The following is a 288,358-nucleotide window of genomic DNA, read 5'->3' on the forward strand; positions in this document are numbered from 1 at the left end:
GTGAAAGCAAGGGTGGCTGAGGCAGTGGCCTGTGGGTCTCTTTTCTGTGTTTGCACCGGGCATCGCCCTGACGAACCTGATTCCTATCTGTGTGATTGGTGTGTCTGACTATCTAGTGTGGTGTGGCGAGCAGTTTACAGTGCATTGTTGTTGGTTTAAATTTGTTTGCATTGTTTACCTGAGTCCCAGTTGGAAATTGCCTCCTTCCCCGGCCCAAGTTGTAACCTGTCCCTAAATAAACGCAGCCACCTGGCTTTTCAGTGTTACCCTGGTCCTGCCTGTCTTTTCCTCACGCAATACCAAGCTTGAACGAACCCCCAGCTAATTCAGACATTCCCCAAGTGTGCTGCGTTTCCCCTCCTCTCCCCTCCCTCCCAGCACCTGCCGCCGCCAATCAGCTGTTTCTCAGTGGGAAGGGATGGGAGGGAGGGGTGAGAAGCACTCAGGGGAGGAGGCAGAGGCGGACGTGAGCTGGGTCAGGGCAGGGAGCTGCCAGTGGGTGCAGAGTACCCACCAATTTTTCCCTGTGGGTGCTACAGCCCCGGAGCACCCCGGAGTTGATACCTATGCTCAGTGTCATGATATATGGAATCACAGTCCACCTGAAATGGGATTTATCAGAGAAAACCACTGCAAGTTACAGACTCAAACAAACAGCTTTCCACGGAGATTGCGTTCCAGTTTTGTCTTCCTTGTTTACCAGGATAAAGGAAGTCTGAGAGCTTGCAGTTGCTTGCACTACCTTGCAGTTCAGGCTACAGTAGCATGTATAGAGGTGCCTGAAGTGCTGTGCCGTAATTCCCCAATGTGGACGTTGAGGGCGCAAACTAAAAGATTCCTAGTTTTCATTAAGTGTAGACATGCCCTGAAACTCTAGAAATCACACAGAGACATATAAAGGTTGGATATTGCAAGTAAACATATGAATAAACACAGTAATTCATGGGATAGGGTCCATAATGTACAAATGGTCGTATTGCACAATAGCAGATTTGTGATGTATTAGGGAGACACTAGCTAAATCTAAGATCATGAGAGCCACTGAGGTTGCATTAAAAGCACCTAGTACATTTTGCAAGTGAGTTATTATTAAATTGCATCCTGGTGAGGGACTTGTGGTGTGACCTCAATTCAATTAGGTACTTGTGTAATAACAGGAGTGTCAATTTCCTGGGGATGACAGGTCCCTTGTTCTACTCACTGTATGCAAACCATCACTTAGGGCCAAGGTTGACTGGACGGGGAGAGAGGCGCTTTTTCAAATCAGGTTAACCAATATTATTTGAAACACCAAATTATGTCTACACTAGGGCGAGTTCTACATGAAAAAGTTAGGTCGACCCTGATACATTGTTCAGGAACATGAAAATTTCACAAGCCTGAGTGACGTAGTTAAGCCAACCTAACCACTGGTGTAGACATAGCTAGGTTGATGCAAGAATTCTTCTGTTGAGTTAGCTACTGCCTCTTGGGGAGGCAGGGCCGACTCCAGCTTTTTTGCCACCCCAAGCGGCGAAAAAAAAAACGATTGAACTGCCGCCGAAGTGCCACCAAAGAGGAAGAGAGGGACTGAAGGACCTGCTGCCGAATTGCTGCCCAAGACCCGGACATGCCACCCCTTTCTATTGGCCACCGCAGGCACCTGCTTCCTTCACTGGTGCCTGGTGCTGGCCCTGTGGGGAGGTGAATTAACTACAGTGATGGGAGAACCCCACCTGTCACTGTACTGAGTGTGTCTACATTGAAACACTACAGCTGCGCAGCTGCAGTAGTTTAAGTGCAGACATAGCCTAGTTGTTCAGGGGAGTTTCAAATCACATTAGGTAACTTGGTTTTAAAAAACTCCTTTTTTCCTAGCTTAGACAGATCCCCATAGGGCCAGTCCTGCAAGCCTTGCTCATCTGAATATTCCTTAGCCATGCAGTGAGACTGCTCCTGAGAGCAAGGCATACGCATGACAGCAAAGATTGCAAGGTCAGGCTGTTAATCTCTGGGCTTTTATCACAATATATCTCTGTTGTCAGTTTGATGAACACAATATGTTGGGGAAGAGTTAACATGGCTTTTGGAAAGGGAAATCACGCCTCACCAATCTATTAGAATTCTTTGAGGGGGTCTACAAGCATGTGGCCCCAGTTAATATAGTGTACGTGGACTTTCAGACAGCCTTTGACAAGGCGTAGTGAGGCAGAGAGTGGCCTCCCTCCAGAACGGACGAATTTAACTCCCCCTCGTGGGTGCAGCTAGCCCCGCCCTTCCCCCCTCACAGGAAGTGCAGGGGTGGGGCAGGAAGTATAAGAGCAGGGCTCTGCAGCTCAGTTGTGGCCAGACCAGGGAAGGAGGCAGATGTCACTCCCAGAACGCTGAGCTCTCAATGGAGTCCAGGACTGGTCGCAGGGAAGAAGGGCAACCCAGTGCCCTTGTGGACAGAAGACCCCTGGGGAGAGACTAAAGGAAGGGCTGCCCAATCGCAAGCCTGAGAGCCAGATCCCAGCAGTGACGGAGTGGCGCCAGCGGGAACTGGTAAGGAAGTAGCCCAGGGAAACAAGACGTTGGTCCGGTTGTGTTGCCAGGGTACGAGGCAGCAACCACGTGTTTCCCTGCTGACCCCGTGGTTGGATCATCTGTGACTACTAGGGCCCTGGGCTGGGACCCAGTGAAGCAGGGTGGGCCCGGTACCCCTAATCCCAGCTCGTATGCAGGGCTGGATGCACCAGAGCTATAGGCTGTTGCCGTTTACCCCAGCCAGGAGGCTGAGGACCATAAACTGTTTACGTGCTTAGCCCATGCCCACTGTTCTTTGCCCCAGCAAGGAGGCTGCAGCTACCAGCTAACCGGGGGTGTACTGAACCCTCCTGGTGGAGACCTGCACTGCTCTTTGGCTGACTTGCACAGTCTCAGCTCAGACCCCTCCCCCCTGACAAACTTCCCGTGGGCGTGCCGACTTCCAGATGCCTCCGGAAAGGGGGCGCCCTGACCCAAGAGGGAGGAACGTTACACCAGATCCCACACCGAAGGCTCTTAAGCAAAGTGAGCTGTCATGGGATAAGAAGGAAGATCCTCTCATGGATCAGTAACTGATTAAAAGACAGGAAACAAAGAGTAGGAATAAATGGTCCGTTTATTCACAATGGAAAGAGTTAAATAGTAGCACCCCCCAAAGATCTGTACTGGGTCCAATGCCATTCAATAGATTCATAAATGATCCAGAAAAGAGGGTAAACAGTGAGGTGGCAAAGTTTACAGAAGGTACAAAGATAGTTAAGTCCAAAGCAGACTGAAGAGTTAAAGGGATCTCACAAAACTGGGTGACAGGGCCACAAAATGGCAGATGAAATTCAATGCTGGTAAGTGCAAAGTAACCCACCTTGGAAAACATACTCCCAACTAATACACAGAAATGATGGGGTCTAAATGAGCTGTTGCCACTCAAGAAAAAGATCTTGGAATCATTGTGGATAATTCTCTGAAAACAGCCACTCAAAACGCCACAGCAAAGCCAGATTCCCTAACAGAATGTTGGCAACCCGTTAAGAAAGGACTAGATAATAAGACAGAAAATATAATAATGCTACAATATCAAACCATGGTACATCCACAACTAACCAAATATACAACCAAAAAGAGAAAAATCACGCTACCATATAGACTTTATTTCTTTTGATTTATCATGACATTAAGAAGGCTCCCACCTGCTAGTCTGGGCACTTTTACATTATTTGAAAAAACAACCCAACTAATGCAAACCCAGCAGCAGATCCCCGAGCTGTAATGCAATGCAATAGAGGGGACTTTCCCCACCAAAACTCTTGCCCTCGCTGAACAAGTAGCTTATAAATCCTTACTGCATGCCCTGAAGTTCAGTAGTCCTGGACTATTTCAAACCAAAGGCAGAGGCGTGTTCCAATGCTCCACCATACACACAGCAATTCCACATGCAACCACTTCTGGGGTGGAGGCTGAAGATCAACTTAGTGCCACATATCAACAGGGAAATCTGGGCCACTCATGCTGGGGTAACCCCTGATCATAACACCACGTCAGAACAGACAGGAGCGCTGCTTCTAATGAAATCTCATTAGACAGCCCCCAAACAATCTGCATGGGACCCAAGTTTTCTGCCTTGGAAGTATAAAGGGCTGATGGGATGGCAGCAGCAGGGGCAGCTTTCCACATACAACCCAACCAATGTGCCTCAACCCTAGAGCTGAGTGAATTTTTGTCAGCAAACAGTAAATGATTTGTAAATGCAGGTTGAATTTGGCAAATAATACTGGCCGAAAAAAAAGCCCTAGGAAATGTTAAAATATTTTGGTTCAAACGGACATTCAGAACGGTTCCTTCAACAGAAATGAAATGGTTTTGGTGTTTTATTTTGGCAAGGAAAAAACCATCGGTTTCGGTTCAAAACGAAGCTCATTTTGTTTCGGATTTTTTGGTTCAGTCACTGAACTGAATCAATTATTTACTCAGCTCTAGGCCACCCTGACTGAGACGGGCCAGCCCTAGGGGTGAGCTCAACAGCCAGAGCCTGTTCAGACCTTCACTTCTCTGCAGAGCCTGCCAACAAGGGGAAATGGAGTGTTGCCTTGCTGCTGCTGGCAGTGGTGTTTGTGTTGCAGAGACCTCTAAGGAGCTGGATTCAGATCATCTCGCTTCATGCGTGCCATCAAACGCCCCCACCGAGTAACGGTGTTTCATCGCCGCCTTCCTGGGCTGGATTTGAACGTGCAACTTGGAAGAGAAAGGTTCAGCAATGAGCTGCGCACTGGGCAGCCGTGGAGAAAAGATGACAAGAGGTGGAAATGGTAGGAAAGAGTTGGAGAAGGAGCTTTCTCTGATCGAACAGACCTGCTCACCCATGAATGTTTCATGGGAACAACCAACAGAGAGCAATAAACACAGACAACAGCTCCTAGAGCTTTTGCTGTTAGACACGAAGGGGAAAGTTTTCTTGTTAGATGCACGTGGCAGATCTTGATTCTGATAATCCATCTTCTTTAAATGTGTGAACTTCTCCCAGGACCTGCCGTGCCAATGTGAGGGGAGGATTTTTTGTAGTTTTAAAGCTACAAGGGTCATTGTGATCATCTAGTCTGACTTCCTGTATAGCACAGGTCAGAGACCCTCACCCAGTTACTTCTACATTGCGCCCATAATCATTTTGTCTTCCCTAAATTTATTTTCCTTCCACTTGCTTAAAGAACAAGAAGATGCAAAATGAGGCTCTGGCAAACCCTAAGGGTCAATCCTGCTTTTCCAGATGTGAACATTCAAATGAATCTGTTTCAATTTGCTTTGGAGAAACAGGGCCAGATCCTGAACCGGTGCCAATTGGCATCGCTCTACCAAAATCCATGAATGGAGCAATGCCAATTTACACTACCTGAGGATCCTGTCCAAAAGGAGCATCTGAGTTCTGGATAAGGGTCTGGGAGCGGAATTTAATCTTTCCCATGTCACAGCTCGTTGAAGAAAACCTCAATAGCACAGTTCTGATAATGAGCTTACATCTATTATTCCTGGTGGATTAGCCTTTTTATTTTAACTGCTGAAGATGACTGCATTTCCTTCCATCTGTCTCACACGGCATTAGTGAGTGGAACACAGAGGGAAGATACCAGATAAGTGGGAAAACAGCTTCCGAGCCCCCTAGCAGGAGAGACACAGACCTTTCAAATGCCTTTCTATATTTATAGCGTTAGATAAAAGAATTGGGTGGGGGCGGGGGAAGGGCTCGAGAAAGAAATAGAGCCCTGAGAGCCAATGGCATTTGCATTGTATTAGTTAGCAACACACTCTGTGGCATCTGCCTGGAAGCACTCTCTTTTGTTGTCTGATTGGATAAGCAACTGCACAGCTAGTGAACGAGAGCTGCTGGCTGGAAACTAGAATTTTACATAAGATTTTTCATGTTTTCTGATTAATCAGAGTCCCTAGCTGGGATGGGGTCTTTCAAAACGAAGGCAAAAGGCTAAAGGAGCAATGCTTTAAAAAAAAAAGAATTATGCTTCATAATTCCTTATAGTTATAGAGAAGTTTTCATCCAGACATGTCTCCCAAATTATGGGCAAACTGCATATCTGAGGATCATTCATGCACCACTGAAATGCAGGTACTTCTGGTGTGGAATACAACCATTCTGCCCCGGTAACGGAGGTTTGCAAGAGCGGAAGTGCATTTGAGACTTTAGGGTGAATGTAAAGAGGCAGAATGTCCATGCTGGACGTTAGCCAGGATACTAGGGCTAATGGTCTTTCCCTTTGTGAGAAGCACCACAAGATACTTAATGAGCATGAAGGGTCAGGACCTCAGGTTTGCTCTTATCTGTCCCTAATGCTATGGCAGGGCACTGGGGTCAGTACAGACTCCTAGAGAAGAGCATTACTCCTGCCTCGCCAGCACTTCCTAAAGTCTCTGGATTTCCCTCCCAGCCACGTACTGCCTCCTGCCATCCCAGATCACTTGCCAGATGGGATGGGAACACAACCGAGCTGCGGGCTCTTCAGGGGCTGCGCTAACTTACGACGACATGGGACTTCTGTGCACCTCAGAATAGCTGGAGGGCTGAGTACCCTTTAAATCTACTCACTTCCACCTCCAGACATGTACCCAGCAGGCCCCTTTGCCAAGGACTGTGAGGTGGGGGAAGGGGGCCCTACACTGCGCCTGCATTGGGGGACCTCCTCAGGGGCTGTGGCAGCCCCTTTAAGCCCAGATTCCCAAACGCCGTATCCCAGGACCAGCCCTCTGGAGTGTTAGAAAACTGGCATCTCTCTGGAACATTCTCCTTACTGCAAGGTAGAATGATTCTACGAGAGGGTGTGTGTGAGAGAGCGACTGTGTTTAAAAAATGGCGTCTTGTCTTAAATCTTTAATTCTTGCTGATCGTGCCTCTAATCAAGGCAAGTTTAAATGCTCGCGCATGCTGTGGCCTTGATAATTTAAAACAAAGATGCTGAGCTGACTTGACGTTTAACAGAAAAACAAATTAGAAAATATTTTTTGTCAAAAAAAAGTGAGAAAAAAAAATATGTCCAGGGTAAATATCATCCTGAACAGGTTGTATTTAATTTTCCTTACAAAAACTGATTAGAAAATGGCCCAACCCATCCTCTCTTGCGAGTGGGGAAGTCTGTCTCCCCACACAGGCATCTGTGGAGCTGTGCCAAAAAAAATAAAAACCTGACACTGAATTAATAGCACACCTGGGCAGCCCGAGGAATACAGACAAAACCATGGGCTTGGAATCAGATGGGACTTTTCCCAATGATTTCTTGTTTCTGTTTCATGTATTGAAATGTTCACAGAGGATGAGTAATGCTCATAAAGCAGCCTCCCTCCTCAGGCAGCAAGAGGGAATGAATAGACTCTCACCACAAAGTACACAGCACGCTGTTGGAGTCTGTGCTGGCTCCATTCTTGTCTCTGCTAGTAGTTTAAATTAACCCAAGTGGTTCTCCCAGCACAAAGACAGCTATTGCTCTGGGACCAACCACTGGGATCTTTGGTACTGCACTTCAAAAGCTGTGAAACAAATAGGAAAGCTGCTGGGTAGCAGACCTGACTATGAAGGGGATGCACAGACAATTTTAAAGGGAAAGCTGGATGCAGGGCTAAGAGGAGGCATGGTGGTAGGCGGGGAGGTGGAAATGGGGCAGAGAGGAGATAAGCAGCTAGGAAGAACAAGACGGCATGTAGCAATATAGGCCAAGGCTCTAGGAATCAGAAGACCTAGGTTCTAATCCCAGCTGCCTTGCTGTGGGACTGATCCTACTCCCATTGACTCCAGTGGTGCAGGAACAGCCTTTGGCTAAGTCACTAAAGCTCACAGAGGCTCCATCTTTCAAAGAAGGGCTGTGGTACAGCTAGGATCAGAACTCAGGAGTTCCTTGCCCCCAGGTTTCATTCAGCTCATCCCACTAGGCCAGGCTGTCTCTCCCCCTGCTCCCACTACAGGTTGCAATTCAAGCAGGAGCATGGTGGCTACATGAGCAGTGCAGGGCACTCACACTATCAGCCTGTGGATCATACAAATCCCACAAAAGAGATCACAGCTTAACGACAGGCCCAGGAGCCCATAGACAATGACACCAAAATGAAGTGTCAAACCTTCTGAAGGCTCTGGCTTTGCTGGAGAAGGCACAGATGAAGGTCAGAGCAGCTGGTTTCAGATAAGCTGCTCCCGACTAGCATTAGAGGAGAGGTTTCTCCCTTTTGGAAAACACTGCCCATGCCCATCCCTAAAACCCCCTTTGTCCAGGCTTATCTCAGACATAGCAACGAAAACACTCTGCTTTAGCAAAAGAGGGCGAGAAACTTTGCACACGTCCGATTTGGTTGGAAGAATTTAATGATTATTCCTTCAGGGCCCTAGGGGTGGGTGCATGATGTTTTCAGAGGGGAGACAAGGTCACTGCCTGGAACAGCTCATAATCTAAAGCCCTGATCCAGCAAAGTATTAAGCACGTGCTTAGCACATGTGTAGTCTTACTGAAGTTACCAGGAATTGAGCACATAGTTGGTTGGCTTGGGGCCACAGGCCCCACTCCCATAAATAACTTCATGTGGGCGCAAGGGTTCTCCTTGTGCAGAACCAGCTGCAGAATTGGGGCCCAAGTTACTATGGACCAAAAAGAGGGTGGGGCTACTGGGGAAATTCGGCAGGGATTAAAAAAAAAGCAGAAAGCTGTTAAACCATAATTATGGAGGGGCTAGCATCCCTCCATGATATATAGGAGCAGCCATGCTTATGATCTTTAACAATTCAGTTTAATTGGTATTTAGCTAGTAATATAAACTGGTGCTTCACTCTTTGCAGCTGAATGTGGGGATGAGTTTATTGCCTTTAATTTCATCTCCATTCAGCAAGGGGGAGAGCATCTGTCATCCTGGAGCTGCACTCCGCTATCATCATGATGGACGGCTGCAGAGCCACAAAGAAATTACATTTCCACACGCTCACGGAAGCTGCATTATGGGGGGCGGCGGGGAGCACCAGCGGCAGGTTTTGTTGCAAGGCAAGACAGTAACTCTTCAAAACAAGCTCAATAGCCCTTTATAATGAAAATAAAACAGCACCCCCAACTTGCCATAAAACTGTTTGTGACCTTGAAATACTGAACCTGGCCTGGACTGCAGCATCGTTAATATCAGATAACAAGCGACACAAGAGGGCCTGGGGGTCGGGGGTGCGCTGGCGGCAGCTTTTGGGCACCACTGCGGTGCAAATTCATGAACACCTGGCGTGGTGGCCGGAATTTGACCCGGCAGAAAAGCACTAAGAGAGGTGAGTTTGCATCAGGTGGACAAGGCTCTCCTCCCATGAGACGCCATAGCCCTGTAAATGATGCCTCATGGTCTCTCCGCTAACCGAGTCGTGTGGTGCATCATGGGAGCCACATGACTGCACTGCATCATGGGAAATGTAATGCGACCTGGCACAATAGGTGGGAATTTCTGCAGTGCTCGCTATTAGCCTCACCCAGCTCCCATTGGAGTCAATAGGCACTTTCCCATGGACATCAGTGGGAGCAGAGTCAGGGCGGCAGTGCTCAGCACTAAGGAAAAACCTGGCCCATTGCTCTTTTTCCACACAGGCCACTTACCCCAACAACTATTCCTCTGAGCCCAGAGCCTCTCGGGCCGTACCCCTGGCTCGAGAGCTCTTTTGTCTTTAAAATGTGGTCACGCCCTGGAAAGTGGCTCATTAAGAATGTACTGTTGGGGTTGGGGTGGAGGGAGGGTGCCATGCTTCTTGCCTGTCAACGCTCTCCAGACCAAATGTGCTGTATCCATAAGTTGTTTTTCCCTACCTCTCAGCCCTGTGAATGGTGAGAGACAAGCTCCATTCTTTCCTCCTCCCCTGGTGTTCAGATACTGCCCTCAGTGACACCAGGCTGTGCAACCCCCACTGCCCCGTGGGGTTGCACAGGTCTGTGACCCAAGGAGTCTCTCAGTGCAAACTGGCAGAGGGCACACCACACCATAACACACATCAGGCCTGACACACTCATTGCCCCAACATATTGTTGTCATAGAACCATAGGGTTAGAAGGGACTGCAAGGGCCATCTAATCTAACCCCCACCAAGATGCAGGATTTGTTGTGTCTAACCCGTCCAAGACAGATAGGTATCCAACCTCCTTTTGATAACCTCCAGTGGAGCTTCCACAACCTCCCCAGGTATCTGTTCCATTGTCCTAGTGTTCTTACAGTTAGGAAATTTTTCCTGAGATTTAATCTAAATCTGCTATGCTGTAGTTTGAACCCATTGTCTCTTGTCCTGCCCTCTGTGGCAAGAGAGAACAGCTTTTCTCCATCTTTTCTATGGCAGCTTTTGAAGTATTTGAAGACTACTGTCATGTCACCCCTTAATCTCCTCTTTTCCAAATTAAACATACCCAGTTCCTTCAGCCTTTTCAGTCATAATCTGTATCTAAAAGATGTCATGTCAGGTATCATATGCAAACCAGTAACACACAGGTCATTCATGTTATTCTGTGATGTATGTAGAACAGTGTATAAAGAATTATAGATGTGGGCTGGAAATATGCTTTTAAAAGGTGTTTTGCAAGCAGGACATAAACCCAGCCTGTCCTAGACAAAGGAATGTTGTTCCTCCCGTTTTCCTGTGTCTCCAATGTAAACTGAGCCAGGTAACAACTCAGAGGACAATGAAAAGTACATTTACATAGAAGGTAAACAAAGCCATCAAGCTAAATGAATGGGGTGGAAGAGCGCTTAATGATCGTGATGGGAGATGGAACATCCACTCCCCCAGGAAGTCTTTCTGGCTCTTGAAACAGAGACAATAGACTTTGGCAAGTATAAGCAGAAACAGAAAGCCATTTTGATACCCATCCCGTATGGGGACAAAGAGGGAGCAATACTCTTTGAACTCATGAAAAGGAGATCTGCTTGGCCTGAAAGCCAAAAGTACTGACTGTACTGTAGGTGGGAAACCTACCTAGACAAAGATTGTAACTTGTTGAAATTAAGTTTTAGTCTACAGAAAGCATGTTGTGTTTTGATTTACTTGTAACTATATTGGTGTCTTCTGTTATTACTTATCACTTAAATAGCTGTTCTTTGTTGTTAAGCTTATTCTTGTTTTATGACAAAACCATATCAGTTCTATGAATTAACCTGAAGGGTGAAGTCCTCAGCTGAACCAACAGGGTGGTGTGTGCTCTCTCTCTTTGGAGGCAGCAAACTTAACTTCTGCAAGGATCCAGTGAGAGGGACTGGACGCTGCAGAGGAAGACGATTTCAGGGAGACCCAGGACCAGAAAGGCCAGTGGTGTCAACCTGCCAGGAGTAAACCACGCTGGCGGAAGCCAGGATGAGCCCACTGTGCTGTGATCAGGCTGCTGGCGTCAGGGCTCTGAGCCAATGTTGCATAGCACAGGAGCAGCCAGAGTTACAGGCAGGCGGTGACAAAACCCTTTACTGGTCTGGGTGGAACTCCGAAGTGTCATGAGGCATCACTGATTAGGACTTAGTAAATGTTTCTATTGGTGATGCATAATGAGACATAGCCCCCAGCTCCCTCTCCTTTAGCTGGGTTGGCTCTGCCAAGCTAACAGGAGTGAAAGCAGTAAAAACACACATTGGCCACTAAAGTCAGTGGCTGTGACTTTGTTACACACAGGAGGGCAGAGCTGTGGAGAAAAGGGCATGTCTCTTCCTTCACTTTTAAAGCAGAAAAGCACTCAGAGAGGTGACTTTGCATTAGGTGGACAAGGCTCTCTTCCCATGAGGTACCATGGCTCTGTAAGTGATGCCTCAAGGTCTCCCCTCTAAATAAGCCATGTGGTGCATCATGGGAGTCACATGACTGCAGTGCATAATGGGAAATGTAGTCAGGCCAAGGAGCCCAACCCATAGTGAAGAATAAGGGCATGAAGTATCCAAATGACAACTCCTATGAGACACGGTAGCATCCTAGGCAGATGCAGTTTAACGTCAAATTGACTCAAACTGAAACATTTAGATTTGGTTCAACACACCAAAATGAACCGCTGATTCAGGAATGTCAAAAATTCATTTCACTGTGAAATGTTCTAATATTTCTGAATTGAAATTTTGCAGAACGCTTCATTCTCCAAAAAAAGGTTGACATTTCAACTTTAAATCTCAGTGCAGCTTTTCACTCAGTTCTACCAAAATGGATCTTGGGCAGACCCGGACGGGGATCCACTAAGCAATGCAAGATGCTCCTTCCCACGCTGCCTCTACGGCTCTCCCAGCCCCAATGCCTCAGGAGCGGGGCATACAAACCTATGTCCCTCGTGCTGGCACTAGACCAATCAGCCAACTAGAATTTGTTTGTCTTGCAGCTGTGCCCAGGAACAATTGTTTGCTCCCACCCAGACCTGCCCTTGATCAGCTAATCAGCATTTAACCCCACCCCCACTTCATGCTCAGATCCTAATCCCAGCCCTGCTCCCAGGAAGCCTGTCATAGGTTTATTCCCCACTTTGAACTTTAGCGTCCACAAGACGGGGACCTGCATGGAATCCTCTAAACTTAAATCTGGTTATGCTGCCACCAGCTAGAAATTCCAGTGTCTAGCACACTCCCTGTTCCCCCAAAACTTTCCCTGGGAAACACAGATCCAAACTCCTTGGATCTTAACACAAAGGGAAATAGCTGATTCCCCCACCTCCCCCTCCCCTAGTCAGTGGGAGAGATCACCTTGATTCAAACTCCTTGAATCAAACAAAGAGGGATTCACCTTCCCCCCTCCTCTTCCCCTGAGATTCCAAACAAGGGAAGAAATCAATCAGGTTCTAAAAAGAAAAGATTTTAGTAAAAGAAAGAAAGAAAGTAACACTATCTCTGTAGCACCAGGATGAAAAATATACAGGGTCTAGCTATAAACCTAGAGGAACTTCCCCCTCTTTTCTCAGAATAATCAAAAGTAACAGCAAACAGAAATAAAGATATTTCTCCAGCAAACACACATTTGCAAATACAGAAATTAATTATAAGACTAATCCGCCTTTCTAATACTCACTATACTGAATAGAAGAAAATACTTCAGGAAGCTGGGAGAGCCTGGATATACGTCTGGCCCCTCCTAGATCCAAAGAGAGAACAGCCCCCAAAACAAAGAACACAAACAAAGACTTCCCTCCACAGAGATTTGAAATTATCTTGTCCCTTGATTGGTCCTCTGGTCAGGTGTCCGTCAGGTTACTGAGTTTGTTAACCCTTTACAGGTAAAAGAGACCTTAACCCTTAACTATCTGTTTATGACAAAGCCCATGAAAGAGGCAGCTTGAGCATTCAAACGCTCACCCAGGGAAGGAACGGAGACTGGCTTCTGCTTAACATCCTGGTTGGTTCCCTGGGGTTCTGTAGTACGGTGGTTCTCAACCAGGGATCCAGGGTCCCCTCTGGGGCCACAGATAGGTTTCAGGAGGTCTGCCAAGCATGCCCGGCATTAGACTCGCTAGGGCCCAGGGCAGAAAGCCAAAATCCCGCCGCGCAGGACTGCAACCCGGGGCCCCAAGCCCCATCATCCGGGACTGAAGCCCACATTTGAGCAACTTAGCTTCATGGTGCCTCCTGTGGGGGGAGGCCCCAGGCAATGCCCTGCTTGCCCTTAATGCTGGCCCTGGCTTTTATATGCAGAAAACCAGTTGTTGCGGCTCGGCAGGGCTGTGGAGCTTTCCTAGCATGTTGGGGCTCAGAAAGAAAAAGCTTGCGAACGCCTGCTGTAGGACACGGCCCTTGCGAAAAGAGCTTTTCAGACCCATTAAACTCCTCAGCTTCACTTCGGCATCTAATCAGCCTTAGCAGCTGTTTATTGCCGCACGCACTGCGAAGCAAGAGAGATCATCCTGCAATTACCGCTGAGCTTTTTTTTTTCCTCAGCAGTTTCTGATTTGTGCTTTCAACAGTCATTCAGGGGAACGAAGGTGATGGGTAAGGGAGGCATTGGAGCCAGATCTATAGTCTATCTCCCTCCTAGTACACTTCCCAGCAGAGGATCCCAAAGCGCTTGGCGAACATCAGGGTGAAATTCACCCTGTACAGAGGGGCCAGCACAAGGCAAGACACCACATAAGCCCTCAGGGATGAATTAGGTGGGACTTGAGTGGTGCATAGATATTGTGCTGGTCCCCTGCATAGGGACACCGTCCTGAATAACAGCCTGCCCCTCTTCTGAGCTGGGTAATTATTATCCCCATTGTGACGTAGAATGACTTACTTGGCTCCACATACAAGTCGGTGACAGAGGCAGGAATAGAATCAATATCTAACTCCAAGTCCTGAGCATTAAATAGCAGGTAACCTAACCACTAGACCATGCGTTGCCATATTCCCTGTATCATTCTGTGACTGTTCTCTCTTTCAGCCCAGTAACTGAAGGGTTAATCATTTCACATTGGATGCACAGGAGCTGTGCCAGAATCCACTGGAGCTACGGGGTTCTAAGTGTAAGAGGTGATACTTCGTTGTGACGATTGTTCTACTTTGCACCTGTGTTTTTGATTAATTAGTTAAAAAACAACAACAACAACCCTCAAGCCGGCTGATCTAATCAGGTTCGAAAGGCTGTTCTCTTACCAGCTTCCAGACAGCTCAATCTTCAAATTCCTTGGAGTCTTTTCTGCTTCTTCAACAACATATACGCATTTTTCTAAGGAAATCCAAGTGAGATCCTTGGATGTGCAATACACAGTTGTTTGATGGCACTCTGCAAAAGGAAAACAGTCGATCCATAATTATGGACATTTGGAGAGAGAGGCATGTCTGTGTTTGCTAACCTCATTCGCTAACATGCTTCAGGGGTTATGCAAGGAAACTGTAGATAAATACATTGAAACAGATGAAAGATGTATACAGAGTTAATGGCCTACAGTAGTCTGACCTCTATTTACAGCATAATGATGACAATGTGATTCCACTTTAAAACCTCAGATTTGTGCCTAGAGGGAGCTTTATTAGAAACTGCTTGGGCTTAGCTAGAGCAACTGGACTGGGAGAGGGAAGACCTGAGTACTATGCCTGGAACTACTACAGACCTGCGTGTGACCACATGCAAATCCCTTCTCCTCTCTGTGCCTCTGTTTAATCTTCACCCTTTGCCTGTCTTGTCTGATGAGATGGTGAGGACTTTGGGGTAGGGGCTGTGTCTTTCCAGTGCCCGCACGATGGGGCACTGATCTTGGCTGGGACTCCTAGGTGATTCTGCAATACAAGTAGTAAATAACAACAGACTCTTTCACCCATGGATTTCAAAGTGCTTTACAACCATTGACTAAATAACCCGGAGTGTAAATATCCTGGTTCTACAGATGGGCAAACTGAGGCAAAGAATTCATGGGACTTATCCCAGGCAACACAGTGACCCAGTGCAAGAGGTAGGAATAGAACCCAGAGTCCTGACTCATAATCATGTCCTTCAACAAAAGCCTGCATGCATAATGCCCACTAACCCACAAAGTGTCTATTCCCTAACAGAAGTAGTATGCCAGTGCACAAATCAATGGGGTTATTATGGTGCCTAGATTTCCATCTTGCTGTCTTTTCCCCTCCAGGCGTAGCTACGTCAGTGTGTCAGAATGCTCTCCGTGCTGGGGGCTGTGTGTGATGATTAGAGCTATTGATGTAGAAGGGCCTTCTATGATGTAATTAACACTACAGAGTCATCCATCTCACTTTGCCTCCACAGTTGCCATAGCTACTTGCAGTCAACAGGATGCCTTGATGTATTGCTGCTGTGTTAAACTGATTACTCTGTAAGTGTACAAAATAATTGCTTTCCCCGAACCATATTACGGGACACACAAACTAAATTACAATAAATAAATAAATCCAACCAGTAGCCAAGGCTGTCATCCCATCAGAGCAGTTCAAACGGGCCAGAGCATTAAGAGGAAGCTGGGGAGACGACCCTGAATGTCTGTTTGTGCCTCCCCCAGAATGGGACCCGAACAGAGTTTGATAGCCATGGAGACCCCTCTGGAGTGGGTTATTTTGGGGACATTAATACCAGTGTTCCCAGGAAGGCAGGACACCAGTACAGCAAGACAGAACCCTCTGGATTGCCACAAAGAGCCCATCCATTTCATGGTTACTTATACGGCTCCCATCACTGCCGTACTGGAGAACTGATGAGCTAAGCCCCTGAGGCTGAGATGCTTGTTCTAACATGGGAGCTGGGACCCTTGACTCCTACCTTCAGTGGAGCTACTCTGGATTTTCACAGGGTGTAGGCCTGTGATATTAAAGCTCACGGTACCCTGAGAACTTTATTGAAGGCTGTTTTAATTTCCATGGGCAAGAACTGGATGGATTGAGAGGCAAGCTTGCTTCAAGGCACTCCAACTGTTAATTGATTGCAGTGCTGAGATTTGTAAATACACCTCTTCTGAGCGTTGCAGTGAGGTCCCTGGTATCTCTATTCTCTCACCCCAGCTTTCGGCGAGAGTGTGGGACACACTTAGGCCTGGCGTTTAAACCGGTTTAAACACTACGTGTTTAAACTGGTTTTAGGCGCGTTAAACCGATTTAACGCCACACCCGTCCACACTAAGAGGCCCTTTATATCGATATAAAGGGCTCTTTAAACCGGTTTCTGTACTCCTCCCCAATGAGAGGAGTAGCGCTAATATCGGTATTACCATATCGGATTAGGTTTAGTGTGGCTGCAAATCGATGGTATTGGCTTCCGGGCGGTATCCCACAGTGCACCACTGACCGCTCTGGACAGCAATCAGAACTCAGATGCAGTGGCCAGGTAGACAGGAAAAGCCCCGCGAACTTTTGAATATCATTTCCTGTTTGCCCAGCGTGAAGCTCCAATCAGCACGGGTGGCGATGCAGTCCCAAATCCAAAAAGAGCTCCAGCATGGACCGTACGGATGTGATCGCTGTATGGGCAGACAAATCTGGTCTATCAGAGCTCCGTTACAGATGACGAAATTCCAAAGCATTTTAAAAAAAAATCTCCAGACAGACACCAAAGCAGGGACTCAGCACACTGCTGTGTGACAAGCGTGACGGAAAGCCAAAGAATCAAATGGACGCTCATGGAGGGAGGGAGGGGGGACTGAGGACTCAAGCTATCCCACAGTTCCTGCAGTCTCCGAAAAGCATTTGCATTCTTGGCTGAGCTCCCAATACCTGTAGGGTCAAACATATTGTCCGTGGTGGTTCAGGGCATAGCTCGTCAATGTACCCCCCCATTCCCCCCCAGAAGGAAAAGGGAAAAAAATAGTCTCTTGACTCTTTTAAATGTCACCCTATGTCTACTGAATGCTGCTGGTAGACGCGATGCTGTGGCACTGAACTGTAGCATCCTCGCCCCCCCTCCTTGGTGGCTGATGGTACAATATGACTGATATCTGTCGTCATCATCAGTCTTGTGGCAGATGGTATAGTGCAGAAGGACTGGTATCCGTCCTCATCATCAGCCCATGAGTGCTACTATTTCCCAGTAGATGGTACAGAATGGCTGGTAACTGTCTTCATCATAGCAACAGGGGGCTGAGCTCCATCAGCCCCCACCCTTCATGTGTAAAGAAAAGATTCTGTTCTTCCTGGACTATCATATCAGCGGGATGCTGGGCTCCTCTCCCCCATGCTTAATGTCCTGTCTGGACTATCATAGCAGCTGGAGGCTGCCTTCCCCTCATTTTATCTCACTAACAAGTCACTGTTTCTTATTCCTGCATTCTTTATTACTTCATCACACAAATGGGGGGACACTGCAACGGTAGCCCAGGAAGGCTGGGGGAGGATGGAATTAACAGGTGGGGTTGTTGCAGGGGCACCCCCTGTGAATAGCATACAGCTCATCATTTCTGCGGGATCTGACACGGAGCGGCTGTGCTCTCTGGTTCTCTGATACACTGGTTCTCTAGTACACTTACCCCATATTCTAGGCAGGACTGATTCTATTTTTAGATACCATAAAGGAGGGATTGACTCAGGGAATCATTCCCATTTTTGTCTTTTGCGCCCCCGGCCGATCTCAGCCAGGGGCACCTATGACAGCAGCAGATGGTACAGCACAGAAGAACTGGTAACCGTCATCTCATTGCCAATTTACAATGGCATGGTAGGTGGTACAGAACAGCTGATAACCATCTCTGCTATTATGCAAAAGCAAATGAATGCTGCTGTGTAGCGCTGCTGAATCGCCTCTGTCAGCGGCATCTAGTACACATACGGTGACAGTGACAAAAGGCAAAACAGGCTCCGTGGTTGCCATGTTATGGCGTCTGCCACGGCAATCCAGGGAAAAAGGGCGCGAAATGATTGTCTGCCGTTGATTTCCCAGAGGAAGGAGTGACTGACGACATTTACCCAGAACCACCCGCGACAATGATTTTTGCCCCATCAGGCACTGGGATCTCAACCCAGAATTCCAAGGGGCGGGGGAGACTGCAGGAACTATGGGATAGCTACGGAATAGCTACCCACAGTGCAACGCTCCAGAAATCGACGCTAGCCTCGGACTGTGGACGCACACCGCTGAATTAATGTGCTTAGTGTGGCCGCGTGCACTCGATTTTATACAATCTGTTTTACTAAACCGGTTTATGTAAAATCGGAATAATCCCGTAGTGTAGACGTACCCTTAATTTAAACGCACAATATGTTCCTCTTACTTCTGTGCCTCTCCTCCTGCATACTTCTGCCCCATCCCTTAGACTTCCCCTTTGATGAGTCTACTGTCAAAAGCAGGATGATCTAGTGGACTGAGCATTGACAATGTGAGTCAAGAACTCAATTTCTAATCCAGACTTTGTGACCAAGTCACTGGGTCACCTTGGGCTAGACACTGAAACGCTCGGTGCCTCAATTTCCTCATTTGTAAGATGAGAATTCTAGATAACTTACTATGCTTTCCTCTCGCAGAGGTGTTGGGAAGAGCCATGACTAAATGTTTATAAAGTACTAGATGTTTGACTAAAGACTCCTGATTCAATGTTTATGAAGCACTTTTCTGCAACACTCCGAGGAAGGAGTACTGCAGAAATGGATCTGGGGTTAGTGGATCACAAACTAAACAGAAATCAACAACGTAACACTGTTGTAAAAAACAAAAAAGCAAACATCATTCTGGGATGTATTAGCAGGAGTGTTGTAAATAAGACAAAAGAAATAATTCCTCCACTCTCCTCAGCACTTACAAGGCCTCAACTGGAGTACTGTGTCCACTTCTGGGCACCAGATTTTGGGAAAGAGGTGGACAAATTGGAGAAAGTCCAGAGGAGCGCAACAAAAATGATTAAAAGTCTAGAAAACATGACCTATGAGGAAAGATTGAAAAAACTGGTATTTGTTTAGTCTGGAGAAGAGAGGGCTCAGGGAGTGCAGGGGACATGACAACGGTCTTCCTGTACGTAAAAGGTTTTATAAAGAGAAGGGTGATAAATTGTTCTTTTTATCCAGTGAGGACAGGACAAGAAGCAATGGGCTTAAATGGCAACAAGGGAGATTTAAGTTAGACATTAGCAAAAATTTCCTAACTGTCAGGGTAGCTAAGCACAGGAACAAATTACCTAGGGAAGTTGTGGAATCTCCGTCATTGGAGGCTTTTAAGGACAGATTAGACAAACATCTGTCAGAGATGCTCTAGATAATGCTTAGTCCTGCCTCTCTGCAGGAGACTGGACTAGATGACCTCTCGAGGTCCCTTCCAGTCCTACATTTCTATCATTCTACGAAGAATCTAAGAGTAAAAAGACAGAACAGTTATTTTAAAAGAAATGCTTGCATCCAAAGAAGTGGGTATTCACCCACGAAAGCTCATGCTGCAAAACGTCTGTTAGTCTATAAGGTGCCATAGGATTCTTTGCTGCTTCTTTAAAAGAAATGTATTCAGAACAGCAGAGAACGAGTGCTTACAACAGGTTTGCCCTTTCTTGATATTTCCTTATTTTTTCCCCAGAGACTTGTCCCATAGAACAAACGCAAACAGCCCACCTTTTAGACTGACACCTAACAACCACTATTACAGCTTTGCTCTTTAACCTCATGGTGCCGGAGGTGTGCAGGATACTGTCACTGCTCTAAGAAAGGTACAGTCTAGGGCCCTCGCTGCATGTGGTAACAGGCATTGGTTATCAGAGTAGCTCCAAGGTTACTCAAAGGAAAGTTTTCAGATCTGCCTTTAAGTATGTCTCAGCTGGTTAAATTCTCAGGACTGCACAATACTCTCAAGACGTGTATTAACGGATCACCCCGCTGTGTCTCAATGCTGTATTAAAACCTCAGTGAATCAAGTCCTTACTTCACATGGTAACAGATGGGGATATTGAAATATTCCCATGAATGCATGCCAAACATGGCAGCATTAAAAAAGGCTCATTATACCGATTTAATTTAAGACATCAGTGCATTTTGGAGAAGCACAGGACTTACCTACAGCTTCCAAAGTCATTTGTTATCATTACAAACGCAATTAGAGAAGCTCTAACTTAACAAAAATACAAAGGATACTTGCAAGAGCCACTGTGAATAATGAACTGATGGGGGGATGAAACCCGTAATTCATCACGTTCATTATTCATTCAAGGGTATTATCTTTAGTCATTTGATATCATTGACCCAAGAAGAAAGTTTGTCAGATCGCCAACTTCCAATTTAGAAGTGATCAGCAGATTGAGTAAAACAAACAAGCCCCCGCACAATGACATTGGAGGCATCATATTTTGTATACATGACTTTTTATATCTTAGTGAAGTGAAGCTGAGCACCATGGGAAAGACTTACCACTGACTTCAGTAGGAGCTGGGCCAGATGCCATGTAAAGCAAAGCCCTGTCTGTTTCACAAAAAAACCAACCACGTTTCAGTAGGCTTGTGGCAGATGGTGGGTCTGATGCTGCAGACACGTCAGTAGGTGAGTAAAGTTATTCAAGTGATGAAGCGTTTGTTGGATGGGATCTCGTAACTCCTTTCCTTAGCGGGAAGGTGGGTGTAGGCCAAGTCAGCAGCATTGGACTTCCTCTAATTCCTTGGACCCCAAGCAGCTGGGTTTCATACCAAAGTACGTCACCACCAGCCTCACCAACTGATGGTCTGTTTGCTGGCCAGGCTATTGTTGGTAGATTTGTAAGGCCATAAGGGAACATTATGATCTGCTTGTCTGATCTCCTGCATAAAACAGGCCAAATAACTTCACCCAATAATTTCTGCATCAAACTCATAACTTCTGGTTGAGCTAGAGCTGATCTGTTTATATTACTAGGACTATCAGCAGCTTTGTGAGCAGCCCTGTAGCCAGCCAATGGCCCGATAGATAAGGTGCCAAGTTGGGAGCCAGGAGACTCAAATTCTAGGCTCAACTCTGGTGGTGACCTTGGGCAGGTTGCATCCTCTCTCCTGCCACCCGTTGTCTTGTCTCTCCAGACTGTAAGCTTCAGGGGGCAGGAATGGTCTCTATGTATGTAAAGTGCCTAGCACAGGGTGGCCCTAATCTCAATTAGGGCTTCTAGGTGCTGCTATATATACAACGTAAATACAAATGACAGGTCAGAGATTGAACCTCCCTTCCCCACCAGAAAATTTTGAAGGGTCAGATACTTGCCTAGCATTTTGCACTAGAATCTTTTAGGAAGATGGGAATTGCCAGACTGGATCAGACCCAGGTCTGCGTAAGTCCAGTATCCTGTGGCAGTAGCCAGCACCAGCTGCTTCAGAGAAAGGGGCAAGAAACTGTGCAGTTCTGAGGTCATCTGCTGCCTGGAAATTTCCTTAAAGGCAGGCGTAAAGCCTGAGGAGAGGAGGGTTAATCTGCTGGTGGCAAACTATGTTCTGTCCAAATACCAGTGCCTATGCACCAAGCCCATATGACCTCAAGCATACTCAGCTGTATCCCTCATGAGAGTTTCACACAAACATAGAGAAGAGCCAGGGGTGGCTCCAGGCCCCAGCACGCCAAGCGCATGCTTGGGGCGGCATGCCACGGGGGGCACTCTGCCAGCATGCCGCAGGGGGGTGCTCGGCCGGACCAGTGGACCCTCCGCAGGCACGCCTGCGGGAGGTCCACCGGAGCCGCGGGACCGGCGACCGGCAGAGCGCCCCCCGCGGCATGCCGCCGTGCTTGGGGTGGCGAAATGTCTAGAGCCGCCCCTGAGAAGAGCCATCACCAGAACATCAAGCTGAGCCCAACCCACTTGCTCTCCCTGCCAGGTGTGAGAAACATGGCCTCTTATCCCCAAGTCTGAGCTTCTGCTATTCTTCTCCACCCTATCTTGCGATGCCGGCTACAACAGTGCCATGAGAACGCCTGTTCTCACTTTCAGGTGACATTGTAAACAAGACGTGGGCAGCATTATCTCCTGCAAATGTAAACAAACTTGTTTTTCTGAGCGATTGGCTGAAGTAGGACTGCGTGGACTTGTAGGCGCTAAAGTTTTACATTGTTAATTCTATATTTGTAAGTTCAACTTTCATTATAAAGAGACTGTACTACAGTACTTGTATGAGGTTGTAATAAAAATAAATATAAAGTGAGCATTGTACTCGTAATCTGTGTTCTCATTGAAATCAATATATTTGAAAATGTAGAAAACATCTAAAAATATTTAAATAAATGGCATTCTATGATTGTTTAACAGTGCAATTAATCACAATAAATGTTTTAAATTGCTTGACAGCCCTAATTATAACCAATAACTATGAGTCTAAGAAGTCACTTTTAATGGAGAAAACCCAGATCCAAAGGAGTCGTTCACTTCCATCTGCTTGGAGAAGGTTCTACCGTAAAGCACCATCAGGTGGCACAGAATCCATTACTGGGAACATGCAGATCCACTCGAAAAAGAACTCTACAAACCTGCCACGCTATTTTATTCTGTATCGGGGCTCGGACTGCACTTATCATTGTAGTATCTGAGCGCTTTCCAGTGGTGTGCTAAGCAACATGACTGCACATCCGTCATGTGTTGTTTGCTCTTTCATCCTCTCCCCTGGGGGCGAAACATCGAGGCCAACCCCGCTCCAGTTGAATGCAGTGGGAGTTGGGCCAATGATTTCAATGGAAGCAGGAGCAGACTCAAAGCCTCTGAAATAAGCCAGAGCTCTAACAGCACCCAGCATTTCTGTCATCACTGAATTGCTCACCTGGTTCTGCCAGGCTTCAGGCGTCCCAGCCCTGCTTGCTGCTTCCTCACGGCTGCTGTTTGATTGCTTGCTGCATTGCTTTTAACTCTCTTCCTACACAGTCACTCACCTCTGTTCCCTCTTCAACCCAAACGCTTTCTTGTTAGGAATGTCTCTGCTGCTGATCGTTCAGCTGGTCTCAGTCTGCTCCACGGCAGGAAGCGATTGCATGAAATGGGCTATGGACTACCCCCATAGTGACCAGCAGCATGGCTGGGAGAACAGGCTTTTGGGTTACATCTAACTGTGAAGCAGTACATGCATCTTGCATCTGCCTATTCCCAGTGTCAGTAGGCTATCGTAAACTGCATCCGTTCACCCAGGCCGGAACTAAAGACCTTGACCCCAGAGTTGCAACCAGCTGGTCTGAACAATGCTTGCAAAACTCTTTGGATGGCTGTTATATTCGGATGCAAGGTGTTGTACCAGTTTTGCAGGGTGAAGTTGTTCCAAGCATGTTTCTTGCAATGCTCTTTCACTAAGCACTTTCAGATCCACTGATAAAAAGCACTACATAAGAACTAGGTATGAGTATAATTAGCAGTGCAGGCAGGACATCGTTAGTCTAGCAGCAAACTATTTTTATTAATTATTATGAACGGCATCATGGCCCTGTGGCTAAGGTGCTGATTTGACAGTGAGGGGACTCTCTCCTCTACCAGTAACCTTGGGCAAGTCATTTCACCTCTTGCCCATCCCTTGTCTATTTAAATCATAATAGACAGTTCTCAGCATTGTCCTCATCTTCCTTGCCACTTCCCTATTTGGGATCAGCAACTTTTACAGCCTTCTTCCAAAACTCATGATCATGTGCGGGGCTGTTGTGCAGATTAGTCCCTCTGAGGTCCATTGATATCCAGACCATGTACTGAGTCTTTGGTCTCCCCCAGGTCATCTCCCAGCTACAATCATTGCAAGAGCCATCCTACCGTTACTGCTGTCCGGTCTATGCTGGATATGCCCATACCAAAGTAGCCTAGTCCTCCTCAACTTGTCTTCTGTTGGGGCAACCTGCATTAGGCTCCTACCAACCTCTTTTCGTTTCCTTTCACAAAGCATCCAACAATTTGACCATCTCAGTGTGATGCTGTATAAAAAGAAAGATGGCCATGTTTCCATGAAGGTATCACCTAGGGCAGGGGTCAGCAACCTTTCAGAAGTGCTGTGCCGAGTCTTCATTTATTCACTTCGATTTAAGGTTTTGCGTGCCAGTCATACATTTTAATGTTTTCAGAAGGGCTCTTTCTATAAATCGATAATATATAACTAAACTATTGTTGTATGTAAAGTAAATAAGATTTTTTAAATGGTTAAGAAGCTTCATTTAAAATTAAATTAAAATGCAGAGCCCCCTGGACCGGTGGCCAGGACCCGGGCAGTGCGAGTGCCACTGAAAATCAGCTCCTGTGCCGCCTTCGGCACACGTGCCATAGGTTGCCTACCCCTGACCTAGGGTGACCAGACGTCCCGATAAAATCAGGACTATCCCAATTTTGAGTTTGTCCCGTGTCCTGGCCAGAGTACGGTCGGGACGCCATTTTTCCTGATATTTTGTTTCCTGGTCTTCGGCAACAATTCAACAGAGAATCCTTCAGTCGCAGATAGTCTTCGGCAGCGGGTGCTTCTGTCTTTAGCGGCAAGGTTTATTACCCCCTGCCGAAATACCACCGAAGACTGTCCACGACTGAAGGGCTCTCTGCCAAATTGCCACCAAACTCCCGGACGGGTGAACGTATTAAAAAAAAAAGTGTCCCCTGTGGCGGTCCCGATATTTTCCCCTTAACATCTGGTCACCCTAGTATCACCACTGATGTATCACCACCGTTGCACAACTGTGATAAATCTTATACAAAGGATCTCTTGCAAGGTCTCGTTGGAAAAGTTGTAACCAGTTGAGCAATGTTATCTTATTTAGAAGCGTGTTTTATCATTGTATATGAAGTTATGAATCTTTGCTGTTTGTTTGTACTTCAAACATGTTGTGTTCCTGGGTAACACCCACAAGACAAATTTACCCCAAGACCAGCCAGCCATGGTTGATGAGCTGTTATGGAGAATCAACTCTTCCAGTGGGCCCCTCCCGAGGACGCCTCAGAGAGCATATGGACAATGGAGACCCAGTGACTCATCAGGGCACGTAGAACAAGTGATCCCTGACTCCTTGTGTGAGACAGTAAAATTCCATGCACATGGGCTAAGGATATAAATGGAGACTATGAGATCATCCCTTGGCCTCTTTCCTGTTCCATATCTCCGGACTTTGGTTTCTAAGCTTTGAACAATGGACTGGACCTCCGATCTTTTGGGTGATCCAGAGAGACTTACTACAAACTGGCAGGTTTAACATCACTGCTATTATCTTGCTGTACAAACTCTGAAATCAACTGTAACATATATGATTAAATTAAATAACTGGAGATATACCTATCTCCTAGAACTGGAAGGGACCTTGAAAGGTCATTGAGTCCAGCCCCCTGCCTTCACTAGCAGGACCAAGTACTGATTTTTGCCCCAGATCCCTAAAGTGGCCCCCTCAAGGATTGAACTCACAAAGCTGGGTTTAGCAAGCCAATGCTCAAACCACTGAGCTATCCCTCTTTAACCATTTATAACTCTCTCCTTTTCTTCTTTTTTTATTAATACATCTTTAGTAATTTACTAAAGACTGACTGCAGCGTGGTACTTGGTAAGATCCTGAAGTATATTTTGACCTGGGCTGAGTGTTTGGTTCTTTGGAACTGGAAGAACCTAATATATGTGATTTCTGGTCTTAATAACCATTTAATCACAGAAATCTGGTTTGCCTGGGTGGTGCATGAGGGGCTAGCGAGCTGGAAAGGGACTGTCTGTGGCTCCATAATAACTAGTACAATATTTTGGAAGCACACATTTGTTACTGGCTTGGTAAAGTCTTATGACAGAATACACCGTCAGCCTGGTGTATGTGCCCTGTATTCTAGCAGGCTGACCTGAGAGTAGTGCTCTTTGGTGGGTCCCACACCAGGCAGTGTGACTCTCAACATCTTCATTTCTGTGGTGGAGGGCATATTGATTTCCTTTCTCGTGACTGGCCAAGTCTCTGTTCCTTACATTAAGATGGGTCGAAAGACAGTTCTGGGTGAGAAGAGCCTAATATGTGTTTGTACAGCACCTAGCGCAATGAAACACTGATGTCATTTGGAGCCTCTCCGTGCTACCATAACACACGTATTCACAGCCCAAAAGGGGTCAGCCCAAGTTCAGTTTGAGATCCAGGTGATGCTGGGTGTGGGTTCTTCATTTAACTGAACCCACTCACCCCAGTCTCAATTAATTAATTTCCGTTGCTAGTTAAGCATTCGTTTCTTATTTTACAACAGCAGTGGTGCCAAGGCACCCCGGGTGGTGTTTAGACAGTGATGGATGGGTTATCGTCGCCTAGTGAAACAGACAGATGAGATTCAACCATAAGGTTTCAGAGTAGCAGGCGTGTTAGTCTGTATCCGCAAAAAGAACAGGAGTCCTTGTGGCACCTTAGAGACTAACAAGAGATGCATCCGATGAAGGGGGCTGTAGCCCACGAAAGCTTATGCTCAAATAAATTTGTTAACCATAAGGTTGATTCGACTGCGGAATGGTCTCCCCAAGGAAGTGGTGGGAACATCTGGAATTGGAAAAGACAAACCACATGGGAATATACTGGTGAGGGGCAGTCAAGATGCCTGCTTGGTGATCAATGTGTAGCCATACTGCCTTATGCTGTGACACCACCTGATCTCACAAGCTCAGGGAGGTGGTTGGATGGGAGACCTTCGTGGACTATCTAGAATGGGTGCTCTTGTCAGTACAGAATTAAAACCCCAGCATGGCACTGGAGCAGCAGGACTGCTCTGTGTTAGGCCCGTTCACCAGCTTGGCCAACGCACCAGGGAGTGAACTGGGGAGCTCTAGTGCTAAAGGCCCAAACTGCTCCAACTTGAGCTAAAGAGGCAGGCTCGCTAAGCAGAGCTGTAACTGACTCACCCTCTGCAGATCGGGCACAGTGGGAGACCTGTAATGCGCACTCCCCAGGGGATTACACTAGGAACAAGGACAGTCTGGCCCTTTAAGCAACATCACTCCCTTCCATGCCTGCTCTCCGTGGGAAGTGGCAGTAGAACATAGCCCCTCCTTCCCCAAGAGCTGTAACAGGAGCTGGCCCTGCAGGTACCAGGGAGCTGCGCAGGCAAAGCTGGGAATGCAACAGGCAAACCACCCCGTGAGATAAGGAGGGCCAGACAATGAAGAGCATTAAACATGAATAGAAGAAATTTAAAAATCAATAGGCTGCATCTCTGAGAGGAGTATGGATTATTCCTGCCTCTTTATCAGGAAAGCCTCCTGTGCCTGCAGAATGGGAAGTCATAAAGAATTCATCCCTGCAGCCTGCATTGCTCTAATCATTCTGGAACTACCTGCCAACCCCGTCTAGTCCAGCACAGCTCTATGCAGCACCCTTCAGGCACAGGGCAGTTGAGCCTGGTCCCCCTCGTGTCACCAGGGTGTTTTACTATCGTTTCAAGAGAACCAGAATAAAGAGGAGGAGTTTTAAGGCAAAATGTGAACAGGGAGAATGTCCTGGAGGCTTGAGAGAGATCTTCAGAGAAGGGGTCACGCAAGTAATTGAGTGATGCCCCCTCTCCAGCCCTATTTCTGCCTTTCCCATATGGCACAGGACAGGCCCAGGAGGAGTGGAAGTGAGAACAGAATTTCACCCAGTTGTAATACTTTAGACAGTAAAGATCAGGCACATTGTGGAGTACACACACACACACACACACACACTGAAGAGCTTACAGTTTACATATCAGACAAGAGACAGCTGGGAGAGCCGAAGGAAACACTGGGACTACGATGGTCAGCGGGAGGGGCGGTGGGCTCAGCACACCAGCTGACTTGCTGTTGTCGAGTTTTTTGTAAGCAGGGCTGTGAAGGAGAACAATGGGGTTGCCTTGTGGGTGTTTATGGGGAGCTCCTATGGACAGGGGACAGCCTGGGAGGAAGCACAGAGGTGCTTGTTTGATCATATAACAAGCTGGCGTTGAGGGCTGGTATTACTGGCAGAGCAGAGGCTGGATGGCAGAGTTGCCGGGTAGATGCCTAAGGGAAGAGCAGATGCAGGCTGGAACAGGGGCTGGTTAGCATGGAACCGGTGTGGGCTACAGCAGGGGTGGAGGGCAGGAGCCATGGCAACTGGAGTAGGACCAAGAGCCGTCTGTTGAAGCTAGTGGCAAGGGGAAAGCTCCCGGCCAGGCAGTGACGCTGAGCAGCCTGCTTCCCTTAGGAGCCTATATACCTGCTTTGAGATCACCCGAGTGGGTCCTCGCCAGGTCTGGCTGAACCCTAGTTGAATGGCATGTGGCCTATCGCCTGACCTGCAGGTGATTGCCTCTGAGGACTCACCTCCCCCTCTGGCTCAGGGACGGCTCATCGGGAGTAAGCAGGCTCAGTGGTAATTCAGGTAGGCTCAGAGGTATCGCCCTGGAGCTGATGTCCCAATAGATGGAAATGATGGAAGTGGATGTGTTTTCTTTCTCCTCAGAGGGGCTCTCTGAATCCTCGTTGGCGCCCCTAGGATAAGAACATAAGAACGGCCATACTGGGTCAGACCAATGGTCCAGCTAGCCCAGAATCCTGCCTTCCAACAGTGGTTGGTGCCAGATGCTTCAGAGAGAATGAACAGAACAGAGCAATTACTGAGTGATCCATCCCCTGTCATCCAATCCCAGCTTCTGTCAGTCAGAGGTGTGGGGACACCCAGAGCATGGAGTCGAGTCCCGGACCATTTAATACCTCCCATATCTCCTCCCCAACACATGGGAGGATTTGCACATGGCCACCTCCCATACAGCCAGGGAGGCTTGGCCCAGATTACTTCCAGCTCCCAACAACACTGCTCCTTTATCGGACTGCCAAACTCCCCCTTAAGACTCGCATGAAGCTAATCCACCAAAGGTATTCATATCACATAGCCTGGAATAAATGAAGCAAACTAGCCAGGTGGCTTCTAATCAGCAATTAGTCTGACTTGCCCACTGCTGGCTGTGCTGGTCCCTCCTGCCACCCCTCCTCTCTCCCCCCACCCCCCACACACTCACTGTCGTTTTTCGATTGTGTATTTTTCATCTCTATCGTACTCACAATGCAAACTTCCCTTCGGGACCAGGAGAGTGTCTTATCTGCTCCCTGCCAAGGTATTGTGCTACACAGTAAATCACTATCCTATTGATTTGTAATACTGTTGTTAAGACATGGGCTTGATGCTGTACAAGGCACAGATAAAGACAGTCCTTCCCCCAGATTGCGTACAGTCTAAAAGATGGACCAAGATAAGCCCCAGAGTGGGGGACCCAAAGGATGGTGGAGCTGGATGAGCTGGATCTGGGTGCTCATTTCACACATGGCGAGAGAGGCAGGGGATGAGAGGGGGGGTACGAGAAAGAAACAAAGGAGGAGTTGATTTGGCATTGCTCTGCCTGCCCTTCATACTCTCCTTCCTCCTCTCTTCCCTGCCCCGAACCCCTCCCTGCCTTTGAATGTCCATTTATCTAGTTTCCCTCCTCTCAAAACCCACCCAAAGATTCAACTAACCAACTCCCGGCCAACAAAGAAGTGGCATGGACATGTTGTGTTCTGTCTCCTTCCCCTACCCTTCGTCCGTCTTGCCTCATTAGCCTGGAAGCTCTCTGGGGCAGGGAACGTCCATTGCTCTGTTTGTACAAAGCCTGGCACAGTCTCCCTCCTTCTCATTTTGCCCCTGGGCTCTATTGTAATCATAATAATGAGGCAGGAGGTGCGATAAGAAATGAGGCCCAGGGAGTAATAACATACGCAGGACTCACTTGGAAATTGCCGCACATTGGTGACTGAGAACAGTTCAACCTAATGCGTGTTTAAGGCCTAGTTGTTTTCAGACTGCTACTGGGGGCTTCAGTTTATGGGAGCCCAATTTGAGCCACCTTAAAGAGGCCTGATTTTCAGAGGGCAGGTACCCTTGAAGGTATCTCAGGTTGGGCCCCCCAAAATGGAGGCCCTCCAAATCACTGATCACTTTTGAAACTGTAGGTCTGTTTGTTCCTGACAGCACTCACCACGTGCCAGCGGTTTTCCAGCTATTCAGGAAGGGACAGCCCACTCCCAGCCTTGAGGAGCTCATAGACCGAAGGGACAGACAGATAAACACAGATTAGGGGAAAGAATGATGCACAGGGGTTTCTTTTCCCTATACAAGTCAACTAGCTTGTCAACAAACAGAAACACCACAACCTTTTCCTGTGGAAAAGCCAACTACTAACCGTGCTATGTGAGGGCACGGCAAGGATCTGGTGACCCAGACCCTGGTCTTGTGGTTTGGGGGTTGTTGCTCCGTGTGACAGAGAGGTCACTGAGTTCCTTGTATCACAAAGTGCTTTCCGATTTATTTATTTATTTATTACGCTGCCATCACACATTATCTTGTTCACTGCAGTTACTGCTGTCTGTTTTAACCTATCAGTATTATGTTCTCCCTGCAATAGTCACTTGCTAGAAACGCCAAGAACTGGGTCCCTGGGCTGCTGAGAGGAAAATGAAAAAAAAAAAAACTCCACAAGGCACAATTCCAGTCCAGCCTTGTCACCTTCTGTGCAAACTAAAATCTCAGCCTGTCTCTCTGACACCTCCCCATGGACGTCTAGCCACCAACTCAAGCTCAATCTGGCTAAAGCAGAACTGTTAATCTCCCACCCAAAGCCCTCCCCTGCAACCTCCTTTCTCAGTCCCTGTGGACACCACCACCATCTGTCACCAGGTCCATGACTTACATGTCATCTCCAACTTGGCCGTCTTCTAGAGCCTCCCCTCCAAGCTATTTCTAAAGTTTGTAGAGTCTTTCTGCGCAACATCTCTAAGCTACGGCCTGTCCTGTCCACCCAGACAGCCAGAACTCTCCTCTCATGTCTCAGTTACAGCAACATCCTTTTCTCTGGCCTTGACAAATGCCGTCTTGCCCCGCTCAGATCCATTCAGAATGCTGCTGCTGCATTGATCCTTCGCTTTGACCACGGCACCCCTCCCTTTGCATCCCGGCTCCACTGGTTCCTTCTTCTCCACCGCCTCAAGCATAAGCTATTTGTCTTCACCTTCAAGGCCATTCACTGTCTGCCTCTGCTCTACCTATCACCCAGGGGCAGATGTAGCCTTCGGATTCAACGGGTGCGCGAAAATAAACTCTTCTCGGACATGACTTTGCAGCGTAGACAAGAGGGACACCGACCATCCACAGCAGCACCCTCTGCTTCAGCATTACAACCCTAATCCTGGCCCAGTGTGGAGGGGAGGCCCCGAGGGCCGGGGGGAGGGGAAGCTGGAGAGCGAGTCTGTACTACAGCGGTGGCTTATGTCCCACAGGGCTGGGCCCAGCTCCCCCTCCAGGCGTGGTGGCCTGGCGCATGGGGATGCAGCATCACTCAGGTTTGGCACCCGTGGTTTGATGATTTCTGTGTGTGCAGTTGAACCCAGGAACGCACGCTGACGCTGCCCAGGCAACATCTCTGATTCGCTATCAAGCTGTCAGCTCCCCCCGCCAATCAGCCTGTGACACAAGCCTTCATTGTTCGCTCACTTGCTTAAATTTTCAAACAAGGACCTTTGCGCTTTCTCCCCGGCTCGGGGCAATGGATTCTTCCTAAAAGTGAGGAGGCTGTAAGGCTCTGCCCCCTCCATGGCCCCGCCCCTCTTCTTCCCATGAGGCCCCGCCCCCACCCAAGCTGGAAGCTGGAGCCAGGCCGGGGATCCTGGGCCCCTCCACCCAAGAGCAGCCCCCAGCCCGCGTCCCTGCCCCCTGGATCCACTGCCCAGGGCAGGTGGAGGGTCCGCAACTCCTGACCCGGCTTTGGCTTCTGGCCTGATCAGGGGGCGGGGCCTCGGGGTGGAAGAGGAGGGGCAGAGGGCCAGGCCTGTGGCAAGAAATGAAGGGGCCGGGGCTGTCCACTTTCAAAAGTGGGAGGGCCATGATACCTTATCCCCCCCCCATTCCGGTGTCCCTGCCCAGGCTGCCCCTCACTCTTGGGAGGAACACCCCATAGACATCTGCAAAGCTCTCTCATTAGCCTCATTACCCTCCTGAAAACCCTCTACCTTGCCATGATGCCTACAAAAAAACTTGACAATGGCTAGGCTGCTGGTGTGCTGAGACCACTGCCTTTCATGCTGATCAATATTGTCTCATTGTTCCCCTGAGTGCCCCTGGGGGGTCTGCATCCATCTGTTTCCCCTGATCTTATACTTAATAGTGTAAGTTCTTTGGGGCAGGGACCATCTCTTTGTTCTGTGCAGCACCTAGCACAGTGGGGTCCAGGCCCATGACTGAGGCTTCTTGGAGCTATGATACTACAAATAAACAAAACAACAACAAGAAGCCCTCTGAAAAGTAAGGAAGGAAAACTTTGTATAACACTTTGTACAACCAAGATGGCAAAATCATCCTCAAGCAGGGAGCAGCCTGAAACGGATCAGGAAGGGACAGTAACACTGTTAGATGATGGGTGATCACTCGTTACCAAGTATGATCATCTTCCATGGGAATTATGGGTCCTCAGGTGGCTAATAAGGCCAATCCTTGAACCACAAGTTCTATTACAATGAGGGCAGATGTTTTCAGACTCAGCAGGAAGCTGTTGACCATGACTGGAAACCAGTCTCTCCTTCCTTCTGCGCCTCTTGTCCTCTTCAGCTTGTGGGTGAACAAGTTCAAAATGCAGGGGACCATCACATAGGACTTCACTCAATTTTGAGCGATCCTGGGCAAGTGCCTCCCAAGTGTCATTGTTAATATTACACTTTTTTAGGTTGTCCTTCAGCAAGTCCTTATAATGCTTCTGTTGTCCACCCATGTTACGGTACCCTTCTTTCAGCTGAGAGAACAAGGCCTGTTTTGGGAGATTTTGAAGATCTCCTTAACCGTAATTCTGTGGTTGCAGATGAAGTCCTTGAGCAAATCCCTCAATGACCATTTAGGGATGAGCTCGGAGACCCTCCCAAAGGGGATAAAGTAGACTGTGGAAATTATCGTGGTATCTCCCTCCTAGCCATTGCAGGCAAAGTTCTGGTGTAGATCCTTGCAACCCGCCTTCTGCCCCTGTCAGAAGAAATTTTACCGGAGCCACAGAGTGGTTTCCAACCATGTTGTGGAACTGTAGATATGATCTTCACAGCACGGCAGCTTCAAGAAAAGTATCGGGAGCAAAACAAACCACATGCACATGGCATTTATGGATCTAACTAAAGCCTTTGATTCAGTGAATCGCTGTGCACTCTGGAATGTACTTTCTAAGATCGCATGTCCTGATAAGTACACATCAACTGTTATATACAACCCTTGAGATCTGCCCTTCGCACCAATTCATGACGGATTTCAAAACCGTTCTAAAGTTTGTCATGCCAAGAAAAAAAGAACAGGAGTACTTGTGGCACCTTAGAGACTAACAAATTTATCTGAGCATAAGCTTTCGTGGGCTACAGCCCACTTCATCGGACCTACAGAATGGAACATACAGTGAGGAGAGAGATACACATACAGAGAACATGGAAAGGTGGAAGTTGCCCAACCAACTCTAATTAATTAAGATGAACTGTTGTCAGAAGGAGAAAAAAAACTTTTGTAGTGATAGTCAAGATAGCCCATTTAAGACAGTTTGGCAAGATACTTAACATGGGGGAAATGTGTGTAATGGCTCAGTCATTCCCAGGCTCTATTTAAGCCTGAGTTGATAGTATCTAGTTTGCATATCAATTCAAGAAAGTTACTGTTGTTGTACCCATGTCAGTCCCAGGATATGAGAGAGATAAGGTGGGTGAAATAACATTTGTCATTGGGCCAACTTCTGTTGGTGAGAGAGACAGATGTTGGTCTAGGTAAAAGATACTACAGTACTTCGCCCACTTTGTCTAAGCAAGTTACTGATCTTGAAAAGGGAACACCACTTGCAAAAGGCACTAGATGGCGCTACTGTGCTGCAAATTCTCTCTAAGAAAACTCAAGCATGCTGTGTAAGCTCCAAAGTTGGTTTTTCTCATCAGCGGAAGTTGGTTTAATAAAAGTATTCCCTCACCTGCCTCATCTCCAGGCCAAGCGCGTGCCTGGGGCGGCAAGCCGTGGGGGGCTCTCTGCCGGTCGCTGTGAGGGGGGCAGGCAGATTGCCTTCGGAGGCATGCCTGCAGAGGGTCTGCTGGTTCCGCGGCTTTGGCGGACCTCCCGCAGGCTGCCGCCGAATCCGTGGGACCGGGAACCTCCCACAGGCAAGCCGCCAAAGGCAGCCTGCCTGCCGTGCTTGGGGCGGCAAAATAACTAGAGCCGCCCCTGCTCATCTCTCTAGAACTCCTTGTGGCATGTTGATTTCTGATGCAGCACAGTACTTAAGCACATGCTTAAATCCCACTGACTTCATGCCTGTGCTTAAAATGAAAAATAGACCTAAATGCTTTGCTCAATTAGGGCCTATGTATCTCTAATCAGACATGAAACCTGCCTCTGCCATTTATCTGTGGCAAACATTAGCAGGGGTTGCTTCCTGTTTGCAGTTTGATGAAGGGGATTTTATCCCTTGGGAATTAATGTTAATAACATATGGCTGCAATTTAAGTTCTCACCAACCAGCTGAGGGTGTTTGAATTTGGGGCTGGGTTTTTTCCTTTAACAAGTATCCAAATAATAAGTAATACTCAGTGATCAACATCTGTAAAGTCCTGCATGCTCACCTCTACATGAACACAACTTCTTTCAGTTTAAGGGGGACCCCTGGACCAGAAGCCAGCAGTGCCACTGGGTCAGGCTTTCTCTCTTTATGAACCAGATCCAAATTCTGTAGGCCAGCATTGTCTTGTCATTGATGCTTTCATACAAAAGGTAGCATCTGTTTCCTGTTATTTCACCTTTTTTTTTCTTGAAAGGAAATCTGAAAAATTATCATTCCAAGATTTTGCTGTGACAGGCAGAATGCCTTAAATTTGATTGCTCTCCTGGATAGACAAGATTCATTATTAAGGATTAGTAGCAGCTGCTTCTCAGCATAATTTGTAGGGGAGTGGTTACTTGTGGTTAGTAATGCTCAGCACTTACACAGCAATTTACATCTTCAAAGAGCCTTACAAACACTAACTAATTAATCCTCACTACACCCCAGTGAGGTAGGTCAGGATTCCAATTCCTGTTTTTAAGATAGGGAAACTGAGGAAGAGAGATCTGAAGGCAAAAAGTTTCAGATTGAGTCTGACTTTTTTTTTTTTATGCCTCAATTTTTCACTCCCTGACTTGAGACAAATACAGAGGCCTGATTTTTGGTCACTGCTGAGCACATACCTTGTAAAAATGAGGACTCTAAGGGGTCTCAGATTGGACACCCAAAATCATTAGTCACTTAGGAAACCTCTGGCTGGAATGACTTACCCAAGGCTGTGCAGTGAGTTGGGATTGTACATGGGAATTTTCTGGCTTCCAGCCCCATTTAGACCACAGCCCTCTCTCCATCCACGAAAGGCACGACCAGGGGAAAGCAGCAATGGTGAGAATCATCAGGCTGGTCTGGCAGACCAGGGAGCTGCAGAGTGCAGGCTTTAGAGATGGGGCGATGCAATATCAGCCATATCGGCCCAATAATATATTCTCAGATATTAATACAAAAATATCCAGCTTCCAGATATTTGTTCTGCCCTCCCTTAGTCTAAGAACATAAGAGTGGCCCTACTGGGTCAGACCAAAGGTCCATCTAGCCCAGTATCCTGTCTTCCGACAGTGGCCAATGCCAGGTGCCCCAGAGGGAATGAACAGAACAGATAATCATCAAATGATACATCCCCTGTCACCCACTCCCAGCCTCTGGCAGATAGAGGCTAGGGACACCATCCCTGCCCATCCTGGCTAATAGCCATTGATGGACCCGTCCTCCATGAACTTATCTAGTTCTTTTTAGTCTGTGGGTGAGAGCAGCTGGTCTAGAAGCACACGGGAGCAGTGCTCTCCCTTGTCCTCCAAGATCCCTGCATGCAACCAGCCTCCTGGGAAAAGGGAACAGAAAACTGCCCTGGCAGCTCGCTCAGCCCCCTCCCCGGTCTGTGTGTGGAGGGGTGGAAAAGCCCCTGCCTTGGCTGAAGATTCAGAGAGCACCCAAGAAGCCATTCACCATGCACAACAAGACCTATTAGGGACACTACGTGGCCCATGGCAGCGAGTCTGGGTTGACAGACTCAGGCTTGTGCTACAGCGCTAAAAATATCTGTAAACACGTGGGCTTGAGCTGGAGTTTGGCCTCGGCCGCCCACCCCGCTCCCAAGGCTTCAGAGCCTGAGCCCCAACATCTACACAGCTGTGTAGTGAGTGTTGATCCGGGCTCTGAGACTCACTATGCAGAGGCATCCTTGTTAGTCCTGCCAAACCCAGGGACTACTTTGCATGTTCTTCAGCACCATCCACCGGCACCTTATCTACTAGAGGAGTCATTGAATTGTCCTGTAACCAGGCAGCCTGGTCTGGCAGCCTGCAGTCAGATAGGCCCAGGGAGGAAGTTAGTTTGATGTCTGAAATACACATTTCCTAAATACTTGCCTGGCTGTGAGGGATGATGGGTCAGGCCCAAATGGGACAGTCCCTCCATTCCTAGGGAGTAGCACACTCACAGTGGTGGATTCAAATGCAGTGGGAGCTGGATCCAATCCAACCAAAGCCCCATATCCCCCTACAAAAGTGGTCATAACACTCCTGTCTCCCTGCCCTGCCTTGTCCCTCCAGACCCCCATTCTCCATCCCAGCACTCTCTGGGGGCAGGGCCTCTCTCCATTAATCCAAAATATGCCTTATAGTGGGAGACTCCAGCAGTTCAGTCTATGTAGCTTATCAAAGAGAAGGGTAAGGGGTGACTTGGTCACAGTTTGTAAGTACCTGCATGGAAACACAAATTTGATAATAGAGGGCTGACAAACTAGCCAACAAAGGTATAACAGGATCCAAAGGCTGGAAGTTGAAGCTATACAGATTCAGACTAGAAGCAAGGTGCAAATTTTCAATAGTGGGGATAATTTAACGATTGGAAGAAACTACCAAGGTTAGTGGCAGATTCTCCACTGCTGGAAATGTTTTTAACGGAGATCGGATGTTTTTCTGAAAGATACGTTCTAGTTCAACCACAGCTCTTGGACTGGAAGCGGGAATGAATTCAGCGCAGTCTTGTGGCCTGTGTCATGCAGCAGTTTCAGACTAGATGATCATAATGATTCCTTCCGGTCTTCAAGTCTATGAATGAATCTAAGAGATTTTGTGGCTCCTCATCCCAGCCAAAGGTCTAGATCCCGCCCTAGCCCACCCCAGTTTGCTCAGCCCCTGGGGGACGGAAGAGCTTTGTATTGCTTCTGAGTAATGTCTTTTGGACAACTGGTGGAGCCTCTCTTTTACAGACTGGGGGAGGGATGTGGGGGGTGCTCGATCTCACGTCCTCTGTCCAGGGACAGGGCTGCCATGTCACAGTGTTAACTGCAGGGGTAGTCAAGAGCATGGAAATATGGGCGTATTCCAGAGGGCCCCTTAAAACAGGTACTTTGCACTCCTATAGTGCCTCTCAAAGGATCTCAAAGTGCTTTCCAAACAAGGAATGAATGCTTTCAGTGCCCCTGGGATGTAGGGAAGTATCATCAAGCCCCCTTGTATAGAGGGGGATACAGGCACAGAGATCTGCACAAGGCCATGCAATGACACAGCACCAGGCTGGCAAACAGAACTGGGGAATCCCAATTCCCAGGTCCTACCTTAGCCATTAGGCAGTGCCCCTCGCTCTACAGTGCAACTCACTGGTCAATCGAGCTTGAAAGTAGAAGCACATTCACCAGACACTGTTGTGAGATGATCCAGAAGGCAGTTTTGACTTGAAAAAAACAAAACAAAAAAGCAGAAGTCTGTAATAATCCATTTCCTTTCGTAAAGGAATTTCAAACAGCTCTGCCAGGGGAATTCCCATCTGTCAGCAGAAGACTGCTCTAAGGAATGACATTTTAAAATCAGACACAAACATGCCCGAAGTTGCAGGGCCTGATCTAGCTGCCATTCAAGTTAATGGGACCTTAGAAATTGACCAAGGAGAAAGGACTGAGACAGGGTATCCATGTAAGTCCTATGGGTCGAAGCTCTAGAGAGTAAGGAGTTCTCTGGCCCCATCTATTGGTAAATGTGGGAAGAATGGCCACAGAACTGCTTCACATACATAAGGTTTGTGCCCAGAATTCCTGCGGTGACATTCTGGAAGTCACCATAACTCCAAACTCACTCAGAATCAGTTGGGTGGTGGAAGTGAACCAGGAGAAGAAAAGGGCGCCTCTTTGGTGACAAGCATTCTGTTCAAGGGTCGTGTTATGCTTGTTGGCAAAGTGGGTTTTTCTGGGTGAGGCTCATCCGTTGCACACCAGCTGTGCTGACCCCTGCAATTTCTGCAAAAACAGTAAACTTAACTGCATAATTTGTGGTAATGGGGGAACGTGTTCAGACTTTGCCCTGGGTTGGGGAGTGGTGTGGTCTAGTGGATAGAGCCCTGGACTGAGAATCAGAAGCTCTGGTTTTATTTCCAGTTTGGCCACTCACCAGCTCAGTGACCTTGAGGAAGTCACTTACTTTCTCCCTGCCTCAGTTTCCCCATCTGTAAAATGGGAATAATGATGCTTACTGTGGCCTGGGATGCCTGGGGTAGCCCTCACTGGACATGCAAAAGCCAGGGCAGGCTGGAAAGAGGAGAGCAGATTCTCCCATACTGGAGGTTAACACTGTAGTTAGATTCACTAACCAGATACAAACTGTGCTCCTGATCCCCCAGGCTGGTTATCAAGAAGCTGATAAAGGGAATCACACAGCCCCCTTTATTGCATTCCAGTTGTCTGGCTCCCAATCAGTACATAGGTCCCGTAAAGTGAGAACCTATTAACAACTCTGTTCGCTATGTAAAATGTTCTTCTGACCCCAAAGGGTCAGCCACATTACCAGATCAATATTAGTTTGGATCTTACCCCAAATACTACGCTGCCAGCCAGTCCTTTGTTATCTAAAACTAAAGGTTTATTGAAAAGAAAAAAAAGAAAGAAAAAGAAATGGAAAGGACAAGAGTTGTGAACTGATCAAAGCAGCCAGATACATATATAAGACTTCAGAGTCCATATATCAAGTTCTTAGCAGCACTGGTGAGTTTGCTGGCTTGAAAGTCCCTCTGGAACACATCCAAAGCTTAGATGGGTCATTCAGTCCTTTGTTCAGTACTTTCGTTTGTAGACAAGTTGCTCCAGAGGTAAGAAGCAGGATTAAAGACAAAATGGAGAAGATGCAGCTGCCTTTTTATAACCTGTGCCATGTGGCTTGTTCTTCCTTTGTCCTAAATACAAACTCTCAGCACATGGGCATGGAAAAGCAGACTCCCCTGTCCACCGGCATGTCCCTACATGTCCTGCTGACTCATAGGTATAACCCCTGCCTTCTCTCAATGGGTTCATTGTATAGCTGATTGCTTTTGATAGGCCATCAGGCAAGCTGGATAGTGCTGATGACAATCTGTCTGGGGGTGCCACCCAGAAACACAAGACAAGTTTGATAGACAAATATACCACACATTTATAACTCACAATACAAAGATGATACATACTTATAAATGTGATCATCATATTTAGCAAATTATAACTTGTTTCACTGATACCTTACATGGCATATCTGGCAAGATTTATTGCAATTTTAGAATATTGGTATCAATATCATAAAACGTCTCACATATTCCATACAGCATCACACTCACCTCTTGTAAAACGCTCTGACATCTGCTGAAGAAAAGCACTATGTAAAAGATAGGCACTGTTACTGAGAACCATGTGCTATTGGGAGGACGCTTTGATGGGGATGCAGAGGTAATTTCTCAACAGGATGCAACACAGACAATTGTTTGCGGCAGCAGCACACTTGAGTGAACGCTGGTGAGGCCCCTTTTGAAATCACTATAGCTGGGTTAGGTGGTGAAGTCTCAGACCAGGACCAGGCAGCATTTCGAAGGGACTGGAGCCAGCTCTGCCTGAGTGCACCTCCGGACTCCGGGATCGTGCTACCCAATTACACCAAACCATGAGTGGGGTTAGTAGATGGGGAAGGGGAAAGTGATGTGGGGAAGGGAGATCTGGCAGCTAGAGAACTGAGTTAATGGACTATGGCCATACCGCATGGGAGTATTCTGTTTATCATTCATATAGATAGCATTGTGGCATCTGCCCAAATTGATGCCGGATTCTTTTCTCCTAACAGTTTTCCTTGTTTCATAGAGACTCAATGGGGGAAGCATTGTCCATTCCTGGCATCCAGGGAAGGTATTTAGTGATCCCAGAAATGCTGGGTAAGCACTCATGCTGACAAAAAGGGTTACATACAGTAGAACTAGTTTAACACCAGTCCTTTTTGCTTAATCCATAATGGATACAGTGGGGTTGATAGGATGGAAGATTAGGATGCAAGGCTTTGAGTTTTATTTAAAGAACAAGCTTTCAATCCTCCCATCCCCTCCTCCCCCGATGCTGTAGTCATGAAATCTTTGGTTGCATTTCTTAATCTTGGATTAGTCCATGCCTCGGCGCTTCAGACCGCTGCTCAGAGCCTGAGGAGATGGCTTAATAGCCTAAGCTAGGGGTAGGCAACCTATGGCACAGGTGCTGAAGGCGACACGCAAGGTGATTTTCAGTGGCACTCACACTGCCCGGGTCCTGGCCACTGGTCCAGGGGGCTCTGCATTTTAATTTAATTTTAAATGACACTTCTTAAACATTTAAAAAACCTTATTTACTTTACGTACAACAATGGTTTAGTTCTATATTATAGACTTATAGAAAGAGACCTTCTAAAAACATTAAAATGTATTACTAGCACACACGACCTTAAATCAGAGTGAATAGATAAAGACGCGGCACAGCACTTCTGAATGGTTGCCGACCCCTGGCCTAAGCCTTAGAATGAAATGCCTGTGGGTAGAGTCCCTGGAACGACGGCTTTGAGTCTGGGCAGGATCGACTCAGCCTTTCATCTTCCTCACAGCAAAGTTCTGTGCAGTTTAGCATGTGTGGGGGCTCTCAAAGGAGACCTTAAAAACCACGTTCCTATCTGCTCATGCCGTCTACTATCACAGAATGCTGGTCAGACCATTATACAGTAATATCAAAGTGACCCAGCACTCGTGAGGAGCCAAGTAGGGTGGAATAGAAGGGACATATTGCTACCTACCTAGGAGGAAGGATGTTTTTGTGGCTGAAGCACAGGACAGGAAGTCAGGATACGTGGATTCTATTCCCAGCTCTGACACCACCTTGGCGCTCTGTTTCTTCATATACAGAATAGGGATAATTCATATTTATATTACAGTAGTGCCTGGAGACCTCAGTTAGGATCAGGGTCCCATGGTGCTAGGTGCTGTACAAACACCTATGACGACATGGTTCTTGTCCTGAAGGATTTAATACCTTCCCTACTTGGTGTTGTGTGTTTGCTTAATTTAATTTGTGCTTACAAAAGCCTCTGAGATTCTCAAATGAAGCGCATTGTTAAAATGTAACTTACTAACTAGCACTGCCCAGTGCTTGAAGGAGGCAAATAGACAGAGTTTGTAGCACAAAAGCAATTCGTCCTGCTCATGGCCTGCCTTCTCCCTTTTTATTTCCTTTCTTGGAGGATGGTGAGGGCAAATTAAATACAAAAAAACTAAGTTAATACAGAAGAGTCGAGAAGCCAGCGTTCCAATGGTAACTGAGATGCAGTGCACCGATGTAGCATTTTCCTTTCTATTCCTGTTCTCCTAACTGAGGCCATGAGCCTGCAATCAGATCCACTCTAGCAGCCCCCCTGAGGCTCCAGGAGTGGTGGGGTCCGTTTGCAGGAACAGAGCAAGATATTATTTATCTGGGACTCCCACAGCAGCTGATGAGAGATAGTCACATGCTTGAAAAGCAAATGTGACCTTCTGGTTTGTGTCTAATGTTTTTTCTGCATGTGTTTTATGTGTGCATGGCTGACCAGTGAATACTCCCAGGACAGAATCAGTGCTAATGCAACACCTGTTAATCACTGAAATCTCATCACCTCCTGGTTTCTTTACTGCTAATCTATCACAGTTCAACAGGCTGCCTTAGCAAAAATGTCACTTCAATTACTGCTGTTTCGCTTCACCCGGCTCATACACTAATAGAGTTTGGCAGGATTAATTAATTTTGCTCTACAATTAAAGGAGACCTAAGACAAACCTTAACTCTTCGTTCACCAAGCAACATCCAGTCAATCACGCGAGGCTGCTTGCTGCTGGGGTTTAACAGCTGTGAGGAGTGTTTTGTTGGGCTGTCCAGCAGATCAGGTCCCCCTAGGAGAGCTCGAGCGTCCTTTCTGGAGAGAGGGCTCATTGACGATGTATTTAAAAGGGCACTGTCTAGATAAAATGAGATTAAAAATATTGTTTTGTCTCAGCTACAGTCAGTGTTAAGTTGCCAGTCCCAAAGCATATTATTCAATCACGGGTATGTGGACGGTGGTGTATTGGAACAGGTCACTTCCCATCACTAATGTCTACTATCCTAATTCTTTTAGGTGTTCATGGAAGTGTCTCATACCCTGTGATAGCTCCTGCAGAACGAGACTGGAAAAGTAAATCTTTCCCATGTTGTCCCGTTAAGGGGTTGGGCTGGTTTGCTGTAGATCCCACCCCCAAATGGGACAGGCCCTCTCTTTAAAAACAATAGTGAACCCCCCAAACTCATTGCATGTGGCCTAAGATGGGAAAAGGCTCTATATCTCATGAAGCAGCCAGTCCACTTGTTGAAATAATAGATGGCATGTGAATGACAAAACACAAAGCTCTAACGGAATGTTAGAAACTATTACGAAAGGGATAGATAACAACAGGAGATATCACAATGCCACTATAGGTATCTGTGGTGTCCCCAGACCTTGAATACTGTTGTCCAGTTCTTGTTGCCCCCATCTCAAAAAGGATATGGTGGAGTGAAAAAGGTTCAGAGAATGGCAACAAAGATGATCAAGGGTATAGAATAGCTTCCATACGAGGAGAGATTAAAAAGACTGGGACTGTTCAGATTAGAAAAGATGAGTAAGGGGCAGTTGATGGAGGTCTATAAAATCATGACTGATGTGTGTGTGTGGAGGGGGGGGGGGAGTGTTATTTACCCTTTCCCACAATATAAAACCCAGGAGTCACCCAATGAAATTAATAGGCAGCAGGTTTAATACAAACAAGATGAAGTACTTTTTCACACAGTGCACAATTAACCTGTGAAACTTGTTGCCATGAGATGTTGCAATGGCCAAAAGTATAACAGGGTTCAAGAAAAGAACTAAATAAGATAACGGAGGATAGCGCCATCAGTGGCCATTAGCCAAGATAGTCAGCACTGCAACCCTATGGCTTGGGGCCACCCTGAACCTCTGACTGCCAGAAGCTGGGTGGGGAAGACTGGGTAGCATAGGCGTCGACTCCTTGTGTGCTCCAGGGCTTAGGCACCTATGAAAAAAAAAAAGGTGGGTGCTGAGCACCCACCAGCCACAGCTGTTTGGCAAGGCCACTGATCAGCTGTTTGGCGGGAGGTACTCAGGGGAGGGCGGAGAGCAGCAAGTGGTGGGCGGGCAGGGGCCTTGAGGGAGGGGGCAGGAGTGGGAAGAGGCAGAGTGAGGATGAGGCCTCAGGGGAGGAGCACCCACAGGGAAAAATAAAAGTGCCTGTGCTGAGTAGCTCACTCTAACTGACCTGTTCTGTACACCGCTCCTGCCCCCCAAGCTCTGTTACTGGCCACTGTCAGAGACAGGCTGCTGGCTAGATGGACCATTGGTGTGACCCAGCATGGTAGTTCTTACGTTCTCTTACATCACCCTATTCACAAATGAAGAACTTATGAAAGCAAGAACAGTGTGACATGACAGCTGCATTTTCAGACACTTTCAAAAGAAATAAGAAGCCAAGTTATTTTTGTCTAATCTAATTTTCTATAAACCAGGCGGATGTTTTATGTATTTTGGCAGAACGAGCTCTATCTGATTGCAGTGTTTCTAAAGACCAGATTTGAGGATTCTGAAAGCATTGGAAGAATTTTTTTAAAGTTATGTCAGGGCTCGTTATTTCTGATAGCTTCCAGGTGGGAGCTCTATCTGCACTATTTTGCAATTCAGCGCCGTAAGGGATTTTTAAGCACTCTTGAAAAGACAGAAGCTGATTGCAGTACGAGTGTGCCAATGCAATTGGGAGACAGAGAAAATAATACAATTGTGTCAAACAAAATAGCTTAAAAAGCCCACCACAGGGAAAACAAAGATTGCCTTTTGTATGCCAAGACAAAACAATTCAAAATAGTTAAGATTCTAAGCACCAAAAAGAGCTAAGAATTCACGCTGAAGAGTGATTCTCCCCCCAAAATAAAATAGCACAGTGGGGTTCCACATTCATTTTTCTCTGATTCCAGCTCAAATTTACTCAGATTACATGCAAAGACTTTTTTTTTCTAGCTGCCACCCACCTCTCTTGGATCTGAAAGTCAAACTGGATAATTTCTGGGTCATAATCCTTCTCCAGGAATAAAGACACTTCAGCTCAATTTCTGCGCTCAATAACACCCGTGTAACCCCCCAGTATTGCTAACCCCAAGCATTAGGGAAATCAAGAGTCAGGCAGCCAAAAACCATGAGATTGGCTTAAAAATCAGGAGATTTAAAAAAAATGTTGTGTGTTCTATTTGTGTTCTGTTTTTTAGAGCTTTTACTGTACACTTGGGTCTCATTTTTCCATCTTCTCTGCAACCATAAGGGCTACTTATTTCTTAATTTTTTTTTTAATTTTAATGAAAGCTGAGATTCTCAGGTAAGTACATGGCTCCAGGAGCCATGGCTATAAGAAAAACACCAACTATTGCAAGCCATGCAATAAAATCACAACAACTTACAACACTAAATCCCTTTGTCTTTATTGAGGTTACACAGGTGTAACTGTGGATAGAATTTAGGCCTGAAATCAGAACCTACTGAATAATACTGTTGTTGCGTGAGACAGGATAGAATCCAGCTCACTCTTCTGTAGCTGCCTTGGCTCGGGAGAGCTAACACAAGTCAAAAGTTTCAAATGGTTACTTTTTACAAGGATGCCAATAGATTGGACTCTGAAGGTCAGCTGTTGAGAAAGGTGGCACCATCTTTACATAATCACTTTTCTGATCAAAGCAGTACCTTGAAGGGGAAAAATCTCTTAATAAAGAACATTGCTCTTTTCAAAAAACACCAAAATAGGCCATTGTATCATAGTATGTTGGGAAGAAAATGTCAGCCCATTTGGCATTCTAAACACCTCAATCTTAGACCATTATGATCCCTTCACCTTTTCTAGGTCTGAATCCATCCAGCTGTCCAGGCTCCCATGCTCACAGATGTACAGGCCAACCAATTAACTAACTCCACTGAAACACTTATGTCAACAGATATGTGGGGATGCTTTTAAATGCACCAGATGGTTTTAGGAAAAGTGGTGAATGAGATTCAATAACCGGGGAGTGTGAAGGAAAGGCCCTGGCAGAAAGTGCAGACTGCAAAGCAAAACTGTGCGGGGGAGATACCAGCTTCTCTTTGATGAGCTGAACATGAAGATTGCATTCCATAATGGAGGGGTGTAGGCCAGTGTTTGAGAATAAAAACATGACTGTCAGGGCTTTGCTAGTGGGATGTGGGTATATGGAACAGCTGGCAAGTATGCACAGACACAGAAACTGCATTAAGATCAGTCTTAACCATAAATCAAATGCTATAATAGAAGATGAACAGGAAAGTAACAAGCAACAGACAAGAACGGTTACTTACCCTACAGTAACTGTGGTTCGTCCAGAGGTGCTGGCTACACAGATTCCACCCTTAATGCGCACATGCCCCATGCTCACAAGATCAGAGTCTTTTGAGGAGCAGTGTCCGTTGAGACTGTGCTGTGATAGACCCAGGCCAGTTGGGTACAGCAGAATAGCCCTATTAGCATCCAGGAAGTGGGCGGGCGAAGCCCGCCCACTGCTAAAGGACCTCCCCCCAGCCTAAGGGGAGGATCCACAGGTCCGGGACACTAAGTAATTACGTGGGACAACCAATGAAAAAAAACAGGAGCGGGAGTGAGGTCATAGGGCTAAACGAAGGGAACCAGATGGGGACACCGAGCAGAGAACCCCGGACAACGCCCACTGCTCCTCGGCGCCAAGGGAGCCAGTGGACGCCGCCCAGAGGAACTCCGCCCGGATGCGTGAACGGACGGAGGAGCGGAAATAGGCCCCACAGTCGCAGGAAATCCCGTCGGCCAACCTCCTCTCCCTGGTTTTATAGATGGCCAGTTTGGCCAGGGCCAAGAGGAGGTTGACAAGGAGATCCCGCGACTTCGTGGGGCCACGGATGGGGAGTGCATAGATAAACAGGTGAGGGGAAAAGTGCAACCAAAAACGCAATAGGAGATCCAAGAGGAGCCGGAACAGGGGCTGCAACCTGGCACACTCTAAATAAACATGTGCCAGGGTCTCCTTCACGCCGCAAAAGGGGCAGGTGGTGGGGACAGGGGTAAACCGCGCCAAGTACACGCCCGTGCTCACGGCCCCGTGAAGGAGCCTCCAACTGACATCCCCGGCGGGCCTCGGGACTAGGGCAGAATACAGGCTGGCCCACCGGGCCTCACCTCGAGAGGTGGCAGGAGGTCCCGCCATTTCGTATCGGGGCGGGACGCGAGGGTGAGGTGGTGAAGCGTGTGGAGCACGAGCGTGTACAGATGTTTTCTTGGCGCGGTCTGGAACAAAACCGGCTGCAGATCGGGCAGCCGGCTTGCAGTGAAAGGGCGAGGGGGGTGATTGGGGCCACGGGGCAGGGGCCCGATAAAAAGATCCACAGGGCCCGGGGTGGAAGGTGGGCGGGGCATGCCCTCCCGCAGGACCCGGTCGAGGTAAACCCGAGCAGCGGGCAGTAAAGCGGCCTTCACCTCCTGAAGTACGCGCCGGGGGGTACGAGGGCTGGAGAGCCCCATGCGCTGAGCGAGCGTCAGGGGATCCAGCCAGTCTCCCCGGTCGTAGTCCAGGAGGTCTCCGACCCTGGTGACTCCTGCCAAGACCAGCCTCTGGCGCACCGCGGGGGACTCCGCCACCTGCACACGGAGCTGGGGGTTGTGTAGCAGGGGCTCCGCGAGGAGATCGACCCCCACGGTGGCCGCCACGGACCTGGTCGTTGAAAAGAGCTTCCAGGTCCGGAGGAGGTCTTGGGAGACGACCGCAGCCCGGAGAGGTCTCGCGAAGGCCCTCGGATCGAGATAAAGGAGCTGCCGGTCGATCGGAGCCCTCGGAAGCGGCGGAGGAAGGCGTGGCGCCAATACGCTCCACGCCGACTACCCACACCGCACAGGAGCCTCTGCAGGGCCTGGAGGCGGAAGACGTGGACCTGAGTGCGCAGGCACTTCAGGCCCTGCCCCTCCTCCAGGGGCAGGTGGAGGACCCTGCAGAGACCCAGTGCGTTCCTGGCCAGAAGAACTCCAGAACCGCCGTCCGGAGGTTGGCCAGGAAATCCGGGCCGGGACCAGGGTGTTGAGCCGGTACCAGAGCATGGACAGGACTAATTGATTCAGCACCAGCGCCTCCCGAAGAGAGGCACCGGAGTAGTCCTGTCCATTTCGAGCCGCGCCTCACCCCGCCTCTAAACCATGCCAGTTCTCCGGCGGAGACGGATGCGTGGCAGAAAGGTAAACGCCGAGATAGAGCAGCGGACCCGCGCCCACCGGATGGCCTGAAGCGCGGGTGGGAGGGAGCTCGCCTGCCACCCATCCCCTACCACCAGGCCAGAGCTCTTGACCCAGTTGACCCGGGCGGAGGAGGCCGCCGAATAAATGGCCTGGCAAGCCTCCACCGCGCCAAGTCGCCCGGGTCCTGGACCACGAGGAGCACATCGTCGGCGACGACAGGACCAGCCGCAGCCCGCCCCGAGCACCAACCCCGCCAACCTCCGACGGAGGAGACAGAGGAAGGGCTCGATCGCCAGAGCGCACAGCTGACCCGAGAGGGGACACCCTGCCGCACTCCTCGCCCGGCTGACCGGCTCGGTCAGGGTCCAGTTGAGCCTGACCAGACACTCCGCGAAGCGCACAGCACCTGGAGAAAACCCACAAACTGGGGTCCAAGCCTAACGCCGCAGAGTGCCCAGGAGATACCCGTGATCCACCCTGTCGAACGCCTTCTCCTGATCCAGGGACAGGAGGCGAACGACAGACCATCCCTACACCCTAATTCCAGAAGGTCCCGGACCAGATACAAGTTATCAAAGATCGCGGCGCCCGACGGTGTAGGTCTGGTCCGGTGGACCACGCCCGCCAGCACGGACCCTAGCCGAATCGAAATGGCCTTCGCAACGATTTTGTAGTCCGTGCTGAGGAGCGAGATGGGACGCCAATTCAGAATCGCGAGGTCCCCTCTTCGCAATAAGCAGCACGGCTCGCCTGCACGAAAGAGGAGGACCCGCCCGCAAGGACTCGGCCCAGACGGTGACTAGGTCTGGGCCGAGGACGCCCCAGAACACATGGTAGAACTCCACGATCAGCCCGTCCATGCCCGGATATTTATTGGTGAGCATGCGACAGAGGGCTTCTTAGAACTCGGCCAGAGAGAGAGGCAGCTCTAGCCGGTCCCTGTCGCCCGCGCTGACCGTCAGGAGTCCGTCCCAGAGCACTGTGCAAGCGTTAGGATCGGTCGGATCCGGGGAGAAAAGAGCCGCGTAGAAGGCCCTGGCCCTCCCGCAGATCTCCGCCGGATCCGTGAGGGGGGTGCCGTCCTCCGCCAGGAGGCAGGTGACGTGCTTTTGGCCCCCTCCTGTTCTCCAGGGCGTAGAAGAAGCGGGAGCCGCGATCTATCTCACGAAGGAGGCGGATGCGGGATCGAACAAAGGCACCACAGGCTCGATGATCATCGAGGGCCCAGAGATCCTCCTCCATCTCCCGGCACGCTCCGCAGAGGGATGGATCCTCGGGGCTGGCGGCCAGACGCCTCTCCAGCTTCAAAACCTCCCGTTCCAACTGCTCTATCGCCGCATCCCTCCATTGGCTGGAGCCCCGGGTGTAGTCGTGGCAGAAGAGCCGGGCGTGCACCTTCCCCAGGTCTCACCATCGCCGCGCCGAGGGAAAGGCGCGCCTCTGCCCTCGCCAGGCCAGCCAGAACTCCCGGAAGGATGCCACGAAGCCCGCGTCCTCCAGCAAACTATTATTAAAATGCCAGTAGGCCGGCCCCGGCCTCTCCGCGCAGAGAGAGGCCGTCACGGTGGCACGGTGGTGATCAGAAAGGGGCCGCCGAACGCTGGAGGAGTGGGCTCGTGAAAGGTGGAAACGTGACAGATAAATGCTGTCCAGCGGGGTGTGGCGCGACTGATGGGACTCCACCCGGACGAAGGTGAAAGTCGAGACGCCGTCCGGTGGTGGTCGCGCCAGACGCCCACCAGGGAGTGGCGCTCGACGCTCTCCCGGAGGACGTCCGCTGCGGCCGGGCACTGCTCGGTCCCCGAGCGGTCCCGTTCCTCGAGGGTGGTGTTAAAGTCCCCGCCCAGGACCAGGCACTCACGAGGATCCAGGGAGCCGAGGAAGGCGGACGCCTGCCGATAAAAACGCAACCTCTCCGGCCCGATGTCGGGCATAGACGTTGGACGAGATTAACCACAAGCCCCTCCATGCGGACCCGGAGGTGCAGCAGGCGGCCCGGCACAGCCTCGGCGACCCCAGCACCTCGGGCCGTAGGTCGGGAGAACAGGGTCGCCACTCCCGCCGAGCGAACCGAGAGGTGGCTAAAGTAGACCCTGTCCCGCACTCCAGCCGCCAGCTAGCTTCAGCGGCCGGATCCGTATGGGTCTCCTGCAGGAAAACCACAGAGTACCCCCCGACCCGAAGGAAGGAGAGCACCTGGCTCCTGCGGAGACCCATCCTCCAGCCCTGGGCGTTCAAAGTGGCAAAGATGATCGCCGCCATGAGGAGTGCTGGGGATCTCGCCGGCAGACACGCCCACGGCCTCCGCTGGCCGCGCAGCAATCCGTGACCAAACCCGTGGGTGAGAAGAGAGTCACGGAAGAGGCAGACCCGCTGGTAGGTCGCAGCGGCCTGCTTCCCGGTCCCCTTACCCTCCCCTATGAGGGCCTTTGCGGCCCGGAGGATTAGATGGAAATCCCCCCACCGCTGGAGCGCGAGTTGGACTTTGTTACGGGAGCCACGGACGCCTCAAGGAACGCCCGCAGCTCCTCCCTCAGCGCACGGGGGGGCGGGGTAACGGATCGATGACCGTCCCCCAGCGGGGCCCCCATCACAGCCCCGTGGCCCACCAAGGCGGGCAGGCAGGGGGCAGACCCTCGACGTGGCGTCCGATGGGCCGACGCCACGCGGCCCGCCCCGCTCCCCAGTTCAACAGGGGGCGGCGGAAGGAGAGCAGCAGCCCCTGATGGGTCAGAGCAGGGAAAAACAACTAAGGCCGCACCCAGGGGAGTATCCCGAGGGGCGGCAATGGCATCACGGGAGGTGGAGGGGTCAAGAGTAGGGCAAGGGGTCGGTTGGCCCACACCCAAGAGGGACACCCCCTGGGAATCGGGTCTGGGCATCGGGGCAGCGGCCGTCGCCTCGATGGGCTCGGCGGCCGTCAGCGGGGTGCCACCCGCAGCCGGGATGATGGAGGATCCCAGGGGACCCTCAGAGGCAGGAGCAGAAGCGGCAGTCAGGGGAGGGGAAACCGAGGACAGGGGGACCGAGGTGAGGTCACTCAGATCGAGGCCCGCTAGTAAAGGGTCGTCCACCCCCTGCGTAACCGGGGTCAGACCCAGGGCCTCGATCTCCTCGTAGATGGAGGGGAGATCGCCGTCCGCCACCCCGGGGCCCTCCCCGCCAACACCCGAAGCGACGCCCACCTCAGCCCTCGCGGAGGCTGCGGATGGCAAGCAGGCAAGGGGGGCTCCCTCGGGGGCGACCTCAGGAAGGGACCCTGGAGGAGGGGCAGCGTCACCGTCCGGTGCTGCCACGTCGCGCCCAGCCGGCACCACAAAACGGGCGTCGTCGGGGGGCAAGGCGGAAGGCTCGTCATCAGAGACCCCCTTCCTGCTCTTCCGGGGCCTCCGAATCAAAGATGTAATGGGACCGGAGCCTTCCGCTTGCCCCGCTTCCCCTGCACTAAGGACCAGCCCTCCATGGCATCATCCGGGGGCTGGCTAACAGGGGTCAGGTCTGGGGGCAAGGGCAGTGGCTTAGGGACCCGGGGAGGCAACGGAGGGGCAACAGGAACGAGGGAGGAGTCTCCCTGGGGCGGGCCCTCTCCCACGCCCGGCGTTATCTCCGCCGCACCCTCTTCCACAGCGGTGGACTGAGAAGGAGGAGGGGCAGCGTCAGTTGCTGGGCAGCTAGGGGCACCGGCGGTGACGGGGCCGGCGCCATACCGGGGCTCGGGGGTCCCGGACGCCCCTCCGTGCCGGGCCAAGGGGCAGTCCCTCCGGATGTGCCCCATCGCCCGGCAGAGGTAGCACCGGGCCTCCCCCGTTGAATAATGCACCCGGTAGCGAGCTCCCTGGTAGGGGACCACAAAGGACCCCTCGAGCGCCTCTCCGTCACGCGCCGCCGGCGGCAGTTGAAGCTGCACCTGCCGGCGGAACGAGAGGACGTGACGGAGGGCGGGGTCCTTGCAGCCCAACGGGAGAGGGCTGATGACAGAAATAGGGCGCCCCAGGGCAGAAAGGGCGGGCAGCAGGGCGGCATTGGGCAGGAAGGGAGGGACGGAGGTCAGGACCAAGCGGACCCCCAGGTCTTCCAAGGGCTCCAGGGGCACAAACACGCCCCCCACCGCCAGACCCGTCTCTACCGCTTCCTGGGCGGCGGCCTCCGACGCCAGGAAGAAGACCACCTTCCCGTACATCTTGGAGGCCGCCACAATGGCCGTGGGCCCCACTACCCTCGCCAACGCCCTCACATAGGTTTCGACGTGGGGCGAGGCGGGCACCAGGAGGCAACGGACGCCGTGCTTCCTAGTCAAGGTGGGGAAGGGGCCCCGGCCGCTAAAGATGGTAGTGGAAGCGGCAGGCGGAGGAGTAGCGGCAGGCGGGGGGGCCGCCGCCACCTGGGCATATGCCCTGGGGGCCGGGGGAGGGACACCTGCGGAGCTGGTAGAGGGAACAGCGGGGAGGGATGCCGCGGCCAGTAGCGGGACCACGGCAGCGGGGGTAGTCCCCGCCATGGAGGGCCTGGTCTTTATAGCTGGGCCCTTACCCTTCTTCCCACCCCGACCTTTCCGACCGGCTGGGGGGGCCCCCTCCGAATCGGAAGGGGCGAAGGACGTGGCAGCAGCGGACGTCTCCCCGATACACGCCGGTGCCGGTGCCCCAGCGGGGGCAGTGGCAGGTAAACCGGCAGCGGCGGTCAAGGTAGAGGCTTGGGGATTGGACACGGGGGTTTCGGGAGGAGGGGTGGTGGGAGCATCACGAGGGGTCTCCCCCGCCGCGTCCCCCGCCATAACGAGAGCGGGAAGGGGGACAAACAGCGAGGGGAGGGGAGGGAAAGGAGGCGACCACCCCTCCCCGCTAGGCCGCAGGCAGGGGAGGAGGGTGCCAGAAAGGGAAGGCTAAAGGACCGAGGGGAGCAAGCAAGGACCCAGGGGCGGGAGGGTCACAGGCCACCGACCCAGAGGGGAATTCCGGCTCCTCTAGTTGCACTAGGGGATCAGGGGGGCTAACAACATAGGGGGGGTGCAGTGAACAAGGGTAAACTCAAAAGGGGGAAGAGCACAAGCGCATGGGAGGGGGCATGGGCGCACGAGGGGAGGGGCCAATCAGGGCTGGGGGATCACAGGGCTGGGGGGGGGGAAAGTCGAGCTAGGAACAGGGCAGAGGGACCACGGGGCTAGCTGCAGGGCTGGGGCAGGACAGTCAGGGCCACAGAGGAAATGGGTGGGGCAGACAAATGCGGCAAAGGAGAGGGGGCCAGGCCAAGGGGGTGGGGGTGGGGGGTGCACCCACGGGCACTTGTGCAAAAAAGTCAATGGTGGCCGCTGCTGTTGCAGGCCCAAATGGTGGAAGTGGGCGTGGCAAGCCACGTGAGCAGCTCAGTCCCAGAGGCAGGAGATCGAGGTAGATGGAAAACAGCCAGCGGGGGTGGTGGAGGGGGCAACGATGGTGGTGGGGGCGAAGGGGGACACGGATGGACCTGGGGCAGGCTCCACGCCACACCCCCGGCGTCCCAACAGACACAGTCCAAACCCCCACCACAAGAGCACAGTCTGAAAAATACTCAGTCCTTTAGCGCCCCCTCCACGGTGGTCCGCAGAGTCTCCATGAGGTCCTCCAGCAGCAGGCAGCTCTCTCCTCCTCCTCCTCCTCCTCGGGGCTCCAGCAGCTCCCCAGCAGCAAACACAGCAGCTCCAGGCGGTGGTCTGGTGGCCAGGCAGGAGGGACCCCGCTTAGAAGATGGTGGTGGTGGAGCCCTCAGCAACAAGGGCTGGAGCTGGGGTCCCTCACTCCCCTCCTCCGGGGAGCAGGCCAGCACCCCCCCCCCCCCAGGGGCTGTAGGTGGAGCAACAGCAGCAACTGGGTGGGGTGGGGGGAATCTACTAGCCAGCCAGCAAGCAGATAGCAGAGAAAGGGGGTGGGTGGTGGTGTCCAGCCCAGCCAGGGAAGCAGCCGGAGCAGCAGCAGCAGCAGCAGCGAGGGCCCAGCAGGAACAGCAACGGCAGTAGCAGCAGCCCTCTCCCTCCTACCCTCCACAGCAGAGAAGCAGAAGGGAGGTCTTCTGGCCACTGGATTAACAGTTTTCTGTTCTCTGACTGACCAGAGCAGGGGCTGCTCCAGGCTAATGAGAACACCTGACTCTAAACCTGCAAAGAGTCAGGTGAGGCCATTAAGTTAATGTGACCACCTGACTAATTAAGGCCCTGCTGATACTATAAAAAGGGCTCACTCCAGTCAGGCAGGGGACAGCCAGGGAGTCAGAGGAGAGGAAGTGCGGCTGAAGGGCTGGGTAATGAAGACACCCCCAAACCATTGGTAAGGGAGCCCTAAGGTAAGGGTGAAGAAGGGAGAAGCAGGAGAGCTGTGGGGAAGTGGCCCAGGGAAATGTAGCAACTCTGGCAGTGAAAGGTCGGCTGCCAACAGCTGCTACCATTAGGGTCCCTGGGCCGGAACCCAGAGTAGAGGGCGGGCCCGGGTTCCCCCCAACCCACCACTACAGGAACAGCTCCTGGGAGGGGAAGTCAGGCCCCTGTCAGGACAGGAGGCTAAACTGTTCTGAAATAAGCCCCAGGGACAGAGACTGTGGGAGTTCTCTCCCCAACCTCCTTGCAGCCTATGATGAAAAGGGCTCAGTAGACTGTAACCCTGGCCTTAGAGAGAGAAGGGCTATGTGGAGGGTCACAGTGAGCCACTGAGGCTAGTGTAAACCGCCTAGAAACACAGGACCCACAGGAGCAAGGTCAGAGCTCTGCCACAGTGCCTACACCCCAAGTGCCCGGCCCCCTTCACCTGAAGGCATAAATGGTGGAGTGAGCCCAACTCTGTCTCAGTTCCATTGCCAGTACAGATTTCCTTAGGCGTAGGACTCTGCAATAGTGGGGAAGGAGGATGGGACATGAAATTTGTGTAGACAACACATCTTGAAGAACCACAGTTTGGTTACTTACCCCACAGTAACTTTCTTTCTTCGAGTGCTTGTCCACACAGCCTGGGGATTAACAAGCAGTTGTCTAGTTGTTTGGAGGTGGGTAACAGGAGTCCTGCTTAAATAATCATGGCAGGACAAACCTGCTTCTGCTCTGGAAGCCTCAAGCAAGGATTAGTGTCTTGTAAATATGCTGGTCAAACTCCACATAGCAACTCTACACACTTCAGCTGTAGGGATAGTCCCCAACCATTCAGCAAAGGCTGCTTGAGCACTAGTGGACTCAGGGCCGGTGCTACCATTAAGGCGAACTAGGCGGTGCCAAAAAGCCGTGCCCCCAATTTTATTTTATTTTATTTTTTTTACAGCAGTTCCTCCCCGAGCGCGCGGTCGCTGCTCCACTTCTCCCGCCTCCCAGGCTTGCAGCACAAATCAGCTGTTTGGCACCGCAAACCTGGGAGGGGAGGAGAATTAGAGCAGGGGCGGTGTGCTCGGGGAGGATGCGGAGCAGAGGTAAGCTGGGGTGGGGAGGTGCTGCACAGCTCCCCGGGGCAGGGGGAGCTGCCACGGGGTGGGGCGGGGTGCCTCAGGGCAGGGGGGGAGCTGCCGCAGGGCTGGGGGGGGGCGCACAAGGTGGAGGGCGCGAAACTTCCTTGCACCGGCCCTGAGTGGACTGAGCTCTAATATGGTTAGGTGTCTCTACCCTAGCTAACTCATAACATGTCCTTTTATAGCTGGAGACCCACTTAGATAACCTCTATGACACTTAACTCTACCAGCAAAGGCCACACATAGTCTTTCAGGTTAAACAGCCAAGAATCAGTCCTGAGGATCTAAGACTCGAGTCATCTTCTTGAATTTGAAATGGTGGACGAAGATGTTGAGACATCAAAGGTCCAGGGAAGGCCACCACCTCTCTTTCTTCTTTGGGATCAGAAAATGGGACTAAAGCCTCCAGTTCCTGAACTCTACAGGTACCTCCTCCACCGCTCCCAGTTGTAGTAAACTTTTGTTAGAAGGGATTGCGATAGCTGATGGATTCCTTCACCAAGTAGTTGCTGAACTAACAAGGGGGGATGCCATTTTAGATTTGGTTTTGGTGAGTAGCGAGGACATCATAGAAGAAATGGTTGTAGGGGACAACCTTGGTTCGAGCGATCATGAGCTAATTCAGTTTAAACTAAATGGAAGGATAAACAAAAATAGATCTGGGACTAGGGTTTTTGACTTCAAAAGGGCTAACTTTAACAAATTACGGAAATTAGTTAGGGAAGTGGATTGGACTGAAGAACTTGTGGATCCAAGAAATGGGAAAAAATTCATAGGCAGGAGTTGTAAACCAAGCTGGATGAGCAAGCATCTCAGAGAGGTGATTAAGAAAAAGGAGAACGCCTACAAGGAGTGGAAGATGGGAGTGATCAGCAAGGAAAGGTACCTTATTGAGGTCAGAACATGTAGGAATAAAGTGAGAAAAGCCAAAAGCCATGTAGAGTTGGACCTTGCAAAGGGAATTAAAACCAATAGTAAAAAGGTTCTATAGCCATATAAATAAAAAGAAAACAAAGAAAGAAGAAGTGGGACTGCTAAACACCGAGGATGGAGTGGAGGTTAAGGATAATCTAGGCATGGCCCAATAGCTAAACAACTACTTTGCCTCAGTCTTTAATGAGGAGCTTTGGGATAATGATAGGATGACAAATGGGGATGAGGATATGGAGGTAGATATTATCACATCCGAGGTAGAAGCCAAACTCGAACATCTTAATGAGACTAAATTGGGGGGCCCAGATAATCTTCATCCAAGAATATTGAAGGAACTGGCACACAAAACTGCAAGCCCATTAGCAAGAATTTTTAATGAATCTGTAAACTCAGGGGTTGTACCGTATGACTGGAGAATTTCTAACATAGTTCCTATTTTTAAGAAAGGAAAAAAACAAGTGATCTGGGTAACTACAGGCCTGTTAGTTTGACATCTGTAGTATGTAAGGTCTTAGAAAAAATTTTGAAGGAGAAAGTAGTTAAGGACATTGAGGTCAATGGTAATTGGGACAAAATACAACATGGTTTTACAAAAGGTAGATAGTGCCAAACCAACCTGATCTTCTTTGAGTAGGCAACAGATTTTTTTTTTAGACAAAGGAAATGCAGTGGATCTAATTTCAGTAAGGCATTTGATATGGTGCCACATGAGGAATTATTAGTTAAATTGAAAAAGATGGGGATCAATATGGAAACTGAAAGGTGGATAAGGAACTGGTTAAAGGGGACACTACAATGGGTCATACTGAAAGGTGGACTGTCAGGCTGGAGGGAGGTTACTAGTGGAGTTCCTCAGGGATCGGTTTTGGGATTAATCTTATTTAATGTTTTTATTACTGACCTTGGCACAAAAAGTGGGAATGTGCTAATAAAAAGTTTGCGGATGACACAAAGCTGGGAGGTATTGCCAATACAGAGAAGGACCAGGATATCATACAGGAAGATCTAGATGACTTTGTAAACTGGAGTAATAGTAATAGGATGAAATTTAATGGCTCCAAAATGTGTTTTTAAAGAAATATACAATTATATGAATTTTGAAAAAAATAAAATCAAAGCCTATTAAAAGAGACCAACAACTATTTTTGTCATTTTATTAAAAATTTTAAAAGGTTTAAAATCAAAATGTACATCTACTATATGGTAATCTGCTTGTACACTCACAGTTAAAGTGCTAAAAATCAAATGTTACAAAACTGATACTGGCCTACTGAAAACAAGTCGACCAAGAGCCAAGTAAGTAAAACCAGCTAACTTTAGGTACGATATCATGCTAATAACAAAGTGCAACCACTACATACAAAATCTCACAAACACTAAAGCTTTCCCCCTCATTCAGAAATAGATGACGTTACAATACATACATGAGTATCTCAACAGAAACATTTGAAGAGATGAGTGCCATTAAATGCACTGGTCATCATGAGAACCTAGAACAGTTCATTACAGTTGAAAACGTCAAAGACAACCCATCTCAGAGTCACTGTTCATCAGCAATCAACGTAACACGGTCATAAGATAGGTACATTAGCACAAAAGTGTAATCTGATTTGAATTTTAACATTCCACAGCTCAAGTTGGACCTCTGGTAGCAATGATCAATCTGCATACGATATTAATTTGTCAGCAACATTCCTCCTGTTTTAATGGTGCAGTCCTGCAAGGCATCCTCAGATGGCTCTTCCATTGAAATATATAGGTGAGTGAGTGAGCGAGTATGTGTCTCGGACCTTAAATAATTTTAGTGCTTGTAAAAGATACCAAGACTGACAGCAGTAGAGACTTCAGTCTTCTAGTCGGTCTCTAGAACAATACAATACAAGCTTTTCTCACCCTTCATCTTTGTACCTCAACTGTTAATTCGGCAGGACCAGTTCTGAAGAGGATAGTAATGCAGTCTCTATACCCATGTTATCTTCAGCCTCTCTGCTAAAAATCTGTATGGGTACCAAATTGTGGTGGAGGGTTCTGACACGGATGCCTGCCGCTTACAAACTGGACTGAGACCACAGACTGATTTCAGCAGCAGACCTTACATTACTACTAACCTGAGATGCTTCCAAACCAGTAGTCTATAGGTAAACTGTATCCTGTAATCAATCTCTGATCATCCATATTTCAAATATATGCTATATACAGCTCAGGACTAAAGCCTCTGTAGCAAAACTTACATTTAAAAAACTAAAACTAAGAAAATATCAATTTACAGCATTTGAGAGCAAGCAAGCTGCTTTACAACCAAACTTGCGGCTTTTTTTTTTGTTTTGTTTTCCAAAACATTTCCCAAACAAACCCCAGTTTGTGATTCAATAGGCAAAACACTGTCCTTGAGAAATATTGCACTCTCAGACAAACTTATACATGTGACATCATTATTCTGTCTTCATTATGCAAAACTTCATTAAAACCATAGAAGTTAGGGCGAAGCACGTTGAAGACATAGTAGCCAATGGAATAAGAACTGAAGCACATTGCCAGCGCTAGGGATGCCGTTGCCATAGGCAGTCTGGCAAATGCCTGACTTTACCAGCCTGCAGTCAGAGACACAACTCAAGTGGTTACTGAACATTTCAATGTCGCTAGCAATCACCTATTCTCTATGTAGGGTAGAGTTGGCCCTGAACAAAGGTATGCTGGCATGAGGTTTCAGGGGAAAGCATGTTGGACCAGCATGTAGGAGAAAGATCCAAGATGTTAATTCCTTGAAGACATGATGCTGTAACTAAAGCAATACAAATATAGATAGTCTTATGGCTAAGGCCTAAAACTGGGAATCAGGAGATCCTGATTTTATTTTCAGCACTGCTACAGCCTTCCTTGTAACCTTAGTATTATATTAGTTTAGTTTCGAAGCTAATAGGATGTGGGGTTGGGACTACAAGAGGCTGGTGGGGAAATCAGCAACTGGGACCAGAATGTTATATTTGAATCACTACTTAGGCTGTGCATTCTATGTACAGAATAGGTAAGTGAGAAAGTCTAAACTCTCACATTTGGAACCACAGACACCCCCCCCCCAAATTAACAGAGATTTAAAACAAAATAACCCCAAACAAACCATGGATCTAACCTCAACCATTCCAAATCCCCCTCCCACAGTTAAAGAAGTCACAATATAATGCAAAACCATTGTCAAAACCAGAACACTATTGCAAACAGAGCAATAAAGATCAACGTAAAAACTTTACTTTCAGTTACAACAGTTAAAAAGTTGAAGATAGACTCCCTTTTAAAATCCAAATTCCTACAAAATAGCATCCCTTTGCAAAAACAAAGTTGCTCAGTTTAAGCTAAACTTTAAAACAAGAACATGTTTCACCATTGTTGGCAATATGGAACTGGAATTTTGTCAACCTAAAAGCCACCCTTAAACACATCTCATACCCATCTGGTTTAAAAGATTGATATAGAATAATCAGAGACTTAACCTAATACATGACTGTGGCAGTTAGCTATACATACAGCCAATCCAACAGAAATTATAGGGTCTATTCTGCCCTCCAAGCATGTGTGCACAGTAACTTTTATCACTATTAATGGATTTACATAGAGGGGAGAGTACAGAGTAAGCTTCCAAAAATTTGTATTTGAAGTTGGTTTTGGTTCATGCCTCTCTTTTGGAGAAAAGCCTGGTCAGGCTGGGAAAAGCAATTTATAGTAAGCAGATTTTTAAAGACATGGTGACCCCAACAGCAACCTTTGATTTTAAAGACTAAAATGGCTAAATGATTTGCTGTCATGTCATTGGGGAATAATTAAAATGAATAATGGTTGCACAGCCTAAGTCTTGTTGCTCCAAAAAGCCCCGGAGGTTATGCCATCCAAGCACGTACAAAGCCTTTTCAACATGCCTCAAACAGGTCAAAAAGGGAATGAATATCAGGACAATGAAAAAAGTGTATATTTCCCAGAAGTATTCTACAATAATGACTGAGGTAGGTTCAAATGTAATCAGTATTTCTTCAAGGTGAATGATACCTGAAACTCGGGCTGGTGTACACGGGGGAGTGGGGAGGGGAGAAATCGATCTAAGTTACACAACTTCAGCTACGTGAATAACGTAGCTGAAGTCAATGTACTTAAACCTACTCACCGTGGTGTCTTCGCTGCGGTGAGTCGACTGCTGCCGCTCCCCCATCAACTCCGCTTGTAACTCTCATGGCGGTGGAGTACAGGAGTCGACAGGAGAGCGCTCAGGGATCGATTTATTGCGTCTAGACTAGACTCAATAAATCAACCCCCGCTGGATTGATCACTGAATGCCGATCTGGCAGCTAGTGTAGACATACGCTTACAATAGCTGCTTCAGATCTACTGTACCATTAAAAACATGACTTGACTTGCCTACAATGTCCACAAAGACATGGTTTACCCTAAAGGCAAAAGAAGAGCAAAATTATTCCTGTTTCCACAAAAATCCGAGAATTCTCTGTTCCGAATGATAGAGGAGAGCTGGATAGAAGAGACCCATAATATAAGCCAAATACTCTCTCCAGTGCACACCCCACCAAAGTGGGCTGGGGGCCTATGGAGGGGGAATGTGAAAACCTGCTCCACCTCCAAGACTACAGAGTGGCAGCAGTTCCTGACCGTGACCACCCCTTCACCTCCTTTCCACAGCAGTGTAATCTGGCTGGTGGATCTATGCACTCATGGCTCCACTGCTGCACTCCTTCCTCGATACTCTCCCACCCACCTCTAAACCTCCCACTCCACAACATACTCAGTATAAAGGGAGCCTTCACAGAGCACATTTCTGTGGTCTCCTGGTGGGTTCCCCACAAACTCCCTGCATCCATTTCACCCACCCCTCCAAACCCAAGCTGCAGGGGTTGGGATCAGGATTTGTTCTTATAGGTACATAAGGAGAGAGGTCGAACATTCTAGTTTAAATGGAAAATCCAGGTTCCCCCATCATGTGTTTGAGGGGTCAGGAACAGGCAATCTCAGTTTTTGTATGTTAATTTAAAAATGGGTAGCTGAATATTATCTAAGTAACTGGCTTCAAATTGAGTTTTCCACCTCTCCCCACAGAAAAATTGTAAACAAGTAGAAATTTTAAATAGTATTTGGTAAAAAGGCAAGGACAATACCAATTTTAAAAAGTCATGCCTTCCCTGCCCCACACCCCAACAACTGAGCCTGAACAATTCTGTAAGAACTGACCATCTTCACTGGAGTGTCCATTCTTCCTACGGAATGTTCATTCTTTTGTTTTATTTCCAGCATAACTGTTTAAAAATGCCTGCTGATTTCTCACAGATGCCCTTTGTACAGTAGTTAATATGCAGCCCTCCTTCTGTGCTTGATGACAAGTATCACTTTATTATCTAATCAGAGACAAAAGGGTTTCATGGAAGAACTTCAAATAGTCAAGAGTTTCCTTCTGCTTATTGGAACTCTTAACATGACCTCACCAGTGAGTCTTCAAAGGTAACAATTACTGAAATTCAAAGTATTTAGGGATTTTTTTAAATAAGAAATCCAGCTATGATGTATGATGGGAAAATAACAAGTTATCAAATAAATTATTAATAATTATCTACTGGTAGGTTCAAAATGAAGCTACCACTAGCTTTTACTTTTGTTAATTTCCAGATTGCTGATCACTGGAGCATCCTAGCACTGATGTGAGCACAATGACAGCTGGCTTTAAAAAGGCAAAGCCAAACTTCAGCTTCCTGATACAAAAAATCAGCACCAATGGGAAGCACAACAACACTGAGTATTATCGCATCACTGAGAAATGGACTCCAAGTAACACTGTCGCAGGAGGTTCTCCTTTATGTTGAAAGCAAATCAAGCACTGGTTCCATCCTCTTCAATAACCCGGTTCATGCTGGTACCATGTGTGATGTGGGTCATTGGGTTGTTGCTGAGATCCCTGATGCTGCTGTGACGTGACTGTTCATTGAGCCGATGTGAACTGCTATGCCTGGAGTGATCAGTCAGTCGTGACATGCTGCCATGAGGTAGTCTGTCTTCTATGCCTCTGTAGCTGCAAGGGGTGTACCTAATTTATAAAAACAAGGCCAATTTCATTATTACCTCAGGCGAGAGAGAGGGAGAGTGTGTGTAAGTATGTAAGTAAATAACTCTTGATTATATATAATACTATGTTTTTATGAAAAACAGGAGTATTCAGTCTACTTGGCTCTGCCACTGAACTCATGTGTGACCTTTGACAAGTTGCTTTACCTTTCTATGTTTTCCCCCCATCTATAAAATGAGGATAAGGATACTTACTATAGCACCATATACACATTGAGAATAATAATTTGGTGAGTAAATACAAGTTACCTAATGGTCACTTCAACTAAGCTACATTTTTTTTTTTTTAATTTCAGTAGAACTACGTCAATTTATTCCAGCTGAGGATCTGGCATGTTCTTCAGTTAGTTAAACTCACAGAAGTGTACAGAGCAGCCGTGCTAAAACACTACACTGAACTTGGAACAGATTTCATTTCCCATATAGTAGACACTACACACACAAGACACATTCTGTCTTAGTAGAGAAAGAGAACTATTGGCTGCATTCATATTCTGACTAATTCATACACTCACAACTACTGAAAGTAGTCACGGTACATTTCCTCTTTCTAACCCAGATGTTAAAGTTCCTTAAGGACCAAATGGAGAGGATATATTCACTGTTTGGGAAGGTGAAAATTAGCTGAGGTTCAGAATCCAACCTCATGGTGACCAAAACATAGTCAAATGAAAAAGTGCAGGTAGTGACCAGGATTCCCCCTGATTATAGAGGCTCAACTCAATTTACATTAGAATTTTAAACTATGCATGGAACTCACCTGCTATCACGGGACCTATGCAGGCTGCCATGGTAGCTGCTTACTTTGCTGTGAACACTGCCTGCTTTGCTCCTCTGGTCATCCATCATAGCCAGATGAGTAGATGAGGCATGAGTGGAAGTCCCCTGAGTGGAAGTGCCCCTTGACTTTCGGATAATTGGGGTATTAGGATCCCTCAGAAGTGACTGAGCAAAATCGGGCTCCTGCAGCACCTGGCGGCTCTCATTTACAGCTCTAGTCAAAACATGGAATTGGAATAATTAATGTTAAAATAAAAAATACAGCAAAGCGATCACAACAGCTCTTCCAAACTGGCCTATGCTATCAATAAACATATAGCTTTAATATGCACATCATGGTCAAAATGTTACAACTTGGTACCTACAAGAGCAGTGAGGCAGAACAATCAGGGCACTTATTTAGTTGCCTACATATGGATTGAGTTGCCTAATTTTAAGCACCCCAATTTGAACATTTTGGCCAATGCTTTAGAGAATCACCCTGTAGCCTGTAATTGCTCTTCTAGTGTAGGCATGTGGAGTATACAGTAGCATAATTGCAATGCAAATAAAAGATTTGCCATTACCTCACACGACTCCAGCAGCTTCATGAATCCTATGGATCATGCAAGAACTAGACGCAGTGTAATTTTCTTTTAAACCTGGAATTCCCTTATGGCATTACCTCTGGAGAGTTCAGAGATATTGCCCAGATTCCTGCAGAAGTAGTCATCTACATAAACAGGAAAAGTCACTACCTTCCCCCAAATGGTATTTCAAAATCTGAATTATAAATGTCCGTAAACGCAGCATATTTTGTGAATTACAAAATATACAGAATCTGTCTTTGCCTTAGCTCAATGATTGTGCTTCCCACCCTGGTTTTTTGGAGTCCCTCCATGGGGGATTGGTGGACGGGTGCACTTTTAGTATCCTCTAGGTATGCTCTGGAAGAGTTGCCAGTGAGTTTTCCGTCCATTTGATCTCTTTTCAGTTATTTTGTAGAATGGAAAAAAAACTTTAAAGCTCTTGTTTTTGTGTCCCTTCTCCTAGGGTTTCCTCCTCACCTAATGGCTCCTCCTTTTCATTCTCCCACTCATCAAAATGCTACACCATCTACTTGGCATGGGGCTGTCCATTGACAGCTCTGTGAAGAAAAACCAGCTCTGCCTCTCACTGATGATTTAACTGCCACAGCAACAAAAGAGAGCAGCTTGAGCCAGAAGGCTGGTGTGTGCTGTCCTGCAACAGTAAGGGCCACCACAGGAACATGGCAACAAGCCTGGAAGCTTCAAGGAGCCACCCACTACTTTAACTGACGGAGAATGTTTAGGATAGAGCATCTGGTGTCATGCAGCTTTCTCTGCCCCATTGCTCGGATCCTCCGCCCTATCTCCTACTCCACCCAGACTAGTCTGTCACCTCCAGGGATGTCCAGGCTAGAAAACATTGCCTTAGTTTCTACACAGCCTTAGTTGAAAGGGTGTATTTGGGTAGATAAAACATGTATTAATTGTACTAAGTTGCTATGAATCTTATACAAGTGACCACATTTATTAGGTTACCTTTTGCCTTAAAATCTGCCCCAACTATATTGAGTGCAATTTTCCTCCATTTTTAGTAGAAGACCACTTTAGTGTTAAGCAGTGGATTTGTCAGTCCATTGAGAGGTCACTTAAGACAGATTTCACTGTAATTAATTTTATTAAACTGCAGTTTGGTAGGGGCTTCAATGCACAGTAGAAAGATTAAGAAATGTACACAACTGCTGCAGAATCATGGTGGAAAAAATGCTTGCTTCCTTTCAATAGAAAGGATCAGTTGTCTAGCTGAGGAGATGGTGTTTATAGAGAAGGAAGCTATACTACTGCACACTTCAGAAAGTGACAAAAAATGTACAGTATCGTGGCATATCCCATTTGCTCTAAGAACAAGGAAGCAGAATAGCTTGATAATAGATGAAGAATGTTAATTTGATTCTGTTATCAAGAAAACCATCTGGTGCAAATACATGACATTTCTAGGCAAGTTGCCTCTGCTCCCATCCCTCTCTCCAAGAAGGAACTGGTTAGGACAGGATTAACTCAAAGTGTTTTCTCTCCTGTAATCCTGAGAGAGGGTTTATTTGCCAATATTACACTGGTAAATCTTTCACATAACAGCACTCACTCTTTTTTCCTGCGTCCATGAAAAAAGCTGGCCCATTCAAAGCAGGTCTTTTTACTTCCAACCCAAAAGACAGAAGGGATCCCAACTACTAGAGCCATAAGATACTTCATCAGAAAGAGAATCAGGTCTGGGCGGCTCATCTGAGAGATCTAGAGAGGAAAACAGAAAAGAACATGTTGCAAACCATTATAGTTTGCTACTCCAGCTATTAACTAATTTAAAATAACTGTCTCAGCCTTGAGCCAAAGTAAACATCATCAGGGTTCCTTTGTTTCACAGTTCTATAGAACTTCACAGAATAATGTGCAGGCTGGTGCAGTGTAAAACCAAAAGATTCAAATACTGGGAGGTCTTGTATTTCTGGTGTGGTGTTTGCTGAACAATTTTGAAATATTATTGGTTTAAAAATGAGCCTTTGTAATTTGTGAATTGAGATAAATTAAATAAACCCATGTGCTCCGACTTCTGTTGGAAAGTCAATAATACAGACACCTTCACATCATGGAACATATTCAACAACCCCTTGTCCCTTATTCCAGTGAGGATCAGATTCTTGTTTTCCATTCCCTAGAGGCTTGGTTTGTCAGCAAGGTGGTACTACACGATTATTATTCCCCATTGGATGATTCATGAAGAAACAATCACAGCTTATACTAAGTCCTTATTACCAAACAATGTGGGCATTTGTTTGACAAAATTTATGATCAGTACATTTGGGGAACTTCTTGAGTTGTAGCCGCAAAACATGAACCATAAAAAACAAACAAGATTTCAAGCTGAAGTTCAAAAGAACTAATTTTCCCTGAACCACTCCACCACTTTGTTGCAAGGAGAACTAATTCACTGTGCATTCCCTGCTTTGCACTGCTATAGTATCCCAGGACTAGTCACATGACATTTTCACTAAAACCGCCACAATTGAAAAAATACCCTCAGTCTCAGAGGTCCACGATCGGGAAGCCATTTCTATCTCAGGGTCTCCAACTTCTGGTCGACCTTCATGGAAAGCTTCCACTGGCAGTATACGATCTGCCATTAAATGATGTAGGAAATAATCTGAGGAGCAGAATACCACGACCAGAGATGTACTTCACGCAATAGGGTCTTAAACACAAAACACTCACTTCCTGTTTACTAGCAATATAAATATTTATTTAGAGTAAAATCAGAAAGCAGTGTGATGATCTGAATCCAATACCATGCATACAATGCCCTAAATTAACATTGGGCAAACAAAACGATAAAGCTGTCTTTTCACAGGATGAAAATTCAACTGGAGTGTTATCAAGCAGGGTTCAGTAGCTATTGTATCAAGATAACTTTATAAAAGCAACAGAATGGCTGATCAGCTGCTGTCTAAATTACATCTCATTTTCTGCTGTGGATATCAGTAGATATACATACCAGTGAAGATACAATAGTAATTATTATAACACTTTGCATCTCTAGAGGATCTTCCCCGCCAAGGATCTCAAAGCCCTTTACAAACAGTAGCATTTACTTGTGACGTTGGCAAGTATAATTATCTCCATTTTACAGATGAGAAAAACGGAGGCACAGAGAGGTTAAGTGACTTTCCCAAAGTCACACAGCACATCCGTGGCAAAAAAAGAATACAAACCAAAATGTAACTACTATACGGCATTCCTTCATCATGGACATAGATTTTTTAAAAATGATTAAACCAAACACGAGCATTATCATGAGACTATTCTTCTTTGAGTTCCTGTTTGAATCAAGTGAGCTCAATTTGCCCATTGTCATTAGTTTGCTCAGCATCTTTTAATCTAGTTGCTACCACTTTCTGCCAGAGAGCAACTATTGATATTGATGGCCTTTGACAACACTATAGACTTCTCCATATTTTTGCCCATTTAACCATACAAAACTGATCTGAAAGCTTCCTAGGTGGTATTGTACACAACCCTATTATGGTGGTGTTCTCCCCCCCCCATTTTGAGTGGACCATTCTGTTTAAATCAAACAAGTATCCTGAGTTAAGCTTTCAAAAAAAATAGCCTCATTACTACACAAGAACTACATTTTATACAATTTGAATAGCTTTGAAATGTGTAAATGGGGCACTAACTTGGTGGGAAGCATCATTTCCTAATGTAGATAAAAGATTTGGACAGGCTTTTATATACACAAGAGTCTATTCCCTGCATACTGGACCAAATTCTCTATTGGTGTAACTATAAATGACTTCTTGGATTTACACCATCACAGAATTTAGTTCATTGTATTAATAATATGAAATTATGCCTCTGCTACCAAAGCCTCCCGTGATCTACTGATCATTATAATACCTGATACACAGAATATGCTCTGAAAAGTGCCATGCTTAATTCAGTGCTTGAATCATACCACACCATCATTTTAACTTCAATCAGGAGTTGAAGTTAACTTCAACTTCAAGGAGTTTTATGTTGGTCCTATTGCTACCTACTAGACATCTCTGTGTGTGAAGAAGCCTAATCCATTTCCCCAAAAATATCATTATCTGAAAATCTTATGATAAAAACGGTCAAAAGAATAAAACTAAAAAACCACACCAATTATAAACTGTACCCTAACAACAATCTTGTAGACTTCTGAATGTACAGTATCTCCTAGTCCTACAGAAATGGGGCACCATTGTTTACTACTGCATAGATTAAGTGCAAACCAATAATTGAATAGAAACATATTTATCTGGATTATATCAGCACTTTTGGGTTCAGCACATCCATGCTTGGTGGATTTCCGAAGGGTTTCAGGTGAAACTTTATTTATTTATTTTATATGTATATAACACACACACACACTTACACTTCTTCTCTAACATGTTTTGATGAGCAGTAAAAGCATCATCATTGGCCTCTGAGTTAGCAGCCATTGACATTAATTGGGCAGTTTACACCTCAGAGCACACTAATTGCTTTTAAGTATCAGAGGGGTAGCTGTGTTAGTCTGGATCTGTAAAAGCAGCAAAGAATCCTGTGGCACCTTATAGACTAACAGACGTTTTGGAGCATGGGCTTTCGTGAGTGAATGCATCCGACGAAGTAGGTATTCACTCACGAAAGCTCATGCTCCAAAACGTCTGTTAGTCTATAAGGTGCCACAGGATTCTTTGCTGCTTTTAATTGCTTTTAAAGCCTTTGGGTCCACACGCTACTTTAGGAGTGAGGATATGTGGAAACATCTAAAGCAGTAGCATACATTCACTCTGAGCAGAAGCTAGCGTTGCCAACTCTGACTGAAGCTATTCCCGGAGATTCCCCCCCAACCCAACATGACAATGTCATTTTCTTAAAATGTCCTATTAAAATCTCCCAGCTTGCTTTCAGTAGTCACTGGGAGATCGATGCCGATTCCAGGAGACTGCAGGCTAATCCTCGAGGGTTGGCAACCCTAGCTGAAGCACTCCTAGAAGAACACACAAATAGGGTATTAAATTACAACCCTTTATTTTGTATTAAGTGCAATTGAAAATATGATTCGGGAGCTAGACATTTTGACAAAGCCTTTTACAAAGTATAAAATCAATCAGAAGTGGGAGGGGAAGAATGATGATACCAAGCGTCAACTCACTAGAGCCACAGAAAGGTTTTCTTTTTAAAAAAGCATATTTTAAGGAAATATCACCACTATAAAAAGTAGCTGAAAAAAGATGTGTACAAGAGTATTGTGGATCTTCTTTCAGCATACCAGCAAAATGGATAAAAGCTATGTCAGTCAGCAGGGGCTTACTGTTATAACCTGCTGCAAATACTAAAGTTTATTTTTTAAAATCTCAAAAGTTGAACTATTGATGTAGATTGTTAAAAGAAAAATTGAAATGCCATTAAAGGATTAAAAGTGTGCCTCTCCTACTGACTTTTCTACAAACCACCTGACATCTGCTGATCTAGGCCTAGTTAAACTGCACAAAACAAGTATTACAGTGACAAGGAACACCAAGAATTGCATAACATGAAGTGTTGTCACAGGATTTTGTCTTCTTTACCCACACTAACAAAGAGCTGTATTAAATCAGTACTGCAAGAACTTGTACTGTAACTCACTCATGAGATAAGTGTCAAATACGATCTGACATACATGCACTCTGTCTCTGTGGTACAAAGAAAGGTCCCATTTAAAATAAAATCCCTTTTAACTAGTGACACGCTGGCAGACCAGGTGTCAGCTCTTGTCAAAGCTTTAGGCCTCAGCCACGCACTGACAAATTCATTGCTGGAAACCAGTCCAGCTCACCTGTGTGTTAGTATGATTAAGATGGGATAAGTTGGTCTCTTGGGACTGGAACCACCTGAATCTTTTATGATCTTTGATGCTTAGCACCCATCACTAAGTCCAGCTTGCTGGGGTGGCAGGATAGACTGGAATGCCCAAAAGGGATTTTCTGTGGCTCCATGACAAGACTCTTATACTGCTCCAGAGTTCACATGTGTTACTGGGTTGGTGAAATCTAATTATAGAACATAACTCATTTGGGGTCTCTGCTCTGCCTCGTTGACAGTCTACCCTGAGGTTGGCACTCACGGTTTTGAGCCACTCCAGACACCATGACAACTAGATAGTTCGATGATCAAAAGTAGGAACATGAAAATGTTAGAATAAGCACAGGCTTTTTGTGAAGTTTGACTTCACCAACCCAAATCTCAAAGTGAAGAGTTCACAGAGAATTTAAAGTCAAGTTAAATTGTAGTTATTTCAACTATTGCACAAAATCTTTCATGGGTTAAGATATTATAGGTATCCTCTTCAAAGAATGAAACTGCATCTATGGTACTTCTCACTTTAAAAACAAACAAACAAGTGCAACAAAGAAAATCTAAGGTTAAGTAAAAAAAACCCACAACAGTATGGAGATAATCTGCCAACTACAATGAATAGACTTCAAAGACGTTGTAGTGAACTATGTCCAAGGCATTCCTGTTTCATATCACCTTTTAGGTTCTTGTTCACGACACATGCTGTAGCAACTTACATGGCATGAAACTCCTTCAACAAGGACAAGTGCAGAGTCCGGCACTTTGGACGGAAGAATCCCATGCACTGCTGGGGACTGACTGGCTAAGCAGCAGTTCTGCAGAAAAGGACCTGGGGATTATAGTGGATGAGAAGCTGGATATGAGTCAGCAGTGTGTCCTTGTTGCTAAGAAGGCTAACAGGAATGGCATATTGGGCTGTATTAGTAGGAGCATTGCCAGCAGATCGAGGGGAGCGATTATTCCCCTCTATTCGGCACTGGTGAAGCTACATCTGAAGTATTGCGTCCAGTTTTGGGCCCCTCACTACAGAAAAGATGTGGAGAAATTGGAGTGAGTCCAGTGGTGGGCAACGAAAATGATTAGGGGGCTGGGGCGCATGACTTATGAGAAGAGGCTGAGGGAACTGGGTTTATTTAGTCTGCAGAAGAGAAGAGTGATGGGGAATTTGATAGCAACCTTCAACTACCTGACGGGAGTTCCAAAGAAGATAGAGCTAGGCTGTTCTCAGTGGTGGCAGACGACAGAACAAGGAGCAATGGTCTCAAGTTGCAGTGGGGGAGGTCTATGTTGGATATTAGGAAAAACTATTTCACTAGGAGGGTGGTGAAGCACTGGAATGGGATCCCTAGGGAGGTAGTAGAATCTCCATCCTTAGAGGTTTTTTAATGCCTGGCTTGACAAAGCCCTGGCTGGGATGATTTGGTTGGTGTTAGTCCTGCTTTGAGCAGGGGGCTGGACTAGATGACCTCCTGAGGTCTCTTCTAACCCTAATCTTCTATGATTCTATGACATCCGCACACCCACACAAATGATTTAGACACAGGGTACATTTACACAGCAAGTAGGATCCAGAGGTAGTGAGTCTCAGAGCCTGGGCTTACAGACTTGAGCTTGTGGGGGCTCATGCTACAGCACTAAAAAAATAGCTGTGTAAACATTCAGGAGCTGGCTAGAACTCTGGTTCTGAAGCTGGTGCCCCCAGCCTTCAGAGCCCCAGCCAGAAAAATCTACACAGCTATTTTTTAATGCTGTAGCATGAGCCCAAGTCAGAGACTTCTATTTAGCATTACAAGTGCTGGCCTGCCACTCACACAGGGGTGGCTCTAGGCATTTCGCCGCCAGAAGCACGGCAGGCAGGCTGCGTTCGGTGGCTTGCCTGCCGGAGGTCTGCTGATCTTGCGGCTTCAGCGGACCTCCTGCAGCTGTGCCTGCAGGAGGTCCAGAAGCCGCGGGACCAGCGGACCCTCCGCAAGCACGCCTGCGGGAGGTCCACCGAAGCCACGGGACCAGCGGACCACCCGCAGGTAAGCCGCTGAAGGCCCCTGCACTCACACTTCTCTATCAATCTTAATGTTATTGGGGAACTTCAAGCAAATAATAGAGATAATCTATTTCTTTAGTTTCCTATTTGTCAGCTTTGCAGATGCGAAGGCATCCTCATACATTTTAACAAATGTATAATATGATAAGCAAACATAAGGGCATTTTCTCCTTATCAGGCTGTCAAGAGCTTTCAGTGACCTAAAAATATTCACAAGTCAAGTCTCTCTTATAGGCCTAACAGAACTGAACATAAGAATGGCCATATTGGGTCAGACCAGTGGTCCATCTAGCTCAGTACCTCATCTTCTGTCAGTGGCCAGTGCCAGATGCTTCAGAGGGAAATGAACAGAACAAGGTAATTTCGAGTGATCAATCCCCTGTTGCCCAGTCTCAGCTTCTGGCAGTCAGAGATTTAGGGACACCTAAAAGATTGGTGAGGTATGACTTCTCTTTACAAAAGTTGTGTTGACTTTTCCTCAACACATCATGTTCATCTACGCATCTGATAATTCTGTTCTTTACTACAGTTTCAACTAATTTGCCTGGTTCTGAAGTTAGGCTTACTGGTCTGTAATTGCCAAGATCGTCTCTGGAACCTTTTTTAAACATCAGCATTACATTAGCTATTGCCAGTCATCTGGTATTGAGGCTGATTTAAGCAATAGGTCGTATACCACAGTTGTTAGTTCCACAATTTCATATGGGCGCTCCTTCAGAACTCTTGGGTGAATACTCTCTGGGCTTGGTGACTTTTTATTGTTTATCAATTTGTTCCAAAAACCTCATCTATTAATCTCTCCATCTGGGACACTTCCTCAGATTTGTCACCTAAAAAGAAGGGCTCAGGTGTGGGAATCTCCCTCATATCCTCTGCAGAGAAGACCAATGCAAAGAATTCATTTAGTTTCTCTGCAATGGCCTTGTCTTCTCTGAGTGCTTCTTTAGCATCTTGATCCTCCAGTGGCCCAGATGATTGGCAGGTTTCCTGCTTCTGAGGTACTTAATTTTTTGCTGTTAAGTTGTGTGTCTTTTGCTAGTTGCTTTTCAAATTCCTTTTTGGCCTGCCTAATTATTACACTTTTACGCTTGACCTGCCAGAGTTATGTTCCTTTCCATTTTCCTCAGGTGGATTTGACTTCTAATTTTTAAAAGATGTCTTTTTGTCACTAAATCACTTCTTTTACTCTGTTTAGCCATGGTGGCTGTCTGTCATCTTACCATTTTATTTGGGGTATATTTATAGTTTGAGCCTCTATTATGATGTTTTTTAAAGTTTCCATGCAGCATGCAGACATTTCACTTTTACTTTTAATTTCCATTTATCTAGGCTCCTCATTTCGGTGTAGTTCCCCTTCTTGATGTAAAATACTACTGTGACAGGTTTCTTTGGTATTTTCCCCCCTACAAGGATGTTCAATTTAATTAGCTCATGGTCACTATTACCCGAATGGTTCAACTATATTCATCTCTTGGATCAGATGCTATGCGCCACTTGGTATTAAATCAGGAACTGCCTCTCCTCTTGTGGGTACCAGGACTAGCTGCTCTGAGAAGCAGCAATTAATGGTGTCCAGAAATTTTATCTCTGCATCCTATCCTGAGGTTACATCTTCCCAGTCAATGTCGGGATAGTTGAAATCTCCCATTATTATTGGGTTTTCTGTTTTTGTAGCCTCTCTAATCTCCCTGAGCATTTCACAGCCACCATATGAGTCAGGTGGTCAGTAGTATAGTCCTACTGCTATACTCATTATTCAAGCATCGAATTTTTATCCAGTAGTGATTCCATCATACTGTCTGATTCATTTAAGATTTTTACTATATTTGTCTGTGCTTTCTTTCACATATACGGCCACTCCCCCCACTAGTGTGACCTACTCAGTCATTCCTATATATTTTGTATCCTGATACTACAGTGTTCTATTGATTATCATCACTCCACCAAGTTTCTGCGATGCTTTTTATATCAATATCCTCATTTAATACCAGACAATCCAGTTCACTCATCTTAGTATTTAGACTTCTTGTATTTGCATACAAGCACTTACAAAATTTATCAGTATTTAGTTGTCTGCCATCATGTGATGCAATTGAATGAGACTGACTGTTTCTCTTCAGTTACTACCTGTACTTCATCAACTTCCACTTCACCTCTTTACTAAGATATAGAGTATCCCCTTTAATAAATCCTGCCCTGAGGGATGTGTCTGTCCAATCTGTGTGCTCCTCCGCACCTGTCTGCTTTCCCCAGCCTTTAGTTTAAAAACTCCTCCACGACCTTTTTACTTTTACATGGCAGCAGTCTGGTTCCATTTTGATTTAGGTGGAGCACATCCTTCCTGTATAGATTCCTCCTTTTCCAAAAGTACCTAGTAAACCTAAATCTCTCCTCTGAACATCAACATCTCCTCCACACATGGTAGACCCTGCAGTTCTACCTGTCTAACTGGCCCTGCATGTGGAACTGGAAGCATTTCAGAGAATGCCATATGGAGGCACTGGACTTGTATCTCTTACCTAGCAGCCTAAATTTGGCCTCCAGGACCCCAGCTACTTCTCCCTATGTCACTGGTAACTGCCTGTACCATGGATCACTGGCTACTCCCCAGCACTGCACATAGGTCTGACTAGATGTTTTGTGAGGTCTGCAACCTTTGCACCCAGCAGTCAATTTACCATGAAGTCCTTTCGGTCATCACAAATCCAACTATCTATGTTTCTAATAATTGAATTCCCCATTACTTTTACCTGTCTTCCCAATAATTAGGGGTCCCCTGCCCTGGAGAGGTATCTTCATAGACTCATAGACTTTAAGGTCAGAAGGGACCATTATGATCATCTAGTCTGACCTCCTGCACAACGCAGTGTAAGATGATACCATGACATCTGGAAGGAGGGTCCCAGCTATGGGATTGATTCCCTCCATTTGAGCTTAGTGTTCTTTCCTTCAGACTTTCATCCTCAACAGACTGAGGCGATCAGAGTGAGGGTGGGACCATTCTACTGTTTCCCGGAAAATCTTGTCTACGTACTTCCGTCTCCCTTGGCTTCTGTTCAGCCACTCAGGTCTCAAGATCCCATATGCAGTCTCTGAGAGCCATTAGCTGCTGGCACCAAATGCACACACATGCCACCTGCCCACAAGATTAGAAATCATAGATGGCACATACAGTGCAATAAACTGGATAGTCCCACTCTGCTGCTGGACTTCTGCCTGAATTATTTTCTCTCTTGCAGGAAATTTTGTTTGTTTGGTGCATGTGTGTTTTTATTTTTTGAGGGGTGGGGTGGTGGTATTAGCCTAAATTTAGAGAAGGTTTATTAGGTTTTATTTATTTACTTAGGTTTATTACTATTTATCTGGCTCACACGCCCTCTCTAAACTCCCTTGGAAACTCCCATTTGCTAGCTCCTCTGGTCATCTATGAGCTGGCTTTTTAAACCCATTCTCCCTGAGTTAGTCCCACCCCCTTATCGAGAGATGCTAAGGGATTAAGGTTCAAAAGATGGCAGGTTAAAGCCTTGTTAAGAAGCTCTCAGCCTTGCCTAGCAGGCCACTGGGCGCAGCACACAGCCCCCCAAAACAGAACACACTATAAACTTCAATTAAGCAGGCACAAGGCAGGCAAGTACACACAACGCACTCACTCTAAGGGTCATGTAGTCACTCCTCCTTCTGGAGTACTCCTTTGCAGAACTCTCATTTGCTGCTCCTGTTCATTAGCAATAATATCTTATCTAATCAACCCTGGTGGCCAGTACCTGAATGCCATATTGTATGTACTGCCTCTCCAAAAGTCTGAAAACCCGTGGTACCAAAATGCTGAGCCCTGAAAGGAAGTCTTGCCACTTAGGGCAGGGTCCCAGATTGGTGACCCATCCTTATCCTTCACACCTGCTCCTTTTCTCATAAAGACCAAATTTGTGTTTCTCTTACAATTAAGCCAGAAGCAGCCTGAAATATCTGGTACTTCCTGAATCTGGAGCTCCTGTAAGAGTCAGCCATGGGGTACTCCACTGAGAGCTTGTTCATTGCCTATGGCACTAAGAGCCTGGAGGCAATCAATGCTTCATGATATGGCGCGGCAGTGGCAGCCGCATGCCAGGGTGTAGCTAAAAAGACTGGTAGACTACAGAGATTTTCTGCATTCACTTCTTTTTGCGGGTTTCTCCCTCAGCAAGCAAGAGTTTTAACATTCCACCTGCCAGAGACCAACAACTGAGTTCTGTCAACTGGTAAGGACAGTATATGTATGGGTGAGATTTTGTAATCAAAAGACTTAATTCTGTCTCCATCTGCTGGCTGTAAGGAACCAGAAGCATCTAGACTGGGATAAATCAACAACAAAAATGTATTTTCCATGGTATCTACATCATTTTGAAAGTAAACAAGGACATTATTTTAAGAGGGGTAACAAAAGGTTCAAACACACAGTGGCAGGTGTTCAATACAGAGGTTAAAAAACACATTAATTTCAGCATTCCTCCAGGGAAAAACAGTTCTGCAACCCAGACACACTGTTAATTTAGGATGTTCACTCATCTCTGAATATTTTTCCCTTCTGCCCAACTATCAATCACGGCTGCTTTATGCATCAAATAGCAAATTAATGAGCTTGCTGCAAATGTGAAGTTAAAGCTCAAACCCACTATTGAGTGCCCAACACCTGTCCCCCTCCTTTGGGGCACAGTTCCACAACTATGCTGAGGAGCTGAGATTTCCCTAAGGACAAAAGGCAATGAAATTCAAATCACGCCAGGCTTTTCTTAAAGATGAGTTGGGGGGAGGCATTGAAGAGAATCTGTTCTAACAGTATCACCATTCTCATACAACCTCAGTCACTGTCATTACTTTTGAGTTGTTCACACGACAGTCACGTGCTGCTATTTTCCCATTAAATAGTGTTTGGGAAAAATAACACCATGTTACAGACAGAAATTATCTTGTTGTTCTATTAGTAAACCTCTGAAAGGAATCAGGTCACATGGCTACCTTTCTGTTTCAAATTGGACTGACATGAAAACAGGCAACACTTCTCTCGATCTCACCAAGGCCTAGTCACTCTTGGGGTATAAATGAAGGGGACACTACATGTTCTCACATCACCTCCGCATGCAGATGTCTTGCAGTATATTAAGAATACAGACGGAAGGCAGTCATTCATGCAGTCTGACAAATTTGTGCTAGAGAATTTTTGAAGATCTATTAGAGGTCCTTTTTCTTCCACTATAGTATCCAGACTGTTTGATCTGTATGTATAATTTTTCCAAATATTTTCCTACCTTCTCTTAATTATTTTAACAGGGTCATCTTTCCTTCTTATTTGTTGAATGTTTTGTACACTAGTTCTTGTCAAAGAAAGACTTTAAAAGGGACTCAGTATCTCACCTATCTCAATTTAATCCCCTTCCTCATTTATTAATATGCCTGCTCTCTCCCTGAACTACTACTACTTACGCTGATATATTTTTATGGAAGCTCTTTATTCTCACTCACCACTTCAGCTATCATTAACAAATTCTTCTTTCCTCCATTATTTGAAGAGCAGATTCATATACTTTAAGGTCAGAAGGAACCATCATGATCATCTTGTCTGACCTCTCCTGCACATTGCAGGGCACAGAAACTCACTCCCGAACTCCTGAATTAGGCCCCTAACCACTAACTGAGTTACTGAAGTCCTCAAATAATTATTTAAAGACTTCAAATTACAGAGAATTCACCATTTATCCTAATTTAAACCTGCAAGTGGCCCGTGCCCCATGCTGCAGAGGAAGGCAAAAAAAACCCCAGCATGTCTGCCAATCTGACCTGGGGGGAAATTCCTTCCTGACCCCAAATACGGGGATCAGTTGAACCCTGAGCATGTGGGCAAGACCTGCCAGGCACATACCTGGGAAAGAATTCTCTGTAGTAAATCAGAACTGTCCCCATCTAGTGTCCCATCACTGGCCGTTGGGGATTTTTGCTACTGGCAGACGCCAATGGGCTACATGACATTGTAGGTAGTCCCATCATACCATCCCTGTTTATTGAACAGGGGTGGGGTTGCAACTCCGTATCGCTTACCATCAGGCGGTGGTTAGTAGGTATAACTTTAACACCTGTGGGGCCATGGCAAAGTTCACTGAACTCCTGCCCCTGGACTCTCGAGCAGAGTTTTCCGCACTAGTAGAGGAGGGCAAACCGATTTCTCGGGCATCCCTGTAGACAGCCTTGGACACAGCAGATGCAGCTTCCTGCACCATGGCAACTGGGGTGGCCATGAGGAGTTCCTGGCTGTAGGTTTCTGGCCTTCCATATGAGGTCCAGCAGACAATCCAGGACCTCCCCTTGGGGGGTTAGACTTTAGTCTTAGAAAAGACTGATGCTTGCACAGCCTCAAGGACATGAGAGCCACCCTGAGATCCCTTGGCCTCCACACCCCTGCTAATCAACGGAGGCATTTTAGACCTCAGTTCCTCAGTGTGGGCTATCAGCTTCAGAGTAGGCAGGAGGAATAGGAACTCTAGAAAAAGACTTCATCCCTCCTCTGGCCAAGCCGCTGGCCAGTCCAAACCCGCCTCAGGCCAAAAGCAGGCCTTTTGAAGGTGTGCATGAGGATAGCTCAGTGGTTTGAGCATTGGCCTGCAAAACCCAGGGTTGTGAGTTCAATCCCTGAGGGGGCCATTTAGGGAACTGGGGTAAAAATCTGTCTGGGGATTGGTCCTGCTTTGAGCAAGGGGTTGGACTAGCTGACCTCCTGAGGTCCCTTCCAACCTTGATATTCTATGATTCTAAGAAGAAGCACAAGCTTGGTGGTTACCTGGAAAGCTAAAATATAACTAAGAAAATTCCTAAAAACGGAGCTTTGATCTTGCTCTCACTGAAGTCAATAGCAAAACTACTGCTGACTTCAGTGGGTGCAGGATCATGTACAAACTGTATCAAACGGTTATAATATATACAGAACCAGGAGACCCCCCTCCCAAAAAGGGACTTAAAAGCAAACTTTTCTGCTTCCAAGTTACAGTACAGACCTGTTTACACGTGGCTGTCGGGAGTCAAGCTGTCATGACCTCGTGTTAATGGACTGCGGGTTAAGAGGGCCATGCTGAAATATCTTAAGATATCTATATATACACATGTATAATTATCTAGGATTACATATGTATTCACAGCGTCCCAAACACTGCAGGCCTATCTCTTAACGGTGCTTTGCAAGAATATAAATTCAAATGTCTAATCTAATAAAACATTATTATTACTACACAGGGGCGAAAGTAACTCAAGACACTTACCGGTACGGGGCGGGGGTGACTCTGGCCCCTGGAAGGGGCGGGACCTCGTGCAGAAGGGGTGGGGCTAGAGGTCAGCATTCCCCACCAGCCCTTCCAGGCCGCTTGGTCCACGCCGCCCAGGGTTCCCATGGTGATTTAAAGGGCCCGGGGCTCCGGATGTCGCTGCTGCGGTAGCGGCGTCCGGAGCCCCGGGCCCTTTAAAATCGCTGGCCCTGAGGCAGCTGCTCCCTTTGCCCCACCCCGTCAGCGGCCGAGGGGGGGCAAAAGGGGCAGGGACCTTAAAGCACTGCAGGGTCCTTTGCCATGGCAGCGCTTTAACGTTGCTGCCCTTCCCCGCCCCCCGTCAGCGGTAAAGACGTACAACACATTTCCGCTCTGCACTTCCTGTAGATTTCTATGTCAGTGAGTTAGTGAGCAAATCTGTAGCGCTACATAGCAAGTTCCTGTAACGCGTTAACGAGTCTCGCGTGTTAAATAGGTAGCAGTGGGAGGCATGGCGCTACTGCGCATTAAGCAGATTCACGTGTAAACGGGTGTGTACTGTACCATATGGAGCAAGCTTATTTGTGTCCCCCCGCCAGGTTTTCTAGGCCTCCATAGATCTCTCTCTTGAAAAGGTGTCTCAAGGGATGACCAGAGTCTAATAACTAGCTCTCTAATGCTTTTACCCTTTGAGCCCTGTAGTTTGTCATAGGTGTCAGTGAATAGCAGTTATCAGGAATTCTGATGCTAACTTCTGTTGTATTCCTGGGAAGAGAATTCGAAGACAAAGCCTTCAATGAAAGTCTTTCAGCACTACTAGAGTTGATCACTGGACATAAGGAATATTTATTCTGAGGATTCAGGAAAGCTCTTTTCACTGCAGCAAAGACTTCCTAAAAGAACATAATGCTCATCAATGGAATCGTCGTCTCACAACCCAACTTGGTTATAAGAAAATATTTTAGTTCATGGAAACAGCTTGGAACAGAAGACAACATTCAATCAGGGCAACCCACTTTTCCTGTTCTAGCCACTGTTTGTAATTAGAGACATTATGCTAGGATTCTGCCACAAATCAGGAGCTAGTGTCAAACTGGTTCCTTTAGATGAAAGTCAACCATTAACTAACAGAAAAATAATTTGACTTTGAATATCCTAGTTGAGAGTTTGGACCTGCCTTGTCTTGTGGATCTACTTATGCAGCTCAAGATGGCCCCACCTCTACTAACTGGCCCCCAGAGAAAAATGCTTTTTCCTGGGATAAGTTAAACTTTCCCTTGCTATTCAAATAAACATATTTACCTCCTTGGCCATATATCTGGGGAAAAGAGATAGAGCTATAATGTTTGTATGAAGAGGGAGCAGCCTATTGCATTTTCATATCATGTAGTCCTTTGCCTTCCAAGTTTTATTTCAGCTGTACAAAGTATTGTCAACTTCAAGTGTTCAAAAATTATATTAAAATACATTTTAGATTCTTTTTCTTTGCCTTCTGAGCCTTTAAAATGCACTTAGGCCATGTTTTCAAGCTTTGCTCCATCACCATGAGGACTATAAATTTAAAAAATGAAAGTAAGATTCTCACAGACACGTGACTGAGAGCTGGGGTTTTACGGAAAACACCAAATATTGTGAGACTTGTGATAAAATTGGCGAGTTGGTGTAATGGTTTCAGGGCAAGATGCACTTTACACCCCTTTTAGTCCTTCTCAAGTCCACACCTTTGTGGACAGTTGTAATTTCTGCACCTCCTTCAAAGGGAGGAACCCTGTAGTACATCCCATCTTGGACTGGATTTCTGGGGGGCAGCCCCCATTTCCCAACCACATTAACACTATTGTCCCAATTATTTGGTACCTATAAGCCCTTTTTCTTTGGGGACCTGTAACCAGCAAGCTGATTAAAGTGACTCAAAAACAGCTTCAAAACAAAACATTTGTTCACTCAAAAAGTATGCAGCAGGCAGAGTAAAGGGTAAAAACAATAAAGGTCTATATGCATATTTCCCCTTATGTAAACCTTAATCTTTCCTTGCAAGCTTCAGTAAGTTTCATTCTGCTCAGTTACTTCTATTTCTGGGTTGGGAGAAGCAGACTGCACTGGTGCAGCACGCTCTGCCTCTCTGTAAGAGACTAACTTCCAGCGGGTGCTGAAAACTGCTTCCTGCTTAGGCTAGCATCTTTAAGGTTCTAGCATCCCCTTTGATCCTAGGTTTGGCCTGGGAAGAGTAAACTTTGCCAGTCTACTTGGAGCCAAGCTCGGGGTATTTCTGAATTAGCAGCTTTCCCGTTGTTTCCCCAAGGACCCTATAATAGGACTCTGATCATTTATATTTACCATTGTTTCATTTCCTATTAGTTTCCTCCTTTGATTTAACTCTATGCTGCGAAAGCAAGATAAAATCCATAGGTGAATTGAGGTGCACATATTTATACAAAATAAATATTTTCCCATCATTCTCCACAGCTGGCAACACTGTATATACTAGAACTGCAGGTCTAAAGATATTATTTCAGATATAGCCAGGGTGGAGTGACATATCATTGATTTAAACCTCAGATTTAAATCAAGTTTAGTTTTACAAAGCTTCATTTAAAAATTGTGCAAACCCTATTGCAACTTTAGATGAAATTTTATAATGAACTAATTATTTTTTATTCAACTATGATAGACAGTGACTTTGAATTGCAAACCCTGATGGAGGAATATTGCCTGGTTAGAGCATTTTAGCTTTCTTGATGTGTGGAAGTGATATTCATTGCAAATATAGCACAAGCTACTTGCTTATCAGTTTTGTGTTTGAGTTTGTATTATTTCACAGTAAAGAGGTTAAGGAGGCCATGCCTCTTTCAGCACAGATAAGCATTTTAACAATAGGAGTTGTTAGAAAGAATCTCCATATAAAATCTGAAATTCTTTTAACAATAAGGAAACTCAACAAGCAAGTACAAAACATCCATTAGCATTTTAAAACTGTCAAATGGGAAGAAGGTAAAGAATTAGCGACATGTAAATAAAATTTCTTATTTAAACTAAACAAATCAATTTATTTATATTATATATCTATATCTATATTTAAACCATCATTTTTATGAGCCCTATTACAGCTTGCAGCTACAATTGATCTTTGATTATTAGGTATATTTATCTCATATGGCAAAACAGTACTTTTGTTCTGGAAAAAAGACAGCGTGCCTCTTTCCTATGTTAAGTCTTGCCTTCCACAAAATAATCACCTCAAATCAAGGGTGGAGAACTGTGTGAGGTTCTGCAGGGACTAGAACCCAGGTCTGTGGGATGGCGGACATCTCCACTGCCCAGCAGCCATGATAGGGTTGTACGCATCATCAATAGACCCTGTGGCGATACCACAGTAAGTACCTCCTCAGAAGTCTGGACTGACAGCTTCATTTGTGGCCCTTGATTGGTCCAGGCACCCTCTTTAAACTGAGGAGGAATTCGGGAAGTGGCTGCAACCAGGTGAACTCCCCCGCCAGCAATGGCAACAAACCTGCCTCTCTGCTGGTTTGTTAGTTAAAAGATAGGAAACAAAGGGTAGGAATAAATGGTCAGTTTTCAGAATGGAGAGAGGTAAATAATGGTGTTGCCCAGGGGTCAGTACTGGGACCAGTACTATTCAACATATTCAGACATTTTTCTGGAAAAAGGGGTAAACAGTGAGGTGGCAAAATTTGCAGATGACACAAACTACTCAAGATAGTTAAGTCCAAAGCAGACTGAAAGGAGTTACAAAGAGATCTCACAAAACTGAGTGACTGGACAACAAAATGGCAGATGAAATTCCATGTTGATAAATGCAAAGTAAAGCACATCGGAAAACATAATCTTAACTATACATATAAAATGATGGGGTCTAAATTAGCTGTTACCGGTCAAGAAAGATCTTTGAGTCATTGTGGATAATTCTCTGAAAACATCCACTCAATGTGCAGCAGCAGTCAAAAAAGCTAACAATGTGGGGAATCATTAAGAAAGGGATGGATAAGAAGACAGAAAATATATTGCCTCTATATAAATCCATGGTACACCCATATTTTGAATACTGCGTACAGATGGGGTCACCCCATCTCAAAAAAGATAAATTAGAATTGGAAAAAGTTTAGAAAAGGGCAAAAAATGATTAGGGGTATGGAAGAGGAGAGATTAATAAGACTGGGACTTTTCAGCTTAGAAAAGAGATGACTAAGGGGGGATATGATAGAGGTCTATAAAATCATGACTGGTGTAGAGAAAGCAAATAAAGGAAGTGTTATTTACCTCTTCTCATAACACAAGAACTAGGGTCACCAAATGAAATTAATAGGCAGCAGACTTAAAACAAACAAAAGGAAGGTTTTTTTGCACAATGCACAGTCGACATGTGGAACTCTTTGCCAGAGGATGTTGTGAAGGCCAAGACTATAACAGGGTTCAAACAAGAACTAGATAAGTACATGGAGGATAGGTCCATCAATGGCTATTAGCCAGGATGGGCAGGGATGGTGTCCCTAGCCTCTGTTTGCCAGAAGCTGAGAGTGGGTGACAAGGGATGGATCACTCAATTACCTGTTCTGTTCATTACATCTAAAGCACCATTGGCCACTGTTGGAAGATGGGATACTGGGCAAGATAGACCTTTGGTCTGACCCAGTATGGCCATTCTTATATTCTGCTCACTCTGACTCATGATCTCAGCTCTGTCTTCTGATTTTCAACTCTGTCTCTGACCTTCAGTGCTGTTCCTGGCCTCTGATCACCATGTCACTGACCACTAAGCATGACTGCCCAAGCAGTTAAAACAAACTGGAGGGATCTGTGTCAGAATGTGGAGCACTCTGCTGCTATAACTAAGCTATCAGCAAAGTGGACTTTGAACACAACAAGCATCTGAAGCATTATTATCCATATACTTCTGCCATTCCCCAGCTGGGAACTGGAAGTTTATCAAGACTGTAACAAATCCAGAATGTCTGCTAAAAACTTAGACCAATCTTGCAGGAGGACTTAAGTCCTATGTCACTTTATGTTCCAACTGTTAGGACCACACCTGGCTCCCAGCGAGGTCGCTAAGCAACCCAGCAAGCTCAACTGGACCCAATAAGCTTTCTCCAAACAATCGTGTCTCCTGATTGGGCAAGAGAGCCTGTGGCCTGCTACTTGAGCCATACAGTGGCAGCAGCACAGCAGCTGCTCAACATTTACCACACCCACAGCTACTTTTGCCCAACTCCAGCTTCCATCCCTGCCTGGCATCAACCCTTTCTCCAGTCCTCACTCCAGCCTTGTTCCAGTCCTGTTCCTGCCTTGACTCCTATCCAGTTCAATCTAGTTTTTGCCTCCCTGTCCTGCTCCCAATCATGACTCCAATTCTGACCTTGGTCTGGTTCCTGAACCCTGACTCCAGCTTCACCCTCAGCCCAGTATGTTACTCCTGGATCTACACTCGTCACTATTCTGAACTTCCACTGCCAGAACCAGACAAGGTCCTGTTCCACCTTCTAGGTAGGCTACCCATGCTCTGCAGTTTGCAGTTGCAGCATCCCCAAAAAGACCAGATGTAAGCAGGGTGTGGGTTTAATGACACACAAATCTCTTCAAAACAACCACAGTGGGAGTCCATCTCACCCTTGTGGATTTAAGTTGGGGCTCCTACTACTTACCTACATTTTATGAAAGATGTTTTCCGGGATATTCTTGATCAGTTTGTGCTCAACTATCTAGACAACATTCTAATTTTCTCTGAAAAAATCAAGAGCTCCATGACCACAATGTACATAGCATTCTAGACTGGCTTCACCAGAATCAACCCTATGCCTAGCCTCAAAAGTGTGAATCTGACAAGGACAGAGTTCTTGGGTTATGTCATCTCCCTGGCAGGGCTTGCCCCACCTCATCCCCAAGGTAGCAGCAATCACAGATGGAAGGCATCCTCAAATCTACACAGGGTACAAATATTCCTGGGTTTTGCAGACTTTTGCATGTAATTCAGTAAGAGGGTTTTCTCCAACCTGGTCATTCCCTTAACGTTCCTTCTCAAGAAGGGGCCCAGATTTGCCTGGTCCTGCTACTGAAGACACACCCACACTCCACTTGGGCCTTAATCATTGAAACGGATGCCTTGGACTTTGCATCAGGCATAATCCTTTCCCAATTCATGGTTCCCCACTAGCTACTTTACTCCTTTGCCTTTTTTCCTGGAAACTGACTCCTGTGGAGAAAAAGCTATGACATATCAGAGGAGGAACTCCTGGCCTTAAGGGCCTCCTTCAGGAGAGGTGGCATCTCCTTGAAGGGGCCCATGCACCTGTCCAAATTTGGGCTGATTACAAAAACCTAACACACCTACAGACAGCCCAATGATTAAAGCAATGCCAGATCCTCTGGGTGCTTTTTCTATCCCGATTCAATTTTACAGTCACCTACCATCCAGGGAATGTAAATGGGAAGGCAGACACCCTGTTCCACAAGGATGAGCACCACGAAGTAGAGGAGGAAGCTGTTACCACTGTTCTCAAACCTTCCCACTTCAGAGGGATGAGTGAGGGCCAACTGATGACCACTCTCTGGCTCCCAGTCATTCATTTGCAGTGCCAATCTAGCAATCCCTGAGAAACCCCAGAGCCTTCCCAGGGTCAAGTGTCCATCTACAGCAAGGCCACCTCCTCTGATGGGGATTGCCTTTTATGTTCCTGGAGAAGACCCCTAACTCCAAAATATTGAGATTGTTCCACCACTCCCTCACGCCAGGGCATTTTGGCCACTTTAAGCCTGAGAATCTAATTTCCAGGTGTTTCTGGAGGCCAACATCATGAAAAGGCATTAAGAATTATTTTAGGATGAGTGATCTCTACATTTGTCTTAAAAAATACACATAAGACTAAATGGTCTTCTCCAGCCCCTTCTCGTACCTCCATGTCCTTGGTCCACTTTCTCAATGGATTTCATTGTGGGGCTGCCCTGCTCACAAGGACTCTTGGTAGACTGACCGTTGTGCACAAAAATGGCCCATTTTATCCCCTGCTGTACCTTTTCATCATTCCATAAATAGAACAGCTCTTCTTGGAACATGGTCTTCCAGTACCATGACATGGTAGAACACATTTCTGACTGAGGCACCCAATTAGTTTCTTAATTCTGGCAGGAATTCCTCCACCTTCTTGGTACCAAACCCCTCATCACACATGCCTACCACCTTCAAACTGATGACCAGACACAAAGGGTCAATCAGACACTGCTGTTACTTGAATTTTCACCAAGACTATTATGTTTCCCCTATTATGCAAGGCTGAAATTCACTTATAATAATACAATCCACATTTCCACCCAGCAAAGACCGTTCTACATCTGGTCACCCTTAGTTTCATCCTGAGGTATCTGAAGACTGCCCACCCACTCTGGCAGCCACAGACTTGGTCCTCCAACAAATTCATCAGGAGCTCAGAGAATTTGGCCACTGCCAAGGAGTCTTATAAGAGCTATGCCAATTGACAACAGCAAGTTGCTCAGACTTAAACATAGTTATAAGGTTTGGCTCTGCGCCCAAAGTTTGAAGTCAACCCATCCTTCTGCCAAGTTCAGCCACAAGTACCTTGGCTCCTTTCACCCAGAAAATAGATCCAGTGACCTTCAAACTACAGCTCCTGGAGTTCCTCAAAACCCACCCCATCTTTCATATCTCCCGTCTCAAACCATTTAACAACCCGTTCCCCCAGTCAGATGGATCCACCACCGCCACCCATAATGGTCCAGGGACAGGACAAGTACAAGGTCCATCAAATCCTCAGTTACCGATGTGTCAGTATAAGCTCCAATACGTAGTAGACTGGAAGGGATATGCGCCAGAAGAGCAATGCTGGGAACCCATAGAAAACATCCATACACTCAACCTGCTACAGGAATTTCACCATATCCCAACAAACCAGGACTGAGGAAGCCCTAAAGGAAGGGATACTGTCAGGAACACAGCTGGCTTGCTAGGCATCCCAGCAAGTTCAGCTGGACCCAATGAGCTTTCCTCAAATAGTCATGCTTTCTGACTGGGCTGTAGATCCTGCAGCATGCTACTCGAATCTTGCAGTGGCAGCAGCATAGCAGCTATTCAATATGTACCACACCCACAGCTGCACTTGCCCTGCTCCTGCTTCCAGCCTACCTTCAGTCCCTGCTCCATCTTCCCTCCAGCCCTTCCTCCTGTCTGCTCAAGTCTGGTCTTTGCCTCTCTGACCCTGCTCCTGACTCCAGTTCTGACCTTTGGCTTGGTTTCTCAACACTGACTCCAACTTCATTCTCAGCCTGGTACCTGACTCCTGGATCTATGTTCACCACTACTCCAAACTGCCACCGCAATCACCAAACAAGATCCTGGTCCACAGACTGGTAAGGCTACCCATGCCCCCGCAGCTTACACTAACACTGGAATTACCCAAATTCTGTCTCAGTGTAATGTTTCCTTTATTTACCAAGACTTCAAGTCACGGAACAGAATGTTCTTGGAAAGAGTAAAGTATATGGCTGCAGGCTGAATTGCTATCCCTTATCCTATTCTGATGCCATAAATGAGGCATCCAACAAGTTCACTCAAGAATGTGAGTAGGTCACCCACATTATGCTCTGTGGCACTATGGATCCGTGTCAGGTTAACAGCACTACTGATTATTTGACCATTTCCAGAAAGCAGTAGCTTTCAGAAGAAAAATCCATTGTCAGCAGTGCTGACTCAGCTGCTTAGTTCTAACCAATTCGCTTCAATACTAATATTGTTTCAAGACAAATTTTTGAAGTTTGTTGAAAATAAGAATACAATCAGTAATTGTTTCTCTCTGCTGAGACAGAAATGAGACTAAGGAAAAAGGCACAAATACAGAATGTTTACATAGTTTATTCTGTCTGTCTCCCTGTGCCGATAGGGTACATAACCCCACAGTCAGAGCATTAAGAGGAAACATAGGAGAAACCAGATTACTTAAATTCAGCCCAATACAGAATGTCTTGCAGATAGCAGATTGTGGGGTACAGTGTTGACTGAGATTTTTGCAAGCAAGCAATCTACAATGATCTCCAAATGTAATAGTATAAAAGACAATTATAATTAAGTATTTGGTCTCTACAGGCCAGACTGCAATAAATTCTTAGCTGTAAAGCTGTTCTAGCACTGACACCTCAGAGCAACTCAAATACCTGATGGAAAGTATGATGAGTCTTTTTCAAGAGGCCAAAATTGATAACATAAATATTGCATCAAATTTTGACACAGTTTTCAGTGACTAGTACTTCAAATTTGGGGGAAGGCCAGCAAATCACACCAGCACCAGGAAAAGGCAGGTCTACGTGATTGGGAACTCCCTAGTAAGAAAAATAGACAGGCCTGTGTCATGGGTCTACCCTCACTTGAAACTGGGGGGTTTCAAGGTGAGGACCCGCATGCCACCATGTCAAAGGTCTCACCCCCACTTGGAACTGTTGGGCTCCAATGTGGGGACCTGACTTGGTTTCCCTCTAAACTAAAATCCTAGTTTAGATCTAGTAAGCTGCCACCACTCAATCAGGAAATGTGGATTGAGACACAGTCCTTCCCCAAAATCCTAGGGGATTCCAAGAGCCCCAAATCCATGGAGTTCTTACACCCAGGAGAAACAAACCATTCCCCCTGCTTCCTCCCCCCTCCCTTTTCCTAGGAGAGAGATACCTGATTCAAACTGCTTGAATCAAACCCAGGAGGAACTGTCTCTTCCCCCCTCACCTTCCCCTGAATTTCCACAGAAGAAGGAATTAACCAAGTCCAAAGAAAAGAAAAGAATTTATTAAGAGAACAAAAAGAAAATACAGAATCTCTATGAGCCCAAGCTGGACACTCATAGGGTATAACCTTATCAATCTCTGGAGAGAATCCCCTCTCCCCCTTTCTTTCTCAGTGAAAGCAAAGTAACAGCAAACAGGAATAAAGAATTTCCTTTAGCAAACACACAATTGCAAATATAGAAATCAAATCATAAGACTAATTCGCCTTTCTAATTAATACTCACTATTAATTAGTAGAAACTACTCCAGGAGAACTTGGAGACATGACTGGTCTCTTTTAGATTCAAAAGAGTTCTCTGAGCAAAACAGGGAACACAGACAAAGGCTTCCCTCCACAGAGATTTGAAAATAATCTGTTCCTTGATTGGTCCTCTGGTCAGGTGTTTCTCAGGTTACTGAGCTTGTTAACCCTTTCCAGGGAAAAGAGACCTTAACCCTGATCTGTTTATTTATGACAGCCTGTCAGCAGAACTGATCTGGAGAACAGAAGAGTGTGCTGTCCACTGGGAGCTAAGATACAGGATGTGGACCTGAGGCTGAAGAGGATCCTCATGGGAACAGGAAAGAATCCACTGGATTATCCTTCATGTAGGAACAAAAGACACACCTAGATTCTTGCTGGACTATATCAAGGGAGACTATGCCAGGCTGGGGAAGACACTTAAGGAAATGGAGGCGCCGGTGATCTTTAGTGGGCTTCTGCCTGTCCCTAGGGGAAGAAAACAAAGGCGAGACAAGATTATGCTGATTAACAGATGGCTCAGGCAGTAGTGCTGTAAGGAGGGCTTTGGGATGTTTGACCACCGGGAAGCAGTCATGGACAGAGGACAGTTCTCATTGGATGGACTCCACCTTATTAGGGAGGGAAATTGACCTCTGGGATGGAGGTTGGCACAACTCATGAAAAGAGCTTTAAACTAGAAACTCAGGGGAGACCATTGGGAGATGCTCATGTAATCCCCACACCTGATTTTAACATTGAGAGGGAGAAAAATCAAGTAAGAAAGGATACAGCAACAGAGAAAGGAATAGCGGTGGGTAGGAGAATGGACAGTAAGAGGAAGAATAGGCTGATACCAGTCACATAGGAGATACTGGCAGTAGAACGGCCCAATCGCATGGGGCATGTGCGTGAAGCCAAGCAGCAACAGTTAAGATGATTGTACACCAATGCAAGGAGCCTGGATAACAAAATGGAGGAAGTAGAAAAAACGGTTACTCATCTTCACATAACTGTTGTTCTTTGAGATGTGTTGTTCATGTCCATTCCAATCAGATGTATGCGTGCACAGCAGCCAGAAGATTTTCTCCCTAGCAGTATCCATCAGGTCAGTCTGGACGCCTTCATGGCGCTCAATATAGAGCCCTACCGACTCACCACCCCCTCAGTTCCTTCTTGCTGGCTACTCCGACAGAAGGGTAGGTATTTGAATGGACAGGAACAACACATCTCGAAGAACAACAGTTATGAGAAGGTAAGTAACAGTTTTTTCTTCTTTGCCTGCTTGTTCATGTCAATTCCAATCAGGTGACCCCCAAGCCTAAGTTCCAGAGGCTGGATCGGAGTTCAGATGTCCACTGACTGGAGCACTGCTCTACCACAGGCCGCGTCATCTCTTGTCTACTGGATGATAGCATAATGCGATGTGAAGGTATGTATTGAGGACCATGTTGCTGCTCTGCATACTTCTTGGGTAGGAACATGCGTCAGGAATGCCGTTGAAGAAGCCTGCGCCTTGGTCGAGTGTGCTGTGAGTGTGTGGGGAGATGGGACTGGCATCTCTGCCAGGTTATAGCGCTGTGCTCGGAAAGGTCTGGCATGCCAGGCACACTGCTCTCTGACATTGATGTGGAGAGCGAGTTCCGCCTGAGAACAGAGGCCTTGTTTCCTGAGGTCTTCCACATGTGCTTCCCAGCCCAAGGCTGATGTGTTCGTCACTAGTGAGAGGGATGGCTGAGGACCGGTGAAGGGGATCCCTGCATACACTACCTGCAGGTCAAGCCACCACTTGAGGGAGTCAAGGACTGGATGAGGTAGAGTCACAACTCTGTCCAAACTGTCCCAAGTTGGCCGATACACCAGGGCTAGCCACGATTGGAGAGGCTGGAGTCTGAGCCTGGCATGTTGCACCACACAGGTACAAGCAGCGATGTGTCCTAGAAATTTAAGACAATTCCTTGCTGTGGTGGTGGGGAACTGCCTGAGACTTTGAAAGATGTTGCCCAGGGCCCAAAACCTTGTTTCTGGGAAGTATTCCCTGGCTTGTATTGAGTCCAGTACTGCCCCTATGAACACTATCCACTGAACAGGGGACAGAGTTGATTTCTCCACATTCAGGAGAAGGCCCAGTTCATCAAACTTCATTCTTATGAAGTTGACTTATGCCTTCACTTGAGCCCTGGAGCGGCCCTTGATCAGCAGTCATCAAGGTACGGGAACACCTGTACCTGCCGCCTGCGTAGGATGGCGGCCACAACTACCATGCACTTGGTGAACACACAAGGTGTTGCCGACAGATCAAACGGGAGGACTGTGAACTGGTAGTGGTTGTTGCTCACCACAAACCTGAGATACCTTCTGTAGGATGGTGTAATTGCTGTATGAAAGTATGCGTCCTTCAAGTTGAGGGTGGCATGCCAGTCTCCTGGATCCAATGAAGGGAAGATGGAGGCCAAAGAGACCATGTGGAACTTGAGCTTCTTCATGAACTTCTTGAGTTCTCAGGTCTAGGATGGGCCTGAGCCCGCCTTTGGCTTTCGGTTTTAGGAAATACCGGGAATAGAAGCCCTTGCCCTTCAGCTCCTGAGACACCTCTTCCACTGCCCCCTGTGAGAGGAGCAATTGCACCTCCTGTACAAGGAGTTGGCTCATGAGAAAGGTCCCTGAAAAGGGATGTGGGAGGTTCAAGGATGGGAGGGCAGAGAATTGGAAGGAGTATCCTGTCTCTACAGTGCAGCGCACCCCGTCCGATGTAATGCGGGCCCACTCAGGGTAGAAAGGGGATTGTTGAGACAAAAGGTAAGGCGGGATGGATCCAGTCTTTGTACTGGTGCACCATAGAATATCAAGGTTGGAAGGGACCTCAGGTCACCTAGTCCAATCCCTTGCTCAAAGCAGGACCAATCCCCAGACAGATTTTTACCCCAGTTCCCTAAATGGCCCCCTCAGGGATTGAACTCACAACCCTGGGTTTAGCAGGCCAATGCTCAAACCACTGAGCTATCCTCATGCACACCTTCAAAAGGCCTGTTTTTGGCCTGAGGCGGGTTTAGACTGGCCAGAGGCTTGGCCAGAGGAGGGATGAAGTCTTTTTCTAGAGTTCCTATTCTTCCTGCCTACTCTGAAGCTGATAGCCCCCACTGAGGAACTGAGGTCTAAAATACCTCCGTTGATTAGCAGGGGTGTGGAGGCCAAGGGATCTCAGGGTGGCTCTCATGTCCTTGAGGCTGTGTAAGCATCAGTCTTTTGTAAGACTAAAGTCTGACCCTCCAAGGGGAGGTCCTGGATTGTCTGCTGGACCTCATATGGAAGGCCAGAGACCTGCAGCCCCACCCCACCCCTGTTCAATAAACAGGGATGATATGATGGGACTACCTACAATGTCATGTAGCCCATTGGCGTCTGCCAGTAGCAAAAATCCCCAACGGCCAGTGATGAGACACTAGATGGGGACAGTTCTGATTTACTACAGAAAATTCTTTCCCAGGAATGCGCCTGGCAGGTCTTGCCCACATGCTCAGGGTTCAACTGATCCCCGTATTTGGGGTCAGGAAGGAATTTCCCCCCAGGTCAGATTGGCAGACATGCTGGGGTTTTTTTGCCTTCCTCTGCAGCATGGGGCATGGGTCACTTGCAGGTTTAAATGAGGATAAATGCTGAATTCTTTGTAATTTGAAGTCTTTAAATAATGATTTGAGGACTTCAGAAACTCAGCTAGTGGTTAGGGGCCTAATTCAGGAGTGAGTTTCTGTGGCCTGCAATGTGCAGGAGGTCAGACGAGATGATCATGATGGTTCCTTCTGACCTTAAAGTACATGAATCTGCTCTTCAAATAATGGAGGAAAGAAGAATTTGTTAATGATGGCTGAAGTGGTGAGTGAGAATAAAGAGCTTCCATAAAAATATATCAGCTTAAGTAGTAGTAGTTCAGGGAGAGAGTAGGCATATTAATAAATGAGGAAGGGGATGAAATTGAGATAGGTGAGATACTGCGTTCCTTTTAAAGTCTTTCTTTGACAAGAACTAATGTACAAAACATTCAACAAATAAGAAGGAAAGATGACCCTGTTAAAATAATTAAGAGAAGGTAGGAAAATATTTGGAAAAATTATACATACAGATCAAACAGTCTGGATACTATAGTGGAAGAAAAAGTACCTCTAATAGATCTTCAAAAATTCTCTAGCACAAATTTGTCAGACTGCATGAATGACTGCCTTCCGTCTGTATTCTTAATATACTGCAAGACATCTGCATGCGGAGGTGATGTGAGAACATGTAGTGTCCCCTTCATTTATATCCCAAGAGTGACTAGGGCTTGGTGTACACTACCACTTACGTCACTCAGAAGTGTGAATAAGCCACCTCCCGAACAACATAAGTTACACCGACCTAAGCACTGGTGTGGACAGCACTATGTCAGTGGGAGACCTCTTATGGAGGTCGACTTATTATGCTGACAGGAGAGCTCTCTCCTGTTGGCATAGTCTTCACCAGACATAGTGCAGCTGTGCCACTGTAGCACTTCTAGTTTAGACTACCCCTTAGCAGTGCAACATGGAGAGAGAATAACTGATATTGTTGGAGCTACAAGTGAGCTATCTGGGCAATTAGTTTGAATGAACTGCTTTTCTTAAAATCTGAAGTAGATACGAGCAATGGATTGATTCACCTCTATGAAGTGGTGCAATATCTTCTGTGTTGACTTTATTTGTATTAACTTAGTTGATGAGGGATACAAAAGAAGTCTATTTTGATATTCAGACTTGCTGAACAACCTCTGAGTAAACTGAGCTCCAGAAAGAAACTTTGTCGACAGGAGCGCTCTCCCACTGACAAAGTGCTGTTCACACCGGCGTTCGTCATCAGTAAAACTTTGAGTGCCTGTTTTTTTTTTCCACATGCCCGAATGACAGAAGTTTTACCGACAGAAGTCCAGTGTACACAAAGCCTTAGATGGTGGTTTTCCCTTTTAAATGGAGCCTTCTTTGAGAACAGGATAATTACATTTAACAAGCATCAGCTTCTTAGGGCAGATTTAAGCAAATTCATTACCTCTACTGTGAGGAGTTCTAAATAATAGCTTGTTTTTGAAAAGGAAAACCTAGATTTATACATATATATATTTTTAATCGCAGTGCCATACACCAATGACATTAAATGTTTTAGAAATCAACCTGATACTACATTAACAAAACTTCTTTTCTGTATTCAAGTTAACTCCCTTCCCCCCATTCTTTAAAAAGCTATGGTAACACAGATAGTCAAAACAACTGAGACACTTTGTATTAAAAAAAAAATATTGGCAACTCCTGTGATTTACGGAACACTCTGCAAATGTTGCATATTTCTTCAAATAAGCAAGGTGAAAACAGCAAAGAGTCCTGTGGCACCTTATAGACTAACAGACATATTGGAGCACGAGCTTTCGTGGGTGAATACCCACTTCATCGTGAAAACACCATCCCAACTTATTCTGCATCCCACAAGGCAGAGGATTCAACATTCAGACAATTACTTCTTGTCACTGGTTTCGGCAAGATATTTACATGCCTCCTGTTTTCTTCTCCTCTTTGGTCTGCAAGTGCAATTGTTCTAAAGCACTTGTGCATGAAAATAAAGTGGTGTCAAGTGGGGTTACACTTCACTGCAGCCATGGGAAGAGAAAGTCTGTTGCAAAACTATTTCTTAGTGTGATTCAACTACATTGTTACAAATTAAAAATTGCATTTCAATTCAAACTTCCACCGGAAAGTTTAAAAAAAAATAAAAATCAAGGGTAGCACTCATTATGTAAAATTTTTGTGTTTGACTTTTATGCCTGTGATTTCCAAGGAATAATACACCTTTACCTGTTAATTTTCTATGATGAAAAAAAAATACTTACAGAATTAGAGCTAAATCTTGTAGTCATTACCCTTAAACTAAGGCAAAACTCCCATTAGCATCAATGCAGCATGGGATGTGTCATATACAGTTCTAATGGTTACAGCAGATGATGGATTCAGGACTCCTTGGTGTTATTTCTGGCTCTGGGCCCTTTGTTACTCTACCCCAGGGGTGGGAAAGCTGTTTGGCCTGAGGGCCACATCTGGGTAGAGAAATTGTATGGTGGGCCATGAATGCTCATGAAATTGGGGTTGGGATGAGGGCTCCAGCTGGGGGAGCAGGCTCTGGGGCAGGGCTGGGGATGAGGGGTTTGGGGTACAGGACAGTGCTCTGAGCTGGGACTGAGGGGTTCGGAGGGGAATCAGGGCTGAGGCAGGGGTTTTGGGCGCCAGGACTCAGGGTGCAGGCTCCAGGCAGCGCCACCTCAAGCAGCTCCTGGAAGCAGTGGCGTGTCCTCCTCTATGGCTCCTATGCAGAGGCGTGGCACCGGCCTGGCGGCTCTGTGCACTGTCTTGTCTGCAGGCACCACCCCTGCAGCTCCCATTGGCTGCAGTTCCCGGCCAATAGGAGATGCAGGGGCGGTACTTGGGGCAGGGGCAACGTGCAAAAACCCATGGCTGCCCCTACGCTAGGAGCTGGAGGAGGACATGCCGCTGCTTCTGGGAGCTGCTTAAGGTAAGCACCGCCGGAACCTGTATAACACCGATAGACCCCGGTCATCGGTGGGCAGAATCAAACCTGGGGCTTCTGGAGTTTAGTGCATGAGCCTCTACTGCATGAGCTAAAAGCCAACTGGCTGTTAGCTAAGGCTGTAGAACAGACTCATTTAACTCTAACTGGTCTCAGTGCCACTAGATGGGACAGAAGACCAAATCCAGAAGGTGTGTGGCTTACACCTGCACCCCTGAGGGTCTCCCCCCACCCCCGCTGGAGTGGGGCAAACCCCCGACCCCACTCCCCGGCGGAAGCTTGAGGATTGGATTAAAAGTTCTCATGGGCCGTAGTTTTTCCACCCCTGCTCTACCCTGTCACCTGCGCACCGGATTCCCTCTTCAAGAGGGATCCCCAGTGTTGAAGGGACCCTAGGGGAATATTTGTATACCTTCTGTGTTAACTTCCTTCTGTTTGTTCAGGAAAGCAGGAGGAGATGCAGTTTTGCCAACCCTCAAACATCATGAGTCAGGCTCACCAAAAATCATGAGATTGGCTTTAAAATCATGAGTTTATGTCAAAATAATAGATTTGGTGTTTTTTATTTGCCTTCTGGTTTTTGAGCCTTTAGGGTACACTGAAATCACATTTTGAATCTCTCTCTATTGCCATGAGGGCTAGAAACGTACTTTTTCTTTAAGAATGAAGGCTGAAATTATCACATTCACTTGACTCCAGGAGCTGGGGCTTTAAGGAAAACAATCATCATGAGACTGGAGGCAGGAAATGAAGCACTACTCACCCTTACCCAGCCCCTCCCTGCTTTTGAAATTTTTATCTTTTATGAATATACCTTTTAAAACAAAATGTACAAAGCCAGGCATTAGCTACTGATGAGTGTGGCCTCCCCCCAGATAGCTGCCAGGCACTGGAGACACTGAGGAGCTGTTGGGGCTACCATTAGCCATTTACCCCGGCAAGACAAACGACAAACCCGGAACCCAGGTACCTCCTGAACGGGAGTGTAGGAAGGAGACCAGGGAAGCCGAATAGGGTTTGGCTGCATTACTGATTGCCAGCTGGCCAGCATGTTGTGGCTTGATTCCCTGTTGACCTAGTGGAGGAACACTCAGCCACTGTTTGGGCCCTGGGCTGGGATGAAGTGGAGTCAGGTGGCCCTGTATCGTCCTATCCCCTGCCACCCTACCCCTGTACATGGCAGCCTCCCACCTTTAGGCCAAGAGGCCTGCGTTAGTCTGTCGTCCACCAGAGCTAGGATGCCAGATGGTTTTCCTGTCTGCCCTGCCAGAGAGCCGATCCCCCTAGACTGTTGTGTTGCTCTACCCTGACTGAAGGCCAGAGCCCCTTAACTGTTGGTGTCCCACCATGTTCGAGGGCCTGGGCTGATAGACTCATTGCTGCTCTGCCTGGACTGTAGCCTTGGGCCTACTAACTGTTGGTTCATTCCCCCCTGAACTGAGTCACTCCAGAGGCATCGTAGCGAGGTGGCAGGGCCTCCCTCCCTGATAGATGGGGAGACCGCTGCAACCGCCTTACAAAAAAAACAAACCAACACACAGTTGAGGTTTTTGGCTCAACTAGAATCTTGTAGTTTAAAGACAGCTAAATAAGGGTATTTTTTTAAAAAAGTTGCATTAATATATTGAAAATAAGAAACGTCTGAAATTTAGGTGAACAAAAACACTGATATATCCTTAAGTCTAAAAACACCTGTAGATGTAGATGGGAAAGGTTAATAAAAGTAACTTTAGGTTAAAGCAATTTTATATTACAATTTATAGAGAAATGTTATTGACTGGAAGCAGAATTACTAAATCAGATCAAATTACTGTGACTAGAGTCCTAAATATGAGAGGTCACTAAACTAATAATTTCTTGTAACAGATCAATTATTTTTTCCCACCTCACATTTAAAAATATATGCTGTACTACAGGGATCTTGAGATTTTCTAACTGTATATTAAAGGGGGATTGTAAAAATTGGTAGGAATAATTCACTCCTACCCCATCCATTTAACGTAAAATCCATGAATTTAATACATTTCCCAAAAAATATGCTTTAAGGATATTTAAAACATATCTAAGTAACAATCTGAACCCTTTCTCCATACCCCTTTGTAAAAAAAAAAAAAAAAAAAAAGTTATGTCACATAAGTAAAATGCAAGTAAATCCTCTTCGATTACATTAGAGATTGTCTCTGTTGCTAACAAGCCATAGATTGAAATTATTATTTTTTGTTTCCATAGTGAGGTAATTCACAATCTGAAATGTTGCCCTCCATCCAACTTCCAGCAAATCTCCTCAGAAGCGTGTTTGTATGTGGGATCTTAATTGCAATTCAGACTAGCTGAAACAGCACAATGTGACCTAAATCCTAAAACACTTTTATACTAATACCTGAGAGGACAAAGGATAGAACCAAACAATTCACAAAAGAATGTAACAGATTACTACACAAGCTCACATTCCTCAGGAAAATGTACTGCAGCTCTCAAAAACAAGCACTGATTATAAAGATTATATGAACGAATTCATTCCAGAGCCTGAACTACACTCAATGCAAGGTTCAAAGTGACAGTATAAAGGTGATTGTCTCTCTGACCTGGGGCTTGCCAGGCCTGGTTAGCCCCTCATGTAGCTTAGAGCAGTGCTTCTCAAAGTGGTGGTCTGCAGACCGGTGCCGGTCCGCGAGCCATCGGCTGCCTGTCCGCAGCGAGTTTCCTCATAAGAGCGTTGAATAGGATAATAATATGGCACCGGTCCCTGGCACATTGGGGGAAAAATATTGCCAGTCCCCCACATCAGATAGCTTAAGAAGCACTGGGTTAGAGCACCTGAGGGCTTGCCTTTATTAGAATCCTGGCTGTGATGGCCCTTATAGGTTGTTGCGGCAGACAGGAATACCCCAGCCACATCGCCTACATCTCTTATTCCTATTCTGTAGTTGGAATAAAATAATGTAATTCTATAGAAACCTTGTCAACATTTTAGCAAGACATTATGCCATGGGATTAAGTGCTAGTCTCTTAACTGTAACACAGTTTACTCTTAATGGGACAAAATCGTGAAATCCTTATTTAGGCATAAATAACTGAAATCATTCAGTGTTGCCTGAGTAAAGACTGAGTGAGGACCTCAGGATTTGGCTCAGGAAACTCCTCCCTCCCCCACAAAATAGAGCCTCTACAATTCAAACATTTTAAAGATTATTTAAAGAGAGATGTAAGACTATCAAAACATACCAAAAATCTTAACATTGGCCCCAAACCTTATTCTGTTTCTCAACAGCTTTGACCATCCAAGGATAAACCAATTGATTGCTATTTTGTAAATCTGTTCAAATTAGGGGCTGGATAGCTTAAGTGGGGAAGCATGGTTAGCTTCAGAAAAAGTTTCAAAGGTTAAAAGAAAAACCCTTCTAATATTCCATAGGGTCTACAGGTCCTTCGACCCAATTTGATGTTAATGGAACCATTATTGTTCTTCCATTGACAATATAACAACTCCCGCTGAGCTATTATAATGTTAACGGTTTGCTGGAGATTTGAGTAGCATTTTTACTACATGCTGACATTATTCCACTAACCAGGATTTTGCTCATTAAGATGCTACACATTTCCATCTTTAAAATACTCCATGAATTTCGAGTAAGCAATATCCCATCCAATTTTATACATTAGAGCCAAAATGGAGAAAGAACAGATTCAAGAATATTTAGATAAGTTAGATATATTCAGTTCAGTAGGGCCTGATGAAATTCACCCGAGGATACTTACGGAACTAGATGAATCTCAGAACAGTTGTCAATTATCTTTGAGAATTCATGGATGGGTGAGGTTCCCAGAGGACTGGAGAAGGACTAACACAGAAACATGCAAACTAGGGAAATGTGGTCTAGAATGATATTACTATAAAGTTGGTGCTCAAAAGGCTGAAAGACTGTACTATAAAGAGTAGTTATCAATACTTTATCATCAAACTGTGAGGACTCATCTAGTGGGATACTGCAAGGGTCTGTCCTGAGTCCAGTACTATTCAATGTTTTCATTAATGAACTGGATAATGGAGCAGACAGCATGCTTATCAAATCTGCAGATAAGCTGGGAGGGACTGTAAGCATCTTGGAGGATAGGATTAGAATTCAAAACAATCTTGACAAATTGGAGAATTGGTCTGAAGTCAAGATGAAATTCAATAGACAAGTGCAAAATATTTCACTTAAAGGGGAAAAAAAAAATCAATTCCAGATAGCCAGTTTTCCCCCATTTTGTAACTGTTCTAGTACTGCCGAAGAGGGTCTGGGAATTACAGTGGATCGCAGACAGATTGTGAGTCAATGTGATGCAGTTGCAAAAAAGGCTAGTATTCTGAGATGTATTAACAGGAATGTCCTATGTAAAACACAGGAGGTAATTGTCTCACTCTACTCAGCACTAGTGAGATCTCAGCTGGAGTACTGTGTCCAAACTGTGGGTGCCACATTTTAGGAAAAATGTCGATCAAATGGAGAAAGTCCAGAGGAGAGCAACAGTAATGATTGAAAGTTTAGAAAACCTGACCTGTGAGGAAAGGTTAAAAGAAATTGGGCATGCTGAGTTTTGAGAAAAGAAGCCTGAGGGGGAACGGGATAACAGTCTTCAAATATGTTAAGCACTGTTATAAAAGGAGGACAGGGATCAATTGTTCTACATGTTCACTGAAGGTAGGACAAGAAGTAATGGGCTTAATTTGCAGCAAGGGAGATTTAGGTTATATATTAGGAAAATCTTTTGAACTATAAGGACAGTTAAGCACTGATGTATGTTTTCAACAGAGGTTGTGGAATTCTGGTCACTGGAGGGTTAACAGTTTAGTCAAAACACCTGTAAGAGTTAGTCTTGGTATACTTGGTCCTGCCTCAACACAGGGGGTTGGACTAGATGATCTCTCAAGGGCCCTTCCAATGCGTTTATCTCACTTGAGTGCTCCCTTAGCATCTCAATCGTCCAGTGGCCTCAGGTTTTTTTAGTAGGCTTCCTGCTTCTGATGTACTTAATTATTTTTTTTTTGCTTGCTATTACTTTTTGAGTATGTAAGAAAAAACAATAAAGGGTTACAAGTAATAAAGGAGTATCATCAAGCCATACAAAGTATTCCAAACCTTTAAGTGATATTTTTATGGCACTAAAACATGAACTTTGGTGACCCAGATGGTTTTTCAACTGTTTTAGAGCTGAACACTGACATGGTATTTATACTAGTGTAAGTGTAGATACCTAATGGAACCCATGTTTTTATATAACCCCCTTCAAATAAAGTATTGTGAAATGCTTTCCATTGAGATGCAAAATAGAGAGCATGCTCTAGCAACTAACACTCTGAATGCTTCAGAAACTCAATGTTTTGCCACAACCACTTTAGCACAATAAAAGAAACTAGGCTTCATCTGATCAACTACTCTCTCAGTGCCCGATTTTCCTCTTCTTTCTAACTCTAATTACACCACCACCAAACTGGTGTAACAGTGGAGAGTCTGGCATCTAGAATTCTCTATGGTATTTGCTTACATGGTAACTGTATCAAACAATGACAAGCCAAACCTGTTCTTTAAAAATAAACCTGATGAACTACAAGCTCTGACGTTCTGTACAAAGTATTTCAGATAAGATTTTACACTATTGTTCTTTAAACATATATGGGTTTCCTCAAAGTGACATGGAAATCTGTGGTCTAAAACAGTGGCTCTCAACCCTTCCAGACTACTGTACCTCTTTCAGGAGTCTGATTTGTCTTATGCACTCCCAAGTTTCACTTTAGTTAAAAGCTACTTGCTTACAAAATGGGAAATAAAAATACAAAAAAGTGTTACAGCACACTATTACTGAAAAGTTGCTTACTTTCTCATTTTTATCATATAATTATAAATCAATTGGAATATAAATACTGTACTTACATTTCCGTGTATAATATTTAGAGCAGTATAAACAAGTCATTGTCTATATGAAATTGTAGTTTGTACGGACTTTGCTAGTGCTTTTTATGTAGCCCATTGTGAAACTAGGCAAATATCTAGATGAGTTAACGTAGCCCCTGGAAAACCCCTGCATACCCCCAGGGATATGCGTACCCCAGTTGAGAATCACTAAAACATCATTAGGTACAGCTACAGAAGACCACAAAACTCTCAGAAATTGTTAACAAGCAGATCACTGATGAAATTCAGTTGCACATTAGACCTCCCTTTAGGGCAAGGATTGAAACAAACCCTTAATTCCCCCTTCAAAAGACAAGCCCCATGACCCCGCTCTAGGAATTGCTATAAAAGAGCTCCTTCCTGTGTCCTCTTGTGGGTGCCATAAATAAAAAACAAAAAAAACCCACCAAGAAACTAAGAGAAAAGCATTATAAATCAAATTGACTAACAAAACGGTCAGAATTCTCCAAGGCTCTGTCAAAAAGGTGCACTGCACATTTGCTGCATCCATAGAATTGTCCTGTAACAGCCTTTTTGAAGATTAATCAAATGCATAGATTAACAGAACATAAACAGCAAAAACCCTCCCCACCAGGAGTAGCAGCTGCTTTTCAGTAATAGATAGTTAAATACCTACAGAATCCCCTCCCTTCTCATTTCTTTGCATTCCTGAATATCCGTATCAATTTCCTCACCTGATATGGGCATGGGATGTGATATTCTCTGCAGCGTTCTTGTATCCATGTTGTCTCCCACACACCTCGGAAAGCCTGCTCATAGAAATAGCAGCCAATTACAACCAAGAGTGGAACGAGGTACAGAACACTGAAAACGCCAATCCGGATCATGAACTTCACCAGCTTGTCCTGGTTCTCTTTTTCTAATGGGATTTCAATGCGAACCCGATTGAGGGAGATAATGCCAGCTAGCAGCAGAGAAACTCCAACCACAACATACAGGCAGAGGGGGGCAAGAACAAAATATCGTAATGCATCCACATCATAGAGGCCAACAAAACACACGCCACTAATATTGTCACCTTCAATTTTATTCATTGCTAAAAGGATGATGGTTAGAGTTCCTGGAATGCCCCATGCACTTGCATGGAAGAGCAATGCTTTCTTCTCAATTGCTTCACTGCCCCACTTTGGCACAGCTGCCAAGAACCATGTGATGGTAAGAATGACCCACCAAACACTGCCAGCCATGGTAAAGAAATACAGGACCATGAAAAGCATGGTGCAAGCTTTGTTATGAGAGCCCTGTGTCACTGTGGAAGCCTTGTACTGTGCAGGGCTAGATGCATTGCATGATACTCGGTCCTCAAGCAAAAAGCCAATGAAGAAAATTAATGACACCATCATGTAACAGACAGCATAAAATATAATGGGTCTTTCTGGATAGCGGAATCTTGTGACATCAATCAGAAAAGTTAAAAAAGTAAACAAGGTAGCAGAAAGGCAGACGATGGAAATCACTCCGATGAAATATCGGGCAAAGGAGAGCTCTTCACGCCTAAAGTACATATTTGGACAAGGAGGGGAACAGTCTCGTACCCTCAGGAAAGAATAACCCAGATCAGGGTCTATTTTCAACTCCCGGGGACACCAAAAGCCATAGTCCCTCTGCACTGCCATTGGGGCCTCTTCTGTGGGCTCCCCAGCTAAACTGAGGTCTACGAGACGAGGGTAAGGCTCATCACAGTCCGGGAATCTAAAAAAAAAAAAATAAAAAAAAATTATGGGAATTATATATGTATATTTACCCATACTCTAGATATCCTGTTCTGCTTTATGTCTCTGGCTTTAGAAAACAACTGGATGGAAAACTAAAAATCTACACAAAAAAGGTAATCCGTGAATCATATGGACATAATTTGATTCTCCCTCTCTATTACTGGCTACAGCCTGATTCAGCACAGCATTTAAGTAGATGCTTAAATTTCAGTGTGAGTAGTCTCACAAAGGTGACTCAATAGGGTTACTCACATGCTTAGCATGTACATAAATGCTTTGCCGAATTGGGACTTAAGCTCTGTCAGGGTGCTTAGTGCTGTAGACACACAAGATATTAAGTCTCCCATCATGAACAGTTTACAGTGTTTGTAAAAATGACTGCTTTCATTTGCCATAAAACAAGATTATACATTTCATGTTTTAATTTTAAAAAAGTTGCTAAGCAAAGTATTATGGTAGTGTGCCAGCAGCACCATAGTTAAGGCAGAGCTTTAGTTTTGCATCTGATAGCAGCTAAGTACTACTGGCAGCTACACACCTTTCTTAAAAACTCTCTACCCAGTGTTGCCAAGTCAATTTTATTGCAAGTCTTGTAACTCTTTAAATCTGTCACTTGATTGCCCCATTCTTGCCTTCTCTCATGAAAGTTCCCTTATCCAAGGTGTACACCTCCCATTTCTTTCAGTGAGGTAGATACCAGGTAAGACTGTTGCCATTTGATGAGAGTCTCTGCAAGTAGATGGTAGATTCTCTGGGAGTAAAGCTGTCTAGTAATACGGTCACCAACTCTCACTGTTTTCAGTAAGACTAAAGCCACTACGGTTAGGTATCTAGACAGACACTGAGGAGACAAGGAATTGCCAGGAGCAGTAGAAAAGCCAAAGAGACGCAGCAGGCGAACATGGTGAGCAAGAGACTGAGTGGAAATACTGGAATCTGAAGAGCCAGGCACAGGAAAGCGTGGGATAGGTCAGGGAAGTGGTTCCCAACACAGTGCCCGTGGGCACCATGGCACCCGCCAGGGCATTAATGTGCGCCCACCTAGTGCCCAGCAGGGGAGAGAGGCTGCAGCCCCGCGCCTGCTGAGGACTGAGAACTCCGGGGCTGCAGGCGCCAGTGTTCTCGGTTCCCGGCAGGCATGGGGCCGCGGCTTAAGCTGGAGAGAAGCCGTGGCCCCGCATCTGCTGGTGACAGAATACTCTGGGGTGCAGGCTGCGGGCACCAGTGTTCTCTGTACTCCAGGCTTCTCTCCGCACTGCCCAGAACTGGTGCCAAAAAAACCAAAAAAGCGCCAACTCTGCAGAATGGACGAAATGCCGCCCCGTAGCATGTGCTGCCCCAGGCGCCTGGAGCCGGCCCTGTATGTGAGTAATTGTTGGCGCCCGCCATGCTCTTCTGAAAACATGAATGTGTTACTGGCCACAAAAAGAATGGGGACCACTGGGTCAGGGTAATGCATAGTGCAATGGAAATATTGATGTGTAGGGAAAAAGGTTGAGGGGGTTCAGGGGAAAACAGGGTAGAACAAGAACATGAAAAGCAGGAGGGACACTGAAGAAGTACAAGAGGAGAATGAGGGTGAGGGCTGAGGAGAGCTAAAAAGGAAGAGGGAAAGCTAATAGAATAGCAGCTTCCAACCCCAGAAGCTAGCAGAGAGTAAGTGGAGTCCTCCCCTTTGAGCAGCCAGCAAGGAGGTCAAATTTTTATGTGCTTAAGGTTCCATTTTGAACCTGAGAGACACACACACATTGTGGGTTGATTCAAAAACTGGAAGACAATTTAAAAAAAACCCCACAATTTGAGGGTCTGACTCATGACTTTTGAATGCCTGGCACTGACAACACTGTCTACAGTACTATGGTAGTTGTAATGGTAGTAGGGGTAATGGGAAAGTTAGATTAGGCAAGATCTAAGTTTAAAAAAGAGTCTTTTTGGAAAATTAGGAATGAGTCACTAACAAAAAAAACCAGCCCCCCCCCCCCAACTTTTACATATACTTGAAACTGGCAAAGAATGCTCAGTAGGACTCCATCTGTAGACCAATACCACTTTTAAATGAACTAAAGAATAGTGGAATTACAGAGAAAAAGGTTACATGCTGTTAAAAAGTAGCTCAAACAAGAATTGCCACTGGATTTCTGGAATGTTGACACTGAGCTCTCTGCCCTAAGGCCATACGTGAAAGCAGCTGGAGTGCGTGGGACTGACTCGACACAGCAGGTAGGGAATGGATGCCCATATTCTTGGGATGGGGACCTGAGGAATAGGATGACTTGGAGGAACTAGACCCCTCTCCAGAGTCTGGAACTGGGGCAGTCTTTGCCATTAGGTTCTCAAAGTTTCTCCTGGATTCTCATCAGCACAAGGGAGCCCTTACAGTACAATACCAATGCTTTGGCAAAAAAAGCAAGCTCTAGTCTGCCTTGCTTTTAACCTCACCACAGATCTCTAAGCAGACTGTGATCATTATCTGCTCAATGTGCCACAAAGCTACCTCCTTAAAGTAAAACAAATGTTTTGTTTGCATTCTCTCCAGGGGTGCTTGCTTTTTGAAATAAGTATTTTTAAAACACAAAAGACTAAAACAGGGGTAGGCAACCTATGGCACGGGTGCCGAAGGCGGCACGTGAGCTGATTTTCAGTGGCACTCACACTGCCCAGGTCCTGGCCACCAGTCCGGGGAGCTCTGCATTTTAATTTAATTTTAAATGAAGCTTCTTAAACATTTAAAAAACCTTATTTACTTTACATACAACAATAGTTTAGTTATATATTATAGACTTAGAGAAAGAGACCTTCTAAAAATGTTAAAGTGTATTACTGGCACGTGAAACCTTAAATCTGAGTGAATAAATGAAGACTCGGCATGCCACTTCCGAAAGGTTGCTGACCCCTGGACTAAAATGTACTCACTTCAGTTGAATACAATTTTACAAGACTGGTTTAAAAGGTATAAAATGTCATCTATGGCTATCTATTACAGCTTTAACCATACTGGTGCACTGGTCAAAACAGTGTGGGGGAAGAAAATAAAATGGAACTGGCACACTGATTCCCTTTAAAATATCACACTCAATTTACCCTAATCACATATAGATATTTTCGGCATGTGGGCGTGTGTGGGGAAAATGAGAGAAATATGAAAGTAGTTTCCTTCCCAGGAAACAAGCTGATACACTAAACAAAGGAAGGAAAAATAGGGTTATTGTTTATAGTGGAAAACATGTTGCTGGACTGGAAAAGAGACATTTTAAAACATCCTGGAACACATTAAATTTTTTAGATGATGGTTCTGAAAAAAACAGATTTGCTAACCTGCTGCATTCCATATCCTCTGGCCAAGAGACGCCAAACATCTCCATGAGTTTGGAACATTCGCTGTATGCACGTTGACAAAGCCTGCGACATGGGAGAGTGACACGTCCATACTCCATACAGACTGGAGCATATAGGGCACATAGAAATGGTCGAAAATCCTGGAGCATTCCAGATTGACCATAGGATGAAATGGCTAGAAAAGAAAAGAATAATTAAATAGCGGCAGACTGCAGTTTTGTGGAAAACATCAGCAGTAAGCCATACTTTGTCTTATGAATCATTCTAGCCTTTACCATCATTCTCCCAACCAAGAGCTGCCTTATGGAAGTTGGGATCATCATAACAATGCTCAATATGCCAGGCTTCACTTAATGCAAATATAAGCATTAAGAAAGCAAGAAAGAAACCCCATGCTAAACAACAGTATCAACTGCTCTTCTAAGAAATTAAACATTCCTCCCCTCCAGAAAAACAAACAAACACAAAACAAACAAAACAAACGAACAAAAACACTTGCTTTCTTTTTTTGCTTGTCTATAAAGTACAGATCCACCACAGCTGCCTACTTACTAGGATCCCCCAGGTTAAATTCTACTGGTGAAGTCCCACCCACCTTCAAGAGTGCTGAACAATGCAGGCTGCCTTTTGGGGTAAGGAAACATGACATGATTTTATACTGTGATTTTAAAGACATTCTTCCTAGTCAAAAGCTGATGATCTCAGATATAATCATCCTCACATCCTCACTTCCTTCCCTTAGTCTTTGTTTAGCAGAGCTAGACTCTGCATTTTTATTGCTTTTGCAAAGTACACATGGAGGATACTTTGTATTCTATTTTTCCCATTCATTTACCCAACCAACTATGCATACTCCAGGCCAGGCAGCTGAAATTTCATCTGTCATCACAACTGTATCCCTAGATGGGAACAGGGCTGAGCATGACTTGAAGTCACGGTCATTCCTATAAATTCACCAGTAGATATGAAAGGCTAACTTCCTTTCACCTGCAAAAAGTAAATCTGGTTATTGTGACGCCATGTTAGATGTGTCACAATTACTGACCAGCCAAGTATTTGAGTTTCTTTGGGAGAGAAAGCATTAATAAGTGGTAAGGCCATGAAATCAGAGCTAGAGGGTAAAATAAGAAAGTAGGGGGCAAAACCAACAATGTTTCATTTCGTGTATCACCTCATGACAGGCATAAGTAATACTGACTGACAGCAATGCTTAACTACAGCACTGAAAGGAAATCTATCACAATTAACTCAACACAAGGCTGTCAAAGTGGATTTCAGAGGTGAAAAGTTAAAAACCTGACAAGTTATTTGCTTTCTTGGCTACAAAAATAACAGGCAGTGGACCTCACATCTTTTTCTCCTGGGAAGCTGGAAGGAACAGAAATAACTATGGGAAACAAGGGGGTTATGGCTTATGAAAAGACTTTAAATGGATTCAGAACCAAAGTTGCAAATGTTACTAACCTGTGTTACTACATTATCTTATTACTTCCATCTTCATTTTTTCAGCTACTGTTTTTATGCTCACTTATGGCTGGTCTTTAATTAGGTGCCCAGCTCTTCAGGACAGAGACCATATCTAATTATGTTTGTACAGCAACTAGCACTATGTGGACTCATGGGACCTTTGGACACTGCTACTAACCTGTACTGTGACTATTGTTCTTCAAGATGTTTTGCACACATCCATTCAAGTGCGTGCATACCGAGTGCACTAGAGTTGGGTACCACTAGGGAAAAAATCTCCATCATGGCATTGCATGCGCCCAGTTGCCTTGTTCTCATGCACAATGGTATGAAACAGCAAAGAATCCTGTGGCACCTTATAGACTAACAGATGTTTTGCAGCATGAGCTTTCGTGGGTGAATACCCACTTCTTCGGATGCAAGCAGTGGAAATTTCCAGGGGCAGGTGTGTATATATAAGCAAGCAAGAAGCAGGCTAGAGATAACGAGGTTAGATCAATCAGGGAGGATGGGGCCCTGTTCCAGCAGCTGAGGTGTGAAAACCAAGGGAGGAGAAACTGGTTCTGTAATTGGCAAGCCATTCACAGTCTTTGTTTAGTCCTAAACTGATGGTGTTAAATTTGCAAATGAATTGGAGCTCAGCAGTTTCTCTCTGGAGTCTGGTCCTAAAGTTTTTTTGCTGGAGGATGGCCACCTTAAAATCTGCTATTGTGTGGCCACATCTGTTAGTCTATAAGGTGCCACAGGATTCTTTGCTGCTTCTACAGAACCAGACTAACACGGCTACCCCTCTGATAATGGTATGAAAGGTACAGCTGCCCCAGACCCCCCTCAGTTCTTTCTTACCAGACCAACTCTGATAGAGGGGAAGAAGGGTGGGTCATGGCATGGACATGTGCAACATATCTTGAAGAACAAAACTTACAAAACAGCTTAATAGTTTTTTCTTCTTTGAGTAATTGCGCATGTCCATTGCACTTCAGGTGACTAACAAGCAGTTCAATCAGGAAGTGGGTTTTGGAATCTACTTCAACAATAACTGAAGAATCACTTGTCCAAACTTGGCATCATCTCTGCAATAGTGAGATATGCACCAATGTCTAAGTTTCAGCTCTACAAATGTCTGATATAGGTACTTGAGCCAAAAAAAGCTGCAAAAATTGCTTAAGATCTTGGAGATGGTATAAATTGGGACTGGACAACAGGGAATAGATAGATCACTCGATAAATCGCCCTGCTCGCTTCGCTCCCTCTGTAGCATCTGGCACCAAGCACTATTGGAAAACAGGATACTGCTCTGACCCAGTATGGCCACTCTTATGTTCATGTTGGTGTTGTGCCATCTCTCTGAACTTTTTTGTCCGGGGCTTGGAATCCTTGCAAATCTGGCAGTAATCTCTAATGTGATCCTCTCCAAGGCACTTAAAGAAGGTGGAATGAGTGTCAATCACCGGCATAGATTTCTTGCCTTGGCACAAGGCTTAAACACTGAGATGAGGCATAACTCAGTATCAGGTGTCAGCACCTGTAAATAAGAGGGAACCAACACTCCAAGAAATAAAGGAAACCTATACTAATCTAACTAACAAATACCACAAATTATTTACAGAAAGAGAAGATAAATGCCTAGTGAGAGGATCCACGGGTCCTGAACGCAGGTCCTGGGGTCTCCAGGCAATCACCATATCCCCAATGCTATCCAGTGAGTTGCTGGGGCTGGCAGGCTCAGTGGATAATGGAACCATAACCCTAAGAGAGGCACTACCCATAGTAGTCCTGATCGGAGGAGCACCTGGCCCCATCCATCAATCTGGCTGTTCTAAAGGTAATAATTGGAGATATACCAATCTCCTAGAACTGGAAGGGACCTTGAAAGGTCATTGAGTCCAGCCCCCTGCCTTCACTAGCAGGACCAATTTTTGGCCCAGATCCCTAAGTGGCCTCCTCAAGGATTGAACTCCCAACCCTGGGTTTAGCAGGCCAATGCTCAAACCACTGAGCTATCCCTCCCCCCTTTCTATTTAAGATAGAAAGGGGGCATAAGAAGTTGTCCATACAACTGGTCCTGCTACATAGGACCCTGCTTTCTTGCCTGACGCCTGATCCCTGCATTCGTTCTCTGACTCAGATGCCAGCTCTGATACTTGGCTCAAATCTCTGAATTTGATTCTAGCTCTGACTCTCAAACTCTGGCATTCAGCTTCGGACTCTGGCTCTGACCTTGGCTCCAATTCCCAGCTTCCGTCTCCTGCTCCAGCCACTAGGCATGACTACCCATGTCTCAGTCCCTAACACCTATAAGGGGAGAAACTTGCAGAAGCAAGGTAAAGCTCTCCAACTATGGACATAGGTAGTAAAAAGGAACAGAAGGATCTGTGGCAACTCCTCCTTTTATACCATCACGGAGCAGCAGGAGGCAATAGAAGGTGCATTTACCGCCTGACAGGTACCACTAAGGGGGAAAAAAAAATCTGACTCTGGTGCTGTGGGGGCACATATCTGAAGTGGAATGGACATGTGCCATCACTCAAAGAAGAATTACAGCAAGTCTAATTATGTCAGTATGTTACTACTACAGCAAGAAAAACTGGTATGTGAATGTAACCTTCTGTGTCTCCTTCAAATTAGACAGACAAGAATGACAACATTTTGGCAGCCCTATTCTTCTCCATTTGTTTGTAATCCAAGTCACAGCTCAAAGGAAGCAAGGATGTAGTAGTCCTGCTGAAACAAAACACTTAACACAGCTTTGCAAGCCTCCGCTCTCAGTTTTGAATCCTTCTGACAAAACCCTCATTTATTGCCAATGAAGCCTTCAGAGGCCGGGTCTACAGACTCACACTATGATGCTAAAAGCAGCAGTGTAGACGTTGCGACTTGGGCTGGAGCTTGGTTGGTGAAGCCTACCCCTCTTCCTAGACTCCATCCTTTGTTGTAATGTCTACACCGCTACTTTTAACATGGTAGCACAAGCCTGAGTCTATAGGCCCACTCAAAGAATCCTGTGGCACCTTATAAACTAACAGACGTCTTGCAGCATGAGCTTTCGTGGGTGTCTACTTGCATCCGATGAAGTGGGTATTCACCCACGAAAGCTCACGCTGCAAGACGTCTGTTAGTCTATAAGGTGCCACAGGATTCTTTGCTGCTTTTACAGATCCAGACTAACATGGCTATCCCTCTGATACTAGACCCACTCAGACTCTCTGCCATGGGCTTTTTAAAATATGCAGTCTTGTCTACACCACAAAGCTAGGTCGGTGAAAAAATTCAAGCCTTGTGTAATGTAATTAAGCTGACCTAAACATAAGAACATAAGAACTGCCATACTGGGTCAGACCAAAGGTCCATCTAGCTCAGTATCCTGTCTTCCAACAGTGGCCAATATCAGGTTCCCCAGAGTGAATGAACAGAACAGAATGGGTAATGATCAAGTGATCCATCCCGTCACCCATTCCCAGTTTCTGGCAAACAGAGGCTAGGGACTCCATCCTTACCCATCCTGGTTAATTGCCATTGATGAACCTATCCAACATGAATTTATCTAGTTCTTTTTTGAACCCCAGTGTAGACACCACTTCTGTCAACCTAGCTACCACCTCTCAGAGAGGTGGGTTTCCTCTAGCGATGAAAGAGTCCCTTTCACTTCTGTAGCATTCTAATGTAAACATACAACAGCCTACACATAGCCACAGCAAACAAAAACCCCTCCTTTTGCCCTCCCCATTTAAAATCCCCAAGGTGTTTTGGCAATGCCTGTTTTCTTGCTAGCCCATCTCGCATGCTCACCTACCCAGTGTGGCTTCAGCTCACCCTCATGCTGCTACATGTTGAGATAGGTTCTTGATTTCCTTGACCTATAAGAGGGAGAAACGTGTGCAAGCACAGCTGCAGAATTCCTGCAGGAATGAAGATATGTACCAGGAAATTTTAAAGGGCATAGAGGCTCATGGGTACAGCATGGCCAGTGTCAGGCTGCAGCTGGCTTTCCAGAAAACAAAAGGAGTATAATCTCTAGTCTGTTGTCCCCAAGAAATACTCTTATTATGAACAGCTGAATACCATAATTAGTCAGGACCCCACCACCTTCCTGCCAAAGCATGCAGACATCTTGTGTTGGAGGGCAATCCGGAACTGGCAACTAAAGAGATTGCTTAGAACAGGGATACAGATGCTGCTGTGATCAAGAACCAGGTGCTCTTTCAGACACAGCAGGACCCATAAAGCCAAGTAAACACTGTTAAAAGGGTCTCAGGTAGGTGTAATTTAGTAGGACTGCCCCAGTAGTGCTGGCCATAGTTTGCCCCTGAAAAAGGGCTTCCTCCTTTCCATTCCCCTAATTCCCCCTCTCAAAATGGCAGCCACACATGGCCACATGCAATGTTCTGAACTGGCAGCTTTATTTCAAGAGCATGAAATGGCAGTACTAGGCAACAGTCCCAAAAGAAACCAACCAACCAAACATAACACCAGAAATTTCCTTGCTTCAAACCACAGAAGGACCAATGAGTGCCCAAAGATGACATGATGTTCTTGAAACAGATTCAGATGCTAGAACCCCTAGTTGATCAAAACACCTACACAGTCAGCAACCTAGCAGCCACTACACATCCTGGAGAACAATTCCTTTTGGCTGGTGCCATTCACCCCTTGACTTCCCCCTGCCCCAAAGGCCCCAGAATGCCAATCTTCCCAACAGCAGTATCCCTGGCATTCAACACCATGGAACAATGATGAAAACCACTATATTATATATATATATAAATTATATACATACATAGACACACACACACACACTCCTGCTGCTCACTGTGATGCAGCTGTATCTCACCTTGCACTTAAAAAAAAATTGTAAATTATGCTTTAAAAAAGTTGCTTCGTGAAACCCCAGATTTTCTTTGCCTCCCAACAGAGATGAAAATCCCCCAAAGCAATGTCCACACCAATAAAAAACCTCATTGATAAACCAATGACTGTATATGCACCAACACAAAAGTAACAACTGTGTGGCTACTGCATACTGCCAAAGTGTGCTCCTAAAGTTCCCCTCAATCACACAGCATCTGTGGTGGCACTAGTAATTGATCGCTTGTCAGGCTGCTCAAAGTCAGCAGACAGCCTGTCCGTCTCCTCCCTCCATTCTGGCAAAAGCAGGCCACCCCCCCCCCCCCCCCAAACACCTTTGGCCTTGCAGATGTTATGCAATAGACAATATGCATCAATAAAAGGAATATTTTCCTCACTGAGGTCTACACTCATCCTGAGATATCTCCTTCCATCTTCCAGAAGCACACTTCCCAACCATCCTACCCCAGTTCAGACAATAGTTAAATCTGTCCTTGCTTCTGTCCAGATGCTCAGTATATGGCTTCATGAGCTTGGGAAACAAAGGACTCTTGAGAATCACAATTAGCACTGCAATCCCATTAATGTCAATAGGATAGTCTGGGAAGTATGTCCCTTCTTTCAATGTTCCAAAAAGTCCTGTATTCCTAAAATGTCAGGTAAATCATTCACAGTAATCCATCAACACTTGCATAACCACTCCTTTCTGTTTACATACTCAGAGGAAAGGTCAGGGGGACCAATATTGGAATATGCATCTCCTCTATCACCTCACCACAGTTAGGGAAGCCCATTGCATCAAATCCATCTATTATTTCCTAGTTGTCATCTATCACGACAACTCTGAGGAGCAGAACATGCTTAACTGCTGTGCACACCTGGATGACGTCTGCCTCCATGATAGCGATTTTCCAGCCCCCAGCTGATTGCCGGTAATCCAGAGTTGCAAATTTCCAGTCAGTGATTGCTACCAGTTTTCCACTGTAAGAGCAGCTCTCATTTTGTTATCTGTGCACTACAGTGCTGGGGTGAGCTCATCACACGACTCCAGGAAAGTGTCCTTTTGCATCCAAAAGCTCTGGAGGCGCTGTTGGTTTTCCCAGACCTACATCACAATCCAGACCTATCACCCTATGCTCGTAAAATGGGCCCCAAACCACTGCTCCACCCTGTGTTGACAGTTGGTCAACAAATATCTCAGGTACTCTGGTTATTCATGATCTTATTTATTATGGTAGTACCTACGGGCTAACCAAAAATGGAGCCCCATTGTGCAAGGCACTATATAAACAGTAGTAGACAGTCTCTGCCTCAAAAAGCTTACAATCTATGATAGACCAGACAGACACAGGATGGGGAAAGAGTACAACATAAAAGCACAGCGACCCACATGATGACAGAAATTGTGGAACTAACATGACATTTTCTGGGGGAGGGAGGGGGGGGAGAGGGGTTACCTCAGGGAGGGAAAGGTGATGAGGACAACAGGACTGGGTAGAAGAGGATAACAGGGGCAGGTATGGAGTAAAGTGAGGTGAAGAGACTGAGGGAAGAAGATGGGGCACAAACAGCCAACGAGCACAGGGCAGAAAAGGTCCAGTCAAAAAACTGTAGAGCGTTCTCTGAATATCCAAAGGGCCAAAAGGCCCCTGTTTTGTCTGCTTCTGCCACTACCACCTGGAGGGTCTGGATGGCTCCACTCTGCTGTTTTCTCTCAGGTCCACAGGGTGGGAGGGGGGAGGAAACATCTGGATCCAAGTGCTCCCTGAGTGACTGTCTTCCCTGCACAGTTCTGGGTCCAGAATGGGCGAGCCCAGCTGGGCACTATGTTACTCCCTCCCCTCAGTGCAGCAGTCCCTGCTTTGGTTGATTCTAACCCTACCAGTCTCTCTCTTGCAGTCATACTCAGTATTACTACTTTGGTTGCACAAACACCAAAAAGTGCCCTGCCTTGTATTTAAAACAGACAGGAGAGCTCTGCTAATTAATATGGCATCCATGTAGCTGGTAGTGAGATGACAGCGAGAAAGAAAAATGGTGCAAAAAGAAGTAGATTATGGAATTGAACAAAGGGATTTATGGGAATTTGCCCCCAAACTCCCACAATTTCCTGAGAGCAGTGATGGCACCTCACAATACATGGCAGCAGCTCACAATAAACGAGTGCTCTAATATATGGGGAATTTTTGTAGACAGTTGTGTACAGCACAATCTTAGTTTTGAAAAGAAAGTGTAAAGATCAAAATGGTCAAAAGGCAGCAAATGCACGTTTAATTTGTGCCTATAGGACTATAAAGAAAAGCCATCTGTTCACAACAGAATGGCTCTCTCACTTAATTTTTAATTCTTCAGTCCTGATTAGAGGTACTGAAAAGGGTAGTGGTTCATCTTTTAATTTGCACTTCTATTAAATATGGTCTTTATGTTTTAGGAGCTGATGAATGCTGATGTGTTGTCATGGTAACGATTTTCATTTGCTAAGATACATGTTAGAGTTCTGATCAGCCAGATGAGACTCCTCTTCTCACTCTACACCCATGCTGTGATGGGCTCATGAGAATTCCTCAAGTACCAGAGGGAGAAGAAAAAAAAAGCCTACAATGCATCCAATTAATATCAAATTAGTATCCATTGGGCATTATTTCATATAGTGTTAAACACAGGGCTTGAAAAATCCACTTGCCCAGGACCAGTAAGAATCTTTCCTGGGAAAGAGCTAGCAACTTCTGCAGAATAAAAACTTCCATTAAATAAAAAAAAAAAATTCTATCCCTTTGATTGTAAAGGTAACCTCCAAACATGATCTGTGTGTAACCAGTGTCATGTCTGCAGAGAGACCTCCAGTATGCAGTGACTGTTGGTTGGGAGATGGGATCTGCTACAGTAGTTGAGTACTGGGGGCGATTGGAGCATGTTATCCTCAATCCCTGGAGGAAGAGGTATCACCCCTAGAACCACCCCAGCACGCAGTTCTGCATATCACAGCCATCCACCAACACTACCCACCACAGAAGAGAGCATGTACTCCCTTCTGCCACCCAGCAGAGGATTCTATGGACTTGAGGGAGGAGAGGGGTGAGTAGCATAAGCTGGTTTATTTTTGGAGGATGCCCAGTAATAAATAAAATAAATAAATTCTACGTTGAGGGAGGAAGAAGCATGACTTATTTGGTGTTTGTGTGGGAGGGACAAGTGTGGTGAGGAAGTGGGAGCCTGGCATTAAACTGGGGGCACAGTTCAGCCAACAGGACAAAGTCTTCAGAACCAAGGAATGCCTAGAAAGCAAGAGATGGGCCAGAAGGGGAATCAGTGTATTTCAGTTTGGCAACCAGGCTTAGCCCACGAACTAGTTGGTGTTAGGTAAATTTTTAAGCCCCTGGTTAAGTTGTTAGGGAAGAAGTACACTTGAAAATGTTTGATTACCAAAGCGTTTCATTTTTATTAGTGACAGGATAAAGATGATTTACGCAGTACCAATCACATAGGAAGTGATTCACCTTGAAGGCTAACACACTAGTATACTGTATTTCAAATACAAATTGCCTAATATGCAATATTTCAAGCTACATACAAAAAGTTTTCAAAAACTATGAATTACCACAGTTTAGAACATAAGGAATTTTCAAATAGCTACTTTATGGTTAACATATATATATAAGCACAGAGAAAATAAAGGGCTAAATTCATTGACTTCAACATTTTTATTCCCACTTAAGTCAGGGGTGAATTTGGCCTAATGAATTAAAAAATTATGATTTGCAGAAGTCTCAATGCACATAATTAAGGAACAATTAATACAAGGGTGAAAATAGATGGACCAGTTGTGAACTTAGACATTTAAAGTGTAGCCCTGGCAAACCAGGCCAAACTTTAGGCCTTAGCTCAGCAGTGAAATTCATTGCTGGAAACCAGCCCAGCTCACCTGTGTGTTAGTATGGTTAAGATGGGTATTGGACTTGCAACAATGTGTTTAGACTTTATGAAGTGCTTGTAAGTTGCTGCATGTATTAACCCTGCTTATGTCTGTATCCCATGCTATAAGGTAATACTTTAAAATGTTTGTTCTGAACTACAACTCAAAACAAGAAAAAAAACTTTACTAGTGCAAAATACTAAATTTCTATTAAAGGAATTACCTCTTGCCCATCAGGAAGAACTATAAAAACTAAATGGGACACTGTGGGACATCACAATACAAAGACTTTGCTACTTGCCCCTGCACACCCATGAACAAGCTACATAAAGAAAGGGCTTGTCCCATCAGTTTGAATTCTGGAAGGAAATAAGGATAGACGACAAGTAACATCTCTTTTTTTTTTTTGCTGTTTGGACTCTCTCAGGCCCAGAGCTACAAAACAGATGCAGAGACCCCAAGGGTCAACGTGGGTTAGCCCTAAAAGACATTCAGCACTGACAGATTACAACAACTTTTATCTTTTGAAACCATAGACTAACTCATTGACCCAATGAAAACAGGATGGAAGAAACCCATGGTCCCCTGGCACCTGTGGGAAGACCTAAAACCCAATGTCTGACACCTTCCAGACATCTGTTCCTCACAAGCATCCTACCCCATAATGCACCAAATTTGGCTCAGGACAGAACATCATGGAGGCACAATGCTTTTGGTGGCCTTTATACTGTCCAGTTGACAACATTAAAATTAACCAACCTAATCAATCTGACTGCAGGGCTGGGGCTTTAAAACAACAAATATCACAAGAGTTAGCAACTTTGTTTTCTGCAACTGGAATGCTACTGGTAGCAATTAATTTTCCATTTTAAGCAAATATTTTAAAAGCAAGCTGTCATTCACTGAATCTTTAGGCTATAACCATATTCATCCTTTGCAATTGAGAATCTTTAAATCCACTAAATTCTACTCAGCTTCCAACACCACTTTTCCACTAGAGACCCTTTAAAGAGCAAACTTGAGTACTGGAACCATTGAGTACCACTGGTACGTCAGGCTTTACAAATGCCTGCACTGGGCTCTCCGACCCTAGTTTAGGAATAATTCCATTGCCACTAAAGAAAAATGGGAGTCTATTAATTAACAAGAGATGAACTGGTCCTTCAAAATAATCCTTGGCCTGAGTCCAGTGCACCATTGCTGTCTGCTATGATCTAATTCACAATGGAACCAAAGCATCCCCTAATCCTAGTTTTGCAAGCAGCCCATGCATGCTTCATGAAACAAGATGTGTACAAGCCTTATTGAGTAGCTCAGTAATATTACTTAATATGACACAGATGGTCATAGTTAATTTAGATTGTAAGGACTTTGGAACAAGGACTATATTTATTTCTGTAAGTAGCCTAGCTCATTTTTGTATGCATGGTAGTTGTAGCCACATCGGTCTCAGGATATTAGAGACACAGAGTGGGTAAGGTATGATGTTATTGACAAATTGTGACCGTACAGATTGTTGTTGCAACCACTGTTATATATTTGTAGCAAATATTGTACAAAGGTTGTCATGTGAGGTGTATAAAACAAGGTTATGATTTGCTGGTTATGATTATGCTATCTGTATGCATGTATGACTTTTGTATTTAAAGTTATAAGTATTGGTTCTATACTGTCTCTATTTCAAACTTGTGCTATGCTTCTGGGTGACACCCCAGACAATTTGGCATCAGCACTGTCTAGCCTGCTTAATGGCCTATTAAGGACCATCAGCTATATAACTGACCCATTGAGAGAAGGCAGATACACCTTGTGACTCAGCAAGGCACGCAGGGACATGCCTATGGACAGAACTCTAAGGTTTTTCCATGCCTTGTGCTGGATAGCTTGTCTCTGGAACAAAGAAAGCAGAGGCCATATGGCAAGAGACTATAAAAGGCTGCTGCATCTTCTTCATCCTGTCTTCAATCCTTCGGTTTATTCCATCACTGCTACAAGCCTGAACCAAGAACTTGGCCATTACTGTATGTAATTGATTCCATTTAACCAATTTTAGCTCTCATCTATATTTCTGTCTTTTATGAATAAACCTTTATATTTTAGATTCTAAAGGACTGGCAACAGTGTGATTTGTGGGTAAGATCTGACTGGTATATTGACCTGGGTCTGGGGATTGGTCTTTTGGTATTGGGAGAACCTTTTTTCTTTTACTGGGGTATTGGTTTTCATAACCATTCGTCCCCATAATGAGTGGCACTGGTGGTGATCATGGAAAACTGGAGTGTCTAAGGCAATTGCTTGTATGACTTATGGTTAGCCATTGGGGTGAACCAAAGTCCTCTCTGTTTGACTGGTTTGGTGTGCAAAGGACCCCAGCCTTGGGCTGTGGCTGTCCTGCTCTAAGCAATTTGTCCTGAATTGGTACTCTCAGTTGTGTCCCACCAAAGGCAGCACCATTACATGAGGTAATATCTTTTATTTGACCAACTTCTGTTAGTGAAAAAGAGAAAAAACACACACAAGGGAGGAAGTGGGCACATACTGGTACTCAAGTAAACTAGTACATTTACCTTGAAAGGTTGGGAAATTATATAATGAACTGCATCCTCCAATGTCCACTAAGGGGCTCCATACACAGTATACTATCCTGCAGTAGGCTAAATAAGACTGACTGGCCATTATCACCACATTATTTTAAATGCCCCTGCTATTTTAACAGTAATTAAATATAAAGGTTTTCCTCGTAGCTTTTGGACATAAAAGCCTCAAAAGGACAAAAACTGTTTTACTATTGTTGCTCAAATTAAAGCTTCCAGCTTCATGTGAAAGACAAAGGAGAATTATATCAATAGCAAAAAATAAGGGAGTACAAGTCATTGTCACTATTTTATTGAGTGTTGGCAATATGCTGTTCCCTGAACAGAACTCCTGAGATGGCCGAGTCCTGTCCCAAAGGGCTTATGTTCCAACAAAACATTGTACGTCCATATGTGCAGAGCATGCAATAACAGAAGTTATGCTGAGTAGTGTAGCTGGCACAGAACCTACTTACAATAGTAGAATACAATATGACTGGTTGCTTCCATAAGCATGGAATCCAAAATAAAGACAACTGATCTGGCAATCTGAATCTGTGGATCAACATTTCAAATCTTGCTATTATGCAAGTAATGCCTATTGTGCAACAAGTGCTGTACAGGCAAGCACAAGGACACCGGATGAAATTTTCAGGAATGCCTAAGAGATGGCAGTTTTGAAAATTTTAATCCTTAGTCTCTAGTCAGAAGGAGTTTTGCAGACTGTTACTCCCTGCAAGTAAGCCTAAATGTCCTAGCTGAAAACGGAGCCCATTTGATTGAAATGGTTACTTTCTACTTCTAAAAGAAAGGGAGTCCACCATGATACACATTCCTCAGAGCTAAGATCAAGTTTAGTAACATTAGCTTTAATAAAATTTTTAATTCTGTTTAAAGTATTTAATTACTGAACAATTAGAGAAGCCATTCCCTATAATGGGCCTCTTTGCCTCAGCAAGTAAAGATACAGCAAAAATGTTAAGGTAGAGAAAGTCTTCAGTGTACTAAACAAATATATAAACTGAAAAAAGTGGCTGCTATTCAAAGAGAAAAGTCTTAAGGCTAAAGGCTATTCTGGTTTACACACTTTTAGATTAAATAATGCTTGTTTTCTTTAGATTAAAAAAAAAGTATCACCAACTAGTTCTGCAATATGGTTAAAAACATGCCCAGAACATACTAGATTTTAGTCCTGCTTTAACTACAAACCTCAACACAAACTTTAACTATTGAATTGTTAACCTACATCTCCATAACATATGCAGCTAAGAAGTTTCAAAGACAATTGATATTTCATAATTTTTAAAAATATATTTTTCCTAAGTGTTCACAATAAACCTCCAGAAGCTTGAGACCAAAATCCAGTTGCTGCCTTTTTTCCATGCAATTATATTACAGAAGCAGCAAAGAATCCTGTGGCACCTTATAGACTAACAGACGTTTTGCAGCATGAAGAAGTGGGTATTCACCCACGAAAGCTCATGCTGCAAAACGTCTGTTAGTCTATAAGGTGCCACAGGATTCTTTGCTGCTTCTACAGAACCAGACTAACACGGCTACCCCTCTGATACTTAGGGCTTGGCTACACTTACAAATTTGCAGCGCTGCAGCAGGGTGTGAAAACACACCCTCTGCAGCGCTGCAAATTGCGGCGCTACAAAGCCCCAGTGTAATCAAAGCCCCAGCGCTGAGAGCGCTCCCAGCGCTGTCCGTTATTCCCCACAGGGAGGTGGAGACGGACAGCGCTGGGAGAGTTGTCTCCCAGCGCTGGCGCTTTGACTACACTTAGCGCTTCAAAGCGCTGCCGCGGCAGCGCTTTGAAATGCAAGTGTAGCCAAAGCCTTATATTACAGAGTTACACATGTCTAGATTAGACAAAAAACAGACATACAGCAGGAAATGATTCTGCACCAGGAGGGATCCAACTACATGGGAACTTACTTGTAAGTTTCTACAGATTCTGAACTATTGATATTTACTACTTCATAAAAACAACAAAAGCAGAAAAAAGGCTGCACAAAAATTTACATTGAAAGCATCTCAAACAAACATATTTAAACTAATATCGAATCAAAAGTCATATATACATATAATGGTGTAGAAAGACGATACAAATCAAATCTTGTTTTGGTTCTATGGGGAAAAAAGAAAACATACTCGATCAGAATTCTGTCCTTGAATTTAAAGAAAGAGAAAGTTTTTTTGTTGCTCTACGCTCACACATGACAACTTTTGTTCTATAAATCAAATAACAGGGAATATAAACAAGTTTACAAATTGAAAAGCAACTTTTAAAAAAGATAAATTTCAGGTTCTTTCAATACACAAAGATGAACTACAAGAAGCCTTCCTTCCTTGTTCAAATTCAAATTAACCAGGCCTTTGTGCCTCTATTCACTCTTTCCTTCCTTTTAGATTCATTCCTGTTACCATGGGAACCCCCTTGCTGTCAGGCCTTCAAGCCTAGCAACAGGCCAAGCTTAGCAAGGGGTGTGAAAAGGGGAGAGTCAAAGGGCAGAATTTGGCTCATGAGAATCAGAATGCCAACCTTTGTCACACCACAAAGGGCTGGGTAACCATAGGAACTGAGCTTTGCAGAACAGAGAAAGTGGTAGGAGTATCATGGCCAAATTCTCATTATGGAAAACAAGATGCGGAAGGTGCTATTAAATACACAAACATTAAAAACACACATGCTTACTTCAAGCTTCACTCTCGGAATTTTTTTTTTAATAATGTTTTTGAACACGACTTAAAAACCTTATAGGCTCAAATATACACTTTACTATATCAGTTTTATGTCAACATATTTTTAAGGTGTTAACTACAGTTATACCAATACAAAACTGGTGTAAGAGTGGAGAATAAGACCCAACAAATCTCAGTGTCCTATGGGCCTGCATTATATGCTGAGCACTCTGCTTCCATTGACTTCAGTGAGAGCTGAGGGTGTTTAGTATCAAGAGGAGCTCAGAACATTGCAGAATTGGGCCATACATAGGAATAGACTGCCTTAAGGAGAATCCTATTAAAATAAAGATTGAGTATGCACAGGGCCAGGCACCAGCATTTAGGCAGAGGGAGCTGGGGCAGGGGAACACGGGGAGGGCCGCCTGCAGCAAGTAAGGCGGGGGCGGCATGCAGGGGAACTCCCTGCCGCGAGCACACCGTGGCTGCTTCACTTCTCCTGCCTCCCAGGCTTGCGGTGCCTAAGCTGATTGGCGCCGCAAGCCTGGGAGGCAGGAGAAGTGAAGCAGTGACGGTGTGCTCGGGGTGGAGGCAGAGCAGGGGTGAGCTGGGGCAGGGGGGGCGCCTCAGGGCGGAGGGTGGGGAGCTGCTGCGGGGGGGGCACCTCAGGGCGGGGGCTCGGGGACGGGGGAGGACGCAAGGTGGAAGTTTTGCCTAGGGCACGAAAAATCCTTGCACCGGCCCTGAGTATGCACCACTAATTTGGAATGTAAGATCAAGGGTCCAGTTTTTTCTTTTATCCTTATTGCTGCTGCTCTTGGAGTAATTTGGCTGGCTGGGTTCATATATGGTATGTTAAAATGTGATCAGTGTAATGATCATGTAGATCTTCTATATAAAAACACAATTATATCACATCTTTCTTGTGACTTGTTTTCGTGAAACATATTTGCCTAACCCCTTCCAAGTTCACATTGTATGTAATTGTTAAAATTCACTTTTTAATAGATAAATAACAATAACTTATTTTATAGATAGAAAGTATGGCATTCCAAGAGGCTAAGGGTTCAACCCTGCAAAGGGTTGCGCACTGCTCAGAGGTGCAGAGTTCTTTCATTTTCAGTGAGTGAGGAGAGGGTATTCAGCACCTCAAAGAATCTAGCACAGGTGTCACACAGGATCCCGCATGCCCATGCATGTAGGTGCTCTATTTGGTCTGCAAGGAATATGGGAGTTAGGCATAGTCTCCTCAATGAGTAGAGTTACAAGTCCCCTGCACACTCATTTCCTTTCTTGAAAGTGGGCAGGGTACAAAAGAGGAGCTATGAGGGTGGGATTTGAGGGGATGCATAGGTGAAGAATAAGCATGTCTGAGACAAGAACTTGAGCACGAGCCTCAGCATTTTAATAAGGTACTTAACTATGCACTCCTGTCTCAAAACCATTTTCCTGCTACTGCCATAGATTAGAGTAATTTTGCAGCCACACAAGAGCACTCATACAAAACTTGTTCAAAACTAAAATCCATAAAGCTACCATCAGACCATCTTGCCTGCCTTAAAGTCCATCAAAACTTGCCTCTTTAATGGTGCATACAGTAAACTACAACCTGATAATGGCAAGGTAGATGGCAAGTTGTAATTACTTTTGAGTGGCTAAGATGTAGACAATTCTTATTTGTAACCCTGTCTCCTTCATCCAAGCCATTTCTTTCTCATTCGCCAGTTGTGGATCATATTAGACCAGCAGTTCTCAAATGGTGGGTTGGGATCTCAAAGTGGATCGTGACCCCTTTTCAATGGGGTCACCAGGGCTGGCATTAGACTTGCTGGGGTCCAGGGCTGAAGCCTGAGCCCTGCCACCTGCGGCCAAAGCTGAAGCCAGAGGGCTTCAGATCTGGATGGCAGGGCTCAGGTTACAGGCCCCCTGTGTGGGGCTGAAGCCCATGGGTTTTGCCCCCTTTCACCCCCACCCAGGGGCAGGGCTTAGGTTTTGGCTTTGTTCCCCCCCCCCATCACCACCCCCACCCCCACCCCCTCCCAGGGCGGCAGGGCTCAGATTTCGGTCCCCCCTCCTGGGGTCATGTAGTAATTTTTGTTGTCAGAAGTGGGGGTCATGGTGCAATGAAGTTTGAGAATCCGTTTTAGACCGTAAGCTGTTTGGGGCAGGATCTGTCATTTTCTGTTTGTACAGCACTTAGTCATTTACGTTGTGGTTGCACCTAGAAGCATCATTGTGCTAACAACAATGACAACCTAAGAGGTCTCTCCCCTGCACTTTAAGAGTCTATGAAATTCTCTCACTGAACAGGAAAAAGTTCTGAAACTATAAGAAGTATTCAGAAGCAAATAAATCATAATTGCACAGCCAAGCCACATATTCAGGCAAAGGCCTAGGTAAACATGGACTTTACACAATACCTTGAAGGACAACCAATTCAGGCTCCAGTAAAATACCAAGTGAAGAGAGTTTCAGGAGTCAGAGATCCTCCACTACAAATGACCTGCTGACAGAATAAACCTGAGGAGTCTAGATAATCTCAATTGCCAGGAGGATATGTACAGAAAAGGGTAAAGTTTTACAGTAGCTGGGACTAAAAATAGCTGGAACTTGATGGGAAAGAAGGATGGACAGAATCGGATACTTGGACATCATAAGAGTAAGGGGGGAACCAAAACATAAGAAATCCAGTTCTAATCTAGTGTGAAAAACTTGATAAAAATCCCATCTAAATTCCACATATTGTTAGAGATAAGACACAGATTGTCTAGTCAGCATAATGAATATAACCTGCAGTGGATTATAATGCAAAATGGGAGAATACTCAGGCGTTGGTTAGGTAGGTCAATTTATGCACATTTTCCTGGGGCGGCTGTCATGAAAAACGTCTAGTATGGTAATTAGTGGAATTTGTAAACTAAAAAAAGTCAAAAACTGAGCAAAGAAATCTATTCTATCAATGACAAAAATCCCTCCAAATAAGGTTTTAAAATAACCTAAACACAAACAAGTTCTGTATTATTTATATTGATAGCTTCGGGGTTTTGTTTTAAACTGTCCTCCTCAATTCTAGTAAACTATGAAAAAACATATGTACAAGTCCTTGTTTGAGAAACTGGAATTTCTCTTAATCTCAAGGTCTAAATTCTCTTCAGACGAAAAAGGGAAATAGCCAAGTTTATTGTTCATCTAGAAAAATAAAATCTGAAGCGCTGCATAACATTCCATTTTGTATTACTAAAAAAAGTTTAGCAAAAAATATAATCTTTGGAGTAAGTCTGGAATGTACCGATCATCTCGTTAACGAAGTAGGAAAGACCAGGCAGTTACAATACTAACTGCAGCATCAAGAAACTTGTAAAATGAATTCTATACTATTGCCCCATGCAGGCCTTTTATTGAGTGAGAGAGTGTAATCTCAGATATTCATCCACATTTTTAAGTGAGCTAGAGATTTTTCTCTGAGACCAATGGGAGACTTCCAGTCTTCATAGCAGCTTTACATTTTACTATTGCTCTTAGCATACCAAGGAACTAAAGACAACATCATGTATGTTTAGCTGACACTACAAGACACAAAAAGAAATTTACAAACTCACCAAAGCAAGGTTTTCCCACAAGTGTTCAGGAAGGGAGACTGCAACCCAACAAGTTATCCCCCTGCACTCTCTAGCAGCGGAAGCAATTTGATTTTTTTTAAAGACAGATTCAAACTGTTGACTTTGATATTACCCTCAACTAAAATAAAGATTTCTCTCCTGATAGGGAAAAGCTGCGAGTGTGGTGTGGGGAGGGACAGGGGAAATAAGACTAAGTATGGTTGGATCATCATCCTTTATGGCATTGGGAGGAACATTGCAAGACATCACATTGATTTTTTGTTTTTTATTGCTTCAGAGATCTGTTGGCAGATAAATTGTGCCACTCGTGGCCTAATTTGACTATATTTTATGTTAAGCAGTCATCTGACTATTTGTAATAAGTTAGTATGTGTCCCACCTTTCCCAATAATTTTTCCTTTCTTTAATCCTCTGCCAGATGCTGCAGAATTAGCCCCAGTGCTAACCCATCTGCTTCCATCCATGACCCTGAAAATAAGCCTATTGTGAATAGAGGTTGATTAAGATGCAGATCTATTTTAAACTGCATTCTTAAATAAAACCAATGATCTTCATGTGCTTATAGTAAATTGTAGTCCAAAAGATCTTATATCCATTAAGACCCAAATTCTGTTTCCATATTTCCAGTTAAATCTTAATGCAGAATTCTGTCCCCTTCTTTGTATATGGGAAGGCACAAACACGCCAGGAGCATGTTTTCCATTCTTCCATCATTTGTAGACAATAGTGCAGTTATTTAAAAAAAATTATTAAAATGAACTTTTCTACAATGCCTCTTATTGTGTGTATTTTGAAGATTTTTTTTATCACAGTTGTGCAAGAAGAATTTATGCAGAACTTTACCCTCCCAACTTGAGGGTCCAAGAGACCAGAACACTAAGTTTTTTTGTTTTTCTTTTTAAAGAAAAAAGTATTATCGCATTTCAGTGGGATGAAGAATGCTGATTGGTCAGGAGAAGGAAACCAAGGCCATTTAACAATACCTACCCGGTTTTGTAGTGTGTAGGTTATCACAGCACCTAACAATCTGAAAATGTAAATGACAAATCTTTAGTTTGTCTCCAAGACAGAGAAATGCTCCTCCCCACCTTGCAGCCCTGAAAATTCTGGCTTTAGATACCCCAGTTTCCCTGAATTATACCGGTATCCTCAGATCATGGCTCTCTATGTAACTTACTGTAACTGCTCATATTAAATTGAGATTCCATCCATCTCACAATGCAAGGTAACCTCCACTTTTCCTGTGGTTGTTAAACCACTCTAGCCATAGAATTTCACGTTAAGTCCTCCTTGAATTATAGAGTGCTCTAGTTCATCAGGTTTAGTATTTCAGTTCTGGGTAGGTTCCTATGTCACCACCTCAGTAATAACCTCTTGTCCTTCACTGCTTCCATCTTCTTCTATGAATTGCTATTTACCAGTCTGCCAGAATTACAAACCCTCTCTCAAACAGGCAAAAGACAGCATGCAGCACCATAATAGCTGCCTTTCCCCCACATATTACAGTTTAAATTTATGGCAGGATTTTACTCTGTTTGTGGCCTACCACAACCTACAGAAGCTTTTCAGTTGCAACAGTCCACCTCTTTCCCCTTCGCTCCTTATTTAGGAATCCAGCCACATAATCTGGGTTTTCATTTTGTATTTTCTGTCTTGATCTTTAAACTTAAAATAGGATGTGTGTTGCTAACTGTTTAACAACAAAACCTATTCTAGATGTTCTATAATCCACATGCTGACTCAAGAGTGGCTCTGTTGAAGCAAGGTTCCCAGGCAGGCTGTTGTCACAGTGTGGTCATTGAGCTTGAGTTCTACACTGCAGGGTAGGTTCAAGCCCTACCCTTGATAGTTTCCAGATAATATGCCTTGTACACATTCCTTGCTTTCTGACGGCATTTTGCAGAGGCTCCTTTTGGAAGTTTTGCCCAGAGACCAAAATACCTGGTTTAAGAGCGATATTTTTAAGTGCTCAAAACACCATATGTAAACTCAGATTTTACTTTAAAAGTACTGTCAAGAAAAGTTGCATTGATTAACAGAGGGAAGACTAGTACACAGTAAGGATAATGTACCATGTTTCCAGAACAATGGAACTGAGCGTGATCAAAGGCAAGCAAGTCGCTCAGTTATCAGGTCAAGGAGTTTCTTATACACAGCTTCCCTAATATGGAATAGATGCTCATAACATTTTTAGATTCTTAAAACTTTTCTGGTGCAGAGCAGGAAATATGGGAGTCAAAGTGGTGAGGGGAAACATGGAAACAAGTGATGGAGTAGTGCTAGGAGGGTCTAGGGATGGGAGGCAACTCGGGAGCAGAGGAGTGGGAATTATGAGGTGGAGAGAAATTAATGGGAATAAAGATGGGAGCCTGTCAGCCCCATGTCCCCCCGCCCCCTTGTCCTGGCTGAGGGGAGGGAAGGATTAAGTGGGGTAGGGGAAGATACTTACTGTTCACAGCCCCATATCTCAGGGCTATAATATGGCGGAGCATCACACAAAAGAAGAAGGGAAAGGGCAGAATTGACCCCCCAGAACCAGGGAGAGCAGGGAGCCAGGATCTAGGAGGCCTCTCTCCTGTCTCTCACAATTTGAGCTGGAATATGGGGTACCTGTCACTTTAAGGGTCCCAAATCCCTCTTTATCTCCCCCCTACCATGTAAGCCAGAGTCTTGGATGGCTCTACCCCTCTGGGAAAGTATAGGCCCCGCTCTTGCCCCTAAGGATGCGCAAGAATACTAAATGGCAGAGATGAGGTGATGAAAATGCCCAGGGAGATGGATGGAGCAGTTCGTACCTATTGGAGCTATTGTTTCACACTGTATTCATTTCTATACAATGGTCTCATCCAGCTGAGAACATACGGAGATGAGCAGGCCACTTTACACCAATGAGACCCTATGCGGCAAATGGACGTGTAGAGTTCCCACCCCCTATACTAGGCCCAGAACTGAGGCAGGGACACTATAGCTCCAATTTCCTTCCTGGCCCTATTTTAAGCAACAGAATTGTCACAGCTCAACCACCTTCCCATTTCCCCTCCAAACTCATCCATGTTATGAAGTGGCAAGGTAGGGGTGGAACATCGTCTCAAAGCAGAAGGTTTGGCCAGAGCAACAGGCAGACGCAGACAAAAAAAACATTGGAGGAGGTAGAGTCTAAGCAGTTGGAAGCAATACGGGGCACTGAAGCAGTGGAGGGAACAGGGTCAGACCTGTGCAGTAGCTAGAAGAAGCCTTCCCAAACATGTATTCTAAAAAATCCCATATCCATGTCTCCCATCTGTCTCCACTTTCAAAAAAGCCCACTAACTCCATGCTAATCCCAGTATTGCCTGCCCAGCTCCTCAATTTGCAGATCTCATGCCTACACCCACCTCACTCTGGAGAGAAGGAAGAGATAGGCTGTGCTGGACAGGCAGAGACAGGAGATGATGCAGGCACAGCGAAGGCATAAATATACAGCCAATTCATGCTGTGGCTGGGGTAATCCTTGCCCAGGAATCAGAGGCAGTGGAAGGGAGAGCGGGGATGTGGTACCTGGAGATGCTGAGAGATTACTTTTAATAATACCAAGGAAGTTAAGTACCCAAAAGCTTCATTAATACAGAACTACGGTTTACCACTCTTGCCCATCCAGAATGCAGACAGCAGCTAAACTTTAACGTCTAAAAACAATAAACGCAGTTAAGGTACATGCCACCCCTGCAATGCAACCTGAATTCTGCCCTGCTTGGAGCTGGCAATAGCCACTACAAATGGTTCAGTAATAGTGGTGGCAAAGGTTAACAAAACTAACAAGAGAAGAGGTTCTTCATCTCTTGTCTTCACATCAAAAATGGATGTCTTATGTTAAGTTGCTTTAGTCAATCCGGTTACCAGAGTCAATCCAGGAGTAACTGGATGAAATTCTCAGGCCGGCATTAGGCAGGAGGTCAGACAAGACGATGTAATGTTAGACTTTGTCCTACAGTACTCATGAGATCTGTGCATCTGTGAAGGTAGAGTGCTAATGTGTTACTGGTATGTTGGGGGCATTGCTCAAGAGAGCTGAGTTAAGGTTGTGCTGGAAGGATGGGCTGTATCTTAACTTTGTATATCCTGGTTTTCAGAGTTTTAAGGCTAGCCATTCTGCACATTCTGGAATGGCACTAGAAACCTTTGGGCAACTTTAGATTAAATGCCCCTAAATGTAATTAATATACATGTGTACATGTCATATTACAGATGGTGTAATATGTGAACTGAAGGTTGTAAATCAGGGGTAGGCAACCTATGGCATGCGTGCCAAAGGCTGCACGCGAGCTGATTTTCAGTGGCACTCACACTGCCTGGGTCCTGGCCACTGGTTTGGAAATGAAGCTTCTTAAACATTTTAAAAACCTTATTTACTTTACATACAACAATAGTTTAGTTATATATTATAGACTTATAGAAAGAGACCTTCTAAAAATGTTAAAATGTATTACTGGTCCATGAAACCTTAAATTAGAGTGAATAAATGAAGACTCAGCACACCACTTCTGAAAGGTTGCCGACCCCTGTTGTAGATTCAGCTTGATAGATTCAGGGATAAGGATGGAGACCAGTAAGGATGAATGGATCACTAGTAGTTCACAGAATACAGGCTGGTTGTCTGGATTTGACTATCTTTGTCTACCGATACTAAATTGCATGAAAAGATATCTAAATTATAGTAAATATTTTGCTACAGTCACTTTTATGTGCGAGCACCTACTGTAATTGCCATAAGATAACACCTTTCCAAATTGAGAATGAGATGGTCCATGTTATCATGTATGGTGATTATCCAGGATACATTATGTTAGTCTGAGCCACATTAGGAAAAAGTTTTACTACACCTGCCTTAAAACATGGATCCGTTGCTAGAATTTCACGTATAAAAACTGCTACAAATGAGAAAAATATCTACAGATTGTGTACATAGACACCTTTTCTGCATTAACACACACAAAAAGCCTTAAATATATAAAAATATTAACCCTCCTAAAATGGCGCAAACATTTATAAATTTGTGCATGAATAATTAGTACTGATCTGTGCTGGACAGCTCCTAGTAGCTACACTCAACAATTTGGACAGCTCAATGTGACCAATATGATGTATTCCAGAGCAGCACATCAAAGGGTTTTTATTATTCATTATTATTAGTAGTTAAATGTGCTTTGAAAAGTATTTGCCATTTAGATACACAATCCAATGCCCCACAAATAGAATTATTTTTCTTAATATTGCAAATTACTAAACTATTCACTGTAAACAAATTTAGAAAATTCTATTCAGTCTCCCATCACTCCATTTAAGAGAGAAGAGATGTAACTGCTTTCAGCATGGTCAAATATTTAACAGTGGATTTGGACTGACATTTGTCAGCAGTCAAAAGAACCAATTCAGCTAAGAGATCCTCAAGGAACCAATGACCTTCTAACCCCTTGAATGAATGAAATCCTCCCCCCACTGCCTTCCAGATTGAACAGGCCTTATTGAGGGAGCACAGTAGGAAGCCTAAAGCTTTATCTTTCCTGAAAGTAAATAAGGGAGGTGGATCCGATTACAGTTCCCATTCTTAAGCTTTCATTCAACATCCTATGTGTAATATTTCCATTTTCCTTTGTTGAGTCAAGGTGATTTGATGATGCAAATAGAGAGATGGAACCCATCATGAAAACGTGGATTATCTTCACTTTATGGTTATGAAAAAAGCTACTAAAGGAATGGAACTGAAATGACTGTAGTTGGGGAGGGGTAACTCAGTGGTTTGAGCATTCAGCTCTTGAGGGGGCCACTTAGGGATTTGGGGCAAAATTAGTACTTGGTCCTGCTAGTGAAGGCAGGGGGCTGGACTTGATGACCTTTCAGGGTCCCTTCCAGTTCTATGAGATAGGTATATCCCCATATATTTAATATTTTGAGTTACAAAGTATATAAATAAGGAAACTTCATTGGAAGAACTTATCAAACATTTTCATCGAACATATGCAGTACAATATATGAAAAGGAGAGCACAGTGTATTTTTAACAAATGAAATGACAGCTGTTTCTATTTTATTTTGCTTAAAAGTTTACAATTTAGTACAAGATGAGAGAAGGGCAAACACAGTACCCATCTTTTAAAAAGAGGAACAAATTGGACCTGAAGAATCTATGACTAGTCAGCCTAACTTTTATGCCTGCAAAGATACTGGAACAAATTATTAATCAATTTGTAAGCACTAGAGGATAGGTGATAGCTAACATGGATACATCAAGAATTAATCATGCCAAGCCAGCCTAATTTCCTTCTTTGACAGGGTTACTTGCCTAGTGGATAGGAGGGGAAGTTGCAGACATGATATACCCCTAATCTTAGTAAGGCTTTTGACATAGTCCCACATGACATTCTTATAAGCAAGCCAGGGAAATGTAGACTAGAGGAAATTACTAGAAGGTGGATGTGACTCAGGGAGCACTTGGTGCCCACTGGCAAATGGCACAAGATCCTTTGGATCTGGTTTCCATAGTTTGTTAAAGGTTGCCATGTAAGATTGCTACTGAAAGCCTGTGTCACACTGATCATCACTGCAAAATGTGTAAGTATACACAAAGAAGTTATGCTTTTAATGTTTAAGTTGAGGCTGGTCATCAGAAGAGGAGAATCATCTCCTGCCTGAAAGAAATTTCTTTATTTGCTCATTTGGTTATATGTATACTGAGTACTGAATACTCCACAATGAGTGCCTATTTACAGTCTGAACAAAATGCTAATCAAGAGACTGCTCAGGGGAGATTCCATCCAGGAAAAGACAAACAGCAGGGGATACCCTGTTTACAAACCTGTATGAGAACACTTCAACCTCCCTGGCCACACAATAGCAGATCTTAAGGTGGCCATCCTGCAGCAAAAAAACTTCAGGACCAGACTTCAAAGAGAAACTGCTGAGCTCCAGTTCATCTGCAAATTTGACACCATCAGTTTAGGATTAAACAAAGACTGTGAATGGTTTGCCAACTACAGAACCAGTTTCTCCTCCCTTGGTTTTCACTCAACTGCTAGAACAGGGCCTCATCCTCCCTGATTGAGCTAACCTCGTTATCTCTAGCTTGCTTCTTGCTTGCATATATAAACCTGCCCCTGGAAATTTCCACTACTTGCATCCGAAGAAGTGGGTATTCACCCACGAAAGCTCATGCTGCAAAACGTCTGTTAGTCTATAAGGTGCCACAGGATTCTTTGCTGCTTCTACAGAACCAGACTAACACGGCTACCCCTCTGATACTTGACACCATGCAAGGCACTGCATTTAGCCGTATGGAGTGGAAATCCATCAACCTCATGAAGAAACTTGCACAAATACAGACGGATATCATCTTCCTTTCCAAATGTAAACGGATGGACATCATACCTAATGGACTAAAGGTAAAAAATCCACTGCTATCTACATACTACACAGACCACAGTGAGAGATTATGCCATACTCTATCAAAGAAACTGAGGAACCACCTGATCAGCATCCTTTACAGCAAACAGGAAAACATCAAAAAAGAGCTCTCCAACCTGGAGACTCTCATCAATAACCAAACTTCCATACAAACGGACTTCACTAAAATAAGACAGGAGATCTACATTACTCACTTCACCTCTCTACAAAGGAAAAGGACTGTAACCTGTCTAAACTCCTACCTGCTACATGGGGCCACAACCGTGGTACCCCTAACCCACCCAGCAATATCGTCAATCTATCCAACCACACACTCAGCCCAGAAGAAACGTCTGTCCTATCTCGGGGACTCTCTTTCTGCCCTGCCACCCCCACCAACATGATACAGTTCTGCGGCGATCTGGAAGCCTACTTTCGCCTCCGACTCAAAGAATACTTTCAGGACAACACTGAACAGCGCACTGATACACAGTTACCCTCCCACCAACAGCACAAAAAGAAGAACTCCACCTGGACTCCTCCTGAGGGTCGAAATGACAGTCTGGACCTATACATTGAATGCTTCCGCCGACGTGCACAGGCAGAAATTGTGGAAAAACAACATCACTTGCCTCACAACCTAAGTCGTGCAGAACGCAATGCCATCCACAGCCTCAGAAACCATCCTGACATTATAATCAAAGAGGCTGATAAAGGAGGTGCTGTTGTCATCATGAACAGGTCTGACTACCAAAAGGAGGCCGCCAGACAACTCTCAACACCAAATTCTACAGGCCACTTCCTCAGATCCCACTGAGGAATACACTAAGAAACTGCACCATCTACTCAGGACACTCCCTACACCAACACCGGAACAAATCAACATACCCTTAGAGCCCCGACCAGGGCTATTCTATCTACTGCCCAAAATCCACAAACCTGGAAATCCTGGACGTCCCATCATCTCGGGCATTGGAACTCTCACTGAAGGACTGTCTGGATATGTGGACTCTCTACTCAGACCCTATGCCACCAGCACTCCCAGCTATCTCCGTGACACCACTGATTTCCTGAGGAAACTACAATGCATTGGTGACCTTCCAGAAAACACCATCCTGGCCACCATGGATGTAGAGGCTCTCTACACAAACATCCCACACGCTGATGGAATACAAGCTGTCAGGAACAGTATCCCTGATGATGCCACAGCACAACTGGTTGCTGAGCTCTGTGCCTTTATCCTCACACACAACTATTTCAAATTTGATGACAATATATATCTCCAGATCAGTGGCACCGCTATGGGCACCCGCATGGCCCCACAATATGCCAATATTTTTATGGCTGACCTGGAACAACGCTTCCTCAGCTCCCGTCCACTCACGCCCCTTCTCTACCTACGCTACATTGATGACATCTTCATCATCTGGACCCATGGGAAGGAGACTCTGGAAAAATTCCACCACGATTTCAACAGCTTCCACCCCACCATCAACCTCAGCCTGGACCAATCTACACGGGAGGTCCACTTCCTAGACACTACGGTGCAAATAATTGATGGTCACATTAACACCACCCTATACCGAAAACCTACCGACCGCTATGCCTACCTTCATGCCTCCAGCTTCCATCCCGGCACACCACAAGATCCATTGTCTACAGCCAAGCACTGAGGTACAACCGCATCTGCTCTAACCCCACAGACAGAGACCAACACCTACAAAATCTCCACCAAGCATTCTCAAAACTACAGTACCCGCACGAGGAAATAAGGAAACAGATCAACAGAGCCAGACGTGTACCCAGAAGCCTCCTACTGCAAGACAAACCCAAGAAAGAAACCAACAGGACTCCACTGGCCATCACATACAGTCCCCAGCTAAAACCCCTCCAGCGCATCATCAGGGAACTACAACCCATCCTGGACAATGATCCCACACTTTCACAGGCCTTGGGTGGCAGGCCAGTCCTTGCCCACAGACAACCTGCCAACCTGAAGCATATTCTCACCAGTAACTGCATACCGCACCATAGTAACTCTAACTCAGGAACCAATCCATGCAACAAATCTCGATGCCAACTCTGCCCACATATCTACACCAGCGACACCATCACAGGACCTAACCAGATCAGCCACACCATCACCGGTTCATTCACCTGCACGTCCACCAATGTAATATATGCCATCATATGCCAGCAATGCCCCTCTGCTATGTACATCGGCCAAACTGGACAGTCTCTAAGGAAAAGGATAAATGGACACAGATCAGATATTAGGAATGGCAATATACAAAAACCTGTAGGAGAACACTTCAACCTCCCAGGCCAAACAATAGCAGATCTTAAGGTGGCCATCCTGCAGCAAAAAAACTTCAGGACCAGACTTCAAAGAGAAACTGCTGAGCTCCAGTTCATCTGCAAATTTGACACCATCAGCTCAGGATTAAACAAAGACTGTGAATGGCTTGCCAACTACAGAACCAGTTTCTCCTCCCTTGGTTTTCACTCAACTGCTAGAACAGGGCCTCATCCTCCCTGATTGAACTAACCTCGTTATCTCTAGCTTGCTTCTTGCTTGCATATATAAACCTGCCCCTGGAAATTTCCACTACTTGCATCCGAAGAAGTGGGTATTCACCCACGAAAGCTCATGCTGTAAAACGTCTGTTAGTCTATAAGGTGCCACAGGATTCTTTGCTGCTTCTGTTTACAAGGGAAGACAATGGATAGTTTGAACTATATCTGTCACCTAGGTGTAGCTCTGTTCCTACAATCTGCCAACTAGATTGTCTTATGAACAGAGGATTACAGCTGGTCTAGCTGTTTAATGCTGGTAGAAAACAAACTCTGGGCAAGTTATCCTTTATGAAACTGGAGAAGTCCTGTTAGTTAAAATCAGGATCTAGAAAGTGTTATGATTTTATATGTAACCATTTCCATTAATTCTACTTGTTTCTCCTTAAATCTCTGTTCTTTATTAAACACTTATTTTCACTATACACAAATCTAAGCACTTCGAATTAAGTGGAGCAGTGATGTGGAGGTGAAACTGCTAAGCTGGCATACTGTTCCTTTAGGAGCAGCAGATCTGTGAATTCTGATAGCGTCCAATAGAACAAGGGATGGACATTCCAGGGGGACAACTGGAGTGCTTAGGGGTTGGAGTGTGCTTATTTCTTACCTGCAGAGGGACAACGGAGCCTGTATAGGCTGAGAGGGTGAACTTGTGTTGCTTGTAGCTGGTGGAGTCAGGGGGAGCTGACTCTTGGCACGCACAGACAAGACTTCCTCCCACTAAGGGCAGGTGGTAGCAAGGTGCCTCAAACCTGGGTACTCCAGGAAGCATCACATTTGGTGCAAAACTGATTGAAAGACTGTACACACAGTAATCATCAATAGTTTGTCAAACCTAGGGGGGGGGGGGGAAGAGAGAGATTATCCAGTGGGATCCCACAGTGGCCTGTCCTGGGTCTGATACCAATGTTTTAATTAATTACTTGGATAATGGAGTGCAAAGTATGCTTATAAAATTTGCAGATGACACCAAGCTGGAAGGGGTTGCAAGCACTTGGGGAGGCCCGGATTAGAAGTCAAAGTCACCTTGACAAATTAGAGAATTAGTCTGAAGTCACCAAGATGAAATTCAGTAAAGACATGTGCAGAGTATTACACATAGAAAACAAAAACATGTATATCAAATGCCCAAGTACAAAATGGGAGATAACTGACTAGGTGGTAGTACTGGCTAAGAAGGACCTGGGAGTTATAGTGGATAACCAATTGAACAAGTGAACAATATGATGCAGTTGCAAAAAAGGCTAATATTCTCAGATGTATTAATAAGAGGATTGAACAAAAGACACAGGCATTAACTGTCCTGCTCTACTTGACACTGGTGAGATTTCATTTAGAGTACTGTGTTCAATTCTCGGCACAACACTTTAAGAAACATGTGGCTAAACTGAGTAGAGGGGAGAACTACAAAAATGATAACAGGTTTAGAAAACCTGACCTTTGATGAAAGGTTAAAGAAACCTATGATAAGCCTTGAGAAAAGAAGTCTAAGGGCGGGACATGACAATAGCCTTCAAACATATTAAGGGCTGTTATAAAAAGAGGATTGATCAATTGCCCTACATTCAGTGAACATGGAGAAGTAGTAATAATGGACTTAATCTGCAGCCAGGGAGATTTAGATTAGACATTAGGAAAACCTTTCTAAGGGCTTGGCTACACTGGAGAGTTGCAGCGCTGCAACTCACTCACCGTCCACACTTGCAAGGCACATACAGCGCTGTATCTCCCTGGCTACAGCGCTGGCTGTACTCCACGTCTGCCTGGGGAATAACGACTGCAGTGCTGGAGTGCCAGTGTAAACAGTGATTAATCTTACTACGCTGTAACTGACCTCCGGAATTTTCCCATAATGCTTTTAACTAAAGAACTCTCTTTGTTTTGTTATGATGCCTCTCTTTGTTTTGTTGTGAACTCGGGGCTCCCAGAGCTGCTTATCTAAAAAACAAACAGCTACTGTTTGCTGTGAATGAGGCAGGCAGGGGGATGAATGTCCACAGCTAGTGTTTGCTTGAGGAGAGAAACAGCATGGCGAGGGGGAGGGGGCAGGGAGTCCATTGGAGCAGCTGCTTATCTGGTCTGAAGGCTATTTGCATTTAAGAGTGAATGAGGGGTGGGGGAAGAGGTCGGACTTTGCAAGGCAGGGAGCTGACACAGTGTCGGCTCCAAAAATCCACTCTCTCTCTCTCTACCCCACGCTCCCTGTCACACTCCACCCCACCCCCCGAATTTGAAAAGCACGTTGCAGCCACTTGAACGCTGGGATAGCTGCCCATAATGCACCACTCCCAACACCGCTGCAAATGTGGCCACACTGCAGCGCTGGTAGCTGTCAGTGTGGCCACACTCCAGCGCTTTCCTTACACAGCTGTACGAAGACAGCTGTAACTCGCAGCGCTGCACACCTGCAAGTGTAGCCAAGCCCTAACTAAGGACAGTTAAGCACTGGAATAGGCTACCAAGGGAAGTTGTGGAATCCTGATCATGGGAATTTTTAAAAAGGTTAGACAGACACCTGTCAGGGATGATCTAGGTATACTTGGTCCTGCCTCAGTACAGGAGCTGGAAAAGTTGACCTTTCAAGGGCCCTTCCAGCTCTACATTTCTCCTTTCCCTTTGTAATTCACAGAATCCTACAAAGTCTCACTAATAGTTTCCAAAATTGTGTATCTGGCAGTTGTAGTGACTGCCAGATTCCAAGATTTGAGTTTTCATTTTGTTTGGGGCATCCTGAGATTTTCACATGCTAGTAAGATCAGATGTAGCGGTGTTAAAGAAGATCCTATGGAAAACTCGTCCATAAAAATACATAAGATCAGTTACAGCCAGGGCCGGCTCCAGACCCCAGCGTGCCAAGCGCGCGCATGGAGCGGCATTTTAACGGGAGGGCGGCAGGCGGGTCCGGCGGACCTTCCGCAGTCATGCCTGCGGGAGGTCCAACGGAGCCGCGGGACGACCGGACCTCCCGCAGGCATGACTGCGGCAGGTGCGCTGGTCCCGCGGCTCATGTGGACCTCCCACAGGCATGACTGCGGAAGCGCCACCGTAGGCGCGGGACCAGCGGCACGTCTGCGGGAGGTCCCGCGAGGGCGCGGCGCGCCGCCCTGCTTGGGGCGGCAGAATTCGTAGAGCCGCCCCTGGTTACAGCACTGCAGAACACTGAACAACAGAGCCGTAAAAATCAGTCAGAGGTGAAGAAGTTTTCAAGTTTTCAAGAAAGGAGAGGTCTATAAATACCTGCTGCAGATACTCTTACTAGAATATCGTTCCTGTAATTTTTTTAAGGCTAAATACAAAAAGCAAGGAATTCCTTCTTGCTAAATTCAGATGTTAAATTTCTGCTAGGTTAACATAGGGAATAAATAAAACATACACAACTCCTATCATTCTACAGACTAAGTCTACTAGGCAAGAAAGAGTACTACGTTGGTGTTCCACAGAAGAGCCAGCATGGGAGACTAACCCACTTTTTCACTTTGTTCCATGTGGCTGCCACTGTGGTAACCAGTGTGGATCAAGGAACAGAGGCATAGTGTGCTTTCAGTAAGATCACTACTTAAATGGACAATTATTTTTTTTTAATTGGATGAGAGCACTGATTAGGTATACATACATCACAGCAGAACAGACAGGGAATGCGTTAACTCCCTTCAAAAGGGAACCAGAAAGGGGGCTGTCCCACCCAGAAGATGGTATTCAGTCTGCTGGGTCAGGAGACAGGATTCCCACCTGGGCTCAAAAGCTGCTATATGAACTGGAAGGGAAATCAGCTTAGGAAGCTCAGACTGAAGGATGAAGTGTTTGCTTGTATCTGCTTCCAAGTACAAAGAGGTAATGGAGCAAGGAGGCTCTGAGAAACTGCTTTAGTCCTACCAGAAGGCTGTGTTTATCACCAGAAACTCCAAATCCCTATTTACATAAAGTTGTACCAATTAAAGGTGTCATTTTGTACCCATTTAGTTAAAACCAGTATAACTTGTGTACAACACTTGTATAAAAGTTTAAGCCTGCCTATATCAGTTTAGCTTGCACTTCAAATAGCCAGTTTAAAATTAATACAAGAGTTCACACAAATTGATTTAGCTAAACTGTTTCAACTTTTAAATTAATCCCTGTAACTTTTGTGACAGATAACTGCTAAAAGAAATTTACATCGCTGTAACTGCACCGATGTTGATAGACTAGTGCAGTTTTTCAAACGTAGACAATGTTCAAGTTAAGACTGTTCGGCTTCCTGGATCTGAAATAAAAACTCTTCAGCTAAATCAAAATGCGGAAATCCTTGGTCTAAACTCTTTGTGAAAATCTCTACTCTGGCCAGTTTTTCTAATGAGCCTAAATCTGAAAATAATTTTTAAGAGATTTCAGACTACAAGTAAATTCTGCTCTCATTTACTCTTGATTTGCACTAATATAACTCCACTGACTTCTGTGGAGTCACTCTGGAGTTTCACTGTGTAACAGAGCAGAACTTGGCCCTATGTACTAGATAGAACCCTTTTGTATACACAATTTCTAAAAGGAATGGAACAACAACTGTCTAAGTAGGGATTTTTTCCTCTTCAAGAGAAAGAGAATCTCTCCTTCAGAGACTCAGTTGTGTTTCCTACCTAATGCCACACAAGTTAAGTACCCTGTTTAATTAGGTAAATAAAGTATACTCCATTTCAAATCATCTGGATAACTAAACCACCGAAGCCAGACCCTCATCCACACCTTCACAAAAAGAGGAAGAAAGACCTAAAATATTCTAAAGCCTTATGCAAGATTTTGACCTCAAAGACAAACTCCTTATTTATTGGCTCAGAATTTGAGCAGAAGGTAAGAAGTTGGTACTGGTAGTTTTGTGGAATAGAATGATGGAAAATCTGCTTAATGTTCTCTATTTTTTACTTTACAATAGAGATTTGTGTTGGTATTATCGCTTTCTGAGTATCATGTTCGAGGAGGTTTTTTTCTTTATAGTATTTGTCTTACAGTATATAATATACATTTTAAAAACATTTTGGAAATGAAAATACTATTTTATTCAACCTATTTTCATTTGCAAATGAAAATTGAGCAAAGATGAGCAATTAGTAATTATTTAATTTCAAACACCTCTCAAACCACCTTTATTATTCTTTATCAAGTACTATGCTATATTATACCTGCATCTGTCTTGTCTTATGTCATCAACACCTCAACTCATTGCCAAACGTGATTTCTTTAAGGAAACCCATGTTACTAAACATGTTTCCTTAACATATCACCAGCTATGAAGACAAAACAGTAGCTTAATCTTAGTCAGCATTAATATAGTTTGTTGCTTGAACAGCTGGTAACTGGGCATAATATCAATACCAGATTGTCGCTATCTCATGGGAGAAATGGGGAGAATGCATAAGGGACAAACAAACCCTTATCCACAGTGCCCATACTATCGTCATTAAAGTGCACTAGTGATACAACTGTACATTTATAGAGGCAAAAATATGGAATAAAATTCCATGTTACAGATTAAAGCACTAACATTACCTGTGTCAATCACACACAGAACTCATGATCCCACCATTTAGAAAGGACATAGGAGAGCTAGAGATATGAAAAGAAAGAGAACAAAAACAATACAAGAACATGGAAACTATATTTCTAGAATATAGGAAGACACACGATCATGTGCACCAGCGGTTCTCAACTGGGGGTCCGTGGGACCCCACCACTGAAACCCCGAGCCCTGGCAACCCTCACTTACGGGGCTGAAACCTTGAGCTCCCCTCTCCCCCACTCAAGTCAGAGCAGCAGGGAGATGAAATCCCGAGCTCCTCCTCCCTCTCCCCCATGAAGATGCAAGCCGTGGGGCTGAAGCCCCAACGTGGGCAGAAGCCCTGAGCCCATGAGCAGAGTTGAGGGGGCATGAGGGTGTTGCCCCCCAAAACTGAACTGCCTTCCCCAGAGTGGGGCAGTTCTGGGGGCAGCTCCACAGCCCCTCACGTCTCCCCCTCAGCTTCCCTCAGGCCCCACCCTCTGGCCAGATCCTAGGCAGGAAACAGGAGCCAGGCAGTGCGGAGCAGCTGCTCCTCAGGCTGGTGGTGCCATGGACTGGGCAGCCGTGGCATTCCCCTGTCTGCTGCTGGTGCCTAGGGTTGCAGCTGCTCCTCAGCTCCCAGCCCCCTTTGACTGCTCACACAGCTGGTAAGAGCTGCCCAGGTGGGGACCTGGCTCCAGGAGAGCCCTTAGAAAGCAGCTACCGGCACACAGACCCAGGCAGGTGTGTGGCTTGCTGAGGTGAATCAGGGGGTGGTGGCAGTGCACACAGCTAGCCTGAGCCCTGCTGGCCCTTGTCCCCTAGCTCCTCCCAAATAGAAATCAAACTACACCTGTGTCCAAGGGTCCCACCTTTGGCCCAGAGCCCCAAGTCCCCCCTCCCCACCGGGCCCTGGAGTTTTTATAGCATGTTGAGGGGGGCCCAGAAAGAAAAGGGTTGAGAACTCCTAGTGTGCGCAATTCCATCACAGTACCATTGGAAAGCCAAATCTTGAGAGCTGCTGAGCATTCAAACTCCCACTGCTTTAATCAAATCACAGCCAAGCTCTACAAAAAGGACTTACTCAGACACTGTAAATGGAAGGACAAAGATTCCTGGTATATAAACAAGAGGCCAGTGGAAAAGACTCCCAAGTAGGTGACTGAAGCACCATCACAAGAGATATTCAAGAACAGATCAGACATATTAGTGGGAATTATACTATAAATGAATAAAGTGGATGGTGTACAGCCATCCAACAAAATGTGGTGGTGGGAAAACGGAAATGAACGCAGATAACTGGACAAGTCTTATCTGGATTTATTCTATAGATAAAAAGAGTAGTAAGGTACAATTATAATAACAAAGAAAGTTTAAGTTCACCAATTCCCTGCCTGAACAGAAGCAGCTTAAAGGAATAGTTTACCAACAGATATTCTTATAACCTGGGAAAGCCCATGCATATATTTTTCCATCAGACTAGTGGGACACAAAGACAATACAATCTGTAAGAACTAAGGAGGCAAAAATCTTCCATCCAACATCAGAAGGACATATTTTTATAACTAAGTCCTCCATTGGTTGTTTAGCATTACTGTATAAACTAGTTTCTTGAAAAGTACTTTAAACTAACTTTTGCTGACATATTATTCCAAATATGCATTCTCCATCAGCCAAAAATATTTAAAGCTTGAACCCTTGAGTACTTTTGAATGCAAACAGTTGTACTTATTTATGTATATATGAACGATGTGGTTACACATTTGTAGTAATTCTTAATAGTATATTTTATGGAATGATTTGTAAGGCAAATGGCATCTGGGAGCCTTACACTTTTCAAACAATAGGACATTAAGCAAAATACTGAAACTTTATTATAAAATATCCTTTATATAACCATCCTTCTCCTTAATTCCCAATTGCCAAAAATAATCCCATGGTCAATTAAAGGCCTACCAAATACATACTTTCGAAAGAAAGCAGATTAATTCTTACCTCCATTGCTAATGCTGCAGTTTGCTGGTCATAATGATTCAGAAGATTAGGCATAAAGGTGGTATTGTAAGGCAGGTCTTGGCACATCCTCAAGATGATGGGCTCACAAGAAAATAAACTGTGTCCACTTGTATGCCCCACCAAAACTTCCAAGAACAAAAGACAGCAGAACATCAAGCAAGTAGCCATCCTTCCACATGTGAATGGGAGCCAGTCACTGAGGCCTGTCAGATTATTCAATGTACACTTTCAGATATACATGTACTGAAGGTCTGGCTTTAATGCCAGTATTTTTGCTGCTTGTTTGTTAAGATTCTTCAAAAACTGAAATACTATTTGTGCTGACAGAGTCTTATTCACTCAGTCTGACAGAACACTTGACACAGATGGGACATCTTGACTTTTCTTTTCACATTATGAAGGCTGTATTAGGTTAATGTGTCAAGCTGATTAACCACATTCCCACACGATAGAACCCATCCTGTTGAAACAGCAGCTGAGCTATGTTCTTCTTTTATTAAACAGCCTAAAAAACAAACAAACAAAACAGTAAAACCACTATAGTTAACTTCAAAATTAAAAATGTAGTTAATTAATATAGAACAATATTAGCACAATAAATATTTAAGGTAATTTATTTGTAAGTGCTGAAGCCAAGTAATTAAATCAAGAGACCCAGAATCAATTTTCAGTTCAAATTTTTCAGTCTGAGCAGAAAAGGGCTAAAACAACGAGGAGTCCTTGTGGCACCTTACAGACTGACGAATTTTTTTGGGGCATAAGCTTTCATGGGCTAGAACCCATTCATCAGATGCATGCTCCAAAAATAGCTCTCTCTTCCTATAGGGAAGGAGGGAAAATGGAAGTGACAGTGTTTCTATGTGATGAATCCTAAATATTTCCATCAAAGAGACATTAAGGCCTGGTCTATACTTAAAACTTGCACCCACACAGCTACAGCACCCACACCCCTGAAAAGGCAGCTACGCTAACCTAACCTCCAGCATAGCCACAGCTAGGGCTATGGAAGAATATCTCCACTGACCTTGCTGCTGTTGCTCAGAGGTGGAGCTCCCACCTGCAACTGAACTTAGCCTCCAAATTTGAAACTGCCCTTTGAAGAATTACAACTGAGTTTTCTGTGCAATTATTTTTAGTGGAATATTTACACATGTTCACAGATTGAACATTTAAAGTTTTTAATTCTGAAGTTTTGCTTTTTTGTTTCTCTAAACAATTCACAAACCTATACAGAGATAAATCTCAAAACCAGCTAATTATTTGGGGGGGGGGGGGGGAGAAAGAGGAATTAGCTGTTGCAGGATTGCTCAAATCAGCTACTTTTGTTTCCAGATTATACTGGCCTGCCTCTGACACATCAGTTGTGCTCTGCCTATTCTCTTGGTAAACCTTTAGGCAGGCTGGGCAGATGATCTGGAAGTGAAAGGGTCCTGGAGGAGACAGGAGCTTTAGAAGAGAACAAGAAGATGAGAAAGTAGAGGAGTATTGGCACTTAACAGCTCCCCTAGCACCACTGCCTCTGCTAACCAGCATATTAGGCAACATCAGACTAGGCAAGAGCCTCTGCTCTGAAGCATCAGCATATCAAATGACACCACAGTGCTGCTGTCTCAATAGGCCTGGGAACCAAGGCAGCAACATCAGGGAACTACTTCAAGCACTGATGCCTAGGCACAAAGGCACTGGATTCCCCCAGCCAAGGCCTCCCAACATGTCTTCATTCTCTTACATAGTCACCACATCCTAACTAATCTCTTGAAAAGCCTATAGCCTCACTCACTCTACCTCACCTCCACCAAAGTGTGGGAGCAAAAAGACGACTCAGTGATATATGTGACTGGGACTAGTGTGTGTTTGACTAGGGAGGCATGAGCAGGGAGTCTAAAGTGCTGATACTTCAAGGCAGAAGCTTTTAAGGGTTCTCCCAGTGCTGCTTCCTTGGTTCACTGAGTACCTCAGCATAGAAGAGCGAGCTCCTATATACCTCAGGCTATCCAGAGAGCTCAGGCCTCTCCCAATCAGGCCCTGCTCTGCAATGGCACCCAGGTCCTTCCACATCTCCTTTTTGCTTTGAGTGCACCATGTTGCTTACCCTCTAGGAACCATTGCAATAGCTGAAAATAAGTCAGAGCACAACATACTCCACCCATCCCTGTCCCCAAAATATCTTGAGGCTGAGAGCGGTGAACGAAATAGTGTACGGCTGTTCTGGCAGTTTTAAACTGGCTGAGGAACCCCTTTATGCAGCTGTCATTCCCTGGGGTTCTCTCTCTCCCTTCACAATGTAAAAGGGTCAGAAGTGGAGAAGTCTGATCCAATATGGTTTGAGCCTTGAGAATGGGGGCCAAAGTGGAAAAAAAATGAAGAGGAGGAGGGCTAGCTCAGTGGTTTGAGCATTGGCCTGCTAAACCCAGGGTTGTGAGTTCAACCCTTGAGGGGGCCACTTAGGGATCTGGGGCAAAAATCAGTACTTGGTCCTGCTAGTGAAGGCAGGGGGCTGGATTCGATGACCTTTTCAGGGGGTCCCTTCCAGTCCATATATTATATTAAGACAGGTCTAGAGGGCCCCTGTTCTCACTACCACTTTATTCTGGAGGAGTATTAGAAATGGAAACCTAAAGCACAGAACTCAAACCTCTAACCAGATTGTTATTTACAAAAGATTCAATGTAAGCCATCACCCAGATAACTGTTGGTTCAAACAAGACTTCCAATAGAACCTCAAGTGCCACATTAATATTTCAGAGAAGAACCAAAGAACTGACAAACATAACAGGTTTGCAACCAAGAACCATACTGGGTCAGACCAATGGTACATCTTGCCCAGCATTCTGTCTCCAACCATGGTCAGTACCAGAGCTTCAGGGGGAGTGTATAGAACAGGGCAATTTTGGAGAGATCCACTGTTGTCTTCCCCTCTCAGCTGCTGGCAATCAGAGGTTTAGGATCATCCTGAACATGGGGTAGCATCCCTCCCAATCTTGACTAACAGCCACTGATTGGCCTCTCCTCCATGAATTTATCTAATTCTTTTTTTAGACCAGTTGTACTTTTGACCATCAAAACATCCCATGGCAATAAGTTCCATGGGTTAATTGAGCATTGGGCAACAGTAGATGGTTCACTTGACGATTACCTGTCCTGTTCATTCCTTCTGGGGCACCTGGCATTGGTCACTGTCAGAAGACAGGATACTGGGCTAGATGGACCTTTGGTCTGACCAATATGGCCGTTCTTATGTTCTTATTATATGAAGGAGTACTTCTTGTTTGTAGTAAACCTGCTGCCTATCAAATTCATCTGGTGACTGCTGATTTTTGTATTGTGGGAAAGGATAAATAACACTTCTCTCTATTCACTTTTTCCACACCATTCATGAGTCTAGACCTTTGACCAGATCGTATTACCCACCCAGTCACACTGACTTTGAGGAGCTGCAGCAAATGTGATGGTATGAAAAAGCCCTGAAAATAGAGAGCCACTGCCACACCAGTGAAATGGATCTATACCTCTCATGATTGCTGAAAACCATTTCCTCTAATAGAAATTGTTAATGCCTTCAACAGTTGCACACCTGCCAAACTTTCTGAAAAATGCAATAGTCAGCTCAGTCCTCAAAAAAACATCACTTGACCCTGAAGATCTCTCCAACCTCTCACTCATGGGCAAAATGAATGAGAAAGTTGCAACCCCAAGCTCTACTAACATGTGGTATTAGCCAACATCTTGGCTGCCCCACAATCTCAATTTCAACCAAGGCACAGCACAGAGACAGCCCTAGTGATACTAAAAGAGGATGACCTTGAGATCTTGCCTCTGTCAATGGTCTTAATGTTCATGCTCAAACTCACATTGGATCTCTCTGTAGCTTTTGAGTAGACCAAGAGGCAGGAGTAGATGGCACAGCATTATAATGGCTCCAATTCATTCCTCTCCAGCAGAACTCAGAGGGTGACTTAACTGCTCTTACTTTCTGTAGGCCCTTACCTGTGATGTCTCACTGGGATCCATAATATCCCTCTTACACATCAATATCTGGGAGCGATAGTAAGACAATACGCTCAGGTATCAAGAATATGCTGGTGACCCTCTTTACATATTAGTCATCAGTCATGCAACCACCACCTTTTCTAAGATGTTAGAATGACTATAAGAGATCAACTCTTGCATGAAGAGCAGCTGTCTCAAGCTTAACACAGGCAAAAATCAAATAATGCTAGTCAGAAGGAGGAAAATGCTTTGAAGAACTAACCAGACACCATTCCCAACTTCTACTCAAGGTGTACAGCCCCAATTGTCAAAGTGGATTGAACCTCAGGGTCCTGTCACACCTCCCTACTCTTGGCATGACCAAGTATTCATCCAGGCACTGACACTACTTGGTCATCTAAACATCAGTGTATAAACATGCCTTTTCACCTCCAACTTGCTTGGAAATTTCACCTCTTCCTCCTGGACAAGAACCTAGCCATAGTAATCCATGCATTTGTCTCTTCAAGACCATTATGTTATTGAGGCCGAGGTGTCTGCTGGTATAAAATGCTGTTATCACCTCCATGGTCCAGGTCACCATGAGCACAACAGGCCTTCTTCAAAAGCCTTCACTAGCCCCCAGTCAGTTTCAGATGGCAACCTGAGCCCTCACTTCTAACCTTCACAAACTATTAATGGATCAAGCCCTATACATTAGGGACTATGTTTCAGTCTAGGAATGGACAATGCAGATGACAAAGCCCAAGACAATGTGTGTGAGAACTATGCATCCTTGGTTGATGGGATCCAGCCATAGAATGAACTTCCAGAGTAGTTTAGGAACTGTCATATTTGATCAGACTCAAGCGCTATGTAGTCCAGTATCCCACCTCCAGCCAGCACCAGATGCTTCAGAGGAAGTTAAGAACCCTGCAGCAGGCAGATCCACCACATAAGGTCTCATCCTGATCTAACACAGTTTGGTTTAAAACTGTGATGCATGAAGATTAGGCAAATCCAGAGACCAAACCCTGATCAAGAAACACTACAATGCCTTCCTCTTCAAAAAGGTTTTCCACCTTACCCAGAATGACACTCTCAATATTCACACCCCCAAACACCACCAAATCTGACTGCCCACAACCCTCCCAACAACAAAAAACCCATAACACAAGTAGGGTTTTTATCCTGAGAAGGGAAAAAAGTCAGATATCGTGTAACCCACACACCTTCTGGGTGTGCTGTTGTCCCATCTAGTGGTACCAAGAACACTTAGAGACAGATAAAATGAGTCTGCTCTACAGTCTTAGCTAACAGCCAGGTGGCTTTTAGCTCATGCAGTAGAGGCTCATGCACTAAGCTCCAGAGGTTCCAGGTTCGATCCTGTCTGCCCATGACTGGGGTCTGTTGGTATTACAATTGCATTAAATCCTTTAGGGATTTTGTTATTGCTATTTGTTTTATGAAGAACTCCCATAGATCCTATGGTGCTAGACAGTAATATAACATTCAAGGCCAGAACTGTAGGTTGAATCTAAAGCAAAAGCTAGAGAAGACAGGCTACAAAACCTATTACCTATAACCTGAACCATCCATACCCTTTAAAAGGAAAATGCCTAAGTAAAACTAAAATGCAGAGAATAGGAGAACTGCAATATGAAAAGCCAAGTATGTGACTGTATTCCAACTGTGAATGCTAACCATTTTTAAACTAGAATCAAGAGCTAGAAATACAGTTGATCTACTCTTTGGTGTAGACAGGAACATGCCATAATGTACAGTTTTTAATTTCCTGGTGGCAATATTTCTGACCACACTACCTTTTTTGGTTCTTTATCAGGCCTATAAAACACACATAATTATACATGCACATACACTGAACTATTTTAGTGATCACATCAGGAGACACCAACCCACCTACCCTGGGACACTAAAGACAAACTGCAAGAAAGGATCAGGAAGTAGCTAGTGAGCCAGTTAGTTATGGACTTCAAAAGACTAATTATAAGCACATACTAATTATAAGCACATACATAAAGGCTTAGTTACAGTATTATTACATACATCACAAATGGCAAATCCTACAGGGCAGGTACCAACTCTTAAGCGTAAAAGTAATATTAGCAAATAAGTTTCACAATTAATACTAAAAGAGATGAAGAGCAAACATACTTGAAGAATGGGAAGATCACACAGATGGATGCGCTCATGGAGAGCAATCGCAAAGCGGATAGATGTTGGGGAACAAGATGGCAACTTCACCCCCCCCATTCCAGATACAGGGGGAATGGGGCGGGGGACACTCCCCACATTCCACCTCAATTACAGTCAGGGGGGAGAGAAACCACACTGCAGTTTTCTCCCACTCCATTTCTGTTACAGATTAAGGGGGAAACCACACCACATCTCCCCCCATTTCAATTACACTGGGGAGATGCACACCACACATCTTTCCCCACTGTAGTTACAGACAGAGGGGGGGAGAGGAGAACCACACTGTACAGTATCCCCCCCCGCCCAATTCTTCCCCTCAATTCTCGTGGCAGAGGGGGGGGGGGAGAAGGGGGACACCAAACTACGTTTTCCCCACACACTCCATTTCAAGCACAGATTGAGGGAGGGAGGGGGGAGCCACACACTATTCCCCCCCGCCCTCCACTGCGGGTCCAGGTAGGGAGTGGGGGGAAGGGAAGGGGAGAAGCTCTCCATCACACGCCTGCTGAAAGAGGGGTTCTCCCTCTTCTTCTCCTTCACTCCCACGGGATCTGGGGGGGGGGGGGCGCTTCTGACCCAGCCATTTCCCAGCTCAGCCCTCTCCTGCACCGGGGTCCCCCCCCCGCCCTGCCTGCACGGGGGCAGTGTGTGAGCTCTCACCTCGGAGGATCCCCTCCACCCTGAAGCTCCAACGGAAAGGGAGCGGGTCGCCCACCCCCCACACCGAGGCCCAGGCTACCGCACTTACCTCAGCCCCCGCCCGGCCTCTCCGCCCTCGCTTCTCCCCCCCCCCCCCCCGAGCCCGCGGCGCAGCGCGCGGGGGCGAAGAAAGGAAAGGCCGCGCCTCCCCGACCCCCCACGCCCGCGCCAACCCCCGCACCCCCCGCCCCCACCGGCGGCCTCCCGCCAGCCCCGCCCCCGCTCGAACGCCGGCCCCCGCCTCCGCCCCTCGAGCCGGCACGCCCCGCCCCGCCCCTTCGGACCGCCCCGGAGAGCAGCGAATCAGAAGCAGCCGGCTGGTTGCTAGGTAGAAGAGCCGGCACGCCGCGGCTCGGCCCTGATTGGCTGCTTCCCCCGGGGCGCTAGGCATTGTTTCCATGGCAAAGGGAATAAACTTGCCGGGAGCAGAGGAGACGGGGGGGCCGTAGAGGGGGGCGCGGCTCCGGAGCACGGGAAGCCAGGTGAGAGCGTGGGGGAGGGGCGTATCCCCGCCAGGGGCATCGTGGCGATGGGGGTATCGATATCACCGGGCGGGGCGCTCGGGATATCGCCTCCATGGCGGTCAGGGCACTGGGGTATCGATTCCCGAGACGCGGGGGCGGGGTTTCTGGGGCAGCACTCGGGATTACCAGCTGGGGGTGGGGATGGATGTCACGGGGCATGGGGCGCGCCAGGGGTGCAGAGGGGGCACTGGGAGTTATGGATGGGGGGCATTGGGAGATAGTGGTACCCCAGGGCGGGGGGGGGCACTAGGTATGGGCAGTGCTGGGGGCGCGTATCGGGGGATATCACTGCTGCAGGCTGCTGTGGGGATACTGGCGCCAGAGGGGCAGGGGAGCACTGGGGGATATCCGAGCATAAGGGGGATATTAGTTGCAGGGGAGCACTGGGAATGTCTAGAACCACAGGGGCCATTGGGGGATACCAGCACCACAGGCTGCTGTGGGGCATATCAGTTCCACGGGGTGCAGGGAGAGAACTGGAAATATACAGTACAGTGCAGGGGTACTGGGGGATGTCAGGGTCCAGGGAGCACTGGGTGCATGGGGGAGGGGGATATCAGTGCTGCAGGGTGAAAGGGGGAGTACTGAAGGGAATTGATGCCATAAAGCACAGGGGCACTGGAGGCTGGCAGAATGCAGGAGAGATGATGGTTTTGATGCCATGAAGAGCATAGGGCTTTCAGTGCTGCAAGGCCCAAGATGCATCCTGGAGAGGATCAGTGCCATGGGGCACTGGTGGGGATTATAGATACCCCAAGGCAATGGGGAGCTGTGGGAGTTAGAGACTGTGAAGGGCACAGGGGGTATCAATGCTATAGGGTACCGGGGCACTGAGGTATTGATACTGCAGGAATAATAGGGAGTATTGGTTTCATGGGGTGTGGGGAGCACTGAGGTATCGATGGCACATGTCACAGCAGGAGACTTGGGAGGAATTGATGCCAAGGGTGGCACTAGATGCTATCAATGTTGTGGGAAGCAAAGGGGATATAGATACTGCAGGGCAGTAGGGAGTATCGACTCTATGGGGCTGTATGCAAGACTACTGATGCTGCAGAGAACAGGGGGCAACGGGGGAGTTTCACCGCCGAAGGTCATTCAGGGGGGAGGGAAGAGGGCTGCAGGGCTATTAATGCCACAGGGTGCAGGGAGCCCTGGTGGTATCAAAGCCTCACAGTGCAGGGAGCATGGGGTGGTGGTGGGGTATACATGCTGTGGAGGCTCAGGAGATATCAGTGTACCCTGTTTGGGGGCATTAAAGCTGTGGGTCACAGGTAGAGGCTGTGGGAGGGACTGATGTCATGGAGGCCCTGGGGGGATCATTTCAACCAGGAAGCACAGAGACGATCAATGCTATGGGGAGTAGAACTGGGGATATCAGTGCCTTGAGCAGGGTATCAGTGCCTGGAGTGGAAGGGGGTATTGATAATATAGGGCATGGGGCCCTCACAGGTATTGAGACCACTGGGGGTGTGAGGGTGTCAACTCTGGAGTACTGAAGGGTGTTAATGCCTTAGGATAGTTGTTGGCAGAGGGGGCACTTACTGGAACACAGCACCTTGCAATGAGATGCAGCAGCAAGAAGGCCTTGTAACTTATACTCGTACTTATTTTGCTGCCCAGCCACTCAACTGCTTTCTAGGTTTCTCTCTGTTTCAAATGATTTTCCCCCAGATCAGTCCTCTTGCAGTTTCTCATGCTGAGTCTCATATACTTAGTTAGCCTATAAGGTGCCACAGGACTCTTTGTTCCTTTTCTCATATACTTTGTTCTTTTTGGTCTATATACTCTAATCTCTCTGGCTCACCTTTCTATTACTATGGTTTGCAACAGTTGAAATCCACAGACGACAGTACACCTCTACCTCGATATAACGTGACCCGATATAACACAAATTTGGATATGACGCGGTAAAGCAGTGCTCCGGGGGGGGCGGGGCTGCGCACTCCGGTGGATCAAAGCAAGTTTGATATAATGCGGTTTCACGTATAACGTGGTAAGATTTTTTGGCTCCCGAGGACAGCGTTATATCGAGGTAGAGGTGTATATGTGAATTAACTACTGTTGACTCCCAGGATGATCATTTACAAGCAGTCCTCTCTTCCTTTCTAAGCCTTACAGTTTGGTTAGTTCATTCCAGGTAAAAGTCACACTTATACCATCATGTGGATTATGGTTGTTAGATTATTTCTATGTAACGTGTTTTTAAACCTGTGGGTACATGGGTCTCTGATGAGCCAGGAAGGCTTAATAAAACAGTGCCTCTGCAAGACTTATTCTGACTATGATTTGCAGAAGGCGAAGGCCCGGGAATGGTATTCCAGAGGGTTAAGCCTAGATTAACATAGCTAAAGGAAATGAGTTTAATGCCTTAGTTAATATGATCTGATCATACATAGCATTAATCTTTCTTAAATGCATTCAAATTATTTTTTAAAACAAAGGGTTTGACCCAGCTCCTATTGAAATAACAGAAAGTCTTTGTTATCTTTAATGTGAATTGGATCGGGGGAATGAAATCATTCTGCTGTAGTAAACAACTCCATTTGCTAGGAGTGCACAACTGTATCATAAAGCAACCAATAAAATCCTGTTATAGAACACTAGGATTTGTCTGCTTGATTCTTATCTCAAAGGAGCACATATACCAATATAGTTCTGGATTCTAAGGAGCACCAAGCATATTACCCATATAATTAATGTTACCCCTGGCTATCCATAATAATCCTTAGTACTTGTATGGCCCATTTAACCTTCAAAGCACTGTACAAAGATTCATTAACTGACTGAATTGTGAAGGAACCATTGCAAGAGCCAATCTCCACTGGACTGGTGCTGGACATCTTGGGGAAGAAATGTTGCCTTGTCAAAGAGAAGTCTTAGTGACCCAGAAAGGACCAAAGAAGAGAGCTGCTAAAGGTACAGCAACTCAGGAAATGCCTAGGGGACAACAAGGGTAACCCTCACCCATCAAGCTGGGTGTGGTACTGCAGTCCTTTTCCCACTTCTGGCAGCCCTTATAGGTTGTCAACATTGGTTGGCAGGACTTCAGTGGCTCAGCCCTCCACCCAAGTCACAAAGTCCAAATGAACCCCTTCTGGGGTAGTACAGAGGTCAATAACTAATAATCTGTTTGCCCTCCCTAGAGTCTTCCGCCCTGGCTATGAGCCTTTTAAATTCTGCTTGAACTAAGAATTAGTTAATTCTAACTAAGGCCTGCCCCTTCTTGGGGCTTACACCATTTAAACTGTGATCAGTAAGGGAACCCATCCTGTACTCTACTGGGGGTCCCCACCAGGGACCCTAGACACAGCAGCCACATACTTGTCTTGGTCTCTTCCTACAAGGCCCTTTTATCTCCAGCCCTATCTCAGCACCAGCATCCTCAGGGGCTTCTCTCTCTGCAATCTCTCTGTGAGTTCAGCCTACCATAAACTTTACTTATTTGTGCGGCTCCTGCAGCCAAAGAACTCCCACTCCTTTGCTCCTGCCCAAAAACTGACCTGCTACAGGACGGCAGCTGCTCTTATCTGAGCTTGCTGGGCTCTGGTTGGCTGTCACTAGACCTTCTAGCCCTTGGAGGAACAGGTCTCTCTGGCTTCCAGATGGCTGTTCAAGTGGGCTTTTCTAGGAAGGCCTAGAGGACCTACCTTTTCCTCCCACCTCACTGTATCCTGGGGCAGGATGTAGTAGAGCAGCAGGGATCCATATGTGGGGTACCAACGGAGTTTGCTGCTAATATGTACAGTCTGTTTCTAGCCCTGCTGATTTAATACATGAGTACAGCAATGGAAAAGTGTTCAATTGCCTAAGTAGTATATACCTCGATAGCATTCTCACCACGTACTTTTGACAGGTTTCCACACCCCATTTTGGGCTTGTGTCCTGCCATCTGTTTCCGTTGGTGTCGAGGTTTGGTGCCGTTGTTCATTTTGAAAAAGAATTTTTTTTATTATTTTTTATGTTTGAATAGGGGCCTTGTTTCATCTTGTGTTTGGCCACATTTAGAGAAAAAGGTTGAAAAAATAGAAAGAAAGATTAAAAAAAGAAAGATTTGGAGAGATGATTTTTAAAGAATAGAAAGAGAGGAAAAAATAAGCACAGGGCAAAGAAAAAAACGGTTAGATAATCAAATAAAAGCAATAAGAGAGTCTGTGTTACTGTACACTTGCAGAGCAAAGCATCCTACCCCAGCAAGTGTCGGTAGTGAAATTATAGGTGTTCTGGGTGGTGAACCTTGGGAGCTATCCCCGTCTCACGGTGGAATATCCGACGCTGTTTTACAGCTACATCCCAGAATGCACTTTTGGAACCAATTCTTTCATACCACTAGACTAGGAAGGCGTCCAGTCTGTGAAAGAAACGTATTGAAACATCTCTGAGGGTGAAATCTTATCTCTATTCAGTTTCTTAATGTATTAGACATAGACTTGCGTGTTTTACTTTATTTTGCTTGGTAATTCACTTTGTTCTGTCTGTGACTACTTGGAACCACTTAAATCCTACCTTCTGTATTTAATAAAATCACTTTTTACTTATTAACCAAGGGTATGTATTAACACCTGGGGTTGCAAACACCTGTGCATATCTCTCTATCAATGTTATAGATGGCGAACAATTTATGAGTTTACCCTGTATAAGCTTTATACAGGGTACAATGGATTTATTTGGGGTGTGGACCCCATTGGGAGTTGGACAGCTGAGTGTTAAAGACAAGAACACTTCTGTAAGCTGCTTTCAGTCAAGCCTACAGCTGTTAGGGGATGTGGTTCAGACCTGGGTCTTGGTTTGCAGCAGACTAGCGAGTCTGGCTCAAACCAGGCAGGGCACTGAAGTCCTAAGCTGCCAGGGCAGGGAAGCAGGGGCAGAAGTAGTCTTGGCACATCAGCTGGCAGCTCCCAAGGGGGCTCTGTGATCTAACCCGTCACAGCACGCATATTCCAATTCTGGCACCAGACCACCTAGGCACTGAGTACCTTAATTGGAGAGGGTATTTCTCTATGGTTCTTCAGGTGCTTGTGGACGTTTCACGGACATTAACGCAGGCTGGTCCAGAAAGGTGCATGAGGCACGCATCTTTTGTAACACTGGCCTGTTCAGGAAGCTGCAAGCAGGGACTTTCTTCCCAGACCAGATCACTGTAGGGGAAGTTGAAATGCCCATTGTGATCCTGGGAGATGCCACCTACCCCTTAACACCATCACTTATGAAGCCATACACGGGGCATCTTGACAGCAGCAAGGAGCGGTTCAACAACTGGCTGAGCCAGTGCAGAATGACTGCTGAGTGTGCTTTTGGCTGTTTAAAGGCCCGCTGGCGCTGCCTATATGGGAAGCTGGACCTGGCTGATGACAATATTCCTATGCTTATAGCCGTGTGCTGTACGCTCCATAATATTTCTGAAGGGAAGGGTGAAAGCTTCACTCAGGACTGAACCACTGAGGCTCAGTGCCTGGAGGCTGAATTTGAACAGCCAGAGACCAGGGCTATTAGAGGGGTGCAGTGCAGCAATTTGAAGCTGGAAGCTACTACTATTTGTATCTATGCTTGGGAGTGCAATGCTTGTAGTGCTAGGAGGTGATTGTGGTTGGTGCAGACGATGCACTGTGGAGGTTTAAGATGATTATCTGTTGCTTTGCAGGGCTCTGTTTGCTTTCAATTAATACTACCTTCTCCCTGTATGATGAGGCATTCCCAACTCAGGTTTACACAGGTACTTAAGGGAGGGACCATAAAAGCAGCTGTTTAAGGAACTGAAAAGGGTGCTGAGGGAGTTGGCTGATGTGAGTTCAGAGCCATTGACCATCATCTTTGAAAATTCATGGCGATCAGGGGAGGTCCCGGACAATTGGAAAAAGGCAAATATAGTGCCCGTATTTAAAAAAGGGAAGAAAGAGAACCTGGGGAACTAGAGACCGGTCAGCCTCACTTTAGTCCCCGGCAAAATCATGGAGCAAGTCCTCAAGGAATCCATTTTGAAGCACTTGGAGGAGAGGAAGGTGATCAAGAACAGTCAACATGGATTCACCAAGGGCAAGTCATGCCTGACCAACCTAATTGCCTTCTGTGATGAGATAACTGGCTCTGTGGAATGGGGAAAGCAGTGGATGTGATATATCTTGACTTTAGCAAAGCTTTTAATACGGTTTCCCACAGTATTCTTGCCAGCAAGTTAAAGAAGTATGGATTGGGTGAATGGACTATAAGGTGGATAGAAAGCTGGCTAGATCATCGGGCTCAACAGGTAGTGATCAACTGCTCGATGTCTAGTTGGCAACCAGTATCAAGCGGAGTGCCCCAGCGGTTGGTCCTGGGGTCGGTTTTGTTCAACATCTTTATTAATGATCTGGATGATGGGATTAATTGCACCCTCAGCAAGTTCGCACATGACACTAAGCTGTGGGGAGAAGTAGATATGCTGGAGGGTAGGGATAGGGTCCAAAGTGACCCAGACAAATTGGAGGATTGGGCCAAAAGAAATCTAATGAGGTTCAACAAGGACAAGCGCAGAGTCCTGCACTTAGGAAGGAAGAATCCCATGCACCACTACAGGCTGAGGGCCAACTGGCTAAGCGGCAGTTCTGCAGAAAAGGACCTGGGGATTACAGTGGATGAGAAGCTGGATCTGAGTCAGCAGTGTGCCCTTGTTGCCAAGAAGGCCAACGGCATATTGGGCTGTATTAGTAGGAGCACTGCCAGCAGATCGAGGGAAGTGATTATTTCCCTCTATTTGGCACTGGTGAGGCCACACCTGGAGTATTATGTTCAGTTTTGGTCCCCCCACTACAGAAGGGATGTGGACAGATTGGAAAGAGCAGAGGGCAACAGAAATGCTTAGGGGGATGGGGCACATGACTTATGAGGAGATGCAGAGGGAACTGGGGTTATTTTATCTACAGAAGAGAAGAGTGAGGGAAGATTTGATAGCAGCCTTCAACTACCTGAAGGGGGGGTTCCAAAGAGGATGGTGCTAGGCTGTTCTCAGTGGTGGCAGATGACAGAACAAGAAGCAATGGTCTCAAGTTGCAGTGGGGGAGGTCTCGACTGGATATTAGGAAACGCTATTTCACTAGGAGGGTGGTGAAGCACTGGAATGGGTTACCTAGGGAGGTGGTGGAATGTCCATCCTTAGAGGTTTTTAAGGCCCAGCTAGAGCCCTGGCTGGGATGATTTAGTGGGGTTGGTCCTGCTTTGAGCAGGGGATTCGACTAGATGACCTCCTGAGGTTTCTTCCAACCCTAATATTCTATGATTCTATGAAAGAAGAGCCTGTGTAGGAAGAAGGCAGTCATCTGTGAAACCAGGGTTGGGATTATTTTTGTTTTTGTTTTGATGCTTTGATACTAACTTTTCTCTCAGAACAGGAACATGACTGCCTGAACCTGTTTTTTTGTTTTGTTTTGTACTGAAGTGCTTCATCAGCCTGCAGTGTTATTGTAAGCACTGTCCTTCCTATGCACTGGATGAGGCCAGGCTGCTGTAGAAAAAATATTATGTTATCATGTAGGTTAAAACTATATCAGTGCAATGCACAAGGAAGCCATATTAAGGTTACACAGACACTTTGGAGTGCTTGACTTTGCAACCTGTCATCTAGTTACATAACTGCTTTAAGAAACTCCACACTAAAAAGAAACCAGGAACTAGGAGTCCTATCAGAGGGTCTCCTGATCTAGCTATTAAACCATATTGCATCAAAAGATAGCGAGGACAGGAATTGTGTATGTTTTACCGGTTCTCTTCACTCCTCTGCTTCCATCATATTTGTAAAGAAATAGAAAAATACAAGGAAAGGGTGATCTGCTGGGGCCGATCCTGCCACATTTTCAGAAGCAAAGAAGGGAATCTTGACTGGATAGACTGCAGGACTGGGTTTTCCGTAAGGTTTTTCTTGTGAGCCTCAGAGCGTGTTTGTATTGGCAAAGTGTTATACAAAGGTGTTTGCTGAAGGTTTTTGTAGTAGTTGGAGTTATGGCAGGATAGCAATACATACTGTATCAGAGTTAGCTTTTCTTTTGTTCCACAAGTCCTAAATCATCCTGCCATCATGAAAGCTTTAAAATAAACATACTGAAATATTTACAGAACAGGCACCCAATAATCATATTAAGGACTTCAGACATTTTTAATGTCACTTCATTTAAAAGAAATTATTCAATTTTCAGAATGTTAGAATCTAAGACTACAATCCTGCCACTGGCTCCTGGGGGATGGGCTCTTATGCAGACCCATTAAAGCCTGTTACAGGATTTAGGATAAAGAGAAAGCTTTTCACGTATTTGGACAAATATTTGTATAAAGACACTACAGTTTAGACCAGTAGAGATGACATTTATTTGGTGCCACAAAAGAGAGAATTAATAAAAAAAACATAGTGCAGTGACACATTTGACCTCAGGTCTCCAATTGTTGTAAAAAAAACCCCAGTGCCATAAGCCACAGAATCAATACAAACATCCAAAAACAAATCCACTAAAATGCAGGATGATAGGAGCTTTCATTCAATTCTTAACCATTTTGAATCTCATTCTGCTAGTTTAAATGTAAGCATTTATGTTTCTTAAAATGATGTATAACCTAGTAGGGAAAATAGTGCAAAAGTATCTCCAATGTTATTACATTTGTCTTTAAGAAGATTAAATCTTTGCAGCTTGTTTTCTCTGCAGCGTCGGGAGCTTGGGGAAAAAAACTTATTTGCTTCCTGATTCTTGCAAAACCCCTTTTGGTCATTCACTGATCGAAAAACAAGGGAAATCATTCAACATAATTCCTGATTGGAAAGACCCACTTGATTTATTTGTTAGCAGTAGCAGTATGACAGTATCATACAGAGACCTAGTCAGGCTTGAGGGTCCCATTGTGCTGGCTGCTGTAGACATATAAAATAAAGAACAGCCACTACCCCAGAAGTTTTGAAGTCTAAGGCCCTGATCCAGCTGTATTCTTAAGCACATGCCTAATGTTAAGCACTTAAATAGTCCCATTAAAGTAAATGAGACCATTCACATGCTTAAGATTAGCTATGTGCTTAAGAATCTTGCTGAGTTGGGTGGGGCATCATAAATTTACTATAGTTGCAGTTGAAGGACTAGCCCTGTCTGTTGTCAGCAAAGGATCCCATTTACGTGTGTAAGGTTTCCTCCAAAAAAGCAGGTAAAGATGCAGAGGGATTTTCTCCTTCTGAGCCCTCTTTTAAACACAGTGTATAGAGACTGGAGGCCCTTGATTTCTTTACCCTTTCCCACAGGTTGAAGGTGCTGGAAATATCCTCCTGCACAATTGTTTTGAACAACAGTTTTAACTACGTGCCACCATCTGTCTTAAATTGATCTTTTTCTTTTAGTAGATTGAAATGATTTTTTTCTCATAAGCTCCATGGAATCTTCCTTAAAGATTAGATTCTCATAGCCTTCACTCAGACGTTCAAGGAAATAAAAGGGGATTAAGGCCATCCTGACTCCGTCATTTGCCCCTGCTCAGATTGTGACTCTCTGAGATACAGTTCTTCCTCTCGTCTTCCCCAGGAGCAGAATCCTAGTTTATAATCTAGCCCTAACTGAATTAAGGCCAGATCCAGAACCCAGGTAAGTTAATGGAAAGACTCCCATTGACTTTAGTGACTTTGGATCAGGCCATTAGTGCATATAGATATTAACGTAATGAGCACAATATAAAAACCTAGCTCGATCTCTGGGTTTGTAGTGTTATATTTGCATATACCCGAAACAAGCCTGAAACAAGCAAATAAACCAAAAAACCTTCAACCAATAACCCAAGCAGAAAACCCAGAGATTCCATAAAATCCACTAGGGACTTTGCTGTTGCTTTTGATTTTTACGTGGCTTGTTTACACAAAAACCTTAGGTTGACATAAGGCAGCTTATGTTGACCTAATTATGTCAGTGTACACACTACAGCCTTGCTCAAACCAATGTAAGTGCCCTACTACACCGACATCATAACTCCACCTCCGGAGAGGCATAGGGCTTATGTCAGTGTAGTTACAGCGACACAGTGTCATGGTGGGTTACTTACATTGGCTGTTGGCTGCCTTGTCAATTTCACAGCTCCATGCTAGAACCTGAAATTGACAGGAAAGTTGGGTGGGTGGGGGGCTTCAGCTAGATCCAGGCTGGGCCCATGGGGTTCTGCGCCAGGCTGGGCTGCCCCTTGGGGTCCTGGCTTCCTCCCTCCCAGCAGGGCTTCTTCCCTGGGGCTCCCTGCTCCCCATGAGGAGCCCGGCAGCTGCCAGGGCTCCCGGCTCCCTGCTGGGAGCACAGCAGCCACCTAGCAAGGAGTGGGTAGCTGAGAGCTGGAGGGGATGCCCCCAAGCTACCAGTGGAGACCTGGGAGCCCGTCTGGGAGCGGGGAGCCCCAGGGGAGTCCGGCTCCAGGGGGAGCTATGCTCGGAGCTGAGGGTCCAGGCTCTCAGCCCCCCCTCCAAAGCCCCTCTTAAATTGGTGGAGTAGCTCCTGGTGAGGACATGCACCACCGATGGAAGGAGGGCAGAGTGGACATGAACCACCACAGTAATTACCTAACATAGGTTGACTTAAGTTTTTAGTGTAGACATGCCCTAAGATAGATAAGCTTGATGCTGTGCATATTGGTGGATTCTGAATGGCCTGTAGGATTTCCACAGGGAAAATCTGAGCATCCAAGTGTTGTGATTCTTCTTCATTCAGCTTTGCCAACTGGATTTTATGGAAAAAGGTCTTGATATTCTTTTGTGTATCTGTAAATCTTATCATAAAAGCTTCTAAGACCATAGAATTGTCCTTTTCTATAAGAAATGTTAACTTTACTTTGCAGGGTTCAAGTTTATGAGGAAGAGTTTTACTTGACTCATTGCTATGCCATGGCACTTCTACATTCCTTCTTGATTATATTCATGGTTGTCACTAACATGTGCTTTAGCATCTGCAATGGGGCATCACAGAAATAATGCTGGTCTTTTATTCTAATTGTTGTAGCCTCCTCTGCAGAAGGATATCAGGGTGGCCTGCAGTCTTGCATTCCTGATGGCATTTGCACCTCCCAAAACCATGGATGGCCCCAAACTGCAAACCAAGATGAGCACATGGACACCTCTGAACCATCAGCTTATGAATGACAAGGTAAGTCCCATACAGCTGAGTCAGATATAAGCCAAATCCTGCTTCCCTTACTCATGTGAGGAAACTTTAATGCAAGTCAGTCAAGAATGATATAGTCCATAGTTAGAATCCATCCTATTATTTAAAGGTAGATTTTTCTACTGCAGATGAGCCAAATCTTCAAGTCCTTTATCTCATGGAAGTCACTGAGAGTTTTGCCTGAGTAAGGAATCAGTAATAATTGTTTAAAGACTGGAGGATTTAGCCCAGTAATATTAATTTATGCTGTATTGTGCATAAACTTTCAAAATAGAATTCCCTGTGTCTTTTCTTCTATTTTCTTACCACTTGGGTTACTTTAAAACTACAAATGTCTTTGAATTGTTTAAGGTGCTGGACTGATATCCTTAGGGACCGAAGTCTTCAGTTGAGCCACAGAACAAGTACAGCACAGACAGGGGCAGTGTAGGCTTCACCAAACGGTCAGCGTGCTTCATCTTGGACCAGAGAGGTTCGTGGTGTGTGGCTGCTCTGCTGAGATTGCCGCCAAGGGTGCCAGATATGTTAGAAGTCTTGAGGTGCCCAGTTTATGAGTAAAAATAATTTGGTCCCTAATTTCAAACCCTACCAGCTATATCTGGGGCAAGTGCAGCTGGGCTCTCACACACATCATCACCAGTAATATTCTTTCATCAGAATTTAGTTAAGAATTCCCTTGATAACGTTCCAGAATATAATCTGCTTTCCCATACCTGTGCTGGTTCTGCAGGGCTGACGCAGGAAAAATAGAAAAAATATATTTAGGACCACAAAAACCAACAGATACTACTCTCAGTACACACAGGGAGCAGATCTGTCAAAAGAGAAAGTGCCATTTTTATGTAGTCATTTTTCTGATCATGTCTTCACTTTTAAAAGGGATCAGAGTGAGAAGAGAAAGGGACTTCGAGTCCTGAGAGGCAGAGTAGAAGAAATCCTGATGATAGAATCATAGAAATGTGGGGCTGGAAGGAACCTCAAGAGGTAAAGTAGAAAGAGATTGGAGAAGAGAAAAGAAATGCTTAGGATGGTGACTTGTAGTAAAGAAGGCAGTGAGGGACAGGAGTGGGAGAAGATCAGAGTAAAGATAAAGCAGAGTCATGCAAAGCCTTGAAAGAAAGGACAAGAAGCTCAAACCTGATGTGGAAGAGGACGGGAAGCCAGGGGACAATTATACTGATTTCTGGTAATTTGTTTCCAAATGTCTGGAATAAGCAGAGCTTCTTGGCAGAGTTGGCTCAGCTGTATTCCTAAGAGTACTGAAAGCAAACACGGTATCTTTCTTTGATCAGAGGCCATTAACATTGCTTTCAGCTATGAAATAACTCCCCTGTTTCACTTAAATTTTCCAAACCAAAACTTAGATCTTTGACTATATATCATTTTCTTGTAGCAAATGTTTTCAAAGTTGAGCCAATAAAAGGCTTACTGGAGGGCCTATTATTTTGCCAAGTGCCCCGTGCAAATAAAACAAAACAAATAATAACTGGAAACATGCAAAGAAAAGAAATGCCATTTTTCCACCCCTGCTGAGAGAGACAGAGTTAGGGTTGACAGTTGGACTGTACCAAATGTCAGCACGGATATTGTCTTTCTCTGCAGGAGCCTTTCTTGCTGGCTGCCAAAACAACATGTTTGGAGTTTGCAATGATGAATAATATTTTCCTAGTTATGGTTAGTAACTGTTTCAATGTGCACTTGTGAGTTGAGTGAATGAGCGTCTCCTCTTTGATCCTTACGACAGAATAGCTACTGTATTCTCTACTTCCCACTGCACTCTCCTGAGTGATGGAGGCAAGAGTCTGATGCTTTCAGTCTGTGTCCTAGTGGATAAATGCCCACATCACAAAACCACCACTACACTTGCCACTAATTGTGCCTCTGAGCGGTAGTCTCTTCAGAGGCTGTGGATGGCATGGGCCATGGAGACTGAACTCCTTTCTTACCCCTAAGGGTGGGCCCTCCGACGTAAGGTTGGAGCACATTGGCAATGCCATGTGAGGAAATATGAACTGCTGCTGGCCTGGCTGTTGCTATTGACGTGACAAAGAGAGGTCTTGAGGTCTGTCTCCCAGGAGCTTCTCGGGAGCACTGTATTCACTAAAAAAAACAAGCCCTAAAATGAATAAAGGGCACAACTGTCAAATGAACCCTTTAAGGCCCTGATCAATGTGAATGGAATACGTGGACCCATGTGGATCCTATTGACTTCTGTGGACTCCATATCGGTATAAGAATTTCCCTGCAAGGACCAGATGGCAGTATCGAGGACTCATGTTTTACAGGCTACATAGATCCTTTTTCAAGCTGGAGTTTTTTCCCTGAGACATACTGAATCACTCTATGTGTTCTACTTTATGTGTTTCTGTGATTTTTTTTTAAACAGGTATTTGAAGAAAGAAGAGCCTTGCTTGGAAAATGGGTAAGGTTTTCTCTTTAAACGTATGTGTTGGTTTCAGAACTAATGAAGAGATGACCGGGATGTGAATTTTAAACACATTTCACGTTTCAAACAATGAGACTAATTTTCAGGGTATAAGTGTCAGAAACGGACAGAGTGTACTGTTGAACCTCTGGTGAAACATAAAGCAGCAAATTCATTCCTGGCATAACTTTGGAGGGGTCATGAACTTGAGAAATGTGGCCCAGTATTTAGAATGTTTTGTAATGGGATGGGAAGCCCAAAGAAAAGTCTATGAAGAAGTCTTCAGCAAAGATGTCTGATGTTTAAGGCTGCGAGTTTGTCATAGAAGTCACGGATTCCATGACTTTCTGTGACCTCCGTGACTTCTGCAGCGGCCGGTACGCCTGGCTCAGGGGCAGCTCAGGCAGCCCCTGTGCCAGTCGCATCAGCTTCTGCTAGGTCAGTCTTGGGCCACCATGCCCTCATCCCCCACCAGCAGCAGAGTTTGGGTGTGGGAATGGGGAGGGGGTTGGGGCACGGATGGGGTGAGGCGGGTTCTGGGTGACGCTTACCTGAGGGGCTCCCTGGAAACGGCAACATCCCCCTTGCTCAGCTCGTAGGTGGAGGCGTGGCCAGGTGGCTTTGCATGCTGCCTCCTCCTGCAGACACCGCCTCCACAGTTCCCATTGGCCACGGTTCCCGTGTTTACTTTTATTTTTGTTTACTGCCCGTGACCTGTCCATGACTTTTATTAAAAGTACCTGTGACTAAAACGTAGCCGTACTGATGTTTAGATAGTGCTATAAAGGCCAGGAAGGCTTTTTAACACTGGAAATAGATAGATAATAAGTGTGATTTATCCGTGATAGTTATATGGCCCTTTTACCTGAGTACCTGTCAGTCTTTTAGTGTTATCTTCACAAGATGCTGGTGAGTCAGGGTAGTGCTATGATCCCCATTTTATAGATATGGCACTGAGGTACAGAGTCTGTAGCAGAGAAGGTAACTGAACCCGATTCTCCCCAAGTCCCACACTAGCACTCTAACCACTGGAGAACCCTTCCTGTCCTGTAAGGGAAAATCAAATGAATGGAACAGTTCTGGGAGAGCACCTGTAATGTTCATCCTGTGCCAGATGAACAGAAATAAACACACAAGAAAGGAGCATTCAGTAAGAATGAATTCAGCTATGTATATTTGTCATCCTCAATGGTAACTGCATGGTTTTTCAAAATGTAGCCAGAAGAATAGGTGTCGGGTATGTGGCCCCATAGATATACAAGTCAAATAGAAGTATAAAAATGATGATGATGCTTCTCTCCACTGTGTTGTGATCCCCAATTCTTGCATAATAGCACTGTTTGACTAGTGTAGCTATATAAATTTAAAAGGTCACAGGTGTTAAAAACTTTTGTGAATAAACTGGTCTGTTAAGGACAAATATTTTGTATTTAAATTCATTGTGACTATTCACAATTACAGAAAACATGCCTTGTGTAGCTATTTGGCACATGTATGTTTAGATAATAAAGAATGTACTCCAGTTTCAGGAAATAAAATAATTAAGTTCTGATTGTACAAAAATAGTTGTTTGCACCAGAGCTCAACAACTGCCAAACACAAAAATTGAATCTTGAAAATTGCAGTTTCTGTTTTAAAATGTTCCCAGAAAATCTGAAAGGAAAAGTACAAACGGTTTAGCACGTATATTACTAGCCATGGGCTGTAAAAGTTGAAAAACTAAAGCTTCCTTCTCCCAAAATGCAATGCAATCTTCTGAAAGGTTAAGGATCTGACACTGCAAATGATACGTTAGTAACTTTGCTTATGTGCTTAGTTCCTTTGTTCTTGATTCTCCACTGCCTTGCACCTTTCAACAATATTTACACTGGTGAAAAATGAGTGTAAAACACAAAAACGTAGGCCACCCCCTGCTCTGCTTATGGCATAGACATGTGAGAGGCGTGGCTGGAGCACTTTGGGTTTGGGAGGAGACATGGCCAGAATGCACTGGGCTCTGATTATTCCATGCTGTTGGACAGCTCCATGGGAAGTATGGGTAGCACAGCAATAGTCCCCAGCCACCTCCAGAATTCAAAAAGCCACTTTTGTCCCCCTCTCAAGGTAGGCTTACACTGCAATTAAAAGCAAATATCCCCAATGGCCAGTGATGGGAGAGTAGATGGGGAGGGTTCTGAATTACCAAAAAAGAATTTTCTGTAGTGTCAGGCTGATGGATCTTGCCCACATGCTCAGGGTCTAACTGATCTCCATATTTGGGGTTGGGAAGGAATTTTCCCCCAGGTCAGATTGGCAGAGACCCCTGGTTTTATCTGCAGCACGAGGCACAGGTCACTTGCAGGTTTAAACTAGTGTAAATGGTGTATTCTGTGTAACTTGAAGTCTTTAAATCATGATTTAAGGACTTCAGTAACTCACCCAGAGGTTAGGGGTCTATTACAGGAGTGGCCTGCAATGTGCAGTTTAGACTAGATGATCATGATGGTCCCTTCTGGCCTTAAAGTCTATGAGTCTTTACAGTGGGGTTGAGTGGGAGTGATTGGCACAGGAGATGAGAGAGTTGTCTCTGCTAGAATGTGACACAGTGGCCGGAGAATCCAGTCCTAGGTTTGAGTGCCTGGATGCATGTGATTTTAACTCAGTGATACTCAGACCTCAGTGGTTCAGGAACCAAATTAACGATCAGCATTACCCAAAAGAGCCGCAGTTGTGTGAATTAATTGTTTCATTTACACACACGTACACACGCTTGCTCATAGAGATATAATTATTCTCACCATAGGCACCGACTCTGTGGGTGCTCCGTGACTGGAGCACCTATGGGGAAAAAGAGCACGCACGGGGAAAAATTAGTGGGTGCTCTGCACACACCGGCAGCCAAGCTCCCCTCACTCCCTGCCCCACCTCCTCCTCCCCCTCGTATGAGCATGCCGCGTCTGTGCTCCTCCACCTACCTCCTAGCGTTTCCCGCCCGGCCACCGCCAAACAGCTGTTTGGCAGTGTTAGCATGCTTTGGGAGGGAGGGGGAGGAGCGGGAACGTGGTGCGCTCGGGGAGGAGACAGGGAAGAGGCAGGGCCTGGGCGGGTATTTGGGGAAGGAATTGGAATATTGGCAGGGAGGGGGCAGAGTTCGGCCAGGGACTTTGGGGAAGGGTCAGGGCCAGGGGCAGATGTGAGGTCGAGCACCCACGGGAAAGAGGTGAAGTCGGCGCCTATGATTCTCATAGCAAAATAACTAAGTATTCTACAACTGGTTAATAACACAGTAAAAGCATCCTGATTGGTTAGTGACTTAGACTGATTAATAATTAAATCACACAGTGTTTTTAATATCATGTGCTGCAAAAAGCCGCAGGAGGTGCATTAAAGAGCCACTTGTGGCTCCCGAGCCTCAGTCTGAGTATCACTGTTCTAACTCCTGTAGCTAGTATGTGATGTGCATGCGATCATGTCTGCTTCTAATGGTTAGCCTGAGGAACTGTAACAGCTTGCTACTTGAAAGGAGCTCTCCTTCAGCTCAAGTGAAGAGAGACCCTTCTGTTTCGGTCCTGAAGGTCCTCCTCGGTGCTATCGCTATTGACATGCTGTGGTACTGTATATGTGCAGAATTACAGGCAGACAGCCGTACGTTCACATGTGCAACATCCAAAATAATGTTATATCACATAGTCCTTGTGGAGTCTTTGCTCTCAAGTGCTTGGAAGAAGACACACAAAAAGGAAAAATATTTACCAGTAGAGCAATAGAGAAGGTGCAGCACCTTGCAAAGATAAATCCAGTTAAACTGGTTGGATTAATGTAATCAAATGCAAGAGGAGGAACTGTGGTGAAAGGTAAAAAAGGGTAAGGGTTGTGTCATTCTTATACAGTTAATACTGAAAAAAGAGACAAATTAGGCATGCTTAACTGCTTTGCTGCTGCTGAATATATCACCTTGGAAAAGAAGCTGTGTGCTTCCTGTGCTGCTGACCATATGGCATTAATGTCAGGAGAGTATCCATTTAAAATGCAAGTACAGAAGTCTGCTGGCAAATCCAACAACAAAGCAGTTAGGACAACTGGGGATACTGAAGTTATACTTTATTCCAAAATTATGAGAAAATGTGAAGAGTGAATTAGGAGCAAACTTCCTGATCCATTAAAGAATGAGCTAAATTTGTTCTGATCACTTCAAACCAAGCTGCTGGTGTGGAAGACAGTAAACTAGTTAGCTCTTTGTCTTCATTATTTATATTGAATAGAAAATTGGGAATTGTCATTGACTGACAGTTTTATCATCTCAGCGAACATGTTTTTATAGGAGCAAATTGTGAGGTGCCTCTTCAGTTTTTACTTAGTACTCTGGCAAAATCTCCCTAGAGTTAAAGGTAATATGCAAAGGGCCGGGGAATGGGTTGGTTACCTGCTTTGCACTTTATGATGAATAAAAAAGCCTTAAAGTGGGAACTTTTTCTGCTTGTTTTGTACCTTATTTTGGAGCTGTCAGGAATGCCAGGTCTGTCCTTTTCTGGTTCTGCTGGAGAACTTGTTGGAGATCTTACAGATGTGTTTGTGAGAAGGAGTAGGCTGATTGAATCTGAACAAAGGCATCTTTTCTGCCAACTGATTCTCACATAAATGAATTAAATAAATCTTAAAAACAATCAAACAACAGTTTTAAACAGTCTGAAAATAAATTGTTTTCCTTCTAAATTAATCAGGTTTCATCTGTATGTGTCTCTATTATCATAATCCCACCAGTTCTCCAGGTATCCATAGAATCTTCCAAGAAAAACAGGGTAGAATTTCTAATATAAAAATCCAGCTGTAAAAAACAGTAAGTTAAGTCTTTCTTATCCATCACAAAGAAACAAAAAAAACCAACAAACCTATTATTTGTTTCCTTGGAGATCACCTTTAAGTGAGAACTTCAAATTCCCGTTGAAGTTAAGTAAAGCAAGTAAAGACCTCAGGATTTGGCCAATAGAGAATATGTCCTCAATGCTGGAAAGGTTTAAGAACATAACAGGGCAAGCAGCACCCCAAAGACAACTCAGAAAGCTTCATTCTCAGTGAGCTGATTTGGATAACAGGTAGGAGTCCGGTGACAGATTTATTTGGGCATAAGCTTTCATGGGTAAACATGGAGAACAGGTGTTATTTCTGCTGATAGGGAACAGGATTGAGTAGTAATCAGTTTAAAATCTGGTAAGAAGCATTTCAGGCCTAGAATACCATCTTTAAATGCTGCATTTCTAATGATTACAAGCTCCCATCGGTCCCAACTGTTTGTGGAATGGTCTTCTTACATGTTTTCTAACTTTTGGCACTTTTTGCTGTATGGGACAGGGCTGACCTTGAATTTTCTGACATGAAGTGCAAGGATTGCCTGTGACTGAGTCATTCCCAACAGGAAGTCAGGGGCGGCTATAGGTACCAGCACACCAAGCGCGTGCCTGGGACAGTAAGCTGAGGGGGGGCGCCTGCCGGTCGCCGTGAGGGCGGCAGTCAGGCTGCCTTCGGCGGCGCGCCTGCGGAAGGTCCACCAGTCCCGCGGCTTCAGCGGCAATTTGGCGGTGGGTATGCCGAAGGCGTGGGACTGGCGGACCTCCCGCAGAACCACCACCAAATCCGTGTTACCAGTGGACGTCCCGCAGGGATGCCGCCGAAAGCCGCCTGACTGCCATGCTTGAGGCAGCAAAATAATAGAGCCGCCCCTGCAGGACGTTCCTGCCGTGCTCTCCCTTTCCATCTTTTACTGCTTACAAAAAGAAAAACATACTTCATTGCTGCCGCTCTACTAACCCTGTCTACACGTCCCTAGCTCAGCTCTGCTTATGGACTGTCTCACTTTATCACCCTCTGTGATAGATTGATTACCTAAATGTGCTTGTCTTCCCACAGGTGAGCCCAGAACTTTTTAACCCTTTCCATGCACGTCTGTTACAGTCATGTTGTCTTGGAGGTGCTAAGGAGAGGCAGGATGGAGGTTAGGGTCCTAGCTGGAGATGTGGGTTCAAGTCCCTGCTCCCTCACAGAATTTCTATGTGATCTTATTTAGGCCATTGATTTCAATGGAAGTTAGGAGCCTGAATACCTTTGAGGATCTGGGCCTTAGTTTCTCTATGCTTCAGTTCCCCTTAGGTAAAATGGGCATAATAGTATTTCTCTACTGCACAGAGGTGTCCTGAGGCTTAAACACTATATACATGAATGTTTTTACTTCTGTGAATAGTCCAATTGAAGTCAACACCCAGGACTGCTGATGGGAATAAAGTGCCTTACACACACAAGTATTTCCAGATTTGTGCCCTGGAAGATGGATCTTTAAAGATGTTAAGTCACATGTTGCATGCATTTGCAGTTTCTTGTAATTTAGCCTTTACATTTGTCTGTGATTTCCACATCCTTTGCCCTGGAATGATTCACCAGAAGCGATGGCATTTGTACTTGCGTTTACCTTGCCTTGAATATTAATTTTATTTTTTAAAAGCTGTATCTCTGGTGCCACAAAACCTGCATTTCCCTTTTTCAGTTTGACAAGTGGACAGATGGTCAGAGGCGAAGGATCCTAATAGATTTGTTGGAACGCTGCTCCCTGGCGCAGCAGAAATTCTGTTCTAAGCAGTTGCAGGACCGAGTTCCAGTTGAAGCCCTGGATTTCACCACAAAGCTTCCCAGAGTGTTGTCTTTATACATCTTTTCTTTCCTGGACCCCAGGAGTCTCTGTCGATGTGCACAGGTAAAAAACAGCACGTATCTGGAATGTAAAAGCTACTTTCAAGTTAGTTAGATATAGAATATCAGGGTTGGAAGGGACCCCAGGAGGTTGTCTAGTCCAACCCCCTGCTCAAAGCAGGACCAATCCCCAGACAGATTTTTGCCCCAGATCCCTAAATAAGTGGCCCCCTCAAGGATTGAACTCACAACCCTGGGTTTAGCAGGCCAATGCTCAAACCACTGAGCTATCCCTCCGTGCCAAGCTAGCCTTCCCTCTCAAGTCTCAACTTGAGAGGACCTGTAAGGAAGCACCTGATTTTTACAATATACTTGTGCCAGTGGCCTTCATAACAGTGCAAGAGACTCTTTATAAGTGCCAATGTAGAGGGAATTATTTGGCTATATAATCTAGTGCACAGAATTGTTGCAAGATCGTGGAGGAATGGACTAGATTATCTCTATTTCAACGATTCTAGGATTTAAGACAGTGTAAACATTGTGGCCAAGATTTTCAAAAGTGACTAGTGATTTTTGGATGCCTCCATTTTCAGGAGCCCAACTTGTGACACCTTAAAGTGCTGATTTTTCCAAAGGTGAGGGCCTGGCTCTCTCTGAAAATCAAGCCCTTTAAGGCACCTGAAGTTGGGCATCCAAAATAAATAGCTGCTTTTGAAAATCTTGCCCTCTTGTCTTGTCTTGTCTTGCTTTCAAAATCTTTTGAAATGCATGTATTGTGCTGTGTGCTGGCTTCGGGGGAGCAGAAATGCTCAAGGTGGAGCTTCTGAATAAGACGCTCAGTGCCAGGGTCTACGTTGTCCATGCATGGCCAGGAGGAAGCTAGTTTTGGAAACGACGTACCCAGAAAGGAGGGCCTCAGCAGTGTCAATAGTGTCACTAATGAGTAAGGAAGTTAATGGTGCATTTAACCTTAGGCTTGAAGATATGCCATGTGCAAAGTAAATGCCTGGGAAAGTATATAGCAGCACACAGCCCTGGTGAAAAACCTTCAGAACTGGCCAGTCCAACTTGGGGGTCTTGTTTTTTTAAGATAGAAAATAGTGAAGGATTTGTTCAGGCTGGAGCCTGTTCACGTGGTGGCAATGCAGGGATGTTTCCTTGGGCAAATTGGTTTCTTCCCTCCTGGCCTGTAACCTCTGAAGGTCACCCTGGTGCAGAGGGCCAGCTGGTGCAAGGCCTCTGCCCCACATAAATGCCACTTAGACCCCACTAACAGGGCCCATGTGTCTCATGGACGCCTCAGCATGCATCAGCATGGGCCATACCAGTGGGGCTTAAGTGGGATTTAAGCGATGTCTGGGGCTGGCTTTCTGCATGGGGTGAATTACACAGCAGTCCCTGCCCATTTAAATTAAACGCATTGCTGGGTTCCAAGACCTCTGATGTACTCTTGCGAGTGGTTGACATGGTGGGGTTCGCAGTCTGCTTTATGTTACATGAGCGTGTAAGCCGAAATAGTTACACCTTTGACATTCACAGGTGAGCTGGCACTGGAAGTACCTGACAGAGCTGGATCAGCTCTGGATGCTTAAGTGCCTGCGTTTTGGCTGGTACATCAACTTCTCTCCGACCCCCTTTGAGCAGGGAATCTGGAAGAAACACTACATTGAGATGGTGAAGGAGCTTCATGTGACAAGGCCCAAGGTATCTCTGTCGCTCTGGGAGACATGGGATGGTAGCAGAGAATATCTGAGCATCAGGGTTGCTTCTGTTGGTTTGCCTCTCACTGCATAGTATCACACTTGTCAAACCAGAAGAGGATTTGCTACTTAAAATTACTGCTTGGTGCTCGATATCATTCATTACCTGCAATATGCTGCTCCGCTTTCCCATCCTCCTGGGGAGGTGAGTCAAGCTCTTACTAGCAACAAGGGAAGATTGGTCCCATTGACTCCCATCCCCAATGCCTCCCCCTGCTCCCCCCACCTGCCCTTTGGGGTAATGTTGTGAAGATTCCCCCTCCTGCATTTTGGGCCCTGTGCCTCTCACCCAATACTCTCCTCCCCTTCCCCGCCTCGATTTGGGTCTCCCCACAGCAGAGGGAGAGAGAAGAGATCCCAGCTAAGCTCTGGGGAGGGGGCAGTGATTTGAATTACATTCCTTCCAAGACTTTATAGGAGACTGGGGTGGGGGAAAAGCAAAATGCCTGTACATTGGCCTGCTCTCTGGGTGTGGAGATGGTGACTCTCTCACTCTCTCTGTATCCAGACGCCACGTGTCATTAGATACCATTAGACAGCACCCTCGTATCCCTCCCCCAAAGCTGGCAGATCTGTCAGCTGGGAAGCCGCGTGTTCCCTGATAGTAATTTCTTTATTCTGAGATTCATTACTAACGATGCCCAGTGGGTGGGAATGTGGCTGGGTGCTGAGGTTTATTTCCCCCATCCATTTCTCTCTCGCTAGACCCCTCCAAAAGATGAATTCGTGGTCATTGATGTCCAGCCAATAGCAAGAGACGTCCCAGAGACAAAACTATCCCCTTCCTCAGTTTTCCAATCAGCATCTGTGCTAGGAAAGAGGACAGACAAGGAGAAAAAAGAGCTCCCACCATGGCGGTCCTCGGATAAACATCCCACTGACATTGTCCGATTCAACTACCTAGACAACTACGATCCCATCGAGCAAGTGAGGCAGGCGTAAGAAGCTCCCGTCCTTCCTTTCTGCATTTTCTGTGGCACGGTAAAGGTAGCTGGCACTAGTAGGAAGAAGGAGGCTATTGGTGTCTGCTCAGGGGCATTTCTGAATAATGCAACAAGGTTTAAGGGATTGTGCAGCTCTCACTAAGAGAGAAAAATAAACATACTGCTGGGAAGCTAATGAACACGTTATCGATGTGGGACCGTGATGGCTCAAAAGAGATTTACATGCATATATCTAAAAAAGAACGAATAGCACCTGCAGTTACACTGTCTAGGATAGACTTACAGGAGCAATGAGTCCTCGTGCTTCAGGGCGTTATCTGGTCACCTGCTGGGGTCAGAAAGACACTTTCCCCCGTGGTATAATAACTCACAGCAAAGCGCATTCGAGAGGTTTCATGGTTTCTGCTGACACATCTAGCAGTGGCTATTATTGGAGAAAGAATAATGGCTCAGCTGGACCATTGGACTGTCCTTGTGCAGCAGTTCCTGGGAAAAGAGGCTGAAGAGTGTCTTGAATCCCACCCCCAGCTATGCATCTGGGGAGAAATTCATCCTTCTGCAGTGGGCCAACAAAAGTCCGGTAAACCAGGTAAGTCCCAATGAAACCCTCAAAGTTCATTGACTTTGTGTTGGCCCTCTGCAGTTGTGAATTTCACCCGAGGTGCATAGCTACTGTGAGTTTCAGTCCTACCTAGTACCCGTATGGGCTAATGGTAATGTACCTGCTTTGGTTCTTTTTGAAAATAGTTATGCTGGATGGACCCGTCCTGGACATTTCAGAAATTCCCCATCTCCTAGTGAAATCCTATTATGGATCATTATCTTTAATCCGCATCACCTCGTCCTAGGGTTTAACATTGCTTCAAAGAGCTTTCTGCATTCAATTTCACCCTCTTTCTTTAACACCTTTCAAAAGCTCAGTCTCATCCTTCTTGGTAGAATTGACTGAAGACTTTATTAACCTCCTTTAACCGAGATGCTTGTCCTTAAAGATGAATATTACTTTTTATTTGTAGTACACCTCTACCCCGATATAACACCACCCGATATAACACAAATTTGGATATAACGCGGTAAAGCAGCGCTCCGGGGGGCGGGGCTGCACACTCTGGCGGATCAAATCAAGTTCGATACAACGCGGTTTCATCTATAACGCAGTAGGATTTTTTGGCTCCCAAGGACAGCGTTATATCAAGGTAGAGGTGTAGTAAATATTTATATTATGGTAGGATTTACACTATTCAGTCTGGATCAGGACCATGTTATATTAGGGGCTGTACAAAATCAAGAGACATTCTTGCTTGGAAGGGTTTACAATCTAAAGACACAATGAGGCTAAGGGATGTGTCTACAACATTCAAACAGATGGAGTAGGTTCTGAGTCGCTAAAGGTGCAATAAGTATAGGGAGTATTTTTCTTCCTCCTGGGCAGGGTTTGAACCTGTGAACCATTTGTGCTAGTGAGAATGTTTTCGTGTGTAATGGTCTACCAAGCCCAGCTGTAATTACCAGGGATTATTTCAAGGAGAGAAATGAATTCTATGACATTTGCTTGTTTATCAAAGATCTCCCTTTAATATCACTTAAGCTGTAAGTAATTGCTACCACTTGGTCTTCTCCATGATGCCCGTTCTGGTTACGCAGTAGCACAAGTGTGCTGGTTTAGGTATCAATGTGACTTTTCGCTTGAATAACCCATAGTTAGGTATTTCTTTTCCATGGATCGATCACTGTCAGAATCCACCACTGCAGTACTTTCTCTGAGCTACTCACCCTTGAGACTGTATATCGTGACCACCATCCTTTAGGCTCAGGAAGACTGGCTGAGACGATGCTGGGCGATTCTGTTCCCTGATCGGTCAAAGAAATTCTTGTGGAAGCAAACCAGGCCCTCCCGCAGGGTCGAAGTTGCTTACTATTATTTACTGTTTGTATTAGCATAGCATCTAGGAGCCCTGGGCACAGACCAGGACCCCACTGCACCAGACACGGTACGAGCACGGAACATAAAGTCAGTTCCCGCCCCCAAAGCGCTTGCAATGTAAGTACAAGGACAATGGATGGATACAGACTTCTTACCTAGCTTCTTATCACTCAAGGCCAGTTGTCCTAGGAAGTGACACACCAGCACCGGGTACTGTCACTGGGTAAACCCTCTGTTTTTAACCTCCATGTGGTCATGTCAGCAGCATGCAACTGTTGTTTGTCAGCGGCATGGTTTGGTCCTGGAAGGCAGGGTGTAGGGGGCAGGTGCTGTGGGGGGGGGGAGGTCTGAGTCACATCTGCACGTGAATGCAGCCCTTGCTCTGCCCCCGTGTAACTTCTCTCTGTTTTTGCATATGATTATGTTTAATATTGCTTCATAAGTGTGCCTGCCGCAGAGTGAGAGAGCAAACCAAGACCGAGGTCTCAAACTCCCAGGCTGTTTTATGCATTGATCTGGCCTCCTGTCTTTTTAAGATGTAAGAAAATAAAATGTTTCTAGTCTTTACAGTTTGAAAAAAAAAACTTTCTAACCATGACCCGATTCTGTGCCGTCCTCCTGAATCCGCAGACAGATTGAAACCAAAGTTCTTGAGAGATGTGGGAACTACTCCCACTCATCATCATAGGGTGTTTTAATTCAGCAACCTGTTGCCATTTAAATGGTAACATTGTAACCAATTTCACTGCGACTCTTTGTAGCAGAAACATTCAACTAATCCACTCCTTCCCCATCAGTGTCCTGGAGGGCACAGCTATTAATGGTGGAGTCCTGCTGGGCTTCCATTTCTCCACTCGATTCTCAGTCACTGGGACCAGCTAAGGCAGTGGGAAAAAACAAGCTGCTTTCTGGGGGGTCCTTCTTGCTGTCTGGTCAGTAGGGCACAACTCTGTATAAAAACAAATGGACTGATGGGGGTCACTGGTTGGAGTGCAATCACAGACAAGGCTTAAAGGGGCTTCATGAAAGAGGGGGTGATAGAACTTTGAGCACATTAAATGAGAGGCATTGGGACATGTGGGGTGGGGTGGGGTGGAAGATGACGCAAAGTCAGGCGGGAGTGAAGGATACAGAGGGAGAAGTGAGGAAGAGTGGGAAGAGAGACAAAATGATGGCAGGAGTTGATTTATGGATTGCCTGGAAGGTATTATCAAAATTCCTTGGTGGAGTTATAGCTGTGATTTATACTGTTGCGTATCTGTCTGTGTAATCTGTCATCATCGTGATATCTCTCAGGTATACTTTCTATGTCTTGTTTTCTACCTGAATCTTCCAGGTAGCCTTTCACTTAGGTACAAATGAGAGCAGATATTAGTGAGGGTGGTTTTGTCTATTCTAGGGCATTAAGCAATGTTGCAAAGATGAAATGATACATTTTCATAGGAGACTTGGAACGGAGTCAGCAAGCTGTCCAAGATCTCTCTGGCTATGTTCTGACTGGGAAGGAACACGAGAGTTTCTTTAATCCATTTGCACAGTTCTGCTGGAAGGCATCTGGTGTTGTGCAGCTTGTTGCCAATAAATGAACAATTTCTCTCCCATTTTATCGTGGATAAAGAATTCTGATTCCAGTGCAGTGTTGGAATCCTGCCAGGTGTGTGGCCCAGTGACTCAGGAAGGAGTCCTGCTACTTCTCATGATGGCATGTCAGCTGAAATGAATGCTGGCCCCCTCATTCTGGCCTCTGGAAGCTAACACTAACTCAGATAATTTGTAGACACAGGCAGGCTCTAAAAACAATTGCATATTGTGCCGGAGCGTTTAGCCAATAAGAAAATAATTACTTGAAGTAATTGTTCTGTCAACAGCCTAGGCCCAGCTTCTCACAGAACAGGGATCGCTCTTGTGTGAAGGAACTCCACTGCACTGGACCTGTTAATTGTGACATCACACCCTGTCACTCAGATCTCTCTACCGCTAGCCCGGCACTCATCATTTGTCGTGGCTGTGCAGATTAAACCGTGTTTTAGAGACAGGCAGATGGATAAACTCTGAGTAGAAGACTGGGCTGTCACTGTTTCATTTCTTCATAAATCCTTTTTTTTTAATAATGTATTTTAAATTAATAGGCTCATATGGGTGCTGTCACTACCCTTTACTGGACGGAATCAGAACTGCCCAGCCATGTTTCATAGGCTCAATACTTTTAACAGCTAGTTAAGATTCTTCTTTGGCTCAAGTGGTAGGAGCCTGTGCTTTAGGACCAGGAGAACCTGAGTTCTGTTGAAAGCTGACCAAATTCTCCACAATGAATAATGTATTAGATGGATTTTACCTCTTGGCTGTCCGTAAATTGTCTGCAAACAGTTTGATTTTCTTAATTTGTTATTTAAAGTCATGTGCCTAATAAATTCTGTGAATGGTTCTTGGTGTTCAGATTGTCTGTGAGCAGTTCCTTGTGAATATGCAATATCTGAACTGTGTGTGTTGGTTTTGAAGGCTATGCAAGTCACATGATGGATGAGTGAAACTCTTAAAATCAGGTTTCTGGCATGAAGTCATATGATTTTGAATTCAAAATGTTCCTTTTAGGCTTTTATTTGTTCGTAAGATGAGATATGATGGTGATGTGTGTGGTATAAGAATCTGGACAGAATAGGAAACTATAGCCTTAAATTTTGCTGTTTCTGTGGAAAATTCTGCCTGTGAAATTATTCATTAGACTACTTGCAGAGACTGAACACAAAAGGAGAATCAATGTAGGCAAAGCAAATTTGCTGAATAACCTGCATGAATATTTGCAGAAAATTGTTTGCAGTATTCATGTGACTCTGGTTGTGTCCTTGCTATTGGTGCGAAGTTCCAGGCAGTCACGGGGTGCAGCATACTGACTGCTCTGAAGTCCTAGGAAACCAGGTTTGGTACAATCATGTAGGGAAATTTTCTGTCGACCAGATTCAATATTCCTTCATCCAGCTTCCAGAGTGTAGGAAATTCCCATCCTGCCAATTGATTATAGTAGCTTTTATAACAGCTCCATATAGACACACACAGAAGAAGATTTATCTGGTTGTATAAACAATGACTCATAGGAGAGTCTGGCAGACTGGGGCCTCGTCTATACTACAGGCTACATTGGCTTAACGAAAGATGTGTTCTCAAATCAATTTAGTTAAACTGGTGCACACCCCAGGTGAACATTTATTTATACTGATTTAGTTGAAGTCGGTAAGGAGTCGACTCATGCTAACTTGATATAAGCCAGGTTTAAACTAATTTTGAGTGTTCACACAGGGGTTTGCATCAGTTTAACCTAATCAATGTGAAAACACACCTTTAGTTAAATCAGTACAGCTTGGAACGTAGACAAGGGGTAGAAGCCAGCTTAGTTTTATGGGGCTGGTTCTCCACTCCCTTGCCAGTGTATTTGGCACCCACTTTGCACAGGTGTATGTCACTACACGAGGTGCCAGGGAGTAGAGAGTTAGGCCTGTGTAGTTAAGATGGCCTGTACATTAAATGTGTGCAGTATTAGAACCCACATTTCAAAAGCATCTTTGTTTTTGCCTTCTGGTAAATGACTGACGCTTCATTTCACACAGAGAGATGCAGGGAGAGAGGTGTGATCTAGTACAGTACATTACAGTACAATACAACTTTATTTTGTATGTTTAATACAAACTGTGTCCCAAAATGCTTTAAAGAGTTACATTATAGTAATGGAAGAGAGCAGCTTACAGGTTTAGATAGGGCAAGGGAGAAAACAGGAGAGTGGATGAGCCACAGAGATACAGGAAGACTGTTACAGATGGCAAGTGCTGCAGAGAAGAAAACTCTCAAGCCTACATTGCATGAGAACGGATTGGGGAGACAGATGATATTGCTAGCAAAGGAAGCCTGAACTAGATCTGGGTTCTCTCTTAAGTTTTCTTTGTATTTCAATAGGGATTTCCCCTCTTCTCAGTTAACACTATTCCTTTCCACTTTGCAGTAGAAAGAAAGGAGGAGGACTAACCCCAGACCTCAGCCGGCAAGCATTTGAGAAAAAAAGGAAACCGAGCTGTGCATCTTATAAGCTTCGGAAAGCAAAATCACTGGCAAGTATCTCTAGACCCTGACTTTATCAACACAGGGCCTAAGGCCTGTTGGCATCACAGAGACTTGGTGAGATAATACACATGACTGGAATATTGGTATAGAAGGGTACAGCTTGCTCAGGAAAGACAGGCAGAGAAAAAAGAGAGGAGGTGTTGCCTTATATATTAAAAATGTATATACTTGGACTGAGGTTAGATGGGAATAGGAGACAGACTTGTTGAAAGTCTCTGGGTAAGGATAAAAGGGGTAAAAACCAAGGGTGGTGTCATGGTAGAGGGTCTACTACAGACCACCTAACCAAGAAGAAGAGGTGGATGAGGGTTTTTTAAACAACTAACAAAATCATCCAAAGCACAGGACTTGGTGGTGATGGGGGAATTCAACTACCCAGACATCTGTTGGGAAAATAACACAGCCGGGCACAGATTATCCAACAAGTTCTTGGAATGTATTGGAGACAATTTTTTATTTCAGAAGGTGGAGAAAGCTACTAGGGGAGAGGCTGTTCTAGATTTGATTTTGACAAATAGGGAGGAACTGGTTGAGAATTTGAAAGTGGAAGGCAGCTTGGGGGAAAGTGATTATGAAATGGTAGAGTTCATGATTCTAAGGAATGGTAGGAGGGAGAAGAGCAAAATAGAGACAATGGATTTCAAGAAGGCAGACTTCAGCGAACTCAGGGAGTTGGTAGGTAAGATCCCATGGGAAGCAAGTCTAAGGGGAAAAACAATTGAAGACAATTGGCAGTTTTTTCAAAGAGACATTATTAAGGGCACAAGAACAAATTATCCCACTGTGTAGGAAAGATAGGAAGTATGGCAAGAGACCACCCTGGCTTAACCAGGAGATGTTCAATGATCTAAAAATCAGAAAAAGAGTCCTACAAAAAGTGGAAACTAGGTCAAATTACAAAGGATGAATATAAACAACTAATACAAGTATGTAGGGACAAAATTAGAAAGGCCAAAGCACAAAACGAGATCAAACTAGCTAGAGACATAAAGGGTAACAAGAAAACATTCTACAAATACATTAGAAGCAAGAGGAAGACCAAGGACAGGGTAGGCCCATTACTTAATGAGGGGGTGAGGGGGAAACAATAACAGAAAATGTGGAAATGGCAGAAGTGCTTAATGACTTCTTTGTTTTGGTTTTCACCAAGAAAGTTGATGGTGATTGGACATCTAACATAGTGAATGCCAGCGATAATAAGGAAGGATCAGAGGCTAAAATAGGGAAAGAACAAGTTAAAAATTGCTTAGATAAGTTAGATGTCTTCAAGTCACCAAGGCCTGATTAAATGCATCCTAGAATATTCAAGGAGCTGACTGAGGAGATATCTGAGCCATTAGCAATTATCTTTGAAAAGTCATGGAAGATTGGAAAGATTCCAGAAGACTGGAAAAGGGCAAATATAGTGCCAATCTATAAAAAGGGAAATAAGGGCAACCCAGGGAATTACAGACCAGTCAGCTTAACTTCTGTACCCCAAAAGATAATGGAGCAAATAATTAAGCAATCAATTTGCAAACATCTATAAGATACTATGGTGATAAATAACAGTATGGATTTCTTCAAAACAAATCATGTCAAACCAACCTGATAGCTTTCTTTGACAGGGTAACAAGCCTTGTGGATGTGGGGAAGAAGTAGGCCTGATATATTTTAGGAGGGGAAAGATAGCTCAGTGGTTTGCGCCTTGGCCTGCTAAATTCAGGGTTGTGAGTTCAATCCTCAAGGGGGCCATCTGGGGTAAAAATCTGTTTGGGGATTGGTCCTGCTTTGAGCAGCGGGTTGGACTAGATGGCCTTCTGAGGTCCCTTCTAACCCTAATCTTTGATGATCTTGACTTTAGTAAAGCTTTTGATACTATCTCATATGACCTTCTCATAAACAAACTAGGGAAATGCAATCTAGATGGAGCTACTATAAGGTGGGTGCATAACTGGTTGGAAAACTGTTCCCAGAGAGTAGTTATCAGTGGTTCACAGTTATGCTGGAAGGGCATAACAAGTGGAGTCCCACATGGATCAGTTCTGGGTCTGGTTCTTTTCAATATCTTCATCCATGATTTAGATAATAGCATAGAGAGTACACTTATAAAGTTTGTGGATGATACCAAGCTGGGAGGGGTTGCAAGTGCTTTGGAGGACAGGATTAACGTTCAAAATGATCTGGACAAACTGGAGAAATGGTCTGAAGTAAATAGGATGAAATTCAATAAGGACAAATGCAAAATCCTTCACTTAGGAAGGAACAATCAGTTGTACACATACAAAATGAGAAATGACTGCCTAGGAAGGAGCACTGCAGAAAGGGATCTGAGGGTCATAGTGGATCACAAGCTAAATATGAGTCAACAGTGTAACACTGTAGCAAATAAAGCAAACATCTTTCTGGGATGTATTAGCAGGAGTATTGTAAGCAAGACACGAGAAGTAATCATTTCGCTCTACTCCTTGCTGATTAGGCCTCAGCTGGAGTATTGTGTCCAGTTCTGGGTGCCACATTTCAGGAAAGAGGTAGACAAATTGGAGAAAGTCCAGAGAAAAGCAACAAAAATGATTAAAGGTCTAGGAAACATGACTTATGAGAGAAGATTGAAAAAACTGGGTTTGTTTCATCTGGAAAAGAGAAGACTGAGAGGGGACCTGATCAAAGTTTTCAAGTACATAAAAAGTTGTTACGAGGAGGAGGGAGAAAAATTGTTCTCCCTAACCTCTGAGGATAGGACAAGAAGCAGTGGGCTTAAATTGCAGCAAGGAAGGTTTAGGTTGGACATTAGGAAAAACTTCCTAACTGTCAGGGTGGTTAAGCACTGGAATAAATTGCCTAGGGAGGTTGTAGAATTTCCATCATTGGAGATTTTTAGGAGTAGGTTAGACAAACACCTGTCAGGGCTGTTCTAGATAATACTTAGTTCTGCCACGAGTGCAGGGGACTGGACTAGATGACCTCTCGAGGTCCCTTCCAGTCCTATGATTCTATGATTTTAAATCTATTACACCAGGGATATGTTTGGCCCAAAGCATTTATATAACAGTAGATATCACTGGTGCCTTGATTCACAAATAGACGTAATAAGATTTTGCTAACTGTAAACTTTTAAAACTGTGATTTTCTTCCTTTCTCGTAACGTACGTTTTAAATCCCAGTTCCAGTGCTGTCTAGGAGGTGCCATTCTACTATTAGGAATGATTTCTTCCATTAACGCATTGTAATTAGGTATAAAGCAGAACCACTTTAGGAGAAAACTTGTTGATGTGGGGCCAGATTTATGATTATTAATTATTATTTGTCTTGCAGCAATGCCTATAGACCTTGACTAGCTCAGGACCCCATTGTGCCAGGCATTGTACAAACATATACTAAATGACAGTCCCAGCTCTGAAATGCTTAGAGCAGAGAAGCTTGATGGCTGCTCCAGCCTGACTGCGTTGGCCAGGGGGAGAAGGTGCAGGGAACATCTTTCTTCCCTTAGCAATTCTGTGCGGGCAGCTGTGCTGCCTGGGCCTGCTTCTCCTCTCACTTACTCCAGCCAGACTCCCTTACAATCCAGAGGTCAGTGGAGTCACACTGGTGTGAGAAGACAAGGTGGGCTCCCTGAGTGGGTGGCCAGTGTAACCCACAGGGCTGTGTGTTGTGTCCCCCTGTGTGCCTGACCCACGGAGGGTGCAGGTAAAGCCGGGCTCTTTATCTCGAGCTGTAGAGACTCATGCTGCTAGCTCTGGAGGTCCCCATTTCTGTCCCCAGTGTGATAAGATGGTGGTTGTCACATCAGCTGCACTCAGTGTTCCTGAGGGGCAAGATCCTGTGCTCCAGCCGGTGGCATCAAGTCTGTGCTGTGGGGGGAGGGGATGCAAATGCTACATCTGTTCTAGTTTAGCAATTCCCACGGGGAGGATGCTCCCCCATTCTTTGGAGGCATCATACCAGCTCATGCTCTGTGAAGAGCCCCCAGGGAAGCCAGGGGGAGCTTCCTCCTGTGAATTGAGGGTTCCAAATCTGTTGGTCTCATTGAGTCTCCTCCCGAGAGTCAGATCTATTCCCTTTGTCGAGTAGCTGGTGCAAGAGGCTTGCATGCTGAGCTACTCCCGATTTGCACTAGTGTATGTGGGAGGAGAATGAGGCTGCTGCTGTCTGTTCTCATCTCTGTCCCCGAGTAGCTGTGTCCCCCTCAGGCAGCTCACTTCCTTGCGCTCAGCTTCCCCAAGTGTAAAACGGGGATTAATATACCTGTCTCCCAGAGGCGTTGGGAAGCTTAATCCCTCCATAGTGCTGAGTGGGTTATAACTACCAAGAAAGAATTTGTGCTTGTAAAGCACTTTGAGGCTTTGGGAGGAAAAGTGCTAGGTAAGTATAAAGCATTATTCTTAAACATACCGCTCAGGACATGTTTAAATAAAACAGTTCCAAACAGAGTCCTTCAATAGCTAAGCAGCTGCTGTTTCCTCAGGTTTTAGTCTCATTTCTTTGGATCCAGTCCTGCTCTCAGAAGAACCTAACTAGAACAGATCACACATCAGTGGCAAAACTCTGAAGCCCAAAACCTCAAAGGTATTAAGGCCTCTAACTCCCTCTGAAATCAATGGAAATTAGGTGCCTAAATACCTTTGAGGATCTGGTCCTGATTCACTTCCGTGGATACGGGAGGTAATTTGCTGTGTAGATATTGATATTTTTATCTGCTCTTCAGTTAGTTCCTGTAATATCCCGGATCCAGACATTTAGGCTGCCGACACGGCGCACTGTACAGCGGCACAGGGGAGTATTTTTTCACACCCCGGCCCAACAAAAGTGCTAGTGTAGACAGTCTTAGTTTCTGCACTTTATAAATACTGGATCCGTTTCTCAAGATTCTGGTATCTTTGCCTAAAGCAGTCTCTTGCACTCACAACTTTCCATCATCACTGTCTGATCTCTGTTTATACTTCGTGCTATTGCATTTTGTCAGAGTGACCAGCCCTTAGCACCACTATGAAAGCAGTACCAGAAAGGCAGGCTTCCAGAAAGCATCCTAGAGATAATCTTTTGTGGATATGGGCAACAAATAGCTGCTGGAATAAGCAGATTCTGGTGAGCATTTTTTTTTTTGCCAACTTGGAAGAATGATCCCCAAGTAATGAGAACCAGACAACCCATATGTTCCAGCCTACAAAGGAGATTAACAGTAAGATCACTAAGGCTGACAGGCATTTATTATTCTTGTGCAGGTTATTTTCCTAGCTCAATTATGTCCTTTATTGTACTGGTTGCTCTAGTTAAAGTTTGTCAGCCTTTGTCTTAGAAATGCCATTTTCCAGGGCTTTATAATACAGTCTCAGGAGTTCCATTTCAACACGGCCATGATTTGACCTTTGTTTTATTTTTGGAGCCGTTACAGAATCAGTGAAGTGATGGGCAAATATCCTGAGGGTTTTTCGGGAAGGCTTTGAGCTCCTGCCATGACATAGTCCCCATGGGATGCTCTCCATTCCTGAGGGTGGCCCTAGTCTGCACCCCTGAGTTTGGGAGGCACAAGCCTTAAGCCCATCCACCAGCGCAGGGATGAAATTCTCCCCAGTAGTGTCAATGGGAGTTTTTGATACCAACATCATCGTCAGCAGGATAGGGGGTGGGGAATGTGCACACACATCACCCGAGCTGGGCTGATTGCAGCTTAGAGGACCTAAGGTTATATCTACGGCTGGCAGCTACCAGAGATCTTCCTTTAGGTCAAGCAAAATGTTCACAAAGACATCTTGAGCAAACAGAATTCTTGTAAGGACTGAATCTATCCTTCAACCATCTGTTTTACCAGCCTTTGGACTGGAATAGGATTTGACTCTCTATGGTCCTTATGCAGTGATCTGTGGCCACTAGAGGTCCTCTGGCCATCCACTGACTCCCTCTCCACGCCTGGTCTGCTCCCAGGTCCTTCCTCCACGCCTGGCCTATAAGGAGCTGGTACAAAACTCTACTGTTCTGAGCCCAGCAGATGCAGAATTCCCAAACACTTTCTACAGCTGCCATCACAGTAACATCTGAGTGCTTCACAAACATTGAGTTTATCCTCCCAACAATCCTATGACTACTTGCTTCACCACAACACCAGCCATCCTTCTCTTGCACAACTGCAAAAGTACTGCTGTGCTGAGAGTCTGCCACAGCCCCTGTACACAAGGTTAGTATCATCTCTAGTCTCTCTGCTTCAGTTTCCCAATGTGTAAAATGGGGATAATATTACACTACCTCACAGGGGTGAGTGAGTTTTAATCAGTTAATGATTGTAAAGCAGCTCCTGAAGATGCTATAGAAATGCCAACTATTACTATTAAATATGATAATTGTTGTCTGTAAAAACTCTTGGAAGATGAAAAGCACCATCTAGACCAGGGGGCTGTTCAGCACAGCATTACTGTATTGAAATCAGTGAAGTCTTGCGGTGGTGAATCAGGCCTTGCAAGCATTATTAATACGTAAATACATTACAGCAATCACAGGGAAGATGGGAATTTACACCACACTAAATCAGTACTAACTCCAGGGCCGCCCAGAGGGGAGGGCAAGTGGGGCAATTTGCCCCAGGCCCCGGGCTCCGCAGGGGCCCCCACAAGAGTTTTTTGAGGCCCCTGGAGTGGGGTCCTTCACTTGCTCCGGGGGCCCCGGAAAACTCTTGCGGGGCCCAGGCCCCCGGAGCTTCTTCCACTCTGGGTCTTTGGTGGCAATTTGGCGGCGGGGGGTCCTTCTGCTCTGGGACCCGCCGCCGAAGTCCCCCGAAGACCTGCGGCAGGGGGTCCTTCCACCCCGAGACCCACTGCCGAAGTGCCCCAAAGACCCATGGCAGGGGTTCCTTCCACCCCGGGACCCGCCGCCGAAGTGCCAGGTCTTTGGTGGCAATTCGGAGGTGGGGGCCCCCCGCTGCCAAAGACCCCAGGCCCCCTGAATCCTCTGGGTGGCCCTGACTAACTCTAGTGAAGTCAATGGAGTTACATCAGTGTAAAGAGATCAGAATAAGGCTCCATATCTTTTTGTTCTGATTCTCTCAAAGGCACTGGCTTTTTTTCCATGTTAAGAACTGAGGGTAGCCCTTATAGATTGTGTTAGATGTCCTGGGACCTTTATGGGAATTCTGCACCAAAAAATTAAAAATTCTGCACACAATATTTTAAATTTCTGCTTATTTTATTTGTCAAAATAACACTACATAATCATGCCGGTTTCAATTAGTTTGGTAATTTATTTCAAAATACATGTCAGCAAGTATGTCTGTAACAATACAGACAACATAAAAGATTCAGGAAATGTTTTTTGACAAATAGATTCCTTACTAGGCATATTAGTACAGAACTTTGAGTAATAATTTGTTTAAACTACAATGCAGAAACATATTTCCCGAACCCCTCAGAAGCAGTGCAAAGGCTTGGGGGAGTTGGGGTAATGGAGGAGCTGAGGGAGAGGGAAGTAATTGCTGGGAAGGAGCCTGGGAGTGAACTGTGGAGGGTTGTTGGGTGTGGGTGGGAGAAGTATGAAACAGTTTTTTTAGGGAGGGGGAGGGATTGTTAGGGAGTTGGGGAGCCTCCCCCAGGGAGACCATGGCTGCCCCTAACCTCTCCCATTCAGTCAGGCACATCTGCCCACCATGTCCCCATGTGTCCTTGCATCCCCGCTCCCCATTCAGCCAGGCATATCTGCACATGTCCCCATGTGGCCCTGCACCCTCACTCAGTGAGGCATAGCTGCCCCTGTCTTCATGTATTCCTGCACCCCCATGTCCCATTCAGCCAGGCATAGCTGCCCCTGTCCCCATGTGTCCCTGCATCCCCACTCAGCCACCCCCATCCTCATGTGTCCCTGCACTCCCTCTTCCCCCCTGTCCCTATGTGGCTCTGCACCCCCACGCCCATTCAGTCCCTGGCTCAATGTTGTCACCCCACTAGCCTCTGTGCCCTTGGCCCAGTCTGTCCCCTGAACTAGCCCTTCTAAACCCCAGTCTGTATGATCCCCCCAGCAGCCTGTTTTGCCCCACTCTGTCCATCCCCCCATATCCAGTGCCTCCTCGCCTGGCCCCATGGGCAGAGCGCTGTGAGGAAGGCAGCCTCTATCCCTCCCTCTCCGCGGCTGCCCTCGCTTCTGGAGCCACATCAGCCCCTGGTGCAAAAGATGTAATTGCAGCATGACTTCTCTTGCAGCTTCCCTTTGCCTCCCTGTCAGAATCAATTATTCTGCAGAGGGGAGGAATCTGTGGGGGCATTAATTGTGCACTTGCGCGATGGTGCAGAATTCTCCCAGGAGTAACGTTTTGGCGTTCCTGAATCCTGGACTGTCCCCAGTTTCAGTAACCAACCTACTCTTTCACATTATCCCAGACAGTCTATAACCCTGCTAGCCATTGCTGATTATGACACTATGATGATAATAGTGTATTTTCCTTAGGCTGATGAAAGAGACAAAATTATTTATATAACCAAGTAGAAAATATCAAAAAATAATTTCTGTTTATTGTAAAGATCATCATCATCATCATCATGTTCCTATTACGCCTCTGATGTTTAGGGCAGTGACGAAGCTCCTCCACTCCTGTCTGTTTCTGGCAAGTCTTTCAGTGGTTCCCCAGCTACATCCCAGGTTTTTCAGCTCGGCTTCCACAGCTTTTCGCCAGGTTGTTTTCTGGTGGCCTCGTTTTTGCTTGCCTTCAGGTGTCCGTCTTATTGCTGCTCTGGTGATGGACTCAGTTTCCATCCAAAGCACATGACCGATCCATCTCTAATGCCTCCTGGCAATGATAGTGCTCAGATCCTCTTGGCTGCACTTCGTCAATAGATCTTGGTTTCAGCTTGTAAAGATAAGGTTGGGAAATCTTGTTTAAATATCATTGTTAAAAGATTCCTATGTCAGCCAAGCCCAAAGAGAGAGGCTTATAATTCAAACCTTTTAAATTAATCCTTTGGAAAAGAAGGAAGCGTGTTGAAAGAATAAATGCCCCAGGTACCAAAAGATAAAATTATAATGAAGACACGTAAGATGAATGCACTGAAAGTGAATGAAACCAAAGACTATTATACTGAACAATGAAGGTGTGGAAAGGGTTAATATATAAGAGAAAAAGGAGATAGTGTTCCAGATTCACAAGAGTGAAAAATGGGTGTTGGATACCAAAAGGAAAGAAATAATTTCAGGCCACACCCAGACTCTGTTAAAAATCAGTGGAATAGCATCCACTGGGCCTGGTCCGAGTTTGGCCCCTTGGTTTCTTTTCAGTGGGGTGGTAGCGTTTGCTAGAGTAAATTTTGGGGAAGACCACGGTGTGATTGTTACAGTGCCACGAGTCCTGGAAACTATGGCAACAAATAAGAAAAGCTCAAGATTTGTTTGGTAACAAGTAAAATTAGCTTTGAAGCCCCTGGCTTTTGACTATAGGGCCAAACCCCTCCCTCACGTGTGTACATGCAACGCCCATTGCCTCCAGTGGGAGATGTGAGAATATATAGAATTGGGCCCATCATTTTTGTTGGGGAGAATCATGACCCTCTTATATACTGAGCTACTGGCTCTCCCCTCCCCCACATGCTTCTACTTGTAAGCTATGACTCTTGTAAGGTTTTAATTTTTGGTCCAAAGTCTTTGGGCCTGATTCATTACTTTTTACTTCTGTTTTATGCCCGTGTAACTCCATTGAAGTCAGTGAAATAACACCAGTGTAAAACTGGAGTAGCTCAGTGATGAATCAAGCCCTTTCTCTTTTGGGAGTGCTTTGCCATCACCTCTCTCCTTTTAGACTCTTATCCAGCAAAGTGCTTAAGCAGGCACTTAACTTTAATCATGTGAGTAGCCCCACTGAAATCAGTGGGACTAACTGACATGATTAAAGTTGCAAAGAGTCCTGTGGCACCTTATAGACTAACAGACCTATAGGAGCATGAGCTTTCCTGGGTGAATATCCACTTCGTCGGATGCATTCACCCACGAAAGCTCATGCTCCAGTACGTCTGTTAGTCTATAAGGTGCCACAGGACTCTTTGCTCCTTTTACAGATCCAGACTAAAACGGCTCCCCCTCTGATACATGACTAAAGTTAAGCACCTGCTTAAGTGCTTTATTAGATCAGGGCCCTAAAGCTTGCCCCATACTATCTGGACCGTATCACCTTGGGAAGTATTGTCCCCATTTTACAGATGCAAAACTGAGGCACAGAGTAGATGGAGTGACTTGTCCAAGCTCACATATTGAAAGCAGGTCTCCTGCGCTTCAGTCCAGGGCCCGAGACAGTAGGTCATCCCTCCTGTCCTTTTTGATACAGAGCCATGCGCCCCCATAGTGAGTCCACCCATTTGGACCTTTTGGTCCCTGCAGTGTTGTCACTGCTCCCAAATGACAGCCTCCTTTACAAATCTATGGGCTCATCTACTAAGACTCCACATAAGGTTTTTGCAGCTGTTCAGCAGAATAATCGGTCTCGTGCCAAAAACGTCCAAATGTCAAAACCATGGCCATTTTATTAGCAAGATGAAAATCACGAAGTCTGACGCTCATGACAGCTGTGAGAAATATTACAGCCTCAGCAATCATGGCTGTTTTTTTCCCCTTTCATGCTTTAGATTCTGTTCTGTGTGAGTGGCTGCTCCACTCCCACAAATGTTCTTGAGTTACTGTTGCCTGTATTCTAAGGTGATCACAGTATTTGGGGTCAGGAACGAATTTCCCCCCCCCGCATATTGGCAGGGAGCTGGTGACTTGAGGAAGGAACATCTTTTAGGGTCAGGTGTGCATTTCCCACATGTCCAGCTTTCTGCCACTGCAGAGGCCTCGGGCAGTGGCAAATCTCAGTTCTAGCCAACTAATATAGCCTCAGTTCTATAGCCTCAGTTCTGCAACTCATAATTTGAGTATTACTTATTTGCACAAGTAGTACCATTGAATTTCCTGGGACTAGTCATGGGAGCAAAAATTACTCTGGGTAATGCTTGCAGTATCAAACTCCTTTGTACATTTCACTCTTCTTGAAAAAGCACAGCCTAGCTTTGTGGTGTAACATGCTTTGCCTTCCTATCCCCAAGCACTCCGCGGCTGAATCACCAAGAACACAGGAGTGCAAAACCAAGGTACAGTCAGCTCATTGCAACAGCCACTGCTTACCCGCCTTCGTGTGTTTCCTTCTCTACTGGAAGAAAAACCTACTGTACCTGTCATGTCCTTGTTTACATTGTCATGCTCAATCACTCACAAGGACATCGTAAGCTGTTGCATACTTCCTGGCTTCTCTTTGGGTTGATGTTTGGCAATCATTGGACTGCTTATTTTTAACTTGAGGATTAAGCACTAAGCATTATACAATATCCATCGCAGTCATATCAAGTGACCACAGGAAAATGCAAAACCGTGTTAAATTTTCTGTACAACAGCTTGATTCTTGACAATAGTCTGCTTATAATAACATCATCGGCCATCATTGCTTCATAGTGCATTTCTAAGCAGATGTTTTATTATACTCATGGTTTTTCAGTATTCTAAACAAGGGATAAACAAATGATTTGGATCAGTTTAACAAGGGCTAGATTGCTAGCAGGCAGCTTCTCATGAGCTGCTTTTGAAACATTTTGGGATTTCTTTAAAAGACTAAATCACTGTAATGGTAGGAATATATTTGGCTACTTCTACTTAATCATAGACATTGACTAGTAAAATGAAAAGATAAAAATTGACCATTGTGTATAAATTCTATGCCTGATCTACCTTTGCACTATGGTGCCTCAGACCTCACAAAGGAAGCAAGGTTGGGCCTGGTCAGCACTTGGAAAGGAGACCTCCAAAGAACCCTGCAGGAAGTGGTGCTGGGGACTCAGTAACTGGTGCAGTTCCCTCTGAGTCAGGTCTGCATCCACCTGCTGCAAGGGGACTACAGCTGCTTTCTTCTGGATGAGACATAAACCACAAGTCCTGGCCACTTGTGGTGGTTAAAGCTTCCACGGCTCTTTTGATAAAACTAGGAGCACTAGCCTCGGAATCTTGGCCAAATTCTAGTGGAGGTAAATTCCATGCTGGTGATCGTGAGTGTTTATTATTAAATCCCACCCGGCAGATTCAGTTCCACCTTGTTCTCTTCACTTCCTCTCCTCGGCTATGGAGCCAAGTTGTTCTGCTTTGCTAGGGCACCCAAGAGATGGTTGCACTTCATTGTTGTTGGAAAAGATCAGTCTAGCCCATGCATATTGCACAGACTGCTGTGAGATTGAATTCGTCTGTAAAGGGCCTTGTGATTCTGAGCTGAAAGGGGCTGTAGAAGTGCAAAGTATGATTAGTGCTAATGCAAACTGCTGCTCGCTGCACAGGTTAAGCTATAAACAGCTAACTTCTTGCCAGCTGGAATCCTTCATAATATAAATGAATACATTGATTCCATAAAGGAGATCAGTCTGGTTCACTACATCCCAAGTTCTGCCCATGGATGTTTGCCCACTGATTTCAATAGGAGCTGTGCACATATGTCTGAGGACAAAATTCGGCCGGAAAGTGTGAGCTGTTGTGGAGACTCAATTAATGTGGGCAAGCCTCCTTTAGTGGCTGCTTCTAATTGGCTTCCTTTGTCATTCATGAAAGGCTGGAATTTTTTCCACTCCACAACCCGCCCCCTAAATATATGAAGTGCTCTTATTTGTGTAGCTTACTACACAGATCTGTGGAATTGTACTAACAGAGCGTAGGTCACTGCTGCAAAACAAAACTATAATTGTATGTCATTTAAAAACCAAGGATACTAGATCGTTTTCAAAGGGCTCAGACATTTTAATCCCCTTGTGGCTGTTAGGAGAATATGATCTTTCTGTTTTTCTCTTCCCAGCTGTCCTTATCTGCAGACCTTGGCTCTAGCCCCAAAGGACCAGTTCGCCCAAGTTGGGCTACTCACCAATCAACAGGGTACCCTGTTACCAAAGCAACAGCTAAGATCCTAGCTCAGAGTGCCCGGTGGAATGCTGGGATACGGCCAGCCCCTGTTCGCGCTCCAGTACCAAAGCTGAGTGAAAGAGGAAAGAAGGCCTTTGCAAGGATGAGCAGAAGTTCTCCATGTTAGTAAGCTGCTCTATCTCGTTGCTTAAGCTACCAGAGAGACGACAGCTCTCTGAGTTTGGAGTTGGGGAGCCATTGGCACTATGTTCCCTGATGCCAAGCAAGCAGCAGTCATTTTAGATGGTGTGAACCAAACTGACTGTAATTTACCAGCCCTAAAATGTGGCGCAAAGACTCACACGTAGCAGTTTCCTGTGGCATCTGTCTCTATGGTGACCAGACAGCACACGTGAAAAATCGGGACAGGAGGTGGGAGGTAATAAGAGCCTATATAAGAAAAAGATCTCAAAATTGGGACTGTCCCTACAAAATTGGGACATCTGGTCACCCTGTCTGTCTCTCATGACTGTCACAGTACCTAAGGGCCAGTCTACACTATAAAGGCATTGACGGGACAGCCATATCGGTACAGCTATCCCAGCAGAGCTCCTTAATGTAGATGCAGCACATCCCTGTCAAAGGAGTTCTTTTGTCGGTGTTGATAAAGCACCTCCAAGAACAACATAAACTACCTGGCAAATGGAATCTTTGGCCAGAATGGGGGAGGGGGTACGTGCCTGCTTGTGTGTATGTGTCCATCCCAGCATACCCGTGCCAGTGAGGGTGTGGTTTTCATGCTCCTAGTCGACGTAGGCATGCCAGCAAAACTTTGTATTGTAGACGTGGCCTAAATGCTGGCAAGAGTTTTGTGTGACATGAACTCCTGGGTGTTCCCCTGTAGGGCAGGGGGTTTGTCTCCAATGTGAATACAGATGTTTTAACACCTTGTTATATATGTGTCTAGGGGCCTGGTGCAGAGCCCATTGACTCTGATGTGCTTTGGACAAGGCCCTGGATGGATGCCTTAGGCTGGGGATTGATAACGACAGATTGGAAGAAGGGTCCCCTCAAGGAATTAGAGAAGAAAATGCTACTTTTACCACCAGTCCTGGGGAGAGGTTTCGAACTGCTGTTAAAACAGTCGAGTGACATCATCAAAAGCAATTTCTGCCATGCCAGCCTAGGACTAGCTGGTGCAGTCCTTACACAGGGCCTTCCCTTATGACATGCTGAGCATCATGCAGAGTAACCTCAGCTTCCAGTGAGCATCTTCCAGGAGTCGCTCAGCACCTGGCAGCATCGGGTCCTCGGAACGTAATCAGGCAAAAATTCAATTGACGCCAGTGGCGGGTTAATAGATTAAGGATTGCAGGATTTGACCCTTATGTTTTTTAAGAGAGTAACCGGTTCAGTAGATAAAGAAACCAGAACGGGCACAGCAGAAGGCATCTGATATGGCGCCATGTAGCAGTTTCAAAGAGAAACTGCAGGTGCAGTAAATGGAAGTGGATTGACAGCATTTATTAATGAATCCCTATGGGAGGAGGGTATGGAGTGGAGTCCTGTGGGGATCCCTTCTGAGCTCCATACCATTCAGAGCCTTCCTTTGTGACTAGGAGCCAAGGGTGATGATCCAGAACTTGGTGTGATCGCAACTGGCTTTGTGGGGGGGTAGGATTTAAATGCCATCCAATCTTGATACGCTGGAGAAGGGGGTGGAATTGAGACAAACGAGAAGTGGGGCATGTAGGAAGGAATATGCAAATGCATCTATATGAACTGGAGGAGGGGCACCCCAGACTGCAGTCAGAGGGTTATAGAGGTAGGGATACACTGCATATAAATCAACAATACAGTGCCTATATATAAAATAGGGCCCTGATCCAGCAGTGCGGTCACATGGACAGAGCCCCAGTGAGGCTCTGCATTGGTCTGCAGTCCATACATGAGAAGCTCATTGCAGGATCGGGGCCTTCAACTGTATTAATTAATTAGCATATCACACGTCCATCAAATGCGACAATTATCCTGCTCCGTTTGACACCGTTCTGGCTCCTGGGGCAATACTGCACTCACTCTTGAGTACTGCAGTTCAAAAAAGGACACAGGAAAATGAGAGTGAAAGCGGAGTTGATCCACACAGAGAAGACTCTTAGAAAATAAGCTGAGAGGAAAGGGGAAGAAGGGGAACTACTGTCTCCAGGCATCTTGTAAAGGAGACAGATGAATTATCCCCACTAGACTATAAGGATTTCACAAGAAATGATGAGCTGTATTAAGTGTAATATAGGTTGATTGCTGGGCAAAACTACATAACCCCTTGTAAAAGAGAGACAGCCAAGTTCTTCTTTACTGTTCACATCTTCAGGGACCTCTTCTGGGTCTCTGCAATCTCCTCTGTGCCTTTCTTACGGTGAGCTGACCAACATTAGACTCAGCTCTCAAGATGAGAGTAGTTTGCCATATTCCCATGACGCTGGAAGTACAGGCAGTAGAATTAGGGATATTTGTAACAGGACCAAATTCTACAAAATGAGGTACTGATTTTGCAGTTTAGAAATAATCTACATGTCCATTCAGTGACTAAAACAATCTGTAGCAGCTGCTAGTCTCAGGATTTTCTCTTTATCCATTCTAGCATCCCCACTGTTTGAAGCTCAGCCCTGGCAAATTCCTCCATCGGACCATGGATCTGATGCAGAGTAAGGGAGTGAAGGTTCAGTGCAATTCATCCCAGTCAAACCGGCTCATCTGCCCAGCTTTCAGAAGATGCCGATCACATCCCTGAGTTACCGTGAAGAACGGATGTTACTGACATTTAAGAATCACGCTCAAAGTCTCAAGGATCCAGCTCCATTTTTTTATATTACTTGTCACAATAAGAGACTTCCTCCCCACCCTCATTGAACTCACTATACAATGGCTATAAAATCACTATACAATGCGGAGAATGTGGAGACCCTGAGGGAGATTTACTAGTATAGCTCTGGGCTAACTGCATTGCAGCCAATTTACACTGAAGGGTTTTTGGGGCAGGGACTATCTTTTACTATGTATACAGCACATTGCAGAGTGGGCCCTCACTATGGTTGGGATCTCCAGGTGCTGCCATAATACAAATAAGTCATGCAAAACTAGGGTGAGCTCAGAATTTGAATCAGTATCTTGTTTGCTATCTTGCCTTTTTTCAGTATGTTTTCTTGTTTCTGCTGCTTTGGATGCTGATGCCTCATTCTGCTTTCACTCAGTGTATGTCTTCACTGCAGAGTTAACTTGGGCAATTGGCACCCCGGTTAGTCTAACCCAGGTGCAAGCTGCCACACTGCAAAGCCTTACTGTCTTACTGTGTCCTCACTGGTGCTGGACTCCCGTGTGTGTGTCATAAGGACTTCGGGGGCATATCCCATGGTCCTGTGTGCTGCAGTATGCTGAGCTACACTGATTCTTTCCCAATGAATTGTGGGAGAATTTGTCTGTCTTTTTGGGCGCAGGGGGGATTGTGGGACGGCACTGCAGGATTACCAGCACTGGAGTGATTTAGGCCTGGTCTACACTAGGGGAGGGGATCGGTCTAAGTTACACAACTTCAGCTACGTGAATAACGTAGCTGAAGTCGACATACTTTGATCTACTCACCGTGGTGTCTTCACTGTGGTAAGTTGACAGCTGACGCTCCCTGTCGACTCCGCCTGTGCCTCTCGCTCCGGTGGAGTACTGGAGTCGACGGGCGAGCGCTTGTCTAGTCGAGACACGATAAATTGTCTAGATAAGCCCATACACTGTGTCCTCACTGCAAAGTGAGTGGTTACAGCCTGAGTGAATGTGGAGCCCAGGGTCTTACTTATCCCCCAGCTGGGTTGAAATGCCCCTGAACTCCAGGGAGAGGTTTGTGCATGGATGGGAAGGGGGGTTAGGGCTAAAAGCCAGTTAAGAGCTCAGATTAACTCTGCACTGAAGACAGACCCTCTCCAAGGTTTGACTCCATGACTTCAGTGGTGTAACTCCTGATTTACACCAGCGTGAGAGCAGAATCAGACCCCAGACTGCGGCTAAAATTGTTGCATGAGATTTTCCATGTGGCGCTGATACCAGTATGATTGGCACAGAGAAGGTGAATCAGATACAAAAGTGATACATGTATACAAATAGGATAATCATATCCAGTAAATCATAACCTTTCCGATGATATCTCACATGACCCATCTTGCATAAAATACATCATAATTATACCATACTCGTATCATAATAATATCTCTATGAAGAATATGTCACAGTAACAATTGGAGCATTTGGTCTAAGCAGGGATCTCAACATTTTCCATACTAGGTTGTCCTTGCCATTTAGCAATATGGGAAGGGCCAGATGGTCATCCCCCACCGGATAGATAGAATGAAAACCCCTGGTCTAAAGCAAGAGAGCAGCCTAAAAAGTGCTCCAAGGAAGGGGACATAAGCCAGTGTGGACATGGGGAAAATTAAAGCCCTTGAGCTATGCCCACTAGTGGCTGTTCTTTTCGCCCTTCTGCAGCACCTTCTTCCTCCAGGCCCATATACAGCTGCCACCATCTCTCCTATCTGTCCACTTGCTCTCCTGTTTCCTCTTGTTTTTTCTCATTGTCTTTTGTTTTGTGGCTCTCTCTCTCTATTTGTGGCTCTACTTGTTTTTTGTCCTCCTGCTCCCCTACCACATTCCCCCATTCACCAGGATACGTGTGGCTCTGGATGGGAACAACCACTGGTATCCCCTGCATGAGTGAGCTGAATGTCTCAGAAAAAGAGAAGCTTGAGCGGGCAGGATACTGTGTGAACCTATGACCATGTACACGTCAGCAGCGGCTTCCCTGGATGGCTTCTCTAGTGGCCAAGGTGTGACCAGGGAGAAAAGGCAGGTGGCGTTCAGATGCCTGCCTGCTGCTTTCCCCACAAAAGACGCATGTTTGAAGGGGACAGCGCTAGTGGATCTGTGGCTCATGCAGTATTCTGTGGCTACTCCTCAGTGAAGCTCTGCTCCGCGCCCATGCTTACTGAGCCTAGCACAGCTTTGGGGTGGGAGCAATACTGCCTGTGTAGGGAAACAGTGATCTAAGCCCCAATGCTAGGGCTAGCTAAAGGAGAGTGTCCTTTAGCTCAAATAGCAGAAGCTTGCCCTTCAAAGACTGTAGGGCCACAGTTCTGTTCCTCCTGTAACATATATGCCATGTAATCAGTGGCCTCTGCTTGTGGCCACCAGTCTACTCTGCCAGCTCCTGTTTACAGAGACAAGGGGGTGAGATCTCTTTTATTGGACCAACTTCTGTTAGTGAGAAAGACAAGCTTTTGAGCTACACAGAGCTCTTATTCAGGTCTGGGAAAAGTGCTTACAGATACGGAGTATCTGACAAATTCATGGACTAGATAAACTAGAATTACATAAATTCATGGAGGATAGGTCCATCAATGGCTATTAGCCAGGATGGGCGGGGATTGTGTCCCTAGTCTCTGTTTGCCAGAAGCTGGGAATGGGTGACAGGGGATGACCTGTTCTGTTCATTTCCTCTGGGGCACCTGGCCCTGGCCACTGTCGGAAGACAGGATACTGGGCTAGATGGTCCTTTGGTCTGACCCAGTAGGGCCATTCTTATGTATGGTCTAGAGTGTCACAGCTAAATACAAAATCAAACAGATAGGTTGGCATTAGCACGTCTGTAAGGGATCATTCAAGGTGAAATGGCCCATGAACACCTCTGTAGTCACAGGGCAAAAATGTGGGTTAGTGGATTACAGATGTTGGACTCAGCCACAAATTCAGCATCTTTATTAAGACCATAATTTTTAGTGTCTAGCAAAGTTATTAATTTAAACTGCCAGGCTTGTCTTTTGAAAGTGTTGTGCAGGTTTCCTTTAGGGATGAGGACCGATAGATCAGCTATAAACAGCGTGATCGCTCTGTGAAAAGTGTTCACCCACAGGCGAGAGGTTGTTATCATTTTCCTGTGTGAGTTCATTCACGAGCGTAGCGATGGTCTGGTTTCTCCCACATAGTTGTTAGTGGGGCATTTAGGGTACATCTGCCCAGCAGCTAGACACCTGCAGCTGGCCTGGGCCAGCCGACGGGCTCAAGGGGTTCAGGCTGCGGGGCTGTTTCGTTGCTCTGTCGACTTTCAGGCATGGGCTGGAGTCTGAGCCCTGGGACCCTCCCACCTTGCAGGGTCCTCGAACCTGGGCTCCAGCCTGAGCCCAGAAATCTACACAGCAATAAAGGAGCCTGAGCCCACGTCAGCTTGCAAGGGCCAGCCACAGGCATCTAATCATAGGTGCCGACTTCCTCTCTACCTGGGGCGTGCTTGACCTGTACCCTGACCCAGGGCCACCCCCACTCCACCCCTTCCGCCAAGCCCTCACCCCACCCCACGTCTTCCTACCCCTGCGCCACCCCAGGCCCATTCCACCCCTTCCCCCAAGCCCCGCCTCCACCCCCAGGAGACGCTGGGAGGGAGGGGGAGGAGTTGATCTGTGGGGCTGCCGGCGGGCGGGAGGCACTGGGGGTAGGGGCAGAGCTTAGCTGCCAGTGCATGCTAAGCACCGCTAATTTTTTTCCACGGATGCTCCAGCCCTGGAGCATTCACAGAGTCGGTGCCTATATGTCTAGTTGCTGTGTAGCCATACCCTATGTGCACTGTATGAGGTACACCACATTATACTAGGCATGGGTAGGACCCCTGGGTCTTGAAAGGTGGTATTGTGAGGGTGTTGATCATTATAGCAGTGAAGATATGTTTGTAGGTTTCGCATCTGTTGTTCTGGCATCTGGTGCCTCTTTGAGTTGGTATGTCCTGACCTGTGGGAAGTTGGCTTCTGATGATGAGCTTGGAGAGGTTGCAGGGTTGTTTGAAGGCCAGAAGAGGGGGTTTAGGAAAGATTTCTTTCAGGATCAGTTCCCCCATTGAATATGTTGAAGCTGTTTGATGATCCTCCATATGGGTTCCAGTGTAGGGTGGTAGGTGACAGCTAGGGGTGTGTAGTTAGAGGAGGTTTTATTTCTGTATTGAAGCAGGTTTTCTCAGGGTATGTGGGTGGCCTGTTCCATGATGCTATCTATTTCTCTGGTGCAGTGTCCTTGTTTGGTAAAGGTGTTTTGAGTGTGTTAAGGTTTGTATCCTGGACTTTCTTCAGAGCATATTCTGTGGTACCTGAGTGCCTGGATGTAGATAACAGATTTATTTGTGTCTTTGAGGTGATTTCTGGATCTATGAAGGTAGGGATGGTGATCCAAGGGTTTCTTGTATGTAGTTGTCTGTAGGCATAGGCGCCGACTCCAGGGGTGCCTCGGGGGTGGAGCACCCATGGGGAAAAATTAGTGGGTGCTCTGCACCAACCGACAGCTCCCCGCCTCGCCCCTTCCACTCCACCTCACCTCCTCCTCCGCCTCCTCCCCTGAGTGTGCCGTGTCCCTGCTCCTCCACCTACCTCCCAGCACTTGCCACTGCCAAACAGCTGTAGCAAGCTCCGGGGAGAGGATAGGGGGGGTAGGGGGAACGTGCTATGCTCAGGGGTGGAGGTGGGGAAGAGGTGGGGCTGGGGCAAGGATTTGGGGAAAGAGTCGAATAGGGGCAGGGAGGGTGCGGAGTTGGGGTGGGGACTTTGGGGAAGGGGTTGGAATGGAGGTGGGAGGGGCATGGGTGGAGTTGGGGCGGGGCCAGGGTCAGAGGGGGGTCGAGCACCCACTGGCACCATTAGAAGTCGGCGCCTATGTCGGCAGGGTTCCATTGTTGAAGATGATTGTGGTGTCCAGGAAGTTGATGCTAGTGTGGGACTGTTCCAGGGAGAGTTTAGGTTGGGTGATGGTTATGGACATTGTGGGGGAAATCAATGAGGAAGTTTAAGTTGTCTATCCAGAGGATGAAACTATCACTGATGTATATCATTGGTTTAGTGGTGCATTTGTCCAGAACATTATTCTTCAAAGTGGCCCATGAAGAGATTGGCATATTGGGGAGCCATCCTAGTATCCATCCAACAACAAATACTTTCTCCAAACGCGAACAGCCATGGGTACTAGGATGGCTCCCCAAGAACCACTTGCCTTACCACACCTACCTTCATAGATACTTCTGCTACTTTTATCTCTTCCTCTGTCCTAATTTCCAGGCATCCTTTGCCCCTCTCTCCCAATCTCCTGCCCCTTTACACCAGGTTTCCAGCTGTTACCCCTTCTCTTCAACTAGTTCATATATGTATGGAGGAATCAGGATTTGAGCTGCTCTTGCCAATTTAAATACTTTGCTGCCACCTAGTGCTGAGTTAATATTATTAAACACCCAGTCTGGTAAATAGATACAAGTGTATATTAACTTTAAAATGTGGAGGTCTTCGATGGTGAACTCAGTCATGACTGATTTATGAAGAAAAATTAAAAGCTCTATATATGGATAGATTAGCTCTTGGACCACTGAGGAGCTGAAAGCAGCAATATGACTGCATGCAAGAATCTGAAGGCTGTAGATACCTAAGTTAGAGATTTCAGAGTAGCAGCCGTGTTAGTCTGTATCCGCAAAAATAACAGGAGTACTTGTGGCACCTGTGATGAAGTGCGAATGTTCTTGATGCGTTATGTGAATGCTGAGTGGGGAGTATTGACCTCGGAAGGTTGCAGGGCTTGGGCTTCCCAACGGGGCTGTGGCCTCCGTAGGGGCCCTAGATGGACCTAACTAAAGGAGCTCCTGTTGTCTGTATCGGCAAGACCTGTTTTGGACTGTGTTCCTGTCATCTAAATAAACTTCTGTTTTACTGGCTGGCTGAGAGTCACATCTGACTGCGAAGTGGGGGTGTAGGACCCTCTGGCTTCCCCAGGACCCTGCCTGGGCGGACTCGCTGTGGGAAGCACACGGAGGGGCATATGCTGAATGCTCCAAGGAGAGACCCAGGAGGTAAAGCCGTGTGAGCTTCTTGCCCTGAAGACAGTCTGCTCCATGGGAGAGGAGGCTTCCCAAAGTCCTGACTGGCTTTATGGGGAGCAGTTCCAGAGCATCGCCCGGGGACTCCGAGACAGCACCTTAGAGACTAACAAATTTATTTGAGCATAAGCTTTCATCAGCTACAGATGAAGATAAAATAGAGACAAACCTCTTTTACTATGTTAAACAATTCCTCTCTTTCTTATTGTATAGCTGCTAGCACACAAAGCCCGAATTGCAGTTGAGCTTCCTAGGTGTTACAATAAATAACAAGAATAAGAAGTAGACAGACTGGAAAGAATTTAAAACATGGACATTTTAAACTGAATATCAGGAACTAATAGGTATGAATGGTGAGATCTAGCTTGTGCAATATTTTCTCAAGTGAAATCATAGAATATCAGGGTGGGAAGAGACCTCAGGAGGTATCTAGTCGAATCCCCTGCTCAAGCAGGATCAATACCAACTAAATCATCCCAGTCTGTGAAGCTGGGCCTTAAAAACCTCCACCACCTTCCTAGGTAACCCATTGTGGTGGAAACCTCATTGCATGAGTTAGTCAGAATGCACTTGGATAAAACACTGGCAAATCGACTGTAAAGAACATCTCTGCACTGACCACCAGGCATTAGATGGCACCTAGTATGTCTTTTTCATCTCCAGCATCTCTGCATCTGTTGTGTAACTGTAAACCTGCCCTGGACCTAATCCTGCACCCACTGAAGTCAGTTATAACAAATCCATGTGCTGCTTCAGACACAATCAGAACCACCAGCCTCTTTGTGGGGCGAGAGATGGGCTTTCCCTGGAAATCAGACGGAGCAAGTGGTGCAGCAGTGACAGACAACAAAGAAGGGCAGGGAGTCCAAACCAAAGAGGCTTCCCCTGACCACAGTGGGTGATGCAGAGCCTGTATGTGATCCCCAATGTTATCGAACTTGTGGGGCAGCAGGCTCCCTGCCAAAGAGAGTGTTATGACAGGTTGGGGTCTAGAGGCTGGAGAAAATCTACTGAGATGCTGTAGTTCAGCTACTCTCTCTGTTTTTGTTAAAATGTTCTAGACCAGAGGTTCTCAATTTTTTGTGTGTTGGCGACCCCTTTCACATAGCAAGCCTCTGAGGAGGACCCCCCCCTTCTGAATTAAAAACACATTGTTTATATTTAACACTATTTTAAATGCTAAATATATAACCATATTTTTTAAAATGGATTTACCCTCTCTCACCATTTTAAAATTAAGCCTAAACCAAATTTTTATTGAATTATAAGCAGAAAAGTTAATTTTTAAAATAGCTACTGTTTAATACTGCTGTGTGTGTGTGTGTGTGTTAGGATGACCAGATGTCCTGATTTTTTGGTCGTTTTCTCATATAGGCTTCTATTTCCCCCCCCCCCCCCGATTTTTCACATTTGCCGTCTGGGGGGGGGGGGGGGGGGAACTCAGTCAATGTCACTTTTCACAGCAGACTTAGCTCTCCACTGCAAACCTTACTTCTGTGCTGCTGCTGCAGTATTAGTATGTTGGTTAATATCACTTTTCTCAGCAGACTTGCTAGCTAGCGGGAAGGCTGTGAAAAGTGGTATTTGTATGTTTGTTAATATCACTTTTCACAGCCTCCCAGCTCTGAAGGCAGTGGCCAGCAGCAGCTGAGAAGTAAGGGAGGCAATAGGGGCAATGTGATATTAACAAATGTACAAATATCATTTTTCACAGCAGACTTAGTGCCCCATTGGCACCCTTACTTCTGTGCTGCTGCCGACAGCAGGCTCTGCCTTCAGAGCTGGGCAGCTGGAGAATGGCAGCCACTGGCCAGGAGCCCAGCTCTGAAGGTATTGCCCCCAGCAGCAGCACAGAACTGAAGAAGTAAGGGTGGCAACACCATACCATGCCATCCTTCCCTCTGCATAACATTTAACCTTTGCGCAGGGCTGGCTCCAGGCACCAGCCGAGCAAGCTCGTGCTTGGGGCGGCAGATTCTTGTTTGCTGCTCGCCGCCCTGTGAGCTGCAGGGAGGGGGCACCCCATGCGCTCTGTCTGCCCCAGCCCATGCCAGGTCTGTAGGAAGCCTGGCAGGGCAGCCCGTGTCTTTCCCTGCCCGCCGACCGGAGCAGCACGGAGCCCTCCCGGCAGGTGGTGCAGCGGTTGGGGCCGTGTAGTGAGGGCCCCACTGAAGCCCTGGCCGCCCCCCTCTCCATCCAGGGCACGTCTGACATCTGCAGCGCAGGGACTGCCCCTGCACCCTGGCTCCAGCCGCCCTGCAGGGTTTTTTTGTTTGTTTTTTCTTCGCTTGGGGCAGCAAAAAAACCAGAGGCGGCCCTGCCTTTGCGCTGACTGTTAAATTACAAATTTGGGGTTTTTTGGCCAATCTCAGTATTCTGATTAGTCTGCAATTTAATGCAGCTCTTCAGCTACTGAATAATCAAGACCTTTAATGTTGTTTCAGTCCCAGAGTGGGCCTTGGGGAAAACAGTGCCCTGGGCAAACTTCTATTTTGGCAACCTTTCATTGGAGGTGGAGCTAGTCTGGAAGGGCTCAGGCTGTCAGCTCCGCCTTGCATAGGGGCTGAAAGCTCACAGCCCCCCTGTAATAACCTTGCAACCCCTGAGGGTTGTGACCCCCAATTCTAGAAGGGTGCTGCTAGGGATTCTATATTACATGTTCTACCCAGCTGGGTCTTTGTTCTAGAAAATCCACCCTACCAGTTCTAGATTAGATGCTGTAGCCCAGCTGCTGTGTTCTAGCTATGACGTTCTAGAAAGCCTGCACGGTGGGTTCTAGTTTAGATGCTTGCCACCCCAGCAGCTTGTGTGCTAGTGAGGATGTTCTGGAAGGCCTGCATGGTGGGTTCTAGTTTAGATGCAGTGGCGCCCAGTTGCGTGTGTGCTAGAAGGCCTGCACTGTGGGTTCTAGATGGGATGTTGCTGCCTCGCTGGGCTTTGCGGTCTAGCGGAGATGTTCTAGGCGGGCCACACCGTGCTTCTCCAGCAGAGCGATCAGCCATAACTAGAACAGCTGGTTTGCCCGTGTCAGGAGCCAGAGCGGCAGTAGCTGCTACACATGCACCTTAAGCCCGGCATTGCTTTGCGGTAGCATGGCGAGGGGGCATGGCCTTTTACGACGGAGCGGTCGGAGATGGTGTTGCTTTACGGTGGGAGCTGCTCGCCTCAGTTGTCTGGTGGGGTGGTCTAGTGTAGTGGCACAAAGAGCAACCCTCCTCTTTTGCAACTAGTTGGGACACAAATACAGAGAATATTTTTTTTATTATAATCTGGTATATAAAGAAAGAGTTTTCCTTTAGTTCCATGATGTTTTGAACAACAAGCATTTAAACAATGTTATTTTTTGGTAAAGAAGTGAACTATGCACACTTTTTACACTTGTATTCTTTCTTCTCATCAGTCAGGTTTTCTTGATTGGTTCCTTCTGTAATGCAGGGCATATGTGCCCACCTCTTGCAAGAATCACACTGGACCTTTGATAAGTAACAATTGAGAAATGAAATCACAGACGTTATAATGTTACACATACTTTGCATTCACTCATGCTATTCCTATCCACATGTCAGTATTACCTAAGATATGCCTATCAACACGATGAAAATGTTTACAAGAATCCTGATCCTTAGGCAGTTTATGGCATTTGTTTCTGATAGAATTCTATGTTTCTTACCATCGTGCAATCCTCACTTTCCTTTTCACAAATGACAAAGTTGCAGTATATGCAGTAGTCCTCCACGCTTTCTGAAAAAGACATATAGCGGTATGAAATGCTGATTACCTTACGACCAACACTGAAAATGCAAATCTTAATTTACTAATTAATGTCAATATTTTAATCCAGTCACTGGTTTGAACATACTTTCTTTTTTGTCAGGTTTCAGAGTAGCAGGCGTGTTAGTCTGTATCTGCAAAAAGAACAGGAGTACTTGTGGCACCTTAGAGACCAACAAATTTATTTAAGCATAAGCTTTCGTGGGCTACAGCTTAGAATTCTATGCATCCGAAGAAGGGGGCTGTAGCCCATGAAAGCTTATGCTCAAATAAATTTGTTAGTTTCTTTTTTGTGACTCATATTTTCTCAAATTTTTACTTTACTGCAGCTGTATATAAAAATACCAAATTTCATTTAACTGGTCTATCAATAGCATCCATTCAAATTTTCAACCCCATTCAAATTTTTTAGAAGATATTATTGATGCATAGTCACCATTACAGAACCAAACCTGTGAGATATCTCACTTTAGGGGTATTAAGATCACTGACTGTTACGTGACATAATTCCACTCTTCCTGTTATCTTCACATGTGCCTAATGAGCCCATAGTACATGGGAGAAAGTTATTACCTGACTCCTTCATTAGAACAACTGTTCTTTGTCTTCTAAACGCAGTATTAGCCTCTTGTGTTGTTTCTACCATACTGATGTCTTTCTGCTGGAAATAGGTTTCTGCAAACTAACTTCTATTTAGACAAAACATCATAATTACCAGAGGTGAAAGTGGACCGGTCCAGCATACTGGTAAGAATCAGCCACCGATACCGGCCCATACATGGCGGACATTACAGAGCTGCTTTTTCAGTGCTCTATGCTTTAACATTGCTGCCTCCTTTAGCCCCTCCCCCCATCAGTGGCCCTGCCATAGGGTCCAGCAGCTGTTGGATGCTACTGGCAGGGCCACCGACAGTGGGGGAGCAAGAGGGGCAGCTGCCCTGCGTTCCAGTGATTCACAAGGGCCTGGTGCTCCTGGCCCCTGCAGCAGCAGCTGTCAGGAAGGGATGGCTGGGGGAATCTGGCCCCCCAGCCCCACACCTTCTGCTGGAGACCCCACCCCTTCTGGGGGCCAGGAGCCCACCCCACACACCTTGGCAAGGACGTCAGTGCAGTGCACACTGGTAATCTCTGGCATTTACTTTCACCCCGGGTAAATGCATATCAATAACAAACGATAATGGCAATTTGGTATTCAATACCTTTAAGATGAGTGGTCCACAGTTGTGGCCATCACTTTGTCTGGGATGCTGAAGAATTTTACTCTTCCAATCAGATGAGGATTTGCTAGTTAATCGTTTGATGAACTATCTGAAATTTTTAGAGAGTACCTTAGCGGACTGCATAAATGAGCTTTTCTTTTTTTTCCTTCAGTTTCTGGACATACATACAAATCCATTCTCTCTCTATTAAATTAATGATTGAAATGACTTATTACTCACATATATACGCACTTGCTTTCATATTATTGTCTCACTCTTACACTATGTATCACCTGATCTGCTGTGCCCCATGTTGATAACACCACCTTCTCAATCATGCAACATGCTACTGTTTCGTGTCCACATTCTATGAAGTCGTTACCCAGACTCAAATCACACAAGTTCACTCAAAAAAGTCCATTACTGAGCATATTCAGTACAAGTACATGCTGTTTCAATTTTTATTTGTAGCTAACAGGAAGATATTAGTCTCACTATTGTTACATTCCCTGAATTCCCCTCTCCCGCCCCCCCCCCCCCCCGTAACAGTTCATATACACTGTAAAAGTAAGTATCTAATAAATCACCTCCAATTCCTCAGGCATGTTCTTTCATATCTCATCTTATCACAGAAGGGGCCAATTAGTAACAATTCCTTCCCCCCTCCCCCCCATCAAGACTATCTGTAAGTGTAAATATATGTACAAATTATATTGGTAATGTGAGGAGTTCAACAATTTTGTAATGATTTATCAAAAATCATTCCATTAACATAGTCTCATTTGTAATGTCTAACACACAAGAGAACAATGATTTCACAATATGCTGATCAATTCGTTACAGACTGCATTCTTCTAAGTTACATTAACAACATAACTTCACAGTAGCATTTTATTTTTTACATTCACATTCCACTTTCCTTTGCATGCACTGAAAACCCGTAACACGGGAAATTATATCACTGCTACCCAGCTGTGTTACAAATCTCTTATATAGTACCACATTTATTGCCCAGAATCTAGAAGTACAATACAAAATATCTTACTGCAAGAACCCAATGACCTGGTGTGTGGTAAGGAAGCAATAATATAGCATTTTGAAGAATTTCACTCTGTATTCATTTAAAAAAAATTAGAAATGCAATTATAGTTTCCAGTGAAGCAAACCATGAAATGTAGATCAAGGGATCCTTAGTGTAACAAATCAGATATGTAAGAGAGAGTCATGTAAAAACAAAAAGACTTGTAATCAATGTGCTCTGTCTTACTTACTGTAAAAACTGACTAAGCTGTTCACATATTTGTGTTTAATTAATGGACCCACTGAACTGTACAGCAAAACTAACGTGGCCCTCAATTAGTCAAGTATTGTATGTCGGATATACACCTCCAAATACATTTCAGTAAATGTTTGGCAGCAGTAAATACACTGAAATGTTGCAATTTCAGGTTTATGTTAATATTCCAAGGGTATTTGGGCTTAAATATGTTGTATCACAGATTCACATGATTGTATCAATAAGTAAACAATGTATACTTTCATGTACTATCACAGTAAGGGTACGTCTTCACTACCCGCCGGATCGGCGGGTAGCAATCGATTTCTCGGAGTTCGATATATCGCGTCTCATCTAGACGCGATATATCGAACCCCGAACGCGCTCCCGTCGACTCCGGAACCTCACCGGAGCGAGTGGCGGTAGCGGAGTTGACGGGGGAGCCGCGGACGTCGATCCCGCGCCGTGAGGACAGGTAAGTAATTTGAGCTAAGGTACTTCGACTTCAGCTACGCTAGTCACGTAGCTGAAGTTGCGTACCTTAGATCGACCCCCCCCCAGTGTAGACCAGGCCTAAGTAGCCTACCTTTCCATCTGCTTTCTCGACCACACGGCTCAAATATGCACCAATAACCTACAACACATGATGAAAGAAAAAGGCACAATTTAAATAATATTTGATGAATCAATCCTGTTACCATACACGTTTAGTGGTACTTAAATGTACCTCATCACTTACCCAGCTTCTTGGTTTCAGGCAATGAAATGAAGAGCCATACAATTTGATTTTTCTCACTTTGGCCTCTAGTCTCTGTGTGTTTGCCGGTCATTACAAGTTTGACTAGAAAAAAAAAAAGTAACAGATATTACATGCATGGTAATACACAGTTTCCTTTTTCTCTGTTTTACTACTGTGAATGCTGCCACTTTGTACATGAAAACCTTTAACATATACTTCATAAATGGAACTGTTAAAAATCTGTTTAAGAAAGGTGTGGTAACCGATTACCTTTCAGAATCCATTGCTTGTCTTCCACCTCCTCCATAAACATATCAAAATTGTCATCAGCATCACTTGTATCATTGCTTGAAACATCTTGCCCTACATACTCCTCTTCTTCTGTTGCTGTGACCTCTATGTTTTTCACTGTGCTGTCATGAGACTTGTGAGATAGAAGACATTAGAAAAGTGGATGGCACTCTGAGTGTGTTTCTGGTTCATTGTCACCAACTGAAATTTCAGTTCAGAGAAAAACATCGGATGCGCTTTCAGCAGCTAATGTTGGTGGCTCTTTAAATGGTTTTAAGTGTGCGATGCTATACATGGTTCCTAACAATTTCCATTAGATGGTTTGTAATTTCACTCTCACCCTCAACAGTCATAATTTTGTATGGTCCCCGATAGGTAGGTTGCACCATTTCTCCTTTTCCTGTTCTCTTTCTAGAATTCAGTAGCAGAACACAGTCCCCAACATCAAATGTTATTTCCCCATATTTAGAAGTCTTTCTTTTAGCATAATGTCTTTGTTGTTTTTCTTGTGCTTTAGAAATATTACTTAGAGCCAGAGCAATGTCAGCATCATGTCTCAATTTCATATTTATGCTGTACTCTTTGCAGAAATCTTCCCCGAATGTATTCATATCTGGGATCTTTGTAAACAAATGGAGAAGGGGTTGTATTTGTAAAATGAAGACACACTGAATGCCATGTGTCGATGAAAGGTGCTGGTAACAACATACACCACCGTGTAGTTCTCTGAGACTTCTGGAAACTTTGGTCATCACAAAACATTAGTCGAAAGGATGAAATTTTTGTTGTTGCATATATTTTAGTTCGCAAAGAAAATAAAATGGGCTCAAGTAATTCATTCCAGTTACCCCCATTGTCAACCATCTTTTGCAATGCTCTGTAACAAATGCTCATTGGTTTGTTTAAAAAAAAAAAAAAGGACACATACAGTCTTGACTGAAATAGATTATACATAATCAAAAAGGTGTAATATATAATGAAAGACTTCCAATATAACAGATTGATTTTGAAGATTTTTTTTAGTGAGTTGCATCTTCCGGCGTAGCACACTCTACTTGCCATTAGTACTGTAATAATCCCACCCATTCGCTTACCTTTTGATGGATTTATTAGCATTTTCAGCCAAGCCATTGGTTTGTGGGTGGTACGGGCTGGTGAAGCTACGTTTTATTCCCAATCTTTCACAAATATACAGGTTAAACTGAAAGAAAATAAGTTACACCATAAACTTACATACAGACTTGTGTTAAGGAATGTTCCTTTGCGTATTTGCCATTACTTTTATGTGTGATTAGCAACAGGAATAGCCCATCTTTTAATATTTGTATTGGAAACAAGTAGTTGTGGGTTTCTTTAGTAGATATGAAGACACCAAAAAATAATTTTATAGCAACCCTGACGGTGACCAACAGCAGTTTATAAAACAAAACAAAAACCACCTTATTATTGAATTCTGGACCAAGATCTGTCGGTATCTGCTGTGGGCATCCACATCGAACAAGCATTTTGTACATGCTGTTTGTCCCCTCAGATGCTGACTTACTGCTAAGTGGAAAGGCTTCCACCCATCTTCAAAGATAATCTATGGCTGTCAGTATATACACCAGTAACAAAGGATGAATACTGATAATGATCCTATTAAATCCATTCCCACCAATTCCCAGATCGAAGTGACCTACATAATAGGGTACCAGTTAGTCATACTTCACATGTTTCTTACTAAATGTTCTCAATAAACCCATGCATCATAAGCAGAGTGCCCAATGTAATATGGTTACAACAGCCATAGAATCAGAATGTAAAGCCCCATTTTAAATACAGAAGAGAAAGAACAAAACAAGTAGTACAGGAATGGGTTAGGAAAAACAATACAAGAGTAAAGCTGATGAAATATCATCAGCCAGTGCAAAGGCACATTAGAGGTAATTGCTGCACTATGCTGTTCCACTTGTATGCATTGAACCTGTTTCAAGAACAAGGCCTCATTGCATAATAGAAATAACAATGGATAATGCTAAACAATAATGTGTCTGATTCCAAAATTCACCTTTATGCTTTTCAAGGTAGTATCCAGATTTAATTCCTTTCCCTCTTTCTGGCAAGTCAGACACTGTGCAACCTATTTTGGATGGATCAATATGACATTAACATTTCGTTATCGAAACAGTATTGCAAGGGAACAGTTCACAGTTGCACACCAAATATATTTTTATATTTCTTTTATACATTTTGAACTTATATTTCAATTGTAAGTAGCGTTCTTCAGGATTTAGCTTTGTTACTTTACATACCCAATTGGCAATGTCTTTTGTCATCCCTGGCCAATAGTACTTTGATGTCAGCATATTCCTCATTTTGAATATTCCTAGATGTCCATCCAGTGGACTGCCATGATAACATAAGAACATAAGAAAGGCCGTACCGGGTCAGACCAAAAGGTCCATCTAGCCCAGTATCTGTCTACCGACAGTGGCCAATGCCAGGTGCCCCAGAGGGAGTGAATCTAACAGGCAATGATCAAGTGATCTCTCTCCTGCCATCCATCTCCATCCTCTGACGAACAGAGGCTAGGGACACCATTCTTACCCATTCTGGCTAATAGCCATTTATGGACTTGGCCGCCATAAATTTATCCAGTCCCCTTTTAAACATTGTTATAGTCCTAGCCTTCACAACCTCCTCAGGTAAGGAGTTCCACAAGTTGACTGTGCACTGCGTGAAGAAGAACTTCCTTTTATTTGTTTTAAACCTGCTCCCTATTAATTTCATTTGGTGACCCCTAGTTCTTGTATTATGGGAATAAGTAAATAACTTTTCCTTATCCACTTTCTCAACATCACTCATGATTTTATATACCTCTATCATGTCCCCCCTTAGTCTTCTCTTTTCCAAGCTGAAGAGTCCTAGCCTCTTTAATCTTTCCTCGTATGGGACCCTCTCTAAACCCCTAATCGTTTTAGTTGCCCTTTTCTGAACCTTTTCTAGTGCTAGAATATCTTTTTTGAGGTGAGGATATTGTACATCTGTACACAGTATTCGAGATGTGGGCGTACCATGGATTTATATAAGGGCAATAATATATTCTCAGTCTTATTCTCTATCCCCTTTTTAATGATTCCTAACATCCTGTTTGCTTTTTTGACCGCCTCTGCACACTGCGTGGACATCTTCAGAGAACTATCCACGATGACGCCAAGATCTTTTTCCTGACTCGTTGTAGCTAAATTAGCCCCCATCATGTTGTATGTATAGTTGGGGTTATTTTTTCCAATGTGCATTACTTTACATTTATCCACATTAAATTTCATTTGCCATTTTGTTGCCCAATCACTTAGTTTTGTGAGATCTTTTTGAATGATACATTTCAAAAGAGTTGCAGGCCTTCCTTCATGGTATGCACAACGACAACCTTTCTTCCTTTTGCAGAATGGAACAATGTCCCCTCTGTTGATCATAGAAGATAGAGCATGGAGGATGATTAAGGTTTCTTGGGGCCCTGGGCCAGAGCAATTGTTGGGCCCTACCCACCCTATCTGCCTGCTGCACCACCCATGGCCCTACCCCTTTTGTCCTCTTTCCCAGGATCCCAGCCATGTTCCACCTAGGCTCCCCACCATTCCACCTGCCCCACAACTCCTTGGCTCATTTCCCATCCACCCCTCCTCTACCACACAGCCCCAGGGCCAGAGACGCTCTGTCCCTGTGTCACGGCCCAGGGCTGTACCAGGGAGTGAGAGCTCCTCCAGTCCCAGGGCTGCAGCGGGGGTTCGGGTGCTCAGGGCCGGCTTTAGGAAGTGCGGGGCCCAATTCGAACGGTTTCGATGGGGCCCTGGCAGGGATGACTAAAACAAAAAAACACTTAAAAAAAAACCTTTCATTTTTTCATGTATTATTTACTTTCCATGACTATATAAATAATAACAAAATTCTATATTACTGTGACAAAGTTCCTCCTCTAGGGACTGTAGGATGGACACCTCATGACAGGGTGTCATTTGATTGCTGTTTCTTTCAAACATAGCAAGGAGCAGGGGAAAGGTCCAGGGTTCAAATCGGGCTGGGAACCTATGCTGGAGGACTGGAGGAGGGGCCATTACCCAAGTGCTGCTGGATCCCTTTCACCCTACTCACCGTACCAGAAAGCCCAGCCTTCCTCCTGACCTCCTCACCTCACCTCCCCGGGGTGCACGGGGCTGCTCCCAGAAAACATTTTTTCCCCCTCATGGGAGGGGAGGATGGTCCAGTCCAGTCCAGTCGACACAACCTACCCCCCCTCCCCACGCACTGCCCCAGGGTAAACGAGCCGTATGATGCTAGAGGAAGGGAATGACTCACTGTATGAGGCGTGGGGCTGGATTAGAGATGACAACTTCTGCTGGGTGGGAATGAATTGCAGGAGTCTAAAGGAGAAGAATTGCTTGCCTGGTACATAGGTCGGGGCAGGGGAGAGATTACTCGGGCTACTGCCCCTGGGTGGGGATGAATTGCATGATGCTAAAGGAGAGGACTGACCCACTGCAGATTTATGGAGGGGGGCATTGCTTACCATGTCTCTAGGGATGCACAAGCCTCCTCCAACTCTTCCTCGCAGTGTCCAAAAGCTGCCAGAAGTGAGACATAAAGGAGACATTGAGCTGCTTGGGCACTCCTTGCTTCCTAGCACCCTAGAGCCCCAGATTTCAGGGGCAGCCTGTGAACGGAGCCCCAGCCAGTGCCTCTGCACGACTCTGGGCACGACTGTGCCTTTGCAGGAAGAGGGGGGCACGTGGGGGAATGGACCCTATTTCTCTGCTTTGCATGGGGCCTGAGTCTGCCACCGCAGCTGTGGGGTCTGGGGCTGCTTACCTTTCGGTTTCTTCTTTTTCTTTCTGTGTCTCCTCTTCCTCGGAGAAGCCTGCCACACACAGAGAAAGCAGCAGGGTTAGAAGAGAACTCCTCAATAAACCTGAGAGAACAATGAGCCAGAGGTGATTGCCATGTGGGGGCAGAGGGAAGTTTTTCCTTGTGGGAGAGTATTGCACTATGAGGCATCATGGGTAGCCATTGTGCTTTCCTATGATGCAGCCAATATAGGTCACAAAGCACAACCATCCAGGGGTTGGAGAAAGAGGGATTGCTGGTACCAGGAGCCTGCAGAGTTTATAAGCATTGAAGGAGAGAGCCTGCAAAGTTCTCTGTCCTGCAGAGATTGCAGAGGATGGTCCAGTCCAGTCCAGTCCAGTCGACACAACCTACCCCCCCCCCCCGTCACTGCCCCAGGGTAAACGAGCTGTATGATGCTAGAGGAAGGGAATGACTCACTGTATGAGGCGTGGGGCTGGCAGCGTGTGTGTCATGTCCCTTCCACAGAAGCTAATCAACAAATGGGATAGCAGACTACTATAGCTACCAACTAATTTTAAGGAGAAAAATTGTTCTCCTTAACCTCTGAGGATTGGACAAGAAGCAATGGGCTTAAATTGCAGCAAGGGAGGTTTAGTTTGGACATTAGGAAAAACTTCCTGTCACAGTGGTTAAGCACTGGAATAAATTGCCTACAGAGGTTGTAGAATCTCCATCATCGGAGACTTTTAAGAGCGGTTAGGCAAACACCTGTTAGGGATGGTCTAGATAATAAGTAGTCCTACCACGAGTGCAGGGGACTGCACTAGATGAACTCTCAAGGTCACTCCAGTCCTATGATTCTATGATCTACGCTGATATTTTTAGCCCCACAATGCAAGCCCTGCAAGTCCAAGTCAGTGGAGGGTTTGTTTTGTTTTTTGCTGTGTAGACGTACCCTGTATGGCCTCTGTCGGACTAACAAGCTGGACAGACTTACAATGTAAAAAATAAGAGACATGCTTATTCTTTTTCATTAATATGCCTCATGCCATGGTATAAAAGCTCTGAATGAAGTAAACGGGTATATTTTCAAGTCAGCGCACAAATGCAATTATATAAGATTTGTATTGGTGAAAGAAATTTAGTTGGGGGTGTGAAAACTAAGTACTATTTTTAAAAATGTCTGAAGAGACAATTATTCCTCCAGGGTTGGGTACCTGCCCTGGAAAGCATAGAGATAAGTTACTGGCTAGCACTACTTACTTATTTAGATTCACATCTCTTCCCTGCTCATGAGCCTCAATCAGCTGTTTAATGACATCAGCTATTGTCAGCATCATCAGCTCTGCATGGCTGAGGTCTCCTGAAATAAAAATGGTGTATGTTCAGGAAAAAACAACACACATACAATTGACATTTGCGAATCATTTGTGCAAATTACCAATTCAAGCTAACATTTCCTGCAATTCCAGCCTTAGGCTGCCAACCCCACAGAGCTATGCCAATGCACGTGATTCCTCATTTACATCACCCCCTATCCCCCACCCTGCTTCTTGCCCCCTGACACCACCACTCCTGGGACTCCTACCCCATCTAACCCCCCCATCCCCTCACTGCCCCCGGAACCCCTGCCCCTGACTTCCGCCTGCCACCCCATCTATCTCCCCCTCTTTCCTGAATGCCCCCCAGGACCTCTGCACCCATTCAACCACATTCCCCCCCGACACCCCCACCCCGACCACCACCTGAGTTCCTCTGCCCTCTATCCAAGCCCCCTACTCACTGCCCCCTTACCGTGCTGCCTGGAGCACTGGTGGCGTGTCTATGGCCAGGCACGCCACCGCGCAGCACAGAGCACTGGGTTAGGCCGCAGCTCTGCAGCTGCACTGCCCAGCAGCCCAGAGCATTGTGCCTTCTGGGACAGGAGCTCAGGGGCCAGGCAGGAGGGTCCCGTGGGCCATAGTTTGCCCACCTCTGATCTAGACAAATTCAGACTAGAACTAAGGCACAAATTTTCAACAGAGAAGGTAACTGACCCCGGAACAACTTCCCAAGGGCTAGGCTGGATTCTCCAGCATTGGACACATTTAAATCAAGACTTTCTTTTTTTATGAGATGCTCTAGTTCAAACAGGAATTAATTTAGGGACGTGCTAAGGAGGTCAGACTGGATGATCACAGTAGTCCCTTCCGGCCTTGGATCTATGGCTACCTCAAGTATCGGGGGTAGCTGTGTTAGTCTGTAGCCACAAAAACAACCAGGAGCCCGGTGGCACCTTAAAGACTAACAGATTTATTTGAGCATAAGCTTTTCTGGGCAAAAAACTACCCACAGAAGCGTCTGCCCAAATAAATCTGTTAGTCTCTAAGGTGCCACCCAGCTCCTGGTTGTTTTTATGGCTACTCCACACTGCTCACCTTACAACAGTGCAAATGTGCCAATGCGCCTGTAACACCCGGAGAGTGAAATAAAACCACCTCCCAGGAGCGTGGCTCCCACTGAGGAAACGCTGCCCACGCGGGTGCGTTCGTCGCTAAAACTTTTGCGTGTGTGTGGGGGGGAGGGGGGAGTCGGTGTTTTTTCACAGCCCTGAGCGAGGGCGAGGAAGGGGCCAGCGCAGACACAGCCACCCGCGTCTCTGACAAGACAAGGCCAGGAACGGGCCACAGCTGCTGCCCCTGAGGCGAACCAGGGCGGGCCCCGCGGGGGAGGGGGGGGCCGTCTCCCTATCCGCTCCGCGCTGCGGCCCCGATCCCGCGCACGGGCTGCCGCGCGCCGGCCGTTTAACCCCATTGGCACGTGAGCAGCGGCGGGGGCGGGAACACTCCAGCTCCCGCGCAACCGCCTTCGCGCTCGAGGCCCAGCCCGAGGAGACGACGGGGGGGGGGCACCGAGTCGTCCCCCCGCCCCAAGCCCGAGGAAGAGACGCGGGGGGGCGGGGCTCCCGCGAGCCGCAGAGGACGGGGCCGCCGCCGCCGCCGTTACCTTTCTTCTTCTGCCTCATGCTGGACGCTCCCCTCGCGGCCACCAACGACAGGGAAAACTCCCTCCCCCACGTCCCTGCTTTGGGCGCAACTGAGCATGCGCTGCCGAACCGAGCATGCGCAGTGACCTTCGCTGGGGCAGCTGCCCTCGCGCTGCCCTGACTTCTCCTCAGAGTTTGCTGCCGGCTCTGGGGCGGGGTTAAGAGGGGTCAAGGGGGCATATGGAGGGGGGGGGGCTCAAGCTGCTGTAGGTGGAGGGGAAATGGGAGGGAGGGAGCCGCTGCCAGACCCTGTGCGGGGCCCAAACCCGCCCAGGGAGGGGGAACAGTCACCCCGCGGGAGGAGCCACCTGCTCTGCTCGCACATCGCGGGGGGGTGCAGAGGCTTTTTTCGGTCTCCCCCAGGACGCTGAGGGCGGGTTCCTGGGGCTGGGCTCTTAAAGGCACAGGCAGCCCGATTCCAAGCGTGTCACTGCTTAGACACCGCAGCTCCTCTCTCTCTCTGACACGTGCTGCGGGGAGACGTTACTGCTCCAGCCGGGAGACTTCATGCCGTGCAATATTGTACAGACACGCCCACAGCCTGCCCCCTCCTGAACCCGAACTCCGGCCCAGAGCCTGAACCCCAAACAGGGCCAGGTTAACCTTTTGTAGGCCTGGTGCTAAACATATGTGTGGGCCCCCATGGGGGCAATGGAGACATGGGGGGGCAGAGTCCTCAGAGCGAGGGGCTGGCCAGGGACAACGGGAGATGGGTTATGGTGCGGCAGGGACATCTCTGCTCCACCCAGCCCAGTACAAGGGCACTGTTCACAAACCAGCAGCTGCCAGATGCACACTGGCCCGCCAGGCCCTGCGCTGCCATATGGTGTTAGGGTACAATAAGGGGGGATAGGATAGAGGTCTATAAAATCATGAGTGATGTGGAGAAAGTAGATAAGGAAAAGTTATTTACTTATTCCCATAATACAAGAACTAGGGGCCACCAAATGAAATTAATGGGCAACAGGTTTAAAACAAATACAAGCAAGTTCTTCACGCAGCGCACAGTCAACCTGTGGAACTCCTTGCCTGAGGAGGTTGTGAAGGCTAGGACTATAACAGCATTTAAAAGAGAACTGGATAAATTCATGGAGGTTAGGTCCATTAATGGCTATTAGCCAGGATGGGTAAGGAATGGTGTCCCTAGCCTCTGTTTGTCAGAGGGTGGAGATGAATGGCAGGAGAAAGATCACTTATGTTCTTAAGAGCCCCCCACACACACACAGATCCCCTCACTGCCCAGTGCCCCCCACAGCCCCAACTGCACAGTGCCTTTACAGACCCCCCGACACTTCCTAGCACCCTGACACAGATAGATCTCCCCCACTGCACAGGCCCCCCCAACACACACAGATCTCCTCACCCCCTCACTGCCCAGCACCCTCCCCCCCAGACTCCATAAAGACCTACTCTCCCATGCCCTGACCCCCGTCCACAATAGCCAGCCCTGTTGTGGTGACTGTGTCTGCCAGGCTGAGCTGGCAGTGCAGCCAGTGCTGGTCCTGGGGCAGGATAACTCTGGACCTTTGGGAGTGGTGCAATCAATCAGGCTGGAGTAGGAGCAGAGCCTGTCTGGGCCAAGCTCCCTCAGGACCCACATGCCTGGCAGGACCCAGCTGAACCCCCTGACACTGTCCCTTGTTTTCAACAATTCCTTTGCATTTGATCCAGCGATGAGGATTGTCTTTTGCTGCATTTATCTTGCCTGTAAATCCAGCCCTTAGTGTCCCATGTTCACACATCATTGCTTTTTGTGTGTAGAAGCTGATTCACAAATATTCAGTAAGTGTATTATATTGTGTCATCTTACATCCTTCCCAAGGGCAAAAATCTTCTGCAACAACGAAGGCTTGGGATCATGAGCAGTGGCTGCAGAACTTCTGGATGCGCAAGTCCACATTTCTGCATCTGTGTGCAAAACTCACCAAAATAAAAGCTGCACTGACAATGGAGAAGCAAATATAATTGCACTATTGGGTCCTGCAACACCAGATTCTTATTGGTCAATCAGTGGTCTCTCTCCTAAACCAAGGTAGAATGGATTTCTTTAATGTAAGTAATCACAACATATTGTTAAAGATCATTTCATGCTCAATGCCCTGTTAACACCTCTGCAGTCACAGATGATATCAGTCAGCTCAGTCTTGGCGAACCAGGGCACAGTATCCAGCCTGTCTGACTCATGAAAGGACCCACCCCTTCCCCTGCTTGAACCAAAACCCATCAAAGACAAAACTTGCATAGGGTAGTGAATGGTGGTGTGAGACAAGGGTGACAAGATTAAGGCAACTCCCCTATCCTCATCTGCATGAAAGATGGGACAAGGAGACATCTTATTAGCATACAGAATGGAGAAAAGAGAACCACACTGAACTCTGGGACCAGAAAAGCAGGGAACAACTGCATCATGGGGGAATCTCTGCTCCAGATCTTAATGAACCTATGCCTGCACACACTCAGCTCAGCAGTTAGACCAATTCTAGTCATGAATCCTTGACTGATATCCAAAATGCTGAAGCAGCCCAATTTCATTGCAAGCTCCCTGAAAGAACATCAGCCATAGCTAGGAGTGATCAGATCCTATTGTCTAGCCCAGGGGTAGGCAACCTATGGCATGAGTGCTGAAGGCGGCACGCAAACTGATTTTCAGTGGCACTCACACTGTCTGGGTCCTGGCCACTAGTCCGGGGGGCTCTGCATTTTAATTTAATTTTAAATTAAGCTTCTTAAACATTTAAAAAAACCTTATTTACTTTACATACAACAATAGTTTAGTTATATATTATAGACTTATAGAAAGAGACCTTCTAAAAACATTAAAATGTATTACCAGCATGCAAAACCTTAAATTAGAATGAATAAATGAAGACTCAGCACACAATTTCTGAAAGGTTGCCAACCCCTGGTCTAGCCTAAAGAAGACCCTTGAGTCATCAGTTTACCCATAAACAAATCTAGGTTCCTCCCTTGAACCATTGTATTTTCTCTACAAAAACCCCTACTCACACTCCAGTAAGTGTTCTGATGCATGGATCAAACTCTGCCTCAGTTCTACTGGGATTTCATCTACTCCTGACTGATCCAAGACCCTGAACTACCATCATCACCTGGGAACTCTGACAAATTCAAGCTTCCTGGAGTGGGTGAGATCCCTCCCTCTCTGTTTCCTTTTCTACCTCAGGTATTAACCTTTAATAATGGAAGTGTTATTTTGTTTAGCCTCTCACTATTATTCAATGAATAACTTTTATGGTTAAGCTGATTATACCTATCTCATAGAACTGGAAGGGACCCTGAAAGGTCATTGAGTCCAGCCCCCTGCCTTCACTAGCAGGACCAAGTACTGATTTTTGCCTCAGATTCCTAAGTGGCCCCCCCAAGGATTGATTCACAACCCTGGGTTAAGCAGGCCAATGCTCAAACCACTGAGCTATGCCTCTCTCTTTCTGAACTTTAATCTTGTGTTTGTATCTTCCCCATTTACTCTGCAGCAATGCTTCTTTTACCTAAACTACAGATCCCTGTAGTGCCCCAAAATACTGTAGGGTTTGCCCATCAAGTGGGTTACTACCAGTACAATTGTAATGTGAACGTGGGGATAGGGATGTGCTGAACCTGTGGCATAATGGTTGCAGCTGAAAGTGCTGCTTTGCCCAGCCTATTGAGACTGGGGCATATAAGGGGATCAGCTTGAGAGTGCTGATTGACCCAGTCCACTCAGACTTGTTGAGGGTGGGGAGGGGAGTGTTTTCTCATCTGATTCTGTGGCTGGAGGAACCCAGCCCTGGGGAACCTAGGTCCTTCAGGATAGCTCCATTGGGAGGGGACTTGCACAAGGGAGGAGTAGAACTCCAAATGAAAACACAAGTCACACAAGCACAACATTGATATAATTACAGAACCCCCCCCAAGAGTAACCCTAATAAATGAGCATACCCCCAAAGTAATGGGCAAATCTGGTAACAAATTGGTGAAGAAACATAGGCAGCACGTGACCCTAATCATGTGTTAATTGTTGAGTAGTTGCTGTGGAGTAGGGAAACTGAGGCACAGACCTGTGGAAGCTTTCTTTTCCTTTTTCAGACCAAGCTCCTTTAGCAAGGTCTCGCTTTCTCTCTCTTAGAATATTTGTTAACCTTCTGTTAAGAATCGTGCTTAGAATACCTGTAGAACTGTGAAATAAGGAGTTAAAAGACTTGTGCCTTACAAATAAAGGTTTTACAGCAATACTGTTAGCAGTGAAAGAGCTGTTGGTGGGTATCATTAGTGAGATAAAGAAGTAGAGATGGGTGAAAAAGACCTTTTGGCTGCTTGCTTAAGACAGGAGAAAACCAACAGGTTAGAGAGATGGGTAATGAAGAAGGGGAAATGGCCCTGGGAAAGGGGGTGTTTTACAACAGTGTTCTATACAAGCAGTACATTAATAGAATTATCAGGGGGGAAAAAACCAGATAAGTAACCCCAATAAATGAGCATACTCCAAGTAATGGGCGAATCTGGTAAAAGTACCCAAATACTAAGGGTCTTCTTGACTAACTGCATGAATAATCAAGAATCTTTACAATAACTGTATAGTCACTTCTTAAATGATTTGCATGCCTGTAATCATGGTGATTTATTTATTGTTTGGTCTTTATGGTCCCCATTTCTCTATTGTTTATCTGTATGGGGTTTTTTTGTTTTTGCTGATGTATAAGTAATTTTGCTGAGTGTAAACCAATTAAGGTGGTGGGATCTAATTTGTTAATCAAGTTACATTGTTAGGATTGATTAGTTAAATAACAGTAAAATAATCGATGAAAGGCATAACTGAGAATGGGGTGATACTGTATGTGTATGTTATAGGGGTTTCTTTATTTCAGATTCTTCAGAATTTCAGAAAACTATTTTCTCCCAAAAAGTTGCACCAAGCAAAAAATTACCTGCACTACGCACATAATGGCAGGTAAGTAGAGTGTTTTCATGTGTATTCATTGGTTTCGGAACCCATTATCTTCAAGCTACTCTGCTTGTGTTCTTTTTTTATTGACATTTTTGTGCTGTTACATTTTCTGTCCTGAGTTACTATGACTATACGTGATTACAATCTTGTAGGTGCTATCATTATCACTAATAACATTCCATCTGCATTGATCAAATACAGCCATATTTTGCAAGCCACAACTACTTCAAAATTATGCACGTGCCTGCAAATTATTTATGTCTGTCTTGACTGGTTTATGAATGATGCATTGTTGATTTAGGTTTACCCTGCTTATATGACTGCAATGTACATCTCAGATCTTCTAACTGAACTTTGAGTCTTATATGGATTGATACTCCATGTTTCCACTTAAGTAACTGTCTTCTCTTGTAAACAATTCTCAGGGAAAGCTTTTGAGGAAAAAAATTACAAATGTTTTGACATATTTAAGGAGTAGCACATATCCTGAAGGAATGAATAAAGCAGGCAGACTGAACTGGCGTCAATTTGCTGCCAACTTTTCTTTGGAAGGCAAGGAATACTTTTTTTTTTTTCCTTCTTTCAGATAATACTGACACATTACACTGGAAACTTGAGCCTGTAGATGATGGTCCTGATGTCCCAACACCAGGATTATTTGGAGTGTTAAGCTTACCTTCAGTGGGACCGGGATTGGGATCTTTAGTTTTTATTCAACTTTTCCAGAAAATCTCCTTTGCTATTGTGACAGACCCAGAGCAGTGGGGTCCAGGAGTCTGGCAGAGGGCAAATATACTGGTCACTGGATGAGTAGTTTTCTGTTCCCTGAGTGACCAGAGCAGGAGCTGTACTAGAGTAATCAGGAACCTGCTAGACCCAATTAAGGCAGACAGGCTGATTAGAACACCTGCAGCCAATCAAGGCAGGCTAATCAGGGCACCTGGGTTTAAAAAGGAGCTCACTTCAGTTTGTGGTGTGTGTGCCAGGAGCTGGGAGCAAGAGGTGCAAAGAGCTGAGAGGGTGTGCTGCTAGAGGACTAAGGAGTACAAGTGTTATCAGACACCAGGAGGAAGGTCCTGTGGTGAGGATAAAGAAGGTGTTTGGAGGAGGCCATGGGGAAGTAGCCCAGGGAGTTGTAGCTGTCATGCAGCTGTTACAGGAGGCACTATAGACAGCTGCAATCCATAGGGCCCTGGGCTGGAACCTGGAGTAGAGGGAGGGCTTGGGTTCCCTCCCAATTCCTGATCAGACACAGGAGGGGTTGACCCAGACTGTGGGCTCCACCAGAGGGGAAGATCTCTGAGGTGAACAAATCTGCCAATAAGTGCAGGACCCACCAAGGTAGAGGAGGAACTTTGTCACACTATCTATGCTGGTGGTGCAACAAATACACTGTGCAGTTACATGAGAAAGGAGTATAAATTTTACCAGAAAACCCTATGACTCCGCTTCCTTCTTAAGTATGTTATCTAGTCTGCTGCAAGCACCAACAACAATCGCTATATGTTCACTGAGCAATCATTTCTAATTTAAAAAAAATAAACTAGTTCTAACTATACACTGAAATTCCCTCCCCTTGTGCTCAAGGCATTACGAACCATATTGTATATAGATGTCTTTGATATGCATATGCCTTATAATTAATGAATGGCTTTGCAAATAACTGCTCATAGCTTAAGTGCAACATGTGATTTCATCATCGTCTCCCCCTCAGTGGTGGATTAGCCACTGTGACTACAGAGCCCAGGCTGAGGAGCCACAGTCAACGGTGGGGGGGAGGCAGCTTCTGCCCAGCGGGTGGGGCAATGTTGCCCCAACCCCAGCCCTGGCAGAAGCCGTGGAGCAGCAGGGGAAGCCCCTATGCCCGACCTCAATCTCCAGCAGAAGTGCCAGGTGGAGCAGGAGAATCCACAGCTCCTGGTCCTCTAAAGAAGCATAGCTCCCCCGGCGGCACTTTGGCGGCGGGTCCTTCACTCGCTCCGAGTCTTCGGTGGCACTGAAGGACCCACCGCCGAAGTGCTGCTGAAGACCCGGAGCGAATGAAGGGCCCGGTAGGGAACCGGTTGTTAAGATTTTGGCAGCTCATCACTGTCCGTGTGTAACCCACACACCTCCTGGGTGTGGTGTCCTGTCCCATCTAGTGGCACCAAGACCATAAAATGAGTCTGTGCTACAGCATTAGCTAAGAGCCAGTTGGCTTTTAGCTCATGCAGTAGAGGATCAGGCACTAAGCCCCAGAGATCCCAGGTTTGATCCTCCCTGCCAACAGCCAGGGTCTGTCAACATTCCATGTGCTCTTCTTCCCCCCCACCCCACTACTTGTGTTTGCTGAAATGTAAATTGCTCTGTTCACTACCATCTCCTTCCCCTGCTGTCTTGATGACCCTGTTTGCTGCTTATATAACCCCCCATTCCTTTGTTTAGGACAGACCTCTTTAACAGCGGTTGCCTAGGAGGGGCTGTCGGGTTTTCACAAGTAATGTCCTACAGGGGGAACTCATCACTCTCTATGTAATGTTGCATCATGATCTTATTGACCAGAGAGTTGTTAGTTTTCAAATGGTACCTCTCAAGGCATATTTCGTACAAAGATTATTACCATCGCATGGAGGGTGTGACTAGAGGGTGCTTTGGGTCACATATGCTCAGTAGGGCATCTCCAAGGGTGGAGGGCCAATTCCACTCCCAAGTTTAAAAAAAGAGGCTGCCAACATCTGGTGGATGTTGACAGACAGACACCCGGTCTGGGGACCAGTCCCATCCAGAGCCTCACAGCGCCTGCCTGATTCACTGTGGTGTTACTCCAATTTAATGCCATTCTCCAAGGGCTTATGCTGGTGAATGCCCTTCCAGAAGGATGTTCTCAATGAAAGAGAAGTCAGAAAAAAGCCTCAAGACTGATTCAAAGGTTAGAAACCCTGCCGCCTAGTGAGAGACTCAGGAGCTCAATCTCTTTTGCTTAATGAAGAGAAGGTTACGGGGTGACTCAGTCACAGTCTCTAAGTACCTTCATGGGGTGCTGGGGAGGGACTGCAGGGAGCCAGGGTCTTGCCCACCTCTGATGCCTGCAGTCCTTTTGTGATGTCAGGGCCTGCCTGGTCTTGGACCTTTATGATGCGTCACTGGACCAAACAGCCTCTCAAGAGAGATCCAGCCGCAGCAGCAGCAGGGAGTGTAGCATCTCCATCCCCAGTGCGTGTCCAGACCGTCCTTCCCAGCATGTTTGACGCTGGAGTGGGGATCCTGCAGAGCTGGTTCTGTGCCTGCTGGCACAGCTCCTGGGTGATATACACCTGCGTCCTTCTGGTCCTGTTCATCTGGGTGGCCATGGCGACGCAGCACAGCTTCTCCTGGAGACGCAGGATGGTAGGAGGACCCTCCCCAACCCCGCCAGCCCCAAGCCGTCCTGCGCTCTCAGCAGAGCTTGCCTGGACACAGCCCCATGGAAGGGAGGGTGGGAGGGCCCGAGGGCCCCTGTTCTGACCAGGCCCTGTTGGGCTGACGGGGCACATCCACAGAGAGAGACAGGGCAACAGACAGAGCTCGTGGCTCCATTCATTGGTTGTTCCTTACTGCTCCGACCACCGGCTAGTGCTCAAAATGCCAGGGCTCTCCCTCGTGGTCCCAGGGTTCCTGGCACCCCTGGCACTAAGCCGGCTCTGGCCAGTTATTTCCCTTCACTTCAATAACAATGGTATTGGAAGAGCCCAAAATAACCGCTACAGGAATGTATTGACTATGACCCCTTACTTCAAATGCATTGTGGCCTAGTGGATAGAGCACTAGATGGAACTCAGGAGACTTAAGTGCTAGTCCTGGCTCTGCTATTGTTTTCCTGGGTGACCGTAGGCAAGTCACTGCTCTTCTCTGTGCCTCAATTTCCCATCTCGAAAAGGGGGCTAATGCTACAGACCTCCTTTGTAACGTGCTTTGAGATCTACTGATTGAACATGTTAGATAGGAGTTAGGGCTCTTTATTATCTTATGATATAGGGTGCTTTTCTTAAAGCACCCACTGCTGGAGTCAAGTGATTTATCTGAGAATCTCTGCTCTTTATTTTATTTTATTTTATTTGTTAGCCAATTTTAAGCCCCCGTGGTTGCAAAGAGAAGCTGGAGAACATGAATTGAGTGCACCCTAGCGGCTCAGATACCAGAAGGCAAATGAAGAGGTCCCCAGATGAATGTTTTTTGAAGATCTCATTATTTTGAAGCCAATCTCATGATTTTGGTGGGGCCCAGCTCATGGTGTTGGAATGCTTGGGCTGGTGATACCATGAATGTTTTTCTGCACTGGTAGCACTAGAGAATCACTTCAGGGCTGCTTCTCACTTCAGGCTGGGAGATTCTGCCTCAGTCACAAGGCTTTTAGGAGTTCCCACAAGTAGGGAAACAATATCCCTTGCCTAAGGGCTTGAGAGTCATAGAGCTCGGAAAGGACCCAGGGTTTTCCTGGGAAACCTGATGCCCTCTCTCCTGCCTTATGCTGAGCTCAGCCCACTTGGGCAGTTGCCCCATCCCATCTCCTGATCTAAGTACAGCATTGACACCTCACAGACTAGAGGGAGATTGCAGGAGGCCAACCCCACTGTGACCTAGAGATGACATCAGCGCCTGCCTGATGTCAGAGCAGCAACCTGCCCTCAGGTGTAGCCTGGGTACTTGTTGCTGCTTTGAGAGTGCCTGTGTTGAGAGTGTCTTAGTGCCTGAGCCCGGGGAAATGAGTTCACTCCTCCTCTATCTGCTCTTTGTTGTCTTTTATGCTGTGCTGAGGCTCGCCATATCTGAGGTAAGTGAGACTCCTAGAGAGATAGAAAAGCTGGATTGATGCCAGCTGAATGCAGGAACCAAACATAAGTATTTTTCAATCAGCAGGCTCGGATCAAACTGATATGGGAATCAATCAATAAAGAATTAAAGGACGGGAATATATTTAAAGCAGGTTAACAACGTTTTATGGAAAATGGGCCATGTCAAACATAGTTGTGACAAACTTAGACTTGTGTAAGATGTTGTTTTTCATAGATTCCAAGGCAAGATTCGCCCATTGGGATCTTCTAGTCTGACCCTCCTGTCTAACGCAGGCCAAAGAACTTCCACACAATAATGCCTACTGCATACCTTTTATTAAAATGTCCAATCTTGATTTTAAAAATTGCCAGCGATGGAGAATCAATCCACCATGATCTTGGTCAATTGTTCCAATGGTTAATTCCTCTCACTGTTAAAAATGGACGCCTTCTCTCCAGTCTGAATTTGTCTAGTTTCAACTTCCAGCTATTGGACATGTTAGACCTTTCTCTGCTAGATTGAAGAGCCCATTTGTAATTGTTTCTTCCCTGGGTAGGTATTTATAGACTTTTCCTCAAACCACCCTTAACCTCTTTAAGCGACATTGACTGAGCTCCTAAAGTCTATCACTACAAGGCATGTTTTCTAATCCTTTAATCATTCTTATGGCTCTTCTCTGAACCCTCTGCAATTTATCAACATCCTTCTTGAATGTTAGACACCAGAACTGGACACAGGATTCCAGCACTGGTTGCACCAGTGCAAAATACAGAGGTAAAATAACTTCTCTCCTCCAACTTGAGATTCCCCTGTTTATGCATACAATTACCGCAGGACATTTGGATTAAAAAGCAGCACTATACAATATCAATGGAGCACAGGTTAAAGGGATTGAGAACAGGCTAATGGCTAACTGACAGATCTTAAAAAGTAATTGTCAAAGGGCTCCTCGAATGTGGGTTTTTCTAATGGGGCTCTGCAGGGATCAGTACTAGGTCTGAGGCTATTCAACATTTTTTTTCAATGACTTGGAAGTAAATACAAAATTGCTGCTGATAATAATGTACTGATGACACAAAGATTGGCAGAATGTTAAATAACGATGAGGACAGGGCAGTCATACAGAGAGTTCCGGAGAGTTGGTTTGGCAAATGGGGCCCATTCAAACAAAATGCATTTTCACACAGCCCAACACAGAGTTATACATCTGGGAACAAGGAGGGCCTATTCAGATTTGGATTTCACTATCTTTAGTTTTGTATCATCTGCAAATCTGGCCACTTCACTGTTTCCCCCCTTTTCTAGATCATTTATGCATATGTTGAACAACTCTGGTCCCAGTACAGATCCTTGGGGGACCTTGCTATTTATCTCTCTTCATAAACTCACCATTTATTCCTACTTTTGGTTTCCTATCTTTAAACCAGTTACTGGTCCATGTGAAGACCTTCCCTCTTATCCCATGACAACTTACTTTGCTTAAGAACCTTTGATGAGGGAACTTGTTAAAGGCTTTCTGAAAGTTCAGGCACACTATATCCACTGGATCGCCCTTGTCCACATGCTTCTTCACCCCTGTGACATTACGCCCCATATTCTTCATAGAAATATTGTTCTATGAATATGGCATAACTAAGGTATGTTTTATGCAAGATGGGTTATGTGAGATATCATTGGAAAGGTTCTGATTTACTGAACGGGATTATTCTATCTGTATGGATGTATCATTTCTGTATCTGAAGCAAGGAATATGGGCTCTGTATCAATTACAAAAGTGCTTGCACCAGGGGAATGCCCCCAAACAGTGGGCAATCAGCCTGGATGGGCCATTAGGAAGGACAATAGGACTTGGAAGATACTAATCTTCCTCCTTCCTGAGAAGTTTCCGGGGATGCTGCTTTGACACTGCAGCGTCATGTGATCATGTCACCTCATAGAATCATAGAAGGCCAGGGTTGGAAGGGACCTCAGGAGGTATCTAGTCCAACCCCCTGCTCAAAGCAGGACCAATTCCCAACTAAATCATCCCAGCCAGGGCTTTGTCAAGCCTGCCCTTAAAAACCTCTAAGGAAGGAGATTCCACCACCTCCCCAGGTAACCCCTTCCAGTGCTTCACCAACCTTCTAGTGAAAAAGTTTTTTCCTAATATCCAACCTAAACCTCCCCCATTCAACTTGAGACCATTGCTCCTTGTTCTGTCATCTGCCACCACTGAGAACAGTCTAGATCCATCCTCTTTGGAACCCCCTTTCAGGTAGTTGAAAGCGGCTATCAAATACCCCTTCCCCCCCCGCCGCCCCCAATTCTTCTCTTCTGCGGACTAAACAATCTCAGTTCCCTCAGATGGACATCATTTGGGACTGGCGGTATTTTTCCACTAGGAGGGCGTGGGGGGTCAAACTGGGAGACAAAGGATTCCTGTCATAGCCAAATCCTATTTAAGGCTTGGAAGGGAGTTAATCTAGGCTCTTCTCCACCACCTCGCTGCCCCAAAAGGAAGACTGCTGAAAACACCTGGAGAAATAAAGGAACTAAACTGTGGGGGAGGGGGACAGGGGCTGAGCCCAGGCGAGAAAGATCTAGCCTGTGAAAGGAATACCTGGCTAGTTAAGCTGCAAGCAGTGCGGTTTACCGTCAAGAAACTTTGCAGCTCCCAGGCAAGTGGGCTGAACTCATGCCAAACTGTTGTTGTTGTTGTTTGGTGTAAAAGAGCTGCCGTTTAAGGATGATATTGGGGTTATATCAGCACTTGTTTGGGTGCATTTGCATAACCCATTCATGGCTTCACCACTCAGGAGTAACATGGCCATCCCAAATGCATGCAGATAAAACCCCGATAGCATGCATTCCCTAAATATGTATCTAGGAAACACTGTTGTCCAGAGGTCGGATATCTCCCCCAAGGTCTGAATTCCGTGCATGGTATCTGGGGTTAGTTGCATACCCTGCAATCCTAAAACCTGCTGAGTTTTGTCATCTCTGCAGGAGAGAGAACTTTGCAGGCTCTCTCCTTCAATGCTTATAAACTCTGCAGGCTCCGGGTACCAGCAATCCCTGTTTCTCCAACCCCTGGATTGTTCCAGTGACCCCTGTTACGGGTTGTGCTGTGTGCCCTACATTGTCTGCATCACAGGAAAGCACAATGCCTACCCAGGAGGCCTCATAGTGCAATACTCTTCCATAAAGAAAAACTTCCCCCTGGCCCCACATGGCAATCCCCTCTGGCTCATTGTTCTCTCAGGTTTATTGAGGAGTTCTCTTCTAACCCTGCTGCTTTCTCTGTGTGTGGCAGGCTCTTCGGAGGAAGAGGACACACCGAAAGAAAAAGCAGAAACCAAAAGGTAAGCAGCCCCTGACCCCACAGCTGCGGTGGCAGACTCAGGCCCCATGCAAAGCAGAGAAATAGGGTCCGTTCCCCCACCTGCCTCCCCTCTTCCTGCGAAGGCACAGTCGTGCCCAGAGTCGTGAAGAGGCACTGGCTGGGGCTCCGTTCCCAGGCTGCCCCTGAAATCTGGGGCTCTAGGGTGCTAGGAAGCAGAGGGTGCCCAAGCAGCTCAATGTCTCCTTTACGTCTCACTTCTGGCAGCTTTTGGGTGCTGTGAGGAAGAGCTGGAGGAGGCTGGTGCATCCCTAGAGACATGGTAAGCAATGCCCCCCTCCATAAATCTGCAGTGGGTCAGTCCTCTCCTTTAGCGTCATGCAATTCATCCCCACCCGAGTAATCCCTCCCCTGCCCCGACCTATGTACCACGCAAGGAACTCTTCTCCTTTAGACTCCTGCAATTCATTCCCACCCAGCAGAAGTTGCCATCTCTAATCCACCCCCACGCATCATACAGTTCATTTAACCTGGGGCAGTGGTGGGGTGGGGTAGATTGTGTCGACTGGACTGGACCATCCTCCCCTCCCAAGAGGGGGAGAAAATGTTTTCCTAGAGCAGCCCCGTGCACCCCGGGGAGGTGAGGTGGACAGATCAGGAGGAAGGCTGGCCTTTCTGGTACAGTGAGAAGGGTGAAAGGGATCCAGCAGCACTTGTGTAACGGCCCCTTCTCCAGTCCCCCAGCAGGATTTGAACCCTGGACCTTCAGCTCTGCAGCATAAAACACCCCTTAGAGCTGAAGAGGTAGCTGTATTAGTTGGCAGCTATAGTAGGCTGTTATCCTATATGTTGATTAGCTTCCGTGGGCGGGACATGACACACACGCTGCCAGTAGGATACACTCTCACCTCCTCGGCACTATACAGGGCTCACCTAACCAATCCAGCTAACCCCAAACCAGAACATCCAAGGCCCGGGTATTGCAGGGGAGGAGGCTGCCTCAGTGGAGAATGGGACAGGGAGCCTTTCGGTGCCTCCCCTCTGGGTAAAAGAGGGCCTGAGGGCAGGGCCTGCACTCAGCTGTCTGCTCACTCTGTTGCAAAGCTGCCCTGTGCACCCGGAGAAGCTCCGCTTGGCTCAGCGCCTCAGGCTGGTTGAGAGGAATCTACAGTACGTGGCCAGACACCGGGATGAAGTTCTGATACCGTAAGGCAACTGACCAGGGGGCACCAGACTGGGGTCTGGGTGGGAGAGGAGAGTGAATGTAGAGAGGAGGGAGCAGGGAAAACCAGACACTCCAGGATCCTAAAATAACAGGGAAAAAGCCCCTAAGAGGCTTTAGCTTCCAAGGTGAGATACCAGTGAAAGTGAGGTGAGGGATGATCAGAAATTAAATGCAGAGACTACAAGTTGGGGTTGTGAGTAGGATCAAATCCTTCTGTAGGGCAATATCTGCCAGCAGGCGACTGTCTAGAACCTGCCCGTGCTGTGTTTGAAGGAAAAAGCAATCCAGTGACACCCTGCGAGGGGGTGTCCACCCCACACAGCACTGGAAGGGGCTCAGGTGGCCAGGCAGGCCCATGAACTCCACAGGGTGCACCTGCAGGAAGAGCCGGGGAGCAGGGAATTGATTCCAAGCAGGCTCAGCTGGCAGGAACAGACGGGGCCTATAAAGCCAGGAAGCTGGCAAGAGACGGGCTGCGGCTGGGAAAGGGCAGCCCCTCCCTGGGAAGAGGGGGGAGTGTTTGGAGCTGGTGCACCCAGAGCAAGGAGGGGAACCAGGAGTAGTAGGAAGCAGTCCAGGCTGGGAGAGGAAAGCCCAGAACTGCTGGGTTGAGGGTCCCTGGCCTGGAGCCCAGTGTGAAGCGTGGGCCCAGGTTTCCCTACCAGCCCCCGAGGGCATGGCATGGACCGGCGGGGCAGTGAACAGGAAAACTGTCTGGGTCACTGTGGGAGTGACAGTGATCACATGCGACAATTGGAAGGGGCATTGACACCGAGAGCTAATCCCATCCCCAGAGTAGGCACCAGACAAGCAGTGATACACCCTAAACACGAGTCATCAGCCAGGACTTTCAGGACCATAGCACAGACCTCCACCACCGGAGAAACTCCATTAACTGGGAGCAATAGTAAGTTGTTAGCCTCTAGGGTATCAGCCATTAGAACAGGACAGTTTTCCAGTGGGTTAGAATGTAAGAACATAAGAACAGCCAGACTGGGTCAGACAAAGGTTCATCTAGGCCAGTATCCTGTCTTCCAAAACTGGCCAATGCCAGTGCAGCAGAGGGAATGGCCAGAACAGGGAATCATCAAATGATCCGTCCCCTGTCGCCCATTCCCAGCTTCAGACAAACAGAGACTAGGGACACCATCCCTGCCCACCTTAGCTAATAGCCATTGATGAATTTATCTAATTCCTTTTATAGTTTATAGTCTTGGCCTTCACAACATCCTCCGGCGAGGGTTACACCCACATGCTCACGTCTTCCTCCCCCAAACCAATTGTTGTTAGCTAATCTTTCTATTCAAATAGCAGTAGATCCCTGATCATGCTCAAGGCCCCATCGTGCTAGGTGCTGCACATGTGCCTGTGACGAAGGGGTTATCGTTCTAGATAAAATGAGTGCCAGTTCCCCCTCTCAGTCCTTCGTTACCCAGCTGATGTCCTTGTGTCGGGGTGTGGTGTGCAATGCATGCCTAGGCACTGCCCCATTGCACTACTGTGCCCAAGCCCTGCCTTTGCTCAGCAGAGCCATGTCCCATCTGTCCCTGTCTGCTCTCTCCCACAGGCCGAGTGTGTCGACATCTGCCACGAGCCAGTTCTCCTACTCCTCTAGGGAATCCACCACCTCTCCCCTCTGGAGTCCCAGCTCCTTTTCCCTGAGAGAAGCCGCCATGATTCAATCAGAGCCCCTCTGCCACACGGGGGAGATCATGCCTGTCGGGGGCTGGGAAGGATCCGCTCATCCCATCCAAGCCCAGCCTCTCCCCAGGCCTCCTGCCCACAGCAGACGAGACCGGCGAGAGCAGACCATGGGTCTGGACCAGACGTCAATCCGTGGCTTAGACTTCAACATCCGCCAGAAGCATCTGCAGAGTCAATTGGGGGCTCCTACCCCATACACAGCGTCTCTGGCCAAGATGATCCCTAACGTCCCTGCTCTGCACCCACCGGACAGAGACCCCAGGGTGAAGTTCAACATGAGCAGGGTCCCTTTCCTAAGCTGTGAAGTCCTGGAGGAACTGGACTGTCACGTGCACACAAAGAGACTCCAGCATGAGCAGGGCTTACCCCTCAGCCCCCAGAAACCCCACACAGCTCTTCTGCCTCCAGCTCCACAAACCCCCATCCCGGGGGAGCCATTGCTGGGTGAGCGGGACACCAAGCAGCAATTGATATTAGACACAGATCGGCCCAAATGTGGATTTCCAGCAAAGGTCCCGGAGCCCCTCAGATCCAACACCAGCCCTCAGCGTGCACAGGCGATCCAGGAGCCATGTGTCTGCCCCTCTGGACCCCTGCCTCAAAAGGCCCACAGGATCATGGCATCCCCTGATGCCATCCTGGCCAGGCTTGTGCCCACGGTGGTGGTCAAGCTGCAGGAACACATTGCTCAGAAATGCTCAGAGATCCAAATGGAGGCATTCCCAAAGATGGTGAGAGAGTCGCACAGAGATGCTCCCCTCGTGAGAGAGACGGCAATAGCAGAGAAGACGCTCACAGCCACACTCCACCTCTATAGGAGCGAGTTGAGAAAGCCCCTTACCAGTGTGAGAGGCACCAAAGGGACTGAAGAGAAGCTAGAGCTGCACATGGGGAGGAAGTTTCTCTTGGGAAAAGGCTCTTGTCTGGGGCCAGGGGCACAGGCAGGTGAGGGCAGGGCAGATCATCCCAGGCCCCAAAGCCACCAGGTTGCCCCAGAGGCCCCAGGCTCTGAGCAGCTAACAAGATCCACCCTTGACTCTCTCATTGCTGGGCAGGCTGCACACGACCTGCAGCTGAAGCACCTGATGGAAATGTTGAGCAGCTCCCGCCCCTTGGCGGGCCAGGTCTCAGTCTGCCAGCAGTGCCATAAGACATATCCAGGAAAGATGAAGGGTAAGAAAACTCAGGAGGAGACATCTGCTGAGCTGCATGGTCTTCGAGACGACATGGATCCACATGGGCTCGATGGAACTGTGAATTCGCAGCTCTTCAGGGATCAGCTGCCAATTAGTGTCTGCAAGATGTGCAGTAAGCTTCGACGGAAGAGACCAGCTAGCTCTGCAGGTGCTGACTTGCCCAGAAGATCCCATGGAATCCCACAGCGATGGACTCCAGGAGACTCCTCAGCATCATCCAACCACAAAAAGATTCCAGTGGTGTGGCTCCTTCCAGCAGACAGGAGAAAGATGCAGGATGGAATGGGGAAAACGGCTCCCAGAAAGCAACCAAAGATGGTGTCCATTGCTACAAGTACAACAGGGCTTTCGCAAGCTGGGGAGAAAACAACTGGGAGTCCTGACGGTTCTCCCCCAAAGTCACCAAAGGCCTCTAGAGCTAGGACATCATCCCCTTCAAGAAGCAAAGTTACAATTCTCAAACGGATGTTAATGTGCCTCAAGAAAACCTGCAATAAGCTTCAGAACAAAGTGAAGTCCCAAATGTCCAAGGACTCTCGGTCAAGAACACCTGATGCTAAATTTACAAAGCCACCCCTTGGGAAGGCAAGGGCCTCCAAGGGTGTCTGGTAGTAGTATAAGGGCCCTACCATCAATAAAACACTAACCCCTCCCCTTGACCCCTCCAAACCCGCTCCTTGACCCCTTAAGCCCCAACCACCTGTCACTGGAAGTCCCACCCATGGCGGACACATGACCGGAAGCAAAGTGTGTCATGTGACCCCTCTAAGAACTCCTCCCACTGCCCTCTACCAATCAGGATGGGTTTCGCCCCCGTAGGCCCGCCTCAAGAGGAGATTTGACCAATCGGGGTGTTCCGGGCCGGGGTGACCCGTCCAGAAGTGGTTCGTGTGACCCCTCTAAGAACTTCTCCCACTGCCCTCTACCAATCGTGATGAGTTTTGGCTGCATAGGACAGCCCTGAGAGCAGGTTTGACCAATCGGGGGGTTCCAGGGCGGGGTGACCCCCCCCAGGAGCGGGTCCTGTGACCCCTCTAAGAACTCCTTCCAGTGCCCTCTGCAGTCAGAGTGCAGTACCATCACCCTGTAAGTCCCAGCACCGAGGCAGAAGAGGCCCTCTTTTACCCAGAACACGTGCTCTGGAGATCATGGAGACATGGACTCCTTCACCACCCCCGTGAGAACGTCAGACTTTGTTTTAGCCCCGAGGCCTTTGGACTTGTGTGGGAAAAGCGCTACATCAGTGAAAGTTGCGGCGAGGCCCTTTGACTCAGCTGTTGATGGATACGCTGGAACCCGAAACCCAAACCCTCGTGAGGCACCCCAATGAGCATGACCACCTCTCATTGTCCGCTCCTCTAGAGGAGGAAGGCGAACGCAGCTCGGGGGAGTCGCCAGAGGACAAGGTGAATGGAAAATACATCACTCAGGTAAATGAATGATTAAGAAGTGACGGTTGATGATGGGGTGTAATGGGTTAGGAACCACGGGGTTGTGTAAATCTAAAAACAAGCAGTGGGGGGCTTACACTGTTTCTTTTCTGAAAATCTCTCAACAGCTCGATGATGCCTTTATCAAAGCCTTTGAGAACCAACCACACAAACACAACTCCAGTTCCTCAGCGGCCACCACCACACCAAGCCCTGAGAAAACTGTGTGTGCGAAAATGCCCATATTCACAAACCCGGAGCACACGCTCTAGGGGTTGTGAATAAAAAACCAAGGACTGACAAACCATTCTCCCAACACCATAAGCTCGTCACAGCTTCCCCATAGTCTTGTGTTTGGGGAAAATATGATGCTTTGTTCAGAATACTGGTGGCTGCTATATCCTCAGGGGGTCTAAAAGAAAGGAGGGCTGGAAAGACCCTACTTATAAAGCCCAAAATGCCGTTAGCCTTCTTGGCAACAAGAGCACACTGTTGACTCATATCCAGCTTCTCGTCCACTGTAACCCCTAGATCCTTTTCTGCAGAACTGCTGCCTAGCCACTTGGTCCCTAGTCTGTAGCAGTGCATGGGATTCTTCCATCCTAAGTGCAGGACTCTGCACTTGTCCTTGTTGAACCTCATCAGGTTTCTTTTGGCCCAGTCCTCTAATTTGTCTAGGTCCCTCTGTGTCCTATCCCTATCCTCCAGTGTATCTACCACTCCTCCCAGTTTACTGTCATCTGCAAACTTGCTGAGGGTGCAGTCCACACCATCCTCCAGATCATTAATGAAGGTATTGAAAAAAACCGGCCCCAGGACTGACCCTTGGGGCACTTCGCTTGAAACCGGCTGCCAACTAGACATGGAGCCATTGATCACTACCCGTTGAGCCCGACGATCTAGCCAGCTTTCTATCCAGCTTATAGTCCATTCATCCAGCTCAGACTTCTTTAACTTGCTGGCAAGAATACTGTGGGAGACCGTATCAAAAGCTTTGCTAAAGTCAAGGAATAACACGTCCACAGCTTTCCCCTCATCCACAGAGCCGGTTATCTCCTCATAGAAGGCAACAGACACTCAGATACTCACCAACACAGCCCCCCAATGCAGCACTTAGCGGACCTCCTCTCGGACAGATCCCAGGCAAACGCCCTCTGTTAGCCTCTGCTGTTCGCCGCTCAGCTGCTTCGCTGCTGACTGCCTTTTTATAGCAGTCGGGCCTCAGGTCCCACCTGGAACAAAGCCTCCCAATTCACACTGTTCAAACAAACAATCAAGCACACGGTCCAACTGACAAACCCTAAATGCCAAATGGCTAAACTGTTTTTAAATTCTCTGTGGGGTAAATTTGGCCAAAGAACAAACCTACCCAACAGCTGCATGGTGAGAGACCCTGATGAACGCTTTCAGTACCTGAAAGTGGAGTGCAGTGGGTATTCACCCACAGCTCATGCTCCAATACGTCTGTTAGTCTATCAGGTGCCACAGGACTCTTTGCTGCTTTTACAGATCCAGACTAACACGGCTGCCCCTCTGATACTCTTTCAGTACCTGTTTTCCCCCAGTTACGAGGTTTCATCCTGCGAGTTTATCGACGATGAAACCGCGTGTGTGTCTTGGAAGCTCGCAAAAGACCAGTACTCTGTCTCTGGCAATCCCAACATCTTCATAGCCTGTTTCACCACCGCTTATGCCCGCTTAGAACTATACAACCTCCTAGATAGGTTGCAAGAGCGGTGCCTGTACCACGACACTGACTCGTGATATTTGTGAAAAGGGAGGGTGACTGGAATCCCCCTCTGGGGGATTATTTAGGGGACCTCACAAGCGATTATTTTTATTAAAAAAATAATAATCTGTGTCCTTTTTTCTGAATTGGTCATTTTTATTTTTTAAAAACAAACCCCAAACATCAATTGTCTTTAATCCCCTCACCTGGGGGGCTTTATTGGGTAATAGGGCTATGAAAATCATTGCAAAATACACATCTGGGCTTGTTGAAGCACGCGTTGAGCAAGGCTAGGCATGCCCAAGGAATATCTCATCAGTAAATGTCTGTTCATAACTTTTTGAAAAGCTCCTTTGGTTTTAAATAGTCTCACATGGTCGCCTTTTCTAAAAGAGGCAACAACCGGTTTTATTTTAAAACCATCTCTGTAAACCGTTTTCCACACCTTCAGAGAATTTGAAGGGCTAACATCAGCGGGTCTGGTACGTACAGTTCTGTGAAAACTCTGGTTGTAACTCTTTATAAACTCGGGTAACACGTAAATGTAGCAAAAGGTGATATGGGCTGTAAAATATCTCCACATCCTCTACAACCCCTGCTTTGACTTCCTTATTAGTAACAAACTGGTGAACTCCATGCCGCTTTAACAATCTGCTTAAAGGTTTGTTTAAAAATTCTTTCCTCCGATCGGTTTGTAATTTTTGAGGCATGCGACCTTTGCTGAAAATAGCTTTAAAGGCCTTGGATACCTCACCACGTGTCTGGTCTTTTAGGCCTAAGGCCCAGGCAGATTTGGATAGAATGTCTATCACTGTTAAGATGGACTTAAAACCTAGGTTGCATTTGGAGAACCGATGCATCTTCACCGAATCTGCCTGCCATTGCGCATCCACATCTGACCCAATGGTCTTGTTTCTTTTAAAACGTATTTGAGCCGGTTTATGTAAAGTGTAAGCATTTTACGAGGCTTTTTGGCCACTTGAAAAAGAAGGGTCACCCGCCGAAGCTCCCAACTTCCCAGGGGGTGTAATATATTTTCTTTAACAGAGCTGCCGGTGTAGACAAGACTGTTACTGGCACCCACTTTTACTAACACAAATATGAAGGGGGACACATTCATATTGACATATTTAAATACGTTTTATTAATCGCCTGTTTTAACACGAACTTTTACAGCCGCCTGACTGTAAAAATGGACACCACGACCCCTGCCATAAGGGAGTCTGAGCTGGTTCATTCTTCCATTTTGTCCTTTTCCGGATTTTCCTCTTGAGATCTGTGTCTCAGACATGAGCAAAAACAGCTGATGCATGATATATTTACTCCCACGGGGCTACCGATCTGTAAGTTCTCAAAGGCCTCTAGAAAGACATCGAGCTGTTGAGAGATTTTCAGAAAAAGAAACAGTGTAAGCCCTCCACTGCTTGTTTTTAGATTTACGCAACCCCACGGGTCCTAACCCATTACACCCCATCCATGGGTGCCAACTTATATGGGCTCCTGGGGCTTTAGCCCCAGGAATATTCACAGTAAGGGGTTCTGCTCCAGCAATATTTGGAGCTAGGTTTCTCCCCTGCTCTGGACTGCCGGCAGCCGAGAGCCTTTTAAATCCCAGCCACAGCCGGGAGTCAGAGGGCTCTGGGCTGCCTGCAACCGTGGGGAGCCCAGAGCCTTTTCAATCCCAGCCGCCGCCGGGAATCAGAGGGCTCTGGGCTCCCCGCCACCGCGGGCAACCCAGCGCCCTCTGACTCCCGGCCGTGGCTGGGCTTTAAGAGGCTCGGGGCTCCCCGCGGTTGCAGGCAGCCCAGCGCCCGCTGCCTCCCGGCCGGGGCTGGGATTTAAAGCTCTGGGCTCCCAGCGGCTGCAAGCAGCCCAGAGCCCTTTGACTCCCAGCCCCTGGCCGCTGATGGCCCCCACCCCCGCCCCCTGCCCCAACTGCCCCCCCGGACCCCCCCCCCCTACCTAACCACCACTGGTCCTTGTCCCCCGACGACCCCCTCCCGAAACCCCGGCCCCTACCGGCCCCTCGGGACCTCAGCCTCGATCTAAGCCTCCCTTCTCCTTGTCCCCAACTGCCCCCGCCTGAGACCCCACCCAAATTCCCCAGGACCCTCCTACCTGTCCCTTGATAAACCTCCTGGATTCCCATGCCTATCCAATTGCTGCCTGTCCCCTGACTGCCCCTCCGAACCTCTGCCCCACCCAACCCCCCCTGCTCCTTGTCCCTTGACTGCCCCCCGGAACCCTCTACCTCTTCTCCAACCCCCAAACCGCTTACACTGCCATTCAGACCAGCATGTCTGGCTCCGTGCAGCTCCAGACAGTTGCAGACATGCTCCCCCATGGAGCCCACAGCCCTCTCCCACCCCCAGCACCTGCCTTCCAGATTTGAACACCTCAAAATTCAGGAGTGCTCAAACTCGGTTTGGGCAGCTTTTGCTTCATTTCTCCCAAATCAGTTTCCCCTGCAAGGTGCCAATTGAAGGTGTTGGAGAACAGAGAGATCGGGTGGCCTCCTAATGCCTGGAAAAGAGATAAAGGCCGGAGGAGGAAGTGTCAGTGCCTGTACGGACTTCTGGGAAGTGCACGGTGTGGAAGGGGATGCTGTGATGCTTTGGAACAACTCCATACAAAGCCAGTCAGGACTCTGGGGGAGCCTCCTCTCTTGGAGCATACTGTCTCCAGGGCAAGAAGCTTACACCTTCCTGGGTCTGACCTCGGAGCATTCAGCATCCCCTTCCACATCATGCACTTTCCACAGCGAGTCTGCCCAGGCTGGTCCTGGGGCAACCAGAGGTCCTTGCACCCCAACTCCGCAGTCAGATGTGACTCTCAGCCAGACAGTAAAACAGAAGGTTTATTACATGATGGGAACACAGTTTAAACAGAGCTTGTTGGTACAGAAAACAGAACCCCTCTGTCAGGTCCATCTTGGGGGGTGGGGAGCCCAGAACCAAGTTCTGGGTCTCTCCCCATTTCCCCAGCCAGCTCCAAACTGACACTCCCTCCTCTGGCCTCTGTGTCTCTTCCGGACAGGGAGGCCACCTGATCTCTTTGTCTCCAACATCTTCAGTTGGCATCTTGCAGGGGAAACTGAGGCACCCACACAGTATTCAGAGAAAATATTAAGAACATTCCCACTTCATCACAACAGGTGCAACAAAATATAATACTGTATATTGAAGTAGGCAAGTGCTGCTTCTGACTTTCCACTTTTAATTGACCCTTGTAATCTTGTAGCACTGATGCGTTGTAGCTTCCTTTTATATCGGCTTACAGGGCGGGAGCGGGGGGGCACCACCATTTTAGGCCCCACCAAAAATTATACAAACCTTCTGCCTATGACCCCATCATCAACCATCACTTCTTATTCATTCATTTACCTGAGTGACATCTTTTCCGTTCACCTTGTCCTACAGAGACTCCCGCTGCATTCGCCTTCCCCCTCTAGGGGGCAGACAATGAGAGGTGGTCACGCTCATTGGGGTGCTTCACGAGGGTCTGGGTTTCGGGTTCCGGTGTATCTATCAACGGCTGAGTCAAAGGACCCTCGTCGCAACTCTTGCTGATGTAGCACTTTTCCCACACAAGTCCAAAGGCCTCGGGGCTAAAACAAAGTCTGACGTTCTCACGGGGGTGGTGAAGGAGTCCATGTCTCCATGATCTCCAGAGCACGCGTTCTGGGTAAAAGAAGGCCTCTTCTGCCCTGGCGCTGGGACTTATGGGGTGATGGTGCTGCACTCTGATTGGCAGAGGCGCTGGGAGGAATTCTTAGAGGTGTCACACTACCCTCTTCTGGGTGGGTCATCCCAACCCAGAACACCTCCGATTGGCCAAACCTGCTCTTGGGGTGCTCCTATGTGGCTGAAACCCATTGCGATTGGTAGAGGGCAGCGGGAGGAGTTCTTAGAGAGGTCACACGAACCACTTCCGGACGAGTTACCCCACCCCAGAACACCCCTGATTCGCCAAATCTCCTCTCAGGGCGGGCCTACAGGAGCAAAGCCCATCCTGATTGGTAGAGGGCAGTGGGAGGAGTTCTTAGAGAGGTCACATGACGCACTTTGCTTCCGGTCATGTGTCCGCCTCGACCCCGGAAGTAATATCCCCCATGGGTGGGACTTCCGGTAACAGATGGTCGGGGCTTAAGAGGTCAAGGGGCAGGGTTTAGGGGCCAAGGGGCAGGGTTAGGGTTTGATTGATGGAAGGGCCCTTATACTCCCTCCGGTTCCCATGCTACTGAATCCCACCCTGCCAGCAGGCCCACTAACAGAAGGGCCCACAAATTCCACCATCTCCCTACCATCCAGCGGGCCTGGTAAGCATGGGCCAAAGTGGCTGAGAACAATGGCGTGTTGTCCTGGGACACAGAGACTGACGTATAAGAGACTCTCCTTGGGGTGTGACGTTTAACCCGGATTCCAAGATGAAAGCGGGGCCTGGGGCTTGGACGAGACTGATGGTGTGAACAGCTCACTGGATTTGCTACTTGACCTCCTCTGGTTCAGAATCAATCCTTCCTAGGCAGATGCAGGGCCAAAGTCTCTTCCTTACAGATGTTTTGGCTACATGTGTGAATAAAGCCAACAATCCATGGAGGAGGAGAACAGCAAACCCTCTAAGTTTTGGAAGCTGACCTGGTGTTAGACATCGAAGGGAGGCAGCAGTGGGGTGAAATGCCCCAGAGATGTTTATACTAGCGGATGGAAAGCAGGGTACTCCATGGGGCACTTGGTTTGCACAAGGCTCAGAAGAGAAACTTCCTAGGAGATAAGGGCAGGGCTTTCCTGGGGTGATGGAAAGATGGAGTTTGGCATTTCCAAGTTGGCAGACACAAGACCCGAGGAAGGGGCTGGGGCAGGAAGGAAGAGCCAAAGAGCGAAAGAAGGCGAGATCTGCCACAGACCCGAGGAGTGCCATCCAATTGGAGTATGTGTGTTGCCGGCCCAGAGGGCCGAGGGCAACAGCAGGGTTCGTTGCCCGGTGTCGTCGCACTAATTAACACACCAGGGTGGAGAAGCAAACCAAGTTTATGCAAGATCTTGAAAAGGCACTAGGAGAAGCAATATCTCAAATCAAGCGCACTGATAAAAACAAGTTCCCCTTTTTATATTCCAAGTTGTCTGTACTGGCCTTTGTTTCTCCCTGTCTCCCCCTTCCTCCCTCCCCTTGCAGCAGATCCATTAAGCAATAAATTGTAGCTTGTTAGAAACCTTTCCATTCACATGTTTATCTCTGGCCTTTATGACACAGACGCCTGCAGACTTTCCCCCATTCTCCCCGTATCACTACCGCTTTTGCTGTTTCGAGCTGTACTGCAGCTGCGAGCTAAGAAAGCTGACAGTTACAAATTTTTGCTTTTTGGATGTTAGCAGTTTCGGCTGGTTAAAGTTCACAACATGGAAGAACTTTGGTTCACTCAGGCCTAGAGCAAGAAGACTTCATCGACACTTGTGGTCTTTCATCCTCCTGAGCATGGGCGCCAACTTATATGGGCTCCTGGGGCTTTAGCCCCAGGAATATTCTGAACAGGGCTCTGCTCCAGCAATATTTGGAGCTAGGTTTCTCGCCTGCTCTGCGCTGCCGGCAGCCCAGAGCCCTTTAAATCCCAGCCGCGGCCGGGAGTCAGAGGGCTCTGGGCTCCCTGCAACCGCTGAGGAGCCAAGAGCCTTATAAATCCCAGCCGCGGCCGGGAATCAGAGGGCTCTGGGCTCCCCGCCGCAGCGGGCAGCGCAGAGCCCTCTGATTCCTGGCCGCGGCCTGGATTTAAAAGGCTCCGGGCTCCCCACGGTTGCAGGCAGCCCAGAGCCCTTTAAATCCCAGCAGCGGCTGAGATTTAAAGGGCTCTGGGCTCCCCGCCGCAGCGGGCAGCCCAGAGCCCTTTAAATCCCAGCCACGGCTGAGATTTTAAGGGCTGCGGGCTCCCCGCGGTTGCAGGCAGCCGAGAGCCCTCTGACTCCCAGCCGGGGCTGGGATTTAAAGGGCTCTGGGATCCCCGCGGCTGCCAGCAGCCCAGAGCCCTTTGAATCCCAGCCCCTGGCCGCTGATTGCCCCCTCCCCAGACCTCTGCCCCAACTGCCCCCCAGGACCTCCACCCCCTATCTAAGCACCACTGGTCCTTGTTCCCCGATTACCCCCTCCTGAGACCCCTGCCCCTAACTGCCCCTTGGGACCTCAGCCCCTATCTAAGCCTCCCTTCTCCTTGTCCCCAACTGCCCCCTCCTGAGACCCACCCAACTTCCCCCAGGACCGCACCCCTACTTGTCCCTGATAAACCTCCTGGACTCCCATGCCTATCCAATTGCTGCCTGTCCCCTGACTGCCCCTTCGAACCTCTGCCCCATCCAACCCCCCCTCCTCCTTGTCCCTTGACTGCCCCCCGGAACCCCCTACCTCTTCTCCAACCCCCAAACCGCTTACTGTGCCATTCAGACCAGCGTGTCTGGCTCCGTGCAGCTCCAGACAGTTGCTGCCATGCTCCCCCATGGAGCCCACAGCCCTCTCCACCCCCAGCACCTGCCTTCCAGATTTGAACACCTCAAAATTCAGGAGTGCTCAAGCTCGGTTTGGGCAGCTTTTACTTCATTTCTCCCAAATCAGTTTCCCCTGCAAGGTGCCAACTGAAGGTGTTGGAGAACAGAGAGATCGGGTGGCCTCCTAATGCCTGGAAAAGAGACAAAGGCCGGAGGAGGAAGTGTCAGTGCCTGTGCGGACTTCTGGGAAGTGCACGGTGTGGAAGGGGATGCTGTGATGCTTTGGAACAACTCCATACAAAGCCAGTCAGGACTCTGGGGGAGCCTCCTCTCTTGGAGCATACTGTCTCCAGGGCAAGAAGCTTACACCTTCCTGGGTCTGACCTCAGAGCATTCAGCTTGCCTTTCCACATCATGCACTTTCCACAGCGAGTCTCCCCAGGCGGGTCCTGGGGCAACCAGAGGTCCCTGCACCCCAACTCCACAGTCAGATGTGACTCTCAGCCCGACAGTAAAACAGAAGGTTTATTACATGACGGGAACACAGTTTAAACAGAGCTTGTTGGTACAGAAAACAGAACCCCTCTGTCAGGTCCATCTTGGGGGGTGGGGAGCCCAGAACCAAGTTCTGGGTCTCTCCCCATTTCCCCAGCCAGCTCCAAACTGACACTCCCTCCTCTGGCCTCTGTGTCTCTTCCGGACAAGGAGGCCACCTGATCTTTGTCCCCAACACCTTCAGTTGGCATCTTGCAGGGGAAACTGAGGCACCCACACAGTATTCAGAGAAAATATTAAGAACATTCCCACTTCATCACAACAGGTGCAACAAAATATAATACTGTATATTGAAGTAGGCAAGTGCTGCTTCTGACTTTCCACTTTTAATTGACCCTTGTAATCTTGTAGCACTGACGCGTTGTAGCTTCATTTTATATCGGCTTACAGGGCGGGAGCGGGGGGGCACCACCATTTTGGGCCCCACCAAAAATTATACAAACCTGCCGCCTATGCTCCCGAGTTACCTAGATTTATGCCTAGTGACACCAACAACTGTGACCCCCATTTCCCCTCTCTCCAGCACGCCATCCAAGAGCTGAGATGTCATGGGGCTGGGGTGTCGGAGCAGGGGAGGAAGTTGCTAATAATTAAAGGCGGCTTTAGTATAATGAATGGCCACAGCCAGGCTGTGGAAAACAGATCGCAAGACCTGAGCTGAGGTGCCCTGCAACTTAAACCCCAGTCCACTGCGCCTGGATTCCACATATTAGCTGAGCTTCCTGGTCTCGAGTACCTGCAGCCCAGGAACGGAGCAAGGCCGAGGTCTGGAGAGCAGAACGTGAGCCATCTACCGAGTGGCTGGAGAGAAGGTTCTCCTAACCCCCTTCGAGAGGCTGGTACTGTTACAGCAGGACTCTCCGGCCTTAAAGGGACAGCAGCCTCAAGCACAAGCAACCCATTGGCTAGCCATCCCCAGCATCACTGGGCAGAGGGAGAGGCTGGATGGGGTGGCACTAGGACCCAGGAAAAGTGTTGTAGCTGATACCTCTACAAGGAGCTTCTCAAGCCTGGGAATTATTGAGGTATCTAGCCCAAGGAACCTGATGAGATCAATTTATAACAACACCAAGTACTGCTTGGTTTGCCCCAAGCCATAAAGGCCCGGGAAGGTTATGGGTTTATTACAGGAGGAGATGGGTGAGGTTCTTTGGCCTGCCAGGTGAAGGAGCTCAGACTAGATGATTCCAATGGTCCCGCCTGGCCTTAAAGTCTGTGAGGAACTGTAACGATGCTGGTTCTGGCGGGACCCGACTGAGAGTGCCAATGTAGGGATATTAAAGAAGGTTTATATTAAACATGGTTTATATGAAAAATGATTTATTGATTTATTGTTAATTGATACTTTATAACTTAAGGATTATGTTAGAAGTAAATTTGTGATTCCCAACATTTAGCCTCTAACCTGCAAGCCACCAGCTGTGTCTGTGTAAAGCCTGCTCAAAGAGATACTTGGTATAAAACTTGTTAAGCTCAAAGAAATAATTTGTATAAAACTTGCTAACATTAATTAACTCTAAGTAAGCCAAAACAGTAGCTGTTATAGTGTATAGATAGAGACCCCCACCCTCTGTAAGTTTTCATCTCACTTTATCTTTGCTTGTTAAAAGACAGGGAGTCTCACATAAATTGGTAACACCCCAAAAAGTAAAGAGACAGTGAAATAGATGTGATTAAGATAGAGAATGTATGTGAATGAATGGTTAGGGAGTCACCAGCCTGAAGAATTCAGTGTCGGCTGAAGAAGGTGTCAAGTGGGATCAATCAGATGACCCCCGGAGGGCAAACTGGAATCCACCCACCACACCTCAAAGGAAGGAAAAACAAAACATCTAATAACATGGAGCCAGCCACCTGCTGATTGATTTAGCAACAGCAAAATGAAGCAACTCCATGAACTGACATAGGAATAAATTCCTATAAAACTGGACTCTAAAGACTGAGAACTTTGAGTCTATGGCCTGGTCTACACTACGCGTTTAAACAGGTTTTAGGAGCATTAAACCGATTTAATGCCACACCCGTCCACACTAAGAGGCCCCTTATATCGATTTTAATGGCTCTTTAAATCGGTTTCTGTACTCCTCTCCGATGAGAGGAGTAGCGCTAATATCAGGATTAACATATCGGAATAGGGTTGGTGTGGCGCCAAATCGACGGTATTGGCTTCGGGCGGTATCCCACAGTGCACCACTGTGACCGCTCTGGACAGCATTCTGAACTCTGATGCACTGGCCAGATAAACAGGAAAAGCCCCGAAGTTTTGAAATTCATTTCCTGCTTCCCCAGCCTGGAGCTCATCAGCACAGGTGACCACGCACAGCTCATCTGCACAGGTAACAATGCAGTCTCCTGAGAATCGAAAAGAGCCCCAGCATGGACTGCACGGGAGGTACTGGATCTGATCGCTATCTGGGAGAGGATTCAGTGCTAACAGAACTGCGTTCAAAAAGACGAAATGAAAAAGTATTTGAAAGAATTGCAAGGTCTATGACGGATAAAGGCCACAGCAGGGACTCACTGCAGTGCAGAGTGAAAGTCAAGGAGCTCAGACAAGCCTACCAGAAAACCAAAGAAGCAAGCGGAAGGTCGGGGCAGGGCCAAAAACATGCCGCTTCTACGCTGAGCTGCATGCTACTTTGGGGCTGCGCCACAAGTACCCCACCCTGACCGTGGATTCTGAGGTGGGGTTGTAATCTCTGCCATGGCTGAGGATTATGCGGACGGGAAGATGACGATGAAGAAGGTGAGGAGGACGACCTTGCAGAGAGCACACAGCACTCCGTGAGCCCCAGCAGCCAGGAGCTTTTTCTCACCCTGGAATTCCCCTCCCAACCCACTACCCCAGACAATGAAGCCATGGAAGGGACCTCTGGTGAGTGTACCTTTGCAAATATCAAAGATTGTTTTTTAAGCAAGCGTTTTTTAATGATTGATTTGCCCTGAGGACTTGGGATGCATTCGCTGACAGTATAGTTAATTAGAAAAGTTTGTTAACATGTCCGGGGATTGAGCGGAAATCCTCCAGGGACATCTCGATGAAGCGCTCCTGGAGGTACTCCAGAAGCCTTTGCAGAAGGTTTCTGGGCAAGGCAGCCTTGTTCCGTCCACCATGGTAGGACACTTTACCACGCCATGCATGTAGCAAGTAACCAGGTATCATTGCATGGCAAAGTATAGCTGAGTATGGTCCTGGTGATTGCTGGCATTCAAGAAGCATCCATTCTTTATCTCGCTGTGTTATCCTTAGCAAAGTGATATCATTCAGGGTAACCTGATTGAAAATCAGGAATTTAAGTAAGGGGGATGGCCATTTTCCTACTGGGTTCGTGGACTGCAGCACCTTAAAAGAAAACCCTTTCCTGCACGTAGCCAAGCAGGGGGAGAGGAGGAGTGAAATGCCGATGATCTTTTTCGTGTTTGGCCAGTGGTGATCTTCCCCAAGCTACCAGACAGGCAGTGGGGGGAGGGGGGGGAAGGGTGTTGATTAGCAGGGAGCTAGCATGGTATTAGCCATGCGTTGGGGGGAGGGGTAAATCACTGCAGAAGCCGAAAGACAGTGGCTTACCATGGCCGCATGCAAGCTGAATTCTGATGCCCGGACCTGTGTCTGTGAGATCTGTAACCCCAGAGCTGCAAGCACTCAGTATTAAGATGAAAAATGCAACATTGTAGGGAAATCACATGTGCTATGTAAGGTGAATAGTGCTGTTCACTGTGAAAGAGTATAACCATTGTTCTGTAAAATGTATCTTTTTAAATACTTCTCTCCCTCATGCAGCTGCAAATTTTTCAAGCCTCCCTACTCCATCCCAAAGGCTAGCCCAGATAAGGCGGAGGAAAAAGAAGACGCGAGATGAAATGTTCTCGGATATTATGGAAGTTACACGCAAGGAAAGAGCTCATCTGAATGAGTGGAAGGACGTGGTATCAAATTACAGGAAAGATGCCAGTGAACGTGAGGACAGGAGAGACACCCGAGATGAGAGGTGGCGGCAGGAAGACCGGCAGGAAAATCAGCGGTGGCGGGATGCAACTCTGGGGCTGCTGCGTGATCAAACTGACATGCTCCGGCGTCTGGTGGAGCTTCAGGAACGGCAGCAGGATCACAGAGTGCCGCTGCAGCCCCTGTATAACCACCCTCAACCCTCACCATGTTCCACATCCTCCTCACCCAGACGTGTAAGAACACGTGGGGGGAGGCTCCGTGCACCTGCCCACACCACCCCCGTGGACAGCCCAACCAGAAGGCTGTCGTTACTGTGAAATTTTTTTACTGCCCTTCGCCATCCCTCCTATCCTCCTCCCAAACCACACCCTTATTTCTCTCGCTCTTTTTATAATGAATTAATAAATAAATCATGATTTTTAAAATATAGTGCCTTTATTTGCATAAGTAAGCTGTACTTGAAGGGGGAGGGGGAGTTGCTTACAGGGAATGAGTCAATCAAGGGGGGTGGGTGTTCATCAACAAACACAGCAGTCACACTGTACCCTGGCCATTGATGAAGCTCGTTTTCAAAGCTTCTCTGATGCGCACCGCTTCCAGGTGTGCTCTTCTAATCTCCCTGGTGTCTGGCTGCGCGTAATCAGCGGCCAGGTGATTTGCCTCAGCCTCCCACCCCGCCATAAAGGTCTCCCCCTTACTCTCACAGAGATTGTGGAGCACACAGCAAGCAGCAATAACATAGGGGACATTGGTTTGGCTGAGGTCTGAGCGAGTCAGTAATGTGCGCCAGCGCGCCTTTAAACGGCCAAATGCACATTCCACCACCATTCTGCACTTGCTCAGCCTGTAATTGAACAGATCCTGACCACTGTCCAGGCTGCCTGTGTATGGCTTCATGAGCCATGGCATCAAGGGGTAGGCTGGGTCCCCCAGGATAACGACAGGCATTTCAACATCCCCAACTGTTAATTTCTGGTCTGGGAAGTAATTCCCTTGCTGCAGCCGTTTAAACAGAGTAGTGCTTCTGAATACGCGAGCGTCATGAACCCTCCCTGGCCATCCCACGTGGATGTTGGTGAAACGTCCCTTGTGATCCACCAGTGCTTGCAGCACCATTGAAAAGTACCCCTTCCGGTTTATGTACTGGGTGCCCTGGTGCTCCGCCAAGATAGGGATATGGGTTCCATCTATCGCCCCCCCCACAGTTAGGGAATCCCAGTGCAGCAAAGCCATCCACTATGGCCTGCACGTTTCCCAGAGTCACAACCTTTCGTAGCAGCAGCTTAGTGATTGCTTTGGCTACTTGCATCACAGCAGCCCCCACAGTAGATTTTCCAACTCCAAATTGATTCCCGACTGACCGGTAGCTGTCTGGCATTGCAAGCTTCCACAGGGCTATCGCCACTCGCTTCTCAACTGTGAGGGATGCTCTCATCTTCGTATTATGGCGTTTCAGGGCAGGGGCAAGCAAGTCACAAAGTTCCATGAAAGTGCCCTTACGCATGCGAAAGTTTCGCAGCCACTGGGAATCGTCCCACACCTGCAACACAATGCGGTCCCACCAGTCAGTGCTTGTTTCCCGGGCCCAAAATCGGTGTTCAATGGATAGAATCTGCCCCATTACCATCAGGATCTCCAAAGCGCAGGGGCCCGCGGTTTGAGAGAATTCTGTGTCTACGTCCTCATCACTGTCATCGCCACGCTGTCGTATCCGCCTCCTCCTCGCCTCTGTTTGAAGGTCCTGGTTCACCATATACTGCACGAGAGTGCGCGAGGTGTTTAAAACATCCACGATTGCGGTATTGAGCTGAGCAGGGTCCATGCTTGCTGTGTTATGGCGTCTGCACAGTTCACCAAGCAAAAAAGGCGCGAAACGGTTGTCTGCTGCTTTCAGGGAGGGAGGGGTGAGGCTGTACCCAGAACCACCCGCGACAATGATTTTTGCCCCATCAGGCACTGGGATCTCAACCCGGAAATTCCAAGGGGCGGGGGAGGCTGCGGGAACTATGGAATAGATACGGGATAGCTACCCACAGTGCAACGCTCCAGAAATCGACGCTAGCCTCGGACCGTGGACGCACACCACCGATTTGATGTGTTTAGTGTGGCCGCGCGCACTCAATTTTATACAATCTGTTTTGCTAAACCGGTTTATGTAAAATCGGAATAATCCCGTTATGTAGACGTACCCTGTGGTTCTGCTGCCAGCCTCCAGGAGCATCAGATGCATCTGACACAGACTCGGCTCCATCCTCATGACCAAGATACCTGGCCAGTAACTTGGCAGGAGCAACATCTAGGCTGGTAACTATAACATCTATACAGAACCTGAATGAATGGTTGTGTGAATGAATGTGTGTGTATGTATGTATAAGGAATAAGTAGTAATAGAAACAAGTAGAAAAACATTGTTTTTTGTTTTGTTATGGTATTTACAATAAATGTGGCATCTTTGCCTTATACCTCTTGATAAGATCCTGCTGGTTTTTATTATATTGGTATAACACCAATTCAGGACAAATTGCTTAACACAGGGCAGTTACAGCCCAAGGCTGGGTTTTTTCCACCTCTAAGGCAAACCAAACCAGCCAGACAAAGAAGACTTTGGTCTCACCCCACTGGCTAACCACAAGTCACACAAGCAATTCCCTTAGACACTCCAGTCTCCCAGTATCACCATCAGTGCCACTCGTCCTGGGGATGAATGGTTATGAAAACCAACACCCCAATAAAAGAAAATGGTTCTCTCGATCCCAAAGAATCAAGCCCCAGCCCCAGGTCAATATACACATCAGCTCTTACCCACAAATCATACTGTTGCCAATCCTTTAGAATCTAAAATCTAAAGGTTTATTCATAAAAGGAAAAAGATCTAGATGAGAGCTAGAATCGGTTAAATGGAATCAATTACATGCAGTAATGGGAAAGTTCTTGGTTCAAGCTTGTAGCAGCGATGAAATAAACTGCAGGTTCAAATCAAGTCTCTGGAACATCCACAGCTGGGATGGGTCATTCAATCCTTTGTTCAGAGCTTCAGTTTGTAGCAAAGTCCCTCCAGAGGTAAGAAGCAGGATTAAAGACAAGATGGAGATGAGGCATTAGCCTTATATAGGCTTTTCCAGGTGTAAGAACCTCTTTGTTCTTACTGTGGAAAATTACAGCAAAATGGACTCTGGAGTCACACGGCAAGTCCCTGCACTTTGCTGAGTTACAAGGCGTATCTGCCTGCTCTCCATGGGTCAGTTGTAGCTGATGGTCCTTAATAGGCCACCAAGCAGGCTAGGCAGAGCTAACACCAACTTGATTTGCAATAAATACTTGCTATAAATTTGTTATTACTAATGAAAATTTTTGTAACTAATGTGTTGCTATTACCAAGAATTGTAAGAATGTGCAATGTGCCTAATCTTTTGGAAAATTCCTTGAACACGTTAAGAGGAATACACGAGAACACACTTTATGTTAGAAGGCCTTGTAATGCTAATGTTGCACTGTTAATGCCTGTAAACAGTCTTGGAACTTTTCACAGGGAAAAGACGTTCCAGACCTGATGTGCTGTATGAAAGGGAAAACTGAGGCACGCGACCATATTGCTTTCACGGCCAAATGCCAAGATTCCTGTACTATGAACAACAGGCGAACAGGGGCTGCTAACAGAGAGTTTCGCAAGGGAGTTTGGAAGGGCAGTGGGAAGGGAGGGGGAGTCCCTCGTCGGTCCTAACCCTTCCCCTGTAGTCCCCCTTAAAACCTATAAACCAAACCACATTTCAAAACCCCTTTCTGTAAACCACCCTTCCATTAACTAGGAGACAATGCAGGCAGAAGCCCAGCAGCAGAGTGGGGGCTATCCAGTTATTGCGCTGAGTGTTGCATGTATGATTACCTGCCCTGTGGGCGGGTGGCGTATGTGTGCAGTTGCTGCAAGGAGCTCCTGGCCCTCAGAGACCACGTACGGACTTTGGAGGCCAGGGTGGCGGAACTGGAGGAGCTAAGAGATGCAGAAAGGTATGTGGATGAGGCTTTCCAGGACACTGTACAATTGTCCCACCTCCTCTCAGACAGCCCCTGTGCTGTTGAGGAGGAAGAACGGCCCAGGGAAGTAGAGCAGGTAATGGGAGCAGAGGAAAACATTCCCGTAGTTGGGACCCTCCTTCCAGAGGGTGCTGGGGTTGCCTCTCGCACTGAGGTTACCTCTCCGGGGGAGGGAACTCCAGTTTCTAGGAAAAGGCAGGCGTTACTAATGGGAGATTCGATTATTAGAAACATAGATAGCTGGGTTTGTGATGACCGGGAGAACCGTATGGTGAGTTGCCTGCCTGGTGCGAAGATTGCGGATCTCTCGAGGCATCTAGACAGACTTATGTGTAGTGCTGGGGAGGAGCCGGTGGTCGTGGTACATGCAGGTACCAATGACATAGGGAAGGGTAGGAGAGATGTCCTGGAAGCCAAATTTAGGCTGCTAGGGAAGAGACTGAAATCCAGGACCTCTATGGTGGCATTCTCAGAAATGTTCCCAGTTCCACGCGCAGGGCCAGGTAGGCAGGCAGAGCTTCAGAGTCTCAATGCGTGGATGAGACGATGGTGTAGAGAGGAGGGGTTTACGTTCATTAGGAACTAGGGAAACTTCTGGGATGGGAGGGGCCTGTACAGGAGAGATGGGCTCCACCTAAACCAAAGTGGAACCAGACTGCTGGCATTAAACATTTAAGAAAGCAGCAAAGAATCCTGTGGCACCTTATAGACTAACAGACGTTTTGCAGCATGAGCTTTCGTGGGTGAATACCCACTTCTTCGGATGCAAAAGAACTGGGTATTCACCCACTTTGCATCCGAAGAAGTGGGTATTCACCCACTTTGCATCCGAAGAAGTGGGTATTCACCCACAGCTCATGCTGCAAAACGTCTGTTAGTCTATAAGGTGCCACAGGATTCTTTGCTGCTTTTACAGAACCAGACTAACACGGCTACCCCTCTGATACTAAACATTAAAAAGGTTGCAGAACAGTTTTTAAACCAGGAGATGGGGGGAAAGCCGACTGCTGCAGAGGAGCATGTGGATCGGACACAGACTTCTCTTAGGGCAGAGTCTGATGATAGAGAATCTCCAGGTTATAGCCAGGAGCAGAGGAGGGAAGAGTATTATGTAAGGGCCGGGTCAGATGATAAACAGTCACATAAAAAAGAATCTGGCACATCAGAAAAGGGAAGACAAATAAACAGGGACAAGTTTTTAAAGTGCTTGTACACAAATGCTAGAAGTCTAAATAATAAGATGGGTGAACTAGAGTGCCTGGGGTGATAAAGGAGGATATTGATATAATAGGCATCACAGAAACCTGGTGGACTGAGAGCAATCAATGGGACACAATCATTCCGGGGTACAAAATATATTGGAAGGACAGAACAGGTCGTGCGGGGGGAGGAGTGGCACTATATGTGAAAGAAAGTGTAGATTGAAACGAAGTAAAAATCTTAAGCAAATCTACATGTTCCATAGAATCTCTATGGATAGAAATTTCATGCTCTAATAAAAATATAACATTAGGGATCTATTATCGACCACCTGACCAGGGCAGTGATAGTGATGATGAAATGCTAAGGGAAATTAGAGAGGCTATCAAAATTAAGAACCCAATAATAGTGGGGGATTTCAATTATCCCCATATTGACTGGGAACATTTCACTTCAGGATGAAATGCAGAGATAAAATTTCTCGATACTTTAAATGACTGCTTCATGGAGCAGCTGGTACGGGAACCCACAAGGGGAGAGGCGACTCTAGATTTAATCCTGAGTGGAGCGCAGGAGCTGGTCCAAGAGGTAACTATAGCAGGACCGCTTGGAAATAGTGACCATAATACAATAGCATTCAACATCCCTGTGGTGGGAAGAACACCTCAACAGCCCAACACTGTGGCATTTAATTTCAAAAGGGGGAACTATGCACAATTGAGGGTTAGTTAAACAAAAGTTAAAAGCAGTGGTGAGCTGCATTCGGTTCGCACCGGTTCATGCGAACCGGTTGTTAAATTTAGAAGCCCTTTTAGAACCGGTTGTTCCCGGTGGGACAAACTGGTTCTAAAAGGGCATTTAAATTTAACAAGCGCTCCCTGCTGTCCGGCCCCAGCTCACCTCAGCTCTGCCTACACCTCCTGCCATGAATGCTCCTCCTTGCTTCTCCTCCCCCCCTGCTTCCCGCGAATCCGCTGTTCGCGCGGGAAGCCTGGGAGGGCTGAGAAGCAAGCAGGCTTCCCCGGCCCAGGAAGATGACGCTGAGGTAGGAAACTGTGGGGGCCGTGTGCCCCGGCCGGTCTCCAGCCACGGCCCATCCCTGGCCGCCCGTCCCCGCCTCCCCGGCTGCGACCCTTCCCGGCCCCGACCCTCCCCAGTTCTGCGTCCCCGGCCACCCGGCCCCGCGTCCCCGACCCTCCCAGGCCCCCCGGCCCCGGCTCCGCGTCCCCGCCCATCCCGGCCCGACCACCCGGCCCCAGCCACCCGGCTCCGGCCGCGGCCCCCATCCCGCGTCCCGACCCTCCCGGCCCCAGCAGCGGAACCCCCGGCCCGCGTCCCCCGTACCCGGCGCGACCCTGCCCGGCCCCGTTCCCAGCCGCGACCCTGCCCAGCCCGCGTCCCGACCCTCCTGGCCCTGCGTCCCCGACCCTCCCCCAGCCGCATCCCCAGCCCCACGTCCCCGGCCACCCGGCTTCGGCCGCATCCCCCCCCCGGCACCGCCGTGCCCCCACCTACCCGGATGCCCGGCTCTGGACACGGCCCCCCAGCTCCGGCCCGGCCTGGCCCTGTGGCTCCAGCCACCCCTGCTGTTTTGCCACGGGGCCGGACTCCGGCAGCGTGGGTCTGGATGTGGCCCCCAGCTCTGGCCGCGGCCCTCCCTGGCTCCACCCGGCCAGCCGCCTGGCTCCGTCCGCCGGGCTCCCGCCACATCCTCCGGCTCCGGCCGCGCGACTCCTGTCCCGGCCCCGCGTACCCGGGCTCCCGGCTCCAGCCGCGGCCGGACTGTAGCGCCGCCGGTAAGGGGGCAGGGAGGGGGTGTTGGAGAGCGGGTAGGGGAGTTTGGGGTGGGGGTCAGAGGCCCGGGAACCGGGGGATTGAATAGGGGCAAGGGTCCTGGTGGGGCAGTCAGAAAGGATCAGGGGTTGGATGGGGCGGTGGGAGGCAGTCAGGGGCAAGGGTTCCAGGGGCAGTCAGGGGACAGAGAGAAGGGGTGGTTGGATGGGGCAGGGGTCCTGGGGAGCCATCAGGAATGAGAGGAGGGGTTGAATGGGGCGGCGGAGGGTACTCAGGGTACAGGGAAGGGGGGTGGATGGGGCAGCTAAACAACCAGTGGGGCCCCTGGATGATCGAGATACAAAAGGAGCGCTTAAAGACGATAAAGTCATTGCGGAGAAACTAAATGGATTCTTTGCTTCAGTCTTCACGGCTGAGGATGTTAGGGAGATTCCCAAACCTGAGCTGGCTTTTGTAGGTGACAAATCTGAGGAACTGTCACAGATTGAAGTGTCACTAGAGGAGGTTTCGGAAATAATTGATAAACTCAACATTAACAAGTCACCGGGACCAGATGGCATTCACCCAAGAGTTCTGAAAGAACTCAAATGTGAAGTTATGAACTATTAACTAAGGTTTGTAACCTGTCCTTTAAATCAGCTTCGGTACCCAATGATTGGAAGTTAGCTAATGTAATGCCAATATTTAAAAAGGGCTCTAGAGGTGATCCCGGCAATTACAGACCGGTAAGTCTAACATCGGTACCAGGCAAATTAGTTGAAACAATAGTCAAGAATAAAATTGTCAGACACATAGAAAAACAAATTGTTGAGCAGTAGTCAACATGGTTCTGTAAAGGGAAATCATGTCTTACTAATCTATTGGAGTTCTTTGAAGGGTCAACAAACATGTGGACAAGGGGATCCGGTGGACGTAGTGTACTTAGATTTCCAGAAAGCCTTTGACAAGGTCCCTCACCAAAGGCTCTTATGTAAATTAAGCTGTCATGGGATAAAAGGCAAGGTCCTTTCATGGACTGAGAACTGGTTAAAAGCCAGGGAACAAAGGGTAGGAATTAATGGTAAATTCTCAGAATGGAGAGGGGTAACTAGTGGTGTTCCCCAAGGGTCAGTCCTAGGACCAATCCTATTCAATTTATTCATAAATGATCTAGAGAAGGGGTAAACAGTGAGGTGGCAAAGTTTGCAGATGATACTAAACTGCTCAAGATAATTAAGACCAAAGCAGATTGTGAAGCACTTCAAAAAGATCTCACAAAACTAAGTGATTGGGCAACAAAATGGCAAATGAAATTTAATGTGGATAAATGTAAAGTAATGCACATTGGAAAAAATAACCCCAACTATACATACAATATGATGGGGGCTAATTTAGCTACAACGAGTCAGGAAAAAGATCTTGGAGTCATTGTGGATAGTTCTCTGAAGATGTCCACGCAGTGTGAAGAGGTGGTCAAAGAAGCAAACAGGATGTTAGGAATCATTAAAAAGGGGATAGGGAATAAGACTGAGAATATCTTATTGCCCTTATATAAATCCATTGTACGCCCACATCTCGAATACTGTGTACAGATGTGGTCTCCTCACCTCAAAAAAGATATTCTAGCACTAGAAAAGGTTCAGAAAAGGGCAACTAAAATGATTAGGGGTTTGGAGAGGGTCTCTGTGACGTTATTGATATAAATTGGGACCATATAGAACATGGGTTGCAACCAAGGTCCTGTAGTGGCACCAAATCTTAAGTAAAGGGGGTCATAAAAGGTGTCTAAGACCAGGTTGTGGGTTGCTGGTTATGATTATGCTGTCTGTGTGCATGTATCATTTTTAGTTGAAGTTATGTATAATGGCTCTATATACTGTCTGTATTTGAAGTTGGTGATGTGCTTCTGGGAAACATCCCAGACAAGTTGGTGTAAGCTCTGCCTAGCCTGCTTGATAGCCCATTAAGGACCATCAGCTACACAATTGACCCATGGAGAGAAGGCAGACACACCTTGTGACTCAGCAAAGTATGCAGGGACTGGCCCATGTGACTCCAGACTCCATTTTGCTGTAATTTTCCACAGTAAGGACAAAGAGGTTCTTACACCTGGAAAAGCCTATATAAGGCTGATGCCTCATCTCCATCTTGTCTTCAATCCTGCTTCTTACCTCTGGAGGGAGTTTGCTACTATTTGAAGCTCCACACAAGGGACTGATGACCCATCCCAGCGGGGGATGTACTCCAGAGACTTGATTTAAACCTGCAGTTTATTTCATCGCTGCTACAAGCTTGAACCAAGAACTTTCCCATTACTGTATGTAATTGATTCCATTTAACCGATTCTAGCTCTCATCTAGATATTTTCCTTTTATGAATAAACCTTTAGATTTTAGATTCTAAAGGATTGGCAACAGTATGATTTGTGGGTAAGATCTGACGTGTATATTGACCTGGGGCTGCAGCTCACCACTGGTCTTATATGAATTGATACTCCATGTTTCCACTTAAGTAATTGTCTTCTCTTGTAAACAATTCTCAGGGAAAGCTTTTGAGGAAAAAAATTACAAATGTTTTGACATATTTAAGGAGTAGCACATATCCTGAAGGAATGAATAAAGCAGGCAGACTGAACCGGCATCAATTTGCTGTCAACTTTTCTTTGGAAGGCAAGGAATACTTTTTTTTCTTCTTTCAGATAATACTGACACATTACACTGGAAACTTGAGCCTGTACATGATGGTCCTGATGTCCCAACACCAGGATTATTTGGAGTGTGTCGAAGAAAAACTCAGTTCTCACTTTTTGTTTGGATGCAGCAAAATCAAATACTTTATTATTTCTCCAGTAATTACCATGGAGGGAGAGAGTGCCATAGGACACAGAGTCCTGGACAGGTCTCTCCACTGGTAAACAATCACAGCAAGCCTTTATACCTTTTACAGACAATTTCTAGCAATAATACAGACAGTAAAAAGCAACAAATACATTTTGTTTATACATAAGCTATCTCACTAGAAAAACAAGACTGCAAGACTGCATATTGCAAGGTCGTAATAACTTTCACACAATTCACTCTGTCTTACATTATCTTGCTTCCTCACGTCACCAGGGTCACAGTTAACCTAACTCATGCTAACTAACATTCATTAAGATCTCTTCAAAACCTTGTTAATTATTTACTGGCTTCCACACTCCCCCCTTTTGTACTTCTAGTACAACAAACAATTTCAAATCTCAATTCGCATGAAACCATGGACTTCAGATACTACAGCAAACATGTCAATCGTCATGGGACGTAATGACAATGCATGATTAGCATGAACATGAAAGGTATTGCTATTCTTACGTTATTTACAACAACAACAACAACAACAACAACAATATAATCCTAAATTAACTAACAACACTACAAATAATAACAATCCTATAGGAATAATATAATGGGGCTGTTGTACAATCGTGAACACAAAGCACAAAACATCATACCTAGTACATAAAGTAAACACTCTATAAGCTGTATGAAAGGCATTCCTTCCAGCTTGATATACATTCTAAAACATGGGAATTTGCCCTTGCAATTCAGAGATTCTTTGAACCTTTGGTAACAATGAAAGCAAATTTTGAAACCGATCAGGCATTATTCTAGTCCAATCAAAATATACCTAAAATCTAAGAGCTACTTGCAATATTCTATCTGCATTCTATCTGCAGGCCAGTAAATGATATAATTGCCTGCAGCAGTGGTAAGATCAATATGTATATCTTGTAAAGTGGTGGCATTAACACAACAGCTATCATTAGCTTGAAAAAAATGGGTGTCCCGTCAGGGCAGTTCCTTGACCTCCACCCTCTCAACAAATATTGTCATAAACAGTGACAACTTCCCCTAGCTTCAGTTTATAGATACACTGAGCTGTGGTGGTTCTAACGGCCAAAATGTCCATTGACTCTCTATTGTCATCCAAAATGTCAGGTGTCATTCTAGGGGTACTGTCTAGAAATCAGTTGGAGATACCAGGTGGTCTAATTTCCCCAGATGTCTCGGTAAACAATTACAGTCCCACAGGCATCCTCCCCATGGACCCAGCAGGATTCGGTATGTGGGAGCCCACACCCACCCTAACCGGTCCATATGCTTGGAAGGAGCACTGTGAATGTCCACACTTCCATCCAGAAAGTGTCCAAGTATGTCTTCATGACCACAGATCAGATGGTACTCCTGACGTCTGTAAGGGCAGTGGGCCAAGTCTAGTCTAGATCCCACTGCAATGCCTTCCCAGCCTCAGTGATATTCAATACCATCTCTGTCAGTAACTTCTGGGTCATAGAACTAAGGGTGGAAATTACATGTAACTCAGCAACTCCAGCCTGTACTGAAGATAGCTGAGCTTCAAAAATAAGACTAGTGGCCTTTTCTAGTTGCCCCAATTTCTTATCATGTTCTTGGCCTGGAAGAATAGTCCAAATGGCTACTACACTATTGGCCAGATGAAATAACCCAGCCCACAGGGATCTGGTCAATTCCCTTTTTGTCCAGAGGAAATAACCCAGGCCTTTTTGTTGTGCTAATCTAATGGTAGCCCCTTGTGAGCAATCTGGGTATGTAGAAAACTGGATAAGGGCAATGTCAGGTAAAATCCAATTAGGGAGGGCAATACATACTGAAGGATTTATCCAGAACACAGGGCGCAGCCTGTAGAATAAACCCCAAAATCCAATTAATACCACAGTCCCAAGCATGGGTCCCACAAAGTTCTTCCTGCCAGTATGTAATTCTTTGTTTCTTCACCAGGGTCAGTTCTCAGTGTCCTTTTCAGTCAGGAATTCCTGGACTTTGGCAATGTCAGTGGAGTGAGTGTATCTCCTTCTTTCCCCAAACAATCGAGGTTTAGCATCCTACAGGGGAGAGGTTTCCAGCACATATCACCCTGTAATAGCTGTGCTTTTTTCTAGAAAAGTCTAAAGGCACAGTTGGTCTGTCAGTGGTCAAGGGAGCTTTTTCCCTGCTGTCCAGAAGCACAGTAGAACTAGAAGAAAGAATAGGCTAATCATCAATAGGAAAATTCTCCTGATGTGGAGGGATCTTTTTTTCAGTGAGAATCCTGGGTCCAAGCAGTCAGTTTGTGGCACTTCACAGCGGTGTTGGTAGTCAGCAGGACTGGGAAAGGGCCTTTCCAGCATGGAGCCAAGGCAGTCTTTCGCTGATGGATCTTTATGTAGACCCAGGCTCCCGGTTCCAACGAGTGGCAAGGTTGCACAGGATCCTTTGGTAGTGCTTCCATCACCTGTGTATAAAAAGACTTAACACATTTCATTAGTGCCTGACAATATTTAAGCATTATGTTATCCAGCAAATGAATGTCCATCTGAGCTGGGGTTAGTGGGGGTGCAGTTGGTAGTCAGCATTGGGTGTCCTGTCAAATTTCATGAGGGCTGAGTCCAGTCGTTCAATTGGGAATGGTTCTCATACACCTCAGTGCCAAAAGAAGGGCATCTGGCCACCTTAAGTTCATTTCAGCACAAATCTGGGCCAGTTTATTCTGTAAAATCCCGTTCTGGCGTTCCACTGTCCCAGCAGATTCTGGGTGGTGAGGGCAGTGAGTTGCACATAACTCCTTTACAATCTGTCCAGTAAAAATGAATTCCACGATCACTGTTGATACCCACAGGGATGGCAAAACGTGGCACAAAATCTTTAAGCAAAATATCACAACAGTCCTGACACCTGCTTTCCTGCAGGGAAAAGCTTTAACCCAATTGGTAAATACATCAACTAAAACAAATACATATCCATAACCACAACATGTAGACATCGAAATAAAATCAATCTGAATATTTACAAAAGGTCCCCAAGGAGGAGAGTGGGCTGGCCGCTGCACACCAATCTCGTGTAACTGCAACAACCATTTCCCCCCCACTTCCCTTGGTAGGCAGCCAAGCGGTGTCCTTGACTGGGGCCAGCGCATGGTAGCCATTCTCTACTTGGCTTTTTTTTTTTCTTCATTTAACCTACAAAGGAAACTTTTACTCTTCAATTATACACCTTTTTCATACCATGAACACATAAACAGTACTGTTATACAGTACAGAAGTATTATCATTCAATGTATGCCACATATACCCTTTCACTAAAATAACCTTATTACAGAACTTTGGAAGAACAAGCCAGGACAAGCACACCCACTTTGAGAAGTTCACTTAATATAACTTCTAGTCCAATAGCTTTCCACCATCCCCAGCCCTCTGGCTAAAAGTCTGAGGTAGCCAGAAGGATCCCTCGTACAATATGGGGAGTGGGTTAACTTTTCATGTCCTTGCTTCCAAAGACTGTCAGTATGCAAATTTTAACAACAATTCTCAATTAAAAGATTTGGCCAATGTAGTTTCTTTCTCTTACTTAAGAAAATGTATTAGACTTTAGTATATCACATTTTTCTGATGTAACCAAACACTTTGTATTCTAAGTTGAACAAAACAAGTATCTGCATTGCAATGCAACATTTTCGCTTGATGTCAAATCAGACCATCTCATGAAAATAGTAAACACAACAATTTTTTGGCAAAACACCACAAAACAGAACATAGAACACACAACATAATTGTGACTGCCAGTAAATCATAGTATGTTGAATGCTGTGTAGCTGGCATTAATGTTCTTTGATTATCTGAAAGACAAAAACAGAGGTCCACCCCTTCGGGGCAGTTAAATACTTAAAATATACAAATACTCTTGTTGATTCTAGGCAAAACAGAGGAATTACCCCATATTTTCTCGTATGTGCTTCTTAGACAGCCCTGGTTCAGCGGCCTCTACCTTATCAGTTAGTTAATTTGCATTAACACAGATGCTCTCTGGCTTGCTTTTTATTTCTTTTAACTCCTGCTTTTAAACACTGAAAGAAAACATCACCACTTATAGTGCCTGTATGGCCTAATAAAATTTCATTACATAGCACTGTATACATTCTTCAACTGATTTAACAAAATTGTTCATAGCCAAATGAGTGCAATCTAATAATTTCTTTGCCTGAATTCATTCACAAACATGTCAAAGACACCAAAAAACTGTTCTCTTCAGCTTTTTCACAAAGTTCAAGTGCTGTTCCCCCCAGCAAACACAGAGTCAATTTTTCATTTTCCCTTAAAAATCAATTGCTTTCTCCTTCCAACAGCCACTTTACCAATGCAAATCACCATTCCAAATATCCTTCTGAGTATTTGAAATCCTCATGCTTATATTCACTTACTCCTTCTTTCCACTACACCCTCAAAAGTTTCCAAATCTCTCTGTCTGTTGCCCGCCTGCCTGGGCCCGATCCTTTTTTCCTCACTGAATCGTCCCGTCCATGGACACTAGCTTGTTCCACAACCAGTCCTCAGCTAGGAGGGAGAGCTCCTCAACTAGCCCCACCCTTCTGGTCTTTTCCCCAAAACATTTCTACTCACAAGACTACCCAAGTCCTCCCTAGTAAGGCTTGCCACCTGGGCAAAAATACATGGCCATTCACTTAACACATAATCCAAACCCCTTTGGGGGTCTACCCAGAGACCCACCCATTTGTCTGCTGACACTTAAACAGAAAAGAAAATTACACAAAAAACAAAGAAAATTACAGTCTAAGCCAAATTTTTCTACTTCTATTATATTGTCCGCTACGGGGGGGCGGGACTGTAAAATTTCAGGACAACCTCAGAGCTTCATCGCACACATGGCTTCCACCCTGAGGAATTACGAACGAGAAGTTCAGTTCCGCTCACACACCTAACGCCCAAATGAACAGAGCAGAAAAACATCAGTAACCGGTTAAACAAAACAGAGCCAAAGCTAAATAGTGTTTCCTTAACCTATGAGAGCTCACCTATAATCATGCTATTCTTAACACAAAACACCAACAGTACCAAACAAAGCAAACATAAACTAACAAGGGTAAAACAGATAGATGGTGTAAATTCTGTAGTTCCCCCATTCTTAATTGCTCACCAAACTGTGACAAATTCCTGTTACTAATTTATCCCTCATGTCAGGTGATCAAACTGACAGAGCATATAATCAAATTTTAAAGCTTCATTAAAATAATAAAACAACAATGGAGAGTGTTGGGAATGCTCCCACATCACTCGGGAAAAATATGAATGCCCCAAGCCTTAAGCCACTTTAATACTTACACATATCCAGACTGGCATGTCTGTGTATAATGTTCAGAGAAGGGAAATAGGTGGACGGGAGATTATCCTGTATACAGCTTGTCCAGCATTTCCAACATGCTGCCACTCTTGGGATGGCTGTTCTTTTACACCCTGGAATCTCCTGCGGCGTCTCTTTCAGAGATTCCAGTTCAGGTCAGCTGCCTGTCCGGCTTCAGGGTTGCAAAAACTGTTGGATCTCACTGAACCGTTAAGCTTTGCAAATGCAATCTCAGCTTTGTAACTTATACTGCTTTTTGGTTTGCCTTTTTTTTTTTATTTTCCACAACCAGCTGGGGCTGAAGCAGTTTTACTTAGCACTTAGCATAGTCCACACTAATTCATGACCTTGAAGACAAAACAACTTCTCCCTTATCTCAGGGCTAAGCCGAATTTCAAATTAACCCGTTCCTAGACAAATTGCTCACACTGTAACAGAGGTTTTTCTTTGTGATTAAAGCTCCACTGAGATATATGATCTTATCTAGATTAAAGGTACCTTCTAATGGGCATTGTTTAAATGAATTTTCACGCGTATACAGATTCCAATCATTTAAATACCTGCAGGTTTTAGGACCATAATGTACGTACATGTAATATGCTGGGGCACCCTTAGGGGGTAAGGTGGAATATTTAGACAGTCCCTTACCCATTTTCCACTCACACAGGAGAGACTCACAAGGAAAGGGGAGGGAAGATGGGTTCACACACTCCTAGACCCAGGCAGCTTCCTCGCCGGACTATGCCAGGCTGAGTCAGCCCACCGTGGGTCGGATCTCCTAAAGATCCACTAGTTACTGGGCTAGCCCGGTAACAGCCACTCACACTGGTGTACACACACACACACCAAGGCCTCTTTTTCTTCCTTTTTCTTTTTCTTTCTTTTTAACCCTTTTTCAACCTTTTTATCTTTTTTTTTTTAAACCATGATGCATCTTTACCTGGTCCGGACCAATACCATGAGGCGGTATGACAACCCCTCTTGAGGCGGTAAAAACCCCTCAGCACCGGTGCATTCTAATGCATTTACCTATGCATTACCTTATGCATTACCTTATGCATTTCCTTGGCCAACTCAGCAGTTCCCAGTACTGCAATAAACTAACCTTATTGGGGCCTCTCCCCAATACCACTTTGCATCTGATCCTGCTGCACAGTCAATAAGTTCAGATGGCGTGAGCCCAACAGAGAGACAGACGTCCTCACGGAAAGTCCTCCTCCGATACCCCAATAGAGATTTCAAAAGGTCTCATACCTCTCATGTGGCGCCATGGGGTTCGAAGGGGAATGATCCGTAGTAGTTGTCTGTGGGTCCGTGGGAGTTGCCATCCCGGACGAGCCCCCAAATTGTCGAAGAAAAACTCAGTTCTCACTTTTTGTTTGGATGCAGCAAAATCAAATACTTTATTATTTCTCCAGTAATTACCATGGAGGGAGAGAGTGCCATAGGACACAGGGTCCTGGACAGGTCTCTCCACTGGTAAACAATCACAGCAAGCCTTTATACCTTTTACAGACAATTTCTAGCAATAATACAGACAGTAAAAAGCAACAAATACATTTTGTTTATACATAAGCTATCTCACTAGAAAAACAAGACTGCAAGACTGCATATTGCAAGGTCGTAATAACTTTCACACAATTCACTCTGTCTTACATTATCTTGCTTCCTCACGTCACCAGGGTCACAGTTAACCTAACTCATGCTAACTAACATTCATTAAGATCTCTTCAAAACCTTGTTAATTATTTACTGGCTTCCACAAGTGTTAAGCTTACCTTCAGTGGGACCGGGATTGGGATCTCTAGTTTTTATTCAACTTTTCCAGAAAATCTCCTTTGCTATTGTGACAGACCCAGAGCAGTGGGGTCCAGGAGTCTGGCAGAGGGCAAATATACTGGTCACTGGATGAGTAGTTTTCTGTTCCCTGAGTGACCAGAGCAGGAGCTGCACTAGAGTAATCAGGAACCTGCTAGAACCAATTCAGGCCGACAGGCTGATTAGATCACCTGCAGCCAATCAAGGCAGGCTAATCAGGGCACCTGGGTTTAAAAAGGAGCTCACTTCAGTTTGTGGTGTGCGTGCCAGGAGCAAGAGGTGCAAAGAGCCGAGAGGGTGTGCTGCTGGAGGACTAAGGAGTACAAGTGTTATCGGACACCAGGAGGAAGGTCCCGTGGTGAGGACAAAGAAGGTGTTGGGAGGAGGCCATGGGGAAGTAGCCCAGGGAGTTGTAGCTGTCATGCAGCTGTTACAGGAGGCACTATAGACAGCTGCAATCCATAGGGCCCTGGGCTGGAACCTGGAGTAGAGGGAGGGCTCGGGTTCCCCCCCAAACCTCCCAATTCCTGATCAGACACAGGAGGGGTTGACCCAGACTTTGGGTTCCACCAGAGGGGAACATCTCTGAGGTGAACAAATCTGCCAATAAGTGCAGGACCCACAAAGGTAGAGGAGGAACTTTGTCACACTATCTATGCTGGTGGTGCAACAAATACACTGTGCAGTTACATGAGAAAGCAGTATAAATTTTACCAGAAAACCCTATGACTCCGCTTCCTTCTTAAGTATGTTATCTAGTCTGCTGCAAGCACCAACAACAATCGCTATATGCTCACTGAGCAATCATTTCTAATTTAAAAAAAATAAACTAGTTCTAACCATACACTGAAATTCCCCCCTTGTGCTCAAGGCATTATGAACCATACTGTATATAGATGTCTTTGATATGCATATGCCTTATAATTACTGAATGGCTTTGCAAATAACTGCTCATAGCTTAAGTGCAACACTTGATTTCATCATCGTCTCTCCCTCAGTGGTGGATTAGCCACTGTGACTACAGAGCCCAGGCTGAGGAGCCACAGTCAACGGGGGGGGAGGCAGCTTCTGCCCAGTGGGTGGGGCAATGTTGCCCCAACCCCAGCCCTGGCAGAAGCCGTGGGGCAGCAGGGGCAGCCCCTATGCCCAACCTCAATCTCCAGCAGAAGTGCCAGGTGGAGCAGGAGAATCCACAGCTCCTGGTCCCCTAAAGAAGCATAGCTCCCCCGGTGGCACTTTGGCGGCGGGTCCTTCACTCGCTCCGAGTCTTCGGTGGCACTGAAGGACCCACCGCCGAAGTGCTGCTGAAGACCCGGAGCGACTGAAGGACCCGCTAGGGAACCGGCTGTTAAGATTTTGGCAGCTCATCACTGTCCGTGTGTAACCCACACACCTCCTGGGTGTGGTGTCCTGTCCCATCTAGTGGCACCAAGACCATAAAATGAGTCTGTGCTACAGCATTAGCTAAGAGCCAGTTGGCTTTTAGCTCATGCAGTAGAGGATCAGGCACTAAGCCCCAGAGATCCCAGGTTTGATCCTCCCTGCCAACAGCCAGGGTCTGTCAACATTACATGTGCTCTTCTTCCCCCCCACCCCACTACTTGTGTTTGCTGAAATGTAAATTGCTCTGTTCACTACCATCTCCTTCCCCTGCTGTCTTGATGACCTTGTTTGCTGCTTAAATAACCCCCCATTCCTTTGTTTAGGACAGACCTCTTTAACAGCGGTTGCCTAGGAGGGGCTGTCGGGTTTTCACAAGTAATGTCCTACAGGGGGAACTCATCACTCTCTATGTAATGTTGCATCATGATCTTATTGACCAGAGAGTTGTTAGTTTTCAAATGGTACCTCTCAAGGCATATTTCGTACAAAGATTATTACCATCGCATGGAGGGTGTGACTAGAGGGTGCTTTGGGTCACATATGCTCAGTAGGGCATCTCCAAGGGTGGAGGGCCAATTCCACTCCCAAGTTTAAAAAAAGAGGCTGCCAACATCTGGTGGATGTTGACAGACAGACACCCGGTCTGGGGACCAGTCCCATCCAGAGCCTCACAGCGCCTGCCTGATTCACTGTGGTGTTACTCCAATTTAATGCCATTCTCCAAGGGCTTATGCTGGTGAATGCCCTTCCAGAAGGATGTTCTCAATGAAAGAGAAGTCAGAAAAAAGCCTCAAGACTGATTCAAAGGTTAGAAACCCTGCCGCCTAGTGAGAGACTCAGGAGCTCAATCTCTTTTGCTTAATGAAGAGAAGGTTACGGGGTGACTCAGTCACAGTCTCTAAGTACCTTCATGGGGTGCTGGGGAGGGACTGCAGGGAGCCAGGGTCTTGCCCACCTCTGATGCCTGCAGTCCTTTTGTGATGTCAGGGCCTGCCTGGTCCTGGCCCTTTATGATGCGTCACTGGACCAAACAGCCTCTCAGGAGAGATCCAGCCGCAGCAGCAGCAGGGAGTGTAGCATCTCCATCCCCAGTGCGGCCCAGACTGTCCTTCCCAGCATGTTTGACGCTGGAGTGGGGATCCTGCAGAGCTGGTTCCGTGCCTGCTGGCACAGCTCCTGGGTGATATACACCTGCGTCCTTCTGGTCCTGTTCATCTGGGTGGCCATGGCGACGCAGCACAGCTTCTCCTGGAGAAGCAGGATGGTAGGAGGACCCTCCCCAACCCCGCCAGCCCCAAGCCGTCCTGCGCTCTCAGCAGAGCTTGCCTGGACACAGCGCCATGGAAGGGAGGGTGGGAGGGCCCGAGGGCCCCTGTTCTGACCAGGCCCTGTTGGGCTGACGGGGCACATCCACAGAGAGAGACAGGGCAACAGACAGAGCTCGTGGCTCCATTCATTGGTTGTTCCTTACTGCTCCGACCACCGGCTAGTGCTCGAAATGCCAGGGCTCTCCCTCGTGGTCCCAGGGTTCCTGGCACCCCTGGCACTAAGCCGGCTCTGGCCAGTTATTTCCCTCCGCTGGGGGAAGCTGAACAAACCCTCCCAGCTCCCGCCCAAAGCCACAAGCTTTCTGGGTCCCTGGCCTCCCAGCCAGCCAGGGAGAGGGCAGGCAAGAGGTGTGGGGAGAAAGGGGGAATCCAGGACAGATCTTTGGGTTTGGTCAGTTGGGGTTCCTCAAACCCCAATGGTATTGAGCCAAAGGTGTGGCATAGCAAAAATGATTGTAAATGGACACTTGCAATGAATTTGTTGTTCTTGCTAATGGTAATTTTTGTATCTAATGTGCTGCTATTACCAAGAACTGTAAAAATGAACAATGTGCCTAATCTTTTGGCAAGCGATTATAAAAGGCTGATGCCTCAACTCCATCTAAACATAGCACTGATGACCGATCCCTTCTGTGGATGTACTCCAGAGACTTGATTTGAACCTCCAGTTCCGCCAGTTCAGCCAGCCCCAGAGAGAGACAGCCATATTGGAAGGGCGCTGAAGATCTCTTCCCCGAGGGCTGATGTTCGCAGGCCTGCTTTGGCTACCTGCAGCAAGCAGATAACTGCCAGGAGAAGGATCCCAGCCTATTCAAAGAACAGAGTGCTTGCTGCTTGGTCAGCTCAGGAGGGCGTGAGGACATAAATGCCAAATAAGCAGCGCATGCTTTCAATGCATAGGATTAGTGGCCCGTGTACCTTTCAGTACTGAAGAAATCTGTATGTTAGATACTGTTGTTTTTCTTTGACTGGTATGTGCTGTATTGCTGTAACGATAAGAGCATGTTTTGATTTATCAGGCGTCTTAGTTAACCCACAGATTGTCGTCTTATCAACAGAAGGATTTTTTTTTGTTTAGTCTGAGCAGCTTTACTACACTGTGGTGTCTTTCCTCCACATCTCAGCAACTCAGGCTACTGGCATCCCCAACTGTCCCAATTTGCATATTGGTGGTGGTCTCCACAGGTGGGAGTTCCGCGGTCAGAACAGACTGAACCTGCTCACTGTCCCTGCAATACAATGGAATTCTTACGGGTACGGGTGTAATCAAAGTTTGGTGGGTTACACTCAGGCCAGGCCCTTGTCTCTGGCTCTTTAACGGAGCCCTGACTCTGCTCTCCCAGGAGCCCCTCTCTGCCTGAACACCGGTTGCTCTCACAGGCCCTGCTCACTAGGTGACATCTACCCTGTCTTTCCATCCAGACTCCATGGAAGACTGGAGAACTGAGCAGGATTATGACATCACAGGTATCAAGGAGGCTGAACAGCTGTAACATAAGAATGGCCACGCTGGGTCAGACCAAAGGTCCATCTAGCCCAGTATCCGGTCTTCCGACAGTGGCCAATGCCAGGTGTTTCAGAAGGAATGACCAGAACAGGGAATCATCAAGTGATCCATCCCCTGTCATCCATTTCCAATTTCTGGTAAACAGAACCTAGAGACCCTCAGAGCATGGTGGGGCATCCCTGCCCATCTTGGCTAATAGCCATTGATGGACCTATCTTTCATGAAATTATCTAGTTCTTTTTTGAATCCTCTTATAGTCTTGGCCTTCCCAACATTCTTTGGCAAGGAGTTGACTGTGCATTGTGTGAAGAAATACTTCCTTTTGTTTCTTTTCGACCTGCTGCCTATTCATTTCATGTGGTGACCCCTAGTTCTTCTGTTCTGAGAAGGAGTAAATAACACTTCCTTATTTACTTGTTCCACACAAATCATGATTTTGTAGACCTCTATTATAGCCCCTGTAGTTGTCTTTTCTAAGATGAAAAGTCCCAGTCTTATTAATCTCTCCTCCTATGCAAGCTGTTCCACACCCCTAATCATTTTTGTTGCCCTTTTCTGAACCTTTTCCAATTCCAAGATATCGTTTTTGAGATGGGGAGACCACATCTGCATGCAGTATTCCTACGCTTTGTTTCCTATGGTTCAGCCAGTTACTGATCCATGAGAGGACCATTCCTCTGATCCCAGTACAGCTTTTTTTGCTTAAGAGCCTTTGCTGAGGGACCTTGTCAAAGGCTTTCTGAAAATCCCAGTATGTCAGTGCACTGCAAGGCCTTCAGTGGCTTTTAAACTTTCCCATGGGGACATTGGAGACATGGTCCAGTTAACTTGTGTTCAGGCCTAACAAGAACTCAGATGCAACCTGCTGTGAGAAATTCGTTTTAACAAGGATGCCCCTGTACCAGCACAGACCACAGGTCAACATGTGTAACTTCAATAACAATGGTATTGGAAGAGCCCAAAATAACCGCTACAGGAATGTATTGACTATGACCCCTTACTTCAAATGCATTGTGGCCTAGTGGATAGAGCACTAGATGGAACTCAGGAGACTTAAGTGCTAGTCCTGGCTCTGCTATTGTTTTCCTGGGTGACCGTAGGCAAGTCACTGCTCTTCTCTGTGCCTCAATTTCCCATCTCGAAAAGGGGGCTAATGCTACAGACCTCCTTTGTAACGTGTTTTGAGATCTACTGATTGAACATGTTAGATAGGAGTTAGGGCTCTTTATTATCTTATGATATAGGGTGCTTTTCTTAAAGCGCCCACTGCTGGAGTCAAGTGATTTATCTGAGAATCTCTGCTCTTTATTTTATTTTATTTTATTTGTTAGCCAATTTTAAGCCCCCGTGGTTGCAAAGAGAAGCTGGAGAACATGAATTGAGTGCACCCTAGCGGCTCAGATACCAGAAGGCAAATGAAGAGGTCCCCAGATGAATGTTTTTTGAAGATCTCATTATTTTGAAGCCAATCTCATGATTTTGGTGGGGCCCAGCTCATGGTGTTGGAATGCTTGGGCTGGTGATACCATGAATGTTTTTCTGCACTGGTAGCACTAGAGAATCACTTCAGGGCTGCTTCTCACTTCAGGCTGGGAGATTCTGCCTCAGTCACAAGGGTTTTAGGAGTTCCCACAAGTAGGGAAAAAATATCCCTTGCCTAAGGGCTTGAGAGTCATAGAGCTCGGAAAAGACCCAGGGTTTTCCTGGGAAACCTGATGCCCTCTCTCCTGCCTTATGCTGAGCTCAGCCCACTTGGGCAGTTGCCCCATCCCATCTCCTGATCTAAGTACAGCATTGACACCTCACAGACTAGAGGGAGATTGCAGGAGGCCAACCCCACTGTGACCTAGAGATGACATCAGCGCCTGCCTGATGTCAGAGCAGCAACCTGCCCTCAGGTGTAGCCTGGGTACTTGTTGCTGCTTTGAGAGTGCCTGTGTTGAGAGTGTCTTAGTGCCTGAGCCCGGGGAAATGAGTTCACTCCTCCTCTATCTGCTCTTTGTTGTCTTTTATGCTGTGCTGAGGCTCGCCAGATCTGAGGTAAGTGAGACTCCTAGAGAGATAGAAAAGCTGGATTGATGCCAGCTGAATGCAGGAACCAAACATAAGTATTTTTCAATCAGCAGGCTCGGATCAAACTGATATGGGAATCAATCAATAAAGAATTAAAGGACGGGAATATATTTAAAGCAGGTTAACAACGTTTTATGGAAAATGGGCCATGTCAAACATAGATGTGACAAACTTAGACTTGTGTAAGGTGTTGTTTTTCATAGATTCCAAGGCAAGATTGGCCCATTGGGATCTTCTAGTCTGACCCTCCTGTCTAACGCAGGCCAAAGAACTTCCACACAATAATGCCTACTGCATACCTTTTATTAAAATGTCCAATCTTGATTTTAAAAATTGCCAGCGATGGAGAATCAATCCACCATGATCTTGGTCAATTGTTCCAATGGTTAATTCCTCTCACTGTTAAAAATGGACGCCTTCTCTCCAGTCTGAATTTGTCTAGTTTCAACTTCCAGCCATTGGACATGTTAGACCTTTCTCTGCTAGATTGAAGAGCCCATTTGTAATTGTTTCTTCCCTGGGTAGGTATTTATAGACTTTTCCTCAAACCACCCTTAACCTCTTTAAGCGACATTGACTGAGCTCCTAAAGTCTATCACTACAAGGCATGTTTTCTAATCCTTTAATCATTCTTATGGCTCTTCTCTGAACCCTCTGCAATTTATCAACATCCTTCTTGAATGTTAGACACCAGAACTGGACACAGGATTCCAGCACTGGTTGCACCAGTGCAAAATACAGAGGTAAAATAACTTCTCTCCTCCAACTTGAGATTCCCCTGTTTATGCATACAATTACCGCAGGACATTTGGATTAAAAATCAGCACTATACAATATCAGTGGAGCACAGGTTAAAGGGATTGAGAACAGGCTAATCGCTAACTGACAGATCTTAAAAAGTAATTGTCAAAGGGCTCCTCGAATGTGGGTTTTTCTAATGGGGCTCTGCAGGGATCAGTACTAGGTCTGAGGCTATTCAACATTTTTTTTCAATGACTTGGAAGTAAATACAAAATTGCTGCTGATAAAAATGTACTGATGACACAAAGATTGGCAGAATGTTAAATAACGATGAGGACAGGGCAGTCATACAGAGAGTTCCGGAGAGTTGGTTTGGCAAATGGGGCCCATTCAAACAAAATGCATTTTCACACAGCCCAACACAGAGTTATACATCTGGGAACAAGGAGGGCCTATTCAGATTTGGATTTCACTATCTTTAGTTTTGTATCATCTGCAAATCTGGCCACTTCACTGTTTCCCCCCTTTTCTAGATCATTTATGCATATGTTGAACAACTCTGGTCCCAGTACAGATCCTTGGGGGACCTTGCTATTTATCTCTCTTCATAAACTCACCATTTATTCCTACCTTTGGTTTCCTATCTTTAAACCAGTTACTGGTCCATGTGAAGACCTTCCCTCTTATCCCATGACAACTTACTTTGCTTAAGAACCTTTGATGAGGGAACTTGTTAAAGGCTTTCTGAAAGTTCAGGTACACTATATCCACTGGATCGCCCTTGTCCACATGCTTCTTCACCCCTGTGACATTACGCCCCATATTCTTCATAGAAATATTGTTCTATGAATATGGCATAACTAAGGTATGTTTTATGCAAGATGGGTTATGTGAGATATCATTGGAAAGGTTCTGATTTACTGAACGGGATTATTCTATCTGTATGGATGTATCATTTCTGTATCTGAAGCAAGGAATATGGGCTCTGTATCAATTACAAAAGTGCTTGCACCAGGGGAATGCCCCCAAACAGTGGGCAATCAGCCTGGATGGGCCATTAGGAAGGACAATAGGACTTGGAAGATACTAATCTTCCTCCTTCCTGAGAAGTTTCCGGGGATGCTGCTTTGACACTGCAGCGTCATGTGATCATGTCACCTCATAGAATCATAGAAGGCCAGGGTTGGAAGGGACCTCAGGAGGTATCTAGTCCAACACCCTGCTCAAAGCAGGACCAATTCCCAACTAAATCATCCCAGCCAGGGCTTTGTCAAGCCTGCCCTTAAAAACCTCTAAGGAAGGAGATTCCACCACCTCCCCAGGTAACCCCTTCCAGTGCTTCACCAACCTTCTAGTGAAAAAGTTTTTTCCTAATATCCAACCTAAACCTCCCCCATTCAACTTGAGACCATTGCTCCTTGTTCTGTCATCTGCCACCACTGAGAACAGTCTAGATCCATCCTCTTTGGAACCCCCTTTCAGGTAGTTGAAAGCGGCTATCAAATACCCCTTCCCCCCCCGCCCCCAATTCTTCTCTTCTGCGGACTAAACAATCTCAGTTCCCTCAGATGGACATCATTTGGGACTGGCGGTATTTTTCCACTAGGAGGGCGTGGGGGGTCAAACTGGGAGACAAAGGATTCCTGTCATAGCCAAATCCTATTTAAGGCTTGGAAGGGAGTTAATCTAGGCTCTTCTCCACCACCTCGCTGCCCCAAAAGGAAGACTGCTGAAAACACCTGGAGAAATAAAGGAACTAAACTGTGGGGGAGGGGGACAGGGGCTGAGCCCAGGCGAGAAAGATCTAGCCTGTGAAAGGAATACCTGGCTAGTTAAGCTGCAAGCAGTGCGGTTTACCTTCAAGAAACTTTGCAGCTCCCAGGCAAGTGGGCTGAACTCATGCCAAACTGTTGTTGTTGTTGTTTGGTGTAAAAGAGCTGCCGTTTAAGGATGATATTGGGGTTATATCAGCACTTGTTTGGGTGCATTTGCATAACCCATTCATGGCTTCACCACTCAGGAGTAACATGGCCATCCCAAATGCATGCAGATAAAACCCCGATAGCATGCATTCCCTAAATATGTATCTAGGAAACACTGTTGTCCAGAGGTCGGATATCTCCCCCAAGGTCTGAATTCCGTGCATGGTATCTGGGGTTAGTTGCATACCCTGCAATCCTAAAACCTGCCGAGTTTTGTCATCTCTGCAGGAGAGAGAACTTTGCAGGCTCTCTCCTTCAATGCTTATAAACTCTGCAGGCTCCGGGTACCAGCAATCCCTGTTTCTCCAACCCCTGGATTGTTCCAGTGACCCCTGTTACGGGTTGTGCTGTGTGCCCTACATTGTCTGCATCACAGGAAAGCACAATGCCTACCCAGGAGGCCTCATAGTGCAATACTCTTCCATAAAGAAAAACTTCCCCCTGGCCCCACATGGCAATCCCCTCTGGCTCATTGTTCTCTCAGGTTTATTGAGGAGTTCTCTTCTAACCCTGCTGCTTTCTCTGTGTGTGGCAGGCTCTTCGGAGGAAGAGGACACACCGAAAGAAAAAGCAGAAACCGAAAGGTAAGCAGCCCCTGACCCCACAGCTGCGGTGGCAGACTCAGGCCCCATGCAAAGCAGAGAAATAGGGTCCGTTCCCCCACCTGCCTCCCCTCTTCCTGCGAAGGCACAGTCGTGCCCAGAGTCGTGCAGAGGCACTGGCTGGGGCTCCGTTCACAGGCTGCCCCTGAAATCTGGGGCTCTAGGGTGCTAGGAAGCAGAGGGTGCCCAAGCAGCTCAATGTCTCCTTTACGTCTCACTTCTGGCAGCTTTTGGGTGCTGTGAGGAAGAGCTGGAGGAGGCTGGTGCATCCCTAGAGACATGGTAAGCAATGCCCCCCTCCATAAATCTGCAGTGGGTCAGTCCTCTCCTTTAGCGTCATGCAATTCATCCCCACCCGAGTAATCCCTCCCCTGCCCCGACCTATGTACCACGCAAGGAACTCTTCTCCTTTAGACTCCTGCAATTCATTCCCACCCAGCAGAAGTTGCCATCTCTAATCCACCCCCACGCATCATACAGTTCATTTAACCTGGGGCAGTGGTGGGGTGGGGTAGATTGTGTCGACTGGACTGGACCATCCTCCCCTCCCAAGAGGGGGAGAAAATGTTTTCCTAGAGCAGCCCCGTGCACCCCGGGGAGGTGAGGTGGACAGATCAGGAGGAAGGCTGGCCTTTCTGGTACAGTGAGAAGGGTGAAAGGGATCCAGCAGCACTTGTGTAACGGCCCCTTCTCCAGTCCCCCAGCAGGATTTGAACCCTGGACCTTCAGCTCTGCAGCATAAAACACCCCTTAGAGCTGAAGAGGTAGCTGTATTAGTTGGCAGCTATAGTAGGCTGTTATCCTATATGTTGATTAGCTTCCGTGGGCGGGACATGACACACACGCTGCCAGCAGGATACACTCTCACCTCCTCAGCACTAGACAGGGCTCACCTAACAATCCAGCTAACCCCAAACCAGAACATCCAAGGCCCGGGTATTGCAGGGGAGGAGGCTGCCTCAGTGGAGAATGGGACAGGGAGCCTTTCGGTGCCTCCCCTCTGGGTAAAAGAGGGCCTGAGGGCAGGGCCTGCACTCAGCTCTCTGCTCTCTCTGTTCCACAGCTGCCCTGTGCACCCGGAGAAGCTCCGCTTGGCTCAGCGCCTCAGGCTGGTTGAGAGGAATCTACAGTACGTGGCCAGACACCGGGATGAAGTTCTGATACCGTAAGGCAACTGACCAGGGGGCACCAGACTGGGGTCTGGGTGGGAGGGGAGAGTGAATGTAGAGAGGAGGAGCAGGGAAAACCAGACACTCCAGGATCCTAAAATAACAGGAAAAAGCCCGTAAGAGGCTTTAGCTTCCAAGGTGAGATACCAGTGAAAGTGAGGTGAGGGATGATCAGAAATTAAATGCAGAGACTACAAGTTGGGGTTGTGAGTAGGATCAAATCCTTCTGTAGGGCAATATCTGCCAGCAGGCGACTGTCTAGAACCTGCCCGTGCTGTGTTTGAAGGAAAAAGCAATCCAGTGACACCCTGCGAGGGGGTGTCCACCCCACACAGCACTGGAAGGGGCTCAGGTGGCCAGGCAGGCCCATGAACTCCACAGGGTGCACCTGCAGGAAGAGCCGGGGAGCAGGGAATTGATTCCAAGCAGGCTCAGCTGGCAGGAACAGACGGGGCCTATAAAGCCAGGAAGCTGGCAAGAGACAGGGGCTGCGGCTGGGAAAGGGCAGCCCCTCCCTGGGAAGAGGGGGGAGTGTTTGGAGCTGGTGCACCCAGAGCAAGGAGGGGAACCAGGAGTAGTAGGAAGCAGTCCAGGCTGGGAAAGGAAAGCCCAGAACTGCTGGGTTGAGGGTCCCTGGCCTGGAGCCCAGTGTGAAGCGTGGGCCCAGGTTTCCCTACCAGCCCCCGAGGGCATGGCATGGACCGGCGGGGCAGTGAACAGGAAAACTGTCTGGGTCACTGTGGGAGTGACAGTGACCACATGCGACAATTGGAAGGGGCATTGACACCGAGAGCTAATCCCATCCCCAGAGTAGGCACCAGACAGGCAGTGAGTGGGACACCACGTGATACACCCTAAACACGAGTCATCAGCCAGGACTTTCAGGACCATAGCACAGACCTCCACCACCGGAGAAACTCCATTAACTGGGAGCAATAGTAAGTTGTTAGCCTCTAGGGTATCAGCCATTAGAACAGGACAGTTTTCCAGTGGGTTAGAATGTAAGAACATAAGAACAGCCAGACTGGGTCAGACAAAGGTTCATCTAGGCCAGTATCCTGTCTTCCAAAACTGGCCAATGCCAGTGCAGCAGAGGGAATGGCCAGAACAGGGAATCATCAAATGATCCGTCCCCTGTCGCCCATTCCCAGCTTCAGACAAACAGAGACTAGGGACACCATCCCTGCCCACCTTAGCTAATAGCCATTGATGAATTTATCTAATTCCTTTTATAGTTTATAGTCTTGGCCTTCACAACATCCTCTGGCGAGGTTACACCCACATGCTCACGTCTTCCTCCCCAAACCAATTGTTGTTAGCTAATCTTTCTATTCAAATAGCAGTAGATCCCTGATCATGCTCAAGGCCCCATCGTGCTAGGTGCTGCACATGTGCGTGTGACGAAGGGGTTATCGTTCTAGATAAAATGAGTGCCAGTTCCCCCTCTCAGTCCTTCGTTACCCAGCTGATGTCCTTGTGTCGGGGTGTGGTGTGCAATGCATGCCTAGGCACTGCCCCATTGCACTACTGTGCCCAAGCCCTGCCTTTGCTCAGCAGAGCCATGTCCCATCTGTCCCTGTCTGCTCTCTCCCACAGGCCGAGTGTGTCGACATCTGCCACGAGCCAGTTCTCCTACTCCTCTAGGGAATCCACCACCTCTCCCCTCTGGAGTCCCAGCTCCTTTTCCCTGAGAGAAGCCGCCATGATTCAATCAGAGCCCCTCTGCCACACGGGGGAGATCATGCCTGTCGGGGGCTGGGAAGGATCCGCTCATCCCATCCAAGCCCAGCCTCTCCCCAGGCCTCCTGCCCACAGCAGACGAGACCGGCGAGAGCAGACCATGGGTCTGGACCAGACGTCAATCCGTGGCTTAGACTTCAACATCCGCCAGAAGCATCTGCAGAGTCAACTGGGGGCTCCTACCCCATACACAGAGTCGCTGGCCAAGATGATCCCTAACGTCCCTGCTCTGCGCCCACCGGACAGAGACCCCAGGGTGAAGTTCAACATGAGCAGGGTCCCTTTCCTAAGCTGTGAAGTCCTGGAGGAACTGGACTGTCACGTGCACACAAAGAGACTCCAGCATGAGCAGGGCTTACCCCTCAGCCCCCAGAAACCCCACACAGCTCTTCTGCCTCCAGCTCCACAAACCCCCATCCCGGGGGAGCCATTGCTGGGTGAGCGGGACACCAAGCAGCAATTGATATTAGACACAGATCGGCCCAAATGTGGATTTCCAGCAAAGGTCCCGGAGCCCCTCAGATCCAACACCAGCCCTCAGCGTGCACAGGCGATCCAGGAGCCATGTGTCTGCCCCTCTGGACCCCTGCCTCAAAAGGCCCACAGGATCATGGCATCCCCTGATGCCATCCTGGCCAGGCTTGTGCCCACGGTGGTGGTCAAGCTGCAGGAACACATTGCTCAGAAATGCTCAGAGATCCAAATGGAGGCGTTCCCAAAGATGGTGAGAGAGTCGCACAGAGATGCTCCCCTCGTGAGAGATGGCAATAGCAGAGAAGACGCTCACAGCCACACTCCACCTCTATAGGAGCGAGTTGAGAAAGCCCCTTACCAGTGTGAGCGGCACCAAAGGGACTGAAGAGAAGCTGGAGCTGCACATGGAGAGGAAGTTTCTCTTGGGAGAAGGCTCTTGTCTGGGGCCAGGGGCACAGGCAGGTGAGGGCAGGGCAGATCATCCCAGGCCCCAAAGCCACCAGGTTGCCCCAGAGGCCCCAGGCTCTGAGCAGCTAACAAGATCCACCCTTGACTCTCTCATTGCTGGGCAGGCTGCACGACCTGCAGCTGAAGCACCTGATGGAAATGTTGAGCAGCTCCGCCCCTTGGCGGCCCAGGTCTCAGTCTGCCAGCAGTGCCGTAAGACATATCCAGGAAAGATGAAGGGTAAGAAAACTCAGGAGGAGACATCTGCTGAGCTGCATGGACTTCGAGACGACATGGATCCACATGGGCTCGATGGAACTGTGGTCGCAGCTCTTCAGGGATCAGCTGCCAATTAGTGTCTGCAAGATGTGCAGTAAGCTTCGATGGAAGAGACCAGCTGGCTCTGCAGGTGCTGACTTGCCGGAAGATCCCATGGAATCCCACAGCGATGGACTCCAGGAGACTCCTCAGCATCATCCAATCACAAAAAGATGCCAGTGGTGTGGCTCCTTCCAGCAGACAGGAGAAAGACGCAGGATGGAATGGGGAAAACGGCTCCCAGAAAGCAACCAAAGATGGTGTCCATTGCTACAAGTACAACAGGGCTTTTGCAAGCTGGGGAGAAAACAACTGGGAGTCCTGACGGTTCTCCCCCAAAGTCACCAAAGGCCTCTAGAGCTAGGACATCATCCCCTTCAAGAAGCAAAGTTACAATTCTCAAACGGATGTTAATGTGCCTCAAGAAAACCTGCAATAAGCTTCAGAACAAAGTGAAGTCCCAAATGTCCAAGGACTCTCGGTCAAGAACACCTGATGCTAAATTTACAAAGCCACCCCTTGGGAAGGCAAGGGCCTCCAAGGGTGTCTGGTAGTAGTATAAGGGCCCTACCATCAATAAAACACTAACCCCTCCCCTTGACCCCTCAAAACCCGCTCCTTGACCCCTTAAGCCCCAACCACCTGTCACTGGAAGTCCCACCCATGGCGGACACATGACCGGAAGCAAAGTGTGTCATGTGACCCCTCTAAGAACTCCTCCCACTGCCCTCTACCAATCAGGATGGGTTTCGCCCCCGTAGGCCCGCCTCAAGAGGAGATTTGACCAATCGGGGTGTTCCGGGCCGGGGTGACCCGTCCAGAAGTGGTTCGTGTGACCCCTCTAAGAACTTCTCCCACTGCCCTCTACCAATCGCGATGAGTTTTGGCTGCATAGGACAGCCCTGAGAGCAGGTTTGACCAATCGGGGGGTTCCAGGGCGGGGTGACCCCCCCCAGGAGCGGGTCCTGTGACCCCTCTAAGAACTCCTCCCAGTGCCCTCTGCAGTCAGAGTGCAGTACCATCACCCTGTAAGTCCCAGCACCGAGGCAGAAGAGGCCCTCTTTTACCCAGAACACGTGCTCTGGAGATCATGGAGACATGGACTCCTTCACCACCCCCGTGAGAACGTCAGACTTTGTTTTAGCCCCGAGGCCTTTGGACTTGTGTGGGAAAAGCGCTACATCAGCGAAAGTTGCGACGAGGGCCCTTTGACTCAGCTGTTGATGGATACGCTGGAACCCGAAACCCAAACCCTCGTGAGGCACCCCAATGAGCATGACCACCTCTCATTGTCCGCTCCTCTAGAGGAGGAAGGCGAACGCAGCTCGGGGGAGTCGCCGGAGGACAAGGTGAATGGAAAATACATCACTCAGGTAAATGAATGATTAAGAAGTGACGGTTGATGATGGGGTGTAATGGGTTAGGAACCACGGGGTTGTGTAAATCTAAAAACAAGCAGTGGGGGGCTTACACTGTTTCTTTTCTGAAAATCTCTCAACAGCTCGATGATGCCTTTATCAAAGCCTTTGAGAACCAACCACACAAACACAACTCCAGTTCCTCAGCGGCCACCACCACACCAAGCCCTGAGAAAACTGTGTGTGCGAAAATGCCCATATTCACAAACCCGGAGCACGCGCTCTAGGGGTTGTGAATAAAAAACCAAGGACTGACAAACCATTCTCCCAACACCATAAGCTCGTCACAGCTTCCCCATAGTCTTGTGTTTGGGAAAAGTATGATGCTTCATTCAGAAAACTGATGAAGATTTGGGGAAAATATGATGCTTTGTTCAGAATACTGGTGGCTGCTATATCCTCAGGGGGTCTAAAAGAAAGGAGGGCTGGAAAGACCCCACTTATAAAGCCCAAAATGCCGTTAGCCTTCTTGGCAACAAGAGCACACTGTTGACTCATATCCAGCTTCTGGTCCACTGTAACCCCTAGATCCTTTTCTGCAGAACTGCTGCCCAGCCATTCGGTCCCTAGTCTGTAACAGTGCATGGGATTCTTCCATCCTAAGTGCAGGACTCTGCACTTGTCCTTGTTGAACCTCATCAGGTTTCTTTTGGCCCAGTCCTCTAATTTGTCTAGGTCCCTCTGTATCCTATCCCTACCCTCCAGTGTATCTACCACTCCTCCCAGTTTACTGTCATCTGCAAACTTGCTGAGGGTGCAGTCCACACCATCCTCCAGATCATTAATGAAGGTATTGAAAAAAACCGGCCCCAGGACTGACCCTTGGGGCACTTGAAACCAGCTGCCAACTAGACATGGAGCCATTGATCACTACCCGTTGAGCCCGACGATCTAGCCAGCTTTCTATCCAGCTTATAGTCCATTCATCCAGCTCAGACTTCTTTAACTTGCTGGCAAGAATACTGTGGGAGACCGTATCAAAAGCTTTGCTAAAGTCAAGGAATAACACGTCCACAGCTTTCCCCTCATCCACAGAGCCGGTTATCTCCTCATAGAAGGCAACAGACACTCAGATACTCACCAACACAGCCCCCCAATGCAGCACTTAGCGGACCTCCTCTCGGACAGATCCCAGGCAAACGCCCTCTGTTAGCCTCTGCTGTTCGCCGCTCAGCTGCTTCGCTGCTGACTGCCTTTTTATAGCAGTCGGGCCCACTCAGGTCCCACCTGGAACAAAGCCTCCCAATTCACACTGTTCAAACAAACAATCAAGCACACGGTCCAACTGACAAACCCTAAATGCCAAATGGCTAAACTGTTTTTAAATTCTCTGTGGGGTAAATTTGGCCAAAGAACAAACCTACCCAACAGCTGCATGGTGAGAGACCCTGATGAACGCTTTCAGTACCTGAAAGTGGAGTGCAGTGGGTATTCACCCACGAAAGCTCATGCTCCAATATGTCTGTTAGTCTATCAGGTGCCACAGGACTCTTTGCTGCTTTTACAGATCCAGACTAACATGGCTACCCCTCTGATACTCTTTCAGTACCTGTTTTCCCCCAGTTACGAGGTTTCATCCTGCGAGTTTATCGACGATGAAACCGCGTGTGTGTCTTGGAAGCTCGCAAAAGACCAGTACTCTGTCTCTGGCAATACCAACATCTTCATAGCCTGTTTCACCACCGCTTATGCCCGCTTAGAACTATACAACCTCCTAGATAGGTTGCAAGAGCGGTGCCTGTACCACGACACTGACTCGTGATATTTGTGAAAAGGGAGGGTGACTGGAATCCCCCTCTGGGGGATTATTTAGGGGACCTCTGGCGATTATTTTTATTAAAAAATAATAATCTGTGTCCTTTTTCTGAATTGGTCATTTTATTTTTAAAAACAAACCCCAAACATCAATTGTCTTTAATCTCCTCACCTGGGGGGCTTTATTGGGTAATAGGGCTATGAAAATCATTGCAAAATACACATCTGGGCTTGTTGAAGCACGCGTTGAGCAAGGCTAGGCATGCCCAAGGAATATCTCATCGGTAAATGTCTGTTCATAACTTTTTGAAAAGCTCCTTTGGTTTTAAATAGTCTCACATGGTCGCCTTTTCTAAAAGAGGCAACAACCGGTTTATTTTAAAACCATCTCTGTAAACCGTTTTCCATACCTTCAGAGAATTTGAAGGGCTAACATCAGCGGGTCTGGTACGTAGAGTTCTGTGAAAACTCTGGTTGTAACTCTTTATAAACTCGGGTAACACGTCAATGTAGCAAAAGGTGATATGGGCTGTAAAATATCTCCACATCCTCTACAACCCCTGCTTTGACTTCCTTATTAGTAACAAACTGGTGAACTCCATGCCGCTTTAACAATCTGCTTAAAGGTTTGTTTAAAAATTCTTTCCTCCGATCGGTTTGTAATTTTTGAGGCATGCGACCTTTGCTGAAAATAGCTTTAAAGGCCTTGGATACCTCACCACGTGTCTGGTCTTTTAGGCCTAAGGCCCAGGCAGATTTGGATAGAATGTCTATCACTGTTAAGATGGACTTAAAACCTAGGTTGCATTTGGAGAACCGATGCATCTTCACCGAATCTGCCTGCCATTGCGCATCCACATCTGACCCAATGGTCTTGTTTCTTTTAAAACGTAATTGAGCCGGTTTATGTAAAGTGTAAGCATTTGTGAGGCTTTTGGCCACTTGAAAAAGAAGGGTCACCCACCGAAGCTCCCAACTTCCCAGGGGGTGTAATATATTTTCTTTAACAGAGCTGCCGGTGTAGACATGACTGTTACTGGCACCCTCTTTTACTAACACAAATATGAAGGGGGACACATTCATATTGACATATTTAAATACGTTTTATTAATCGCCTGATTTAACACGAACTTTTACAGCCGCCTGACTGTAAAAATGGACACCACGACCCCTGCCATAAGGGAGTCTGAGCTGGTTCATTCTTCCATTTTGTCCTTTTCTGGATTTTCCTCTTGAGATCTGTGTCTCAGACATGAGCAAAAACAGCTGATGCATGATATATTTACTCCCACGGGGCTACCGATCTGTAAGTTCTCAAAGGCCTCTAGAAAGACATCGAGCTGTTGAGAGATTTTCAGAAAAAGAAACAGTGTAAGCCCTCCACTGCTTGTTTTTAGATTTACGCAACCCCACGGTTCCTAACCCATTACACCCCATCCATGGGTGCCAACTTATATGGGCTCCTGGGGCTTTAGCCCCAGGAATATTCACAGTAAGGGGTTCTGCTCCAGCAATATTTGGAGCTAGGTTTCTCCCCTGCTCTGGGCTGCCGGCAGCCGCCGGGAGCCCAGAGCCTTTTAAATCCCAGCCACAGCCGGGAGTCAGAGGGCTCTGGGCTGCCTGCAACCGTGGGGAGCCCAGAGCCTTTTCAATCCCAGCCGCTGCTGGGAATCAGAGGGTTCTGGGCTCCCCGCCACAGCGGGCAGCCCAGAGCCCTCTAACTCCCCACCGCGGGTGGGATTAAATGGGCTCGGGGCCCCCCGCCGCCGCGGGCAACCCTCCCCCCTCGGACTCCCGGCCGTGGCTGGGACTTAAAAGGCTCTGGGCTCCCCGCGGGTGCAGGCAGCCCAGAGCCCTCTGACTCCCAGCCGGGGCTGGGATTTAAAGGGCTCTGGGCTCCCGCGGCTGCAAGCAGCCCAGAGCCCTTTGAATCCCAGCCCTGGCCGCTGATTGACCCCTCCCAGACCCCTGCCCCAACGGCCCCCCAGGACTCCCACCCCCTATCTAAGCACCACTGTTCCTTGCCCCCCGATTACCCCCTCCCGAAACCCCTGCCCCTAACTGCCCCTTGGGACCTGAGCATCTATCTAAGCCTCCCTTCTCCTTGTCCCCAACTGCCTCCTCCTGAGACTCCACCCAACTTCCCCCCAGGACCCTCCTACCTGTCCCTTGATAAACCTCCTGGACTCCCATGCCTATCCAATTGCTGCCTGTCCCCTGACTGCCCCTCTGAACCTCTGCCCCATCCAACTCCCCCTGCTCCTTGTCCCTTGACTACCCCCCGGAACCCTCTACCTCTTCTCCAACCCCCAAACCGCTTACTGTGCCATTCAGACCAGCATGTCTGGCTCCGTGCAGCTCCAGACAGTTGCAGCCATGCTCCCCCATGGAGCCCACAGCCCTCTCCCACCCCCAGCACCTGCCTTCCAGATTTGAACACCTCAAAATTCAGGAGTGCTCAAGCTCGGTTTGGGCAGCTTTTGCTTCATTTCTCCCAAATCAGTTTCCCCTGCAAGGTGCCAACTGAAGGTGTTGGAGAACAGAGAGATCGGGTGGCCTCCTAATGCCTGGAAAAGAGACAAAGGCCGGAGGAGGAAGTGTCAGTGCCTGTACGGACTTCTGGGAAGTGCACGGTGTGGAAGGGGATGCTGTGATGCTTTGGAACAACTCCATACAAAGCCAGTCAGGACTCTGGGGGAGCCTCCTCTCTTGGAGCATACTGTCTCCAGGGCAAGAAGCTTACACCTTCCTGGGTCTGACCTCGGAGCATTCAGCATCCCCTTCCACATCATGCACTTTCCACAGCGAGTCTGCCCAGGCTGGTCCTGGGGCAACCAGAGGTCCTTGCACCCCAACTCCGCAGTCAGATGTGACTCTCAGCCAGACAGTAAAACAGAAGGTTTATTACATGACGGGAACACAGTTTAAACAGAGCTTGTTGGTACAGAAAACAGAACCCCTCTGTCAGGTCCATCTTGGGGGGTGGGGAGCCCAGAACCAAGTTCTGGGTCTCTCCCCATTTCCCCAGCCAGCTCCAAACTGACACTCCCTCCTCTGGCCTCTGTGTCTCTTCCGGACAGGGAGGCCACCTGATCTCTTTGTCTCCAACACCTTCAGTTGGCATCTTGCAGGGGAAACTGAGGCACCCACACAGTATTCAGAGAAAATATTAAGAACATTCCCACTTCATCACAACAGGTGCAACAAAATATAATACTGTATATTGAAGTAGGCAAGTGCTGCTTCTGACTTTCCACTTTTAATTGACCCTTGTAATCTTGTAGCACTGACGCGTTGTAGCTTCATTTTATATCGGCTTACAGGGCGGGAGCGGGGGGGCACCACCATTTTAGGCCCCACCAAAAATTATACAAACCTGCTGCCTATGACCCCATCATCAACCATCACTTCTTATTCATTCATTTACCTGAGTGACATCTTTTCCGTTCACCTTGTCCTACAGAGACTCCCGCTGCATTCGCCTTCCCCCTCTAGAGGGGCAGACAATGAGAGGTGGTCACGCTCATTGGGGTGCTTCACGAGGGTCTGGGTTTCGGGTTCCGGTGTATCTATCAACGGCTGAGTCAAAGGACCCTCGTCGCAACTCTTGCTGATGTAGCGCTTTTCCCACACAAGTCCAAAGGCCTCGGGGCTAAAACAAAGTCTGACGTTCTCACGGGGGTGGTGAAGGAGTCCATGTCTCCATGATCTCCAGAGCACGCATTCTGGGTAAAAGAGGCCCTCTTCTGCCCCGGCGCTGGGACTTATGGGGTGATGGTGCTGCACTCTGATTGGCAGAGGGCGCTGGGAGGAATTCTTAGAGGTGTCACACGACCCTCTTCTGGGTGGGTCACCCCAACCCAGAACACCCCCGATTGGTCAAACCTGCTCTCGGGGTGCTCCTATGTGGCTGAAACCCATTGCGATTGGTAGAGGGCAGTGGGAGGAGTTCTTAGAGAGGTCACACGAACCACTTCCGGACGAGTTACCCCACCCCAGAACACCCCTGATTGGTCAAATCTCCTCTCAGGGCGGGCCTACAGGAGCAAAGCCCATCCTGATTGGTAGAGGGCAGTGGGAGGAGTTCTTAGAGAGGTCACATGACGCACTTTGCTTCCAGTCATGTGTCCGCCTCGACCCCGGAAGTAATATCCCCCATGGGTGGGACTTCCGGTGACAGATGGTCGGGGCATAAGAGGTCAAGGGGCAGGGTTTAGGGGCCAAGGGGCAGGGTTAGGGTTTGATTGATGGAAGGGCCCTTATACTCCCTCCGGTTCCCATGCTACTGAATCCCACCCTGCCAGCAGGCCCACTAACAGAAGGGCCCACAAATTCCACCATCTCCCTACCATCCAGCGGGCCTGGTAAGCATGGGCCAAAGTGGCTGAGAACAATGGCGTGTTGTCCTGGGACACAGAGACTGACGTATAAGAGACTCTCCTTGGGGTGTGACGTTTAACCCCGGATTCCAAGATGAAAGCGGGGCCTGGGGCTTGGACGAGACTGATGGTGTGAACAGCTCACTGGATTTGCTACTTGACCTCCTCTGGTTCAAGAATCAATCCTTCCTAGGCAGATGCATGGCCAAAGTCTCTTCCTTACAGATGTTTTGGCTACATGTGTGAATAAAAGCCAACAATCCATGGAGGAGGAGAACAGCAAACCCTCTAAGTTTTCGGAAGCTGACCTGGTGTTAGACATCGAAGGGAGGCAGCAGTGGGGTGAAATGCCCCAGAGATGTTTATACTAGCGGATGGAAAGCAGGGGACTCCATGGGGCACTTGGTTTGCACAGGGCTCAGAAGAGAAACTTCCTAGGAGATAAGGGGCAGGGCTTTCCTGGGGTGATGGAAAGATGGAGTTTGGCATTTCCAAGTTGGCAGACACAAGACCCGAGGAAGGGGCTGGGGCAGGAAGGAAGAGCCAAAGAGCGAAAGAAGGCGAGATCTGCCACAGACCGATGGGAGTGCCATCCAATTGGAGTATGTGTGTTGCCGGCCCAGAGGGCCCGAGGGGGCAACAGCAGGGTTCGTTGCCCGGTGTGCGTCGCACTAATTAACACACCAGGGTGGAGAAGCAAACCAAGTTTATGCAAGATCTTGAAAAGGCACTAGGAGAAGCAATATCTCAAATCAAGCGCACTGATAAAAACAAGTTCCTTTTTATATTCCAAGTTGTCTGTACTGGCCTTTGTTTCTCCCTGTCTCCCCCTTCCTCCCTCCCCTTGCAGCAGATCCATTAAGCAATAAATTGTAGCTTGTTAGAAACCTTTCCATTCGCATGTTTATCTCTGGCCTTTATGACACAGACGCATGCAGACTTTCCCCCCCATTCTCCCCCGTATCACTACCGCTTTTTGCTGTTTCGAGCTGTACTGCAGCTGCGAGCTAAGAAAGCTGACAGTTACAAATTTTTGCTTTTTGGCTGTTAGCAGTTTCGGCTGGTTAAAGTTCACAACATGGAAGAACTTTGGTTCACGCAGGCCTAGAGCAAGAAGACTTCATCGACACTCGTGGTCTTTCATCCTCCTGAGCATGGGCGCCAACTTATATGGGCTCCTGGGGCTTTAGCCCCAGGAATATTCACAGACAGGGGCTCTGCTCCAGCAATATTTGGGGCTAGGTTTCTCCTGCTCTGCGCTGCCGGCAGCCCAGAGCCCTTTAAATCCCAGCCGCAGCCGGGAGTCAGAGGGCTCTGGGCTGCCTGCAACCGCTGAGAGCCAAGAGCCTTTTAAATCCCAGCCGCGGCCGGGAATCAGAGGGCTCTGGGCTCCGCCGCAGCGAGCAGCGCAGAGCCCTCTGATTCCCGGCCGCGCCTGGATTTAAAAGGCTCTGGGCTCCCACGGTTGCAGGCAGCCCAGAGCCCTTTAAATCCCAGCAGCGGCTGAGATTTAAGGGCTCTGGGCTCCCGCAGCGGGCAGCCCAGAGCCCTTTAAATCCCAGCCACGGCTGAGATTTTAAGGGCTGCGGGCTCCCCGCGGTTGCAGGCAGCCGAGAGCCCTCTGACTCCCAGCCGGGGCTGGGATTTAAAGGGCTCTGGGATCCCCGCGGCTGCCAGCAGCCCAGAGCCCTTTGAATCCCAGCCCCTGGCCGCTGATTGCCCCCTCCCCAGACCTCTGCCCCAACTGCCCCCCAGGACCTCCACCCCCTATCTAAGCACCACTGGTCCTTGTTCCCCGATTACCCCCTCCTGAGACCCCTGCCCCTAACTGCCCCTTGGGACCTCAGCCCCTATCTAAGCCTCCCTTCTCCTTGTCCCCAACTGACCCCACCCAACTTCCCCCCCAGGACCGCACCCCCTACTTGTCCCCTGATAAACCTCCTGGACTCCCATGCCTATCCAATTGCTGCCTGTCCCCTGACTGCCCCTTCGAACCTCTGCCCCATCCAACCCCCCCTGCTCCTTGTCCCTTGACTGCCCCCCGGAACCCCCTACCTCTTCTCCAACCCCCAAACCGCTTACTGTGCCATTCAGACCAGCGTGTCTGGCTCCGTGCAGCTCCAGACAGTTGCTGCCATGCTCCCCCATGGAGCCCACAGCCCTCTCCCACCCCCAGCACCTGCCTTCCAGATTTGAACACCTCAAAATTCAGGAGTGCTCAAGCTCGGTTTGGGCAGCTTTTACTTCATTTCTCCCAAATCAGTTTCCCCTGCAAGGTGCCAACTGAAGGTGTTGGAGAACAGAGAGATCGGG

General features: G+C 46.5%; 4 protein-coding genes, 3 long non-coding RNA genes and 1 pseudogene across 23 annotated transcripts in view; 5 read left to right on the forward strand and 3 right to left on the reverse strand.

Annotated features, from left to right (window-relative positions):
- Window positions 1–15,549, reverse strand: part of LOC120394274 — a 19,776-nt gene extending 4,227 nt beyond the window's left edge. The window contains exons 1-3 of the long non-coding RNA XR_005592230.1: window positions 15,453–15,549; window positions 15,039–15,204; window positions 14,581–14,710 (exon numbers count right to left, since the gene is read on the reverse strand). This is a non-coding gene — a long non-coding RNA (uncharacterized LOC120394274). The remainder of the gene's footprint in view (window positions 1–14,580; window positions 14,711–15,038; window positions 15,205–15,452) is intronic.
- Window positions 15,550–38,525: 22,976 nt separating this feature from the next.
- LOC120394277 lies at window positions 38,526–38,667 on the forward strand (annotated as a pseudogene).
- Window positions 38,668–54,154: 15,487 nt separating this feature from the next.
- Window positions 54,155–62,091, forward strand: LOC120394276. 2 transcript variants are annotated; one of them, XR_005592232.1, is made up of 5 exons: window positions 54,155–54,213; window positions 55,558–55,797; window positions 57,937–58,064; window positions 58,234–58,443; window positions 61,964–62,091. It is a non-coding gene; the product is annotated as an uncharacterized LOC120394276 (long non-coding RNA). The 2 variants fall into 2 exon arrangements; XR_005592231.1 differs by lacking the exon at window positions 61,964–62,091 and having other exon boundaries at window positions 58,234–59,131.
- LOC120394275 (frizzled-3-like) lies at window positions 61,979–150,021 on the reverse strand. Its single transcript, XM_039518521.1, is given in 8 exon segments — window positions 61,979–62,378; window positions 63,177–63,410; window positions 65,345–65,493; window positions 102,138–103,155; window positions 106,494–106,656; window positions 106,659–106,689; window positions 143,111–143,636; window positions 149,978–150,021. Coding segments are annotated over 7 exon segments (1,998 nt in total). The 5' UTR covers window positions 143,300–143,636; window positions 149,978–150,021; the 3' UTR covers window positions 61,979–62,164.
- A 406-nt stretch (window positions 150,022–150,427) lies between these two features.
- On the forward strand, window positions 150,428–195,291 carry LOC120394273 (F-box only protein 16-like). 6 transcript variants are annotated; one of them, XM_039518515.1, is made up of 10 exons: window positions 150,428–150,498; window positions 161,514–161,657; window positions 164,062–164,097; window positions 170,615–170,821; window positions 172,297–172,461; window positions 173,223–173,455; window positions 179,377–179,482; window positions 192,301–192,526; window positions 194,716–194,884; window positions 194,963–195,291. In XM_039518515.1, the coding sequence occupies exons 2-10, from the start codon at window positions 161,562–161,564 to the stop codon at window positions 195,051–195,053; spliced, it is 1,329 nt and encodes a 442-aa protein (XP_039374449.1). In that variant the 5' UTR covers window positions 150,428–150,498; window positions 161,514–161,561; the 3' UTR covers window positions 195,054–195,291. The 6 variants fall into 6 exon arrangements, with proteins under 6 accessions (XP_039374449.1, XP_039374451.1, XP_039374454.1 ...); XM_039518517.1 differs by having other exon boundaries at window positions 194,986–195,291; XM_039518520.1 differs by lacking the exon at window positions 194,716–194,884 and having other exon boundaries at window positions 192,301–192,530; window positions 194,986–195,291.
- Window positions 195,292–203,729: 8,438 nt separating this feature from the next.
- Window positions 203,730–216,587, reverse strand: LOC120394271. 6 transcript variants are annotated; one of them, XR_005592227.1, is made up of 14 exons: window positions 216,365–216,587; window positions 214,643–214,742; window positions 213,401–213,449; window positions 213,102–213,156; window positions 210,603–210,674; window positions 209,650–209,756; window positions 208,535–209,297; window positions 208,265–208,366; window positions 208,112–208,159; window positions 206,250–206,358; window positions 205,624–205,739; window positions 205,139–205,184; window positions 204,950–205,020; window positions 203,730–204,752 (listed from the first exon to the last, which is right to left on the reverse strand). It is a non-coding gene; the product is annotated as an uncharacterized LOC120394271 (long non-coding RNA). The 6 variants fall into 6 exon arrangements; XR_005592229.1 differs by lacking the exons at window positions 205,139–205,184; window positions 216,365–216,587 and adding an exon at window positions 215,797–216,028; XR_005592224.1 differs by lacking the exon at window positions 205,139–205,184 and having other exon boundaries at window positions 203,731–204,752.
- A 7,913-nt stretch (window positions 216,588–224,500) lies between these two features.
- On the forward strand, window positions 224,501–234,822 carry LOC120394270. 6 transcript variants are annotated; one of them, XM_039518507.1, is made up of 5 exons: window positions 224,501–224,712; window positions 229,430–229,478; window positions 229,724–229,778; window positions 230,561–230,662; window positions 232,249–234,821. In XM_039518507.1, the coding sequence occupies exons 1-5, from the start codon at window positions 224,566–224,568 to the stop codon at window positions 234,191–234,193; spliced, it is 2,298 nt and encodes a 765-aa protein (XP_039374441.1). In that variant the 5' UTR covers window positions 224,501–224,565; the 3' UTR covers window positions 234,194–234,821. The 6 variants fall into 6 exon arrangements, with proteins under 6 accessions (XP_039374441.1, XP_039374440.1, XP_039374442.1 ...); XM_039518506.1 differs by lacking the exon at window positions 224,501–224,712 and adding an exon at window positions 225,468–226,135 and having other exon boundaries at window positions 232,249–234,822; XM_039518508.1 differs by lacking the exon at window positions 224,501–224,712 and adding an exon at window positions 225,468–226,135 and having other exon boundaries at window positions 230,561–230,626; window positions 232,249–234,822.
- Window positions 234,823–267,229: 32,407 nt separating this feature from the next.
- LOC120394269 lies at window positions 267,230–278,531 on the forward strand. Its single transcript, XM_039518505.1, has 6 exons — window positions 267,230–267,376; window positions 274,279–274,327; window positions 274,573–274,627; window positions 275,409–275,510; window positions 277,111–278,008; window positions 278,301–278,531. The coding sequence occupies exons 1-6, from the start codon at window positions 267,230–267,232 to the stop codon at window positions 278,529–278,531; spliced, it is 1,482 nt and encodes a 493-aa protein (XP_039374439.1).
- The last annotated feature ends 9,827 nt before the right edge of the window (window positions 278,532–288,358 follow it).

The sequence above is a fragment of the Mauremys reevesii genome, unplaced genomic scaffold, assembly GCF_016161935.1.
Source record: "Mauremys reevesii isolate NIE-2019 unplaced genomic scaffold, ASM1616193v1 Contig46, whole genome shotgun sequence".
NCBI classification, from domain to species: Eukaryota; Metazoa; Chordata; order Testudines; family Geoemydidae; genus Mauremys; species Mauremys reevesii.

Excerpts from the sequence above, each read along its gene's own strand:
- LOC120394273 (XM_039518515.1), top strand. The coding sequence starts at position 161,562 with ATGGCATTTGCACCTCCCAAAACCATGGATGGCCCCAAACTGCAAACC. Across the intron at positions 161,658-164,061 it reads ATCAGCTTATGAATGACAAG|GTATTTGAAGAAAGAAGAGC; the intron begins GTAAGTCCCATA and ends TTTTTTAAACAG. Across the intron at positions 172,462-173,222 it reads TTCATGTGACAAGGCCCAAG|ACCCCTCCAAAAGATGAATT; the intron begins GTATCTCTGTCG and ends CTCTCTCGCTAG.
- LOC120394270 (XM_039518506.1), top strand. The coding sequence starts at position 225,968 with ATGTCAGAGCAGCAACCTGCCCTCAGGTGTAGCCTGGGTACTTGTTGC. Across the intron at positions 226,136-229,429 it reads TGAGGCTCGCCATATCTGAG|GCTCTTCGGAGGAAGAGGAC; the intron begins GTAAGTGAGACT and ends TGTGTGTGGCAG. Across the intron at positions 230,663-232,248 it reads CGGGATGAAGTTCTGATACC|GCCGAGTGTGTCGACATCTG; the intron begins GTAAGGCAACTG and ends TCTCTCCCACAG.
- LOC120394269 (XM_039518505.1), top strand. The coding sequence starts at position 267,230 with ATGTTTGACGCTGGAGTGGGGATCCTGCAGAGCTGGTTCCGTGCCTGC. Across the intron at positions 274,328-274,572 it reads GAAAAAGCAGAAACCGAAAG|CTTTTGGGTGCTGTGAGGAA; the intron begins GTAAGCAGCCCC and ends CACTTCTGGCAG. Across the intron at positions 275,511-277,110 it reads CGGGATGAAGTTCTGATACC|GCCGAGTGTGTCGACATCTG; the intron begins GTAAGGCAACTG and ends TCTCTCCCACAG.